Source organism: Panthera onca, chromosome B4, assembly GCF_046562875.1.
Source record: "Panthera onca isolate mPanOnc1 chromosome B4, mPanOnc1 haplotype 2, whole genome shotgun sequence".
Taxonomy (NCBI): domain Eukaryota; kingdom Metazoa; phylum Chordata; class Mammalia; order Carnivora; family Felidae; genus Panthera; species Panthera onca.
This window is the reverse complement of record NC_138345.1, coordinates 131,075,319-131,294,036: the sequence shown is the minus strand read 5'-3', so window position 1 is coordinate 131,294,036 and position 218,718 is coordinate 131,075,319. Positions and strand designations below refer to the sequence as shown.

The following is a 218,718-nucleotide window of genomic DNA, read 5'->3' as shown; positions in this document are numbered from 1 at the left end:
GATGCTGTTATCTACGAGGCCAACTCAGCAACTCTGTGTTTTGTTTTGTTTGTTTGTTTTGTGATAACATCAGACCGACCCTCTTAGCGAACGTTTAAGTTTAAGCAACAGTTTCTGCCCGCCTGCGCGGTCCCTCCGTCCACACCCTTTCTGATGACCTTCCTCTTATCCTGTCCTGGCTGGGCTCAGAAATCAGAGCGCCAAGGTGTTGAAAGTGTGTCAGATTGCGGGGGCGGGGGAGACCTGGGGAGGAGGGTCGATGGGTGGGGGGAGGGGGGCCACCGCGAGGCCTGCCCTGGGAGTCTGGTCCACTCCGCGCCCTCCAGGGAGGGGGCGAGGGGAGCTCGGAAACGTGGGGGGTCACGTAAGCACCCAGGCCCGACTGTGCGGCCAGCTGGGGCCTGGCAGCCGGTGGGGGAGGAGGGAGGTGCAGCCCGCGCCTGGGGGAAGGGGGCTGGTGGCCATGGGAAGCATCTGGGAGCTGCTCTGCCCCCTGCCCTGGTGACAGGCTGCCCAGGACCAGGGCAGGAACACCTCCGGAGAAACTGCCGCTGAGCCCCTGGAGGACAGACCCGTAGCTCCTCGGGACACGAGCACCTGGCCAGCGCTCAGAACACCCAGAGGAGAAGGGGCATTGCCGTTTTGGACCCCGGTCCCCCTCAGCCCAGAGGCTGCCTGTGCTGGGTCCTCTTCCGGCTCCACCCACCCTCTCTGATCCCCTAGGCTTCCTTCTTCCAGGGCTTTCTGTGGAGACACGAACCTCAGGACCCCCTTGCCTCCCCAGCCCCCCCTCCTCCATCGCAGAGAGGAGAGGCCCCTTGACCTCCCCTCCTTCAGCCTGCAAATGACTTTATAGACCCCATCTCATGCCCTTCCCTCCCTCAAGCCAGGGTTCCCCAGCTCCGTCCAGCTCAGGACCGCCCCACCCCCACTCCAGGAGCCCCTCCCCCCACTTAGCCCACCTCGGTGCCACACCCTCAGTCATCTCTTCTAAGAACGACCCACCATCCTCCGGTCCCCTTCAGCTACTGCCCTCTATCTCCCCTTGCGTTTGGCTTCCCCGAAGCCCTGTCTACACCTGCCGTCTACACTTCTTCCCTGGCCGAATGCTCCTCCGTTCTCCCCCCAGTCCCCGATCCTGCTCTGGCGAAGCCTCCGTGGCACGGGACCCCCTCCCCCAACTCCCTCCCTGTCTGTCTGGGTTACCTCGCTGGCCACCCGCCCTCTGTGACAGTGTGTCTCCTTCTCTGACCCCCTCCGCCCGCTCCCAGCTGGGTGCCCACTCTCCCCAGGGCTTCATGACGGAATCGGCTCCCCTGACCGCCCCCCCCCCCACCAGACCCCAGGGTCCAGACCCACGAAACCAACTGTCTCCCCCTGAGGGGCCCTCGGGACCTCCAACTCCACCTGCCCACCGCCGACTGACCTCAACATCTGCCCCTACCTGACACCCCACCTGTCAAGCCACACCCAACAGCCACCAGCGTCCCCAGCCATGCCGCCGCCCTCCCCCGTGCCGTCTGTCCAGCCCGTCTATGCCTCTCCAGTCAGTCAGAGCCATGCTCATCGTCCCTGACTGCTCTCCAGGCCTCGGCGGCCTCTCTCCCAGCCCTTGCATCTTCCTTGGCTCCCACTGCCCACAAGAGAGAGCCCCGTCACAGCGACAAGTCCGGGGGCCCGTGGGTGGCAGAGGTGTGGGGGAGGGAGCCGACCGAACCACACACGGAAGGGGCAATGAGGCAGGCCACGCACCCTCCTCCTCTCTTCTTCAGATGCCCCCACGTTGGCTCGTACCCGGGCTGCCCTCAGAGCCTCTCCACACGTCCCCACCCCGGGCCCGGGGCCCTGGTCTGTCACAGCCCTGGGCCCCAGGGCAGTTAGGACGTCTCACTCTCGGCTGGGGCGTGAGGCAAGGGTGGTAAGGGTGCCCCTCACAGGGTTCATTGGGAGGATTTAAATAAGGTGATACGAGGGCTTAGGAGAACGTCTGGCACCGAGCACACGCTATAGAACGTCTGCTGTCACCGCTCTTATGAGCCACCACCTCCGGGCGCTGGGGCTCCTCCGCCCCCCCCCCCCCCATGCCTCCCACCTGCCCCAGGAGCTCCCTTCACCCTCGTCCAGACCCCCAGCCCAGACCTCCCCGGGCATCTGCCCCCAGACTCAGCGCGTCCTCCCTCCCCGAGCCAGCCCGTCCCGCTATGTCCCTCGCTCGGGAAATGGAGTGACCTCCCACCTAACCAGTCTCTGTCACCAGCTCAGTGGTCACAGGCTGGGCGCTGGCGTCTGGCTTCTGTCCACGGCTCGCCAGCCTCAGGGTCTCGGGCGGATCACGTCGCCTCGCTGCGCCTCGGTGTCCTGGACAATAAGACAGGGGTGACCATAATGCCTTCTCCGTTAGCTTGTTTTCGGGATTATGAGAGTACAATGTATGGACAGCGTAAGCCCTTGGTGGACGTGGCCATTGGCGCATCCTCTCGCATCTGGACAACTCGGCCGCTTCTAACCCGGTCCTTGCCCCTGTCTTGCCCACGGCACGTCTGCACACGTGTCGTAAAGGCACCAGTCATGGAGCGTGACCCCATGCAGGGCACTGAGCAAAGTCCTGCCACGAGCTCCGTCCCTCAACCATTTCGGCACCCCCAGACACAGGGGCTGTTACCCTCGTTTTACAAACGAGGGAGCTGAGGCCCGAGACCCCGCGACTGGAGTTAACCACTACCTCAGGGTATACCGGCGGCAATCATGCATTGATCCAAAACATTTATTGAGCGCCTGCTGTATGCCGGGCACTGGGCCGGGCGCTGGGAAAACAGTAATAAACCAGACTGGCACAGACCCAGCCCTGACCCCTTTAACATCCTTCAGCGACCACCCCACTATCCCTCGAGACCTCGTCCGTGTACCTTATCGGGGCATCCACAGCAGGAGCCCCCCTGACTACCCTCGGCAGCGCACGTGGTTCCTCCCCCTACCCACCCCTCCCACCTTCCCTGTCCCCACTCTGCTCTGGCCCACGGGTGGCCTCTTTACCCCATCGCACACCATTCTCCTTCTTCTCAGCCCCAGCCCCACGCCCTCTGCCAGCTCCTTTCCTACCTTCCGTCTCAATTTCGTTGCCTGGTTAACTTATCCTCGTCTTTTCAGGCTCTGTCCTTGGTCCCCTGCTCCAAGAAGCCTTCCTGCCTCAACCTCCCAGCCAGCGGTGAGCTCCCAGGCCCCCTCTCTGACAGCCCACTGGCTCTCTACGGATGTAGCTCTCCTCCTGGACTGTGGTTCCTTGAGGGCAGGCCCAGGGGGGTGTATTCAGCTCTGGATAAATCTTCGTGCCCTCTCTGTTCCCCCCAGCTGCCCATCCACCCATCCCCAATCTACCCAGTTTACTTCTCACAGTGGCCCGAAGGCCCCAGACCCAGCTCAGTGGTCACAGGGGAATATACATCACGGGCACACGCGGGTGCTCTGTTTCACATCTCTGTAGACACAGGGACGGAGTGTGATGGGGGAATCGAGGGATGTTTGAGGCACCTGAACACGACATCCTCAGGGCTCTGGCTCCTGTGGTTGCAGATGGGGTGGCTGGGGCTGCCGTGACCCACCTAAGTCCCCTCCCCGAGTCCCTGGGCCTCTCGAGGGGTGGGGAGCGGCCCCGGAAAGAGACAACAACCAGAGCTGGAATCTAACCGGGTGAGCGCCGAGTCCTGGCCCTGGATCCTCTCTGGGCCTGTTTCCTCATCTGAAAAATGTTGTCTTCAGCCTGTCCCTGCCTGCCTTGCAGGCCTGTTGTGAGGAGGCAAGGGAGGGGACAGTGGACAGAGACCGTCTTCCCTTGAGAGCAGACACTTCAGTATCTGACCGGCTTCCTGACACTCCCATCTCGGGCACAATCTGTTCCGTTTGCAAAAAAAACTCCAGTAAATTTGGTTTTAGGCTTCCTCTGGTGGCCCAGATCCATCTCGGCGTGTCCCATGGGTCAGGGCACATTCTGAGGGCTCTTTCCTGGAGAGGTTTCAGGGGAGGAGCACGCAGCTCCGTCTGGCTGCAGCACCTGCTCACTGAGCCCCTGGTGGGGAAGGACACTTACCCCGCTGAGCCTCAGTCTCCACCTGTGGAAGACGGGGTGTCACTCCCGCCCCGTGGGCTGCTGTGCGGGTCAAGCGAGATGGGGGATGGGAAGGTGTCTTGTCTCAGTGCAAGGAGGCGGCCCCGGGTCAGGGTGGTGGGTGGGAGGGTCCCTCCCCCCACTCCCTGGAGGACAGGAGGTGCACCACAAGACCTCCTGCTGAGCCCCAGCCACCCCACTGTGGCCTCCCCAAGCCCGCAAGCCTCACGGAAGCCCGGGACCGCCTGGAATGGCCGCTCTCAAAATGGCCGCCGCGGCCACAAGGCCTCTTCTCCTCCCTGGGCGCCTTGAGAGAGGGAGGGCACCACAGCCAGACCATGGTCACTCCTCACAGCCCAGGGGTGCAGTGTGGGGCGGGAGGCGGGGAGGAGGGAGTTGGGGTGGGTGGGGGGCCGGGGAAGAGCCAGAGAGAGGGGCAGGGAGAGGAACAAAAGGTCCCTTTGTGGAGCGGAGCAGGGAGAAGAGGGAGCGCATTACCCAATGCCCAGAAGCCATGTTGGTAACAAGAGAACCATTCTCTGCTTCACTTGGAAAACAACTTGGAGCAGAGAGAGACAGGGAGAGATTTAACCCCATGGGCGCGGGGCGCAGGGGCCTGAGGCCACTGTGGGAGGCGGGGAAGGAGTGAGGGTATGCTAAGGGGGCTTTTGGGCCCTGAGCAGGGCCATTTCCTGTCTCCCAGGCCTAGTCTGTCGTTCATAGGTCCAGAGGCCCAATATGGCTGCTTGGCCAAGTCCCAGAAGCCTTTGGACCCAGGGACTGGAGCCATGGCTTCTGTTGCCTGGGTCTGGTCAGACGGGTGACCCATGACTACTCCAAGTTCCAGGGCCTGGCCCACCCCAACCCTGGGGAGGACTCCCCTGAATCTCTACATCTTCTGGCTTCAGGTCCCAGGGCTGATTGCTTCGGGTTCCAGAGCCACCCAGCCTCCACTTGCCTCCTTTTGCTGACAGGGAGCATATTTCCTCCTCGGGAAGTCCCTTCCATTGGTGCACAGTTTTGCCTATTAGAAAATTTTTCCTAAAATGTAATTAAATCTCTTTCATCCCTATCCAGCTTTCTCCCCTTCCCCCACTTTCCACCCACCAGCCCTGGTTCTCAGGCTCCTAGAGACTCCATTGGTTAATAACACACATAAGAAGAGATATTGCTCTGGGCACTTAATATGTATTCACTAAATGACCATTGCTACCTTGGGGTCAGCTGGGCTCAAGGGAGCTGCTGTCCCCTCTGCTGATGCTCTCATTCTAAAAACACCTAACAGAGGGCCACAACATGGGAGGCACTCCATGGATATGCAGAAGAAAGAGGTCCTTCCCTCCCTCCCTCCTCCCTCCCTCCTTCCTTCCTCCCTCTCTCCCTTCCTCCCTTCCTTCCTTCCCTCCTCCTACAAATATGAGTTGGGCACCAGCCATGTACCCAGCACTGTCCCAGCTCTGGGGTTACAGCAGTGGACAACACAGACACCCCTGCCCTCGCGGAGAGGATGTTCTTGTCAGGATCGACGATAAACAAGTGAATATACAAGCTACTGTCAGGTGGCCACGGGCTCTATGATGACAAACAAAGCCGGGTCAGGGGAGGGAGGGACAGGAAGGGCATACATTAGACACGGTGGTCAGGGGAGGCCCCTGGAAGGGTGTGTGCCACTTGACAAAGATCTGAATGTAGAGAGCAAGAGTATCTGGGAGCGGAATGTTCCAGGCACTGGGAGCAGCACGTGGGAAGGCCTTGAGAGGGAACGTGCTGGGGATTCTAGGAGCCGAGAGGAGGCCAGAGTGAGGGGAGCAGAGGGACCAGGGGAGATGAGGGAAAGGGGGTCAGATCACGGAGGAATATAGAGGAGCCTAGGCGTGAGGGTCCCACAGGAGCTTGGGGCAGGGGCGGGGGTGTGGTCTGAGTTCCATTTGGACAAGGACATTCTGGCTGCCATGCAAGAAATAAACTGTAGAAGGTCAAGGGTGAGGGCTAGAGACCTGCCAGGGCTTTTGCCACAGCCCCCCAAGCCCTATGTGCTCCCATCCCTGGTGGCTACTCCCCCTCCCATGTTGCCCACCCTCTCATAAGTATGGTCCAGTCATTCTTTGAATTAGTGTTGACCTAGCGCCTGCTATATGTTAAGGCTGGGAACAGGCAGGTTCCTAAAGAGAACAAGGTTGCCCCCAGGGGTGGTTCATAATGGTGGGGTTCCAGGCCCCCGCAGTGGAACCACTGGGAGGGTGAACTTGGCCGTGGGCACCCTGGTTTAAGAACAAAGCCTCTTCTTCGGGGAGTTTTTAAAGCCTCACCAAGAACTCTCAGGACATTACCCCCCTGAGCTCCACACGGTGCTGTGATATTGCAAATGGCCCAGCAAAGCAGGGGCTTGGTGGCCTACCTCGCGCCTCCCACCTCAGGCAGGTCCCTGGCTTCCCAGAGCCTCGGTTTCCTCATCTGTAAGACCACACACACCTTGCAGGTTTGATATGTGCATAAAAAGGCGGCAGTTCAGGGCGCCTGGGTGGCTCAGTCGGTTGGACATCTGACTTCAGCTCAGGTCATGAAGTTGCTTCCGTGAGTTCGAGCCCCACGTCAGGCTCTGTGCTGACAGCTCAGAGCCTGGAGCTTGCTTTGGATTCTGTGTCCCCTCTGTCTCTCTACCCCTCCCCTGCTTGCTCGCGCTCTCTCTCAAAAATAAATAAAGATTAAAAATAAACCTTTTTTTTTTTTTTAAAGCAGCAGTTCATTCTTCTGGAGCAGAAACTGGGGCTTGAAGAGGTCAGTGATGGCTCACGGTCGCCACCCGGTCACCACCTGGGGAGGGGCGGCGCCTTCCTACCCCCAATGCCAGGGCTTTCCCTGCACCCTCTGTGTGCTCCCAGTACAACTGTGGGTACCTCGGCTCAGCCCCAGTCAAGTGCCTGGAGTGGTGATGTGGGCCGGAGCGGGACGGTGGCTTCTGAAACTGGCGACAATATCAGGGGACCCTCCGACAGCAGACAGGCCGGCGGGTGGGGAAGGAAGGCTGCATGGCCCAGAGGGACAGAAGCAGGACGGACTTTGGAGTTCCATGTGAAGACAAAGGAAATATGCCCCTACTAGGCCCCAGCCTGGATCTCGGCACTTGGGGGGGAGGGGGCGTGCAGGTGGCAGAGAGAGAGCGAGGGAGAGACACAGAGAAAGTGTGTCCCTGTCTGCTCCCCCACCAACTTGCTGTGGGTCCCTTGGCCTCTGGGACCTCTGCATCAAGTGCCTGGCCTCATCCCTTCTGGCCCCTTAGAACCGTAGCGAAGGTTCGGGCATATGAGAGGCTGCCATGGGTGGGGGTTAGTGGTCCCTGCGCTCCCGCTGGGTTCCAGGCCCCGGGCACCATTTACAAGATAATCCCTCACCATGGTTGGTACACAGGCTGACAAAAGAGAGAGAGAGAGAGAGAGAGAGAGAGGGAGATGGCCGCGGCAGGGGGCAGGGAAGGCTTCCCGGAGGAACCCAGTTGTAGTTCTGCGTATTTCCAGGGATGGGCAGGGCTTGTACGCAGAAGGAACCACCCAAGTTAAAGGCACAGAGCAGGGAACCAGGTTGCAGAGCAGGAAGTGAGAGGCTGGAGAGGCGAGGTAGCCCCCCAGGCCAGGCCAGGACCCCAAGTCTCACCTCCACCCCTCCCAGCCTCGGCTTAAAGCTCCTGGTCTCCACCACGTGTCTCTGCTGGCCAGTCGCTGTCTAGAGCCACGCATTGCGGCCCCTCTGAGAAGCCCTCCCTCACCCCAGGCCAGGTAGAGAATCACTCCCCTGGGAGTAGTTCATTCAGTCCCAGGAGGAAGGAACTATGATTAGACCCATTTTACAGAGGAGGAAAGTGAGCCTCAGGGAAACAGCAGTATGGTCCAGGCCAGGCTTCGGGCTCGCGGACCAGGGTGCGGGCAGTTCTGGAAGGCAGGAAAGGCAGCCAGTGGGGACAGCGAGCCCAGCGTGGCCAGGCCCGGGGAAGTCGAGAGACGGACGGTCTGTGGCAAGGCAGCAGGCCCGAAATGGTGTTGGGGGGGGCCGCAGGAGGAAGGGGAACCGGCTGTGGACCACAGACCGAGCTGCGAAGGGGCATCTGGAGAGGTCGGAGGGGCTGGGAGAGCCGGGGAGTCACCGCACAGAGCCCCGGCGTTCAGCGCTCACCCCCCAACCCCCCCGCGCCCTGCCTAGGTGCCTGGCCCTGGGGCTTGTGCTGAGAGTGGGGGTCAGGCGACGGTCACGGGCCTCTCTCACCCCACAGCCAAAGGGGTCAGCCCCCGATAGAAAGTGCGCCGGAGTCAGTGCGGGTCACGCGGGAAGTCACCCAGTGTGGGCCCAGTGCCCTGGCCCACGTCACACATTCGTCCTGCCAGCGCAGGACGGAAGCCTCGAGGCCCTTCCATGTGGCGCTGTCGTCAGTCAGAGGAGTCACATGGGGGGCGGGCAGCGGGGGCCACGGCGCCTTCCTGAGGTCTCCCCGCCTCCGCCCCGCCCCTCGGGATCCTGCCACAGCTCTCGGAAAAACAACCAGGGAAATCGAGTGGAAACACAAATCCGCCACCCGGTCCTTCCTGCTCCCTCGGGCCCGACTCCCACCCCGTGCACCCAGGGAGGGGCTCTACCCCAGAGGCTAGGCCAGCCCGGCAGGGCTTGCCTGGGTCCCAGGATGCCAGCAGCTGGGCCTGTCTCCCGATCTGGGTCGCACAGAGCCAGCCCCTCCCCGGGAGGACGTGGGCCCTGGGGCTCGAACCCCTCCCTCCTTCCCTTCAACCTCCAGGGATCAGGCATCCGGGGCCAGGGAAATTTCAGGCCTCGCTCTACCGAGGACTAGCTGGTCACCCTGGGCAAGTCCCTCCCTCTCTATGAGCCTCAGCTTCCTCATCTGTAAAATGGGATTGAGAAGTGCCACCTCACAGGGCTGATAAAGAAAGACGAGGAACTGGGGAAGGACAGCACCGTGTAAACTGTAGAGGACAGTGCCACGGACTGTCCCTTTGATTTTCACAGAGAAGAGTTGCCTCCCAGGGGGGAGAGTCTATTCAGGGGACGTGAATTACACATGGGAGTGAGGGGTCCCTGCGGTTGCTTCCCTCTGACCAGCAAGGGCCCCTCCGCGGCCCATCCAGCCCTGCTCAGCCTCCCTGCCTCCCACCTCTGGCAGCCTCACCCCTCCCAGCACCCGCCACCCCAAACACCTCTCCTTCCGGAGCCCTCTTACAGCTCCTACACGGACAGGCTGCTTCCGGGCCTGAAACACCGTTCTTGACAGTTTCTCCGTCTTTAAGAGTCAGACCAACTGTCTCTCCCCCATGAAGCTTCCCGATTCAGGGGCCGAGGGAGCAGCCCCCACCACCCCTGCTACACCCCACGGTAGGCGCCAGGGCTCTGGCTAACCCCTCCGGAGTTCCCGGCCCAACAGGTGTGTGAGCAGGTGCAACCTGGGAAGCGGACCCCCAGACTCCACTCAGGGCCCCTCCCCCTGCCTCTCCTGGACCCACCCGGCCTCCCCCGCTGACAGATTCAAGGCCTGCTAATCCCCTGCCAGGTGACAGGTGTGCCTTTCCTGGAGGGGACATAACAGCTCTGCTGGGAAGATGGGACGGGAGGGGAGGGGAGCGGAGGGGAGGGGAGGGGAGGCCGGCCGGTTAGAAAGTGGGCAACAGCATCCCAGGGGACCGCGCTACCAGAGAGGGGACAACGGATGTGAGCAACATTTTGAGGGTAAAAACTGTCGTGGCTGATGATTAGCCGTGAGGGGATGAAAGGGCGGATGAGTCAAAAATGACTCCGAAGTTTCACGCCTGGGTCACTGGAGAACAGTGGGGCCATTGATGGAGCAGGAGAGTGGGGGGGGGGGAGGAGGGGGGGCTGGGGGGGGGGCAGGATGGTGACTTGGGCTTGAGACATGGGCTCAGCTTTTGGGGGAAGAAGTAACCCCAGAGGTCATCCAGTTCACACATGAGGAAACCCAGGCTCCGCGGGGAGGGGGGGAGTGGCCACTTGGCCAGGACACCAAGCTGGTGGGTGTCGGGGCCGAGGCCAGGGACCCGGCCGGGGTCAGTCCCTCACCTAACACATAGTGTGAGGCCGGTTCCGGGCTGGGTCCGGGCTGCGCTTGGGAGCCCCGCAGGCAAATCAGACCCAACCCCCCACCTTCGGGGGTTCCCTATCCGGTGGAAGGGACACGGCCATGATTACCACCTGATCGACGGGGTCCCCACAGGGCATGGTGGGGACTCAGAGGCCAGGCTTCCCTGGGAGGGACATGGGGGAAGGAGGGAAGGGAAGGGGGCGTAACTAAGGAGGGATGGCAACACCACGATTCTCAGAAGCGGGGGGTATGTGCCAAGGGCATCTCGTGGCACCATCCAACAAGCTACGAGGTATCGTTGTTCCCATTTTACAGATGAGGTTGAGAAAGACTGAGCAGATTACCCAGGGCCACACAGGTTCCTGTGCTCTTAATCCCTGCTTTCTGGAAAAGGGGCGCTGAAGCTGAGGCCTGATGGACGAATAGGAGTTTTCCAAGAGACAGGGAGGGAGAGGGAGGCACCAGGAGGAGAAACTGACATGTCTCAAGGCCCAGAGGCGCTGGTGGTCTGTAGTCCGGGGCCACCCATGTGGCTCTCCCTGTCCCGCGCCCCGTCCCCGGTCCCCTCACCGCACAGGCTCCCGAGGCCCTCCCAGCGCAGTGCTCTCCCACCCACACGTCCCCCTGCACCCTCACCCCAGCCCACGACGACCCTGCCAAAGCAGGTCAGCCCAGAGGAGCGAGGGGTTGGCCTGGGTCACCCAGCACGTGAGCAGCGGAACCAAGGCTCAAACCCACAGGTCCTGGGGTTTCAGAGGCCCCTGAGCTCGGACAGACCACAGAGTGGTTCCTCCGGGGTGGGTAGGTCTCCGTCCCCGGGGCCCCCCCCCCCGGCAGGCCCCACTGGAAAAGCGAACCCGGAGAGAAGGGGAACTAAGCACTGGAAATCACAGCTGATAACCCTGGGTGACCTGGTGCCCAGGAATCAGCTCACCCCAGCATGGGCGAGCCAAATGTTACATTTTCTGGAACCTTCCAAGCCCGTTGAGGTCAGCGGGGAAGCCCGAACCGGGCCCTGGTGGGAGTTCTCACACTGTGAAAATCCACCCCTGTATGGCCACCCTGTCCCGCAACAAAGCTGGCTGTGAAGCACACCGCTGTCTAGGGGGGGGCCCCTCTCCTGGTTCCCCCGGAGGCTTCTGGGTTCTCTTAAGGTCCCGGCCCAGCCTTGGGCTCTTGAGGGACTTGCTCTCACACAGAAGCCATTAGCATTTTCTGCTCGCCCCGGATTAAGACCCAAACTTCTCCCTAAGAGCCCTTCCGGCTCCATCACCAGCCAATCTTTCCAGCTGCGTCTTCAACTGCTCCCTTCGCGCCCCCCCCTGCTCTAGCCGCACAAAATAAGATGCTGCGTGTTGAACAGGCCCCCGCTTTCCAGAAGCCACACCTTTGCTTGTGCCGTTGGCTCCCCCTGGAACGCCTTTCTTTCCTCTTTGCCTCCCGAGATCCTAACCGCTGGGTAAGGTTTATTCACAAGTGGCGCTCCATAAATGTTCTTTGAGTGGCTCACCCTGCAACCAGGCTGATCCTGGGGCCCCGGGAGACCCTGACTCCTGTCCCCTGGCTCAGGACGGAAGCCCACCAGAACCCCCTCGCCATCCCAGTCGGCTTGTAGTCTCCCGGAGAATGGGGCGCTCGTGGAGGACAGACGGCCCTCAGGTTCATCCTTCAAAGCCCAACTCGGATGCTACCTCGGTCAAGCGGTCTTGCCTAGATAATAGTCCTCCATTAACGCTCACCCTGCTGCCTTGCACGTGCCCGGATGGTCACACTCATGGCACTGGGCGGTGCTCATCTGTCTGTGCGTCCATTGCCCCACCAGACCACAGCCAACTGAGGCAAGACAGGCCCTTCTTTAAGGCTGAGCTCTCAGCCTGGTGCCCCACGGGCTTGAATTGACTCCATCGCGGTCTTGGGCAAATCATCCCTTGGCCCCGGGCCTCAGTTTCCCCCTCCTTACAAACTAGACTTCGGTGGGGTAACCTCCAAAGACCTTCTGCCCTTCACATTCTAGGATTCTGAGAATATGGGCCCTCCCTCTCCCCATCGTCTCTAACCTTCAAGTCTCCTTCTGGAACCTCTCAGCCCTCCCTGGCAGCCTTCACCCCTCCCCCCCCCCACACCCCCACACACAACAGACCACACCGCTCATGCCTCAGGTGCCTGAACTCCAGGTTCCTGGGTGCTCTTTTCTCTCAGGCTCTGGGTTCCTGAAAGGGCAGAGGCCTTGCCCGCCCACCCCTGGCCCTGCCCCGTCGGCACCCTTAAGTGCCCGTCAATGGGTTGCGACGGAGCGAGCAGCCGGGGCCTGCGGGGCCTTTTGTGAACCTGGGAGTCCCTGTTCAGACAGGCCCAGAGTCGCCTGCCCATCACAGCGGGCGGGGCTCCCCCTCGTCCCCCCTGGGCCAACAGCCACATCTCGCTTTCTGCCTGTTTTGCTCCAACCCCGGATGCGTATGTTCGGGAGTGTGTGGGGTTAGACGGCTGCCCATCCTACACAGAGAATTCCGGGGGACCTTGTGGCCACTGTCCTCTCTCAATCCCCGCCTTCTCCTTCATCTCCTGAGCACCCCCCGAGACAGATGTGCACGGGCCAACCCACACACGGGCCCACCCAGAGACTGATGCGTGTGCGTGCATAAGCGTGCACACGCACCCGCACACAGAGGGTCGTGAAGCCCCCACCAGTCACCCGGTACTGACACTTGGGGCACCGGGAGGGGTCACTCGTGCCGTCGGGTCTGTCGACTGCCGGGGAGCCACGTGAGGTTGCTAGAAGGGGCTCTGAACCCCTTGCTGGTCCTGAAATCCAAGTACCAAACGCCGTGCCCGCCCCCGAAGCAGCCCGGGCCTCCCACCCCGGCCCTGCCTCCCTAAGTAACCGGAGTCCCTCAGGGCTCTCGTGGGGACGACCCCCTTCAATTCGACCTCCTCTCACCGGCTCTCACATGCCCCTGGGCAGAGGCAGGGCTCAGGATGGGATCACCGGCTCTCACACGCCCCTGGGCAGAGGCAGGGCTCAGGATGGGAACAAGCTGCAGGACGGCAGAAGGAGAATCCAGGGTCGGCCAGTCCATCCCGGGAGGCTCCAGGGAGCGGGCGGCCTCTCGGGTGAAGCGGGTAGAACGGTTTAGAGCGAGGACTCTGACGCCTCCTCCCCGGGGGGCCAGGTGATCGTTAGCCAAAGCCCAACCTCTCTGGATCTCAGTGGCCCCGTCTGTAGGACAGTGGTAGGTAAGAGCGCCTACCTCGTGCAGCTGTCACGCCTGGGCGAGCGAGGGGACGTCGCCCGCAGGGCCTGGCACCCAGCAAGTGTTCGCTGAACCTTAGCCGCTGCCGTTACGAGGTTAGACGAGGGCTGCCCAGCCCTCCGTGCTCCTTTCCGGAGCACGGAGGGCTGTGCGCTCGCCCTGGGCTGGGTGCTGGGGAAAGCACCCAAGGCCCCTGCCCTCAGCGAGCTCGCGAAGATGGGAGGGGAGGTGCAGACAGGGGGAGAGCGGTGCCCCGTGCAGGTGCGTGGATGCGGGCACGCACACGTGCGCTCTGCAGGTGCTGCGGGAGACCGACAGGACGGTTGAGGGGCCAGGCCCTGATGGCCATGCCCTGAGCGACGAGAGCCCCCCCACCAAAAGAGAAGAGGTGTGGCCCCAGAACAGCCATATGCTGAATCCGCCGGTTTCAGGGCCCTCGCCGCCAGCAAGGGAAGCTGCTACCAAGCCCTTTTCCCCCTCATTATGCACCCGGCCCCCAGCCCCACGCAGGGCGATGCACCTGCTTCTCGCACCTCCGCACCCGCAGCCTTGTCCGTGCAGCCACTCCCATAGGCGCCACCTCCCCTAAGAGGTACGTGAACCTCGGGGGCTTTGCTGTAATCATTAGCGCCTGTCTGTCCTTGACCGCTAGTTGAGTGAATGAATGAATGAATGAACGCGCGCGCGCGCGCAGCACGCACGCACGCACGCACGCGGGAAGGAATGGAGTCACTGCCACATGCCCCTTAGACACTGGTGATTCACCTGATGACTGACACCATCCCGCACCCCGTGACTGCACCACACACGCCACGGGAGCTCTGGCTCACATCCAGCCTGGCCGTCACCACCCTGGCGAGCCTCGTGGAAAGCCGCTGTCTCCGGGCGGGCATGCCCCCTCCCCATCCATCCACCCCCCCCACCCACCCACCCACCCACGCACACTTTCCCTCTCGCCCGGGGCAGCTGGTGGGAGGGTGGGGGCTGGGGTGGGGCAGGACCCGAGGGGCCTCAGAGGCAGCAGGGCAGGGGGCTGGGGGAGGCTGGGAAAGTCCAGGCTGTCTCTCCTGGGGGGCGGTGGGCAGCGTGGCGGGGCGCTCACAGGGATGAGGGAGGGAGGAGGGTCGCCGGCCCGGTACAGCTGCGGTCCCCTCCCCAGCAGCCTGCCCGGGTGCAGAAAGGCCTCTTTGTTCTCCGCCTTTAAAGGGTAAGAGAAACACTTATGCATGGCAAATTAGCCCAAAAATGTATTTCTCTAAAACACCCAATTGTCTCACCAGGCCTGCAGCTGCGGGGAAGTTCCAGGGAGCCGGGGGAGGGGGAGGCTTTGGGGTGACCCTGGGGGACAGGGAGAGGCGGCGGAGAAAGAGGGGCCATCTCGCCTTCCCGCCTCTGCTATCAGAATCTCACAGGTGCAGGAGGGCACAGCTGGGGAGGGCCCTGGGGTCAGGGAGACAACCCCTGGTGTCACAGAGAGGGAAACTGAGGCCCAGAGAGGTGGCGTCACTGCGGCAGAGTGAGTGCTGGCCCTAGGGAAAGGGTGGCTCCCGGGTCTCTTGGACTCTCTCAGCTGTACGCACCGCCTTGTCCTTGCTGAAGGGGAAGGGACCCTGCTGTCCCAGGGTCATCCAAGCCAGCCGCCCTGGGTGGCTCTGCTCACAAGCTGCTCGCCCAGCTTCAGTGCCCAGGAAGATGGGCAACTAAGCCCCGCCTCATCTCCAACCGGGTACTTGTGAAGGCCAGCATGCCTGGGGGCCGTGGGGGACGCAGGCAGAGGCGCCCGGTGGGATCCTCCACGAAAGTCTTCTCCCAGGAGCAGGCAGGGGAGCCCCCTTAGTCAGGGAATTGAGCCCAACACATGTGCGTGCATGGTGCTCCCACGCCAGGCACTCTCTCCAGGAGCCAGCGCTGGGTGGGGTCTCGGGAGCATCTCTGGGCTCCCACGGGCGAATCAGAGACAGCCCTGTCCCCACGGAGCTCCTAGTCCCACAGCGGAGACAGAAGAGTAAATAATAACTACCTATCATGACCGTCCCACGGAGAGGTGAGCTCCAACAGAGAGCCGCAAGCATGGAGGACAGGGTGTGCGGGGCGGTCCTGAGAAGAGCCCTCAGGCTGGGCCCCAAAGGGCACGTCTGAGAGCGAGAGGGGTGCCTCCAGGCAGCAGAACGGCACAAGGACACAACGGGGGGGGGGGGGTCCTGAGACCACTCCGCTGACATCAGAACTCAGAGGCGCTGATTTAAGAGCATTCGTTGAGCATCGTCCGAGTTGCAGCCCGAGTGGGAGACGCAGGAGAAGGAGGAAGCGTGGTCCTGACCCCGGGGTGGGGGTGGGGGGGGGGGGTCTTGCCAACTTGACATAGCGAGCTTATGACACGCACACAAAAACCACTGCGCTGCCGTGAAAAGTGCCAAAAGGAGGGTGCAGAGTCGGGGCCCCCGGACCCTCAGCTCCTGTGAGACCCTCAGCTCCCCAGGCTCCGTTTGTGCATCCGTACAACGGGGTGATGACATCCACTCAGGAAGACGGTCAGGAGGAGTGAAAAGAGCCAAAGCCATTGTCTCAGCCCCTCCAGAGATCCTCAGTAAACGTTAGCTCTGGTCCCCAGAGAAGTCTGGAAATGAGAGAGATGGGCGAACGGGGGAGAAGGGGGACTATGTGTGTGTGTGGGGGGGGGGGGGCGGCGGTGAGCGTTGTGTGCCGTGATTGCACGCAGAGGTGTGGGTCTGAGTGCGGGTGTGGTGAGCGTGTGCGTGCGTGAGTGGGTGAGGTGTGCCTGCGTGCGAGTGTGGGTTGTGCGCGAGCACACGCGCGTGTGAACGAGCGTGCGCGTGCGTTGTGCTTGTGTGCGAGCACACGCGCGGCGGCACGGATGCGTGCGCGCGGGGGCACGTGGGGGCGAGCCCAGGAGGGAGCGTGTGGACACGGGAGTCCGGGTGCACGTGGGGTCTGCCGCGAAGGGATCGCTTCTGGAATGTTTTCCGGGAAAGGGGGCTGAGCCAAACCTCAAAATGTCCAGAAGCCCGGCGCCCTGGAGAGCGTGCTCTCAGGTGGCTGGAGAGGCCAGAAAGGAGACCAGGGGCCTCCAAGGGGCCAGGAAACACCAAGAAGGGGGACACGTGCTGTGAGGTGGAGGCCTCCTCTCTACCCGGCCCCCCCCCCGAAGTTCAAGGTGGCCCCGGCACTGGAGCCAGACCCCCGGGGAGGAGCAAGTCTTACCTAGTGTCCCCTCCCCTCCCCCCCACCCCCATGCTTATCAGAGGATCTCTGAGCCTTCGTCCTCCTGTCCTCCCTCCAGGAGAGACCCAGGTTCCCCAGCCGGGTCAGCCACACCCTCCAGGGGCTGTCCCTGCCCCCCCCCCCCCCGCTCCCCTCCTGCCCCCCCAGTCTCCTCGACGCCCCCCACACACACACACCCAGTCTGTGCGGGGACTTCGGAGACAGTCGCCCAGGCTTCCCCTGTTTGTCCAGCCCCCTGCCTTCCCGCGGCCCTGTAACGTCTCGTGCTCTCACCTGTACACGTCGATGACGGTCCTCGTGGCACGCGGTAATCCACAAACCCGTGATTCCCAAACCATGGGAAAAACTTGTCCAAACGCTCTCTCTCTCTCTCTCTCTCTCTCTCTCTAGAAGGCACCACGAATGGGAAGCAGGGACTCGAAGGGATATTTGCGCACCCGTGTTCCCGGCAGATGACTCGCGGTAGCTGACGGGTGAAGAGAACCCGGGTGCCCGTCACCAGGCGGATGGACAACCAAACGTGATGCGTGCTGGCAACGGGCTGCTACTCGGCCGCAACACGGACCAACCTTGAAGACATCACGGACGGCGAAAGAGCCGGACGTCAGAAGCCGGATACCGTCTGACTGCACCCACGTGAGGTACCTAGAGCGCTTAAACTCACGGCGACAAAAGACGGCAGTGACTGCCAGGGCTGCGGTGGTGGGGGGCGGGGGGGGTGCGCAGAACGGGGAGTTCGTGTCCCGGGCCCAGCGCGGGGTGTGAGTGGGACAAAGGGACAGTAACAAATGGCTTTTCTCGGACGAGGTTCCCTCGTGCCCTCCTGTGCACTCTGGGGTCACCCGTCACCACCTCCGACCTCAGACCGGGAACGTCCCGAGAAGGGGTGGGACATCCCAGGGGAAACACGGAGTGACCCGGTGGGGTGCAAAAGAAAGTGTCAGAATCTCTTTCCGTGTTTATTCTTTCCCTCGTTATTTTTTTTTAAATTTTTTTTTTAACGTTTATTTATTTTTGAGACAGAGAGAGAGCATGAACGGGGGAGGGGCAGAGAGAGAGGGAGACACAGAATCGGAAGCAGGCTCCAGGCTCTGAGCCACCAGCCCAGAGCCCGACGTGGGGCTCGAACTCACAGACCTCGAAATCGTGACCTGAGCTGAAGTCAGATGCTCAATCGACTGAGCCACCCAGGCGCCCCTTCCCTCATTATTTTGAAACTTCTTCCGTGTGTGTATTTAATACAGTACTTGTGAATGACCTGCGAATAGATAGGCCTTGAGAGCTGACTTCGGAACTAACTAGATCCTGAGAAATTCCTTTTTCTAGCCTTCACTTTCCGAAACTCAGGAACCACACGCATTTCAGTGATGGCCTCAGGACTCACACCCCGGCATCTGATTCTTGCCCTCCAGATTCAGGAGCCAAACCACCTCCGATGTGAGAAATATTTGTACGTGTGCCGGGACTTTGCACCCACGTGTTTTCACGGAGGAAGCACCACGAAAAACGGCCAAGTCAGCCACGTAGACCAGGAGGGGGGTGGTGAAGCCTCGTGGCCCCACTTAACAGCCGGGAGAAGCGAGACCGTCGTTCCCGCGCGGCCAGGAGACAGAGGCCACCAGCCCGCTTTTGTAGGTGACGAAAGCAAGGCTCAGGGGGATCGTGAGCTTCTCCGGGTTACGGGGCTGGAAGGTGTCAGAGCTGAGACTCAAACCCCCGAGTCTCACCCCCAAACCACGCTGTTCCTGGCGGAAGTCCTCCCTCACCAAACCATGAAGAAGAGCTTGGCAAAGGCAGCCCCTCACAACACACACACACATACACACACACGCACACACACGCCCTGCCTGGCCAGTTCCTCCTGTGTACACACCTTAGTTCAAGGTCACCCTTCCGTAGCCGGGGCTCCCCTAGCCTGGCTTTCCCGTGCTGCCCATTCCCCACCCCGGGGACAGAGGGCTCCCTGAGGCCTCTCCTCTGTGATCTGGTGCACAGTAGGGCTCAGCGCATGGTCGTGAGTGGGGGGCAGGCGCGACACACACACAGAGGAGCCCTCCCTCGGCCGTACGCGTGGGCGCGGGACTGAGGCCCCTTCTGGCGCCGACATCCCACAGCGACCCTGACTCCGAGGTCCGCGAACAAGCAGCCAACCATCAGGCCAGAAAGAACCCAGGGGTAGGAGATGCTGAGAAGGGGAGGAGAAGGAGAACAGAGAGACACAGGGGACGGGGGCAGAGACTTCAAAGGGGCACCTTCCCCCTCTTCAGCCCCTGGAAGGTGACAGCAGAAAAGAACCAAGAAACAGATGGGTGTCAACGGGCCTGCAGGGAGGGGGTAGCAGGAATCCTGCAGGTCAGGCCCCGACCTTCTTAAAAGGCCTCTGCAGACCTCGGCGGCAGGGGCCCCACTCACACGACGGGGGCACGCCACCCTCCCCCCTGCCAGTGGCCTGACTTCAGCTGGTGCCCCAACTCCGCGCCCACTGCTGCCCTCCCACGCGGACCCCTCTCTGTTTGCCTGGGGCGGCCCTCCGTTCCTGGGCAGGTGCCGTGCTCGAGCCATCTGGGAGGAAGGCTGTGTGGTCCACGGGGGTCATAACCAGGACCCCCCACCGGAGAGTCTCCCACTAGCAGGCAGCGGGTCACAGGCCCTCAGCTGATGTGTCGTCCAGGGCTCAGACGCCGGTCACGTGGGACGGCCAGGACCCTCAGGGGACGCAGCGGCTGGGGGCTGGAGAAGGCGCACCGGCAGCTCGGGGCTGGAGGGACGGAGAGGACGAAACCTGGCGTCACCCTCCCCCCCCCCCGCCCATCCTGACCCTGCCCACAGCCACACACGTGCCCCTAGACACATGTGCCGTCATCAGCACACCCCCAGACACAAGTACGCCCCTACTGACACCCTCCCAGCACACGCGAGCGCACACAAGTCCGCTCGTACATTCACATGTTATCATGCAAAGCGCATCTGCCCGCGTGCACAGGAGGGAGGGCCAGATGCCCCCAAGACTGCCCTTTCTCTCCTGTTCGACCCTCTTCCACCCCCTCCCACCCCTTCCCACCCCTAACAATCTGTTGGCAATCCCCAGGCCAGGGGGCTGGTTTTCGTGCCCCTGAAGAGTCAGGATTTCATGTGCCCAGGCCATCCTGGTCCTCCAGAGGCCAACCCCTCCCCCGCGTCTAACCCCCAGCACCTCATCACACACAGCACGCCCTGGCCTCCTCCGTGGGCTACCTGGAGCCAGGACCTTCCTCCCTGCCCTGCTGTGCTCTCCTGGCACAGCCGGGTGCTGCCGGGTCTGCTGAAGGCTTCCAGAGATCGGAGTCTGCCAGGAAAACCTTGGTGGACAGAGCTACTAGGGAACAAGACGCAAAAAAACGCATCTGTTCGGGAGGTCAACTAACACTCAAAGACAGAGCCTCAGATGGAGCCCCGACCCTAGCTAGGGAGCGTCAGTCAAACCTGGGTGATAGCCTCAGCCCCGACCCCAGCCTGAGCCTAAGGCCTGACCCTGAGCCCCGGCCTGTAGCCTGAACCTAAACCCAAAATGAATGCGTATAAGCCTCGAACTTGGCCACAGACTGGACCCTGATCCTGACCCCCAAAATAGGCCCTTATCTTGGTCACAGCCTGAGCCTTGACTCCAGAATGAGCCGTCTGTGGCACTGTCTATAAACTGAGCCCTGTTGCAAACCCTCATCCTGACCCCAGACTGAATGCTTATCCCGGCCTGAGCTTGAACCCTGATCTTGACCCCACACTGAGCCCTTGCCCTCTTCCAGAATGAACCTTTGCCAGAGCTACAGCCTGAGCCCTGACACTGGCCCCAGGTTGAGCCCTGGTCCTGCCCCCAGCTGAGTGCTAACTCGGACTGCAGTCTGGGTTCTGAGCCCATACACAGCCTGAGCCCTGGTCCTGCCCCCAGCTGAGTATTAACCCTGATCACAGCCCGAACCTGAGCCTTAAGCCAATCTTCTCGAAATACTCTGCCTTTATTCATATGAGAAATGGTCCTCACCGCTTTCTCAAGCACAGGAAGTCCTAGCTGCAGTCTGAGAAGATCTGGAGAACTTTCTACAGGACCCACACGACAGCCATTGCCATGTGGCAGGACGGGGCCTATCATTCCCATTTTACAGGTTCTCAGGGAGGCTAAACTTGTTCCATGTGGTTCCGATGAATAGCACTGGAACCAAAAAGTAGAAGCTATAAGGAGACAGATTTAAAAAGAACTTTCCCGGGGCACCTGGGTGGCTCAGTCGGTTAAGCCTCTGACTTGGGCTCAGGTCATGATCTCGCGGTTCGTGAGTTCCAGCCCCGCGTCGGGCTCTGGGCTGACAGCTCGGAGCCCGGAGCCTGCTTCGGATTCTGTGTCTTCCCTCTCTCTCTACCCCTCCCCCATTTGTGCTGTCTCTCTCTCTCTCTCTCAAAAATAAACAAACACTAAAAAAAAAAAAAAAAAAGAATTTCCCAAAAGTCTGGGCTGGGCAAGGACCGAAGGAGCCGGGTGTAGACTGTGGATCACTGGAGATGTGCCAGCAGAGGTGGGTGATTTGCTGCCGGTGCTACAGAGAGGCCCAGGAAGTGGCAGGGACAGGTCCACAGCCTCCGAGGGCTCTGCCAGCCCCGAGATGTCGAGGGGGCGTCACGTCTCATTCAGGTGCCCTGTACTCTCTCCCCCGCCAGCCCAGCAGCCAGACCTGGAAGGGCCTCAGGGTCCTGCCAACTGATAAGGGAGAGACCCAAGCCAGCCAGGTGGGACCGGAGTTCCATCCTCCCCTGTTCAGGCTCCTCTCCCTACGCCCCCGCCCCCCCCCCAAGGCCCGGACTAGGCCTAAATGGGAGACGAGGCCCACCTTGCCAAGTTGGCACTGGGCCCCATCACTCTGGGAGCAGTGCTGGGCCATCTGTCCCGTGGACCTCTGCCCCAGGCTCAGAGGTACAGACCCAGAAGTGGGGAGGAGACGCCACCGTTTCCAAAATGCCAGGATAGCCCTTCTCCCCCAACATCCCCATCGCGGACCCTGGACATCGAGACCCAGAGGGGTTTAGTGACCTGCCTTGGGTGGCACAGCCAGGCAGGAGCACCTCGGGAGGCGGACCCCAGACCCCGGCACCTGCCCCACTCTGGCACGGCCCCACAGATGCCCAAGGAGGGCTGGAGGGTGGTGGGGGCACCTGGTGCCAGGCGGCAGAGGCCGGGGCGGGGGGCTGCCGGCCCCTCGCACCGCCGCCCCCTTCCCCCTCCGCCCGCGCCCCGGCCTGGCTCCATCCACCCGAGTGCCCAGCTGCCGGCACATCCGCCCAGGCCCAGACATCAATCCACACCAGGGCCCTTGCTCCCTCTTTCTTTTCTGCCCTCCTCTTCCCTCCCCAACTCACGTCTTTTTTTTTTTTTTTTTTTCTCCTCTCTCTCTTCCAACATGTCATTACAGTAGAAACAAAAAGCGCGGGAACAATGCGGGCATTGACGGCGGCCCCCTCTCGGCCCCCTCCCCCCGCGGTGCGTGCCAGCACTCTTTCCACCCGCCCAGGGCTGGAGCCTCTGCCAAAGGAGCCCTGCTAATAAACAAGAGGAACCAGATAAACCAGGAACACAATAGAGGGATTTGTTGCACTTAGAATGGTGGGAACAATGTCAACGTCGCGCGCAGCTGCTTCTAAGCCCCCACCCCACCAAGTCCTGCCAAGCAGCCCCCTCGCCCCCAGCCCCTCTGATTTATGAAAGGTCAGAGGGCATCATGGCTAAAGGGCCCCTTCCTCGCATCCCTCATCCCTTGTTAACCCTTGGGACACAATGGTCCCTTCTCTGGGAGGTGGCGGTGGGGGCGGGTGTCATGCACAGCACTTCCTGGAGCATCCTGGGGCCGGCTGGTGGTGGCGCGGAGGGAGGAGCCGGCTCCAAGATGCCTTGGGGCCTGGGGCTTCGTCCAGAGTGAAGGCCCCATGGCAGGAGGCCTTCTTAGTGACCCCCAAGGGTGTGGCCAGAGCCCACAATTAAGTCTACAATCTGGCAACGCAGGCTGCTGCCCGAGCTGTGTGTTCAGGGCCAGAGATCCGCTGATGCCCTTGCCGAGTCTGAGTCCCTCGCTAGAGGCTGGGTTGTGGGGATGAGTGAGACACGATCCCTGATAGGGGGGGAGCACAGGGGATGGGTGAGTGGGAGCCGAGGCTGTGGGCCTGATGTTGCTGGTGCTGGGCAGGTGGACGGAAGGAGGGTGGGGACAGTTCTGGGGGGGGAGGTGATGCTCCAGCGAAGGGGGCAGCACCAGCAGAGGCAGGATAGATGGTTCCCGCAGAAGTGGGAATCCGACCCCCCTCTGCCCCTTCACCACCAATTCCTCCTTACTGAAATGAGGATAATAGTAATTTCTACGTCACAGGTACTTGGGAAGATCAAATGCTGCACGTAAGATACTTAGCACAGAGCCTGGCACATGGTTGGGGTCAATAGCGTGGCCCCTATTATTACTGTGGTGGTGGTCGTGGTCATGGTGGATGTTCACAACCACGCTGAGGCCCGCCTGGGGCAGGGTCTCCTCTCTGGTCACACAGCTGGCATTTACAGAGGCAGGATTCCAACCCAGCCTCCATACTCCCAATCCAGGAATCTTTCTTGCCTACTCGACTGCCCTGGGATGGACACACCCAATACTAGGAATCTGGGATTGAGCGACAGAGGAATGCTAACCCACCTATTTGGGAGCTGATCCCCAAATTGGCTTTAGCCTGTCTTCCCTCCTTAAAAAAAAAAAAAAAAAAAAAAAAAAAAAAAAAAAAAAAAATCACATGAAATCCTTCACATTGAAGCCCAAACTGGAAGAAGGAGGACACAGAGGAAAACCTCCCATCACCCACCTCTCACCTCTGCTGAGCAGGGGCCTCCTGACAACAGTCTGACTCTCACCCCCTGCAAACCACCCCCACCATCCCTGCTGAGGCCCCAGGCATCCTGTGTGGGCACCAGCTCTCTCTCCAACAGGGGAAAGTCAGTGTTCATAATAACCACTAAGCTCCAATCCTTTAGAAAATCCTGTTAGATTTATTTTCAAAACACATCCAGGATGCCCAATCTTACTTGTTTCTACATTGTACTGGAAATCCTAGCCAGTGCGATAAGGCAAGAAAATGAAATAAAAGGCATACAGATCGGAAAGGAAGAAGCAACACGTTGGGCATGGAACCTAGTCACAGATAAGTAATGGGGACAGGCTAGAATAGACACTGGGGAGCTAGAGATGGAACTTCATTGCCCTCTCCTTGACTGTGAGCCGGCCTCCGTGACTCACTTCCAACAGAGTATGAGAAGGGAATATGGTATCTTTACGGTGGAGGGAGGTTGATGTCACCGTGAAGGTGTACCCGTGTCCTGTGTACCCCCTAATATGATGCAGCGAGAAGGGCACATCCCCCGCGCCCACATGGTGTTCTCCCCCCAAACCCGTCCTTTCAGTCTAATGATGAGAAAACACTAGAAAAGCTCAAATTGAGGGGCATTCTAAAAAATGCCTGACCAGTAAAGTACTGTTCAAAAATGTCAAGGTCATGAAACGCAAGGAAAGATGACTAAAGAACTGTCACAGAGGGGAGGAGACTAAGGATGACAAATTGTGGGAGCCTGGCTTGGCTCCTGGGACGAAAACGGAACATTGGAGGAAGCTGGGTGAAGGGTATACAGGGACTCTTTGTACTGTCTTTACGACTCTTCTGTCAGTCTAAAATTATGTCAAACTAAAGAGTAAAAAAAAAAAAAAAAAAAAAGCCTATCACTTAATATAGCATAAAAATACAAATGCTTAGGGATAAATTGGACAAAAGATGAAACCCATAAAACATTTTGCTGAGAGAAACGAAGGAAGGCATCAATCAATGGAGAGATGAAACCCATTCATTGATGAAAAGACGCAATGTTGTTAAGATATCAGTCCCCCCCCACCAAATTGTTTTATAGATTGCATCGTATCCCAGTAGGAATTCCAGCAAGCTATTTTGGAAAAACTGACAGCTGATTTTATTTCTTTTCTTTTCAATACTTATTTTTTTGATAAGCACAAGTGGAGGAGGGGCGGAGAGAGGGGGACAGAGGATCTGACGCGGGCTCTGCACTGACAGGCTGACGAGCAGCAAGCTGACGTGGGGGCTCGAACTCGTGAACCGTGAGATCATGACCTGAGCCGAAGTCAGACGCTCAACTGACTGAGCCACCCAGGCGCCCCTGACAAGTTGATTTTAAAACTGACATGGATGGTGAGTGAGCACTGAATAAAGCATGGAATTATATCACGTTGGCCACCTAAGACTAATAGAACATTGTATGTCAACTATGCTTCCATAATAAATTTAAAAATAAAAATGAATAGGGGCGCCTGGGTGGCTCAGTCAGTTAAGCATCTGCCGTCAGCTCAGGTCATGATCTCGTGGTTCATGAGTTCAAGACCCACACTGGGCTCTGTGCCGACAGGGCAGAGCCTGCTTCGCATCCTCTGTCCCCCTCGCTCTGCCCCTCCCCTGCACGGGCACATGGGTGCACTCTCTCTCTCAAAAATAATAAACGAACATTAAAAAAAATTAAAAATTAATAAAAATCACAGGGAAATGCAAAGGATCAAGACTAGTCAAAGTCAGAAGAACTATACGACCTGATCTCAAGACTTACTCTAAGGCTATAATAATCAAGACAGTGTGGTATTAGCATACAGACAGACATATAGATCAATGGAAAAATAGAGAGTTCAAGAAGTGACCCACACAGGGGTGTCTGGGTGGCCCAGTCAGTTGAGCGTCCAACTTCAGCTCAAGCCATGATCTTGCGGTTCGTGGGTTCGAGCCCCGCGTCGGGCTCTGTGCCGATGACTCAGAGCCTGGAGCCCGCTTCAGATTCTGTGTCTCCCTCTCTCTGCCCCTCCCCCGCTCATGCTCTGTCTCTGTCTCTGTCTCTCTCTCTCTCTCTGAAAAATAAACATTAAAAAATAAAAAACAAAAAAATAAGAATACACCACACATGTGATCGACTGATATTCCACAAAGGTACAAAAAACAAGTCAACGGGGAAAGGAGAGTCTTTTTAACAAATGGGCCTCAAATAACTGAATGGCCACTTGCAAACGAAAACTAAACCAAAACAAAACAAAACAAAATGCAGTGTGACCTTTATCTCATGTAATATACCAAAAAACAACAACAACAACAACAACAACAACCTCTAAACAGATCACAGACCTAAATGTAAAACCTAAAACTATAAAAGCTCCAGGGGACCCCGTCTGGCTCGATCAGAAGAGCATACAACTCTCAATCTGGGGTCGTGAGTTCGAGCCTCACGTTGGGTGTAGAGATTACTTAAATAAAACTTAAAAAAATGAAATAAAATAAATTAACAATTAAAAAAAATGCATAAACCTCTAGAAGTAAATAGAGGAGAAAATCTTGGGGACCCTAGTTAGGCAAGGATTCTCTAGATACAATTTTTTTAATTTTTTTTTAATGTTTATTCATTTTTGAGAGATTGATCAGGAGCGGGGGAGGGGCAGAGAGAGAAGGAGACACAGAATCTGAAGCAGGCTCCAGGCTCTGAGCTGTCAGCACGGAGCCCGACGTGGGGTTCGAAGCCATGAACCTTGAGATCAAGACCTGAGCAGAAGCCGGACGTTTAACCGACTGAGCCACCCAGGCACCCCTCCCTAGATACAATATTAAAGGCACAACCCATAAAAGAACAAATCGATAAGAAGGACTTCATGAGAATTGCAAAAATCTGCACTTCCAAAGACCCAAGTAAGGGTGCCTGGGTGGCTTTGTCAGTTAAAAGTCCCACTCATGATTTCTGCCCAGGTCATGATCTCACGGTTTGTAGGATCGAGACTCGCATCGGGCCCCTTGCCGACAGCACAGAGCCTGCTTGGGATTCTTTCTCTCCTCTCTCCGCCCCTCCCCTGCTCGGGCTCTCACTCACCCTCTCTCTCAAAATAAATAAATAAACATTAAAAAAAAAAAAGACACAAGTAAGAGAATGAAAAGACAAGCCAAAGGCCAGGAGAAAATATCTGCCAGCTGTATATTTAATAAAGGACTGTGGTCGAAATACATGAAGTCTCCATACTCAGCAAGAAAACAATCCAGTTTTTTAAATGGGCAACACATTTGAAGAGGCACTTCGCCAAAGAAGATATGCAGGTGGCTAAGAAGGCCGTGAAAGGATACTCATGGTGGCCGGTCATCAGGGAAATGTCAACTGACCCTACCAAGGGCTGTCCGGTCTCAGGCGCTGCTGGTGAAAATGCCAAATGGTACAACCCCTTCGGAAAAGAGCCGGACGGTTCCTTGAAAAGTGAAACACACGCCGACCGCGCAGCACAGCCGTTTCGCCCCTTAAGCATCGACCTGCTCAAATGAAAGCACCCGTCCGCCCAACGGCAGGTGCACAAACGCTCACGGCCGCTTTGTGTAGAATCGTCAAAGTCTGGAAAGAGCCCACCTGTCCATCACAGGTGAACGGATAAGCAAATCGTGGTCGATCCGTCCAACGGAATATTCTTTGGTAGGAAGAAGGGTACACTGTCGATAACACACGTGACCATGGATGAATCTCAAAACAGCTATTGTGAACGAAAGAAGACAAACCAAAAAAGACTCTCTACTGTATGATTCCATCTAGCGACAATTCTAGAAAATGTGACTGAATCTATAGTGACTGAAGGCAGATCCATGGAGGTCTGGGGAAGGCGGCGGGAGCGGGGGAGGGGGGCGGGCACAGGGAGAGACGACCAAGGGGCAGGAGGGATGTTTTGGGGTGACTGCTCCTGTCCCAACTTAGGGCCTATGCCGTGGCTGCTCCCTCTGTCTAGAATGCTCTTTCCCAGGTACCCACACGCTCAATTACCTGAGCAACCTTCACCCCATGCCGCCTTCTCAGTGAGGCCTGCCTTAATCACCGCGCTTGAAACTGTGAGCCATGGGGCGCCTGGGGTGGCTCAGTCGGTTAGGCATCTGATTCTTGACTTCGGCTCAGGTTATGATCTCGAGGTTCGTGAGTTCGAGCCCCGCCTCGGGCTCTGTTCTGACAGCATGGAGCCTGGAGCCTGCTCCAGATTCTGTGCCTCCCTCTCTCTCTGCCCTTACCCCACTCACACTCTGTCTCTCTCAAAAATAAGTAAACATTAAAAAAAATGTAAAAACAAAAACAAAAAACCCTGTGAGCCATGCTTCTCTCTACTCTAGACACCCTCTTCCCTGTTCAACCTCCTTCCCACCCCATATCATACCATATAAAATTAACTTACTTCGGGTTTGGTTTGTTTCCCTCAACCGGAATTTGTATTTTTGTTATATAAGTCAGTGTTGTAGTCTCGGGGCCCCAGGTAGGTGTTCATAAATGTTTGTTAAAGGAATGGTTTTTTTTTTTTTTTACTTGTTTTCTTTTTTATTTTTTTGGATTTACATCCAAATTAGTTAGCATCTAGGGCAACAATGATTTCAGGAGCAGATTCCTTAGTGCCCCTTCCCCATTGAGCCCCTCCCCCCTCCCACGACCCCTCCAGGAACCCTCAGTTTGTTCTCCATATTTAGGAGTCTCTTCTGTTTTGTCTCCCCTGTTTTTATATTATTTTTGTTTCCCTTCCTTTATGTTCATCTGTTTTGTCTCTTTTTTTTTTTAATTTTTTTTTTTAACGTTTATTTATTTTTGAGACAGAGAGAGACAGAGCATGAACAGGGGAGGGGTAGAGAGAGAGGGAGACACAGAATCCGAAACAGGCTCCAAGCTGTCAGCACAGAGCCCGACGCGGGGCTCGAACTCACGAACTGGGAGATCATGGCCTGAGCTGAAGTCGGACGCTTAACCGACCAAGCCACCCAGGCGCCCCTGTTTTGTCTCTTAAAGTCCTCATAGGAGTGAAGTCATAGGATTTTTGTCTTTCTCTGACTCCATCCATCTCTGTCCATCCACGTAGTTGCAAATGGCAAGATTTCATTCTTTTTGATTGCCGAGTAATACTCCATTGTCTATATATGCCACATTTTCTTTATCCATTCATCCATCGATGGACATTTGGGCTCTTTCCAGACTTTGGCTATTGTCGATAGTGCTGCTATAGACATGGGGGTGCATGTGCCCCTTTGAAACAGCCCCCCTGTATCCCGTGGATAAATGCCTAGTAGCGCGATTGCTGGGTCGCAGGGTAGTTCTATTTTTAGTTGTTTGGGGAACCTCCATACTCTTTTCCACAGTGGCTGCACCAGCTTGCATTTCCATGTTAAAGGAATGTTTAATGCGGGACACCTGGGTGGCTCAGCTGGCTAAACGTCCGACTTCGGCTCAGGTCACGATCTCATGGTTTGTGAGTTCAAGCCCAGCGTCGGGTCCTTGTGCTGACAGCTCAGAGCCTGGAGCCTGCCTCGGATTCTGTGTCTCCTTCTCTCTCTGCCCCTCCCCGACGTGTGCTCTGTCTCTCCCTGTCTCTCAAAAATAAATAAATGAAAAAAAAAAAAAACGGAAAAAGGAAAAAAAGGAATGTTTAACGCACACCAGGCACGGTTCTGAGTGCTTTTCATAGGTCACAATCATCCCCAGAAGTGGTGCTATAATTCTGCCCACTTTCCAGATGGGGAAACTGAGATGTGGAGAAACTTAAGCACGCCCAAGGTTATTCCAGACCCTGTGCTCTTAACCAGCATGCTCTGCCGTCTCCCCAGGGCTGGGGTCACCTGATCGGAGGTCCTGATCACCCCTGGCATCTATAACCAGATTTCTCCTGCCAGGCCCCCTCTCCCAATTCCAGAGGTGGAACCACATCTTATAACGGCAACAGGAATAATAACCCTCCCTAGGTTCCCCTGGGTGTTCTCTCTGCCTTGGTCCAAGAGGGGCGTGAGGAAGAGAAGGTACATAAAATACAAATGGCTTCATTGAAAAGGCGCAGAGGCGTTACAGGCGGGAAGATGACGGGGGAAAAGTGGGCAGGGTCCCAAAGGGCAGTGGGGAAGACACAGACCACGCTCCGTGTGGAATTAATCCTGCTGGCCATTTGGGATGGAAATCGGCCGCGGCTAAACTGCTTTTAGTTTCCTTCCTCCTTCACGTAGACATTCATTTATTCACTATTCATTACTCAGCATTGTCGCGAGGGGCCCACACCAGGCACCGCAAGGACAGAGGCCCGCCAGCCTCTCTCCCTTGTCACTGAGACTGCTCCCTTCCCCCACCCACTGCCCTCTCAGGAGGTGCCCCCCTCACAGCCTCAGGAGACCCGCTGAGGAAGGGGCTGAGGGTGCCAGAGACATGGTCCCCACTGTCTGAGTGCTCCCATAGCTCCTCGAGGGCTCCTGGGTGCCCCGCACTGTATGCGCGACCTCAAGTCAGGAATCGGGGTCAAGTTCCACTCTTGGACTTGACCCTGGTCTGGTGACCTCAGGCGCACCCCTTGCCCTCTTTGGACCTCTTGCTTTTATTCCCTGAGAAATAGAGCACTTATAACTAGTAAAACCCAGTTCTCTCCGGGGGCACCTGGCTGGCTCAATCAGTAGAGCAGGCACCTCTTGATCTCAGAGTTGTAAGTCCGCACCCCGTCCTGGGTGTAGAGATTACTTAAAAATAAAATCATTTCTTTAACGTTTATTTATTTTTAAGAAAGCGCAGGTAGGGGAGGGGCAGAGGGAGAGGGAGAGAATCCCAAGCAGGCTCCACACCGTCAGTGCAGAGCCCGATGTGGGGCTCGACCCCCCCCGAAACCTTGAGATCATGACCTGAGCCGAAACTAATAGTCGGACACTTAACCAACTGAGCCACTCAGGCGCCCCCCCAAAAGTAAAACGGGGCGCTTGGCTGCCTCCGTCAGAAGAACGTGCCACTCTTGGTCTTGGGGTCGTGCGTTCAAGCCCCGTGTTGGGCGAAGAGATTACTTAAAGCCAACTTTAAAAATAAAAAAAAAGAAAAGACAATCTTGAAAAAAAAAAAAAAATCCAGGTCCTTCCAGATTGTTGGGAGCCTGCAGCTTCCCAGAACACCTAGAAGACAGGAGAGGCTGCACCCAAGGAATCCCAACAGCGATCCCAAGTCAGCCTGCTGCCCCCTCCCCTGAGTTGAGAGCTGAGTTGACCACCCCCCACCTCCCCCCATTTAGGACCAGAGCAAGAAGGTATCAGCTCCAACTGGACAAGGACAGATCTGCCTCACTCTCCTCCGTATTAAAATGTGCTCGGGCGCCTGTCCTGTGTTGTATAAATAAATGGCTGTTGAATGCATGACCAAAGAAGTATGGCTGGACGAAGACGGACCTCACTATGGGATCGGCAGCTGTGGTCAGCTACGGCCGATGACACTGACCCTCTGACCCTGCAAATAATCCCAAGGTCCCTTGGGCGTATGCACAGCCACCCCCACCCCCCGCTCCCTGCCCTCTCTGACCGGCTCACTACCCTCCCTGGACACCAGCTGCCCATTTGGACCACACGTCTCCAGCTCACTGGAGGGAAGGACAAACTTTTTTTTTTTTCCGAAACCCAGTGCTTTGTGGACCAATACTTTCGTCGATTACAATAAAAATGAATTACTGGGGCGCCTGGGTGGCTCAGTAGATTGGGCGTCTGACTTCAGCTCAGGTCAGGATCTCACGGTTCGTGAGTTCGAGCCCTGCCTCCAGCTCCCTGCTGTCAGCGCAGAGCCTGGATCCTCTGTCCCCCTTCTCTCTCTGCCCCTCGCATGCTTGCTCTCTCTCTCTCTCCCTCGAAAGATAAAAATAAACATGAAAAAAAGTAGGTTTAAAAAAATGAATTCCTAAAATGTCATCCCTCCCCCACAACCCCGAAATCATACCTCTGTCAGATTGTTCCAGGAATTTCTAAGGTACCAGTCTGTAGACCTCACTCACAGGGGCGCTACTCTTGGATTCCCTCATTTCGGTGACAGAGTCACCCCTCCCATCCCCACTTTGCCTGACAACCCCTCACCCCGCCACCTACACAGACCAATGGATCACCAACTTGTTTCCATCCTGATGTCTCATTGGCGGGACCCTTCATCCCTGGCACCCCAGCCAGCACCCCGCTTTCCCATCTTTGGCCTTGGCCCCCAACCCCGTCCAGGGTGAGCCTGGCAATGCTCTGAAGTGTGTCCCACAGCCCCCGAACTGAAATCCTTCGTGGTTCCCCTTTAGGGCTTGGGCTCTTGGACCTAACGTTCCTTCCGGAAGCCGGACCTGCAGACTCCCCAGCCCCGTCTCTTCCTCACTCTCCCCACAAACCCGGCATCCACGCGGACCACCGCAGCCACAGGCCTGCACGCTCTGCACATCAGGACTGCCTCCTGCCGGAAATACTGTGGCCCCAGCTCCTCTCCAGCCAGCCCTGTCCTCCCCGTGCTCTCGGTCCCAGCTTCTCCGCACCCCGCCCCGCTCCCTTCCTGGAAGACCGCTGGGCTTCCTGCCTCTGTCCTCTGAGCTCCAGAAGCCCCGTCCCAGCCACTTATGAAGAAGTGGATGACCCAACGGGCACAGTTATCTTTTCTGCACATGAACGTGCTCTCCCCCAACAAACTCTCTTAAGGGACTGCTGAAAAGTCCTCGTCTTCCCCTGCGGACGTGGGCGCCCACCCAGAGCCATCCTTCGTTTGTCACGCAACACTCTCTCTCTGTCACCAACAACCCTGTCAAGTGGTTATCGGCCTCTTCACCCCCAGTGGAGATTTGAAACATTAAGGGACTTGCCCAAGGCCTCACACCCAGCGAGTGCCAGAATCCCGATTCTAGCTCCGTTCTGTTGGCCTCTAGAGTTAAGCATCTACACGGTAGGGGCTCCTGGCTGACTCAGTCGGTAGAACGTATGACTCTTCACCTTGGGGTTGTAAGTTTGAGCCCCACATTGGGCATGGATCCTACTACCGCTAATAATAATAATAATAATATCTACACTGTATATTTGTTTGCTGATGGTAAAGAGACACCAAGCAAACACAGTCAGGGCTTGCAACCCTATGATACAACAAGGTTAAAGTTAGGCCAAGGGCATTAAAAACGATGGGAATATGGACTTTATAAGGCTAAACATTATAAAGATATTTTTTAATATCTATTTATTTTTGAGAGAGAGAGAATGAGCAGAGGAGGGGCAGAGAGAGAGGGGGACAGAGCATCGAAAGCAGTCTTCATGGCCCGGACCCTGACGTGGGGCTGGAACTCACGAACCATGAGATCGTGACCTGAGCCGAAGTCGGACATTCAGCCCACTGGGCCACCCAGCTGCTGTTATAAAGATATTTTTAAATATAAATATCGATGCACCAAATAATAGCATCAACATCCACAAAGCAGAAACCATAAGAGATTCGAGGAGAATCGAAGTACTTTGGGAATAGGAGACTTGGACCGTCTCTCGCAGCTCCTCATAGATCGAATGAGCAAAAGCGACAATCTAGAACGGTTGGCTGACCGCAGAGTCGATGAAAGCCAACACCCAGGCATACATGTACTCAGACGCACCCCAAACATCTACCCGGTTCTCCGCCTAGAGCCAAGCACTTCCCTGCTCAGACACACACATTCGATGCACATGCTTAGAGATAAAAGCCTGGAAAAAGGGATGAGGACAAAGGGATTAGGAGGTTTACTTCCTTGACTTTGTGTCCCTGTATTTTCTAATTTGTCTACAATGGAAGTATATCATTTATATGTTTTCCCACATTGGTGTTAAGTGCAGGGCGTAGAGGGTTCTGGTTAGTTGAAGGTTCATGGGACGCAGACTTCGGTTCGGCGAAGCCTGCCTCCCGTCTCTGTCTGCATGAGGGAGATGACGAAGGTTCATCCAGAAGATACGTCACAGAATGTCTGGGGCCCGCGGTGAGCACCCAGGGAACTGCACTGGGTTGGATATTCCCAGCCGCCTTCCGGTCTTTCACTCCAGCCGCTGCCTGACTGGTTCTCAAATCTCTCCTCCTCTCTCCCCTCTGACCCTGTCCCAGGCCAGGTCCCACCCTCTTTCACCAGGATTCACATCTCAGCCTCCTAACTGGCCTCCCTGTGTCCGGTCTCTTCCAGCACCTCCCTCCTTCCTAGCCCAGCAAGCATCTTCCATCATGCTTTGAGCATGAACTTCAAAAAAAAAAAAAGAAAGAAAGAAAGAAAGAAAGAAAGAAAGAAAGAAAGAAAGAAAGAAAGAAAAGTCTAACCAAAAAAGAAAAGTCTAACACTTCCTCCTTCTTAACGTTTATTTATTTTTGACACAGAGAGAGACAGAGCATGAACCGGGGAGGGTCAGAGAGAGGGAGACACAGAATCTGAAACAGGCTCCAGGCTCTGAGCTGTCAGCACAGAGCCCGACGCGGGGCTCGAACTCACAGACCGCGAGATCATGACCTGAGCCGAAGTCGGACGCTTAACCAACTGAGCCACCCAGGTGCCCCTACCATTTCCTCCTTCTTAAAGCTTCTCCATGATTCATTGTCCTCGGGATCAAGCCCCTGCCAACCTTTCTAGGGTCACTCTGGCCCCTCCCCTGTTCTCCATAAGTCCAAAATATCTTGCATTCATTCCAAATATCTTACACTTCTCCCCAATTCTCCATATGCTTTCTTCTCCCTGAACTGTTATTCATATATCTCTTTTTTCTTCAGTTACCACTAGGCCACTTTTTCCTCCGTTCAGACCTTTCTGTTTAAGGTTTGACCCAAATATCCCCTCCACTGGGAAGCCCTCCTTGATTGCCCCAGCACAGCTCCCTTTGCCGAGCAACCTCAGTCCCTGGTGCACAGGATCATTTCCTAAGAGCCTTGTAGGTGCCAGACTGACCCCACATCACATCAACATATTAAAAAGTACCCCCAAGGGGCACCTGGGTGGCTTAGTTGGTTAAGCATCTGACTTAGGCTCAGGTCACGATCTCACAGTTTGTGAGTTCAAGCCCCACCTCGGGCTCTGTGCTGACACCTTGGAGCCTGGAGCCTGCTTCAGATTCTGTGTCTCCCTATCTCTTCCTCCCCTGCTTGCACTCTGTCTCTCTCTTTCAAAAATAAACATTAAAAATAAAGTAAAGTACAGGGCGCCTGGGTGGCTCAGTCGATTAAGCGGCCGACTTCGGCTCAGGTCATGATCTCGCGGTCAGTGAGTTCGAGCCCCGCGTCGGGCTCTGTGCTGACAGCTCAGAGCCTGGAGCCTGTTTCAGATTCTGTGTCTCCCTCTCTCTGACCCTCCCCTGTTCATGCTCTGTCTCTCTCTGTCTCAAAAATAAATAAAACGTTAAAAAAAAATTAAAAATAAAGTAAAGTAAATACATAAATAAGCATTTAAAACAAAAAAATTTTTTAGGACCCACATCACATACTAAGAATAATTGTTTGGGTATAAATAAGTTTCAAGAGATTTTTGTGATTTTTCGTGTGACATTTTAATTAATTTCTACTGTGCTGTTTTCTTTGCTTAGTTTGAAGCTGGTGCTTTTTGGCGTTAGTTCTCAAACATTTTTGTGGGGTGATCAAAAGCCTCCGGGCCCTGAGCCCTGAACTCCCCCTGCCAAAGGTTAAGAAGAATGCACCCAGAGCTGGCCACTGTTGGGGCAAGTTAGGTGTTTATCGACCTAGCTCCTCTGGCAGACCAAGGGGCCACAGGAACCAGTGCCTGACTCCTCTCTGTGTCCCTGGGGGCCAACAGCCAGCCAGCACAGGGCGGTGCTCAGGCACCGTCCATAGGATGAATAAATTCAGGAATTTCCCCTAAAAATCTTTCTTCGTTATGAATCTACCATAATGCAGCTTGTATTTATTTACGTATCTGTCGATTGTGTCCCTACGAAGTATTTCTACAATTTATGTCCATCGTCTCCAAAGATCTCTGTTCGCACACACCGCTTTTTGGTTTTTAATGTTGATTTATTTTTCGAGAGAGAGAGAGAGAGACGGACAGACAGAGAGGGCAAGCGTGAGCCGGGAGGAGCACAGAGAGAGGGAGACCCAGAATCCGAAGCGGGCTCCGGGCGGTCCGCACCGAGCCCGACGCGGGGCTCGAACCCACGAACCGCGAGATCGTGACCTGAGCCGAAGTCGGACGCTTCACCGACTGAGCCACCCGGGCGCCCCTCATCACACCGTTCAAGTGCTCCGTGTGTATGCGGTCAAGAGCCTCCTATGTGCCCACGCGCCACCTCTCCTGATCCTCAGGATGACTTCGCGAGGTAGATCCTATTGTCATTTCACAGGTCATAAAACTGAGGCGCAGGGCAGGGGACGAGCTGGCAAGTTAAGAGGTCGCCGGAGTGAGGAAATGACAAACGATAGACTGTGCGATTCCCCATGCTCCTGCCTCCCTCAACACCCCTCCCCTGCCGCTCGCAGATCCCACTGCCAGCCATCACTCCTCGCCTGCTCCCCATCCGTCCCTCTGCTTCCAGGCAAGATGCAGACCCCTCCCCTGCACCAAATGCACCATCGTGCCAGCCGTGGGGCTGTCTGAGCGCTCCGCCCCCTCCCACCAACGCTTCCTGAGCACCTACGACGTGCCAAGCACCGTGCAGAGAACCGGCACTAAAATCAAGAATGCCAAGGTCACCTGGCTGTGAGCTCCTGAAGGGCAGAGGCTGAGCCCAGAGCAGAGGGACGGCGGGGCCTCACTAGCCCACCCTCTGCTTCGAGGATGTTGGAGGATGTCACTTGCAAACACCCGCCACCTCTCAAGCCAGGCAGGGAGCCCCTGGGCCGCCCCGTCTCTCACCCCTGTTGAGTGTGGGTGCGGCAGCCTCTGTGCCGGGGGCACCGGCCACCCTCGACCCCTACACGGCATTTGTCGAAGGACACAGAGACGGGCCTGGTCCACCCGCCACCCTCTTCCTGGAGTCTCTAGGCCAGGGGGGTCCCAAATTGACCCTCCTGAAAAGTCCCCAAATATAGAGCACTTTTCAGTTGGCAGGAGGCGTTACCTCCTTTCTTTCAGCCGATGGGATGTTCCCATCCCAGGTGTGGGTGAGGAATCATTCAGGTCCCCTTGGCTCCTAGAGGCAGAGTTCAGGCCGGGACCCAGGAGTCCCCCAGCATCTCAGAAAGGCCCCTCTCTCTCCGAAAACTCAGCTCCCTGTATGTGCTCTAAGGGGGTTGGACCGGACAACCTCTAAGACCCCTTCAGGCTTCAACATGGCCCAAAGCCTGCCTGGTGAGGGAGGCTGGCCAGTTACAGAGGAGGAAACTAAGGCCCAGATCTTTCCAGGCCCCCAACGGCACGCTGGTGGTGCCCAGTGCCTGCACCCTGTCCCGGCACTGCTCCGTCGGGGAGAAAGACAGCACAACCCTCCGGGAAGGGCAGGGCGAGTCACCAGGTGTGGAAGCGAGACCGACACCAGCGATGGGATTCCTCAAACCCACCCAAGGGGGCACGGGCTGCCAGGCACAGATTCAGACAGCGACACAGCACACACAGGGTGCCTTTCGGCCCGAGGTCAGTGGCAATGCCCACACCTCCAGTAGTAAGGATCAACACAATAAAAACGGCAACACACTCAGCGGCTTGGCCTTTCAGCTCAGCGGCCTGGAAGGGCCTCGGGGGGCCAGAGTCAGGGCACGGGGCCGAGAGGTGACCCAGAGGGACGCAGGTGCCTGCCAGGGGCCTCAGCTGGCTCGTGTGTAAAACCAGGAATGTGACCGAGAGCTTCACCAAGGCCCTTCCTTAGGCCGGGACATTCAAGATGTCTCCAGAGACCGGCCGACCTCGCCCCCCAGGCCACTGCTGAGGCTGCCGAGGTGGGGGGCTGTGCCCCTGTGGCTGCTGACATGCCCTAGGGCCTCCCACGTGCAGGCAGCTGAAGGTGCCTGCGGTCCCTTGGCAGGAATGCGTCTGAGCTGAACCTGGAGCCATGCCACGGACCCTGGGACACAGGGTACAGCTCAGGAGCCCAAGCTGACACTCCACAGTGCCAGCCGCAGGGCTGTTCCTACAGGGAACAGTAAGGACCCCTAGGCAAAGATGGGGACAGACGAGGGGCACCCGGGAGAGCAGGCCTGTCACCCGCCCTGACAGGCCCACAGCCTGGGCTGGGCACCAGGCCTCAGGGAAGACAGTCACATGGGGGCAGAGGGTGTAGCCATCCCGGGAAAGCGGGAAGGCAGAAGGAGGAGACCCTTGGTGAGGGAATGACAGGAGGGGTCCCCATCCCAAGTGGGAACAGGGCTCCATCTGTGATGAAAAGCAGAACTCCTATCTTAGGGCCGCGGGCCCACCCGCCAGGGCGGACCTGATGTCCTTCCTTTGACATCTCTGCCTCAGGCCTCTCCCCGCACCACCCCCACCAGCAACTCTCTCTCTCTCTCTCTCTCTCTCTCTCTCTCTCTCTCTCTCTCTCTCTCGCATTCCTCTGGGAGCTGATCAGGGCTTGAATGACACCCCAGATGACTCTTTGCTATTAATTCCCACACACAGAATGGGCTCCTTGTTCTCCTCTCCCGGAGGAATAGCCGTGGCCAAAGCCATCCCAAGAGTTCCTGACTTAACCCTTCTCCCGGCTGCTCCCCCGCGTGTCCCCACACCCAGGGCCACGGGGCCGGCGGGAGGCGGGATGCAGAGAGGGAGTCTGGGAAAAACAGGGACGCCTCCGGCCCAGAGGTCCTGGAATGAAATCCCCAGAACAGGCCAGTAGGACCACCCAACCTCCCCAGGGATCCTGACCCTAACTCCTCGCCTGAGGCTCTCAGCCCGGCCCTGGTGGCCAGAAGGCCTCACGACCCAAGTGTGGGAGGCCCAGTGCCTTTGGCCTCGCCAGGGCCGGCCTGATGCCTCTGGACCCCAGGGAGGCCCCTTCATGGGGCAGCTGGCAGGCTCAGCCCTCGGCCCTGCCTTGGCCCTGAGGGGGTTAACAGGACTGGAGGCAGGACGCCACCTGACAAGGCAGGTCACTGACAGAGACAAGAGGTGCGTGGCCTTTTGAGCCTTTTGAGTCTGGAGACGGAGGAGGAGCTGGTCTATTGAGTCAAAGTACACCCTGTCTTCTTCGCCTGTCCCCACCCCTCCAGCGTGGACAATGGGAGCCAGAAGAGCCTCAGAGGTGATCGAGGCCAGTCACTCTCTGCTCAGATGGGGAAACTGAGGCCCAGACCGCGTGGCCTCCGTCCCTCCACAAGGTAGTGGCACTCAAGTCAGGACTCAAGTCCCTAGCTTCTAAATCGAGACCCTTTCTCCTTCTCTATCCCCTCCATTCCCACTTTCCCCCCTCTCCCTGCCACTGACCCTCTTCTGCACACCTGCTGTGTGACCTCGAGCGCCATCACCTTGGCTCTCTGGGGGGTGGAAAGCTCGTGCGTGAAGGGGGCATAAACACCTGCTCTACAGTCAGGTCAGGGCCTCTTGCCCCAGAACAAGGTACAAATCCCCGCTGCAGCTCAGTGAGGACCACCCCAGAAAGACGTGAACCCATCCTGCCACCTCTGCCTCCCTCCGTCCCCCCCAGACAGGGCTGTGGGAGGGTGGGGAGGCAGGGAATAGGAAGAGGGGGTCGAGGTGCTGGGCACAGGCCCCAGGGAGCAGCAGGGCGGCCAGTGCATGGAGGTGGCCAGGGCCAGGCGGCCTGGGGAGCGGCAAGCGGAAACGTGGCCTGGAGCCAGGCCGGCAGGACCTAGAAGGTCAGGGCGGGCAGCCCGGGGCCCTGAGACCCAAGGGCCGCTCTGCACTTGTGTGCACACGTCTTGGTTCCTCTAAGTTTTCACCTCTGACATCTCCCTCGTTTTCCTGGGGCCCTCCGCCCCCTGGCAGCCTCCCCAGATTTCCAGGTAGATGGGGCCAGGGCAGGTGAAGGATGGCCAGGGGAGTGGGGGGAGGGAGGGGCAGAAAAGAGGAGGAAGAGAAAGCGATGGAGACAGAGGAGGAAATCAAGGCCGAGAATAAGACTAGAGGGAGAGACAGGCGTGGAAAAAAGAGAGTAAGCAAAGTCTGGAGGAAGACGAGGGGAAGGGAGGAGGAAGGGGGCCCTCCCAGGCTCCCCTGAAGCTCTGGCAGGTCCCCGCAACCCCCACCCAGCCCCTGCTCCCTGCGAACACCGCGCTCAGCGGAAGGACCACGGGGCTCGGCGCACAGCAGGGAGGAGGGCACCACAGAAGCCCAGAGGGACAGCCTGGCCTGGGGGGGTGGGCATTGTGAGACTGGGGAGGGGGGGACCCAGAGACCATCTATTCCCCTAGTTCCCCCACCAGCTGTACCACAATCACATGGGGCTTTTAAACAGAGATTCCCCAGGGTGCCCGGGGGGCTCCATCGGTTAAGGGCCCCACTCTTGGTTTCAGCTCGGGTCATGATCTCACGGTGTCATGAGTTCAAGCCCCACGTCGGGCTCTGTGCTGGCAACTCAAAGCCTGCTTGGGACTCTCTCTCTCTCTCTCTCTCTCTTTCTCCCTTGTCCCCTCCCCCACCTGTGCTGTCTCTGTCTCTCTCTAAATAAACAAATGAACTTAAAAATAAAAACAGAGTCCCACCTAAGACTATGACTTGGAATGGGACCTGGGAATCTGTATTTACAACTAGCTCTCCCATGAGCTGGCAGCGACACGTGGCCCAGATGTGGGCCATGCGGACAGATGAGGGGGACGCTGATGGCCACACAACAATCCCCTACAAGGCCAAGCCTCGCAATGAGGCCCCCCAGGTCCTAGCCCCGGGGGCTGCAGGGTGTGGGTCCCACAAGGTGCCAGGCACGTGGGAAGGGCTTAAGGGGACAGTGCCCCCTTCCTTTCCCTCTGTCCCTCTAGCCTCAAGGCCAGGGCCCAGCTTTTCAGGGGCTGCCAGGTCAGTCGCCATCCTGAGGCCCAGAAAATGAACGGGGAAGAGGAAGGCGTTGGGCCAGAATAGGATTTCTGTCCCCCCTTCCCCCGCCCCCGTCCCCCTAGTGCCAAGGCCTGGGGCTGCGAGCTCTAGCCAGAGATGGGGGCGGAGGGCGGGGCAGGAGGGAGGAGGGGAAGACCCCCTTGCTTCCTGCCCCCCCCCCCACCTCTTTCCCTTGGCCTCCTCGGACTCGGGGCTGGGTCCCCTGGGGCGATGGTGTCTGAAGCTGACAGATCTGCCCCTGTCCTTCCTGCCTGCTGGGGGAAGGGGTGGAGCTGGCTGAGGAGCTGGCTGAGATCCCCCTTCCCTAGGTCCTCGGGGGCTTGGCGACTCACTGAACCCAGCCCGTCCCTCCAGCGGCCCCAGTTGCAGGAGAAGGAAGAACCCGGACTGGGAATCAGGCCACCTGCCTCTCCTGCCTCCATCCCATGAGAGACCTTGGACCAGTCTCCTCCCTCTCACCCTCAGACCCAGCCTCCTTCCTTGCTCTCTTCACCTCTCCAGGCCTCCCACCCCTTCCTCTACCGGTCCTTTCCCTTCATTCATTCATTCATTCATTCACCCATTCGTTCATCGGGCACTCAGCCGATCGCCAGGGATTCCCAGAGGTGACATCCTTGTGGGAAGACCATGAATAACTAATCTCACAATAAACACAACATCGTAAATTGCAGGGAGTGCTATAAAGGAAAAGGCCGGACTGCTGTCTGGGAATAACCGACTCTGGAGAATCAGGAGGTGTCTCTAGATACGGCCTTTAGGCTGAGCCCCCAGGAGGAGCCAAGCGGGGCGACGGTGGACGCGTGTCCACTGGAGGGAGGACATTTGCGGGCGCTCGGCAGCCGCTCTGGCTAGAGTTTCGGGACGAGCGTGGGGCGAGGACACGAGGGCCAGGCTGAAGGTCCGGGATTTGGATCCTAAGAACCGTGAGCAGGAAATACTTACCTGATCCGTCTGTGATCGGAAGTATTATTTCCCTACGTGCACGGGTGTCTGCCCCATCTGTGTGCTTTAGGCCAAATAAGCAAACAGCTGACTGTGGCGTGAACTTGTGGGGCTGATGGGGATGGTGTGACCAGGCCTGGGGAGAGGAGAGTAGCACAGGGCGTCCGGCGGGTTCTCTGCCTGGTCAGGGGGGTTCGACAAGCGCTGATGGGGTGCCGGCTGTACGCACGTCCGGGCCCTGAGCAGCTGCCCCCGGGGAGATAAAACCAGATCGGGGCCTTTTCCTACTATAGAACGCCCAACCCCCCGCTAGGAAATCTGAAAGAGCCCCCAGGGATCTGAGGCCAGCTCTCTCACTGTGCAGAGGAAGGGACACGCACGCCCAGAGAGGGCCACCGATTGCCCCCAGGTCACACAGCAAGAGTCTGGACCCTCGGCAGGGCTGGGAGCAGCAACTCCCACTGCACCTGCCAAAGCGGAGATTGTTCCACTCCGGGTTCTGGCCCCAAACGGGAGACGTTCAAACTCTCTGACTTCTCAACCTGCCACCCGGTAGGGAGGCAAGACAGACAAAATCCCCACGTCCGGCAGCCTCGCGGATACATTACACTTTCTGCTTGAACCAGAGCTCCTGGACACGTGAGCACACCCCCAGGGTTGTGCCTGAGCCCCTTGCTTTCATCGCGGTTAAGTACGTCTCCTCCCCCTAGAAAGGGAAGAGGTTCCCCTGAGCGTATTATCTCCAAGGCATTATCATACCCAATACGGTAGGCATCCGACCTGAAAAACGCTGGACACCAACCAGCCGATGAAAGAAGGTCATGACCGTGTCTGCCTTTTGTCTCAGGCACCGTGCAAGGTCTTTGCTATTTCTCATTGGGTTATTTTGTTTGTTTGTTTTGTTTTCATCTTTGCGACATTCCCAGGAAGCGAGAATCGGTATCCTCCCCCGATGGAGGAAGACATTGGTTACAGAGATGCGTACGTGGCCCAATCCCACAGCAGATTAGTGGGGCACGACTAGATTTGAACCCTGGCCTCTCTGGCTCCAGATCTCAAGTTCATCACTCAGTTCCCTTGTCATTGTAAAGTGACATCCGTGGGGCGCCTGGGGGGGCTCAGTCGGCTGAGCGTCCGACCTCGGCTCAGGTCATGATCTCGCGGTTCGTGAGTTCGAGCCCCGCGTCGGCTCTGTGCTGACAGCTCGGAGCCTGGAACCTGCTTCGGATTCTGTGTCTCCTTTTCTCTCTGGCCCTCCCCTGCTCGCACACTCTCTCTCTCAAAAATAAACACTGAAATAAGTAAATAAAGTGACATCCTCAAGGGGTAAAGTAACCTTGTGGAGAGGCCCCTTTGGGCTCATGCAAACACTGAAATCCCCCTGGATCACCCTGTTTTCACTTTCAGAGGACAGAGGGGAACTTTGCAAGAGCAGAGACGCGCTCACAATACCAAGCTCAAATGGGTGACCGTGCCTTCCTTCACGCCCAGCCCGGTCCCCTGTCCCTCGGTATCCATAGCCCCGGTCCCTGGTAATGCCCTGGATGACGGAGCGAAATGACAGGGGAGCGGGCATGGGCAGACAGTCACCTCCGAAACTGGGCAATCTGGACAAGCCGCTGCCCAAGTGACGGAAGCTCAAAGACCCTCGTTAGCCCACGTGGCCCACCTTGCTCTGACAGTAACAGCCCCCTCCGGGTCAATCCCAGGGTCCCCACTGAAAAAAAAGCCACACTCGGCCCTCCCCCACCCTTCCTTTCTTTCCTCCACCTTCCCCACTCCGCTCCCGTCATCCTCACTCGTGTCTGTGCCTTGTTGCCCTAATACGGATGGGTGACCCAACTCCCTGCTCATTGACAAGCTCCCCGATGACAAGCTGAGCATTCACAGACAGCAGAGCCTGGCCTAGGGGGTGGGTAGTCGGGAAACCCGGGGCACAAAGTCATGGCAGAGAGGTCATGTTCCAAGACCAAACGGCCATGTGGCCTCAGCCAGTCCCAGCCAATCCCTTCCCTTTCTGCTCTTGCTCAGTGGGATGATGATCCTCCCCGTGTTGCCTCCCGTGGCCAGGGGCTGATGGGAGAATGTCCAGGAACAGCAACAGCACTTGGATGGGAAAAGAAGCAATGACTCCTATCAAACCCAAGGTCAACGGACAGCCACCCTCCCAGGGCAGGTCCCTGGATGCTGATAACAATACCTGCCATTTACTGAGCCCTGTAACGTGCCAGGCACTACCCTAAATGCTTACATACATCATCCGGTTTAGCCCTCCCCACACCACCGAGACCCAGAGATGTTAAAGTCGTTTGCCACAGACACACAGCTAATCAGCGGGGGTGCGGGGATTCAAACCCGGAGCCCGTCTGACTCAAGAGCACCACGTGTGGCTGCCGGCATAAGTTCAGCTACCGGGAGTCGTTCATTCATTTGTATCACTGTGGGCCTTCCACGTGCAGGCATCGTGGTCCACACCCCCAGCAGGGACAGTGTCCTGCTGGAAAGGTGAGAGAGGCCGGGGCCAGGCCAACAGGCAAGGTATCCGGAGCAAAGGTTTGGCCTGCTGGGGCCTGGGCCATGGGGCGGGGGGTGGGGAGAGTGCACATGGCAGAGGGGTCGGGGATAAGTATTTTAAGCAAAGCCCCACTTCTTAACTGCAGAACTTAGAGCTCTTGACCCCCCTACCAGGCCCTGCGTCTCTAAAAAGAGGACGTGGAAATCAGTGCTTGTTTGCACACCAAACGGTCCTTTCAAGAAACGCCGATCCGGGTCTGAGGCACACCAAGTCGTGGAAACATTGGGTCACGGGTTGGCCTCTTGTTTTGAAATACAATTCATGGGCTATCAAATCTGGAAACGCCCTCCGCGAAAACCTAGTCTGCCCCTCATTTTATGGATGGGGAAACTGAGGCCAGGAGAGGGCAGAGGTGGCCGAAGCAACAAAGGGCCTCCATAGCCCGTGTGGGACTTGAGCCCAGCCCTCGGGGGTCCTCGTCGCCCGCACAGCCGTGGAGGCTCTCGGCTGTGCCAAGGAGCCAGGTTTGCGTGTAGGCCTCTCCCATCAAACTCTGAGCTCCCGTGCCCCCTACAGAGAGTACGTTCTCGAAAGTTCACCTTAGCCTGAGAGATTCAGGGCAGACACCAGGAAGGGCTTTCTAGCAGCTAGCTGGGTCTGGAGGACAGGAACAAGCAGTCCCTTTCTTGGAAGGCTACTGAGAAGAGGGCAGAAGCCAGTCGGTCCCCTCCAGCCTATCTCTTCCTCCTCGGAACCCTGACAGCCACTCAACTCAAGAAAGACTCCCTGAGGTCATGCTGGGCCTTGGGGAAGGGGGCGGGCTGCGAGCAGGAGCAGTGACAGGGAGTGCAGAGAAAGTGCGAAGGCCCTTCGGGTCGGAGGGGGTGGGTGGGAGGAGGCCGGGGAGGCCACAACTGGCCTGTGGCCGCACCTGGGGCCTAGTGGCAGGAGGGCAGAGTGGTCAGAGGCCGGGCTCAGGAGGTAAACCGCAGGTACCAGCACATTCCCTCCCATCACTAGCTGGGTGAGGTCGGGCCTGTCAATGAACCTCCTGTGCCTCAGTTTCCTTCCCCCAAGGAGAATACCAAAAGCGTCTACTCCCTGGGTTGCCGAGACAACAGAAGCGCTCAGAGCTGGCCTGGCCCCAGGCAGGCCCGGGCAGGGTGGGCACAGGGTAGGGGAGGCCCACCCCCCCCCACCCCCCGTGGAGCTTACCACGCACCCCCCTGGTCTGACGCTGGGGTTCAAAGGGCAGATTATAAACTCCTAAAGGCAAGTAAGTCCACAGGGGCAGCTCAGCAAACACCCGTGCACTTGAACTGACGTGAGCACGGCCCCCTCCTGCCAGCACATAAATCGCTACGGCACACCAAACACAAACACTGAGCTAGGCACGCGTGTGCACGTATGTATCGTTATTCAATTCTCCCATCCTCTTGGGGACGCAGCGACGTATAATATCAGCATTTTGCACAGGCGAAGACCGAGGCCTGAGAAGTCAACTGGCATAAATTGCCCAAGGCCACGTGGATGCTAATGGCAGGACTTCCTGACTCCAAGTCTGGTGCTCCTTCCACGCCACTCCAAACCGAGAACAACACCGCCTGTCCAGAGGTGGTGGGGGCATAAAAAATGCTCGAGGGAGCTCCCATACTCCTCATGCACTCACCCAGACAGAATAAGCTTCTGAACCGACTCGCGGCCATACCCTTGACCCCTGACCTGTGACCCCCTGAGCCCTCCCTCTCCCCAGTGCGTAGCTCCTCCCCTGCCACATCCCCCAACTCCCCACCCAGCCCAGTGGGACTGCACTTCTGGCCTCTAGCTCTGGGGTCCAGAGCCCTGGCTCCCTCCCCTCTCCCTGGAGATTTCAGGCTCTGCAGGGGGTCACGACAGCCTTAGGGTTCCAGAGACCCAGTGAAGGACAGCAAGGGTCAGGGAGTTCGCAAAGCAAACACGGCTGGATTCCCCACCCCTGATTCGGAATTAGCCAGTCTGGGGTGAGATCCAGGCTTCTGTATTATTATTGTTGTTTTTTTTTTAATTTCACACATGATTCTAAAGTTCAGCGAGAATTAGGACCAATTCTCTAGACAACTGCCTGGGAGCTGGTCAGAAAGGCAGACTCTCAGGTCCCATCCCAGACCTGAAGGATGGGAGCCTCCGGACCAAGCAGGTGCCTAAAGGTGGTAGAGTGCTTTCCCCAGTGTCCCCTCTTCTGGTCCTCAGTCGGGAAGGGTCTCATGCCCACCTGGGGAAACTGAGGCCGGAGCAGAGCCTCGACCTGACTGGCACCACCCCTCGCCCCTGCACAGCCCCTGCCCCACCAAAGGGCAGATCTCGCCTGAATCTCCACCATTACACTCGCAGGGCGGGCCCCTCTCTGTTGGGGACAGAGGGCAGGCCACAGAGCCCACCGGCCACCACACCTCAGTGAGGATGGGCGGGCTCGATGGGGGTGTGGCTGTTCTGCCAGGGGCAGAGGCCAGGGGTCTTCATCCAGGATCCCTACCCCCTCTCCAAACTCCCTGCTCTCCAGGGATGGCTACGGGGCCTTTGCCCTCTGCTGGGAAAGCTGGGCCCCTGGGGCCTGGGATGGGATGGAGGGGGTCCCAGTTGCCAGCACTGGGGTCGTCACAGCAGGGGGGGTCCCCCCAGGCCCACAGCTCTGGGCACCCTTCCCTGCACCCCTGTAGGCCCACCTGCCTCACCCAGCACCTCTCGGCAGAAAGCCCGAGCACAGCACTGAGGAAACAGGAGGAGAGGGGGAGAGAGACAGAGAGACGGAGGGAGACAGAGGGAGGGGGAGAGAGAGGCCCCCTCTGTCCAGTGTGGCTCCTCAGTAGACCCAGAGCGCCCACTGCTACCCCACCCCCATCCTGGCACAGATGGGCCACGGAGAGTGAGGGAGGAGGCGGGGAGCCGGAGAGGGGCGCTGTGGGACCCCACACCCGGCTTTCTACCCTGGGCCCTCTCCCGCCACAGCCGCCCCTCCCGCCCCAGGGGGTCTCAGGCCAAATGGCAGACGCGGGAAGCAGGGTAGTCCTTCCCTCTTAGAGGAGGAACCGAGGACGGAAGGATGAGTGGGGACCCACCGGGATCGAGAGATGCCGGGCAGGCGGGCAGCGGGCAGCCAGCAGCGAGTGTCGGAGACTGCTGCGGGCAGCTGGACGCGACCGGCTGGATGAGCGTCCCTCCGTCCCTCTGTCCATCCAGGGCGGCTCCTCTCTGGGCGGTTCTGAGGCCGGGCGGGCGCTGTTAAAAAGCTTTTTATGTGTGTGTGTGTTAATCACATGATTGCCGTTCACCTGTATTTCGAACAAAGACAGCTCACTGTTTCAAGGCCCCGAACAAGAGTCTGGGCACAGGGAAGAGAAGGGAGGCGGGGGGAGGAGGGTTGGCAGCGCTGGGGGTGGCGTCGAGGAAAACTGGGGGGAGATTGTCCAAGGCCGGCAAGCGAGAGAAAGAGAAAACCCTTATCAAACTCCTAATTCACTGGGCTCCGAGGCCCCAGACACACTGGCCCGATTGTCTGGCTGGTTGTGTGTGCGAGCATGTGTGTGTGTGTGTGTGTGTGTGTGTGTTCCAATGTCCGCTCCCCCCACCCCCAACATGCCTTTGCCTCGTGTGACTACCTCATTGTGTCCCATTACCCACCCCCCCCCACCCCCTTGGCCTTTCCCAAGCACGAGGCCTTGCCTAGACCCCCTTTGCAGCCCCACTCCAGACAAGACTCCCTTGGGGTGGGCCTAGGGCCTGGCCCAGCCACTGAGCTCAGAACTGCACGTGGCCGCCAGCATGGCCCGGGCTCTATCCGCCGCTCCATGTATACCCACACCTCTGCCTCGACACCCACCCTTTGAGAAGAGAGAGGGGCTCTGGCCTTCGGGGGAGGGACCTAGGAAAGAGGAGAGGAACAGGAGCCTTGGGTGATGGGCCGGAAGGAAAGTAAAAGGTCACCCCACTGGGGAGGTGGCTGGGGACAGAAGTGGACAGAGAGGCGGGAGAGGGAGGCAGGGCACCTCCCCACCCTTCGGGCGTGGGGTGGAGGGGTGGGGGACTAACCGGGGGCCGAGACCCCCCCCCCCAAACACACACCAAGAGAGCATGAACTCCAGCGTGGAGGGAGTTGGGGCCCAGGAAGTGGGGCCCCAGACGCCTTTCAGACCTACTTGGAGTGGACCCCCAGCCCAGCCCCCTGGCCAGCCTCCTGGGAACTTGAGTCCTGCCTCTGTACCTGAGCCAGCCCGGCCCTTACATGTGCTGGGTGTCTGGTGAGAAGGGCCCAGGGGTGGAGCAGGGGCCTCTGCCCTGGGCAGGGGGTGGGGGTGGGGGGCCCAGCTGCCCTACCTCACCAGGTATGGGCCTGCATGCTCTGTCTCTTGCCATATGAGCTGAGGCAGAGGGCAGCCTAGGCGGGGCGGGAGGCAGGTGAGGCAGGCTGAGAAGCCGCGTCTGGCCGCCGTAGGCACTCTCCGTGTAAGATGTCTTAAAGGAAGCGACACGGGCCAGCCGAGTTCACACGTCGACAGAAAGTTCACCCGCGTTCTCACGCAGCCCCCATCCTTTGCCACCTGCCCATCCCACTGCCTGAGGTGGAGGCTGGGGGTCCCGGTTGGCAGAGGGTAAGGGGTCCTGCAAGCAATCGGTTCTGACCCTGCCCACCTACATCCCTTGGCTTTCCTGGCCTGACCACCCCCCGTTCCTCCATCTCCCTAAGTCCAGGCCCCAAGACGGGCCTGGGACAGCAGCGCCTGGAGCTGGGGTGGGGGGGCCTGGCGGAGGAGCCCTGAGTGTTGGGGATGAAGGACAGCGCTGGAGGCTCCACCTTCTGCCCTTCCCTCCCTCCCCTCCCCCTCCCCCTCTCCCCCTCCTTCCTTCCCAGCCCTCCGCAGCAGCTCAGTGCTCAGTCAGTCTCAGGCTGTCCGGCCAGGGTGGTTGGTGGTGAGGATTCAGGCTCCGTCCTGACGAGGCCGCGGCCTGAGGCTCAGGGCCCCCCAGCCCCTCCCTCCCAGCCCACCAGCGTCACCCCCCAGCCCCGAGCTGGACCGCACACCTTGGGACACGGTTTTCCACTTCCTACGGACGAGCCCCAGACTGGAGGAGAGGTCCGAGGAGGTGAGTGAGTGCACAGCCCGCTCCTCCGCTCCTGCCTTCCTGGGCCCGGGCCTGGGCCCCTGCGGGGTCGGGCTGGGTGGGGAGTGACTGACATCCGTATCTGCCCCCCACCCGGCTCCTCTAGACTCCATCGGGGGGCAGGCAGAAGGCAAGCCGGAAAGGTGAGAGAAAAGGTGGGAAATTCCAGGAGCCAGGATTAGAGCAGAATAAAGAGTCCGTTTTTCTTCCTTTCCATCAACAAACCTCCACCCAAAAGGAGGTTTAAAAAAACCCAAACCCACCCACACCAAGAGACGGTTGGGACCAGGTGGTGGGAAGGCGAGGAGGGCGGGCGCTAGGAGGCCGAGCCTGGGGCTGGCATGTGCGCGGGCCCCAGGGGCTCCGGCGGGTGCAGGGGGAGCAGGGCGGGCGCCACCTCGGGGCTGTGCCCGCGTCGCGTCTCGGGGCCGCCGTCGGGGCTGCGCGTCCCGCCGCTCCATCGCTCCCTCCTTCCCGTCCAGGTGGGCGTTGGACTCTTCGCCAGGACCCCGGCGGCGGGCCCCGGGGAGGCGGCCGAGGCGGCGGCGGCCGGGGGCGACATGGCGGAGGAGCAGGACCTGTCCGAGGTGGAGCTGAGCCCCGTGGGCTCCGAGGAGCCCCGCTGCCTGTCCCCAGGGAGCGCGCCCTCGCTGGGGCCCGACGGCGGCGGCGGCGGCGGCGGCGGCGGCGGCGGCGGTGGCGGCGGCGGATCGGGCCTGCGAGCCAGCCCGGGGCCCGGCGAGCTGGGGAAGGTCAAGAAGGAGCAGCAGGACGGCGAGGCGGACGATGACAAGTTCCCCGTGTGCATCCGCGAGGCGGTCAGCCAGGTGCTGAGCGGCTACGACTGGACGCTGGTGCCCATGCCCGTGCGCGTCAACGGCGCCAGCAAGAGCAAACCGCACGTCAAGCGGCCCATGAACGCCTTCATGGTGTGGGCGCAGGCGGCGCGCAGGAAGCTGGCCGACCAGTACCCGCACCTGCACAACGCCGAGCTCAGCAAGACGCTGGGCAAGCTGTGGAGGTGAGCGCCCTCGACTCGCCTCCGGGGAGCTCCCGCGGGCCCCCTGGCTGCGGGTGGATTCAGGCTGGACGGGCACTGCCCGGGCCCCGCTCCCGGTGGGGGTGTGGGGGGCGGGGAGCCACCGCTTTGATGGGCCTGGAAGACCAGGTGTGGGCTTCGGGCCCGCCCTTCCCCCACGACTACCCCCTTGGGGTGGCGCTGGCTTAGAACTCTTGCGGCCTAGGCACGGCTCCCCACCTGGGGCAGCGGGCTAGAGGGCGCCCCCTCGTGGCTGGAATTCTGTCGGGTGGCGGGCGCAGCGTCTGCGCTTCTCCCTGGGGGAGTGAAGGCCAGGGGGAGGGAAGGATCCCGAGCGGCCCACACCAAAGGCCTTCACTCATGGCTTTCCCGCAGGCACAGCACACTCAGCGGTGCCACGGCCACCAGTCCCAGTGGTCAGGGGGATGCCCGAGGAATGCTTGGGGAAAGAGCCGAAGGCCTGGCTGGAGAGGCAGGGAAACTGAGGCAGCCAGCTGGAGCATGAGGGGGCAGCTCAAGAAAACAAGGAATTCGGACAGGAGTCTTTGAAAGAGTGAGGGACGAAGAACCACCAAGGATCTGTCACTGCAGGATCCCGTCCCGTCCCAGCTACCTTCACGGTGCCTTCCTAATCCTCTCCTCCTTCAGGCTGGGGAGGGGAGGAGGGGGGGGGCTCTTCATTCCCTAGGAAAGGGGACACACAGAAAGAAGTCTCCCCTCCCACCTTGTCCCAGAGCTGCCAGGCCTGCCTCTCCCTCCCTCCCTCCCCCCCTCCCTCTCCCAGTCCGGCCGCCATCTTCTTCTCCAGGGCCCCACCCAGCATTGAGTAACCTCCTACCCCTTCAGCCCCAGAGCTGGCGCTGAGAGCCATACCCAGGAGGAAACCCTGGCCCCTTCCTACCCAGGGTCCCTCAGAGTCCCAGGTTCCCTGGGGCCGAACCTCTGGGGAAGAACATGCCCCCCAAGGAGGAAGTCGGGGCCCCCCTCAGCTCAGGTCTGGGGCTCAGCCCGGCCCCTTGGGATATGTTGAGCAGGGCAGCAACCCCCGACCTCAGGCATCCCGGGCAGCTCAGAAAAAGAACAGGGGCTCCGGGAGGTACGAGCCCGCAGAGGCCACCTGATTCCCCACGAGAGACAGGCCCACAAAGGCAAAGGGATCGCAAAGGCCGCATCACAGCTGGTGGCAGAGCAGGGCCAAACCCAGGTCCCCTGATTCTTCATCTGGAGGTCTTCCCCCACACTGTCCTTGGTGACAGTGGCGGGTTACCCCTTCACTCTAAGGTGTGGTCAGGAGTGAGGCGGACAGGCAGAGATGGGGAGGGCAGGAGCGAGGCGCACCTGAGTTTCAGAAAGTCCGGGCTTCTCAGGGGAGCCTGCCTCCCTCCTGCTGCTGCCGTCCCCATGCTGGCCCGAGCATCATGGAAGGGCCTAGAAGGCCAAAGGTTGAAGAGGGCCCCCAAGAGACCGAGAGGGATTCACATCCAGTCCCATGGCCCTGTCCTTGGCCACGTGTTTGCTGACGGCCTGGTGGTCCTTCACCTCCCCGTCTCCGCCCTCGGCGCTCTGTTCATCCTGGGCAGGCAGGCCCTGGGCTTAGTGGCCAGCCTGCTGTGTGGACCCAGAGGCTCAGCCCGGGGCCAGTTTGGTACAGAGAAGAGCAAATGAGAGCCAGAGAGCCAGGAGGGAGACAGGCAGGCAGACGGAGCAGGCCCTGGGGATTGTGAACAGACCACAGCACCGGCCCACTGATAACATCAAAGCAAGGATGGACCCCCACGTCTCCCTCACCCCTTGCGAAGGATTTAAGACTGGACCTTCCATCGTCCCTGTCCCCGTTCCCCCAGACCAGAGCCCTGGGCTCGGGCTCCCTCAGGAAGACTGGTTTCTGGCCATCATCGATTGGCCTCCAGGGCCACGCTAGGGTCGGGCAATCAGGAAAGCAGGCACTGTTTGCCCAGGACCCAGCCCCAGGGGGCAGGAGGGTGGCTGGACGCTGACAAGGATCCAAGGCCATGCCCACGCCCAGCGGGCTACCAGGATCCTGGCTGAGGGGTCCTGAGAGGCATCTAAAGATGGGCTGGGCTGGGCTGGCCAGTCCCTCCAGGGGCTCCTCCTGGAAGCCCTCCCAGGATCATGACTCCCAGGCCATCAGGAAGGGGGATGGTTAGACAGAACTGGGAAACGGGGGCCCTACACCCGAAAACAGCAAGACACGCAGACAGACCGTGTGGGGTGCTGGAAGTAGGTTGGGGTCAGACACACCAGCGTCCAGGTCCTGGCTCCTAAGTGGCGACGTGAGCTCCGACAGTCGAGCTAACCTTCCGTGCGCGCCTGGGAAAGTCTTGTTAGATACCCATCGCGTGGTGACGGTTGTATATGGGTTGATTTGTCTGGAGAGAATAGAGTCAGGAGACTAGAAAGGGGGTCACAGGCTGGAGCCTCTCCTGACCCCCAAGCCCACAGGCCCCTTCCCTAACAGGAGAGCAGCAGTGAGTGCCCCACTTTGGGAGCCCCCCACCCATTGGCCGGGGTTTCCAGTTTTCCGGGGGTGGGGGAGAACCAGTCTACCCTCCATATCCTCTATTCCAAACTTTGAACACGTAGAAGACAGAGGCCGGGTGCCAAATGAGAATGGGGTTTGCAGTTAGAGCTGTGGGCACCGCTGGGGCCGGGGAGGGGGGCCATGCCCAGTGAGGCTGGTGTTGGGGTCAAGATTAGATTTGAGAGGGTTTACAAGGTGGGGCCGGATGATGGGCCTGGGGTTAGGAGGGAGTGAACAGAATTGAGGTCAGTGTGAGGTTGGGGTTGGAGCCATCCGACAACCGCGTGGGGGTGGGGAGGACTGAAAGTGCGGATTCTGTCAAGGTGAGGGTACTGCTGGGACCCCGCGTGGGAGGCGACCGTGAGCGCGGTACTGGAAGCTTCCCTCTCTTCTGGCCTGTGCCCCCGCTCCGTGCCCCCTGCCATTTTCTTGCTGAGTCACGCCCAGTTGCCAGCTACACAGAGGGCACAAGGAAGAGTTGGGTGGGACAGGAAGCTCAGGGTCCCCAGCCTTTCCGGAGCCTCCGCGCTGGGGTCTTGGGCCTGCTCTGCGCCCTCTAGTACCGCTGTCTCCCCGCCCCCAACACGCACACCCCCTTCGGGCCCGCCCCACCCACTCCGCCGGTCCAGCCTCCTAGGGGCCCCGGCCTGGGGCTGCAGCCCACTCTCTGACCCCTGGGGCGCTGGCCTGGGGTCTCCATCCCATCACTCAGTCGGAGGGACCCTTGGCGAAAGCTGGGCTACGCTAGGCTGGGTGCCGGCAGCCTGGGGGGAGGGGGGCAGCCGGGGAAGCTAAGCCGCACAGGAATGCCGCCACCGGCTAGGAGGTGCCTGGTATGACCACCCCCTCCCATCCTGGGCAGGAGGGCTCGGCTTCTGCTGACTGGGGGAAGAGAGCACCCACTGGGGAGGGGGTGGGCAGCTGGAGAGGCCCTTTGGGCAGAGGGACAGAGCCACGCCCACAAAGTCCCTCCTGTGTAGGACTCAGGAGTCCGTCCTTTCCCCTCCTCTCCCTCTGCAAGGTACCCTGTCCTGCCCTCCTCACCCTGGGGCATCGGAGCCTTAAACATCACCCCCTCCACCGTCCTCCAGCCCGGGGCCCCGAGGCTGGAGCTGGGAGGGCAGGGGCACTGCCTTCAAGGCTTTCCTCCAAGCTTGGTCTCAGACTGGGGAGAGGGTCTGTTTGCCTCTGTCCCAGGGTCTGGGGAGGGAGTCTAGCTTCCTCTACCCTCTGTCACCCCCGGACAAGGAGGTAGGATCTCCCCCAGGATGCAGTGACCCCACAGAGGGAAGGGGGCTCACGTCCTGCCCCTTCAGCCGCACCACACTGGAATTCACAAAATGAGCACTCCAGAGTTGAGAGGGCCTACCCCCAGCATTGGCACGGCACCTGTTCCTCAAGGTGCCCACCCTCCCCGCCCCCAGGCCCAGTGCAGAGTGCTTCACGCACGCTACCTTGGCCAATCCCACACCCAGGGAGGTAGGCTTTATCATCCTCATTTGATAGGAAGAAACTGAGACTCAGAGAAGTGACAGGAAGCAACGAAGTCTCAGAGAAGCGATTTGTCCGCGGTCACACGCTAGCAGGTAGCAGAGACTGGGCTCTTCCCCCGCACTCTGCTGCTTCTCGGCTCGCATACCTCCAGCTCCAGGGAGCCCACCCCCTAAGGAGGCAGCCAGTGTTCTACCCGCGGACAACTTTGATGACGAGAAAGTTTTTCCTTTCCTTGACCTGAGCGAACCTCTGCGTCCCTCAGATGCTCTATTCCTACCGCTAACTCCATCATCGGGGGGCTGCCAGAAGCAGCAGCCTGATCCCGCTCTCGCACCAAAGCTCCTGAGTTTAGGGACAGAGATCACAGCCTTCTGAGCCTGTGGTTCCTTGGGCCTCACATCTTCCAGACTGTAAATCAAAGAACCGGGCCCTGCCCGCCGGGCTCCCCATCCAGGGACCTCATTTCTTCCAGGGTAGATACTCACTCTGGCCCCTCTGCTGTCTCCCCCAACTGTACTGCCCCAGGCTGCTGAACGAGAGTGACAAGCGCCCCTTCATTGAAGAAGCCGAGCGGCTCCGGATGCAGCACAAAAAGGACCACCCGGACTACAAGTACCAGCCCCGGAGGCGGAAGAATGGGAAGGCGGCCCAGGGGGAGTCAGAGTGTCCCGGCGGCGAGGCCGAGCAGGGTGGGGCCGCCGCCATCCAGGCCCATTACAAGAGCGCCCACCTGGACCACCGGCACCCGGGAGAGGGCTCCCCCATGTCAGACGGGAACCCTGAACACCCCTCAGGTGAGCGCTGGGCTGATGATGAGCTTTGGGTGGGGACAGCCTGGGCGCTGGGGAGGGGCGAAGGCTGGCCGTCGTGAGACTCTGATGACCCACAACCGCCCTGGGTGCTGGGGAGGCTCGCGGCGCTGTGCCGTTCGTTGCCCCAGCTGGGGTGCAGGGGCCCAGAGGGACCTCAGTGGGAGCTGAGGCGCCAGAGGAAGTGGCTGGGCAAGATGGCTCTGGCTGATGGAAGAGGGCGCTGCTGCTGCTGAGCCAAGAGGCCAGTTAAGGAGGCCGGGGAGGCGCGGGGGTGAGTTACAGCAGGGAAAGGAGAGACAGGATGCTTCTGAGAAATGGGAGATCAGATGGAGGCGAGACCCTTGCCTCTTTCCCACCTCTCAGTCTGATGGGGGAGCCACGGCATGGGATGTTGAGATCGTGCCACGGAGGAACAGACATAGGGCCATCTTGTTTCATCTCCGTTAGCGCAAGTAAGGCTGACATTAACTGAGCACCTGCTCGGGGTGTACCAGGCACCCCGCTAATTGCCATACTGAGTATTAACTCAGTCACTCCAAACTGTGATTAGGGCAGCCGCGCCGCCTGGGCTCAGAAGCCTGCGTGAGCACAGCTCTACCTTCAGAAGACACACCTGGCGTCCCCCTTTGTGCCCGGCCTGGGAGCAGACGCCAGGGGCATCAACAAGAGAAGCCACCACGGTCCCTGGCGGTGGGAGTGCCCACAGTCCAGAGGGAGGGGCAGGGATGAAAACTAATGAGTGAAGAAGACACAAGTGTGCGTGAAGCCAGAGCCTCCCAGAAGGAGGCCGCGTCTGAGCCGCTTGCCGTCATCTCTGTTTTACTGATAAGGCAGTAGGTCAGAGACGGTAGGCATTTCCCCAGAATCGCACAGTGACAGAGCCAGGATGCAAACCCAGGCGGTGTCTCAAAATCCAGAGCGCTTGGCCGGGGCACGACTTGGCATTGCCTCTGGTCTGAAGTGGTGGGAGAGGGGGGGAGAGACACAGAAATGCCCTCAAGGAGCCCCTGGCCTCGTAGACTGTGGACGTGTTCTCTCTCTAAGGGGATCCCCCACACACATATACTTTACTTCAGAGACTCAGGGACACACACACACACACACACACACACACACACACACACCAGAAGACCCCGAACCAGGTACAGAACCACCACCCCAGGCTATAACTGTGGGCATGGGCTTTTTTTTCTCCAAGGCCCAGCTCAGCTACCCCTCCTCCGTGAGACCTTCCCCAAGTCCCCAGGGCAGGTGGGGGGTGGGGGTGGCACCTTCCTCTAGTCTCCTGAGCCCTCTGCATACCCTGTAACTTCTGATGCTGCCCTCCACTACTGTGTGCGTCTCTGGATCTCCCCCAAGACTCTGAGCTTAGGAAGAGAGGATCCACTTGATTTACGTTTGTATGCCCTGTGCCTGGCACGCTGCCCGCCCCCCCCCCCCCCGCCCCGTCCCCCGCCCTAAGCATCGGGTGAATGACAATGTGAGTGAGAAAATAGACATTGGAACAGGGGTGGAGCAAGTCAGCTAGATATCTAAGTGTCCTCCTGATCCAGCAAGGAAAAGCTGCTGGAGGGCTGGGGGCTGCACAGCTGAGCATGGAGTGGGGGGACAGAGCGTGGCTGGTGGGGCAGAGTCAGAGGGAAGGCTTCCTGGAGTGAGGGGCACTTGAGCTGGCTTTGGCAGGAGGGATGGGGCCGGAGGGGACACATGGCTGTTTGGGGGCCAGGGGTGGGGGTGGACGGTGGGGGAGGGGGCCCGGGCAAGCTAGCAAAAGTGAAGCAGTCAAGAGCGATGAGGGCAGGAGAGGTCGGCACCAAGGAGAGCAGCTGGCAGAAGCCAGGCATGCGCAGAAGAGAACAGACAAGTGCAGACCAAGGGCCAGACCCGTCGGGGTCGACAGCGAAGGGGCAGTGGAGCAGGGCGGGGAGCCGACATCAGCCGATATGAGGAAGAACTCCCCAACAGAGAGGGCTTTTCAAAACGCAGCAAGCCTCTCCAGGACATGGGTGACGGAGGGAGCCCCCGCTCTGGGCGGGAGGCAGGACACGCCCCTAAGAATGGGGAATTTCAGAGACAACTGGAGACCAGCCCTAGACCATTAAATAAGTGAAATGCCAGCTCGGGCTGCCCAAACACGCAGGACCCACGAGGTCACGCAGTGATCGGTCCTCGGCCTCCTGGAGGCAGCTTTTCTGAAGGTGAGCCATCAGGATCCAGAAGCCTCTGACCCGGCTTCCCGCTTGCTTTCTGTCTCCCTTCCCCCCAGGCCAGAGCCATGGTCCACCTACCCCTCCGACCACCCCAAAGACAGAGCTGCAGTCGGGCAAGGCAGACCCCAAGCGGGATGGGCGCTCCATGGGGGAGGGCGGGAAGCCTCACATCGACTTCGGCAACGTGGACATCGGTGAGATCAGTCACGAGGTAATGTCCAACATGGAGACCTTTGATGTGGCCGAGTTGGACCAGTACCTGCCACCCAACGGGCACCCGGGCCACGTGGGCGGCTACTCGGCAGCCGGCTACGGGCTGGGCAGCGCCCTGGCTGTGGCCAGTGGACACTCCGCCTGGATCTCCAAGCCACCGGGTGTGGCTCTGCCCACGGTCTCGCCACCCGGCGTGGATGCCAAAGCCCAGGTGAAGACGGAGACCGCGGGGCCCCAGGGCCCCCCGCACTACACCGACCAGCCATCCACCTCGCAGATCGCCTACACCTCCCTCAGCCTGCCCCACTACGGCTCTGCCTTCCCCTCCATCTCCCGCCCCCAGTTTGACTACTCTGACCATCAGCCCTCAGGACCCTATTACGGCCATTCAGGCCAGGCCTCTGGCCTCTATTCGGCCTTCTCTTACATGGGGCCCTCGCAGCGGCCCCTCTACACGGCCATCTCTGACCCCAGCCCCTCAGGGCCCCAGTCCCACAGCCCCACGCACTGGGAGCAGCCAGTATACACGACGCTGTCCCGGCCTTAAAGGGGGCCCTGTCATCACCACCCTGCCCGGCCCCTCTGGGTAGCATGCCCCTTCCCCCAGCCTTTGTGCCCTGTTCCTCGCCCATCTCAGACCTGGTGGTGGGCCGTGGAGGAGGGTGCAGAGGCTGACAGCGGAGAGAAGGCTTTCTGTCTGGCTCACTGCCTTTGATGACCCCACCCCGTCCTATCCAGGCTCCAGCCCAGGCAAAGCCCCGGGCTCCTAGGCTGGGCAGAGAAGGAGGTTGATTGTCGCCCCTAGACTGAACGATGAGGGGCCGCACCTTCCCACCCCCCACCCGCCCCCCCGGAATGACCCTCATCCCAGGACCTGAGAAGGACCCACTCTCACCCTCCTCTGGGGGTGGGGGAGGCAGCCGGGGCTGGGCAGGAACCGGAGGCCTTGCCGTACCTTGTGCCCATGTTCGCGCTCTCGTGGAGAATGAGGGGTCTGACATAGCCCTTGCCACTGTGCCTAAGATCAAAGCCACCCAGAGACCTGCATGATGCCTGCAGTGGGCTATGTCCTCCGCCGCTTTGAAAGCCTGGGAGGGGAGGGGTCTCAGAGGGAGGTCTCCTTATCCCCTCAGCGCCCCCTCCCCTTCCGGACACAGGCAGGAGTTGGTACAGAGGCCTCGAGATGCAATTCTGTGCCCACCAAACCCCCTTCTTCGTCTAACGGAGAAAGAGGCCCCGGTCCTCCTCCTCCTCCTCCTCCGCCACAGCACCCCAGACCTGGAGGCACAGCCCAGGTGAGGAGGCAGGGCCCCAGGCAAGGGTTCAGAGACAATTCACAGAGCCTTCCTCCCAGGCTCCCCGCCGCCTCGCCCCTCACCAGGCTCTGCGGTCCCTGCTCTGTCAGCCCCAACTCCTCAGGCTTCCCAGAGTGTTGTAGCTACTCAGGCCCCGACCCTCAGCTCCGGGAGGAGACGCGGGGCCCGGCGCCCAGGTGGCTGGGAGCAGGCCGAGGACACTAAACTCCCGACATGTACATTCTGCCCTGGCCTTTTGCCCTATGCTTCCCAGTGGTATCTGAATAAAGTATGTAGCTCTGTCTGCCCCCATCTTCCTGTTCTGCAGCCCCCACAGTCCACATGTAACTCATGACTGCCCCCTTTTATTTATCTCAGTAGCTCCCTCTCCCCTCGCCCCCGTCCTAGGTACTCCAGCCCCTATTAACTCTGCATTAAGCCTTCCACATAATAAAGTTAAAGGTTCCGGTTACCTGCTTGGTGGGCCTGACCTGGCCTGTCTCTTGGTTTCTTATCCCTCAACTGGGCTCCCTCAAATGCTCTCTGGAAGTGGCCTAGGGGTGGAATTCAAAGGACAGATCATCCAAAGGACTCCTCTCTCCCCTGAGAAGGAAGGCGGAGGCCAGGCAGGGTATGGGGACGGCCGGCATCCCCGTGGGCTCAGCGTTGAGTTCGGGGTTGAGGCCTCCGCCGGGAGCTCTCCCCCAGCCCAGCTGTGCCCACGCTGCAGGTGGCTCATTTGCCTTTCAGCTGGAACTCAGCAAGAGCACCTTCCAAGGAGCCCCTCTTACTTGCCTGGCAGAGGGGGTGGGAATTTGAAAGAGGGGCGGGGGTCAAACCTGACGTCTGGCTGCCTGCAGCCAGCAGGCCTGTCCTTTAGGATGTGTCGATGGGCCTTCGCTCACCGCGCCCCTCTCTGTGCCCCCTCTCCCCTAACACACACACACACACACACACACACACACACACACCTTGGTCCACTCCAGGATCAAGCCAAGTCTTCGTGGCAGACACGCAATCTAATCCTCCAGGGCTCATTTCCCGAGAGCTCTCCCCCCGGTGCCATTCCAGACAGTTCTCAGGGACCAGGGAAACCTCTTTACCGCCACGCTCCACCGATGGATGGCTCTGGCGGTTGGAAGTCTTCCTTAGACCCCGCGCGTAGCAACAACAGCTACCATGCACTGAGCGCTCCCTGGCCAAGTGCTCGGCCAAGTGGTTTCTGCCATTCAGGCCTAGGAGAGAGTGGACCCGCTCATTCTCCCTATTTTCCTCACGGGCAGCTGCGAAACTTTGAGAGGTGGGTGCTGAGAAGGGCTGGTGCCAGAATCTGAAGCCAGGGAACTCCGGAGCTTGTGCTCTGAACCACCATCACTTTCACCTGCCCGTGGCTTGCGAGCCACACTTCTGCTTGTAATCTGGTGATATTTCTCTTGCTGCTCCAGACCAGCATCCCCAGCCCCCTCATCTGTTTCTTCGATCTGTGGGCTCCAGCCCAAACTATACAGAAGCTATTCTCTGGGGTCTTTGTTATGTTGTGGATAAATGCACGACTTTATGCTGATTTTTAATAGATTTCATCTTGTGGGATCTGACCATTTCCCCACCTCTATTAAGTCTTGGAATTCTGGGTCCAACTTATTAGCGCTCCTTCCGAGCTTTATGGATCTGCAGACTTGAATATCCAAAGTCACTAATTTAAAAAAAAAAAAAAAGTTGAAATGAACAGGGACAGGCCCGTATACACGACTGAAGATTCTCCATCATCGGTTCTATTATCTGCACTCTTAGGGGAAGACTGCCTGATCAATTTTGAAACTATTTAGAAGTACAAACTTCTCCATTGTGGCTGTATGCAGAGACTGGCCTGATGCCTTGTTAAAATCAAGATTCGCTCTATCCCACCAACCTACCAGACCAGTAACCTTTGAGAAAGGGAAATGTGGCTCATTTGGCGATATTCTTAGAAACCCTGACGGCTGCTGGATCTCCTCTTTATTAGCTATGTGTTTTCAAACATGCAACAACGTGTTCTAGAATTTTGTCAGGGATCAATCAGTACTAACCTTAGGTGCTCACAATTTTTACACCCACCTTTTCCCCTCTATTGAAAAGCAGGTTGTTGGTCCATTTCCAGTCTGTTCACTGCTCCTGCTGTCAGTGGGGTTGTGGACACAGAGCCAGCAGGGCAGAGGGGAGGGGCCTCATCGAGATGAAACCGCCACCACCAGGACCCTGCCTCTCATGAGACAGAGATGGACTGGGAAGTCATTGGGGATACGGGAGGAGGGAAAGTGGCCCCAGAGAGGACAAATGACCCTGGAGAAGTTCGAAGACCTGGCTTGTGCTCACCCCTTAGACCTAAGGTTCTGGATGAGCTTGGGCCTCAGCAAGGCAGTGGCCCCATGTGCATAGAGATGGGGCCACATGTTTCTGGCGAGGACTGAAGAGCCTATGCCCCAGCCTGGTCAGCTGAGCAGCAAGGGACGGACTCCATGAAAGAGGGGAAGGGAGACGGGAGGAAAACCACCCCTTTTTCCATCTCCCTTACACCCTATCCCCTAAGGGTTAACCCCCTACTCCCTCTCCCATCCCCTTCTCTCTTCCCCCGCCCAAACCCCATCTCCCTTTAATCACATCTGATACTGAGCGGCCCAGCAGGAACAAAGAGACCATTTAGAGGATCGGGGCCGAGAAAGTGACCCCGCGCTCTGGGGCGGCCGCCTGGACGCCAGCACAAAGGCGGCATTTCAGAGCTGGAATTTCAGCACCCAACTTGATTAAAGGACTCCACAGGCTTGGAGGAGGGAGGAAGGGGGTGCGAAGTCCACTGCTCCCCGGATTAACCCTTCTTCAGAGTGGCAAGCACCCCTCCCGCCCCCGGGGACGCTCACTACTCCCACTCTGTCCACAGAGCACCCACCCAGGAGGCCCTGCCTCTTGCAGAAGTCAGGCAAGCCTGCCCCTCTTCTTCCTGGAAGGGGAGCTGGCAGCAGAATGGAGGGCAAGGCTAGAATATTCAGGGAGCCAACCGTCCCCTCTATCTCTGTTGGTATCAAGATACACCCTCTTCCTGTCCCCACAAGGGAGAGGGGAAGCAACGTGATTGGTCTTACTGCAAGCTGGGTAAGGAGGGTGAAGAGAACAGGAGACCCAGGAGAGCCTAGGGCAGAGGAAGGGGAGCTCCAGTCCCGATTTAATGTCATACCTGGAACCCACGAGCCCTGCTTCCCTGCCCACCATCATCCCGGTCAAGGTCTGGGAGGAGCACGGGCCCTACACAGAAGGGAAAGGACATCTTCCAGAGGTGGGGAAGGAGAGAGGATGGTGGAGGCGGACCAGAAGGCCACGGAAGGCAGTGTACGGGCGGTGACCTGGGGAGTGGGGACAGGGCTGGGACAGGGGTGGGCAGGTGTTCAGTCCTCGCTCCAGCTGCTGCCTTGCCCAGCAGGGCTCTGCCTGGGGAGGGCGGGAGATCACTGCATCCCCAAGCTTCCTGCTGGGGCACTAGCTCCTGAAAGGGGATCCGAGCCCACGATAAGAGGCTCGAGGCAGGTCCTCAGGAAACAATGGGTGGCTTGATGAGACCTGCTCTGTGATACTCCTGAGAAGGGAGAAGCCCCTGAAGCCAGTCCCCACTGGAAAGGAAATTGGGGGTTTCCGTGGCAACCAGTTCCCTGGGCACAAAGACTCGTCTGTCTGCTGGGAAGGCAGCTGAGGTGTCTCCCTGCAGCAGCCTTTGCGCTGGTGAACAGGGAGATGGAGGGAGGGATGCGGGGGATCCACAAGGAGTAAGGCCCCTGGTGCTTCTTGAGCTGACAGTCACGGGGCCACAGGAATGGGTGCACCCGCCAGGCAGCAGGGTGCTATCAGGGAAGGAGCGAGGGGGCATCACAGAGAGCTGGAGGCAGAGGGGGATGAAAGGTTGAACGGTTTATTATTTACATGTATAAAGAATGTGAAAATAGAAACTAGGATGAGGCACAGTCGGGAAGATGATTCCAGCTCAGTCGGTGATGATGAGCTCGTCTACCCCCCAGTCTTCATAGCTCCCGTCTGGCAGGTAGCGGCGAATGATGATGGGGATCTTTCGGGCCCTGTGGCAGGGAGAAGTCACAAGTATATGAGGGCTGGTGACCCGAGCTCTATAGCAGAAGGGACACACTGTGTGCAGAATGCAAGGGGAGGGAAGTCGTAGCAGCATCCTCTTAGGACTAGATGTGGAAAAGAAATTACAATAAAAAGAGTTCCTGCGTCCAGGGGACGGTGGCTCTGGAAAGGCTCTGCCATCCGAGGGCTGAAGAGGGGAGGAGGGGAAGTGTGGAGGGATACTGGTAAGGCCAAGTGCAGCAGGAAGAGGGAGATTCTGACAGACAGGAGACGACCCTGCCTCACCAAAGCCCTCCCCCTTTGCCTGCCCCCTCCCACCCCCCTGCCTGGCAGACTGACTCCAGAACAAACTAAGGACCTAGAGGAACAAGAATCTCACCCCCCAGGCAGGGGTGTGGGGCAGAGGTGTGCAGCAGAGAACCTGGGGCATACCTCGCAGGGCTCAGGAGCAGTGAACCACGATCTGGGCGACTTACTTGAGCTCTTTCATGGCGATGAGCAAGGGATCTGTCTCCCCCTCCAGCTCCACCATCACAGGGGCACACATCCTGCAGGTACAGGGACAGGTGTTGGGGGAGAAGGGCCCAGCAGGAAATCAGGGGGCTCACTTCACAGATAGGATCAGATCAGCATCCCAGTCCTCACCTAGAAAGGTCACCTTCCAGGGAGACGGGCGGGCATGGGAGGGTGGGAACGTGTTCAGGGGCACTGCCATAGTGAGTAGAAGCAAGTGGGAACCAGGAGACTGGATTTAAATTCTGCCTCCAAAGACACACTGAATTTCTCTCCAAATCCTCATCTGAAAATGGGAGATAGTCCTGCCTGCTACGACACTAAAACGTTACTAACAAGTAAAGGGTCACTAAGAACCACATGCTGTTCTCAGCTCTTTATGGGGGTGACCCCATTCTGAGGTAAGTACTGCTATTATTTCCATTTTACCGATGAGGAAACTGAGGCACAGAGAGATCAGTAATCTGCCCAAGATCACACAGCCATTTGAATCCCGCATGTTCCTACCCACCGTGCTGTAATGCCTCCCACTAATAAGGTAAAGATCCGTAAGTTAAAGATCCATACACTTAAGAAAGGCAGAGCCGATCACAGACTCCTGGGCCCGGCAACCACGGCAGAGTATTCCAGCACAAAGGAATGGCCAGGCAAAGGCTCGCTCTAACCCAACCCCTCAGGCCTGCCTCAGGGCCCAGCCAGCTCATTTTCCTTCTCTACCTTGGCAACACCCCTCGCCGTCCTACTCTTCCAGCCTCCATACGGGGCCTGCGATCAGGCACGCACCTGCCTACAACCCTCCATGGCGCCCCACAGCCATCAGCCAGAACCCGGTCTAGCTCCTGCTCGTCCTTCTAGGTGCACCTTCTCATGCTACTTGCCTGTACTTATCCCACGTTCCCGCCTTACCACCCCCCCATGGCTCCCTGTACACACCCTGCTGTTTCCCTTCTGCATCCTCTTGTACGCTCTTCCTCTCCCTACAAGCCTGGGAGGGGCTCACATGTCTCCACTCTGGAAATCGTCCGCCCTGAAAATGCTCAGCGCCCTGACTCATTTGACACAAGCTTCTCGATCTCACTGTACTGTAGCTGCTTATTTGAAGTTTTCTGCATTCGACCAGAGCACCTTGTGACCCAGGGCCACGTGCCCTAACCACAACTGCTCTTCAGAAGAGGCTCTAAAAATGAACAGGAGGAGCCAATTCTAGGCCTACCTCCTCTAGGAAGCCACCATTCATGATTTCAGCACAAGTTTGTACTAACGGGTCCCCAACCTAACAATCACCAGAATTACTAGGAGAGCATGCTAAAAAGACAGGCTCGCAGCTCCTGCTCCAGACCCCTGACTGGAAATTCTAGCGAAGGAGCCTGAGAACCTCCATTTGCAAAGCTTACCAGGCGACTCTGATCATCAGCCGGTCTGAGAGCCACCAGTTTACACGATGTAATTGACTAACCTTATTACTATTTTGATTTCTGTTACTTCCAAAAGCCCTGAAAATTTCGCAGGGGCAGGGACCAAATGTTTAACTTTCCCTGTATCCCCTCTCAAGTATGTAAGTCCTTCCCTACATTTAAAGCTTTAAAAAACGTAGCAAACTGTTTTTCCTAATCTGCCCACACCTTATTTCTTTCAAGATAGGAATAATCCAAGTTCATTCATCCAGCCTTGTGCACACAATGTGCGAATCATGAGTGTGCCCTTAGGTATTATGTCTGCACCAGTGACCCCACAAACTTGGCAACGATCCTTAGGAAGTGGCTGTGTCAAACATCAGCCACCAGGTGGTGCTAAAAAACCAGAGTGAGACTTCATCCAAAAAATCCAAGAACTATTTGTCCAGCACCAACAAGCTGCGGCATCGCACGCCTGGTACTAGGGGACGAGATCCAGCCCTTGGCTGTCCGAGGGCTTCCGGCAAGCTGGGAACCACCAGACGGCATCCTAACCCTTAACTGGAAGGGGCACAACAGACCCAACTAAGTTGAACCAAGCTTCTCTCCCAAAGCAAAGCAGGACACGGGTCTTGGTAGTGTGCTGAATGTCCGCCTCCAAACTTTCAAGTGCCCCACCCTGTCCACCAAACGCATGCCGATCCCCTGAACCTGTCGTTCAAGGCACCGGTGACATCTTCTCCAGCCCCTGTGCCCCTAGCTACTTGCCATTCCCCCACCACAATCCACGCTTGCCTGTCTTTCCTCGCACTGTCTCTGGCACCTGGGTCACCCTCAAAACCACCTGTCTTTCCCCATCCCCTCTTGAATTCTAATCCTTTCATGAGGCTCTCCCAGTCACCCCTACAACTACTCCCTTCTCTTTCTCGTGCCTTCTGGAAAGCACTGCTCCCGTCTGCCTTGGGTTCTGGTTATTTGTGAGCCATCTCCCCCAAGGCAGCAAACACCTGGAGAACTGGGGGCGGGGGGGGGGGGGGGGGGGACTGTGACCATCTGGAATCATCTTTGCATCCCCAGCGGGTGCAAGCACGCTACCTCAGTCAGCACTGAAAGACTTTAAGCTTGCATATGATCATTCTTTGTTTGAAAGATAATTGAGAAGTTCTTCTTTCTGCTGGATCATTTCTAGCTTAGACAAGCACTGCCCACTGGCATGTTCTGCAATGACGGAAATGTCCTCTGTGATGGAGTCCTAGCCACACGTGGCTACTGAGCACCTGAAATGTGGCTAACGAGACTGAAAACCTGAACTTTTAATTTCACTTCATCTTACTTAACATAAGTGGCCACATGCGCCAGGCGGCCGCCACAACTGATGGTGCAGACCCACAGGATCCTGACCCAGCGACTATCCCAACTGTCATGCTGAGCGCAGCCCTAATTCCGCCCAGGCCAGCCAAGAGTACAAGCAGGCTAGGGAGAGGTCTACTGCTTTAGAGAAGGCGAGGAACGGGGTTACCCGCCCATAAAACCCTGTTCGAAGTGCACATGGTGGTCATCTTTACCCCACAGGAGTAAGGGGGATGAAGCCCAGTGCTATTTGAAAACAAATGAGGGAACACACAGATTAGAATCTCCTTTAGCATCGGCACTCCACAGAGCTGACCCCAGCGTTTCTGGCCAATTTTCCACGATTCCCTACCTGATGCACCCATCCGACCAGACACCCATCTCCCATACCAGCTTGTAAGACGTTGGGGCGGGGGTTCATTTCCTCAGCCTTGTCTCTCCCTGGGGAGGACATTCTGTTAGAGTACGCAGAGCGCGTGTGCCCTCCCTCTGTTCCCGGACTCACTGCTCCGTAGGAAAGAAGAGTAACTCCCAAGAGGGAGCGTGGGAGGAAAAGCGTCCGTGGCCCAGCGTCGACAGTCCCTGCTTTCTCAAAGCCACCCGCCTACAGAGAGGGTGCTTTCGGGTCTGTTCGCGCACAGCCTTGGCGGGCAGGCTGGCCGGCCCCTGCAGACACGGGCTCCAGATGCCCACGGTGCCTGTGGCCGACAGGGTGAATGTGCAGCCATCGGACATTTTCACGTTCAGATGACAGAATCACCTGTGCACTGGCCAGTTCCTGAACCTTCTCGTTCTTCTCCTGGGTTCAAACTCAGGAGAAAGGCAAGGCTGCTCTGTGCTTTCGCTCCTCTAGCCTGGCCTCTACACGGAGGGCCTCCCCACTCCTCTGGGCTGGCCACCGTCCACCTCGGGTCAAGAACCACCTTAAGCCAGACAGGTGCTGCCACAGCAGCCCTGATCCACCAGCCCACGATGGTCTCTAGCTCCCTGAATTCACACTTTTTTTTCTTTGTTTTGCTTCACTAACCTAATAGACACCCAAGTTCTGTACTTTCCTTATGTTTCTACTGGACTGTTATTTGGCTCCTCAGATGTTCACGTCCTATTTCTCCTACTGGATCACCAACTCCCTGAGGGCAGGAGTCTAGAACAGTGCCCGGCACACAGAGACAGCACCACCCTTGCTTAGCATGTGAGAGCAGGGAGAGTGTTTTCAGGTGCCGGCTGGGCCACATCAATAGCTCGGAAGCTTACTGTGGCCTGACCGACAGGAAAGATCACGAAAGGGCATATACTCACGCGATCTGGAGGGCTCGGGTGCCCAGCACACGGGCTCGCTCATACTTGGTCATATACGGTGTGGTGATTCGCTTCTGGTTGGCCTGTGGTCGCTCTCCAGAGGGGAGGATCTCGACGTTCTCCTGGCCCTCCTGGACGCCAAGACAGAAAAGAGGGAAAGTCTCAGGTGTATTTTCTGGGTTGAGGGGCAGGACGATAATGACAATGATTACAATCCCCCCTACCATTACTGCTTATCACGTGCCAGCACGCACACCTGCAGTTAATGACACCCCCTTTAATTCTCACGATAACCTTACATGGTGGGCATTATAGTGCCTGGCTCAGAGTGTTAGCTAACTGGGTCAAAGTCTCAGACCTAGTAAAAAAGAAGAACCACGACTGGGATTCCAGAGCCAACTGCCTCATCCGGAAGAGGGAAGCAGATGGCCTGGAGATGGGGTGGCCCCAGAACATTAGCCATATGCCGAGATGTCCTTCAGCACAGACAAGCCTCTTTAAGTAGGGGGCAAGGAATAAGCACCCCATCTTTCAGACAGGGTAACTGAATCAATAGGTCAAGTGGCTAAAAAGTCAAAGTGAAGGCAAGGATACACAGGCGCTCACGTGTATTCAACAATTACTTATGAAGGATCTGTCATGTGCCAAACATCATAATGGATGATAAGACAGCAAGTGAAGCATTTCTGCTGTCAAAGAATTCACAGTCAGGAGAGGAGACAAGAGTAAACAAAACAGTAGGTGCTACAAAGGTCGGCAAGTGGACAATGAAGTTCACGAGAAGGTGGGGGACAGCAAACTCATGCTGGGGGTTAGGAAGGCTGTCCAGAGACGAAACAAGCAACTCCAGAAGGAGTAGGAGCTGCCAAGCCAACGAGAAAGAGAAGGGCATTCCAGGTAGGCTGAGTTGCAGGCACAAAAGCACAGCGGTGGGAGACAATGTATGAGTTGTGAAGTATGATTAGAGCAAAAGGTGTGCAAAGGGTTGTAGGCAGGAGAATAAATTCTATAATAAATAAAGAATTAGGGGCGCCTGGCTAGTTCAGTGGATACAGCATGTGAGTCTTGATCTCGAGGTTATGAGCTCAAGCCTCGCGTTGGGTGTAGAGATTACTAAAATAAACATTAAAAAGAGAATTAAATCAACAAATATTTATTGAGTGCTTACTACGTGTCAGTGTTCTAAGTGCCCGAAATAGAAGAGTGAGACAGATAAAAATTCTTTCCCCTATAGACCTTATATTACAAGAGATAACAAAATTAACAAGTAAACTACGTGGTATAAAAACTAAAGAGGGGCGCCCAGGTGACTCAGTCAGTTAAGCATCTGACTCTCGATTTCAGCTCAGGTCATGATCTCCCGGTTCAGGGGATCGAGCTTTGTGTGAGCTCTGCACTGAAAGCATGGAGCCTGCTTGGGATTCTCTCCCCCGCACCACCCCCCCCAAGTAGATAAATGCACTTAAAAAAAAAAAAATGTAAAGGTATCCCTACAGATGCTCTGTTGAGCGTATTCTGTAGAGGGTAAGGGCAGAAGCAGACCACAGAGGAAGACGAGCAGTAAGCAATCAGGTAGGCAGGTAAGAGAGACTGTGGCAGCAGAATGGCCAATCCAGCAGAGTGGTGGGAGACTGACGGCAGGAAGAGCAGTAACACATTTCCGCAGCAAAGTGAGTGAAGCGGAATAAAGACCTCAGCCAGCCTGAAGCGCTGAGAATGGAGAAGCAGAAACAGGGCCGGACCATGTGTAGGAGGCAAAATCAACCGAACAGGGATGGGAGGGGACCAGGACAGAGGAGGACGTTTCTGACTCAGCGAACAGGTACCCGAGAGTGCCGTGCGGAAGAAAGAGAAAATCCAAAAATGGGGGCTTCAGCTTCCAAGCCTAAAATAATTGAGGGATCACTCCCTTTCCAGGAGCCATAAAGCACTTCCTCCATCAGTCATGGCACAGAAAGCCCAATGTCATTCGTGAAATTCGTAACCCATCCACCTGGCGACACAAGTCAGAAACCTGGGGGTCACCCTTGTCACCTCCCACTTTCTTAGTTCCATCTCCAATCCACCAAAAATACCTCTTTTGTCCGTTTTCTTATCACTTACGTTACCAGCACCCAAGTCCAAGCCACGGGTCTCTCGCCTAGATAGAGAGACCCTCAAGGTCTCTGTCTTTAACTCCCGCTCCTCCCCAACTCACTCGTCACTCTGACGCCAGAATGCCCTTTCTAAAGTGTACACGGGATAGTGCCACTCCCCGGCTCAACACTTGTCGGTGGGAGCGCCTGGCTGGCTCAGTCCGTAGAGAGTACAACTCTTGATCTCAAGGTTGTGGGTTTGAGCCCCACAGCCCCACACTGGGTGTAGGGATTACTTAAAAAAAAAATAAATTTAGGGGCGCCTGGGTGGCTTGGTCGGTTGGGCGTCCCACTTCGGCTCAGGTCGTGATCTCGCGGTCTGTGAGTTCGAGCCCCGCATCAGGCTCTGTGCTGACCGCTCAGAGCCTGGAGCCTGTTTCAGATTCTGTTTCCCTCTCTCTCTGCCCCTCCCCTGTTCATGCTCTGTCTCTCTCTGTCTCAAAAATAAATAAACGTTAAAAAAAAAAAAAAAATTTAAAAAAAAAAATTTAAAAATATTTTTAAAAACCACAACACGTGGTGGCTTCTAAGTGCCTTTAGGCTATAAAATCCTGCCTGATGTGGGCCCTTACCTCTCCAGCTTTATCCCAGATCACTCTCCCCAGGGCTCCTTAAGGAAACCCTGCCCATAGGGCACCTAACACATAACAAACAATCAACACACGCTTGCTGAATGAATGAAGGTGGTATTTCACGCATCAGTAAACCAACTGCCCCCAAAGCCACAGGCTATGGCCCACCCTGTAGGACTTTTCCTCCACCCAGGACTGGAACACTGCTCACTCTAACTGGGGGTGCTTGTGGCAGGGGATGTGACCCGCAAGAGGCAGATTCATTCAGGCGATTATCACCGGCCGGGTTATTTGGCAGCTTGGACTGCAGAAAAGGGGAGTCCACAGCTAAATACTGACCTCCTCGGCATTCTCCAAGTCACCTAGCCCTTCATCCTCCTCCACATCATCAAAGTCGTCACCATCAAAACTGTACAAGAAGAAGAGGGCAGTTAGTTGGAGCATCACTTACTAGAATCAAAGGCAGCAGAGGGGCGCCTGGGTGGCTCAGTCGGTTAAGCATCCGACTTCGACTCAGGTCATGATCTCATGGCTTGTGAGGTCAAGCCCTGCATCAGGCTCTGTGATGACAGCTCAGAGCCTGGAGCCTGCTTCAGATCTTGTCTGTCTGTCTGTCTGTCTCTCTCTCTCCCCCTCCCCCGCTCAGACTCTGTCTCTCAAAAATAAATAAATGTTAAAAAAGATTTTTTTAAAGACAGCAGATACCCGTATCTCACTCAGTATGTAGAATTGGCTCAATAAATAACTACTTAATGAGTGAATCAAACTTCTCTTCCATTTTACTCCTTCATCCTTACCCCCATCAGCCCCCAAATTTTGCTAGGACTCACTCATCATCACTGTATCTCTGCTGGATCATTCCCATCAACATATAAACATGTAGTTATTTTCCCATCTTAAAAAATAAACAAAACTTATTTCTCTTGTACCCCCCACTGAGCCCTCTTGGGGGCTCCCCCCTTCATGCTCCTCTTGGGAGTCAAATTCATGAAAGCTGTCCACCTTCTGTCTCCAGTTGTGTCATAATCTCACGCCAGCAAGGCTTTTACCTCCACAGTTCTAGCAAAACCAGCCTTCTCAAGTTCATTAACGGCTGCCACGTTGCTAAACCCAATGGACATGTCTTGTTCTCCTTTAGCTGAATCTATCAGTTGGCACACCAGACCACCACCCCCCACACACACACACACACACACACTCCCCAGCTCAATACTCTGCCCTCACTTAACTACAAGGCCACCTCTCTCTTGGGGATCCCCCACCTCACTGGCTGTCCCATCTCAGTCTCCTATGCTGGTTTCCCCCTCTCTTCCCTACAGGCACTCAGTGCTGGAATGCGCTAACAGTCCCCAGCCATCTCTTCTTCTCTACCGACACTCCGCTGAGGTTTTCACCTGATTCTTAGTTTTGACTAAAATACAGTATACTCTATTTCATATACACACTGCTGATGACTCCACTATTTTTTTTTTTTTTAACATTTATTTTTAAGACAGAGAGAGACAGATCATGAACGGGGGAGGCTCAGAGAGAGAGGGAGACACAGAATCCGAAACAGGCTCCAGGCTCTGAGCAGTCAGCACAGAGCCCGATGCGGGGCTCGAACTCACATACCGCGAGATCGCGACCTGAGCCGAAGTCGGACGCTTAACCGACTGAGCCACCCAGGCGCCCCTGACTCCACTATTTTTATCTTCATAAGACGCATCTCCTCCGACCCCACGTGTCAGGAAATCTTTGGGCTCCACCTTCAACATCGATCCAGAATTCAAAACCACCTGCCGTCACCACCTCTCCTAGTGCCACCCCAGTCCAAGCCACTACCTTCTCACCGAGATTCCTGCAACCCTTCCAGACCTTTTACCACCCCCCGAGTCTCGCCAGACTCTCCCCTGGACTCCTTCTCTACTACGTACGTCTACAACGTACTCTCACACGACCCTGCATTATCTGTTTATGGGCCTGTCCCCTCTTCTAGAAAAGGCGCCCCCGGGGACGAGAGACTATGCCTAGTTCACCTCAATACTCTCATTACAAGACACGGAGCCCGGCTCGCTGGAAGTCGGCCGAAAGACCTTTTTCACTGCTCCTCGAGCCGGGCCTCTGGATGGATCTTTCCTCCCGGCCCCCCGCCCTTCTCCCCCGCAGCTCCGCGGGCCCACTCAGCACCCGCAGTCCCCTCAAGACACTGCCCCTCGAGCCTGGCTCCTCGGCCTCCTTCGACCCAGGCTCCCGCTTCACCCGCCCCTTCCCAAGCTCCCGCACTCACTTGTCCTCGTTATCTGACATGACGCCGGCGCCGCAGCGACCCCACTCCGCGCCAGGGACCCGCGCGGAGACCCGAAAACAGCGCGCCTCCGCCTCGAGCGGCGCCACGCGTGCTCTGCGCCTGCGCCGTGACCCAGAGGCAAGTACTTCCGGTAGGCAGGCCGAAGCCGTAACTGTGCGCACGCGCCGGGAGGCGTGGGCCCGTTCCCATGGTAGCCGGAGCCGCTGGGGGCGGGCTCTAGTCGCTGAGATCGGGAGGGTTTTGCGCGGGGTCCAGGCGCCGCACAACCGCCGCGGGGCCGTGGTTACGGTCTCCCGAGCCCGGCTGCTCCCTGTGGGGAGGAGGCACCAGCGGAGTCTTACTTTAGGGTGAGGTTTCCATTTTGGTTTATCCCCCAACGGGCTCTGTCCGGACCACGGCTTATCCTAACCGCCCCTTTCCGCCAGAGAGGGCTTCCCTGCCACAGGCGTCGGGTCAGGATGAGGTCTCCGTTCATGTGTGAGGATCTGCCTGTGTATCTGTTCGGGGTAGGGGGGAAAAGGGCACTATCGCGATACTGACGGCAACGAGTCACGTTTTTGCTGAGACTCGACCCCCGCTCCCGGACTTTGGGTGGCGTCGAGGAGGTTGGGGGCGCGGGAGCAGAAATTGGGCCTGGGAGACAGGGGTTATCATTGCGTTTTTCCCTCCTCAGGGCCCTTCCATGGCTTCCCAGGAAAGGGTGGAGGCAGTGACCAAAGGAACAGGGTTATGGCGCTGCTCCAAGCCAGCCACTTACACCCCCGGGACCTGCAAGCTGCTCAGAGGTCAGTGTGTTTAAAGGACCGGAGAAGACTGGTGGTGGCAGGTACCCTCTGTCACTCAGTTATCCCTTACATGATCTGTGCTTAGCAATTGCTATTTTTATTTTACAGATAAGAAGCCTGGGGTTCAGAAAGGTTTGGGGATCCTACAACTTTCAAGTGGCCAAAAGTCAAAGAAATAAGAATTTTGAAGTGATTAACTCCTGCGCATCCCTTAGATCACGCCTTCAACTTCCCCAGGGAAGCCTGATCTCCTCCCCACCCACCACCACAGTGGAACCAACAGTTCTGTGCTTTCACACTACCAAATACCCTTTCCTTCAATGGACAACACAACCTGAGTCAGATATTTAGTTGTCTCCCACTGGATTAATATTCATCTACCCCTCTAGATCACGAACTCCATTAGGGCAGGGATTGTGCCTGTTTGGGCTCACGATTGTAGCTCCAGCACCTGGCACATGCTTAATAAAATACGGTCCATTGGTTCACTCACTCAACAGCAAAAAAAAATTTTAAACCTGCTTAATGTGCTTTAGACGTTGTTCTAAGTGCCAGAGACACAGCAGTTAAAAAGAAAAGAAAAGAAAAATGGAGCGCTTGGGTGGCTCAGTCGGTTAAGCGTCCGACTTCGGCTCAGGTCATGATCTCACGGTCCGTGAGTTCGAGCCCCGCGTCGGGCTCTGTGCTGACAGCTCGGAGCCTGGACCCTGTTTCAGAATCTGTGTCTCCCTCTCTCTCTCTGACCCTCCCCCATTCATGCTCTGTCTCTCTCTGTCTCAAAAATAAATAAACGTTAAAAAAAATAAATTAATAATAAAAGAAATGAAAAGGAAAAAAAACAGCAAAAAAATCTTGCTCTCTCATGAGCTCATATTCTAGTAGGAGTGACAGTAAGTATATAGAATTTCAATGATAGTAAGTGTTACAGAAAAAACAATGAAGCAGGAAAGGGAGGGAAGGGGTACTGAGGTGCGGAGTGGGGTTAGGAGGGGATACAATTTTACACTAGAATAAGGTGAGATGAAGGGCTGTGTCTGCCGTCCGGGAGACCTCATAGCGGTGCTTTATCTTTGCAGTGATGATGAAGGAATCCAAACTGACAAACTTCCAACAGCGACACATCATGGACACCATGAAAAGTAAGAGGCAATCCACAGAGGCTTCCTGGGCGGAGGGACTCTGGACCACACTTTTAATGCTCCTCCATATTCAGGGGTTGGGGATCTCGTTTAAAAGGACCAGGGGCACCTGGGTGGCTCAGTGGGTTGAGCGCCTGACTTCGGCTCAGGTCATGATCTCACGGTTCATGAGTTCAAGCCCCACATCAGACTTACTGCTGTCAGCGCAGAGCCCCCTTCAGAGCCTCTGTCCCTCTCTCTCTCTGCCCCTTCCCTGCTTGGGCTCTCAGAAAGAAAAAAAATCTCTTAAAGACCAGAAAAAGGGTTACCTGGGTGACTAGGTTGGTTAAGCGACACTGACTCTTGGTTTCAGCTCAGGTCCATCAGGCACCACGCTGATGGCCTGGAGTCTGCTTGGGATTCTCTCTCTCTCCCTCTCTCTCTCTCTGCCCCTCCCTGGCTCGCTTGCTCACTCTCGCTCTCTCTCTCTCTCTCTCAAAATAAATAAATAAGCTTTTAAAAATTCTATTAAAAAAAAAAAAAGACCAAAACAATTGAATAGTATTTTTGACCCTCGCTCCTGGGGAATTGATCGTTCAGGGCCTTTGTTTCTTTCTGGGACACGGGTCCTAGCACAACAACAAGCCTCTTGCCATCTGTCTCCAGCCGTCCTTCCAAGAGATCACAGCCCAGCTGGGACGTCCTGCCCGACCAAAATAGTCTCCACGTGGTCATGTCTGCAGTCTGTTACACACATACCCTATGAGCTCTCCAGAGGAAAGGACTGTGTGTCTTACTCCTACTTTTACTCATTCACAGCTTAGCTAGTGGACGCCAGACAAGTGGCAGGATTCCAACATAGGAGGTCCTGTATGCAAAGGCCTCCCACCGCTCACCTCTGACTACCCATTGGATTAGTTATTTTTAAGGAAAGCAACAAAGTGTAAGTACATGGGCACGGTAGCAAGGTGCGCCCTGAGATCTTGAAAACTACCCTGCTTTCTGAGGTTTCACTGAATCAGCATTTAATGGATCGGAACAGAGACCTGTGAAGTTGCCTCTGAGAGAGAGAACGTCAGAACCTTCTCTACTGAACCTACCAGAAGTGATTGCCTTACGTACGGAAGAGGGTGCCTGTGGGAGGGCGCCTGAGCAGCCACGGAAGCGAAGGGAAGAGAGTGTCAGAGAGGCGAATATTAGCAGTGCCGGTCCAGCAGTGGCCAGGGGACTTATTGGGGACAAGGACAGCCCAGGCTGTCAGAGCCCGGTGCCTTCATACAACTGCATCATGTAACTCTATCTCCGCACTCAGCAATGCACTAATAATCTGGTGGCCCCTCTAGCAGGACTGCAAAGAGAATGTGCTAGAAATTCCAATAAATTCCAGGAAGCGAAGGACTATGTCCGCCTTGTTCACCGCAGGACCCCCAGCACCTAGGTGCTCGATATTTACTGAAGGACTGATTTCATTAGGCAAGTAACTGGTTCGCCTGACAGTTTTACTCTCCTAAGTTTTCTTTTTAAAAACTTGTCTCCAGACATTCATTTGTGTTGGGTCTGCTTTCTTCTGGAATCCCGTCTCTTTTTCTCTCCTCTTAACCAAATCCTACTTGTGTTGAGGCTTCATTCAAATTCTGTTGCTAGCCACAAATTCCTCTCCTTCACCTGACCTCCCAGAATTACTCAGGCCATAATCATCTGCTGAGGGTAGGCCGGGGGATGGGACGGCACACCGCTGGGCAGGCGGAAGGAGGGAGCGGAGGGAGCGGAGGGAGCAGGAGGGACATTCTGGGAAGCACCGCGTCTCTCCAGAGAAGAGCAGGAAGGCCATGGTGTGGCTCTAGGTAGAGGGTGTGAGAAGGGGCTGGTTTGTGGGGAAAAATGGCAACTCCATCTTCCAGGCCTATGGGACAGACACATCAGAATCATCCCTGACTCCTCGTCTTTCTCCCCGACCCCCCATCCAACCTATCAGCGTGGGTCTGCTTGACCTTCAAACCATATCCTGACTCTGACCACCTCTGCCCCGGGCCCCCCCACACGGTACTTTCAGCAGCAACCAAAGGGTCATGTAACTCCTCTGCTCCAAACCCTCCGATGGTTTCCCACCTCAGAGTAAAAGCCAGTTGATTTTGGCTCAGGTCACGATCTCACGGTTCGTGAGCTCGAGCCCAGAGGCGGGCTCTGCGCGGACCGCACGGAGCCTGCTTGGGATTCTCTCCTGTCTCCCTTCCTCTCTGCCTCTCCCCTGCTCTCATGTGCTCACTCTCTCTCAAAAAGAAGTAAACATTAAAAATAAACAAACATTAAAAAAGAAAAAGTATGGGGCGCCTGGGTGGCTCAGTCGGTTGGGCGGCCGACTTCGGCTCAGGTCATGATCTCGCGGTCCGTGAGTTCGAGCCCCGCGTCGGGTTTTGTGCTGACAGCTCAGAGCCTGGAGCCCGTTTCAGATTCTGTGTCTCCCTGTCTCTGTGACCCTCCCCCGTTCATGCTCTGTCTCTGTCTCAAAAATAAATAAACGTTAAAAAAAAAAAATTAAAAAAAAGAAAAAGTAAAAGCTGGTCTTTCCGGAAGCCTACAGGTCCCTGAACTTCTCTTGCCCTCCCTGACCTCTGACCTCTGCTCCCACTATATTCCTGCCTTGCTCACTCCATTCCTGCCCCCCTAGCCTCTGGCTGTTGCTCAGACATTCCAGGCGCGTGACCACCTCACGGCCTTTGCTCTAGCTGTTCTTTCTGCCTGAAATGCTCTTCCCCAAAATATCTGCACAACAGAGCAACTCACCATTTTGGGGGCTGACCTCATCATGAGGCCTTCCCTGCCTCCCCTCTTTAAAATTGTAAATTCTGCTCTGACATCCTCTGTTCCATCCCTGTACCGTCACTAACCAACTATGTATTTTACTTACTCATCGTCCACACTCCTCCGACCCCAAATGTAAGTGCCGTGAGGGGACTTTGTCTTACCACTTTACCCCCAGTGTCCTAGGCCTGGCACAGAGCAGATACTCAGTACGTATTTGCTGGTGGGTGATAGAAGGCTGGAAAAGGTGGAAGAGGTAGATGGGGGGCCAGATCAAAACAATGCAGGGGAGGGGCTGCTCCGAGCTGGGCTTTGGGGCAATTGAGAGCAGGGGCCAGTCAACCAGGTAGGAGGTGATACACTTGGCTGGCCTGGAGGGGGATCCCCAGATCCGTGGGTTCCGACCTTAGTTCTTTTGGCCCTTCCCCCTCCCGCCTGTCTGGACAGGACAAACTCAGGGGTTCCCGGGGTTCAAGGTGCCGGGACCCCGGAACAAGCATGCCCAACCAGGAGCTCAGACCACGAGTGGGGTGCCTCGCCTGCCTTAACTAGGCTGAGACAGCAGGGAAGGACAGTCAGGGGGACTGGTGTGTATCACCATCGAAACCATCCCTCCCTGCCTAGAGACCAAGCAGGTTTTAGGAATCCACCTATAGAAATAAAAGCAGCAGTCTAGAAGCTTGATGCACAAGAATGTTTATTGCAGCATTGTTTGAAGTAGTAGGGAAAAAAAGAAAAGGAAACAGCCTGAGTTTCTGAAATTAAAAGACTAGCTGAATAAATAATGTATCCATTCTACGAACTAGTATATAGCTATAAAAAATAAGTTCTATATAAATGAAGTGATCTGGAAAACTGTCCATGATCAATTGTTAAGAGCCAATTACTGAATATAATACAGTATGATCCAGTGTTTGAAAAACGAAGCTCATATATGCACACATATCTTTGAACATGTTTGTATTAACATCAAAAAGTTTGGAACGAGACCACCAGATTATAAGTTGCTCGTTATGGGGTAGGGGTGGGGGACTGGAGGGGAGAAGGGAAGACTTCTATACTGTTTAACCGCTTGTAACAGGCAGGTATGACTTTTATAAATTAAAAAAAAAAAAAAAAAAAGCCAGGTGGGTCCCCCTCCACCTCGAACCTTCCTTTCCCAGGAGGAGACACACTGCCCCTCCAGTGCAGCCCAACATCCAGCCAGAGGGTCTTGCCTCCCAAACAGCCGGCCTCGGCCATCTACCTGCCTCCCATCCTGGTGGCCCGGCCCCACCTCCGGCCTGCCAGTGTGTGCCAAGCCGGCGGGGCCTATAGCCGGGAACCATTCAAGCCTCAAGCCACCCGTAAGTGAGAGGGCCTCGAGAGCCCCTCTTCCACCTCCCTCCCCGAGGGGGCCGGGGGCCAAGCGGCCCGTAGGGCAGGGCAAGTGTCTAACCAAATTCTCTCACTGTTTGTACTTGAGCCTGGGCACCTGTTAGCTTGGGGGTGTTCAGGGTGTAGAGGAAACCAGTGAACTGGTCCTTTTTCATTTTTTTAGAATTCTGTAATGATTAACTAGAGTCCACCAGTCCCTGACGAGTGTTTGGCTGTCAGATCTCAGGGCCCCTGCTCTCTTAAGGTCACACGGTCCCACACAGTAGGCACGCCAACCTACTTCCTGGAGCCTTTTGCCTCGCTCCCTACCTGGCATCCGGTGTAGCTCTTGGCCCAGACCTGCCGACAGCTCCACTGCGTGTGGTCTCTACACGCAGGCCGCCTCCACGGTGACCACAGTTTTCTTAGCCTCGCTCTGCACCAGAGCGTGTGGGTTCCGCCCTTAGTTCTTTCGGCCCTTCCCCCTCCCGCCTGTCTGGACAGGACAAACTCAGGGGTTCCCGGGGTTCAAGGCGCCGGGACCCCGGAACAAGCATGCCCAACCAGGAGCTCAGACCATGAGCGGGGTGCCTCGCCTGCCTTAACTAGGCCATTTCTGGGCCCTGTAGGAGATCTGGAGAAAGAGAAGCGAAGACTCCAAAACATTTTTGCCACTGGGAAGGACTCCGAGGAACGGAAAAGGAAGCCCCCTCCGGTGCGACAGGAGGACCCAGCCCCTGAGCTGGACCGGTTTGAAGAATGTAAGCCACCGATGGGCCACCTAGGCCGGGAAGGTGGGCAGAGGGGTCCACGATCAGGGGGGATGGAGAGTAACCCTGAGGGCCAACGAGTGGGGAACACGGACCGCAGAAACGCTTCCTCTCCCCAAGGGAGCAACCCGTTGTCCCCGCCACCCCTCCCGGGAGCCTGGCGGCCCCCGTTGCCCTGTACACTGACGGCCCTTCTCCTCTGTCCAGTGGTAAAGGAAATCCAGGACAGGAAAGAATTCCTGGCTGACATGGAGGCGCTGGGACAGGGCAGACAGTACCGAGGGATCATCCTTGCAGAGATCTCCCAGGTAGAAGCCACAGGGAAGGGGGGAGAGGGTCTGCTGTGCGTGCGCAGCATGAGACGTGAGTGGACAGGGCACCTGTGGCCCAGGTTTGGGGCTCCTCAGGTCCCGGCCCTGAATCCCAGCTTTGCCCGATGCCCTTTGCAGAAACTGCGCGAAATGGAAGACATTGACCACAAGAGGAGTGAGGAACTTAGGAAGGCTCTTGCCACCCCTTGATCTGCCTCCAGAGACAGGAGCAGAGTAGCCCAACGTGGACCACTGGAGCCCCACCCCATCGCCAAGCAGGCTCCCCTGCTCCCCACCCCCCCCCCACCCCCCCGCCATCAGCCCACCTACCCTGGCCTTCAGCCACGTCAAATGGCCACACGGCACTGCCCTGGCCCGGGGAACCCTGGGCACACACAGCACCCTAGAAAATGGCCCAATCTCCGAGAATGAGCTGATTCTCCTCAAGGCTCTGCCCAGGGAGCCTGGGTCGGCTGAGCCACTGAGACCGACAGTCACAGTCACAGACATGCACGAGTGAAGGCGAGGCCTAATCGCACCCTCTTGGCCACGTGTCAGAGGGCATCCCACGGGCCCCTTCCTCCCCACCCAGCACCCACTGTGTGCCCTTCGCATTTGCTTTTCAGAACCCAGGAAGGAATGGGAGTCCTTTCGACCTACCTGTCTTAGGACTTACTTATTTGGCTTCTTACAGCCTCGGGCAAATGTTTAACGACTACCATTAACGGGCCAGTAAGACACCTCTACCCTAGGTCATCACACACACTGTTTTGTTTTCAGAGGGAAGGCTGATGTGTTCCAGGAGTTGGGACTTTTCAAGCCCGGATGGTTTTTAGCCATTTGCACGTCTCAAGTGGAAATGAGAACCAACCCCTCTTGAACAGCCCATGGCCGGGCACCATGGCAGGTGCTGAATTTCACCTGTTCCTTTTGCTCAATAAAGCCCTGGGACGGTTTGCTACCCACTGTGTGAAATCTGAGGCTCCCCAGGACACCGTAACCAAGGCATTCAACTCAAGTAGCCCACTAAGGGTTAGAAGTTAGTTCTCGCTCTTTCCGCTAAACCCGCGGGCCACAGAGACACAAGGGTGGGAGACAGCTAGACCAAAAGAGCCCGGCTTTGGAGCTCCGATCCCAGCCTGTGCCCTGCGAGCCTGGGCGGCACCCCAGACTCCACTCTGACTGCTCATCGGCGAAGCCCTGCCTCAGAGGGCTACGGAGACCTCCGACCACAAGAACAGCCCCCCAGGCCTGGCACACAGTACATGGACGTCCCCATTTCTTCTCACAGCCACGAGCCCTACATTCTCCGGTATTCTGACACTTTCCTCTCCCTACACGTCAAAATATTTTGGAAATTTAGGCCACTCTTCCTACCCACGGGTCCCGTCCCCGTGCTTTAACAAAATCCCCCTTCTCACCCCCCAAAAATTTTGTTTGGCGATTTCAACCAACACTGCCACCTGGAGGGATGCCTTTCATCCTACAGGCCACATACATGACCCGAGCTTTGGGTTGCAGAACAAACATGGCCCCGTAGCCCCAAACAGGTAAGTGGAAGAGGCCAGATGAAGGGCTGGCTCAGGAACATTTCCATGGGAGGCCTGTGTCCACACACCCTCCAGAACCTGAGGGCAGAGGGTATAATATGACAAGGACGGTTGTCCTCCACCTCAAAGGCCCCCTCACATAGCCCAGAGGCAGCAAACTGGAGAACGCCAGGACAAATTTGGCCACCCGTGACAATACAGCCTACCCTGGATTTAAATTCAGATTCGTTGCCAACGTTTACAAATCACACGCACACGCAATCTGGATTTCTAGCTTCTTTTGAGAAATGGAAGAGTCTGGCAACACTGGGCCCACGTTCCCACAAACTACAGTTGACTTAAGTAACGAAGAACTTCCCCCTTTAGCTGGGGGCATAGACACCCCAGTTCGCCCCAGTCCCCACCACCTGAGTCTCCAGACACCCAGACAGCCTGCCAGAGCCACTCCTCAGGTTATACCCCGCCCGGTCATGCGTGTGACCTGCCTGGCCCCTGAAAGCCTTTGTGGAGTTGGTGACCAGCTCCAGGTCAACAGGCACGTCTGGAAGGAGACCGCCGGGGGCTGTGCTGGTGCGGGAGCCACCTCTCCCAGCTGCAGAAGAGTCCTGCCCACTGGCAGGCACTGAGGACCAAGGCTCCCTGGCAGGGACGGCCCCACAGGTCCCGCCCAGGTGACCAGAGATGTCCGGCCACGGCATGCGGCCGACACAGGGAAGTAGGCAGACCTGGCTAAGGGCAAAGCACCCAAGGCTCCAGGGCACCGGCAGCTGAGGTTGTCTCCGTTTATTGTTGGCGAGGAAAATCCTCGTGAGTTAATACAGTGCGTACTTTCCCCAGAGGTGTGCTGAGGGGGGTGCCCCGGAGCACCCCAGAGATAGCTTATAGCAACAGTGCTTTGACCGAGAGCTGCTGGACACATTCCCTGGGGAAAAGGCCATTGTCCCCATCGGCTCCTCCTCTCCCCTGGCCATCTCAGTGGGGTCAGTGGCCATCAGTCCTTCAGGGGAACGAGTTAGGAGAGAACGGACAACAGGCGAGTGTGAGTAGACAGACTGGTGACGGCCACACGCAGGAACGGGCCCACCATCCCCAGCCCTGGGGGAGGTGGGGGGAGGTCCAAGTGAGGGGTCAGACTACAATGCGTTAAGGAACCAGGATTAGCACCTCTGTGAAACATCCTCCCTCGGCTGATGATCGGGGACCGGAACTGCCACGGGGCCTGCCTCCCAGAGACCCTCATCCACCCGGCGTGGCCGCCCAGCCCCGTGGCTCCGGGGGGTGAGGTTTCCTATGGAACCAGGGGAAATGAGAGAGGCCCCTCCTAGAACTCTGAGGGACAGAGGGAGGGATTTGTCCATCAGGCCCGTTTGTGTCTGAGGACACAGTAATGAGCTCAAACCTAATTAGACTTCATAAATAGAGCTCCTGAGTGAGGAGAAACAGATTCAGGGCCACCTGCACTGGAAAGGAAAACGGGGACGCAGAGCCAGGGCTGGGGCAGGAAGAAGCCAGGGCCACCAAGCCCTGAGTGCTGGCCTGCCAACAGCAGCAGAGGCCTGAAGGCAGGAGACCCCGGCCGGAGGTCCGCCATGGGCGGACCACGCGGGCGGAAGGACCTCCAGGTCAGGACTGTGACAGCTAAGAATCCCAGCTGGACACAGTACAGAAGGGAAGAGGAGGGACCAAGGGGCTGCCCGTCACAGCAGGGGCTGAGTGGTGGGCAAGGCGGGTGTGCTGGGCCGCGGCCCCTCCCTGGATCCTGGACCCAGGACCCTGCTGGCTCCGTGGGTCAGTCCCAGCATCTGGAAGCACCAGAACCAGACTGGGCAGAGCTGAGCCACAGCTGCCTATGGCTCAGAGAAGGGGGAAGAAAACTCTTTGGCCCAGACCAGCAACAGGACCCTGAGGAGGGAGAGGCTGTCACCGAGAGGCCCCCTCCCCTTGCATCATCTTTCCTCAGGACTGATCCTGATGGGAAGCAGGGAGCCCCCCACCCCCCCGCCGCCCTCGAGTGGAGCACAGCCCAGGGGCTGAGCCAGGAGGGGTGAAAGTCCCAGCTGGCTGCCCTCGCTGTTAGCTCTTGTCCCCCGGGGACTTGCTCTTGGTATCACGCTTGTTCCCTAGCAGCTTCAGCACCTTCATGGTCTTGAACTTCCCCTTTTTCTTGCCCTCGGGTTCAGCCTCCCTCTGGAACTCTGCAGAAGAGAAAGGGGGAGTACGTCGGGAGAGGCCAGGGGCCGTGACGGAGGCCCAGCTCCGCCCCTCCACCTCGTGTGGAACCTTGGGCAGGTCACTTCACCTTTCTGGGCCTACAGGATGGGGTTTCTGGCAAGGATCCGGAAATAAACGAATGTGAAAACAGTCTGGAACTCTGAAGCGTGGCCAAGATTTATCATGAAAAGGCCCGACCCCTAGGCTGGTGCTCAGCTCTGTGGGTTACAACGCAAACACGGACAGAGCTGGAAGGAACCTCAGAAATCATCTGCCTATAGGCAACGAGAATGTGGGCCTTTGAAATGAACTAACACCAACAGAGCTCTTTGTAGTTGCCAGGCCCGGGGCTAAGTGCTTTATTTACATGCATTATCTGAATAGCCCTCCCGTGAAGGGGTGCCCCTATCACCCCCAATCTGCAGACAAGGAGGGGGAGGCCTACAGGGCTGAAACGGCTGGGGCTCTAAGTCACCCAGCTAGTAAGTTCCAGATCTGGGACTGGAACCCAAGCAGCCTGACTAGAGTCCAGACCCAACCACAAAGCCACAGAATGAGTCACTGGTGGAACCAAGATTAAACCCAGGTCTCCTGACTCCGCGGCCAGTGCCCTTTCCACCATTCTGGGCACCGTCTCATCTCTGGTAGGCACTGCTGTGTGAGGCCGCCAACTCCTCCAAGATCAGCTCCAGATGTCAAGGAGGAATGCCTGGCTTCAGGCAGCCACCCTAGGAAAGTGCCCCTTGCCCACCACAGCCCTCCCTGTAGCCCCCCCACTCCCAGCCCAGGCCATAGCCCTTCTCGCCACACACGGCCCTCCCGGCAAGAGAGAGGCTGGGAGTCTGCACACGCCGTCCCTGTAGCATCCGCTCCGACCCTCTGTCCAACCTGCCCGCCAACCGTTCTGGGGAACCAGAGCCCCAGGAGGGCCTCACCTTTCCTCCTGATCATGGCTTCCAACATCTTGTCTTCCTCTTCCTCCCTGAAACGAGAAAGGGAAGCCGAGGGTCGCACAGGAGGAAGGCCCGGATATTCTCAGTCCCTTCCAGCCTCTGAGTCCCTCCGACAGGGTTGAGCAAGGGTGCGCTGGGGTCGCTGGCAGTGAGGACAGGGCTGGCCAGGCCTGCTCCGGACCCCTCCGGCAAGGAACCCCAGGGGGTAGCCCTTCCCCAGCCATGTCACCTCTGCCGGTCCTCATCCAGGCAGTTGACGATGGCGTTGCGCTGCTCGATGAGGGTCACGAGCTCCTGCATCAGCACCTTCTCTCGGCCCCGGTCCTCCTCTGTCCAGTCCTTTTCTGCCCAGGGAGAAAGGTCGGGGGCATGAGTGGGGGGAAACCCGCCTGCCTTCCCAGGAAGCCAGGAACCAATGCCTAAGTGCTGAGGCGGCTGCGGGCTGCCCCCATGCTGGATCCTATGAGGACAGAAAGGAGGGGCCCAGCCGGGTGGGGATGACAAGTGCTGGGGGAAACGAAGGTGGTTCTGGCAGAGACAAAGCATACTAGGATGCCTACCAAAAAACCTTTCAAGGGGGCTCCAGGAGGGCAAGTACAACACACGTTCTGAGAACAGAGACCAGCTCTTGCCGAAGCATTCCTGCTTCTGTTCCACAGATGTTCACTAGGTGGTTTCTTAGAAGAGCCAGGATGCAGGCTGGGCCTGCTAAGAGTCTCCAAAGGTGGGCTGGCCAGAGTGGGGCCGGGGAGGGGGGGGGGGGAGACAACAGGGGACTCCTAGGTCCTTGCACAGTAGAAGCAGTGTGTGGCAGTGTGTGGACCCAAGTGGCATATCGGGACCTTAACACAATGCCATGAAGGAGGGCAGATTAGAGGGGACAGGAACTTAGGGGCGGGGAGCCCAGCCAGGAGGTGTCCCTGAGGTCTCACGTACCTACTGCCCCACCAGCCTCCTCCCAAGAACCTGAGCCATCCCACAGGACCACCCAGGGGCCCACCTGTGCCTTTTTACCTCTCATCCAGCCCATAGCTTCCCAGGGGAAGGGTGCCCACTCTTAGCCTTCCCTCCACGACACCTGGCACCACAGGCCTCCCTGTCTCGAAAGAAACATCCTGAGGCCCCCTAGTCCTGTCCCAATGTCCTAACACCTCATCTTGCCAAAGCTCAGGAGCAGGTGGCCCAGCACAGTTCCGGGGACACCACGGGCTTCTGAGTCACGGCCCAAATCAAATCTTACTCTGACGCTTCCCAAACCTTGGGCCCAGGGAGGTTATGTCCCTAACCTACATGTGGGGAAACTGAGGCTCAGGGAAGTTAAGTCCTTGACCAGTATCACACAGCAAGGGGAGAGCCAGGATTGGAGCCCGGGGAACCTGACACCCCCAAGCCACAGACCTTTTGGTGTTTTGTGGGTCCCTACCTCATCTGGGGCCTTATAAACCAAAGGCAACATCTCTGCAAAGGCAACATCTGGGACAGGATGACAAGCCCAGGACGTGCTGCCATCACACAGAAGGCTGGAGAAGCAACACAATATGCCCAGGCCCAGGTTGGCCTGGGGGTGCAGGTGCTGTGCCCACCCCAGCCACAGAATGTCACTGTGGCTCCCTCTGCATGGTGGGGGGGGGGGGGGCGGGGGGGGCGGGGGGGGGCTGTGCCCTAGCCTCCAGGAGATTTGGGAATGACTCACAGATAGCAGGGGAGTGGCTTCCAGAGACACTCCTGCCTTGGGTCTCACCCAGCCCCCCAAGTTCCTCAGTCAGTGGAGAGGCAGGGCCACTGTCCCAGCAGACAGGAAGGGCTGTGTGTCCAGGAACAGGCCAGGGTCAGAGACCTGGATTAGAAGCCCAGCCCCCCCACCAGTGGGCAAGACTCTCAACCTCCAGCTTTCCATTGCCTCATCTGTGAAATGGGAACAGTGAGGTCCACTGCCTGGACCAAGAAGTGGTCAAGAGCCCTGATACCTCTGATCTCTCTGCCTAGCTGTGGCTCAACTACACGTCATGGCCAAAGACCCCAACTCGGCCACATGTAATAACCATCAACCATCAGCCCCTCAGAGGGCACGGAGTGTTTCCCTACCCACTGTCTCCTGGTCCCAGGAATATCCTACAAGGTGGGTACCTTTATCCTGTCTTACACTTGAAGCTACTAAGACTCAGAGAGACTGAGAAACCTGCCTAACCAGCGCCCCCCCACACACCCCCCATCCTCTGCTTCCAGCATGTTTTTTTAAATTTTTTTAAATGTTTATATTTGAGAGAGAGAGAGAGAAAGCGCACAGGCAGAGGAGGGACAGAGAGTTGGAGGTGGAATCCGAAGCAGGCTCCAAGCTCTGAGCTGTCAGCACAGAGCCCGATACGGGGCTCGAACCCACGAGCCGTGAGATCATGACCTGAGCCCAAGTGGGACTGCTCCCAGCCTGTTAGTGGCAGAACACAGGACCATGTGACTCCACACACACCCGATCCCTCCCGCTGCCCTTCCACCCTTCTAGGCCCTTCCTGCCTCTCCCAGAGCCACTCCCAGGGTCCCACTGAGCCACACTGTGCAGGGGACCCACCTTCCCTCCCACCGCTGGTGCAATCTTGCCATGCTCTAGCCTGATGGCCAGGCATCTGCTGTCACCCACTCACCTGGGGCAGCCCCGGGCCCTGGAGCCTGAAGGTCCTCCCCAGTGGGTGCCGCTCTACCCACAAGTTCCAGGAGAGGGAGCAGCCCAAACAGGCCAGCCTGCTCCCAGGCCTGGTGCTGCCTGAGAGCCTTGTCACCCCTGATGCCACATGAGTCCGCAACCCCACACCGGCCATGCCGTTCCCTGTCCTGCCATCGCTCGAGCCCGTGTACCACCTGTTACGTGACCCAGACGACACCCCCCCGGTGCTCTCCTCCTCTGGCCCTGCTCCCGGCGTCCGCCTATCCCCAGTCTGGAGGGTCAGCACCCAGCCCACTCCTAAATGTCGCCAGGCCCCCCGGGCAGGTGCCAGAGGAGCACGTGTGCCCATACCCACCGGGCTTGTTGAGAAGGCACCGCAGCTCGTACTCCACATCCGCCTGGCGCTGCTCTAGGTTCTGCTGCTTGAAACTAGAAGGCAGGAACAATGACTGTTAACCCTGCCCCTTGCATGGCTGCCCTGCCCTGTGCTGTCAGCGACGAGGGAACATAGGGAAGATTCTCCGTTGTAAACTCTGCGGATTCTGGGGACCGGAGCAGGGGGCCAAGTTGGGGGGTGGGGGGGGGGGACTCACACATAGATGAGCTCAGACTCCCGCCGCACGAGCAGATGTTTCTCATGGATGAGCTTGAACCAGTCCACCAGCATGTCGTCCTCACGGCCCTCTGGAAGCCAGATGCCCACTGAAGCCAGGGCTGGCGGCGCTTCCAGCCCCCAAAGAAGCCATCGGGGCTTGCCCCCAGGGAGAGAGCCTCCCGTCACCCCTAAGTCCCACCCACCAGGCCCTCCCAGCAGCCCCCGCACCATGTACTCCGCCACGAAGCTTCTCCTCCAGCAGGACCCCACGGTGTTCCAGGGCATCCAGCTGGCGCTCAATAGTGTCCATCTCTCCGTGGATGTCCTCCTCGGGGATGTACTGGTCAGCCTGGACCTGCCCGACAATGCCCCGGTGACCTGAAGGACAGCCCATTCCTCCCACCTGCCCGCTTCCAGGAGCTTTAGCCATTTCTGGCCAGCGTTGGCCACCACAGACCCGGGCCTAGGCTGTGTGCCACCCCCCAGTGTGGCCAGGTACAGGATCCCGGTGCAGGGAAGGGTGGCTGTGGGGACAGCCACAGCCCCTTGATGCCCCTGGCCCCAGCCAGCGCCAACAGGCACACCCAGAGGGAGGCACAACTTCCTGCCTCTCGTGGCAACCCTCCCCCCACTTCTCTGCCCCTCCAGAAATGATACCACAATGTGAGAGAGTGACCCTAGTGGACAGATAAACTCGAGAACGCTCTAATCTGTTTAACGACAAGTATATCATGTGAGTGCTTTGATCCTTGAACTATTATTAGTAACAAGTTAAATGCATCACTCATTGCGCCCGGTTGAGAACAGCTGGTCTGCTCAAAATCCCCCCTGGCTGCAAGCTAAACCTCCCGACCAGGCCACCCTCGGGGCATCCGAGGGCAGCTGCCCAGACAGGCAGCCTCTGGGAGAGCCCCAGGGGATGCCTGAGGCGGCCAAGGGAGGGGGTCCCCAGGGCTCAGGCAGCCGAGTGGCTGGTACCTTGCGCTTGATGAGTGGGAAGCCGTGTCCTGGGGCAGGTGGCCTGGCTGGCTTGGATCCCTTGGTGGCCTTCTTTGTGGTTGGGGATGCTGTGGGTGATGCCTTCCGGTTAAAGGGATTCTCCTTGCAGGAAGACTAAAGGCAGGGAGAATGGCAGAGGATAAGTCTGGGGAAGAGGCAGTAAGACAAGCCCTGCCCCCCTCTGCCAGACAGCTCACTCAGGCCTCACAACCACCCTTTTCTAACAGGCACTCGGGCTCAGAGAGGTAAACGAAGCTCCTTGCCCAGCACCGCCCGGCCAGGAAGTGTGAAAGCAGAGATCCCACCTTCCATCTGGCCAGTAGATGGAGGAAAAGAGTGGCTTCCTCCCTGTCCAGGAAAGACCCCTACCCTCTCTCTGCTGCAGCCCCCTCCACGTATCCACAGCCCTGCATCTGTCTGACCCTCTGCGGAGACCCCTGCCCCCTCCGAGGCCAGCACAGCCAGGCCGCCCCAGCACTGGGACAGGGCCTCGCCTGCCAATACGAGCGACGCCAGCGTCTTCCAACTGCTCTCCCCAGCTCATCGGAAACAGAGGGGTCATCGTGGGCCCCACGGAAAGGTCTCACTTGAGGCCTGCAGTGCTCCCAGGAGTGTTTACCCAACTTTCTCCGAGCAGCTCAGGGAGGCTGGAGGGAGCCCTGCTCCTCTCACTTGTGCCAGCCCAGGGATTCGTTTGGACTGGCAGTTGCCCTGGGATTTCTAAAGCAGGGAAAGTACCAGGGCCTGAGTCCAGGCATGGCAAGGAGACAGGGTTTGGTTCCCACAGGGCAGCGCCCGCAGGGGCCCAGCAGGACCAAACAGCCCGAGGCCCCCAAGCTCCTCAGGGTTCTCAGCCTTTCAGCACCAACTGTCAAGCCAACCTTACACACACCCCAGGATGGGAAGAAGACGTTTAAAAGGAGCTGCCTGAAGGGGGAGGTGTCCAAAGTTGACCTCTTCCCCTACCTGCCCCTCCTAAGGAACCCTGGGCCTCCCCAGAGCAGTCCGAGGCCCACAGAAGGGGCAGGGCCTTCTCAAGGTCACACAGCAGGCGGGTGGCAGGGCTGGCTAGGACCAGGCCGGGGCAGGTTAAATTGTCTGGACCGAAAGCTCAGCCCTCTCCCCCGACTTATCCTCTGTCAGGTCCATCAGACCATGACTACGGCCACCACCCCCCACCCCCATGAGCTGTCCTGCCACCCTGCCCCCGGGGGCTGCACGAGCCTTGGGCCCCAGCGGGCTACAGAGAGTGCGCAGATGTGGACCATCAGAACCTGGTGGCCCAAAAGGACTGTGGCTACAAGAGAGGTGCCCTCAGGAACTAGACGCCTAGAGGAAATGTCCTGATCCCTAATGACCCCCGGTCCTTGGCACGGGACTGAGAAACAGTTACACAGGCACGAAGGTCACCTGGAAAACGAGCCCCCTGCCCACTCTACCCCCAAGAGGAGACAGAGCCTGGGGTGAGCCTGGGAGGGGGCCTCAGGCAGAAGCAGGGCCTCAGAGAATGGAGAGGTGGACAGAAGGACGCGAAGACAGACGGTGGCTGGGTGAAGGGGTCCCGATGGGACAAGTACACGGGACAGGCAAGTAGACAGGGGCCCGGACGCATCACTACATGAAGGGCCAGGCATGGGGACAGGGGAACGGATGCACGGGTGGACGGGTGGATGAATCCGTGCCTCCGCAAATACAGTCGTGAATGGGCCGAGGGACACATCCGGGTCAGTAAATAAGTCAGACCACTGGACAGATCCTTCGGACAGGACAGCAGCTCTTAGCAGGCGGGGAGAACTCACCTTTACCTGGAGCTGCGGGGATGAGGTTCCAGGAGAAGGCACGGGGCTCTTGTCTCCAACCAGTAAGAGAGGCGTGGGGGCAGCGCCACCGCAGGGCTTGGCTGGCTGGGGGCCCGGGCTGCCCCTAGTGTTGGGAGCGAGGCCAGGGCTGGCTTGGGGTATCCGGTCTGTGCTGGGCTGCACCAGCTCCCCAGAGGAGGAGAGGGAGGAGGAGTTGGCGAAGAGGCTGGCAGAGGTCGCGGGGGTGCCAGGGGCGTGGACTGCAGGCTCTGAGGAGCTCTTGGGCACGACCGGTGGCTCCAGAAGCTCCCCAGGCGGGGTCTGGCCGGGGCCCTCGGAGGACAGGCTCTCCACGCTGAGGGCTGGCGACGGGGCAGCCGAGGGAGGCTCCGAGTGTGAGAGGCGGGAGGTGTGGAGAGCTGGGCAAACAAACGAGCACGTGAGCGCCACACGAGGAGGTACAGCCTCACCTCACGCCCCCCACTCTCCACAGGGCTGGGGGAGGCCCTGGACGTCCTCCCGCGTCCGGTCGAGGCACTCCCAGCAACGTGCTAGGACCCAGGTCAGGAGGGGCCAAATCATCCGCGTTCATCCCCCGCACTCTGGGATGCGCTGTGCCACCTCATGGCACACCTGTCGTCCCGGGTTTCCACGTTGTTCCCCGCTTCCTCGTGCACATGGCGGCTGCCTCTACTTCCCCGCCCACGTCCCATCTGACCCAAGGCAAAGCCCAATGGAAGGGGCAGATCTGCCAGAGGAGGGGAGGGCAGACGGAATCAGGGCTGGCCTCTCCTCTGCCTCGACCAGCAGGAGAGGGAAGGAGCCCGCAGCCCTCGCAGCGGCCGGCCCTGGCCGGGCACCGCCCCGTGTCGCGCTAGTCCTCGCGTGGATGATGGACACCGTGCTTCGAAGTACCACCATCCGTGTTTTCCAGATGAGGCCACAGACCCAGAGAGAAGGCACTTGCCCGGGAAGGGCTCGGATTGACACAGCTATGTGGGACTCAGCACTCATCCCGCCCGAAGCATCCGGAAGCTGCCAGCCACCCTTAATTCCAGGGTCCCAGGGCTCCAGCAGGGGCCGGAGCAGGGAACCGAGCACGTGCTCTCAGTCCCACCGTCTAAGGGGCTCCCGCTGAGGTCCTGAGGGCCACCCCCCAGCCGCGGTGGAAGGTGACCAGGCCCAAGGCCTGAGAAAACCCGCAAGACGGTGAGCGACAAAAACCACGACGTGCCTGGACGCGAGAGGGCGCAATGGGCAGAGGGGGCACAGCGCCCTGGGGCCGGCCCGCCACCTCCATCTTCCGGACGGGGAGACTGAAGACGGACACAGGGAAGGAACTGCTCAAGGTCATTACGCATGTGTCACACACAGCCAGGTCAGAGTCCCAGGTGCCCGGCAACTGGAGGGTGGTGACTAGACAGGCGGACTCAAGCCAACCCCTGCCGCACGCTCTCCGCGAGCCGGGCTGCGCTGAACCCCTGGCTGGGGCGCACATATAACCCTCACGACACCTCACCTGCGGGCGCACTACGAAGGGTTAGGAGTACAGAGTCTGGAGCCTCCTGCCTGACACATCCTGTCTCTACTGCTTACGTGCTATGAGGCCTTGGGTAAATCACTGACCCTCTCTGTGCCCCAGCTCCCTCACCTGCAAAATGGGAGTGTGACCACCCACCTCACCGGTTTGCTCTCGAATTAAATGAGAGGACACACGTGGCCCCTGGCCCGGCGGGGATCCCACCGCACCACACACCCTTCCCCAGCCCTGGGCTGACCCAGGCAGCCGAGCCCCGAGTTTTGTCCGGGGGGGCTCCCAGAGATGGCACTCACCGAGTGGGGAGGCGCTGGGCGCTCGGGGGGCAGGGCGCTTCTTTGTCTTGGGGCTGCTGGTGGGGGTGATGCCATACCAGGGGTGCAGGGACTTGGGTGTGGACTCCGAGTGGGCCAGGGCGGGGCCTGTGGCCAGGCCGGGTGCAGCTGGGGACGCCTCCTGCTCCTCCTCCTCCTCCTCCTCCTCCTCCTCGAAGGGGTTGTAGGGCTTGGGCTCCAGGCCAGCTGTCACCTGACTCTGCTGGGTCACCTCCGCCACGCCTCCGTTCTCCACCCGCCTGCTGTCCCGGCTTGGAGGTCCGGGGCTGCTGCTCGGGGGGAGGGGGGCTGGCTTCTTCTTTGGCTCTGCCTGCACCAGTGAGATCCATGGGGGATCCTTCCTGGGGGCTGGTGTCCTGGACGGAGGTGGGGAAGAGGCAGAAACCATTAGGGGGCGGGGGGACAGCAGCCTCCTCTCTCTTGACGGTTCCTTCCAAGGAGGTAGATGAGAGACCGCACCCTTCTCTCCCAGCCCAGGGGGGGCCAGTCTGGGTCCAAGGCCGAAATGCACTGTTACAGTCACACGTCGGCTGGGCCCCTTAAGGCCCAGAGAGTGTAAACCTTCACATCACACAGCCTCCATGAGCCCAGCCCAGGAAAGGACCCACAGCGGCTCTCTGCATGAGGCTGAGAAAGTCACCCAGCCTCTCTCCACAGTCGCCCACCTATGAAAGGGGGACAACAGTCTTCACTTCACAAGGTTATTATAAGGATCCAATGGGCAGAGTGCCTTGTATACAGCAAGCGCTCACTGGGTGCACTCCCATTTCAGCTGGGGCCCACCCTCTCCCTCACAGACCACACAGGGGAAGCACAGCTCCAAAGAACAGTTGGAAATAGATGCCCGCACGCAGGACGCAGGGTCCCGGGGTGGAGGGCCTGAGCCAGGGACAGAGCTGAGCTTTTCTGGGTCTTTCTGGACTCAGCTGCCAATTCTCACAACAGCTCTCTGAGTGAGGCCTCGCTCTCCCACGTTCACAGGGCAGCAGAGGCTTGGAGAGGTAAAGGGGCCCCGGGGGCACTGTCTCCACCAGACTACTGCCCCAAAGTGGGGACCCCAGGGGGAGCCTCAGGGAAGGAGAGGCGGGCACAGCGCTCCTACCCCACCCAGAGTGAGCCTTGCGCATCCTCAGGAGCGTGTGCTGGTGAGTCATGTGCCCACGGGAGGCCTCGCCCCCACCCTCCGGTCCCAGGAACACCCCCATTCCCACCACCAGGGCCTCCGATGCAGGAAAGCCTCTCAGAGCCAGCGTACCTCTCAGACAGCTTGGGGGTCCCTCTCGGCTTGGGGACGGGGGGTTCGTGCAGCCTTCCTAGATGGGAAAGGAGAGTGAGACAGGCCTCCACGGGCGGCTGTGGGCAAGGCGGCAGAGTCGGGCACTGGGGAACCTGGGGCGCCCTCCCTTTCTACCTGGCAGATCCGGGACTCCAGGTAGCCGTGGAGACCTCACCTGCAACCTTGCACCTCCAAGGCCCGGCACTCAGGGACATTAGATAAGCACCAAAGGTGATGGGTAAAGAATGGTCATAGGGGCCAGGCCAGGGCACCCGGAAACCCCATCTGCATTTCAGCTGAGAAGGGGGAACCCGAGTGGCCCGCGGACACGTCCCCAGTGCGGACAGGAAACACTGCCTCAACTCAGGCCCAGCATCACCTTCTCCTCAAAGCTCCCCCTGACCCCCAAGTGGCCTCCAGGCAACCCACAACAGCCCCCCCTCCCCCGTCATGACAGGCTCCCACATTCTCCGGAAACCCCTCCGTCTGTGCCCGTCTCCCCCTTGACGCTGGCAGTGCCTCGACGGCACAGATCGGCCTCAGCAGGACATCCGGCCCCAGGGCCCAGCTCAGGCCTCCACGAGTGCTCCCAGTGCACACGCACAGTCAAACCCCAGACACACCCCTGCAAGCGCCCGGCCCCCCCTGAGCCCTCGCTCACCATTTACTAAGCCGCTGCCGCCACCCGGCTCCCCCGGGGTCTCATGCTGCAGACTGGACCGGGGCCGGGGCGTGGGGGGCGTCGGGGCCGTGTTCTCAGACGCCTTCCTCGGGGCGGGCGTGGGGCGGCCGGCCGGAGAGCTGCCCAGCTCCTGCGGTTTGCTTGGAACCCGGGGCTTGGTGGGGATCTGGGGCCGGGCCTCGGCGCCGGCCTTGGGCACATCCACCTCAGCCCCGACAGGTGCACCAGGGCCGGGGCCGCCTCCGTCCACATCCTCGGCTCCTTCTGCAAGTTGCCGCTGCTTCGGCTGCAGAGGCGGCCCGGCCTTGGTCCCCGACCGCCCACCCGGGCCCAGCCTGGCACAGCGCTCCGCACACACGAAGGTGCCTTCCTCGGGCCCACTCCGGTAAGCTCCAGGGAGCAGCGTGCTGGAGCACCGCCGACACCTGCCGGGGAGAAGGTGGGGTGGGCGCGTCGACGTAGCCGGGACCCCGGCCACTCCTCCCCCAGTAGCCAAGGCCGTTCCCTCCCTCCCCTCCTCCCACCTGCCTGCCTGGATTCTGTCTCAATACGCTGGGCTTCCAGGCAACGTGGGTTTTGTTGCCGGTGTTGTTTTAGGAAATAGAATGAAATACGACGCACCAGAGTGTATCGCACAAGCGAGACTGTATTGTTTTAGGGAACTCTAATGCCAGTTGCGCACCTGTTTACACAGGTTTTTATTCAGGCACGTGTCAGAACTCTCAGTGTCAAACGTGTTTTCCACTGGAAGACACTGTGAAAAGTCTTTAAAACACCGCACTCGTGGCCAAAGGTGATTGTGCTGGTGTAACGATGGGCCTGCTTGAGACTTTTCCCTTGTGACACCTCAGTTCTGCCATCAGGCCCCTGGGGTTCCAGGCCCGGCCATCATGCGACCACACACGCGCGCGCACACACACACACACACACACACACACAGACTCACATAGACACAAACTCACCCAGAGTCAAGTGCATGTTGTGTAACTCAGTCACTGGCCTCTCGACTATTTTCTAATTGCTTTTTCGCAACATATAAAATGTTTTCCCGGGGCGACTGGTGGCTCAGTCAGTTAAGTATCTGACTTTGGCTCCGGTCATGATCTCGCGGTTCATGGGTTCGAGCCCCGCACTGGGCTCTGTGCTGACAGCTCAGAGCCTGGCGCCTGCTTCGGATTCTGTGTCTCCCTCTCTCTCTACCCCTCTCACACTCGTACTCTGTCTCTGTCTCTCAAAAGTAAATAAAACACTAAATAAATACAAATTGGGGCACCTGGGTGGCTCAGTCGGTTAAGGCTCAGATCATGATCTCACGGTTTGTGAGCTCAAGCCCCACACTGGGCTCTGTGCTGACAGCTCAGAGCCTGCAGCCTGCTTCAGATTCTGTCTCTCTCTCTCTCTCTCTCTCTCTCTGCCCCTCCCCTGTCTACACTCTGTCTCTCTCTCTCTCTTTCTCTCAAAAAATAAATAAGCGTTAAAAAAAAATTAAGAATAAATAAACTGTTCTTCTACGTTTTCTAAGTTATCTGTCTTTTCCTTGTCTCTTATTCCATTTTCTTTAAACGTGACTTCCCCTGGGAGCCACACATTGAAAACAAGTCGTGATTTTTTAAAAATCCTTTTTGTTTTTCTCAAGGGCGTTTAAGGCAGCTCCTGAATTGTCAGTAGGTCGTTAGCCTCGGAGAGCGTTGGCGCTGCAGGCAGAACCCCTGAGCTCAGCTTCTTCTCTAACTCCGTGCCGGCGCGAGGCTTTTCCCCTCACTAAGCCTTAGTGTGCTCATCGGTAAAATGGGGATAAGGAAGATGTTCCGGCACGAAGAGCCCCACAACGTGCCTGGCCCCCTGAGGCGCTGAATCCATGGAATCTCCCTCCCTGGAAATGGGGTGCTGGGGCGGGGAGTGAAGCCCGCTGCCCCCCAGGCTCCCCCCGCCACTCACCGGAAGCAGTGCCTGTGGTATAGTTTGCCCTCGGCCAAGTAACGCTGCACCAAATGCACGTGCTGCTGGCAGGCTGCGCATGTGCTGCTGGGGGTCCGGTGGGCGCCCTGCTCTGACAGACTGCCGGAGGAGAGCTCCTCACCCTGCAGGGACAGGGTGGGCACATGGGGGGGGGGGGGGGGGTAGAGGTGTGGTCACCAGCCACCCTGTTTAAGAAAAGCCCCCTTCCGGGGCGCCGGGGGGCTCAGCCGGTTGAGCGTCCACCTTCGGCCCAGGTCATGATCTCACGGTTCGTGGGTTCAAACCCCGCATCGGGCTCTGGGCTGACAGCTCAGAGCCTGGAGCCTGCTTCGGATTCTGTGTCTCCCTCTCTCTCTCTCTCTCTCTCTCTCTCTGCACCTCCCCTGCTCGCACTCTGTCTCTTTCTCTCTCTCAAAAAAAAAATTTTTTAAAGAATAGTCCCCCTCCCCTAAAAAGCCACTGCCCCCCCACGTCCGCATCAGCTTTGCAGTAGTAATGTACTTCATCAGAGCCCCGGAGGAGCAGAGGGAGACAGTCACCACTTTGCAGATGAGGAAACTGAAGCCCCGAGAGGGGGAGAGACTGGCTCAAGGTCACCGGGTCAGAATGGAAACAAAAATCCTGACTTCCGGTTTCTGGGGCCCTCCCGGCCAGAAAGACGGCTCCTGGCTGTATTACCCCTTCCCCTCTCTCATCCCTGCAGGTTGGCCCCTGACGGGTGACTGTCCTCGTAGGCCCACCTCGTCTGCCTTCTCTGCCTCCCCTCCTGGGGCTGCAGATGTAAATCCCGGTTTCTCCGCTTCCAAGCACTGTGACCTTGAGGTTGCTTCTCATACCCTCTGTGCCTTGGGTTCCCTCCTGCAGACGGAATCCTAGAACCCCTGACTGTCTCAGCCCCAGCTCACCGGGCTGCACCAGCTCCCCGTCCCTCAGGAGCCCCTCCAGCAAGGGGAAGCTGGGAAAGGGGAAAAGCCCTTTGCACACCGGGAAGTGCTATCCACATTTGAAGTGTGGCTCCTCTAAACATCTGGGAGCAGGGGACCGGCTTTGGACAGGTGACGAAACCTCTTGGAGCCTCAGTTTTCTCGACACATAATACCGATGTCCCAGAGGTGTGGAGAGGATACATGCTGGGAAGCTAAAACCCTGTCTCAACAGGAATCTGGGGAGAATTTGCTCTATGATAACGTGTAAATCTTGCCAGCGCCACGAGGGCAAAGTCAGTGTTGCAGACTGTCCTATGCCCCCTTCCCAGGCCTGGCAGCTCCTGATTCTACCCCAAGCCCTGGAGAAAGAAAAGGAGCTCCCTGCCCACAGAACGGGACTGGAATCTGACCCATGCCCCCTCACCCACCCTGGCCTATGAGGCTCTACGGCCAAAGCCAATGGGACAAGCCCCAAGAATGAACCCCGCAGTGGCCCCAGCCCACCCACCCCAGGCATCTGCCTACCTGAGCCCTGTCTCCTGGTTGTGCTGGAGTAGGTGCTCCGGATGGCGGGGAGGAGGGTGCCTGGGCCTTTCTAGGTGATGAGACACTAGCTGCCAAGAGACAGGAGGGAGACCCTGAGGCAGGTAGAGACCCTGAAGTCCTAGGAGGCCCCCACCTGGCCTATAACTTGAGCTCCACAGCTATCGCCTTTGGGCAGACCACCCAACACAGCTGGACCAGAGCAGGCCCCGACTTTACACTGGCCAGCGGACACCTCCTCTTCCGAGCCAAGGGCAAGGGCAAGCTAGTTAACCTCCCTGAGCCTCCACTAAGTGGGACAGTGACTCCTCCCGCTCAGGGGCAGCGTAAACACTAAGGCAACAGTAGGATCACAGATTCAGCAGCGCCCAGTATGCAGCAGGACCAGTGGCTTCCTTCCCACAGGGGGAAGGGGGTTGGAGGGAAGGAAAAGAGAGGAGCCACGTGGCGCTGGTCTGAAGATTCAGGAAAATGGGCTGCTGTGGCCCAGAACCCTGCTTGCACTCCCTCAAGCAAAAAAAAAAAAGACGCCACCATACCCCACCAGCCCCCTCTGAGACTCCGCCCCTTTATGATTTCAGCAAATATCCACTGAGCGCCTACTCTGTACCCCCATGATTCAAATAAAAACCTGGGGCACCCGGGTGGCTCAGTGGGTTAAGCGTCTGACTCTTGATTTCAGCGCAGGTCACGATCTCAGGTTTGTGAGATCGAGCCCCATGTCGGGCTCTGTGCTGACAGCACAGACCCTAGTTGAGATTCTCTCTCTCTTTCCCTCTCTCTCTCTGCCCCTCTCCCTGCTCACGCTGTGCGCAAGCTCTCTCTCTCTCTCAAAATAAATAAATAAATAAACATGTAAAAATAAAATAAAATAAAATAAGATAAAATAAAAATCTAAAATTCAGAAAACCATATACCCCAACAAGTCAATTTTACGGTTTGATAATTTTCAGAATAAAACCCAAGTTCCTTACTGTAGTCTAAAATATCATTTGACAAACTTTATTTTTTTTTAAGAATTATTTTAAGTTTATTTATTTATTTGGAGAGAGACAGAGAGAGGGAATCCCAAGCAGCCTCCACACCATCAACACAGAGCCCGACACGGGGCTCAAACTCACAAACTCTGAGGTCATGACCTGAGCTGAAATCAAGAGCGGCCCCGGCGCCACGGCCGTGGTGGTGTTTTTTAAGTACTCGCCATGTCCATCGTGGGGCTTGAACTGACAACCCTGAGATCCAGAGGCACATGTTCTACCTAATGAGCCAGCCAGGCGCCCCTGCGTGTATCACATGTCATTAAGGGGAAGAATCGTTTCCTGAAACTTGGTTCAGTGACACTCACATGCGTGAACTTGGACTGTGATGGGAACGTGTGTGATGAGTCACCGTCAGAGATTCTGGAAGCGGGGCAGCCTAATCGAGGAGCACCCTCCATCATCCCCCTCTGTCCTCATCCCCTCTGTCCCGCCCACTCCTCGCTGAAGCACACAGGCCCCTGTGCTGCCCCTTGCCTGGAACATTCCTCCCCAGATCTTCAAATGCCCTCCTTCTTCTCTCTGTCCAACGCTCAGCTCAGATGCCAGCTCCTCAGGGAGACCCTCTGTGACCACTCGTCCGGTAGCCTCTTCATCCTCCCACTGGTTTTTACCCCAGTTCCGTGATTTGTCTCCTTCATCAGACTTCTTTGCAGTTAAACTACCTACTGTTAACCTGTGCTCTCTCTCCCTCCCTCCTGTTCTCGGCTCTCTCCCCAGCACCTGGCACACCCCCTAGGGGGCTCGGTAAATATTTGTTAAATGAGGGGCGCCTGGGTGGCTCAGTCGGTTAAGCGTCCGACTTCGGCTCGGGTCACGATCTCGCGGTCCGTGAGTTCGAGCCCCGCGTCGGGCTCTGTGCTGACCGCTCAGAGCCCGGAGCCTGTTTCCGATTCTGTGTCTCCCTCTCTCTGACCCTCCCCCGTTCATGCTCTGTCTCAAAAATAAATAAACGTTAAAAAAAAAATTTTTTTTTTTAAATATTTGTTAAATGAATGATCAAGTGCCAGGTGTTGGAGCCATAAGAGCACCGGGGGGGGGGGGGGGGGGGTGGGGTTGTAAATCAGGGCAGGCTGCTTAGAGGAGGCAAAATGTGAAGATGGGAAGGTGGGTAGGAAAGAACGTCGTGGGTGGGAAAAATGGAACAGAAGATGGCGTGTGGGGCTGGGGGATCACCACGAAGAAAGGCTTAGCAGAGAAGGGATGTGATGGACTCAAAACACAAAACAATTCACTATGACCATGGCTGGGGCAGCGAGCGGCTCAAACTGAGCTACGGGAGAGACCCTCAGGGGCCCCACTAAGAAGGATGACCCTCACCCGTGCCATGCTGGGACTGCCCATTTCGCACAGCCACCGGGCTTCCTTCACTCACACTCTGGTTCCAGACCACGCCGTGGTTGCTGGAGGGCAGGGGTCAGCTGCCGTGCCCAGGGTCACTGGCACCACGGAGCCTGGTGCAGGGGGGAACATTCGGCACGGCGCTGTGGTGTCTTAGCCAGGGCCAGGTTCCAAAGCTACCCAGTCCAGCGAAAGTCAAGTCTAGTCAAAATCGCCCTTGAAATCCTTCCACTTGCCCAGGAAGTACAGTACAGGACCATCTGGGGAAGTCTGACAGCCAGCTTTGCCCCCAGGGTGGGGACACATTGCTGTTGCTTCCGTGGGCTGAACATCAGGTGGGATAAAAATGGTTTGCATTTAGGGGCCAAGTTGTATGAAAAGCACCAACTGTGCCTTTAGCAATAAGAACGGGGGTGATCCCACCCAGATGCGGCGAGGGGAGCTGGGCCCACCAGGGTCGCCCAGTGAGGACCCAAGAATACAGAGGGCACGAGCAACAGTATCGTGGAAGGCCCTTCCCCGCCCCTCCCACCTCACAGGGCCTCGGAAGGGTGGCCCTCCAGAAAAGAGCTCAGTTGAAAGAGATGAGGGTTTGGAAACAAGGGACCTTCCAGAAGGTAAGACTGAATTGTAATTCTGGGTAAACAGGCTAAAACTCTAACCAACGAAATAAAGAAGTTACAGTATCAACCTTGAGTCCTAAATAAGGACCAGACAGGTTCACAGGTCCTCGCCCCTCACAGCAATCCTAAGAGACGGGTGCTATTCTTATCCCCATCGCAAAGGAGAAACTGAGGCAGGCAGAGGGCCATGGTGGCCCACTGTCATCCAGAGAGTCAATGGCAAAGCTGAAGTTCTAAGTCCGTGCTCTTAATGCCCACCCTACTGCCTCTCACCAAGGACTCGGTGCTCAGGAAATACTTTCATTTTGATTTCTACCAAAACAAACATAATGGTATCTGTTCAATTATACTATCGATCTCTATGGCTGGGTGGGTAACAGGTTATTTTCATCTTTATGCTCTTCTCTACGTTCTCCCTTTTCTATAGGAAGTATGTTTTACTCTTAGCAAGAAAAAAAAAATCTGTCTTTATAGAACACTTTTTTTTTTTAAAGAGGTTGTCTGGGATGGTCCACATGGAGAGCGGAGGCAAGGCCCCCGGGGACCCAGCACAGGCGTCAGGACAGCTGGATTCTTGTCCAGCCATTCAGCTTTCCTGTTACGTGACTTTGAGCTCCTCGATTCCCCTCTGGGCCCCCCCTGGGCGCATTTCTTCTCAGCAGAAGGAGAGGCCCAGCTGTCCTCAAGGGCGGTTTCTGCAGGAGGATGCCCCGGGGCAGGGGGCTCAGCAGCCAGTAACCTCAGGGCAGAGAAGTACCCTGTAGCTCCCCCAAGTTCCCCAGCCCCACCCCCAGTTCCCCAGCCTCTCAGCGTTCAGACCTTGAAGGTCTCGCTGGCTGGGGAGGAAAAACCCCAGGGAAGTTTCGGCAAACAGGAAGTGAGGGCGAGTGCCGGAGAGGTGAACTCACAGGCAGCGAATGAACTCGCCCTGCTTTGTCTCTCTACCTTCATTTTGTTCGGCGATTGGTTTGGGTGTTTTTTGCCCAGGAGACTTGTGAGCTGCACGAGGGCAGTGATCGTGAACGGCTGCACCCCCGGGGCCCAGCGCGGTGCTGTTGTGCTCGGTCCATATGTCAGTGCCTGAATGAATCATCTGGTGAATAAATGATGTGCTGCCTCCCCGGCTGCCCCTTTGAACGCTCAGAAAAACAGTCCTGCACATCCCCGGCCCCACCCCCAGGACCAGCCTCCCTGTAGGGCTGGTCCCCTCTCACCTTGGCCCGGGCTGGAGAAGTGGTTGTAATACTGGGACACGTAGGTCATGATGCTGAGGCAGTCAGGGACACTCATGGAGACCATGTCATTGGGGTCCAGGAGAGCAGGGATCCCCAGCTCCTTCTCGGCCACTTCAAAGGCCTGGGGTGAGGGCAGGTATGGAGTGGGGGGTAGAGGGGAGGGTGTAAGGGTAGGAGTGGGGGCGGGGGTGGGGGAAGGCGGAGTGGTAGAGGCAGTGGGGGGAGCGGGGGCAGGTGCACGAGTGGGTATGAAAGCAGCCACAACAGGAAGAGGAGGAGGAGGCAGGGTTAGTGGGTGGCCCTCAGCCTAGGCCCAGCTCCCCTCAGCGGGATGAAGGGTCTGAGACCATAGGCTCCCCTCTGGTCCCACATGATGGTCTGGAGGAGGACCGGCTGGTAATCCAGACACAGGGGGGCCAGAAGGAAGAAGGGGGTGGGGAGAGGAGCAGGCAGGGCCCCAGTGCAAAGCAGCTTCTCAGGGAGCTGGTCCAGGATCCCCTTGCCTCAGCTCCTGCCCTGCAACACCCCTGCCCACTCCCACCCCGCTCCACATGCCCACAGCCTCCACAAGCCCACAGAGCTTCCACCCGCTTGGGGACTCACCAAACGGTTGTTCTCGAAGACATTGTCCTTGGAAAGCGCATCAAAATCTCTGCAAAAGGTAAAGGGGAGGAGGAGCGTTGAGGAGGTGACTGGGGCAGGGGTATGGAGTCTGGAAGGAACAGTGGCCCCGACCTCATCCCACCCAGTGGGGGCCTCAGCAGGGTTGGGGGAGGGGTCTGTGGACAGTCAAGGAGGAAACCAAGGCAACGAGCACATGCTCACAAAGCCACGTCTGCCAGGAGGGGGCAGAGGATGAGCTCATGGCCCCCTCCGGCATCCAAGCAGAGGCTGGAAATCACTCTGAAGGGGCGGGGCTCAAGTCCAAGCTTTCAAGTTTAAGATCCCTCCTCTCACTGTACCAGAAAGCCGAGTCCTGAGTCAGTGGCAAAGACAAAACTAAGGGGCGCCTGGGTGGCTCAGTCTGTTAAGCGTCTGACTCTTGATCTCCACTCAGGTCATGATCTCATGGCTCGTGAGATCGAGCCCCGAGTTGGGCTGTGGACTGACAGTGCTGTGCCTGCTTGAGATTCTCTCTCTCTCTCTCTCTCTCTCTCTCTCTCTCTCTCTCTCTCTCTCCCCCCCCCTCCCTTTCTCAAAACAAATAAGCTTTAAAAAAAAAAAAAAAGACAACACTAAGACCAGGACTAATGTTTGTAACGACAGGAACAGCCACAGATGGCTGACCTGTGCCGAGTTCCTGTCTGGAATTTATTTTTGTAGCAACTCTATTTGGCAGGTATTTATCCCATTTTACGGATGAGGACCCTGAGACCCAGAGAGGGGAAGCCCCTCGGCCTCGAGAAGCCACATTTCTGGACTTTTCCTCTGCATATCACAAACCCAGAGAGGCCACACCAACTCCCACAGCCTTCCTGCGCGTCAGCCTCCCGGGTGCCCCCACCAAAAGCCTTGCCCTTCTATGGATGAAAAGTGCCGCCTTGACTCTCCCAGACGGTGGGCCCAGAGGCCAGAGCAGGCAGCACCTCCTCCAAGGTCAGGGTCCCAGGCTCTGCTCTTCCGGGCCTGGCTGTGTGGCCTTGGGCAGGTCACCAGTCGTCTCGGCCTCCCTTTTCCCATCTGTATGTTGGGGGAGCTCTAAGACCACCTCCCAGGTTGGTGGGGAGGGTTAGGGTTGAGTCTGGGCGGGGTGAAGGGCGGGCCTCGGTGATACAAGGGAGCGGGAAGGCATGCCTTTCTCCTCCTGCCCCAGACAATGAACCGTGGGCAGAGGCAGGAAAGGAGAGCCTGAGAACCCCAGAGGGAGGTGCCCCATGGCTGGGTGGACTAGGACAGGGGAGCTGACTACGTATGAGCCTCAGCCCTTTTGCCACATCTGGCCGGGTCGCTTCCCTCTCCCCCGACCCCAAAGCCGGGTCCCTAGGTCCTCTTGCTTTGCCACTGCCTGAGAGTCTGGCCATAAGCAAGCTATTTCACATCCCTAAACCTCAGCCTCCTGCTCTGTGAATAGGTGAGCAGTCGCCAGCCCAGCCCCAGCAAAGGCTTGTTCAGAGACCCAATGAGACAAAGGCAACTAGTCTTGGCAGTTTATTTCAGCCTCCCTGGCAGTGTTCCTAGAAGGCTGGGGTCACATTTTGTTCACCCTGTGCCCTCCATGCCCTGTGTCATTCCCGGTACTTCATAAGTGCTCGATAAATGTTCACTGAATGAATAAATTCCGGAAACAGTGTGAAAACTATAAGGGCCCCTGAGATACTAATTTTTCCTCCAGCTTCTTCCCCCACCCCCATCTCTGTCCCTCATCAACATCTGGACTTTAGTAACACAGATATTCTCTAAGAGTTTTCAAAAACCCTGGGAAGTTCTATTTGGCTCTGGGGGAGACGAAGGACCGAAAAATGAAACCCACATGGTCTCTGTCCTCAAGGGAGGGGGGCAGGGGTGGGGAACAATGAACCAGCCCCTTCAGGAGGGCAAACCCCACCCCCTAGCGGAGGCAGGGCTCACAGCTCCAAGAGCTTGAACCTTTCAGATGATTCTTGCCCTCGGCCCTTACCCTGCCCCTACTCTCATGGAGATCCTCCTTACGCCTCATGTGGCAGCTGGGCCTCAGTTTCTCTGCTGCGCAATGGGCTGGTAGCCCGGGCACTGGCCTGCTCTACAAATGAATGTTTAGACAGGATTCCGGATCTCTTCGCAGAAGGGGAGCTGCCCTCCCCTGCTTAAAACCCACAAAGCCCCCCGTGGCTCCATCCACCCTCCTGAGCCAGCAAGCCTGGCGCTCCGGGCCAGCTGTACCTCCGGGTCCCCCCTGCCACGCGTTACAGGCCCCAGCAGTGCTCCCTCCCCCGGTCTCTGCTCAGGTGGCCCCCTCTGGCTGGCACCTGCCATCACCTGGCTCCTGCCATCTCCGTCACCAGGCAGGGCCCAGCACAGAGTGGTGACTCTGTAACACTTGTTGAGTAAAGGAAGGAATAACACACACTCATCACACAACTTACAATAACTACTGTTAATTGCACGCTCGTTGCCTCACACCAATCCTGTGACGTCAGTCCTATTATCAACCCCACTTTACAGACGAGGGAACTGATGCCCGGAGGGGGGGGGTCTAGTGATTTACCCAAGGTCACCCACTTAGAACACGTGGGAGCTGAACAAAACCCAGCAGCCTGCACTTTGATACTGGTAAGCTCAGGCCCAACAAGCTTAGCTTGACTCTCAGGTCCCTTCACACACTGGCCCTGTCCCCTGCCTCCCGCCTCGAGGCCCGCCCCCAGCCCAAACAGAAGATCCCGTGAGCCCTCTTTGCCAACACACGGGTCCAATGTGGGTGCCCCTCTCCTCCCTCCTTCCAAGCCCCACTCCTGAGCTCACCCACCCTGTGTCTGTGTTACTGCAGCTGTCACATGTCCCACGGCAGGCAGAAGCCCGTGTACGTCTCCACCTCAACTGCTTCGCTTCCGCGTCCACGTCCCCCCAAACCCTCCGCTCCAGGGTCCAACACAGGGCCCCACGGCACGCAGATGTTGTACCCCCCACCGGTACAGAGTGAACCAAGCACATCTGCACCATGGAATCCTTGTGGCAATCCTCTCCTCCCTTCTCTCCCTCATCAGAGCCCCCCCAGATGCTCCCAGGGCGAGCACAGGTCTGCAGTGGAACAGACACGGAAAGACTGCAGAGCCTGCCTGGCTCGGGGAGCCCTGTCGGGGGCGCCGTCCACAAGAGAGGCAAGGACCTCTTGGTCTCAAGCTGCAGATGAGACAGGAAGCCCCAGAAGTGGCGGGCCCCAGCTTAATTTTCACTTGGTGTCTTATGAATGAGTGAATGAATGAATGGAAGAGGTTCCAGGGCCCAAGGCAGGACCAGCTGAGGTCAAAGCCCCAAGTTGCCAACTGCTCCGGGGGCAGGGGGGGGGGGGGGGGGGTCGGAATAAATTTTTCCATGAGAACCCCACTGGGAAGCTGGGGGTAAGAAGGGGCCATTTCCCACCCTGGAGCAGCCCCGTGGTGGCTGTCAGACAGACCTTATGAGCCTTCACTCAGCCACCCTGCCCCACTGAGGACAGCAGGGCTGTGGGGCACACACTTGGGAGGCAGATGTGTGTCCTAACTGCGGTGGGAGGTAGGGGGTGTATATCCATCCGTCCAACCACTCTTAACGGGGGTCTCCTCTGTGCCCGGCTGGAGACAAGACGGCATGGGGGAACCACAGAAGTGTGCAAGGGGGACCCCTCACAGAGGGGACGGGCCTCAATGCCTCCCTCTCCGGGAGGGAGGGGCTCAGTGCGCCTGTTTGAGAGCACTGTGGTGCGGGGAAAGGCCCAGGGTCCCCAAGGAGAGCTCGGTTCCCCTTCAGAGAGAGTCAAGGCCTACGGGGGCTCAGCGTCCCTTTGGCGGAAATCAGTGCCCTATGGGCGGGGTCGGTGCCCCTAGGCCACGGACCAGTATGGGGGACAGGTTCGGTGTCCCAGTGGGCGGGGCGGGGCCTCGTGGGGAAGGGGGGGGTGCCCCCTGGGTGGCGGGTGCTCAGTGCCTCCAAAGTCTTTCGGGGCCGTCGGCAGGGTCGGCGTCTCGGTCTCCGGGGGGCGGCGCCTGCCACCGCCCGGGCTCCGCGTCACTGAGGGGGGCGGGGGTCCCCAGCTCGGGCCCGCGCCGCCCTACTCCCCGGCCCGCCCGCCTCCCCCCACCCCGGCACTCACAGCAGGTCGGGCCGGTGCCGGTGCAGGATGGCGCAGAAGGCCAGGCCGTCCCGGAAGGAGCTGCTCAGGTCGCGGATGTCCACGCCGCGGTAGCCCTCGCACTGGCGGCGGCACCAGGCCAGCAGCGCGCCCCGCGGCCCCGCCATGAGCTCCGGGCGCCGCCGGGATCAGGCTTCACCGCCGGGCCCCGCTCGGGCCGGTTTCCGGCGGCGGCTCCAGCTCCGGCTCCGGCGCCGCTCCGAGCTGCGGGCGCCGACCCGCGGGCGGCGGGCGCAGGGCGGGGAGGAGGCGGGGCCGCGGCCTGGGTGTCCGCGCTCCGGCTCCGGCTCCGGCTCCGGCGCGGGGTCCCGGCTCGGCTCGCTGCTCCCTGCCCGGCCCTGCCCGGACCTGCCCGAGCAGCCGCCGCCCGCGTGGCCCGGCCCGGCCGGCCGCCGCCTACTCACCGCCGCCCGCCCCCCTCGCTGTGGGCCGGGCGCGGGCGCGTGCGTCCCGCTGGCCTCGGTCCCCGCCCGCGGCCGCCGGGAGCGGGGGGCCTGGCGCCCCACCCAGCGGCGGCTCCGCCCCCAGACGCGCCCCCGCCCGCCCGAGGGCCCGACTGCCCACAGCCCCCCTCGGCTGCGCGGTCCCGGTCACCGCTTCCCCTCGGGAAGCCCTCAAGACAACTCCGGGACAGCCCCGTCACCTCCTGGAGACTCGCCCGGCCCACAATGACTTCTTCCATCCCACTACCTCCGCCACGATGCCCCCCTGGAATTCTCCTTTCTGCTCTCTTCCCACGCTTTGGCCTAAGGACCTGCAGATCCCCTACACTGATTCCCCTCAACCCGCTCAGCTCTCCTGGCCCGAAACTTTGCGCCGGCATTACCCCCACGTCAGGTCCGTCGGGTCGTTCCCCTGCTGGCCGCAAAGCGCCCCCCAGATGGCCACCCGCTTCCCCGACCCTGTCTCACCACTCCCAAACACCCCTGACCTCCACAGCCCTGTCTGCCACCGTCCCCTCCCCCCATTGCCTGCCCGGGAGCCTCCATGCCCCCCCCCACCCCTCCTCCCACCCCCCCCCACCCCCCATCAGCCTAGGTGTCCACTCAGCGATGTTTTGAGCCTAGCCACGGGTCCTCCAGGGTTCTCTCCCCCTGTGTAGGCTCAGGGATCTCCTCCTCGCCAGCACGGGTTACAGTGGTGGCGGGTGGGGCCCCCGTGGGCCGGACCTGTGGGAAGCAGGCCCTTGTCAAGCCGGGCTCTGGGCCTCAGCCCCAAGCCATATTCTGCTCCCCTCTCCAAGACCCGGGTCAGGGACTCCTCCCCAGAGGCCCATCCAGACCTCAGATGAATCAGCCTCCCACTCAGCTGCCATGGTGGTGACGTCACCCTGACCAATGTAATAGTTAGCTGGGATGGGTCTGTCGCTCCACCTCCCAAGGGAAGGGGCAGGGTCTTAGTCACCTCTGCCACCCCTCAGTACTTGGAGGTTGGAAAGAAGGGGCCTTTGGGGGTCCTATCCACCCGGGCTCACTCGGCCCAGTGATGGGCCTCCCTGAACTTCAGTTTCCACATCTTAAAAACAGGGACAGGGGCACCTGGGTGGCTCAGTCCATTAAGCAGCGACTCTTGATTTCGCCTCAGGTCCTGAGCTCACAGTTGGTGAGTTTGAGCCCCGAGTCAGGCCATTCGCTGATAGCATGGAGCCTGCTTGGGATTCTCCCTCTCCCTCAAATAAAAAAACATTAAAAATTTTTTTTAGGGGCTCCTGGGTGGCTCAGTCGGTTAAGCGGCCGACTTCGGCTCGGGTCACGATCTCGCGGTCCGTGAGTTCGAGCCCCGCGTCGGGCTCTGGGCTGATGGCTCAGAGCCTGGAGCCTGCTTCCGATTCTGTGTCTCCCTCTCTCTCTGCCCCTCCCCCATTCATGCTCTGTCTCTCTCTGTCTCAGAAATAAACGTTAAAAAAATTTTTTTAATTTTTTTTTTTTTTAACATTTATTTATTTTTGAGACAGAGACAGAGCATGAACGGGGGAGGGGCAGAGAGAGAGGGAGACACAGAATCGGAAGCAGGCTCCAGGCTCTGAGCCATCAGCCCAGAGCCCGACGCGGGGCTCGAACTCACGGACCGCGAGATCGTGACCCGAGCCGAAGTCGGCCGCTTAACCGACTGAGCCACCCAGGAGCCCCTAAAAAAAAATTTTTTTAAATAAGGATAATTCCTGAGTAATGTACAGAATTGTCGAATCATTATATCGTGCGCCTGAAACTAACATAACACCGCGTGTTAATTATTCTCCAATGGAAAAAAACATAGGGATAATTCTTGCTTTACAAAGTGGCTGAGAGGATTAAGACATGATGTGCCAGACCTTTCAGTCATCACTCATAAATTCTAATTATTGTTATCTGGTACGCGGTAAACATGAGGTAAAATGGATTAGAAACAGTCTGTATCCAGTTTCTTACCTGGGCCTTTTGGTAAATTGTGGAGGAGAGAAGCCCACTTGGGGATTCCCACCTCCTCAAGGACTTTCGGAGCCCCAGCCCAGAATGCCATTATGACCCCAACCGGGGCCAGCCTCACATCTTAGATCTGTTCAAGGCTGGAAGGCACATTCTTGGCCCAGAATGGGGACTCTCAGGCCACGTAGGAAGTGGCTGCCATGGGCCAGCCTGCCTAGCCAGACCTCTTGGCCCCTCGCCAGCCCTGCACTCTGTACATCCTGCCCTTTCCCCTGTGGGAAAGCAACTCCAGGAAAGGAAGGTTCCTTCACTAAATCAGAGACTTGGCCTCAGGACCCACCCTGGCCCTCAAAGGCCGCCAGGACTCTGTCTTTAATACCCAAGAGGGCTTTTTTTTTTTTTTAATTTTTTTTAACGTTTATTTATTTTTGAGACAGAGAGAGATAGAGCATGAATGGGGGAGGGTCAGAGAGAGAGGGAGACACAGAATCCGAAACAGGCTCCAGGCTCTGAGCTGTCAGCACAGAGCCCGACGCGGGGCTCGAACCCACGAACTGCGAGATCGTGACCTGAGCTGAAGTCGGACGCTTAGCCGACTGAGCCACCCAGGCGCCCCCCAAGAGGGCTTATATCCCTGTACTCACCAGCCTCAGGGGCTCCCTTCAAGTCCCTGAAGACAGCCCCAGATCAGACCTTGATCCAGTTGCCATAATAATAACTTATACGGCACAGCCCTCTGGGCCCCCATTAGTCCATCTGTGGGTAGCCCATTTATAAGCTCGTTATCTGAGTCAGCTCACCACGATAGGAAATAAGGACCTGCATGACCACAGCTGTATGACGCAGCCCAGACGACTCACCGCCACGAGCCCCAGTTTCCTACCCTGTAACATAGGGATAATAAACTTTGCCTTCCCTGAATCCCAGGGTGGTGGGTAATCAGGTGAGATAATGGATAAAAACCTGCTGTGCATGGGGTGCCTGGCTGGCTCAGTCAGTGGAGTACATGACACTTGATCTTCAGCGTTGTGAGTTCAAGCCCCATGTTGGGGGTAGAGCTTGCTTTAAAAAAAAAAAACGAAGAAAGAGGGGCGGGGCGCCTGGGTGGCTCGGTGGGCTGAGCCTCTGACTTCAGCTCAGGTCATGATCTCACAGTTTGTGGGTTCAAGCCCCGCGTCGGGCTCTGTGCTGACCGCTCAGAGCCTGGAGACTGCTCTGGATTCTGTGTCCCCTTCTCTCTGACCCTCCCCTGCTCACGCTCTGTCTCTCAAAAAATACAAACATTACGAAAAACTTTTTTATTTAAAAATAAAAGCTAACGTTCCTATTTGTCTCCCTCAATCCCGGCCCCAGTTGTCAGTTTGAAACGGACCCTTTCAGACCTTATACATGCATTTGTATGCAAACATGGACTCAAGGAACACCTGGGTGGTTCAGTCAGTTAAGCGTCTGACGTCGGCTCAGGTCATGATCTCGCAGTCCGTGGGTTCGAGCCCCGCAACAGACTCTGTGCTCCAGCTCAGAGCCTGGAGCCTGCTTCAGATTTTGTGTGTGTCTCTCTCTCTGCTCCTCCCCTGCTCACGCTCTGTCTCTCTCTCAAAATAATAAACATTTTAAAAAAACTAAAAAAAAAAAAAAAAAAGAACTGAAAGCGTTCTACTTCTAAAACCCCATTAAAAAAAACAAAAACAAAAACCCACCCATGGTTTCAACAAATATTTACTGAGCACCTGCTTCCCAGCTTGAGCGCTCAAGGGGAGACAGGAGTAACAAGACAGGATTCCTGCCTTGATGGAGCTAACTTTCTAGCAGGGAAGGCAGGCAGGGGACAAGAAAACAAATCAACAAAGCTAATTCCAGATGGTGAGTGGTGCTGGGAAAAAAAATACGGCAAGACACCGTGATAGAGCCATGGAGACAGATGGGGCAGCCAGGGAAGGCATCTTTGAGCTGGGGATGCCAGCTGAATGACACCCGTCCCCCCGAGAAAGCAAGGTGCATACAAGCCAGTGAGAGAGGTCATTGCAGGTAGAGTTGGAAACTTTTTTAGTTTATTCCAGAGCAACAGCTGCAGGGGTCCCAGGAGCAGGGCAGGGGCTGGCTAGTCTGGTGCGTGAGACAGACTCCTGGATAATCTTTGTCTAGCAAGATAAAGGGCAGGGGGAGGGAAGCCAGGAGTCCAGAGGAGCTCCCAGACCACTTTGGGAATGGCCACGCCATTCCCACTGGCCATTCTTCCTGCCAACACGTTTCGCAGAAGGGCTGCGGAGGAGGCAGAGGCAAAGACAGGATGCCAAAAACAGAACCAGGTTAGGTAGAAGAAGCCAACATAGGGGCGCCTGGATGGCTCAGGCGGTTGGGTGTCCAAATTCGGCTCAGGTCATGATTTCAGGTCATGGATTTGAGTCCCGCATCAGACTCTGTGCTGACAGCTGAGCCTGGAGCCTGTTTTGGATTCTGTGTCTCCCTCTCCCCTGCTCACTCTCTCTCGTTCTCTCTCTCTCTCTCTCTCAAAAATAAACAAACATTAAAAGAAGCTAAGATAGAATGAACACTGGTGGGAATGAAAGAGCGAGTGAATGACCAGGACCTCGTTTAGATCACACAGATCACAAGGTACCTTTTGGAAAGATAAAAAGGGAGAGGGCTTGGAGGCACCTGGCTGGTTTAGACTCTTGATCTCCGGGTCAAGAGTGGAGCCCCATGTTGGGTGCAGAGATTAAGAAAAGGGGAAGGGGGAGGGGCGCCTGGGTGGCTCAGTAGGTTAAGCCTCAGGCTCTGGTCATAATCTCATAGTTTGCGAGTTGGAGCCCCGCATCGGGCTCTGTGCTGACAGCTCAGAGCCTGCTTCTGATCCTGTCTCCCTCTCTCTCTCCAAAATAAACATTAAAAAAAAAAAAAAAAAAAAGGGGGGGGGTGGGGAGGATTGCCCTGGAGGGGACGTGGAGAAGCTATGGGGAGAAAGAGTTTCATCATTGCCCCCGGGCACCTCGGCCTATTGAGTTCACCTGATTCTGCGCCGGTTTGGAGGCTGGTGGATTGCTTCTAAAAGCCAGTGGTCCAAGGTGTGTGTATGTATGTGCATTCCTGGGTGTGGGAGGGGATGCCTGCTGGCCCCATTTCACCCACCACCTCTCTCCCCTGCAGCCTTGCCAGAAGACCCTGGACAAAGATGTCATCTAAGGTTCAACGTCAACACCTATAACACGTGGAGAGGATTCCGTCCTCCAAAATACTATCCCCGGGGCCCTGGGACGCACATACAAATATGTTCTTTGCTGACAGCAAAGCACTGGAAACAACCTAAACGCTCATTAGGAAGGGACTGGGTAATTACGTTTCAGCACAGCTTAAACAACAGAAAAGCACACAACTGTTGACAAGAATGTCATGGAAATACATCTTCAAATGAAGTGAACAAAGCAAACTGCTCGAGGTATATAATAGGATCCCATTTTTGCAAAACAAAATGTATATATATATATGATAGATCTAGCACATACATTTCTGCATCTAAACATTTACATGAGCATACATATGGAATTTCTTTTTTCATAGGGAATTTTTAAACATCGGGAAGAAAGGATGCCTGCCCAAATGCTGTGGGTGGTTAATTTGGGGAGTAAGACTGGGGACATGGCAAGACTCCCTTTTTAGAAGTCATTATGGTTTGAATTTGTAACAGCAGGTATAGTTTTTTAAAATAACAGCTTTGGGAGAGAATTCACATATCGTGAAGTCCACTCTGTTAAAGGGTACAGTTCAGTGGTTTTTAATATATTCACAGAGTTGTGCAACCGTCACCGCTATTTAGTTTGGAACGTTTTCGTCCATCCCCAAAACTGTACCTATTGGCACTCACTGCCGACTTCCTCTCCTGCTCCTCCCAGCCCCAGGCAGTCACCATTTTACTTTCTGACCCTCATATAAGTGGAATCACACAGCATTTGTTAAGTGCTAAACTCTTATTCTGCTCATAGTATTAACCAGTCATCGAAAAACAATCACTTTAACTTTCTCCTACCAACACAACATCGTTTACAACGTAATCGGCATTGCTAGAAGAAAATCGGGCTCTCGTTCTAAAACAAAACTGGCCTCGGGGCACCCGCGTGGCTCAGTTGGTTGGCTCAGGTTCTGATCTCATGGTTCACGAGTTCCAGCCCTCAGACGGCCTCTGTGCGGACAGCTTAGAGCCTGGAGCCTGCTTCAGATTCTGTGTCTCCCTCTCTCTCTGCCCCTCTCCCGCTCGTGCTCTCTCAAGAATAAATTTAAAAAACATTAAAAGAAACTTACAATTTTTTTTTAATAAAACAAAATTGGCCCCAAGGGAAGAAATTCGTCCACAAGGCACCAGGGGAACAAGGCGGATCACTGGAAAGATGAGAAATCTGGGTAGATCCGGGGAAGCAAGTACAACTCTATAATGAAAAAATTGAAATAAGCCAAGGGAGCGGGATGTTGGAGCTGGGCCATCCCTCCCGTCTGCACCGCCTGGAGCCTCAGTACCCGTGGTTTTCTCATCGTACGCTTTCCTCCTTCTAAGCTTCTCCGCGTGCCGGATTCTACGGTTCTCCAAGTTCCATGGAGGCCTGACGGCTGTGCTTTTCTGCCCAGGCTGTGCCCCCAGGAATCAGGGCCCTGCCCAGGCCCTTGGCTCAGAGCTGCTCCCTGGGGGAGCCTGGCAGAGGTGTGGACAATAGGAGCATTGTGGGACCTCAGAGCTGGGGCCAGGGTGAGCTCGGGGCCCTGGAATCCCAGCTATCCCAAGCCTTTCTTCAAAGGCCATGCTGCTCCCCACATATACACATTCAGGGAAAGCCCTCTGGGACTAGGCACGAGGGCTTGTATCTTTACCCTAAAACCAAACAACCTTCCAACTAAACTCTCCAGAACAGAGAAGACCACGTGCTGCCTGTCATTGGGAGGGTGCTCTCTAAGCCAGAAAATACTCCTACTTTGCCATCAAAGTAGGAGGCGAGGCGGGTCAAAGAAGCCATTAAATATCCAAGCTGGCAAGGACCATCAGGACTAAATATCCACCTAGCAAAGCCCCCTCCTAATACTGACAGGGGAAGCTAGAGCCCAGGGAGGGGATGTGCTTGCCCAGAGTGGTGGAGGCACTTAGAGGGGACGCTGGGACTGTACCCCATCCCCCTGACCCTCGCTCTCTGTGCTACAGGCTGCTAGCGTGCCCCTCACCCCTTCTGGCTGCCCCTGAAACGCCTGTGGCTGCTGTTCTAAACCTGCACAGGCTTCAAGGCCCAGCTCTGACATCACCTCCTCCCTGAAGCCACAACTCCAGGCCCTCTCACAGAATCTCACCCTTACAATTAGATGGAACCTAGAGGGGACACGCTTGCTGATTTCAGTAAGGAATTTCCACACGCCTCCCCTGGAGGCACTGGCAGACCAGTGTGGAAGACAGGTATGTAAACAATTGCAATAAACATTCACAGAAAGACAAGGGATACGATGGAGAAATAAGAAACAAGCAAAGGGCAACAGGGCTTCCAGAAGGAGCCTCTCATCTCCTGCCTGGGGACTGAGGGTATATCCCGGACGGCTGCATGGAGAAGGCGGTATTTGGATGGTTGTTCACACTGTGTGGCATTTGTTTGTGCATAGATGTCTCTTCCCAGTAAAATGTGAGATCCTCAGTAATACTGACAGCTCACCTTTACTCAGCACACATCACATATGGCAGACATTGCGTGTGTGTGTGTGTGTGTGTGTGTGTGTGTGTGTGTGTGTTGTTTTTGTTGTTAAAGTGCATTACCTCTTTGATTCCCCGAGACAACTCTGTAGGCTTGGGACTATCACATGATCCCCATTTACTGATAAAAAGGATAAGGTTTTGAGAGTTTAGAGCCTATTTGAAGCCACACTGCCCGGCTCTAACTCCACAAAGAACTTTCACCACGAAGGTGTGTCACTGGTGTACTGGGGCAAGCAACGTGTCCAGTTCACCACGGCACAACTAAGTTTGCGCCTCAATTCACTCCTTGTTACCTACCCATGAGCTTGGTGAGCAAGAACCCTTCCCAGGTCCCCAGCTCCAAGCCTCCAGAGGCCCTGTCCACAATGCCAGAGGCCAACCCTGGACAGGGAGCCCCAGAGGCCTCCAGCCCAGGCGTTTTTGCGACTTTCCATCTCGCCTCCGACTGCAATAAACATGATTCTTCTAGCAGGGTTCCTGCTCGGATGCTGATCTAGCATTCAAGACCCTAACAGCTGGGCTCCTGCTGCTCCCCAGGAGGGACTCTGGGGCAGAAATTTGACAGGAAGGAGCAGCAGGGAGACTGGAAGGCCTGACTTAGAGCGGAGTCGGGCAGCAAAGTGGCCCTGCTAATGCTTGGGCTCTTGGGAAGCAACCGGGGGGTTATGGTGGAGACTGGGAAGGCTGCAGCCCTCCTAGCTGCACCTCGTTACCCACCTGGCCAGCTCTGCGGGTGAAAAGCAACGCAAGCAGGGTAGAAAATGGTTTCAGAGCCTTTCTGACACAGGAAGGCCACCTCTCCCCCAAGGACCAGTTGACAGGGAAGGGGACTGTCAGAGCCTGGAAAAGGGCTGCTTGTCTCCCACTTACCTGACTATCTACATGGAACTCCAAGCAAGGCAGCTCTTCCTGCCTGAAACAGAAAGTGACACTTTTCTGTGGAAGCTCTGAAAGTTGCTTCTTCCTCTAAACAGAGGTTAGAGAGGGTACGCCTCACCTCCAGGCGACACAGTACAATGCAGCTGGGGACAGATGTGACACTATACACCCTCCAGCTTTATATGCTAAGGCCGAGAGGGCCCAGGGAGGCAGGTGGGGGAGAATTACTCTGAGGACAGAATTACTCCCCACTTCTGGGGACAGAAGCAGAGGCTCGGAGAAGTTGAGCAACGCACCGGAAACGTCCCTGCTTGCCAGGGGGGCGGTGTCGGGCCTGGAACCGAGGCTCCCTGCCCCATCCTAACCAAGACTAGAGGGGAGCCCACTGGCCCCCGGGGGACATAAGGGGTGGGGGTGAGGGCAGAAGGGAGGTACCTTGATCTTGATCAAGCTGCTGCATAAGGGATGGGTGGGGCCAGAAGTAAGGAAAAGCCGGGAATTTCAGCTGCAGGCTTGACAGGAATGTAGAGCCACCGGAACCAGGATCTTTTGCAGCTTCCCATAGCCCCTTCCCTCCGGAAAACCTCAGGAAATTGCTGGTCAGGCTATGGACCTGCAGGTTGCCACCCCCCTCCCCCGCCCCAGCCTTTTCCTGATGCCCTTCCCCCACAGTGAAGGCTGGCTCCCTCCTAACCCGACCAGAGCAACAGCTCCCTCCAGCCCATCCCCAGGCGGCAGGGCAGGCTGGGGGTGGGGATGAAAGGCCACTGTCAGGAGCCAGTGCAGGCACAGCCACAACTTCCATTGGCCAAAGACTGCTGGATAGTACAGACATTCATCCTTTATTCATTCTATGCCTCTGCGTTCTAGAAAGGATTTAAGGCACACTCCATCACTTATTCATACTTACATTATTTCATTCAATCCCCTCACTCCCTCAGGCACTCACCGTTCAGTCAACGAATTCTCATTATGCAAAGGCCACTGCTAAGCCCGGTCTTTCCTCATGTGTTCTTGGGACTCCTGGCCCAACCGAATCCTAGTATGTCACCCAGAATGCTGCAGCCCTCGGGACAATAGCTGGTCTCACTGCCTCATTTTGCAGACAAGGAGGCGATCGGTAGCCACCCAAGGTCAAGGCCGTATTGGGAAGAGAAGCCCTATCTTGGGCTCGCGGCCCAGTGTATGAGGAAGCCAGAGACACCGTAGAAAGGAAGCCAGGGCCTCCAGAGGCTGGTCTATGTACTGAGAAACGAGCTCTAGCGTCGGGGCCTGAAGAACGGGGTTCCAGCCCCAGCTCTTCACTGCCCAAATCCTTACACCCTGGTCATCTCCACCTGGATGCCCCACAGGACCCTCGAACTCGTGTCCAAACCCAGTTCTCCACCCATGCCTCCTGCTCCTAACCTGCTCCACCCACCCCCCATCTGAGTCCACGATCTTCCCAGCTGCAAAAGCCAGAGGACTGGGCATCTGTCTCCCCTCCACATCCACCCATCTACCAAGTCCTGTCCTCTGTAACCTCCCCAGATCGCTCCTGAATTCTTCCGCTTCCCCCCATGCCTGCTGCTGCCACTACACGAGGCCCAGCTCCTCTGTGGCTGGGCTACTCTAGACAAGTGTCTCAGCCTTTCTGTGAACTGGTCTCTTCAGCGTCTCTACACACACCTGCTTTCGGGGCACGGAGAACAAGGAACGGAGGAAGCCCCTGGGTCAATCTGGAGGCCGGGGGTCCCAGCTCCGCCATGAACTAGCCATGTTGATCCACACGTGACTTCCAAGGTCGCAGCCAGCTAATAACGGCCTTCACTGCCTAATCACACAATGGCCAGGCGCTAAGAGCTTTGTGTAATTGAACCAACAAACAATCCTGAGGCAGGTGCGTGAGATAGTGAGGCGCTAAGTAACCTGGCCCACGATTACAGTTTGCGGAGTCGGGATTCACACCCAGATCTGACCGAACCCAAGCCCACACACTTTGCCATGCTGCCTTCCCTCACCGGCGCACAACCTTGGTAACTGGCACCACCCGGCGCTCTCCGTCGCCTAACAAAACCTGTGCTCCCCTTATGTGTGGGAGGATTATAACCCTGCTTCTTCCATTCTGGGCAAGCTGGACTAAAACTCCTGCAAGTTGGCTGCAGCTGCCGAATGCCCTGCATTCCTCGCGCGGTACCAGGCGGAGTTCAGCTGTGCCTGCCCCCTCCCGAGGGCTGCTGGCTGTCCAGCACGGCTGCCGGGCCCGGACCAAGCTACTGGCAAGTGGCCCCGCGCCAGGCGCTCACACTGGGTCTGTGTGACCTTGAGCTCCTGAAATGGCCCGTCTCCTGGCACAGTAAGAAGAGTGCTGACAGGCTGCGTCAGACACGGCACACCTTGACCTGGCACCATTTTAACGATGGAGACCGGAGACTCTGACACGAGCCACGAGAGACTCTGGAGTTGAATCCAAAACAAGTTAACCCCGGGGGCGGGGAGGCGGCTCAGGTGGGTCTAAACTCCTAAACTCCTGAGCCACCACAGCCAACAACAGGACTGGCGGTGGGGGAACGGCCTCAGAGGTGGTGCTGGGCAGGCCTTTCTTCAGGAGGCCAGGGCACCAGAGGCAGGCACTGCAGTGGTGGGGGAAGGGCCTGGCTGGCACCGGCCTGGCAATCACGACGCGCGGCAGGATCCTGACTCTGCCACTTGTTAGGATCCGGCAAGGTTAACAGATGAAGGAGTGCTTGCAAAGCAAGCAGGAGCTCCGTGAATGTTTGGACTTATTACATATTAACAGAGAGGCGGCTTTGGGTTTTTTTTTTCCCTCTTTGGGAGTGGGGCCAAGTTGTCGGCTGGCTGTCCCAGAGACGGTGCAGGCTGTAGAACTGGGCTGACCCGGGTTCAATCCTTGGCTCCACTCTGGCTCCGGCCTGGTGAAAACCTCCCCCTCTCACTCAGTCTCAGTCACCGTCCTCGTAGCCTATACCTGACCGGGAGCCTCGGCCGCCTCCGGCCCCCCTTCCTCCGGCCCCCTGGCTCACCCTGCTCCAACCGGCCTTTTCACCACATTCTCTCAACACACAGAACACGCTCTGGCCTCGTGGCCTGTGCGCTCGCAGCTTCCTCTTCCTGGTACACTCCTCCCACAGGTGGCTCAACGTTTGCCTCCTCGCCCCCTTCAGGTCTCTGCCCAAATGACACCCGGCAGCGGGATCTTTTCTAAAGAATCCTATTCAAAACGCCAACTCCTATCTTTGACTCTCAAGGAGGGGCTTCTGCCCTGAAGGCCATACTGGTGCCCACCTCAGGGTGACATGGCACTCCCACGGCCGTTCCATCCCACGACCTGGGAAGACAGCTTCACTTCCAGACAAGGCTACCGGCCCAGAGGGGTCACACAGCATACCAAGGACACAATTCACACTTGAACCCAGGTGTCAGTGGCTCTTTCCATGTTAAGCTCCCTCACGATCTGAAAACTCAAACAGAACCGATCACACACCAGGTGAGTGCAGCCTAGCTGAAGAATTCCTAGCAACCCAGTCACCAGATACACGGAGCAGCCTCACTGTGTCCTTCCAAGTTCCAGGAAATACGCCTTCACTTTAGGGCTTACGCGCCATGTAGATTTTTATGGCTGGTCTATTGCTGTTTCAGACCTCTCCCTGCCGGCCTCAGGGTAGGACTTTCTAAAGTCAAAGTAGGTGTGCGACACAAAAGATCTGTTTTCACTACCCAAACTATTTAGTTTGGACAAACTATCTTGGACATACTATTTAGTTTGGACTGATCTTGGACAAACTATTTAGTTACCCCAAGTCTCTTTCCTCAACAATAAAATCAAGATACCTGGCTCCAGAAAAAGTAAGATAATGCATCAATTTTATACAGACCTCCCTGAGGATTTACTCATGAATACAAAGTTTCTGCAGCAACAAGAACCCCTGATCTTTTGGGGCGCCTGGGTGGCTCAGTCGGTTAAGTGTCTGACTCTTGATTTAGGCTCCGGTCATGATCTCATGGTCATAAGATCGAGCCGCGTGTAGAGCTCTGCACAAGTCTGCTTGGGATTCCCTCTCCCTCTGCTTCTCTCCAACGCGTGCGTGCTCTCCCTCTCAAAATAAACAAACAAACATTTAAAAAAAAAAAGACTTAAAGCACATCTGATCTTTGACGACTAGGTCAGGTGAGATGCCAGAGATAACCATCTTCAGTGAAATTTTCAATAATCATAGATCTGTATTATCTGTGCTCTGTCAGAAGATTAGAAATTGGTTCTGAAAACAGTGTAGACCGCTAGGTTTGGACGTGGCTCTTCTCAGAGAAGCCCCCAAGACGGCAGATCCCATGTGGGCGTGTAAGGAAGAAATGGCAGAGAGAGTGAAAAACAGACCCAACTCAGTGGTGACCGGCCACAAAGGTGCTGACAGGCAGCCGTTTCAAACTCACGGAGGGTAGGAGAGGCTGCACGCAACACAGGTCAAGGTTTTCAGTGGGAGGAATCAAAGACATGGCAGAAGATGGCAGAAAAAAGTAGTCTGGAGCCGGGTCTTGGCTTTTTTATAACTATATGACCTTGATCAAGGCACTTTACAACCCGAGTCTGTTTCCTCACCAGCGAAGTGAGGATACTATCGCTGAACCCGCGCTGTAAGGCGTGAGCAGCACACACAGCTTCCTCTTAGCACGGTTCAGGTTCAGGACAGTACGAGGGGTCCGAGTTTCTCCCCAAGACGCAGCACTTCAGCTTTCATGCATGCGAATTGTGACAGGTCACTAATGCTCACAGGATTCTTGAGAGGGGTCAATCAGATACCAACCGTGAAAATGTCCCACAAACTGTGAGTTCAATTTAAACACCAGTAACTGACGCATCAGGAGAAAATCAGAGGAAACCACATACTGTTGCCCTCAACCACAGATTCCCCCCAACAATGATTAGATGACAAATCTGGCTCCAAAGAAGATCTTTTACTGAGGCCTATTTAAAACATTTCAGTCCTTAATTCAAATAAACTTCAACTCAGCTGAACAGCTGATGGCCGATCCAGGTAAAGGCTTCACGGTGACAAAAATACACCCCACCTACAAAGACATCAGAGTAGGTTCCTGACTAAGAACAGTGTGAGAGTACTCAGGGTCTCTGTCCCATCTTCTTCAGAGTTCGATTGAGCTAGAAGAAAGAGAAAAGCAAAGTTAGCTATGGAGATTTCACCAGCCCTGTTCCTGCAGGCACACGACCACCAGGCCCAACCCCTGGGCCGCCCTTCTGAAGTCAGGGAGGGCGTCTCTGATGCGGGCGTAGGTGTCCGCTGTGTGTGTACACAGCCTCAGTTAGGGGCTCCAATCCTGACACCTGTGGCCGTGCGCAATTAATTCATGCAGACTGGGGGCTCCGGGGTGGCTCAGCCGGTTCAGCGTCCGGCTCGCTTTCAGCTCAGGTCATATCTCATGTTTCGTGAGTTCGAGTCCCACGTCAGGCTCTAAGCTGACAGCACGGAGCCTGCTTGGGTTTCTCTCTCCCTCTCTCTCTGCCCCTCCCCTGCTTCTGCTATCTCTCAAAATAAGTAAATAAACTTAAAAAAATTTCATGCAGACTGTTCTTCTACCTGTCCTTCACACAGAATGTGCGTGCGTGCGCGCGCGCGCGCACACACACACACACACACACCCCCCCCCCACATGGCTTGGCCCATTTTCTAGGCCTCAGAGAGGCTAAGCCTGCCAGGGCCTCCTGCAGGAGGAGCCAGGTGCCACGGACCGGAGCGTTTAACAGTGACCTCTGCTGAAGGACTCAGAACACCAGGACGAAGTGGCTCCAGCTATGGCCACAAAGAGACCCCCACGCCATTGCACCCTGCACCCTCCTAGTGTTTGGCCTGACCCACAAGACCTCTCCCAGGGCAAGATGTGGAATGCGCCCAGTCTGTCAAAACACAGCTTCCTGTTCCCTGCCTGCAGAAACTGGCCAGACCTGTCTAAGAGAGTGACTGCCACACGGGGAGGGACGGGTAAGAGCAGGCAGTGAATCCGCCCATATTAGGAAATACCAGGGAGGCAGAGAGAGGAGAGCCGGCCACCCGCAGAGAGGGATCTTGGAAAGAGATGCTCTGGAGAAGGCTGACGCAGCAACTGCTACAGGCCCAGCCCCACTCCCCAAACCCCAAGCAGCCAGCCAGTCTAGCTCAGAAACTTCAAGGGCCAACTTGGGGCTTTGTTGAAATGAAAAATGTAAAAACTTCCTAGCTCCCCAACCAAGTTCCTAACCTCGGTCCCCAGCCCACACACCACACTCTCTCAGATTTCTCACCTCCTCAAACTTGTGAATCTGCCGGATGAAGAAATCCCCATAGCGCCTGGCAACCTTGGTGTCTGCGATGTGGATCATGTCCTGTGGAAAAAGTAGAATCAGAGGGGCAGTGAGGTAGAGCCACTAACGGACTTGCAAGTAACCATGCTGCTAAATAACCCCCTACAGTGCTTTTCAAAAGCAAATAGGTATGTGTTGTTTTGGGGGGGGGGGGGGGCGGGAGCCTATAGGGGAGTGTAACCAGTTGATGGCAGCTTTCTTTCTTTCTAAACGGTTGATTTTTATTTTCTTCCTGTTAATTCATTTTTATTTTCTCCTTTTTGATTTTTTTTATTTCAGAGAGAGAGTGTGAGAGAGGGCCTGCGCGCCCATGAGCTGGGGGTGGGGTGGGGAGGGGAGAGGGAAAGGAGAGCAAGAGCCAGAGAGAGGGAGACCGACAGGGACAGAATTCTAGGCGGGCTCCATACTCAGCACGCAGGGCTCAATCCCACAACGCTAGGATCATGACCTGAGCCAAAATCAAGAGTTGGACACGCAAATGACTGAGCCACCCAGGCACCCCATTTATTTTTACTTTCAAGGTTTTTTTAATTTTATTTTTATTTATTGTTTTTATTTTTTTAATGAATAGGACTCTTTCGGCAATAAAAACATTTAAGACAGTATTTTATTCTTTTTTTTTTTTTTTTTTTTTGTAAGATTTGTTATTTTAGTAATCTCTATACCCAACAAGGGCTTGAACCTACAAGCCTGATATGAAGAGTCCCATGCTCCACTGGCTGACCCAGCCAGGCATCCTCAACATTTTATTCTCAACACTGTTTGGGAGTGTAATGTTTCAAATTAGTCCAGATTTTAAATTGTGTGTTTTAGCTCAAATGTGGTTGAACACCAATTTACTTGTAAATTCCTACATAATCTAGGTTAAGACCCAAGAAACTTCTGAATCTCTTTGAGAGGACTTTTTCAAGTCAAGGATGAAAAAAGAAAAGCCAGAAAAACAGAAAGCAGGGGTGCCTCACTGGTTCAGTCAGTGGAACATGCAACTCTTGATCGTGGGTTAGGAGTTCGGGCCCCAGGCCGGGTGTAGAGATTACTCAAAAATAAAATCTTTACTGAGAACAAAACAAAACAGAAAGCAGCATTTTGCCAAAGATGAACCTGAACCAGTAAGAGGAACAATAATAAAAGAAAAATATCCCCGAAAAATTTTTCACATATGGACTTATTAATCAGTCTTAACTTATAATATGAATATAACAAATCATGACGAAATTTTATTTGTAATAACTAAATGGCTAATTCTTGGGAGAAGTGTTTACTTATATCTGTATATGTATATATATACATTACCATATATATATGTACATACATATATTTCTTTACACACACACACACACACACATTTATATAAAGAAAAGAAATCTCCATGCCCTACATGGAACTTGAACTCACAACCCTGAGCCCAAGAGCTGTATATTCTACTGACTGAGCCAGCCAGACGCCCCGGGAGAAGTATTTTATTAAAGACCATCCAGATAACTGGGACTAGTTCAGCTGGGTCACAAAGAGAAAACAGAGGGATGGACCAGGTTACTGACATTGCCAAAGAATGTGTGTATGTCAGGTACTGGGAATAAACTCAAAAAGGACTTTAGGTAGTTGATGTAATGCTGCAAGGGACAGTTTTGACTTTTAAAAGCACGAGGGGCGCCTGGGTGGCTTGGTCGGTTGAGCGTCCGACTTCGGCTCAGGTCACGATCTCACAGTCTGTGAGTTCGAGCCCCGCGTCGGGCTCTGTGCTGACAGCTCAGAGCCTGGAGCCTGTTTCAGATTCTGTGTCTCCCTCTCTCTCTGCCCCTCCCCTGTTCATGCTCTGTCTCTCTCTGTCTCAAAAATAAATAAACGCTAAAAAAAAAATTTAAAAAAAAAAAAAAAAAAAAGCACGAATAAAACACTGGAAAACTTCCACTTCCGATGTTTCTACTTTTGGTTCGCGTCAGAGATAGCTAAGTTCTGCCAAACATTAAGTCTTGCAAAAGTCATAAACTCCGAACGACACGGTTTGTTTAGCAAGATGAGCTTTCAAAACAAACTACCCAAACTGACCCAGCAATTCCACAAGTAGGGATACACCCAAGAGATTATGTGCACACAAAAACTCACAGCAGTGCTATATCCACAATATCCAAAAGGTGAAAACGATTCAATGTCCATCAACTGATGAGTGGATGAATAAAGCGGTATATCCATACGGTAGAGTATTTTTCGGCCTTGAAAAGGAATAAAGTACTAATACATGCTACAACCTGGATGCAATTTGAAAGCACATCCAATGAAACAAGGCAAACACAAAAGGCCACATATTTTATGATTCCATGTATAGGAAATGTCAAAAAATAGACAAATCCAGGGGCACCTGGGGGGCTCGGTTGGTTGGGCACCCGTGATTCTCTCTCCCTCTCTTTGACCCTCCCTTGTTCGCATGCGTGCTCTCTCATGCTCAAATAAACTTTAAAAAAAAGAGTGAGGGAGAGATAAATCCACAGAGACAGAAAGCAGACTACTGGTTTCCCAGGGACTAGGGTACAAGGGGAACTGGGAATGACCACTAATGAGTAGAAGCTTCTTTCGGGGATGTGGGAAATGCTGCAGAATTAGACAGTGGAAACGGTTGGGTGACACTATGAATACACTAATGACCATGGAATTATACCCTTTTTTAAAAAAAAGTTTGAGAGAGAGGGAGCGAGCGTGCGCGCAAGCTCGTACACATGAGCAAATGGAAGGACAGAGACAGAGGGAGAGAGAATCCCAGGCAGACTCCATGCTGTCAATGCAGAGCCAGACACGGGACTCGAGCTCAAAGTTGCAAACTGTGAGATCGTGGCCTGAACCAAAATCAAGAGCCACGCAGGCACCCCTGGGATTATACCCTTTAAAACAGTGAAGTTTGGGGCGCCTGGGTGGCTCAGTCAGTTAAGCGTCCGACTTCGGCTCAGGTCATGATCTCTCGGTTTGTGAGTTCGAGCCCCGTGTCAGGCTCTGTGCTGACAGCTCAGAGCGTGGAGCCTGCTTTGGATTCTGTGTCTCCCTGTCTCTCTGCCCCTCCCCTGCTCATGCTCTCTTTCTGTCTCAAAAATAAATAAAACACTTAAAAAAAAACAGTGAAGTTTGTTATACAAATTATACCTTAAAAAAACTCCCCAAAAAACAGTATGTTTAGACCAGCACACTTTCTTAAAACAACCAAAATACAGAATGATTTTTAAAAACCTCCTCATAACGTCAGGGCGCCTGGGTGGCTCAGTCGGTTAAGCGTCTGACTTCGGCTCAGGTCATGATGTCACGGTTCGTGAGTTCCAGCGCCATGTCGGGCTCTGTGCTGACAGCTCAGAACCTGGGGCCTGCTTCTGATTCTGTGTCTCCCTCTCTCTCTGCCCCAACCCGCTTGTGTGCTCTCAAAAATGAGTAAATGTTAAACAAAAAAAATTTTTTAAACCTCCTCATAACATCAAAGAGCTGACAAGAGAATACAGAGCTACTTAAGAGAAAATAAACCATCCTGAGTAAAACACAGAAGCCCCCTCTGCACTGAAGACATTCGTTAATCAATCCTAGAAGACCTGCACAGAGGGGACAAACCAAGGCTGGGGCGTCTTACAGAAACCCCTCCCTGCACTGCTGGGACCCTGAAGGGCTACACCCTGAAGCTAAAGGCGGACACGGACAGAACTACCTGCTCCAGACATCAAGCAAAGCTCACCAAATTGGCCAAGGAGCATAACAGAAAGAGACCCATCGCCAACATACTATAAACACGAGGTGATTCTTCTGACAATCTGCAGCTGCAGCCTGGGCTTGCTACCTGGTCCCACCCAGAAAACCTGAGGCTTTGGTCTATGGTGGTCCCGGACCAGTAATCTCCCCAGGCACCTTGAAGAGGCAAAAGCAAATCCCCTCTAGGAGAATGAACGGTCGTCCTAGGTTTAAAAAACAAAAAAGGCATCTAAGGAAACACCGAACCGTGGAAAAAAAAAAAAATCAGAGAAAGCAAAAGCAGAGCTGAAGACACGAACAGGGACAGAACAATATACCCAAAGGAAATTAAACAGAACAGAGGGAAAAAAAAGATGGAAGATGTGACACCGCACCCACCCTCTTTCCTCTCCAGCCTTCCCTCGGCCACGGCCTCCTCTCACGGGCCGCTCCAGCCACACCGAAGCTGTCCCCTCGCTCCTGCCCAGGGCCTCTGCTCCCTCTACGTGGACGGCTGTTCCCCCCGGATGTGCGTTTGGCTAATGTCTTTACCTCCCTCAAGTCTTAGCTTCGATTTCCCTTCCTCAGCACAGGCTGTCCCGAGCACCTTATTCAGTCCTGCGACCCCTGCCTCCCACCACCACTACCGGTAACTGGGTAGCACCTGATGATTCTAACCTACCACAAAATAAAGGAAAAATTTCACCTCTCCGTGTTTGTGGGCCCTGCTCCTGGGCTCTCAGGGAAGGTATACTTTAACCCTTACCTAAGGTCAAAATGACCTGGCAAAACCTCAAAGCACGGGTTCTATTTCTGCCCCAAGCAAACTCTGTACATCTACTTCATTTAAAAAAAAAAAGAGAGAGAGAGAGAGAGAGAAGCATTCCAAACATAAAGATAAGAAATAGAAAAAAAATAGTTAAAAAAAAAAAAAAAGAATGTGGGCTGAAGAAACAGAAAAACAACTCCCGGATTCCCGTAAGATTAAAGTCATACAGCCCTGCACGTACCATACAGTCTGTAACTCTCTGGAAGGTCATTCACTGCGACTTACAACTCAACAAAACAAAACCATACAGAACTCTCACACCAAACGTTCGTTCCCTGGAGCATTGTCTACGTTGTGGAGACCGTGCCTCTCAGGCAGCTGTCTTAACGCGGACTCGAACAGAACTTTTTTTCTTAAAAAATTAAGTGGGTCTGCTCATTTCGCATCGACACCTACTACCTGATTCGCGGCATCGGAACGCTCCGTGTCTATTTTCTTACATTAGTACATCAGCACTAGGGCAGAAAGCTTTGTGGATTTTGTTCACCGCTAAGTCCCAAATGCTCAGCGCGGCGGGCGCCCGGTCGGTGTTCATCGCGGGGTGCGTGAACACAGGGCCCCAGAGGCCCAGGCCGGGGGGCGGCCGTACCTTATCGATGTAGAAGTCCACCTCAGAGGCCGACTGAAACTCGCCGTCCAGGGCAGAGATGCCGCTGGTCCACACCAGGTTCTTCATCTTGTGTTTGAAGACGAGGAGCTGGATGCGGAACTCCTGTTCCGTGAGGTCCAGGAAGCCAGCCAGCTTGGCCACAGGCATGGTGGTGTAGAGCTTGAGGAAGCTGCGGATGGTTGAGAGCTGGGCCTGCTGCTGCACTTCATCGGCGAACACCTTCAGCTGCTGCAGGAAGGGCTCCTTGTGGTAGTTAGGGTGCACGTTGTCGTAGTTGGGCACCACGGGCGACAGGAATTTGGGGCACGAGTAGCTGAAGAGCTCCTCATAGACCTGCGGGTCACCTTTCTGCATGCGCAGCATCTTGTCCCCGTATTTCTCCCGCAGCTGGAGGTGAATGCTCTCGTCAATTCGCATGGGGTACATGGTGAGCGCGATGGCCAGCAGCGCGTGCATCTGCTCGTTCTGCTTGTTAATCTGGGGGTGGGAGAGAAATCGCCGCAGGGTCAAATGCCACGGACTTTCGCAAGTCCCTGCCGCCGTCGCCCCGACACCCTCCCGGGGCCGTTCGCTCTCCCACAGTCTCTCCCAGTGCGCCCTCTAGCTCTAGTGAACCTCCCCAGCCCACTTCCAGGTCCTCCTTGGCTGGCTCCTGCATGCTCTACCGGGGCCTCCTTCTCCCTGGACCACCCCACACTCCACCAGATCGATGCTCCCACACCACTTACGACCGAGTCACCCGAAACTCGGATGGCGCCGTAATGCCTGTGACGATCAAACAGCTTAGCTGGGTGGTGAAGGCCACTCCAGAACCTGACACCCCCAATCTGACTACTCTCCTGCCCCCCCCCCCGCCCCGACGAGAGAGTCCATCGTGGTGCTACATCACCATACTTCTAAGTCCCAACACCTTTTCTCTGCCTAGAAACCTCAATGCTGTGCACGTCTTGGACCCACCCTCCTCCACGGCAAACTGCGTGAGGGCGGTACCCACATCTAACTCATTTTTAAAAAACACCGACAGCCCAGTGAACGCTCAGCAAACGGTTTTTGAATACATCTAGGCACTGTCGTGGGACAAAAGTAAAATGGAAGATATTGTCCCTATTGTTAAGGAGTTAATGATCTGGGATAAGAGACACAAAGAAAAGAAACTTAGAGCATGCCAGCTTGAAAAGGCATACAAAGAGCAACATTTTGGATGGCGTTTCCCCAAAACTGCTGGCCTAGGTGCCAAGGGGTCAGGCCGGTCGGAGGCTTCCTCACCATCTCATACTTGTATGTGGTCCTCTGGAACATGCTCTTGGTCCTCTGGATGTAGAGGAGGATGTTGGCAAAGACCCGGATGGCATCCTGGTAGCGACGCATCATCAAATAGGCAAAACCGACGTAGTAGTAAGTGGTCACCTGGCACTCGGGCACACGAGAGTACATGCTCTGCGGAAGAAGGGAGAAGCACCCATGAGTCCCAGAACCGATCCACCCCAGAGAGAGTCTGGAGGTTGGCAGGGCCCAGTGTCAGCTGAGGCAGAAGCCCTGGACCACCCAGGGGAAGCCCTGGCTCGAGTCAGAGGTTCTGAGTACAGACCATACCATTCACCGATTAAGTTCTAGGACCTGAGAACCTCATTTTGTTAGATATTTTAAAGGGGGGGGGGGGGGCTGAATCAGGTAACCTTAAAATTTCTTTCAGATCCAAATCCCTCTATACCTCAGTCACATACTCCTCCTTGTCTACTCCTTGCTTTTCCAGATAAACTTGATAAAGGAACAGATAAAGACTGGAAGATACACACATGTCAAAAAGGCACCAATTTTTCTGTGGCTAAGAAAAACCACCACAGCTAATAACCATTATCTAACCATCTTAGAACTAAATCTTCTGTTAATTCCTTAACAAGTGAAACCTGAATGGTAAAAATCTACCATTGTCATTCTGTTTTGAAAACAGAATCAGAGACTGCTGAATAGTTCAAGTGTTAACTAACTAACACGGAGAAAGCACCTTGCCCAGGCTCAGATTTTCATTACAGTGGTTCCCCCAGTTCTCAATTTTCAACTGGCCTGGGGATGAATCCTTTCTTCTCCCTGAAATGTATCCTAATAGATCAGAGTGTCTCTTGAAGCAGACCCTCTGGCTCGGGAAGGGGGTGGGGGGAGGGGTGGGGAGGGGAGGGAGGTGCAGGTAATCACCTTCTTATTCAGTTCGATATTCTCCAGCACCTTGATGGCCTGGTAGTAATCCCCCAACAGGGAGTGCAGGCGCAGGAGCCCCACCAGGCTGAAATACCCAAGCATCTTGTAAAGGGAGTGCCGTCCATACTCCCCGGCCACGCTCTCGGGGTCGCCTGAGAGAAACAGATACCGTGAACACTTCCGCAGGGGCAGGTGAAAGAAGGTAAGCCTGAGCCCTGAACGTCCCTCGGTGACCTCTTCACCTACCGGCGGCCTCTAAAGCTTCCCGCAACAGAGATTCACTGCCCTCAAAGAAATACCAAGAAGCAGCACACTTGACCTGATGCTAACCTTTTCTTTTTTAAAGCAATCCCTATGCCCAACGTGGGCTCGAACTCATGACTTTGAGATCAAGAATCACATGCTCCACCGAATGAGCCAGCTAGGCCTCCCTGGCCTTAAACTAATCTTAAATTTACCAACAAGAGTTGCCTGAGTGGGGTGACAGTTTTTTGGTGTTTGTTTTTTTTTTTTTGTCCCAAGACACCTGAGAATACCGAGATGGCCCCTTTTCTCAGGAGCAGTTTACTCACCAAGGCCACTGCTTTCAGGAAGTTCTTGAGGTCAAAGCTATTTTCCTAATAACACTAAGATGCGATTTGTCTTTCTCACTGAACTGACACTTGCCCCGAACACCCGAGAACAACATGGGTAAAACTACCAACAACTCAGCATAAATCAGGCAGTGGCACTGCAATTACTGTATTCTTTCCCACCACATGCAGGAAAAGAACCAGCCACTTTTTTCACAAAATACTGTTTTTACTTGAAAGAATGGCCCATAAATTCAGATTGGGGTGTTTAGCAGACACGTTCCAAAACTGAACGAAGTGAACCTGTTACATTTCAACAACAAAATGGACAGTGCTCACTTCACTGCCAATGAAAATGTGAGCTTTTAAGCAAAAACTGTAGTCTTAAAGAACTTGTATCTGCCACTATGAGTTCAACGCCTTCCATATAAAGACTTGTCTGATGGGACTGTGACAAAAGTAACAGATGTGGTCTTTAAAAACTGTCTAATAAAAGGGCGCCTGGATGGCTCAGTCCGTTAAGCATCTGACTTCAGCTCAGATCATGATCTCACGGTTTGTGAGTTCGAGTCCCGCGCTGGGCTCTGTGCTGACAGCTCAGAGCCTGGAGCCCGCTTCGGATTCTGTGTCTCCCTCTCTCTCTGCCCCTCCCCAGCTTGCACTCTGTCTCCTTCTTTCTCAAAAATAAACATTTAAAAATATTTTTTTTAATTATATAATAAAATCTGTCAACAGAAAATCTTTATAACTCCATGAACCAGTATTCTACAAAACCATGCAGCAGTAAAAAAAAAAAAAAGATCCATTCAAGCTGCAGGATAAACCTATGAACTTTAACAAAAGAAAGTAAAAGTTCACCGCTAACATTTTCAGAATCCTCATCCAATGAACGGGTATGAACCCCTCGCTGTCAAGTTTTGATGTAGCAGCAAAGAACGCAAAGACTGAAAAGGCTGCTGAGATACTCCTCCCTTTCCCGACTCCATGTCTGGATGAGGCCCGGTCTCCCTCATCTACTGCAACTCAAACAGACTGTAACTGCAACAGACAGAAGGCAGAAGCACACGCAGCTCTCTTCCACGAAACCCGGTGCCAAAGTGATTTGAGAAAATGATACTCTTCTCACAGGGGCAAAATTTATACAGCTCAACTTGCTGATTCTCAATCTTTAAAGACTGCAAAGCGGTCCCGACACCAAAAACTTGGGAGAATCGCTGATCTAAACAAAGGCCCCGGAGACAGTACAAATGCCTGCGAATGCTGGTCTCACGAGTGCCGGTTCAGTCTGTCGGCGACAGGCTGCCAAGCCGCACAGCCCCCGACATCAGCACTTGGCTACTGCCCACGTCCAACACCAAACGGGAGCAGCCGGTTCCCTAAGCCGCAGCGACCCCTCTGCGGCCTCTCTTCCACGGGAACAGATGGCAAGCAGCACTCACCTCCGCTCGTGTACACCTCCAGCTGCCGGTTAATGTTCGACTTGTCTACTAGGGAGTGAAGGACATTGAGGACGCTGTGCACGTTCCAGATTTTGGGATTGGAACGAAGGAAGTCAATCTCCTCCTCTGACTTCTTGGCGGTCTTACAGCGGTACTGACTGAACGACTGAAACTGTCGGGAAGAAGGGAGAGAGACCGAGTGGCGCCCGGTGCAGAACACGAGGCCGTGGGGGGGCTGTGGACTGGGAGGGGAGGGCCGGGGCTACTGCCACTCATGCCAAACTGTTCTGCGCGCTACCTGTTTTTGCAAAGCCATCTTGGTTTAAATTGAACTTTGTTCATTACTGAGCACGTTAGTTCTTCCTCGGCTAGCTAGATCTCTAAGAGGAAAGTTAGTTTGTAAAACAAAAAAACACATTCAGTTTGGTATTTGACTCCAGACTTCAGTGTAAAGTCTATGAGCTTTGCAATGCAGTCAACCTGGCTATCAGAAGCAGGTGGCTTGGAACAGATCTACTCTTAGACGGCTGTGCCATGCCCGAGTCAGGATTATGAATGCGGTGGAGACAGGGCAGGTGTCTGTACGTGTGTCTTCCCTACTGGAGTTCACCATCAATTCACCTAGGACAGGAACCCACTCTGAGTCGCCTCTGTACCAACCACAGACCCTAACCACCCAGCGTAAGGCACATATAGAGCCCGTACCACAGGTATTTTTTGAGGCAGTGGTTCCATCTGGGACCAGCAATGGGCTGGGGCTCCATCAGTCACCCAGAAAATAGCACAAGAGACCTACGCAGTCAATTAGTTTGTAAAAGCTCCTTGGCTGATTCTGGTGCACACCAAGTTTGGAAACCAGTGACCTAGAATCTAGGTCCTAGATGACCCAAGAATGTTCAACTCCAAAATATCATCTTCCTCTAAGAATGTAGGAAAATGTTTCCAGATTTACAATTAACAGAAGAGTATCCAGAATACTGAACAGATTCTATGTCAGTAAGAACAAGACAATCCAATGGAACAATGGACAAAGGACACTGATGATCACTTCAAAGAAAAATAAGATTGGTCAATTAACAGGGAAAACGCTTGATCTCTTCAGATACCAGAGAAATGCAAATTAAAATGAGATCACCATTTCTTTCCCATCAAACAGACAAAAATTAGACCAGTAACATCCACAGCATAGAAATTCTCAAATACTGCTGACAGCAGTGTAATTCGACACAGCCCTCGGGGAGGGCAAGATGTTACTAGTTCTTAAAATCCCAAGGGACTGCATGTTCTAGATCTCTACAGTGGTGGTGTACACATTTGTCAAATCTCATCAGCAGTGCACTTAAAACTGGTATTTTACTGTGTGCAAATTTTGACGCTATAAAGCTGATTTAAAAAAACGTAAAAAGCAAATATCCTTCAACCAACAATTCTACCTCTAGTGATCTCTAGAGACGAACCTATGTGTAACATAAATGTGGATATTTACTAACTCACTGTTTGTAGCAGTAGAAACTGAAAACCTAAATGTTCATCACCAAAAAGGTAGTTTACACAGATCTTGTAGTAAGCAGAAAAAAACAAAGAAACAAAGCAGCTTTGTTTCTACATGTCTCTATGTAGACATGTTAAGTGTTCCATATCATAACAAATTACATAAATATATTATTGAACCATTTCTAAATGGAGTTATTTTTGTATGTATGTAACCCTGAGAAACATTAACATGGTATCTATCTTTCCAGACAATAACTGATGCCTCCACAAAGGCGAGGAAGACACTTTATCTGCAATCTGAAATAGACGAAGGTTTTAAACAGTAAGGATATATAGATGTATTACTTGTACTGATAAAAGTAAATGAAAGCAGAGTGGCGGGAAAGAGCCACTTACCCGTGTGACATCTACCTGGCCAGGCAGAATCCCACCTGGCCCTCACTGGCCAGGCTCTGTTACCGGTGAGAGCACTTTAAGCCCCTTAAGAGAGCACCAGCTAAGCCCAAGGGATTATGATAATCTTAAGAAGGATGAAGAACCTTAGCACAGATGATCCTCCTTGACCTGCTGTGAGTCAACAGGACCACCAACCTTCTAAAATATGCCAAAGAAGGGGCTGACACAAGCCAAGACGCCAGAAAGGGCAAACCAGGCCAGTGTGGTTTGTGGCCCTCACTGCACAAAAGGCACCAAAGCCTCATCTTAAGCAGAAAGCCTCTCCCAAAGGGCCCTGGGAGGGCTTTCTCAGCCCACCAATCACAACTTGCCAACACTTTCTAAGTCTCTGGTCTGTGCAGCTCAAATAACAGCTTTATTAAGAATCTGATTTCTCCGGAAATTCCCAGTGAGAGTTATCCAGTCCTCATAAAACTCACAGGAAACAAGTATCTCCAAATTCAATTATTCTGTGTTTTTTAAGTCTATATTCTCTTTTTAAAGAATAAAACTGACCTAAAAGAAGGTGGAAAAGAATAATGATAGTATTGACCATCACAACAACCAGGCAACATCTACTGAGTAATTCTTCTGTGACAGGCACTGCACTACAACCAGGCAACATCTACTGAGTAATTCTTCTGTGACAGGCACTGCACTAAGCACTTTAGATGTCATTTCCAGTAATCACCCCCCAAATCCCGCTTTTACAGAAACCAAGGCAATGTGGTTAAGTAATTTGCCCAGGGTCCCAGGTTAGTGAACAGCAAGACTTGAAAAGTGTACCCCTGGGCTACACAGCTGCTATACTTGACATCTGACCCAGTTCTTGGTGGAGCCTCCATAGGAGCACTCCAAGACAGGCAATGTTTCCGCCTTGATGCTAATGTTCTACTTTATTCTTATCTAGCATATAACCACTATCACAGTCAAGGCATACAACATTTCTGTTTCCTAGGAGACGAAAGTCAAACTTGGGAGAGCTTAAACAACATGTCCACGTTACAGACTACCAGGTGGGAGCCCCCACACCAGCACCCACTCACTTCTACCTGACTCCAAAGCCTAGGAAGCCTTTATTCTCCCTATCAGACCAACTCTCAAGGTCAGGTAAGAGCTTGGTGCAAGTCAGCTCGACTACCAAATTGATACCCAGAGCTCTTATGCGTCACTGACTCTTCAGAAAACCATGACACTGAGGACCGCCACCAGGGGATATCCCCAACCACGGTGGGGACATTTTTATCCCAAGCATCTTTTTAACAATGCAAACAATGGTAACTGTTGCTCCTCTGTTGGACTAGTTATTTCAAATGAGATCACGGCTGGCCAGATACCTGATAGATGAACTCATCAATGATATCCCAGAGCCACTGGTTGGGTAGTTCAAGGGGAGCAGGACCATCGGCATCTGCGTGGGAGATCACAGCGAAGTCAGATGCAAACTATGCCCACTTGGTAAGGCTATATATAGAATACATTTTCTAATTTTTCTCTTAAAAAGACCATGAATAACAGGACATCCCCCCTTCCACTTGCATATTAAAATTCTGCTAACAAAAAGCTAGAGGCCAGCACTGGGCCTCATCACAGCCTCACACCCTTAACCAAACTCAAACTCACTAAGAATGTAGTTGAAGAGATTGCAGTAGTTGTAGTAGGATTCAAATCTCTGCTCCAAGGAGGGTCCTCCCTGTAAAAAGAAAGGAGACATCAGCACAGATGTTTAATTTAAATGTGTTTTACTCAGGGCCCCTGGGTGGCTCAGTTGCTTTAGCATCAGACTCTTGATTTCAACTCAGGTCATGATCTCACGGGGAGTTTGAGCCCTACACTGGGCTCAGTGTTGACAGTATGGAACCTACTTGGGATTCCCTCCCTCCCTCCCTCCCTCCCTTTCTCTGTGCCCCTCTGCCTCCCTGACATGAGTGCTTTCTCTCAAAATAAATATTAAGAAATAAAATATATGTTAAAAAAAAAAAAGAAAAGAAAAGAAATAAAATCTATGTATTTTACTCATGGTCTACCATGACGGCTAAAGACCCATGAGAACTGACGGTGACTCTCTCCTTCTGAGGATGCAAAGAGCACTCAAGTCAGAGGGAAGACCGTAAGAGCTAGAGCAGTTCAAAAGGGCATTGAATATCAGACCGTAATGTTCAGGTTTTACGGCAACAACCCCAACTGACCATTAAAGAACAAGCATGCAGATCCAGTGAAGCAGAAAGACAGGAGTACTGGGGCGCCTGGGTGGCTCAGTTGGTTAAACGTCCCAACTTTGGCTCAGGTCGTGATCTCACAGTTCATGAGTTTGAGCCCAGCGTCAGGCTCTGTGCTGGTAGCTCAGAGCCTAGATAAAGCCTGCTACAGATTCTGTGTCTCCCTCTCTCCCTCTCAAAAACAAACATTAAAAAAAAAGAAGGAAAGAAAGACAGAAGTACTAACAAAAGCAAAAAGGTAAGATCACAGCGCTCAAAGAATGGTGAGAGCAGATAACGCTACACTAGGCTACACGAGACTAGAAGAGGCCAGGAGTGTAGAGGTCTTTCAGGTCAACAGAAATCTAGGCCAGAGGGGTCAGTAAATCCACCATCCCCTGTTTTGGTCAATAAAAAGTTCAACTGGAACACAGCCCTGCACTCACTGTCTACGGCTGTTACAAAGGCAGTGCTGAACACATTCAACAGAGACCATGATGGCCTCAAAGCTAAAAAAAACCTATCTGGCCCTTTATAGTGAAGGCTGCTGACCCCATTCTAGACTTCATGTTGCTGGGAACAGAGAACCACTGAAGGCTTCTGAGCTGGGGAATAACACGATGCTATCTGTAATGGGGGAGAAAGAACACAGCCCTGGAGTTTTAGCCCCACTGCTTACTGAGCTTCTGACAAGGTACTCAACGTCTATGTAGAATGAGACTATGTCGTAAAAGTGTCCAATATAGTTAAGTGTTCTTTCAATGAAACGCCCCCACAAGATTTAACGTTGGCCGTATATATGAATGTACCCCATGTGGTACCTAATGAAGAGGTTACAAGATCAATAAGCTTCTGCTGAATCTTTATTACAGACCAAAGGTAAGATTGGGCGTGGTAGAACCACTTGCACTATGGGTTCTGATGCCACGGTCTTCCCAAGAAAGCCGTGTTATACAGGCTAGCTAGACTCAGCATGGCTCACATAGTACCTGAGCCAAAGCATCAAGTGTAGGAGGGAATCCTCACTTTCTCTCACATAAAGTAGTGAGAGCTCTCACTGGGACACCAGAAAAGCACGGCCCCTGCAGTACTCGGACAACGGGAACGCCTCCAGCCGGCACTCACGGTGGCTCCCACGGCAAAGCAAGAGCTCGCTAGTCAGGTCAAGCTGACCCCTCAGGGGGACGAGACCCGAGTTAACTGTGAGCAGGCAGAAATACTCTAAGGAGAGATCATGGTGCCAGTTTCCTTCATTTACACACGCACACGCACGCTCCAACAATTAGCCTGTCACCATCGGTGACGAGGCACGGGATTACAGCCGTGAACAAGATCAAGTCCGTGCCCTGGCGGAGTTTTACCCTCTAGCGGGGGTAGCAAAGAAAAACCTAGTAAACAAATAATACGACGTCAGCTAGTGATGCACATACGCTCTGAAGCGTGGCCAGGAGGATGGCCCGAGGATGGCCAGGAGCCCAGGAAAGGAGGGGAAGCCAGATCAAGCAGAACTATGACTAAGACTTGGGATTTTATTCTAAGTATGAGAGCAAGTCACGGTAGGATTGGGAGGCAGGGTGTGACTTGGTGAGACTATGTTTCAAAAGGATCACGCTGGTTACCAGGCTGAGAATAAACTCTAGCAGAAGAGTGGAAATGGACACCAGGTAAGCAGCTACACAGTCCAGGCAAGAGACGATAATGCGTTGAACTAGGATAGCAGCAGTGGTGGCGGTGATAAGTGGGTGGTTTCAAGTAGTATGTTGAAGATAGAGCTGAACAGGATTTGCTGCAAGGCTAGAAGTCAAGTGAGACAAAAGTCAAGAAAGAGGCCAAGGTTTTCAGTCCAAGTCACCTGGATGCAAGGTGGTATTATTTGCGAGTTGGCTGACATGGGAAGAACAGGTTTACAGGGAAAAGAAAACTTCAGTTTGGGGTATGTTACACTTGAGATGAGATGACCAGAAAGACAACCAACTGGAGACGTGGAATAGGTAGCTGGATATGCAAGTATGGATTTAGAGACACTGGGGCTAATAATAGAGATTTTCAGTCATCATGTGTATAAATAGTACAGATCGTATTTTAAGAGACTTAGGTCATTCTAAAATTCAGAAATCAGAGAAGAATCAAACAGGTGCCCAAAGTAGGGGGAGTGTGGCGGAAAGAACACTGGTACTCCAATAAGACAGGCCCGAGTTCAAGGAGTCTGGCCACTTACTAGTTGTATGAATTTGAGAAAAACCACCTCAATTTGCCTGCTCTGCAGGATTACGGTGAGGATTAGAATATAGATGCATGTCAAGTGCCAAGCATTATGCTTGACACACGGTGACAATTTCATGTATGTTTCAGAGTCGAAGACGCCACGGCAATGCACTGGAGTTAAAAAAGCAAGGACATCACAGGCAGAGACAAAAGAAGGTGCTCAGGGGGCCCCAGGGTGGCTCAGTCGGTTAAGCATCCAACTTCAGCTCAGGTCATGATCTCACAGCTCATGAGTATGAGCCCTGTGTCAGGCTCTGTGCTGACAGCTCAGAGCCTGGAACCTGCTTCAGCTTCTGTGCCTCCCTCTCTCTCTGCCCCTCCCCTGCTTGTGTGCTCTCGCTCTCTCTCTCTCTCTAAAATAAACAAACATAAAAAAAAAAATTAAGGCAGCACTCAGGAACACACTATTAGGATGGCATCCTACAACCCAATCAATGTGATGAGTGCAAGTCAGAAACTGTGGGGACGGAGACATTAAAACGGACAGCAAAGCTATCACCTATTACAGTTTGTCTGGAATAGATACCCAGCTTGCTAGATTCAATCATTCCCTCTGTTGTTATTATTACTATTTTTTTAGCGTTTATTTTTTTTGAGAGACAGAGAGAGACAGAGCGTGAACAAGGGGAAGGGCAAAGGGAGAGGGAGACAGAATCCGAAGCAGGCTCCAGACTGTGACGCAGGGCTCGAACCCACGTACTGTGAGATCAGGACCTGAGCCGAAGTCAGACGTTTAACTTACTCAACCACCTAGGCGCCCCCCCCCCCCCACCCCCGTTATGTCTTAAAAGAATACTGAGAACACATGCCAACCACTCTTGGACACCGAACCAGTATAAACCAGTGGTTGTGTTCCAAACACAAAAACGACACACAGTTTAAAACAACGCCAACAACACTTAGATACTCACACTGACTTTGGCATATATGTGTCTGTAGTATAATTCTTTGTACAAAATCAGGAAGACAGCATCTGAAAGAGATGGCAAAGGGGTGCTTTAGTAATCCACAAACAACCAGGGTCTTCAGGCAGTTCTAGCCCCTTTGAAGGGAGTAAAGGAATAAACATGATTTAAAAGACTAAACGACATCTACATTTTAAATTTTAACACTTACACCCCAAGAATACCTGCAACAAGAAAATTCACCTTGTTTTATCTTTCAACCTCATCTTCATCTCATTCAGACTCATTTCCCGTCATTTAAGATATTTTGCCATCCAGTTGTTTAATAAACCAACACATAAATAAATAGTAACAGCTCCCAAGAAAGCAATGTCACGTTATCAAAATCGGAAATATATGGGTATCTTTAGAAATCCTATTTAATTTTTTTATATTTTTTTTTTTGAAAGAAAGAGAACACATGGAGAGGGGGGAGGAGAAGGAGACAAAGAAAAAGGGGGGCAGGGGGGAATCCCAAGCAGGCTCCATGCCCAGTGCAGAGCCTGACTCAGGGCTCAATCCCATGACCGAGAGATTGTGACCTGAGCCAAAATCAAGAGTTGGATGCTTAACTGACTGAGCCACAAATCCTATTTTAAAGAACTTATCCTATTAATACGATACAACCACTAGAAAGGAAGGAAGGAAGGAAGGAAGGAAGGAAGAGTTCTTTGGATACTGACACTGAGCAGAAAAGAGCTAACAAAGCAGGCGTGAGACTTCTACCCTTTGGCTAGTGAAGCTGGTCCTTGGCTGGCATCTGGGAACCTGGATCTCAGGAAGGTCCTCGCCACCTTGATAAGAGTGGTCTGCTATGCCTAAACTGTGCAACAGTGGTTCATGCTGAACTCCCGCTTTCCTTCTGGGGGTCTGGAATTTTGGTACGTGCTAGGCAGAGGATGTGCCCACATAACCAACACCCAATAAAATCCTTGGACACCAAGTCTGTAAGTAGCCTCTCTGACAGACAACTTTTCACACATCACAATTCCCTGCTTGCTCGAGGAACAGCACATCCCATGGGACTCCACGGGAAGGGACTGCTGGCAACAAGCACCTGGTTTCCGTTAGATTCCTGTCTATGTCTTCTTTCCCCTTGCTGATTTTGCTCTGTATCCATTTGCTGTAAACCTTCACAGCTGTGGATACAACTATACCAACCACTAAACCTGGGGGTGGTCTTATAAATCCTGGAGATACAGGGGCGCCTGGGTAGCTCAGTCAGTTAAGCGTCCGACTTCGGCTCAGGTCATGATCTCGCGGTCCGTGAGTTCGAGCCCCGCGTCGGGCTCTGTACTGACGGCTCGGAGCCTGGAACCTGCTTCGGATTCTGTGTCTCCCTCTCTCTCTGCCCCTCTCAAAAATAAACATTAAAAAAAAAAAATTAAAGGAAAAAAAAAAAAGAAATCCTGGAGATACAGAATACACTCCAAAAATATAATTAACTTTAAAAAGGAAAAAAGGGGCCCCTGGGTGGCTCAGGCAGTTAAGCATCCAACTTCAGCTCAGGTCACGGATCTCGTGGTTCATGAGTTCAAGCCCTGCACTGGGCTCTCTGCTATCAGCACAGAGCCTGCTTCTGATCCTCTGTCTACACCTCTCTCTGCCCCTCACCCACTCACACACACATTCTCTCTCAAAAATAAACAAACATTTAAAAAAAAAAAAAAAAAAAAAAAAGGGAGGGGCACCTGGGCGGTTTAGTGGGTTAAGCATCTGACTCTTGGTTTCGGCTCAGGTCATGATCTCACGGTTTGTGAGTTCGAGCCCCGTGTCGGGCTCCAAATTGACAGTGTGCAGAGCCTGCTCGGGATTCTCTCTTTCCTTCCCTCTGCACTTCCCCCACTCATTCTCATTCTCTCTCTCAAAACAAAACAAAACAAAACAAAACAAAACAAAAAACTAAAAAGATGATTTAAAAATTTTTTTTCAGGGTGCCTGGGTGGCTCAGTCGGTTGAGCAGCCGACTTCGGCTCGGGTCATAATCTCACGATCCGTGAGTTCGAGCCCTGCATCGGGCTCTGCTGACAGCTTGGAGCCTGGAGCCTGTTTCAGATTCTGTGTCTCCCTCTCTCTAACCCTCCCCCATTCATGCTCTGTCTCTCTGTCTCAAAAATAAATAAATGTTAAAAAAAAATTAAAAAAAAATTTTTTTTTCAAGGGAAAGAAATGGCATTTAGTCTATGTAAAAAAGAAACAAAAGAGGTATTCCTATTTGCTTATGTATGCATAGACCATCATGGGAAGGATAAGAAAAAAAAGTGGTAGCACTAGACGGCTCTAGAGAAACTGAAGACTTGAGGATGGAAGGGGAGGGGGCTGATTTTTATACCAAATCTCTTTTTTCACTATTAGGTCCTGTGATTACTTTCCTATAAAACTATACACAGCTGACCGTTGAACAACGTAGGGGTTAGGGGCAAGAACCGCCCCCTGCACAGTCAAAAGCCCACACAAATAACTTCTGACTCCTCAGATATTTGACTGTTGAACTTTAATAACCTACTGCTGACTGGGAGCCTTACCAATAACACAAACTGTCAATTAACACATATTTTGTATGCTATGTGTATTAGATACTGTATTCTTATAATAAAATAAGCTGTAGAGGAGAAAATGTTAAGAAAATTGTAAGAGAAAATACATTTACAGTACTGTATGGGAGCGAAAATAATCCATGTGTAAGCAGACTCACCTAGTACAAACCCATGTTGTTCAAGGGTCAACTGTATTACAGGACTTTGTAGTTAAGACACACAGTGTTACGTTCTTATAGGCAATATATTAAAGAAAGAGGTCTGAGCACCACAGAAAATAAACTCTCCGAGAGCGACTTCTAAACCGAGCTGAGTAAATGAAAAGACACTACGTGTCCATAAATTAGAAGACTTAAATATAAAAGCAACATACCCCTAATTCTATTTTCAGAGTCAACACCATCCTTAGCAAAATCCCAGCTGGCTTTTTGCCGAAACTGACCGGCTGATCCTAAAACTCATATGGAAACCCAAGGGACTCAGAAGAACCAAAACAATCTTGAAAAAGAACATAGTTGAAGGACTTACACTTCTGGTTTCAAAACTTACCACAAAGCTACAATAATCAAGACAGCGTGGCCCAAGCATAAGGAAAGACATATAGATCAATGGAGTTAAAATGAGAGTCTAGGGGCGCCGGGGTGGCTAGGTCGGTTAAGTGTCCAACTCCTGATTTCGGCCCAGGTCATGATCTCACGGTTCATGAATTCGAGCCCCTCGTCGGGCTCTGCACTGACAGTGTGGAGCCTGCTTGGGATTCCCTCCCCCAACCCTCAAAATAAATAAACCAAAAAAAAAAAAAAAAAAAAAAGGCTGAGAAGGGCACCTGGGTGGCTCAGTGGATTAAGCATCCAACTTCGGCTCAGTTCATGGGTTCTAGCCCCACATCAGGCTCTATGCTGACAGCTTAAGAGGCTGGAGCCTGTTTCAGATTCATTCTCTCTCTCTCCCCCTCTCTCTCTGTCCCTTCCCTGCTCGTGCTCGCTTGCTCTCTCAAAAAATAAAACATTAAAAAAAAACAAAAAGCCTGAGAGTCCAGACATAAACCCTTACGTTTACATGATAACCAATTTCAACAAAGGTGCCAAGACAATTTAACGGAAAAACAGTCTTTTCGAAAACTAGTGCTAGCACAGCTAGTTATCGACATGTAAAAATGTGCAGATGGGTCTTCCTACATCACACCATATATAAAAAAACCATCATAAAGTGAAAGGTGGAAGGAAGCTGCCAGAGAGCCCATTCCCAAGCGACTATAATGACCTCCAAAATTACAGAGGGAAATGGAAACAAGTCAGGACAAAGATCTCAGTCTCAGCTTCACCACACTTGAGAGGTCTCTGTCCCCTCTTTGTTTATTCGGCCTTCATTCAACAAGTTCTTTACTAAGGGTCTATTGTGTACGAAGTCCGGGGGAAACACCACAGTGAGTGAAAGACACAGATCATTTGAGCCTCCTATGACCCCCGAGTCGCAGGATCCCACCCAGCGCGCAGACCACAAAGAGCTCATACCTACCGTTTCCAACCTGTGGAGCGATGGCTTCGGCCTCAGGCCAGGGTGTATTCTTGAAGAATCTTTCAGTCAACTTGGTCCAGCTGAAAACCAAGCACAAAAATTCTACAAGTCCAAAACAGGAAGGACCTGAGAAGAAGAAACCTTCACATTTTACAGATAAGGACCCAGGCTCACAAAGGGGAAGGCGTCACAGAAACGAAGCCAGGGCCAAAGCCCTCCAAGTCTACAACTTTCCTATACCCAACTCTGCACCTCAACTTTTCTCAATACGGTAAACAGTCCTTTTTATCGCTTATGGGGCAGCTGGGTGGCTCAGTCAGTGGGGCTCCAACTTCAGATCAGGTCACGATCTCAGAGTACATGCGCTTGAATCCTGCCCTGGGTTCTGTGCTGACAGCTCAGAGCCTGAAGCCTGCTTCAGATTCTGTGTCTCCCTCCCTCTCTGCCCCTTCCCCACTCACGCTCTGTCTCTCCTTCAGAAATAAACGCTAAAAAAAATTATCAGTCAGGCAACCACCGTGCTCTTCAGGATCATTTCCGGCTTCCGTGTCATGAACTCCAGTCATACTTAACAGCTCGCTGTTCCCTGATCTGATAACCTGTTTTAGATACTCCCACCCTTCTCCCTTAGCAATATTTTTCCTACTCTCCTGGAGCGCCGTGTCTCCTCCTCCTTTCCAAACTTGGAAGCAAATCTGTCTGTCTGTTGTGGTCTGATGCCATCGCAGACACCGCTGCCCACGATGCTTCCCAGCCCTACAAGAGGTTTCCGTTCCATTTCCCTCCTGATCCCCTTAGGAGCTACTTCAACTTTCTCCCACTCTCCTCAACTCCCACCTCTCTCTCTCCTCCGGATCTTTCAGTTCAGCACAGAAATATGCTCAAGTTCCCACTTCAAGACATGCGGCAAAACACAAAGCATCTCAACAACACTTTATGTCCTCTACACTTGCTACCTCTCCTTTGTCATCCTCCATTTCTCACCCTCTGCCATCTGGCTCCTGCCTCCACCACTCCACTGAAACGGACCTTGCTGGTGATCAAAGGACTTCTCAATTGCCAAAATCAACCGGCTCCTTCCTTGACTCAATCTCACCAGAACACTTAGCGTTTGTTGACCCTTCCCTTCTTCAAAGTCTCTTCTCTCTGGTTTCCTGGGCCACTTCTCTCTGCTGACTTACTACCTATTTTCCTGACACTACTTTCTACGCCTATACTATCTAGAGTTTCTTTCTGCCCTGTCTATTTACCATTTCCTCCCTTTGCCCACTCATCTGCAAAGGAACATACTTTCCAAGGCGCCAGACATTCTCCTCACCACACATTCTCCTATGGAAATGTGTACCCCACGCGTGGCTCCAACTCTAACTGCCACAGGTGATTACTGTGCTAAAGAAATGAATGTCAAATTTTAATTTTATTTTTTATTTTTTTTAATGTTTATTTATTTTTGAGACAGAGAGAGACAAAGCATAAACGGGGGGAGGGTCAGAGAGACAGGGAGACACAGAATCTGAAACAGGCTCCAGGCACTGAACCATCAGCACAGAGCCTGACGCGGGGCTCGAACTCACGGATGGCGCGATCATGACCTGAGCTGAAGTCAGATGCTTAACCGACTGAGCCACCCAGGTGCCCCTCAAATTTTAATTTTAATTAAAAAAACCAATACTTAACTCAGTTTCTGGAAAACTTTCAAGTATATTTAGAATTATTTAAGTATGTGAATCTGATGTTTCAACTGTAAATGTTATGAAATCTAAATAGAAGGAAACCTGGGTGGCTCAGTTAAAACATCCAACTTCGGCTCAGGTCATGATCTTGCGGTGAGTCTGAGCCCTGCGTCGGGCTCTGTGCTGACAGCTCAGAGCCTGGAGCCTGTTTCAGATTCTGTGTCTCCCTCTCCTTCTGCTCCTCCCCAACTCATACCTGGTCTCTCTCAAAAATAAACATTAAAAAAAGAAAATTTAAATAGAGATCAACTATTTCCAACATATACAAATTGAGTTGTGCTATAAATACAAAATATAGGATTTAGAATGCATAATAGTAAAAAAAGTAAAATAAGTCATTAACGGTTTAATTCTGATTATGAGTGGTAATATCTTAGATATTGAAATAAATTATTAAAATTAATTTCCCGTCTTTTTACTTATTTTTTAAGTCTTATTTATTATTATTATTTTTATATATTTTTATTCATTTTGAGAGACGAGAGAGAGAGAGAGACAGACAGACACAGATTCCAAAGCAGGCTCCAGGCTCTGAGCTGTCAGCACACAGCCCGACGCAGGGCTCGAACCCACAAACCATGAAATCACAACCTGAGCCGAAGTCAGACACTTAACTGACTGAGCCACCCAGGTGCCCCTAAAGCTTTATTTTTAAGTGATCTCTACACCCAACGTGGGGCTCAAGCTCACAACCCTGAGACCAAGAGTCATAAGCTCCACCAACTGAGCCAGCCAGATGCCCCTCTTTTTATATTTTTTAAACATAGCTGATGAAAAAAACTGTTATACGTGTGGCTAGCATTATTATTTCTATGGGACAGCACCGAGCTACACACTTTTAACTAGGAAGATGTGAGGAGGAAGGAAAAAACAGTTCAGGGATTAATTCTATTCACTGATCCAATAAGCCTCCGGCTATTAGTTTTGTCCACCCCTCCTCTCAGTAATGGTTTAAATTCTGCTTCCTCGGTGAAGTCATTCCTGACTATCCTGACCCTGACTGACCTGTCTCATCTCTAATGCCAATTACACAAGGGCAATCCCCTCAAAACCAGTCAAAGCGGTGGCTCACCCTGTTATGCATTAAGTTGTGCAGTAATGTGGGGCATCTTGGGGGGCTCAGCTGGGTGAGTGTCCAATTCATGATTTCCACTCAGGTCACGATCTCTCAATTCCTGAGACAGAGCCCCATGTCTTCACGCCGACAGCGCAGAGCCTGCCTGGGATTCTCTATCTCCCTCCCAAGCTTGCGTGTTGCACATGCGCACTCTCGCTCTCTCTCGGTAAATACACATTAGGAAAAAAGTCGTGCAGTAATTTAAAAATTAGGCTCTGCTGTCAGAATGTGCAGGTTCAAAACTCAAGTAGCCATGTGACTTACCCTTTCTGTGCTTTGTTTCCCTCATCCGTAAGATGAGGAAAACAATACTACCTACTTCATGGGGTTACTGTGAAGCGTAATGAGTAAAACACAGGAAAAGCATTCTGAATGTTGCCTGATTTACACTGGTCGGACATACTACTGTAACTGCTGCTATAATTACTGATCACGGTGTTATTATTTTAGACCCTGTATGAGTTTTGTTTTTTTTTTTTTTGTTTTTTTTTTTTTTTTAATTTAATGTTTTTATTTATTTTTGAGACAGAGAGAGACAGGGCATGAACAGGGGAGGGTCAGAGAGAGGGAGACACAGAAACTGAAACAGGCTCCAGGCTCTGAGCTGTCAGCACAGAGCCCGATGCGGGGCTCGAACCCACAAGCTGTGAGATCATGACCTGAGCCGAAGTCAGAGGCTTAACTGACTGAGCCACCCAGGCGCCCCAGACCCTGTATGAGTTTTGGCAATACAGTCCAACAAAGTAACATGTCTCCCCCAAGGAATCACGGAAACCCCTCGGGCTCTCTCTTTACAGAGAAGTGATTAGACAGCACCCTTTTCAGGGGCTGCGTCACTAAACCAGTCCACCTAGAAAGAGGGTCATTTCAGCCAGCAGTCTGTACCTGTTCTCATAGATGTCTTGGATCTCATACACCTTCTGGTCGATGACGTCGCTGGACACACGACTGGCCTGCAGCTCATACACCTTCTGGTCAATCAAATCTGAGACGGTTTTGTGGAAATACTGGATGAAGTTTTTGATCACTTCAGGGATCACCTGATAGGTCTGCTGTTCATACTGACGTTCATAAGCCAGATCCTGCTTTGGATCTCCTAAAGGTTGGACAGAACAAATACTTTACCAAGTGCTTTCGAACCCACGTATATTACAAAACAAAAGGGCAAGACCATCCTCTAAATTAAACTAAAGTCTACAAATCAGGTATAATTCCCTTTTAAGCGCTCAGAAATATAACTGTCCCCAACTCACTCTCAATCCCGGTACGCGGTTTCTTCAAAAAACACACCACTACTTAAAAGTATATGTTTGTTCATAATCTCTTTCCTCCACTAGAACCTGAAGCCTAAGAGGGCAAGAACCTTGTACTCAGTGTACCTTCAGGTGTACCCATGTGGTTATATGTGTGTTAGAAGAGAGAAGACGACTGTGGGAAGGGAAAGTAAGTAGTAGGCGCTTAATATTTTTTGGATGAATGAATGACTGCCATTTTCTACCAATACAACAGTGCAAGTTACCAAACTTCTCTGCTCTGTTCTCTCATCTGCCAAATGGAGACAACTTTAATTTAGGTACTTTATAGAACTGTTTTAAGGACTAAATGAAACGCTTTGGACAAAGTACCTGCAACCATGCACGGCACTTACTAAGTCAAACCAACTCACTACGTTTCAGGAAACCCCAAAACCTTCCAAAAATACTTCACTTGGGCTTGCTTTGAATTTCTTTAATTTTGCCCAAGATTTTCTTCTTCAGCGAATAGTCTGACAAGGAAACCACATCCAGGATAGTAAGCTTTCTCTTCTGAGACTCGGAGGTGGAACATGAAAAAGACCTGGTTTATTAGGCTCTATACCACCCTCCTTCTGAAAACTAATAACTGACTCCCACCAGGACCACGAAGAAAGAGCGTTTAACAGATGCCCGTCAAAGCTGTTCTGAGACCCTCAAAAAGGTGCCAAACCCTAGAAGCGCCTAGCTAGCCAGACAAGTCCATGGTCTCACCTGTGTGCATGTCATAGTCGCCTGGGTAAGCATAGGGATCATAAGCAGCCTATTAAGGAAAGAGACGGAAACGGTCACCAATTCGTGAACCCAAAACGTTCGTTCGACAATGTTTAGGATAAGCAGGGTACTAAGAATACGCAAGTGGGTAAAACACAGTCCCTGCCTTGGAGAAACTCACACGCTTGTGAGAGAAGGGAGAATAAACCAGACAGCAATACAACGTTACGGATGCAAATAAGGTAGAGCAAAGCCCAAGAGGCTGCGGGAACCAACGGAGTTTTACAAGGGGCAGCCCAAACCGTACGAGCTAAGTTACAGAAACACAGAATCCTTATGGGATTCCACAAGCAGCCTTCGTCTCCGGTCTCGCAAAAGGAGAGAACGAGGAGACCGGACATGCGAAGTGGGCGGGCCGAGACGGGGCTGGTGAGTAGCAGCCAGCCGTGGGAACAGCATGAGGGCCGCGCCCGCAGGGAGGCAGGCCGGAGGCGGTCGCGGCCCGCAAGGGCTCCCAGAAAGGCCCGGACGCCGTCTCGCCGCGGGGCCCAACATCCAAAGAACTCTGCCTCCTTCGCGGAGCTCAGTTCACGCGCAGGGCCAGCCTTACCTCGGACTCGTAATCATCAGCGGGATAAGACATGGCTGCGGCACTCGCGAACACAGCCAGAGAGAGCGAAAACTGCGGCCCGCGCCTGCGCCGTAAGGCCGGAAGTTCAGCCCCTACCGGGCCTGCCGGGAAACCGGAAGTCTTCAGGGGGCCGCCACGTCAAGAAGGGCGGAAGCGGCAAACACTTGAATTTTTCTTCCTTCTTCAAATAGAGGCTGTATAAGGAAGGAGGAGTCTGTAGTGCTTGCGCAAATTCAGAAGGAAGAGTGAACTGCTTCGGCATGACAAAGAATGCGCAAAGAGAAACCAGAAATGATGCCACACAAAAGATGGCTGACAGCTTCCTCTGGCGACTTCTCGCAAGAAAGGAAGTTCGGGTATGGGGGCCTGATGTCGGATTTAGGTGTAAGCAGTTTGCCTGCAGCAAGGAATGTTTTCAAATGTTTGGCTTCGAAAGACTAAACTTACTGGTTTAGAAGTTGAGACTTGGTCCCATGCAGCTAGAGGTCATTGACACAAGGCGCCTGCCAACTTTGGACAATAAGGTTGGAGCAGGCAATGGGAGGCCCACTGTGATGTGGGGCCCTAGAGGCGGCCCTGCGACCCACCCCTGCAGCTTCCAAGCTCGGGTTGTGGTCTTTTTCCAATCGGGAGGTGGGGTGGGTGCGCCTCCTGGAGAAGTTCCTCGAGTTAGAGATGGGGTTCTAAAACAAACCAGCGAAAACCGGCATGTGGGCTAAAGGCCTTAGTGTGGTCATCTACCCAGCCACGACACCTAACAGAAATCTGGATTCCAGTCCCTGCTCAACTGCGGATATGCTGTGTGACTAGGAGTGTTCCTCACCCTCCTTAGGCCCCAGCCTCTGCTTCCTCTTTTAAAACAGCTACTCCAGCTTTTTCCCTGCCAGGCACCTCGGGTTTTTCGCATTCACATTTAACCTGGTGTCGCTTATAGAATGCAGTCCTCCCAGATAGGTGCAAGTTTCACTCTGGTTCTACCTTCCGTTCTATGAGCATCCTATTTAGAATGGCGATGCCCTGCCCCATCCCAGCTCTTTGTGTCAGGTTTTTGCTTTACCTTCCCTTGGAACTATCACCAAGAGGTGACAACCATCACGGTGAGACAGGGAAACTGAAGGGACTCCATTTTTAGAAAGACTGCTTCTCTGCTGTTTTTCTGCTAGGCCACATTTACTTTGGTTTGTATTGCACCTTGCGTCTCAATAAACCAAAGAAGCTATGTTCCCACTCCAAGGGGAAAGCAAGAAAGTTAATCATTCTCTGAGTTTCTTCTTAGGCCCCCAAACACCTGATAACATCTGAGCAGATGAGGATCCCAAACATGTTCCAGGACATCAGCTTCAAACAAACCTCAGCCAAAGCTGGCATCAGTCCCTCCTACCTAAAGTGATTTATGAAATAACACCTGTTGTTCACCTGTCACTCGCCTTTGTCATTCTTTTCCTGGGCCCTTTTCTGATATAATAAACAGATAACCCCAAGCAACAGAGACTCACTCTCCTTTCCTTTCCAGTCTCCCAGATACTCCATCTACTATACTCTATCTCGTACACTTTCCAGTGAACTGTTTTCATTTCCTCCTTGCTCATGTTTCATGTTTCCTCCTGGCTCTTGGTTTCATGTTTGGATCATGCCCCAAGCCAAGGACCCTCTTGGCTGGTCGTGCAGGGCCCCATCTGGGTCCTCAGACCCAGCTGGCCAACATCAGTAGAATTAAAGCTTAAAATTTAGGGACCTTTGGTTCCCCAAGACTCTTCTGTGGCTTGAGGAGGGTCTCAGCAATGTGCTCATATGGTCCTTTGCTTCTGTAGATTTTCTTTTTTAAAAAAATTATGTATTTAAGTAGTCTCTACACCCAACGTGGGGCTCGAACTCACAACTCCGAGATCAAGAGCCACGTGCCCTACCAACTGAGCCAGTTAGACACCCCTGTTTCTGTAAAATTTGCAAAAGTACTGTTTTTACAGCAATTGCTTAAACCTCTCCGTCTAATCTGATTTCTCCTGTGTCATACTTCCCTGTGTCATATTTAGTGGCGTTTGGGACTCAGCTAGAGGAAATCCAGCTGGGAATCTCTGAGTTTAGCAGAATATATTTATGTGATACTCTTCTGTGTGTGAAGTTTTTGCTGGCCTTCCAGTGTGTAAGATATACCTACCACTCACTGTAATCAATGAGTGTCTTCAATGAAAGGATTATTTAAGGTTAATCAGGGCACTAGGAAGCTTGAAATTACCTGAAAAATTACATTTCATATGACAAAAGTTTGATACAGCTTGCCCCCGACTTTGACAATTCTCAAAATGTTCATGACGTTACTGAAAAGGAATTGTGGCATCGGAAGTAGTTTTCCTAAATTATCAATAATAAAAATGTTTACACCTGAAACTAATGTAACACTGCATGTTAACTGTACTGGAACTTAAAATGAAAATAAAAAGTAATTAAAACTTTTTGATCTAACATGCTAGAGGAAAAATTAAATTATTTTTCCATTCTCATTATCGAAAGTGACCATACAAAATTGTTATCTAAAGAGGTGATCAAAGCATATTCAGCTTAAAAAGGAAAAAGAACTATGGAGGTGTTTAAGAAAACTAACAAATATGTTTCTTTTCCGGATTTTGTGATGTTTGTGTTATTTGCCAGATTTTAAAAATGTATTTCTTTTGAGAGAGACAGAGAAAGTGCGAGCAGAGGAGGGGCAGACAAAGAGGGAGAATCCCAAGCAGGCTCCACGCTGTCAGCGCAGAGCCCATATGGGGCTCGAACTCACAAATCCATGAAATCGTGACCCGCACCGAAATCAATTGTTGGACCTCAACAGACTGAGCCACCCAGGCGCCCCCATTTGTCAGGTTTTTAAGGTCACAAATTGCAATCTGTAATGGCATGATTTCTTGCACAATTTGTGTTGTGATTTCTCATTCTAAATAAATAGTTTCAGGGTGCCTGGGTGGCTCAGTGGGTTGAGCATCCAACTCTTGGTTTCGGCTCAGATCATGAACTCAGGGTTTGGAGTTCGAGCCCCGGTGGGACTCTCCCAGTGTGGAACCTGCTTGAGATGATCTCGCTCCCCTCCCCCACTCGTGCTCTTTCTCCCTCAAAATAAAAATGAACTTAAAAAAATAAAATAGGTCTCTTTCCTACCTAGTTTTGTTTTTGTAATTCCCTATTATTTTTAAAATTATTTATTTATTTATTTATTTATTTATTTATCTTAAGTAGGCTCCACGCCCAGTACGGGGCTCGAACTCACAACCATGAAATCAAGAGTCACACACTCTACGGGTTCTCTATCTATATCTCTATCTATATAGTGTATATCTTAACATGTCCCAATGGAGCTTCTGACTTTCTGCCTCAACCTTGTTCCTCCCTCAGTATTTCCCATCTTGGTTAGGGGCAACTTTAATTTGTTCGTATGCTGAGGCCAAAGTCTTCAGAATCACCCTTGACTTGACTCTTGTAACACACGTTCAGTGCATCTGCATTGTTAATGGAAAATCAGTACTCCAAAGCCAAAGAAACTGCGGACAGACCAAAGCTCCTGGAACAATTTTACCCGGGGGAGTCGTCGAGAGGGTTCAGCCACTGAGAAGCTGCCCCGATTCTCTTGATCTTCTTTTGCCTGGGATTTGACACCGGAAATTCTCTGACTCAGAAGAGCCATGACTTATATTTTGCAGTTGGCCTGGTCTCTTCAACAGGATTCCTTTCGAGCGCCACTCCCCGAGAACCCCGCATTTGTCTGTAGATCACTCACTGTTTCATTCTCCGGGGCATGGTCTCGCAAGCCCCTGTCACCCACGTTTACTGCAGTGGTATGTGGGCCCTGGGAGAGCAGTAGCTCTCAGAACTAGAGGCTCCTTAGTACATGGAGTCCGCTAGACAGAACAACACAACACAAAACAAAACAGTGAAGCATCAGGCTGTTTCCTGACATGTTAGGTTGTATCCCTTCTATCACCATGAACATCAAGACAATTGTTCTTGCCCACTGTTCCCAACAAAAATTGACCTGAGTAAATTTAAAGATCAAATTGACTTTATTCAACAATTCATCAATGGGGCGGTAGCCCATCTGGCAATAGAAAAGAGCTTCGCTGGGTTGCAGACAAGGAAAGGTTTTAAACGGTGGAGAGGAAATCATTAGCAAAGAATGCACACTTTGGGGGCACCTGGGTGGTTCAGTCGATCAAGCATCCGACTCTTGGCTTCAGCTCCGTTCATGATCTCACAGTTTGTGGGTTCGAGCCCCGCATCAGGCTCTGCTCTGACAGCGTGGAGCCGGCTTGGGATTCTCTCTCTTCCCTCTCTCTGTGCCCCTCCCCTGCACTCTCTCTCTCTCAAATAAATAAGCTTAAAAAAAAAAAAAAAAGAATGCACACTTCAGGCAAGGTCTCCTTGTTAAGGGGAGCGGCAGATTATCTCACTAGTCCTGACCAGGTAACTGGTTAAAGGCTACATTCCTGGGGCAGGGAGTGGGGGTTGAAGTGGCAATTAGCTTGGGTGTTGAGTCTTGGTTTGCCAACGTAGGGCTTAGCACAAGTGACTCCCTTTGGGGCCTGTCGTCTCTTTTTTAACACCAGAAATAAATAACCACGTTTCTGAAAACACAGGGCCCCCTCTCTGTAGCCTAAAAGAAAAATTCTCAAATTGTTGAAAATATCATTGTCACGTCTCTATCTTGATTGGGGTGGTTGTCACACGAGTATACGCACTTGTCAAAAATCATCAGCCTTGTACACTTCATATGTGGGAATTCTACTATAGGTCATTCATACCTCAAAATTTTTGATTTTTATATATTAAGTAACATTCGTAACAAATAGCTAACCAAACAATTTTGGAACTTATGTGATGACAAAACGTTAGCACCTTTAAGAAATTAAAAATACGATTCTCCAAACTTTGTAATAAATTATCAGTTGTTAAAAAAATGATTATAATACCCATAAAGACTAAGCTTACTTAATCGTTAATGAAGAAACCAACACTATGTCAGAGCTGGTTTGGAAAGAGTTTGAGAAGAGTTAAAGGAATACTGGATTATGATTGCCAATCATATTTCATACCCTATAGGATAATAAAACTGTAACCCTTGGGATTATTTTCTCCATCAGGTATGCAAAAATGATTGCATCTTATCTGTTTCCTCCAAGGGAACTTCCAACTCTGTAAAACACAGAGTTGGAAAACATCACTGGATCCTCATCAATTGTTAGGGTTAAATTTCCCCAGAGTCAGATGGCCCTTCTGTGGGTTTGCGAGCAATTCTCTAGCATGATATTGAAAAGGCACACAATCACCATATGATGTATTTCCAGGTACAGAGGAGGGCTTGAACTCATGACTGTGAAATCGAGACCCGAGTTGAGATCAAAAGTTGGAGGCTTAACCGACTGAGCCACCCAGGCACCCCATTATCTTCCCATGTTTTAAAAACTCTGGAAATTAAAAACGTTATGTGCAACTTTCAACTTTTAAATGTTGGCAATCAGTTCAAATGGCTCTAAGATACTGTGAAGGCCAACAGGGGGAGAGAAAGAATGAAAGGAAAATCCTACTGAATCTGGCCCGAGCTACTGTCAATATCTGACCTATAACAATACCTTCTTACGGAAAGACTGAGGCCCAAAGAAAGGAGATGCTTAACCCCACATCACAAGGTGAGTTTGGGCCATACAGGACTTAGAGCCCAAGTCCCTGGATTCCCAGGTAGAAGCTTTTCCCACAAGGCAAACATTATAGGTATTTTCTTTGTCTCCCACCAAGCGTTTCGTATTTTGATTTGCTGATTAACCAAATAAAAACGACGAGTGTGAATGCTTGTGGTACCCTTAGGTTAAGTTCAAGCCAGTGTGATGAGCCCACTGTTGCACAGGATTCGTATGGCCCTAGCCTGCATCCTACCCGTATTTATTATAATAGCAATCCCTACCATTTTTTTGAGCATTAACTCTGTGCCAAGCTCTGTGCTTTACTCACGTTATATCATTTAGTCTTGTGATGACCACATGCTGTAGGTACTACTATTACCTTCTCTTTATAGGTGGGAAACTGAGGCTCAGAAAGGTAAAGTCGCCTGCTCAAAGCCATGGCCCCACATATTCATGGCTCCAGAGTTGATGGTTTTAACCACTGGGCTATACTATCTATGTTCATTCATTTATTCATTCAGTCAGCCAGTCAGTCCGTCAAATAGCTACAATGTGGTGTTGCCAGTTGCTGAGCCAGGCAGCATGGGAGACTACAGCTCAAGTTCAAGTGTAAAGCCCTGAGGCTATGGCTAACTGGATCCACATTCAACCCACATCCCATTGTTCTAATCCAAAATGACAAATGGCTTTCAAACACACAGAAGGGTGGGCTATGTAATTTATACTTCAACAACGTTGATTTAAAAAGGAGAAGTAACAATCACCTCTAAATGTGGAGAGATCCTGCTCCGATTAAAAGATTGTGACAGTGCACACATATTTCGTGGACTAGATTGCTTGAGGACCAGGCTCGTAGGAGGAAGACAATGGCTGTCTGCTAGGATAAAGGGTTTGCACTTTAGTCTGAACTCAGTGGGTAGGCAGATCCTACAGGCAAGAAAAGAATTGTGTGTTAGCCAGCATGTGCACCTTGAATTCTACAAAGAGAGACTAGAGGGAAGGAGACTACCTTGGAGGTTATTACACGGAAAAAGAGGAGGAATGAATAGTAAAGTTATTTCCAGATACATTCAGCAGGAGTGAGATATAAATACCCAGATGTCACTTAAACCCTCTGGAGCCAGGTTTTTCTTCATTACAGAAAACTGTGTGATAGAGAGGGCTGTTCTGGCCCCAAATCCTAGTTCTTCAACTTTCTAACCCAGTACCCTTGGATAATTCATATAACATCTCAGGACTTCAATTTCCTGGTCTGCAAAGTGGGTGTAACATTACCTACCTGCTAAGACTCTTGTAGGGGAGAAATAAATGGTGCAATATATTTCAAGCACTTAGTAAATGACACATGTTCAGTGTTTGTCTCTTTTCTAGGTTTCCTTCTAGCTACAAGTGGATTTGGCATATATGTACTTATCAGCTAAGGGGCAGAGGAGAGCAAACAAACAGTATTTTTCTCCATTAGAGTACCATGAGAAACCTCACAATGTTGTTCTGAGAGCACTACAAATTCTGAAAGTGCTTTTCAACTGTCCGAGAAAGGTTACCTTCAGTGAGAAGGAAGAACTTTTGTCTGGACCAAAGCCCTTGTCCAAAGACAGCTGGGCATCCATAAACAAGTCCCTTGTCTCTCTGGCTTCAACTCGTCGTTTGTGAAATAGGGATGGTCCTCCTTGTCCACCTTATAGGAGTGTCTATGGGATAGTGGGTTGTGCGAGGGGGTTGCCAAGCTCATTCACTGCGCGCGGAGCCCGTCCGTGTTTCCGGCTCCATTCACCCCCACAGGGCTGTGAGCATCTCATCGAGCAGCGACTCTGATCTTGGGTCCGAAACTGAACACAGAGTTACCTGGCTCCTAGCGACTGGCTCTCGGACTGCAGTGTCGCTGTGGGGCAATTACGTTAAATTACAATTCTTTGTAAATCAGTGATCAACGCCGGGGTTACGAGAGAACCCAGACTAAAGGGATCTTTCGCATTTGGAAGCTATTACTCCTCAGTTTGCGGTAATAGCCCCCAATTTTAACACATTCTCATTTTCCTACTTGCACTAGGCACTTCCCACCAGGAAGTCCTTTTTTTTTTTTTTTTTTTTTTTAAACTTCATTGCTTTGAAATGCAACCGTATGCATCCCCATAGTTCGGCTTCTTAATTTTCCTTAGAGAGTGGTTGCAGATCATCTTAACGGGATTGGTTAAAGCTTCTGCCCGTTATCTTTCCCTCACCCGATGGGGGTAACGGAGGGGGGAAAAATAAGGGTGTCTTAAACTTAGCTGTTTTACTGGCTCCGGCGGCGACGTACGGCGAGGGCGTAGGCCGTTCAAATTTGTGATTGGTTGTTATGTCCGTCAATCGCGCTGCCGGAAACCAATTCTACTGCCCCGACCGTGCCCGGTTGGCTGCTCGCGACAGGAGTCCGCCCCCCCGTCCCTTCGGTTGCCGTGGTTGCAGGCCGGACCCGCCCGCTCGCCCGCTGACAGCGAGGCTTAGGGCGGAGGAAGCGGGTCGGTTGGTGGGTCGGGAACGAGGCTCCGGCGGCCAGGCCCCGCGCAGAGCCGTTGCCATGGCAGCCGCCGCCGGGGGCGCGGACGACGAGCCGCGCTCCGGCCGCTCGAGCTCGGATGGGGAGTGCGCCGTGGCCCCGGAGCCGCTGACGGGCCCCGAGGGCCTCTTCTCCTTCGCGGACTTCGGGTCTGCTTTGGGCGGCGGCGCGGGCCTCCCCGGCCGGGCGTCTGGCGGGGCCCAGTCCCCGCTGCGCTACCTGCACGTCCTGTGGCAGCAGGACGCGGAGCCCCGCGATGAGCTGCGCTGTAAGATCCCTGCCGGCCGGCTGAGACGCGCCGCCAGGCCCCACCGCCGGCTCGGGCCCACTGGCAAGGAGGTGCACGGTGAGGAGCGCGGACACCCCGGGGCCCTGACCTCCCCCGATCCCTCCGGACGGGGTCCTCGGACGGCTGAGCCCAGGGCCCCGAGCGACCCCTCCCGAGGCGAGTCTCCTTTCGGTAGGAATCAGGATGTTAGCGCCGCTAAGGACCGTGAAGGTGAAAGAGACTGTCTTTAAGCGCCTGGTAATTCCTGAACGGAAACTTTTCATGACTCCAGGCGGTTATCAGTAAGTAGGTGATAAAATGGAGCACTGGAGACTACTTTTAGTATCGGAGAGGGGAGGCAAGTTTTACCAACTCGTTTAAACGCACAGACCGGGTGTGGACCCCTGTACCTCGTTTAAGCCTTAGGCGAACTATAGAAGCTTTAACAGCCTTAGTTTTCTCGTCTGTAAAGTGAGTACAGTACTTGCTTTGCGGGGATGTTTGGTGAATTGAGGAAGGTGATGAACCTGCGGCGATCACTCTGCTTTTGTTGTGTGCCAGAGCCTGTGGGGCGGTATGTGATCATTTCTGATTCTCACAATGACTCCAAGCGATGCAGAAACCGTTCCCATTATGTGGAAGAGGAAACTGAGGCTCAGAGAGATTGCCTTGCTCCAAGTCACATACCTTTCAGGAAGTGGCCGTGTTGGAAAGAGAACCCATGTCTGCCAGACTCAAACTCCTACTCTGATATGTCCATTGTATTTTTTACATTGTGTGGGTGACTTGGAGAGCCAGGAGCTGACTCCAAAGGCCTTGAAGGATTGGCGACACAATGTGCCTTTCGCATTTGCCGTGCCGCATTTCAAGTCTTTTCCTTGTTCCCAGGGTAGTGTCTCTTGTATCCTGGTGCCTTTCTGTCCCTTTAGATGCTATCGTGGGTGAATGGTGGATTAGCTAGGAAGCCATCCACTTTCGGCTTCATCATGACTTGTTTTGTTTTGAACTGGAACTCTCTTACTCTCTTCACAGCTCTGAAGAGGCTGAGGGACTCGGCCAATGCCAACGACGTGGAAACAGGTGAGTGTGCAAAGCAGGGCTAGCTCTCTGGGCTAGGGGAAGAAAACTCGAGGCAACCGGTTCCTGGGAAGACAGTGCTTGAATTCAGTATGCCAGCTCACCCCTTGGACCAAACTCATAGTATATATTGTATAACTGTAATTCACTTGCAAGAGACAAGTCTGGTTTACATGCTTCCTCTTCCCATGCATCCCTGTCACCCTGAACTTCCCGATGTCCTAGCGTTCATCGCTCTGTGGGCTCCCTGAGGTTGGGACCAGGTCTGCTTTTGTATCCTTGGTACCTGGCAACAAGGGTAGGAGCTTTTTAGAATTTCTGGCTAACGGGAACGAACAGTCAGCTTTAACTGCCAGGAGGGCCGCCGTCTGAACAGAGCTGAGGCTTTGCGGTAGTTGGGTCAGTGGTTCTCAGACTTGTTTCGTTGACAGGACATGTGAAGGGAGTGGGAGGGGCTCCTGGCAGGACACCACTCCGGGTTTTTTTTTTCTTTTTTTTTTTATTAAGAAAATGTTTTTTTAATGTTTATTTTTTAGACCGAGAGAGACAGAGCATGAATGGGGGAGGAGCAGAGAGAGAGGGAGACACAGAATCCTACGCAGGCTCCAGGCCCTGCGCTGTCAGCACAGAGCCTGACGCGGGGCTCGAACCCACGAACTGTGAGATCGTGACCTGAGCCGAAGTCAGAGGCTTAACCGACTGAGCCACCCAGGGGCCCCACCACTCTGGTTTTTTATTGTTGCTGTCCAGCATTCATTGGCCGACAGGGCAGTGGCAGCATCAGAGGTAGAAGGGCAAGTTCTAGAGGAAAAAAAATCAAAGTTTATCTATATATTCGTTGTCCACGGCTGCTGCAACAAATTACCACAAACATAGTGATTTAAAACAACACAAATTTCCTTTTTTTTTTTTTTTAAAGTTATTTTACTTGGGGAGGGGAGGGGCAGAGAGTGAGGGAGAGAGGATCCCAGCGCAGAGCCCAACAGGGGGGGTCGAACTCAGAAACTGCGAGACCATGACCTGAGTGGAAGTCGACTGAGCCACCCAGGCGCCCCAACCCAAGTTCCTTCGCATACAATTCTGGGGGTCAGAAATCCAACACAGATCTCACCGTGCTGAAAGCAGGGTATCCGCAGGGCTACATTTCTTTCTGGAGGCTCCAGAGGAAACTCGGTCTCCCTCTGCCTTTTCAACGTATAGGGGCCACCCACACCCCTTGGCCTGGAGTCTTCTCCCTCTAACTTCAAGGTCAGCGACAGTAGACGGAACCCTCACGCTGTTGTCTCTCTGTGCTGACAGCTCGGAGCCTGGAGCCCGCTGCGGATTCTGTGTCTCCCTCTCTCTCTGCCCCTCCCCCGCCCATGCTCTGTCTCTCTCTGTCTCAAAAAGAAATAAAAACATTAAAAAAAAATTTTTTTTAAACCACGGGCCTTGAAATGGTTCCATTACCCCTGGCGTAGCCTAGTGAACAGGCCTGGAAACTGGAGGCCTTTTCAGCTCTCTTCGCTTTGGTCCCCTTTTCCATGAACTTGAATATTTGGGAATATTTCAGCAGCAGCCCAGATAGCTTTTCAAGGAAAAAATGATGTGTTCTCTTTTTAAGATCGCTAGTGTGTGGCCAGAGGATATTTGAATTACGCTTCCCTTCCACAGAAAGCTTAGTTCATCTTGAATCGGGTACTCACATGGTTGGGGGTTTCATTATACTGAGAGAAATGCTGTAATTTTCCAGAGTCTCTGACACACTCATCTTCAAATCTAAATGGCTCTTAGGTTTACCAGGCTCTTGCAAGGCTCCGACGGTGACTCTGTAGGATTAGTCTCTTTATTGCTTTCCTCTCTATGGTCAGCATTTCCTTTTCCTTCTCCGCATGTTTATTGGGTTTTTGCTGTAGTTTAGCAATTACCGTGGGCATAAAATTGATGTCCTGCTATTGTTAAATAATAACATATTTTCACATATCTGAAAATTATATACACAGTTAAAATATTTGAGAGCTTAGGGAAATAGACAAGAAAAACATCCATAAGCAGCAAAGGAAATAATCTCTGTTGATATTTTGGTGACACTGTCCCTTCCCATCCTTTGTCCTACGCAGAGAATTTTTCTTTATGGGCTTGCAAACTGTGCTGTATACACAATTTTGTAGGCTGGGTAATTTTTCACGGTCTCTGTCGCCATTTGTTTTCTCAAAATAGAAATGTCATTTTCCCCCTCTTTGTAGAGTGAATACATGGCTGTATGGGTTGTTTTTTGTTTTTTTTTTAAGCTTACAAGGTAAAAACCAAAAATTACTGTAGCATTCCATTCTCCAATCAAAACCACAATTTTTCAAAAGCTTTTTTTTTTAATGTCTATTTATTTTTGAGACAGAGCATGAGCAGGGAGGGAGAGAGAGGGAGACAGAGAATCCAAAGCAGGCTCCGTGCCGTCGGCGCAAAGCCTGATGTGGGGCTTGAACCCAAGAACCGCGAGATCGTGGCCTGAGCCAAAGTCGGACGCTTAACCGACTAAGCCACCCAGGCGCCCCACCACAATTTTTAAAAGATGCCCGTCATGCCTTCAGAGGGACAAAGCAAGGGCTATTTAGTTAGTCATATATTTGTACAACGGTTTTTCATTTTTAAGATAATTTCCCAGGTATGGGGTTATCACATCAAAAGATATGCATATTTTTTTGTTGTTTTTTTAATATAGTTTTTAATGTTTATTTATTTTTGAGACAGGGAGAGACACCATGAACGGGGGAGGGTCAGAGAGAGAGGGAGACACAGAATCTGAAACAGGCTCCAGGCTCTGAGCTGTCAGCACAGAGCCTGACGCGGGGCTTGAACTCACGGACTGCGAGATCATGACCTGAGCCGAAGTCGGACGCTTAACCGACTAAGCCACCCAGGCACCCCACCACAATTTTTAAAAGATGCCCGTCATGCCTTCAGAGGGACAAAGCAAGGGCTATTTAGTTAGTCATATATTTGCACAACGGTTTTTCATTTTTAAGATAATTTCCCAGGTATGGGGTTATCACGTCAAAAGATATGCATATTTTTTTTGTTGTTATTTTTTAATATATTTTTTTAACGTTTATTTATTTTTGAGACAGGGAGAGACAGCATGAACAGGGGAGGGTCAGAGAGAGAGGGAGACACAGAATCTGAAACAGGCTCCAGGCTCTGAGCTGTCAGCACAGAGCCCGACGCGGGGCTTGAACTCACGGAGTGCGAGATCATGACCTGAGCCGAAGTCGGATGCTTAACCGACTGAGCCACCCAGGCGCCCCAAGATAGGCATATTTTGATGGCTTCTGGTAGATACTGCTGTAGTGCTCTCCAAAAAGACTGGACTTGCCCAGGGCACCTACGTGGCTCAGTCGGTTGGTTAGTTGAGCATCTGACTCTTGATTTCCGTCCAGGTCATGATCCTAGGGTCATGGAATCGAGCCCCACATGGGGCTCCCTGCTGAGCGTGGAGCCTGCTTGAGACTCCCTTCCTTTCTCTTTCTCTCTCTCTCTCTCTCAATCCCTCTCCCTCTCCCTCTTCCTCTGCCTCCTCCCCCCTTGCACTCTCTCTCTCTCTCTCCCTCTCTCTCTCTCTCAAAAGAAAGAAAGAAACCAACCAACCAACCAAAAAGACCATACCTGCACAAATCACAAAAGAGAATGGACTCTTTTAGCTTTGTCTTATCTCTTTGATGCGGGTTGTCTTTTGGTGAATGTACTGAGATGGCCTGAAGCCCTTACTTCTCTTCCACTCTCCTAATCCTTTTCCTACCACCTTCATTCAGTTAGTCAACAGCGATCCTGGAGCTACACAAATCCCGTCTCGATCCTCAGTATTAAGTAAGATGCACGAAACAAAAAACCTACAATATAATTCAAGAAAAAGAATATAAAGTGATCCCCTTTCCAAAATAAACCTCCCCCCACCAAAAAAAAAAAAAGAAAAACCTGAGGTGATGTGTTTAGTTGGAGAGGTCTAAGTTCTGGAGAGACCAGAGAAGTCTGGGCTTGTCTCGCAGCCTTGCCCCCTGATAGCTGGGTGAATGTACCCGGGGCACATCACATAGTGGGGTGCTTCTCCTGGTTTGTAAGATGGACATGATACCTGGCGGCGGGGGGGGGTCACCGGGCTTAGCAGTCAGGTACCTGGTGCCAGGCTGGTGCTCGGCGTAGGGGGACGGTATCCAAAACCCGCGCGGCGTTTGAAGGTTAGAGCAGCGAGGTGAAGTGGGCACCCAGGACCCGCGGATGATGGAGTGGCTACCTGAGCTTGAAGGGAAGGAGGAGGAGGAGATTCCGGGCTTCGTCCGGAGTCCTTGAGAGGTTCGCTGGCGGAGACTAAAAATGCCAGTTGCTCTAAAATGATGTTTGGTAGGGGTGCCTGGGTGGCTCGGTCGATTAAGCGTCCGACTTCGGCTCAGGTCACGATCTCGCGGTCCGTGAGTTCGAGCCCCGCGTCGGGCTCTGTGCTGACAGCTCAGAGCCTGGAGCCTGTCTCGGATTCTGTGTCTCCCTCTCTCTCTGCCCCTCCCCCGTTCATGCTCTGTCTCTCTCTGTCTCAAAAATAAATAAACGTTAAAAAAAAAAAAAAAAGTTTAAAATGATGTTTGGCAGCAATTTGTCCATTTCAGCTGGACACACACATGTGTCACATAATGCCTCACATTCTATAATGGCTCCATACTTTGCAACGAAGAAATTTCACATCCATTATCGTTATTACAGCAGCTCTGGAGATCGGCAGGGTGGAGATTATTCCCATTTGCCGGTGAACTGGGACCCAGATTCAGGCCTTCCTGCTCTGAGCCCCGCTCTTTCCACTGCCCCGTGCCGTTGGCCACGTACTCCTTTCTTCGTTACTCAGCTCAGCCTGGGACTTAGTCTTTGTGGCTCCAAACCTGTGCTCTGGCCGCTCACTCTCAAAGGCCACCTCCCAGGAGCAAAGTGAGCGCTGCCCCGCAGCTTGGGCTGCTGTGTCCAACTGGAAAGGGTGTGTATCCAAATGGATGCGGGGCCAAAGTCTGTGTGCCGGGGATTTCTGTGATTCGAGAACTCCTGACGCTGAGGGCCAAGATCCTTCTATGATGTTCTAACCCTAGACGTAGTTTGAGCAGCCCGACTCGGGGGTTCCCAGTTGTGCCCTCAGCAGAGTGAGTCCCTTGTCATGACATTCCCTGTAAGGCCGGCATCCAGGAGGAGCTCGCTCTCCCGTGGCTGATCGGTGCCTTACCTGCAGGGTCCCCTGAACATCCGTGTTCACCCCCGGGGGCTGCAGCGTAACTAACACTACCTCTCTGTCGCCCTCCCTCCCTCTGTCTTGGCGATGTCAGTGCAGCAGCTGCTGGAAGATGGCACAGATCCCTGTGCAGCTGATGACAAGGGCCGCACAGCTCTGCACTTTGCCTCCTGCAATGGCAACGACCGGGTCGGTGAGTCCCGGGGAGGGAGGGGAGAGGGGAGCTGGGCAAGCAGCCTCTCTCTAGAGGTGCTGGGGGGGGGGGGGCCTCCTCACTCCCTCGGCCTGTGGAACTAGCACCGCCAGAAAGGGGAAAGAATACGATCGACTCTGTGGTTGGGGCCAGGCCTCCAAGACGTTCCGGCAACATTTACCCAGCGCCAAGCGCAGCAGCAGGGGAGCCCCTCCCTCCCCCTTTTAAGAGTCATTTTTGGATGTGGTTTAACTCATGAACGGTGAGCTTTCTGTATGTATGCACCACCCAGATCAAGCTAAAGAAGATTAACACGGGTGCCTGCCTGGCTCAGTGAGTAGCACGCGTGACTCTTGATCACATGATCAAGGTCGTGATCCTTCGAGCCCTGCAGGGTCGTGAGTTTGAGCCCCACGTTGGGTGTAGAGCCTACTTTAAAAAATAGGAAAGAAAAGAATATTTTCAGCACCCTGGCAGCCTACCTTTCTGCTCCTTAGCCCCACGTAGACCTTGAGTACCATAGGTTCGTTTTCCTGTTTTGTTTTGTTTTTTAAATTTTTTAGTGTTTGTTTATTTTTAAGAGAGAGAGAACGAATGCGAGCAGGGGAGGGACAGACAGCGAGGGAGACAAAGAATCCGAAGCAGGCTCTGAGCTCTGAGCTGTCAGCACAGAGCTGGACCATGAGCCACGAGGTCATGACTTGAGCCGAAGTCGGAGACAGGGTGTGAGTGGGGGAGGGGCAGAGAGAGAGGGAGTCCTAGAATCCAAACCAGGCTCCAGGCTCTGGGCCGTCAGCACAGAGCCCGATGCGGGGCTCAAACCCATGAACTGTGAGATCGTGACCTGAGCCGAAGTCGGACGCTTAACTGACCGAGCCACCCAGGCACCCCAGTGAACCCAAGTTCTTAATTTTAATGAACCCAATTTATCGATCTTTTCTTTTTAATGGTTAGCATTTCTTTGACCTATTTAAGGATTTCTGTGACCTTGCCTATCCCAAGGTCGTAGAGATACTCTCTTGTTTTCTTCTACCAGCCTTTCAAAAGACTTTCAGCTTTTACATTTAGGTCTAAGGTACATTTAGGTCTAAAATACCTCTTGCATTGGTTTCTGTATGTGGCATGCGGCTCAACCTGGCCTTGTCACATGAGTTAAGTCTGCCTGCACATCCATCTGGGTAACTGATAAGCCCTCAATACCACAACCCACCTTTGAGAGGGCATAGAGACTCTCAGGGAGGGGGATGTTCAGCATCTTCTATTGGCCTAATTCCCACTATGGCACTTGACTGTGGAAAGAGCAAAAAATGTCCTTGAGAGCCCTTACTAGTAGCCACTGCTGTTGGAAGAACTTTCTTTTTTTATTTTCTTTTATTATTTTTTTAAATGTTTATTTATTTTTGACAGAGAGAGAGAGAGAGAGAGAGAGCATGAGCAGGGAAGGGGCAGAGAGAGAGGGAGACACAGAATCCGAAGCAGGCTCCAGGCTCTGAGCTCTCAGCACAGAGCCCGATGTGGGGCTTGAACCCACGAACCGCGAGATCATGACCCGAGCCGAAGTTGGACGCTCAAACGACTGAGCCACCCAGGCGCCCCATCTTTTTTTTAAAATGTTTATTTTTGAGAAAGAGAGAGTGAGCAAGCAGGAGAGAATCCCAAGCAGGGTCCGCGCTATCAGCACAGAGCCCGAGGCAGGGTTTGAGCTCAAAAAACGTGAACCGTGAGATAGTGACCTGAGCCGAAACCAAGGTTGGACACTTAGCCAACTGAGGCGCCCCGGAAGAACATTCTCTAACCCTTAAAAATCTCAGTCTTTTCTGAGTGCCTGAGCGGCTCAGTCAGTTAAGCGTCTGACTTTGGCTCAGATCATGATCTCATGGTTCATGGGTCTGAGCCTGGCGTCGGGCTCTGTGCTGACAGCTCAGAGCCTGGAGCCCGTGTCAGATTCTGTGTCCCTGTCTCTGTGTTCCTCCCCAGCCCGTGCTGTCTCTCTCTCAATAAATAAATTTGAAAAATTAAAAAAAAAAATCTCAGTCTTTTCAAACCTGCATGGGCCAGGAGGCTCTCCCAGAATCCGTAGTTCCTGGCCCTCAGAATCCTGCACGTGAACCCTGTGAGTAAGTGGATGAATGAATGAACGAACGAACAAACGAACGGATGTATGAAACAACCTAGAGAACCGTATTTGCTTTCAATATTCCACACTTTGAAGAAGCCTCTTTAGCTAGGCAGGGGTGGCGGTTAGAGTCCTTGTGGGTTTTCCTGTTTCCAGTACAGCTGCTCCTGGACCACGGGGCTGATCCCAACCAGCGAGATGGGCTGGGGAACACACCGCTGCACCTGGGTAAGCCTCCAGGACACCTTTCTCTGCGGCACAGATAGGCTCCTTTGATGGAGAGCCCGGGGGCCTGCCTGTAAGTTCCCAGCAGGATCTCCTATCATCTGGGGAGAGCTCGAGCCCCCGGGGCCACCACCACCCCCCCAGTCTGCCTCTCATGGACTCCCCCTTGGGTCACCGGTTGGCTGGGTCCTGAGCACAGCTGCTTTAGCAACCTCAGTGGCTCAGCAGAGCTCTGCTAGGGAAGGTGAGACCTGAAGCCTGTTCCTGCCCCGTGGCCGACCCACAGTATGGCTCGCGGTGCAGCAGGTCCCATCCCCAAGCCTCGGTCTCCCTAGCTGAACGGGGAGGGAGTTGGACCCGCCCCGTTGCTGCCTTGGTGCAGGCACACCTGGAGGCACAGTCCCAGCGACTGCAGCCAAGCTGGCACACCGGGCCAAGCCCTGGTGTCCCGGACTCTCAGGTCCCTGTTCTTCTTCCTCAGCGGCCTGCACCAACCATGTCCCCGTCATCACTACACTGCTGCGAGGAGGTACGTGCTCCCCGCCCCCCTCGCCCTCCTCTCTCGCCCTCACCCCCGGCGCGCTCACCTCCGCCTGCTCCCGCAGGGGCCCGTGTGGATGCCTTGGACCGAGCTGGCCGCACGCCCCTGCACCTGGCCAAGTCAAAGCTGAACATCCTGCAGGAGGGCCACTCCCAGTGCCTGGAGGCTGTGCGGCTGGAGGTGAAGCAGGTGAGTGCCCTTCACGCTGGGCCAACGGCACAAACAAGCGCCGGACAGGTGCCGCCCGGACCACAGACAGGCACGCCTCTGCCCCCAGCACCCGGGCGCCTGGGTTGCTTCACACCGACCCCATCCGGCCACCGCTCCACTGGGCATCGCGGCGGCGGCGGCGGCGGCAGCTCTCTCTCTCTGCCACCTAGCGAGACCCCCAGCAACTCAGCCCGGCCCCTTGTTCCAGATCATCCAGATGCTGAGGGAGTACCTGGAGCGCCTGGGGCGGCACGAGCAGCGGGAACGGCTGGACGACCTCTGCACCCGCCTGCAGATGACGAGCACCAGAGAGCAGGTGAGCTGCGGCGGCAGGGCCAGACCCGGGGCCTGGCGGGAGCCTCGGGGCCGGTGCCGCTCTGCTGTGCTACAGCTAGACGTTCAGAGTAGAAAGAGGCCGCGGCTGGGGGGCTGTAGCCCCCTGTGGACCTCGGAGCCCCTGTCTGCGTCCTTTGACGCCACTTGTGGCCCTTCTCTCTGGGACAGTCTGAGACCAGCTGGAGTCCAGGACTATCGATGGGACAGCTGCTCCACAGTCAGTGAAGCCACCACGTGCCCCAGGAGACAATGCCTACCCTCCCGAGTCTGGGGCATCAGGGTGGAGATCGGGGGCCGAGACAGCTGGGCCCGTCGTGGCACCCGTGACAGAGCCGTGGTTTTGTCCCACAGGTGGATGAGGTGACCGACCTCCTGGCCAGCTTCACGTCCCTCAGCTTGCAGATGCAGAACACGGAGAAGAGGTAGCAAGAGAGGCTCCCCGCCTTCCTGCTCTGCCGCCGCTGCCCTCCCCCTGCCCCCGCTGCTCTCTCATCACAAAGGAAAAGCCCGAAGCTGGGACTTTGGAGCCACACGCGTGTCTGGTGAGGCCTTGCCCCCAGATGCTACGGGGCAGAGACGCACTCTCACAGAGGCTCCGTGACTTCGGCACCGCTCCCAGCCACGGTCTCTGTCATCTCTGTGGGCGGGGTGTGGGCTTAAGGCCGGCACCCTCGGGGGCTTCTTGGCTGGCCCTGAACCCCTCACCAGCAATTAGATTTCGGCTTGCCACCTGACTTTCAAGGAGACATTGCAGTGAGTGTCTCCGGTTGGAAGGGAGGGTTGGTGAAGCCCAGACCTTAGAAATACAAGGCTTGGAAGGACCCTGCTGAACCCAAGGCAGAAAAGGCCCCCCCCCTTTTTCTCCCAGTCTTTGAAATACCAGCAGGGCGGAGTGGTCCCTTCTGCAGCCTAGTTGTCGTGGGCTGAATAGAGGTCCCCTCCCCCGCCCCAGATGGCCGCGTTCTTATCCCCAGGGACCAGTGAACATGACTTCATCGGGCAAAAGGGACTTTGCAGACATAGTTAAATTAACGGTCTTCGGGCAAGGCGACCCTCCTGGGCTACCCAGGTGGGCTTGATGCAATCGCAGGGACCCGGGTGACAGGAAAGCAGGTCAGAGAGTGCGCAGGAGACACAGCGGGAAGGGGTCAGAGCTGAGGAACGCAGGCGCCCACGGAAGCGAGAAAAGGCAAGGAAATGAGATTCTCTCCCCTCAGATCTCCCTGAGGGAACCAGCCCTACTGACACTTTGACCTTAGCCCAGTGAGTCTGACTTGAGAATTCTGACCGCCAGAACTGTAAGAGAATAAATGTGTGTTGTTTTAAGCCACCAAGTTTGTGGACGTCTCTCTGTGGCTGCAGCCTCGGGAGACCGAGGCACTCGAGGAGGCGCAGGACTCACTGTAAGGGAGGTACCCCACTCCTGCCCCTGCGGGAGCAGACTCTGCCCGCGTTGTGCGCAGTGGACACGCCGAAGGCAGGGCGCCTCACGGCAGGGGTCCGCCACAAGAGGGGGGACGCGGGGTGGGGGGGGGGGGAGGCACCGCCTGGCCCTCTCCAAGGCGCTGACTGCGGAGTACAGACAGACTCCCCCCCGCCCCCCACTCCCGTCACCATCCACGTCCACCGTGGCTCTGCCCCGCTTGCCCTCTCACCTCATCGGGGCCCTGGCTACTTTCCAGAAGGGAGCTTGTCCCCCAAAGCCCAGCTTGATCACATCGGAATTGAACCCGCGGAGCCCAGCTGCTCCCCAGGCCCCGAAGAGAAAAGATCTGTGTGTGGGTGGGAGATACCGGCTGGGGGCCGCCCTCAGGACCCTGTGAGAGGAGAAGCCCCACCAGGACGGCAGGGGTGGGGAAGGGAAAGCGTGCTAGGCCCGAGACTGGGGAGAGCGAGGGGCCGAAGAAGCAAACGAGTTTCCCCGGAGCTCAAGCTGCTGCCGCGGAGTAAAAGGACTGCCTGTCTACGTGGCTGAGGGAGGGGAGGAGCGCGCTGAGAGGAGGAGCCCCGTGAGGGAGGGGTGCGCTGAGGGGAGGGGTGTCGGGGGGAGGGGGGCGGTGCTGAGGGGGAGGGGCGCGCGGAGGGGCGGGGCGCCGTGAGGGAGGGAGGTGCCGAGGGGCGGGGCGCCGTGAGGGAGGGCGGTGCCGACGGGAGGGGCGCGCCGAGGGGCGGGGCGCCGTGGGGAAGGGCAGTGCTGAGGGGAACTTTAGTGCTGAGGGGAGGGGCGCGCTGTGAAAGGCGAGGAGTGAGGGGCGGAGTGAGGAGAGGGGAGTGCGAGAAGTACAAGGGTGGGGGGCTTTTCTGCCCACTCAGGTCCAGGAGCACGTTTGACTTTGACCTCACTAGAGGCTCTGCTGGGGCTGGTGCCTACACACGAGCCCCTTGGCCCATGACCCCGGGGGTGGGGCTGGGCAGGAGAGGGTCAAGGCAAAAGAGGAGGCAGGGGTGGGAGGGCATGGACCTCAAACTCAGTGGGCCCATTCTCTTGGGTCCCACCCCTCTGGGCCTCCATACCACACCCTACCCCTGGGGCGATCACCCTGGAGAGAGTTGAAGCTGTTTCTCAGCTTCAGGGCTAAGGGGTTCAATAAATGGGCTCTCGGAGAGGCACGAACCCCCAGAAACTGTGCAAGATTTTGTGTGAAGGGTGTGCATGTGTGTTTCCGATAAAAGTGGCCATAGCTTTCATTCGCAGCAGGGTCCACACTCAGAAAAAGTTAGGAACCCTTGCTACAGAACTTCGGGAGCAGGGGCGCCTGGGTGGCTCCCCGGGTCAAGTGTGCCGCTTCGCCTCAGGTCACGATCTCGAGGTTGATAGGTTGGTGCCTCCTGCTGGGCTCTGCGCTGACAGCTAGGAAGGAGCCTGGAGCCTGCTTCCGATTCTGTGTCTCCTTCTCTCTCTACCCCTCCCCTGCTGGCACTCTGTCTCTCTCTCTCTCAAAAACAAATAAACATTAAAAAAAAAACAAAACAAAACAAAACACTTAGGGGCGCCTGGGTGGCTCAGTCAGTTGGGCGGCTGAGTACAGCTCAGGTCATGATCTCTCAGTCTGTGAGTTCGAGCCCCGCGTGGGGCTCTGTCCTGAGCGCTCAGAGCCTGGAGCCTGCTTCCGATTCTGTGTCACCTTCTCTCTCTACTCCTCCCCTGCTGGCACTCAGTCTCTCTCTCTCTCTCTCTCTCTTTCTCTCAAAAATAATAAACAAAAAAATTATAAAAATAAATACATACAATAAACACTTAAAAATTAAAAAAGAATAAAAAAAAGAACTTAGGGAGCAAAGGGGTAGGAGCCCTGCCAAGGGCATCCTAGGTACTCGGGTACCTAGGTACTTCTGAGACCAGCCATCTCCCAGGGCAGCCTGCTTTGCACTGGCAGAGCTGAGAGGGTGGAGGGTTCTGGGACTTTATGAAATTGCCCTGAGATGACTTCAGGTGTTTCTAGAACAGCCTGACAGAGACTCACTGGCTGACTCCTAAAAAGCCCTTGGCCTGGACCAAGCCATCCCCACCTGGAGAGCAGGATGCATCCCTCCAGCCTCCTCCTGGCCTCACCCACCCACTCCTGGCCCTGTAGCCACAAAACCAGGAGAATGGGTCACTGGGACAAGTGAAGGGGCTATGGTCCACTCCCTCCCCAGCCCGATAGGCCAGTCATCAAACACTTGCCAGACCGCTAGGCAGTCAGCCAATCTGCCTCACCCCATTTCCAGCCAGGAAATGTCTGCAACCCCAAGTCTGTCTGAAGAGCCAGCCAGTTAAAGTCAGCGCCAGACATTGGCGTGAGTCAGAAAGCACACAAGTGGGCCCTAAGCTGGCTGAGCTGGGCAGGCGGGGTAGGATGGAGAACTCTGCAGAGGTTACGGGCACAGGCGTTAATTCTATTACCGGCTGCTCTGGGAGTTACTGAGTTGCAGGCAGGGGCGGGGTGGGGGGTTGTGGAGCAGGAAGAGGGGAGGATGTGGGGGCAGGCAGAAAGAAGAAATCCGCGTCCTTTGATGTCACCTTCGGGGTCGGGTCCTTTGCTTTATACCTCACGTTTCATTCACGTTAGAAATACTTATTGTCGGGCGCCTGGGTGGCTCAGGTCATGATCTCACAGTTTGTGGGTTCGAGCCCCGCCGCAGGCTCTGTGCTGACCACTTGTCCAGAGCCTGGAGCCTGCTTCGGATTCTATGTCTCTTTCGCTCTCTGCCTCTCCCCCGCTCACGCTTTGTCTCTCTTTCTCAAAAATAAATACATGTAAAAAATAAAATAAATACTTATTGAACGCTGGCTATGGTCTAGGCAATGTTCTAGGTGGGACTACAGCAGTGAACAAAAGGACAAAAACCCTGGCAAACAGAGGTTAAGTGCTTGGAGAAGAATATTCACACGTTCTCACAACCATCCGTCGAGATAACTAGCCTTGCTACTGCTTTTGATGGCGAGGAAAAAATACGGCTTTGCCAGAGGGATCCAACTGGGCAGCTGGGCTCGAACCTGGGCCCACCCCCAACGCTCCCGCTGTTTCCACCATGCCTGAAATTAGAGCCTTCTCGGAAGCAGAGTTTCCTAAAACTGAGGGCGAGGACATTGGCTGAGCTCCTACTACGTGCCAGGAGGCCCTTTATACAAGTCCTTTGATTTAGTGTTTGCTAGAAAATGTAAGATAGCCAACATATTGCTGCCGCCATTTTCTAGATGCACAAAATTGAGGCTCAGAGAGAGAAAGTAGCTTGCCGGGGCCCAGCCCAGGTCTAACATAATCTCTGCCAAGATTTCCAAAGTGCCAATGTCCACCCGTGTCCCCCGGGACTCAGTCGGGATGAACGGACGATGGTCCCTACTAGGGGACATCTCAGTCTCCATGACCAGTCTCGGGTGTAGGGAGGGTCTGGCCCTTTTCTTGCCAGGCACGTGATACGGCATGCTTGGTGGACAAAGCAGGCATCTGGTCACCTGGGGGTAAGAGAAAGGACAGTATGAGGTGGCAGGGCTCCGGAGGGGTCCTTGGTGACCTTTGGTGGTTGCCTCAATTACTACAAGCCTTCCAGGGTGGTTGCAGAGCTGGGTGGGTGGACGAAGCAGCGTGAGCCAGGCCTGGGGGCTGGAGGACAGGCGTGAGCTGGTTGTGGGACCGGGAGACTGCCTGGAAAGTGCTGGGCCGAGGAAGATGAGAGGCCGGCCAGAGGGGGAGGTGGCTGCAGAGGTCTGCAAGATGTGTTCTGGTGGCAGAAGCCAGGCGAGGCAGGCTGTCACCTCCTGGAGGTCAGGTGCATTCTTACCCAGAGCGGGCACCATGAGCTGCAGGGGAAAAGTCTCTCTGGGAGAAAGCCACTATCCCTATCAGTCTGCTTCCCAGACTGCTTCAGCTATGGAGCCCAAGGCAAGGTTAGGAGGTCAGGAAGCTGGACCGATGCCCGGGCAATCCCAACAAAGTCCCTGGCTCCCCGCCCCCGTCCCAGCTCTGCCTCCCAAAGGGAATCACACACAGCCCCAACCCCCCCCCCACCCCCCGGACACTGGCTCGCTCTCAAGTGAACACTGAGGCCTCAGCGTTTCAGGGAGGTATGATCAACTCATTTTATACATAAAGAAACAGGCTCAGGGAAGCAAAGGCATCTTTCCCGAAGCCCCAGGCCAGGCACCAGGGTGTCCTCTTGTCCCTGTGATTGGTCCATGCCAGCCTGGTGACTCTCTCCCACTCCGAAAGCCTGGGAGGATAGCACTGGGAGGTGGCACTGGTAGCACTGGGAGGTGGTCAGCGCGCCCAGAGGGGCACAGGTGGGTAAGTCGTGCCTCCTCAGCTCGATTGTGAGGGGCGTGCTGGAGACGGGGACCTGCCTGGGAAGCCCTGACAATGTCGCATACAGTGGGTAGCAGCCAGTGAGCACCCCAGCGTGGTCTGCCTCGATTGGGACCTGGCTCAGACAGAGCTCAGTCCTGCGGGTCACCGAGGCATAGAGAGGTCAGAGACGTGAAGTGCAGGAGGCAGGATTCAAACCTGACAGTGTGGCTCAAGGTCCGGGCCTTTTTTTTTTTTTTTTTTTTTTTTAACGTTTATTTATTTTTGAGACAGAGAGAGACAGAGCATGAACGGGGGAGGGTCAGAGAGAGAGAGGGAGACGCAGAATCCGAAACAGGCTGCAGGTTCTGAGCTGTCAGCACAGAGCCCGACGCGGGGCTTGAACTCACGAACCGCGAGATCATGACCTGAGCCGAAGTCGGACACTTAACCGACTGAGCCACCCAGGCGCCCCTCGAAGTCCGGGCCTTGACCCCTGCGCTGTGCCGCCTCTCTGATTGGACCTGGCAAGTCCATGAGATGCTCGGGCCGGCACCCTCCCCAGCATCCCCTACCATACCCCCCAATGGCCCCTAAGTCTCAGGTACTCCAAGCTGGTACCCTTGTCCCCCCCATCCCTCCACGCTACCCCTCCTCCTGCTTCGGTATCACTGCTACACAGAGCCTGAGCCCCTAAAACAACCTGGCGGCAAGCAGATGCCTCCATAAATCAGAGTCTTGTCCTCTCACCCCGGACACAATCCCACCCCTGCACCGCCTATTTCTCTGGCCTCGTGCCTCCTTGGATCTAGCCAGCGGCTCACAAATGAGCCCTGCGTCAGGGCTGAGGAACTGATGTTCATTAACAGGAAGTCTCGGGGCGGTTAATTGGCATTTATGTCCCCAGGCACACACCTCGAAGTTGATAGATGATGCTGTTCCCGGGTGAGGGGTTCAGTAGCTGTGCCAGGGCCCTCACCTCGCCCACCCTCCCCAGGACCGAGTTTTAGCCCTGGCTACAGTTGTCACACAGGGCGGGGTGAGGCTGGGGGTCACCTTTGCACATTCAAGTTCCTCCCTCTGCTTCAGCCAACCCCTTCCTGCCTCTTCTCCCTAAAGACCGTGGAACCGAAATCAGGCCCAAGGTAGACCCAGCTCTGTTTGGGGCTAGCTCTGTGATCTTGGGCAAGTTACTTAATCTCTCTGAGCCTCAGTTTCTCCATCTCCAAATTCTAAAGCAGATGAGACACAATCTAGGGCCAAGTACAAGGCCTGAGCGTAGCAGGTGCCCTGTGGACACCCCCTACCATACCCCCCCGTGGCCCTGAAGTCTCAGCACGTTTCCCCCTCAAGCCTGTGCCCCTGTTATCCCCACTGCCACCCCCAGTAGCCCAAGCCAGAAGTCCGGGATGTCATCTGGGACACCCCCCAACATTTAGTCACCAAGTCCCAATGACTGTACCTCGTAAGTGGTTGTCCTGTCTGTCCATACCTCCTTACCCACTGTCAACATCTTGGATGCGTTCATCGATGCAGATTCTCACGCCAGTCTCCTCACTGGTCTCCCTGCCCCACCCCCCCCCCCTTCTGCCCCCACCCCCCTGAAAGCCTGCCTTGCAGCCAGAAAGTTCCCTAAAGGGTAAATCTGGTAAATTTACCCTTTTGTTTACAACCTTTCGGTGGCTCCCTGTTGCCCTCAGGACAAAGGGCAGCCTCAGTTTCAGACAACATTTACAGAATCCTTTGCAACTGTCCCCACCTCTCCCACCTCCCTTCCTGCTGAGGCTCCCCCGTACCCTGTCCCAGGCCCCTGGCCCCTCACGCTGTGCCTGACTCCGGGTGGCCCGTGCACATGTGTATTCCTCCATCTTTCCCTTTGCCATCTGCCCTAATTAACTCCCACTTCAGGACTTGGCCTGGGCACCAGCTCCTCTGGGAAGACTTCTCCGCTTGCCCAAGCCGGGTTACGGTCTTCCGGGCTCCCCCCTACCCCCATGCTTCTGCCTTTTTTTTTCTGGCAGAAGAAGTCTGTGCCTAGCAGGCGCTAAGGCATGAGCGCTGCAGGCCCATCCCTAAGAGGTTTGCACAAATAGGAAGGGAAGGAGACTGGAGAGTTCGAACCTCCCTGCAACTAAGCTCCTGCCAGGACCCCCAGGCTGCCTCAGGCTCAGCCTGAGATCCTACAGGGGGCTCGGGTTGGTGGATTCTTCTGGGCCTCGGAGAATAGCCAGGGCTCATTCAGCCTGTCCTCTAGCCCCCGGCGCCTGCCTGTGGCCCTACAGGACTCACAGCTCTCTCCTAACCGAAATCCTACGACTATCTTCCAAGCATTTCATTAGCCCCCTGAAGCAGACCCAGGAGCCTCCGAGGCCAGGCCCGAGCCTGGCAGCAGGCCACCAATCTTCCTGCCAAATCCAGGGCAAAACAATTTCTCAGCCGTAGGCCAGGCCCTTGGCGGCAACCTCCCCGGCCAGGGGCTCGCGGAGCACCCCCCGGATTGTGCTCTTTGCTGCCAGCCTGGCATCTCCAGTCCAGCCTCTGCACAGAAATGCTGGGGGCCATTTGACCACATGCTTGACGGGGCCCGTCCTGAAACCCTTCAATGGCATCACCACCTGTCTGAAGGTTCTTGCCCCCCAGCTGGCCCAGGAGGCTGCGGGATCTCACTGCACCCAGCTTCCTGGCCTCCCAGGCCTCACCCTGCCCTGCTTCGGCTGCACAAGCCCGCGACCCCTCCCAGCCTTGGCATGGGCTGCTGCTCCACCTGGCAGGCCCTTTTCACCTTTCTTTTAGGAAGATGCATATGACATGGGATAATTAAATGCGTATTAACTCCTGTGGGACTCCTACTTGGCTTGCTCAGGAAGGCAGGAGTTTCCTCCTCTGCGCCCGGTCAGAACTGTGGGTGTTCTCCTGTTCTGGCCCCATCACACGGTGCTCTCGTTTCTTCTTTTGATATTCGGCTCTCCAGCTAGACTGAGAACTCCTGGAAGGCAGGGACCAGGTCAAAGTCCTGCCCTCTCTGTCTCCCCCTTGTGGCACAGCTTTAGGCAAAGCACTTAAATGTTTGGGGGGTAAAGGAAAGAAGGAAAGGGTCATCTCCATCTTCAAGTATCCAAATACCTGCTCTGTGCCTGCTCTGGTCCGGGCTATACTGTCCTCCATTAGTTGGGGCTTCTGGGCTTCCTCTTCTATTGATTGATAGAGAGAGAGAGAGAGAGCAAGCGAACCGGGTAAGGGTCAGAGAGAGAAGGGGAGAGATAATCCCAAGCGCCGAGTCCGACGTGGGACTCCAACAGCAAGATCATGACCCGAGTGGAAGTCACTTTTTTTTTGAAATTTCTTTTTAATCTTTGTTTATTTTTGAGAGAGAGAGAGAGAGACAGAGCGTGAGCAGGGGAGGAACAGAGAGAAAAGGAGACACACAATCTGAAGCAGGCTCCAAGCTGTCAGCACAGAGCCCGAGGCGGGGCTCGAACCCACGAACTGCGAGATCATGACCTGAGCCGAAGTCAGTCGCCTAACCGACTGAGCCACCCAGGCGCCCCTCTCCCCATTCTCCTCCGTAGGCACTCACCATTGTCACGCAGCGAACTTCAGATAGTCTTAGATGTTCTCCCAGTGCCTGGCCTGCCATGAGAGCCTTCTGTCAGGCCCAGTTAGGATCCCAGCTCTGCCGCGCATTTGCCATTTGACTTTGACCAAGCTCCCTCGTCTCCTGGAGCCTCAGTTTTCCCTTCTGAAGAGGGAGGTAATATCTCTTGTCTGCGAGGCACAGGCGAGCCAGCGGAGCTGTGAGTGAGGGCCTCAGGGAGGTAGAGGCCGTGCTGGGTGCTGCAGAAGCGGGCAGCATCGCGCCCCTGCCGTCCCGGAAACACTCCCACTGCTGTGGCCTGAGTCAGCCGCGGGAACCTTAGCAGACATGTGCGAGAAGGGACGCTGGCCCAGGTGTCAGGCCCCTGCGATTGGGCCCTTGAAGCAGCCACTTCCCCAGCTGGTCTCAGCCTCCCCGTGTGAAGGGTGACCGACACTGACCCCTGGGTCTGCGGCAGGTGGCAGGCAGCGAGGAGGACTCAGCAGCCGCCTACTGTCAGTGAGGGACCTTCCCAGGGTGCCCGGCAGCCGGGAAGTGTGCCAGGGGGACGAGGAGGCCGTTAAGATCTTAGGCCTCAGCCTGAAGCTAATATATATTATTGGCGTGTGGTGAGGCGGCGGGGGAGGGAGGGAACTGGGTAGTTCTGCAACCGTCAGGACTGATTTATTGGCTAATTAGGAGGTTTCCACAGTCACCGACTACCCTGCTGTGTGCATGGACGGGAGGGTGGGGGCCACAGGGCAGCCGGGACTGCTGGGAGGCCAGCTGGGACCCGAGTGGGGCTCCGTTTCTCACCTGATCTGGGAGCACCAAATGGCTGAAAGAAATAATCCAAGGGGCTTGGGTCAGGCCGTGGACCTGGGACTCGGTAGCTGGGACAAGCCCATCAGGACTCGCCGGCCCGAGTACTGAACAGAACTGTCCCAAAGAAGAGGACTGGGAACTCTCTGAGATTTCCAGACATCGAGTCAAACGTGGGAGCTGCTGGTTTAGGGAAGAGGGCCGATGCAGGATCAGGAGTCAGGAAGAGCCAAGGAAAACCTTGGAAACCTTGGAAACTGAGAGCCGAGGCCCCCAAAGTGGAGAAGGCGGTTCCACTGAGCAGAAAAAGTTAAATAGCGGTGGGTTTGAATCCAACTTCCGCCAAACACTAGCTATGTGAGCTTGGACAAATCACTAAACCTTTTTCTTTCTTTCTTTCTTCTTTTTTTTTTTTTTTTTTTTTGAAGATTTTATTTTTAAGTAATTGCTACACCCAGCATGGGGCTCCACCCCACAATCCCGAGATCAAGAGTCACACACTCCACCGACTCAGACAGGCCCCCCAAATTACTAAACCTCTCTGATCCTTGGTTTCTACATCTGCAGAAAGGGAACTAATTATGTATCTACCTTGCAAAGCTGCTTCGATAATGAGATTGAAGGACGTAGCACCGCGTAAGATGCGCAGTAAATGCTTCACGACTCTTTGCTAAATCAGCTGCTTGGGGTTACATGACCCAGGCCACACGGCCTGGAAGGGAGAAGCGGCTTCGCAAAGGGTGGTTGAGGAAGCAGGGCCTAGAAGGTGCTGAGCGGGTTGGAAGGGCGGGCAGAGGAACGGCCCTCCCGCCAGACCGGCTGTGGACAGAGTCTGGGGGCTGCCTGGCCAGGGGGCTGCGCTTCGCGGGGGTGACCCAATTTCACCGCCCAGGGCATCCACGGGGGCTGGGGCCCCAGCTCGGCCAGTGCGTCTCAGAGGACCCCCGGCGTTGGCGCGTCCCCTCGTCGCCGTCGTGCCCCGGGGGGAAGCGGAATGACGGAAAGACGGTCATCCGGCAGAGTGGAGGCGGACCGGGTTTATTCCGGTCCCGGGGCCGACGAGGCTCGCCCGGCCTCTCCGACGCGGGCGGGCTCCTCCCCGGGGCCCCCGCCCCGGCCGCCGCCCGCCGGCTGCCTCCCTCGAGGCCGGGCGTCCCCGGGGCAACCGGCAGGGCCCGCGGTGGCGGGGCGGACGCGGCGGTGGGCGCGGCGGGCGCCCGGGGGGCAGCGGGCGTGGCGGCAGCGGCGGCGGCGGCGGCGGCCGCAGGGCCACAGGCGGCGGAGGCGCGCGCGGAAGTGGCGCGAGGCGAGCGCGTAGACGAGCGGGTTGAGGCAGGAGTTGGCGTAGGCGAGGCAGTGCGAGGCCAGGCGGCAGGCGTAGGTGGCCGGGCTGAAGGCGAAGCGGCCGAACCAGAAGCAGAGGATGAGCGCGTGGTGCGGGCCCCAGCAGAGGGCGTAGAGCGCGGCCACCGCCAGCATGGTCCGCCCCGCGCGGCCCGTGGCTCTGCGCCGGGCCTCCGCGGCCGCCGCGCCCGCGGGGCCCACGGCCGCCCACAGGAAGCGCAGCGTGCGCGCGTAGGCCAGGCTCACCACGGCCACGGGCAGCAGGTAGCCGGCGGCGAAGGTGGCCACGTCGAGGGCGCGCCGGCGCGCGTCCTCCCAGGCGGGCACGCAGAGCTCCAGCGCGCCGTAGCGCACGGTGCCGTAGTAGCTGAGATAGGGCGCCGAGAAGAGCGCCGCCAGCAGCCAGACGAGCCCCACGGCGGCGCGGGCGTTGCGCGGCGTGCGCAGGGCCCGCGAGCGCAGCGGGTGCCGCACGGCCAGGTACCTGCGGGCGGGCGCCGGGTCAGCGGGGCAGGCGGGAGGGCGGGCGGCCCCCAACCGCGCCCTCGCCCCCGCGTGGACGCTGCGGCCGCACCTCTGGGCCGGCGGCCTGGCCTTCCGCGTCCGGACAGCCGGAGCGACGGCGCGACCAGCCCGGCAGGGTGGACTGCGGGGGTGAGGGGAACCCACACGCCAGGCGCTTAGAGCGGTGCCTGGCCCCTAGCCGGGTTGGCTTAGAGGCTCGGAGGGAAGGGGCTTGCCCCGGGGGGTCGTCAGCTCGAGAGTGAGCCTGGGTTGCACCCCAAGTGTCGAGCCGCGAAAGCAGGTGGGACCGCACCCTGGCCGGGTGTGCGCCTTCCTAAGAGATCTGCTCAGCCCACCCGAGCCGGGCCCCAGACAGAGCGCACCTGTCCACCGAGACCGCGGCCAGCGTGAAGCTGCTGGCGTACATGGTGAGGTAGATGAGCAGGTGCACCGTCTTACAAACGAGGGCCCCGAAGAGCCAGGCGTCCAGTGTGTAGATGGCGGCCTGGAAAGGCACGCAGCACAGGATGAAGCAGAGGTCGGCCACCGCCAGGTTGAGGATGAACAGGTCCGTAGTGCTGCCCGGCTCCTGCCAGGCACTGGGGCTGGGCTGCAACAGCACGGCCAGCACTAGCCCGTTGCCCACTGTGCCCAGCAGGAAGATGATGGCAAAGACCACAGGCACGGCCACGGCCCCCACACTCCCCGGGCCGTCCAGCGAGACGTTCTGCGCATCAGCCATCTTTCCCTCCGATGGGCACCTGGGGGAGAAGAAGCTGGAGTGCTCAGGCAGGAGCCCCCAGCTCTGGTCACGTGACCCCGGGGGCTCGCTCGATCCCGGCCCCTAGCTTGGGCCTGGCCAGGTCGGGGGGGGGGGGGGGGCGGGAAGCTCATGGGGGATGGGGATGGGAGTGGGGAGACAGAGCCAAGAGTGACCACTGAGACCCACGGGGCAAGCCTGGCAGTCACGTAGGTGTCTGAGGTGGGTTTCTCCGTTTGCTCGGGAACACCCCCAGGGCTCAGGGCACAAAGGTGATTACTAGGTGGGCGCCTCCAGGCAGAATGCGGTGAGGACACGGCGGATGGGGGAGGGGCCGCTCCAACCCAAGGTGCTTGTATATGTACTACCTTATTTCCCCGTGGGGATTTGAAGCGCAGGGGGGACTCTTGGACGTGGGTCAAAGGCGGCAGAGCATGGGTGGTATCCCTGAGTCATTGCAAAGTCCGCTTTGGTGAGAGCCCCACGGTGGCACAGCTGGGAAAACCGTACAGGTCACTGCCCCCTCTTTGCACAAGAGGCAATTGAGGCTCACTGGGAGAGGGGACACGGGAGGCTGAATAGCACCCCTGGCGTGGCAGATCGGGGCTGTTGCCACCGTGGTGCCCTGGCTCCCAGGCTGGAGTGCCGACAGCCTGTAACAGGTGGTGCCTCTGACCGCGTGCAAGTATTCGTGCGTGCCTTTATGCGAGCTGTGCCCGCTCTCACCCTTGCCCCACCCCGCGGCCCACATCGGCTACTACCTGTGGATCCCCCTGCGTGCCTGGGGCTTCCGGGATGGTGGGACAAATTAAGGGCGTGGGGCGGCGGGGGGGGGGGGGGGGGGAGGGTGGGGGAGCGGCAGGGGGGAGGGAAGAAAGGGAATACCTGCGCCCCCAGTCCCCAGCATGCAGCAAGCCCCCCGAAGGTCAGAATAGGCAACACCCACCTCAGTTCTGGGCACTGGGCCCTGCTTGATCCCGGGTGGACGGGTCAGGCTGAGGCTGCCTCTTGGCTCAGTGGCTGCCCCTTGGCGCCTCCCTGCAGGTGCGGGTCTGCCTCCCACTTCTCTCTTCTCCTTTAAGGCACCTCCTCTGCTGAGCCAGACTTGAGCACTCCCTCCGGAGTAGCCACTAGCCGCTGCCTGCCGCTGCCTCCTCCCCCTCCTCCTCCCGCTCCTCCTCCTCCGTCCCTGATTTCCCCCAGGTGGCATGCTCTTCTGCCCGGTTCTTTTCTGCCTCCCTGCGCTGCTTCTGCCTCTTTCTGCAGTGAGTAACCCATTGATTCTCTGAGAGTCGCTCTGGAGTTAACCCCTCCGTGTCCAGGGCCCAGCCCATTCATTGCTGGTACTCTCACCTCCTGCCTAAACGACTCCATCTTCCCTCCCTGCTCCAAGTAGAGCTCTAACCCAAGCTCAGAAAGGATTCCTCATCTTGAATGGAGTGCCCTAGGCTAGGAAACCAGAACGGGAGTCTCTCTTCTGGAGACCAGATGGGACTTCTCTCCCAGGCCCTTGGAATCCCGGGGCCCATCAGCATTCCTAAGCTTCAGTCTGGCTGAAGACGAAGGGGTTCTGTGCCCATGCGGAGTTTGGCTTTAGCCTGAAGGCAATGAGGACCCAGTGAAAATTTTAGAGTGGGGACAGGATCTGCGCGGTTTCGTTTATAATTAGTTTATTATGGCCTGGGGTGAAAAGGATGCGTGGAAGGGGGAATGATTTAATGCCTGATCCGTTAGGAGCCTCTTGTCGGGGCAAAAGGCAGAGAGGTTAATTGGTCTTGGTAAATGGCTGGGTAATTCAGTCAGTCACGCGTGGGCTTCTGCTTGGAACTCTTGGAGGAGTAGGCCACATGGCCAAATGCTTCCAGAAGGTTAGAGAGACGAGCCCCTTGGAGGGACGAGGCACACTGGATTTCACGACAGTGAGGTGGTGGGTAAACTGGACACGTGTAGTGGGGGCAGAAGACAATTTGCAATAAGTGAAGGGAGAGGAGAGGCGGCAGGGACTGAATGTCTTTCTGGAAGCTGGGAGGTTGGGGGGAGGGGATGTCAATAGGAAGTCTGTGGAAGCGGACAGAAAACAGAGGGGACCTGATGGAGTCAGGACTTGCATTCAAGGCCCAAGGAGCTGGGGAAGAGACTCTTCAGGCTAGCTCCTCCCACACCCCTGGGATTTTCACCAGTGCTCAGAGGTTGTTTCTTGAAAGCCTGATGTCACTTACCCCAGAAGCAGAGCATCCCCAAATCTTTGGAAGCAGACATTCACTAACCAGAAGATATTAGGGATCATACCTAGACTGTCCGGAATTCAGAGCTATCAGAATTGAATGAAGGAATTAGAAGTGTAGAATGTGGGGCGCCTGGGTGGCTCAGTTGGTTAGGCATCTGACTGATGATTGCCGCTCAGGTCATGATCTCACAGTTCGTGGGTTCAAGCCAGGGCTCTGCACTGACATTCTGTCTCTCTCTCTCTCTCTGTGCCCCTCCTCTGCTTGTGCGTGTGCTCTCTCCCAATAAATAAATAAACTTTAAAACTTAAAAAAAAAAAAAAGGGGGGGGGCGCCTGGGTGGCTCAATCGGTTTAGCTTCCTACTTTGGCTCCAGTCGTGATTTCACAGTTTCTTGGTTCGAGCCCCACGTCCGGCTCTGCGCTGACAGTTCCGAGCCTGGAGCCTGCTTTGGATACCTTGTCTCCTTCTTTCTGCCCTTCCTCTGCTCACACTGTCTCTCTCTCTCAGAAATAAAAACATTAGGGGCGCCTGGGTGGCTCAGTCGGTTAAGTGTCCGTCTTCAGCTCAGGTCATGATCTCATGGTCTGTGAGTTCGAGCCCCGCGTTGGGCTCTGTGCTGACAGCTCAGAGCCTGGAGCCTGCTTCAGATTCTGTGTCTCCCTCTCTCTCTGACCCCCACCCCGTTCATGCTCTGTCTCTCTCTGTCTCAAAAATAAACAAACAATAAAAATAAATAAATAACAAAAATATTTTTATAAAAATATAAAAAAATGTTTATAAAAAAATAAAAAATAAATGAATAAAAATAAAAACATTAAATGAAAAAAATTTTTACTGTTTATTTTTGAGAAGGAGACAGAGACAGAGTGTGAACAGCAGAGGGGCAGAGATAGAGGGGGAGAGAAGCAGGCTCTGAGCTGTCAGCACAGAGCCCGACATGGGGCTCGAACTCACGAACCGCGACATCATGACCTGAGCCGAAGTCGGACGCTTCACCGACTGAGCCACCCAGGCGCGCCCCCTAAATTTTTTTAATTAAAAAAAAAAAAAAAAGTGTAGAATGTCATGATCACCGAAAGGCAGCATTGTAGGATCCTAGCCTCAGTGTGCTGAAGTTTTAGAATCCTTGACTGTCAGAGGTCTACAACCACCCTGAACCCGGAAAGCCCTCAAGAGCCCTGACACACTACCCTGTGTACCCCCCCTCCCCCCGCCATCCCCTCAGGACCCTCCAGCCTGGAAGGCTCCCCACCCCCCCGGCCCAGGGCAGGGCTCTGGACGGGCTGCTGCAGAACTAGGGCAAGAGCTCCCAGCAGGTCAAGGCCGAGCCGCTGATTGAGCCAGAGCGAAGGAAGGAAAGAGGGAGGACCGAGGGAACCACAGAGGGCCGGCCACGGGGCAGGCCGGAAGTACGCGAGGTCATGGCCGAGCCCCGCGCACCCCTGGCGCCACCTCTAACCTTGCTCCAGGTGGCCGGAGCCTTGAACCTGGAGCCCAACGCGGAGGACGCGTACAGCGCGCGGTGAGAGTGGTCTCTCAAGCTCCCCGCCCGCAGGAGGCAGAAGTGCGGCTGATCCTTGGCCGGCCTTCCGGCCCTGCGCCGCCTGTCGCTGGCATCGGGCCGCCACCAGTGGGCTTTAACACGTGAGCCCAGAGCTGCTGCTGCTGCTTCCTACCAGCCCTTCTGGACGGCGGCGGACGGGAGCCGGCGCAGCCCCGCGAGCTGTCTGACGCCAGGGCGCGTTACTTGGGCAAAACGGCTTAGGGTGTTGCGGCCGTGCCGCTGCCTCCGCCGGCCGCCGGGGGGCGCAATGGCAGCGGGGGCGCCCGGGAGCCCCTGGAAGAGGCGGCGCGTGCTCTGCGCCACTGGCGGGTGGGCCCGGGCCCCGCGTTCTGGCCTCGCTGGATCGCCACACCTGCTGCCGGGACGCGTAGCCCCGCGGTCGGCTGTGGCCACCCGCTCTCATCCGCCGGCCTATGCAGATCGCGCACGTCAAGCTGCTGGCTTGGCCCGGGGCTGGCGCCAGGGCTCCGCTGTATGCGCCCGCGCCAGGTCCACTACCCTGTGGCAGCGGCTTGCAAATATCCCAGCTGCTGATGTGGCCACAGCAGTCCTCTTCTCTGCACTGCCGTCTCCCAGCCCCTGGAGCTCCTGATTCCCAGCCTCAAGCTCCTCTAGACCACAAGCTAGGAGTCCCAGAATCCCAGTGAATTGGCCGCAGCTCCCCCAGATCGTTCGTTCTGACATCCAGGCTGAGGGCTGGGACGGAGGTGCGAGGGAACAGAGAGGACAGACAACTTCCCTGTTGTTAATGAAGGTCCTTTTTCACCCTCCCTGCCCTACCCCCAGCGAGGTGCGTGCTTCCCGAGGCCACACCACGCCGAGGCTGGCGCTGCCGTGAATCAGCCCCCATCCTCCCCGGCGCCCGACACCGCGCCCATAAAGCTGAGTGGGGAGGCCAATGGAGAGGCAAGGACCAGGGACAGCGACTGCGGGAAGGGGGTTGTCATCACGTCCACTAGGGGAGCAGCGAGCCTTTGTTGGGGACAAGGGTGGACGGGGCCTTGGCAGCAGCAAATCGGCTCTCCCGGGCTGCCCAAACAATTGGGAGGCCAAGCCCTGGATGGTGGAGGGGGCGGGGCGATAGCAGCCGGAGCCTGAGTTCGCTGCGCCCCCTGCTGGCCGATCAGCAGGCCAGTAGTCCTCGGAAGGAGCGCTATGGAAGGACCCCGAGAGTCATCGACCAACATCCGCTCTCGGTACACTGGGACTGACGCATACACAGGTGAAAGGCTGGCCGAAGGCCACAGAGTCAAAGTGGGCTAGAATACATGGTTCCAGACTATCAGGGGCCTTTCCTATAGTGACCCACATTCTCTCCTTTGGGGCTAAATCCTCTGCCCCTCCTTCCACACATGGGGTGGGGTGCCCGGCCCCTTCTGATCTGGGCAGCTGGCAGCCATCCTTTGGACAGGGAGCAGAAAACGAAGTGTCCACCAGGGCTAAACTCTGGAGGCTGTGGAGTAAGTAGGGTGGGTGGGGTGGGAAAGGGCCTGCAGGGCTGGGGCTCAGCCAGCCTTTAGAGCAGCACAGAATCCAATTGTGTCACATGGTGGCCCCTGCCTGCATTATCCCAGCTGCCTGGGTCTCATCTTAACTTGGGGCAGGTGGTCAGCTCTGAGATCTACCCAGGAGCCCGCCCTCAGAAGCCCAGCTCCTGCCTGATTCTTCAGCTGGTCACAGGCCTGGGCCTGCTCAGAGAGAATAAAGCACACCAACGTGTCAGCCCAGTTTCACACTGTTGTTTGACACAAGATCACGAGCGCCGGCCATGCCCCAGCCCAGTCCTAGGACTGTGACAGGGTTCAGAGCGTCTGGCCTGGGCTGACCAAAGGCCCCTTTCGTTAATGCGGAGGGAGGGGGACCTTGGCTGTGCCTGTCACCGCCCAGGTCAGGGTAGTGCCCCATGCAGCCTCCCCACCTCCACGAAGGCCTCCACACAGCGGTCGATGTCCTCCTCGCTGTGCACTGCTGAGATCTGCACCCGGATCCGGGCCTTGTTCTTGGGGACCACCGGATAGCTGAACCCGATGACAAAGATGCCTGGTAAGGCAGAAAGGGTCAGCCTGGGGCTCAGCGGAGCCAGGCAGGCTTTGAGGGACATGACACACGGGTCCTACTTTCTTGACGGTCACAGAGGGCAAGGGAGGTGCTCAAGGTCTCGCAGACATGCGACCGCGTCACGGCCTGGGATTTTCAGCTTGGACAGACAGCAGGTTTAAAACGGGCGGTAGGGTGAAGGTATGGGGGAGCGTTCACAGTTTAGGGGTTCCCTTCTCTTTTCTCTTAGGACCCCTGGCTGGTCCTCTTGTCCCAGTTTCCTTACCTCTCTTTAGCATGTCATCTGCCATGCAAGAAGCCAGCCGGGCATCACCCAGCATCACAGGGCAGATGGGGTGATTGGCTCCCAAGACGGTGAAGCCAGCAGCCTTCATCTTTCTGCGGAAGCTGTGGGGCACAGCCGGGTGTCACAGGTAGCCAGGGGGCTGTGGGGCGTTCACACCCACTCCTGCTGGGCATGTGATCCAAGATCTGTGCCCAAGTCTGCAGGATGGACCAAGAGAGACAGATGCAGACCCAGAGAGGCAGATGGAGAGACGGGCAGAGAGACAGGCAGACCAAAACGGCGGGCAAAAAGACAGGACTGACAGGGCGGGGAGACACAGCATCGTTCTCAGAGAAATGCACCAGGAAATGGAAGGAAAAGGCAGAGGCAGAAGAGGGAGGGGGGCGGGCGGGCAGCTTTTGGCTAAAAGGGCTGAATCCCGGTACAATCTGCTGGGGACACGCTAGGGGCGGAGGCAGAACCCGTAGGCATGGAGCCATGGGCCCGGGGGGCACACAGGGGCAGCTCCCCGACCCCAACCTGCCCCACCCCTGCCAGGGACCGCACCGCTGGGTCTTGGCCGCCATAGACTGGACGATGGCATTGCTCTCCATGAGCAGGTCCAGGGCCTTGGAGGCACAGCCGGCGACAGCAGGGGGCAGGCTGTTGGAGAAGAGGTAGGGCCGAGCGCGCTGCCGGAGCAGGGACACCAGGGGTTCAGGCCCTGTTGTGTAGCCCCCTGAGGACAAGGGCAGGGACGGAGGTGGGAGTCAGAGGCCAGGTGCCAGAGCCTACCCTCCTGAGAGGGCAGTGCATGCTGCTCTCTTCCCCAAGTCTCTCCTCACCACCTTCCCGGAGACCCCTCCAGGGCTCTGCATGTGGATAAGGGGACCTCAGAGGCACAACCCGAGGTACCTGAGGCTCCACCCAGTGCCTTCCCCAGCGTGGAGTTGATGATGGTGACCTGGTCCGTCACACCCAGCAGCTCATCCGTGCCCCTGCAAGGGAAGCTACCACTGTCACCACTGGCTGCCTGAGTGCCCGGGGATCACGGGTTAGGGGCTGGCTTCCTGGTTTCCCACCCGCCCTTAGAAGCCTGACCCAAGGCCCCAGGTGATGCATGCTCCCACCGTCCTGTGGCCCCCAGGAAGCCGGTAGCGTGGCATTCATCCACAAAGACCAGGGCACCATATCGAGAGGCAAGGTGGCAGATCTCCTGCAGGGGTGCGATGTCACCATCCATGGAGAAGGCCCCATCCGTGGCCACCAGGCGCAGTCGATGCTTCTGCAGGGAAGAAGACGTGGACAGGTGATGGCTAGTGTCTCACGTTGTGCCAGTCTACCCATTCTCTGCGCTGCTTCAGGCTCTAAGAGCTCACCTTGCCCGGTGTCTGGGACAGAGGTAGGCACATAAGCATACTGCGCTGGGGCTGGAACATCCCGTCCCTCCCCTGTGCCTCTCTGAGCCTTGCCCACCTCTTCAGGGGCAGTCCTGGTCAGCGAGAACAGCTCAGTCTCCTCTCCGAGAGGGAGGGTGGGGTAGGGCAATTTCTATCCCTGAGCTCATCTCACCTATATGCCTAGCAGGCCCTGCCACACATAAGGTGCCAAAAGTCAAGGCAGCATGGTACAATGGAATAAAGCCTTGGGGCCAAGGGATTTGGGTTCGGATCTTAATTCACCGGTGGGGAGGCTGAAGAGCTGGGCAAGAGCCCAGTTCTTGCCTCTGTCATCCCCGGGCCTTGCCCCACCTGGGCCTCATCCCACCTGGGCCTCCTGCAGCTTGGCCTCCAAATCAGCCATGTCCAGGTGGCGGTAGCGGTACTTATGGGCCTTGCAGAGACGGATGCCATCAATAATGGAGGCATGGTTCAGCTCGTCCGACAGGACTGCATCCTGGGGGGTCAGCAGGGCCTGGAAGAAGGAAGTTGGAGGACAGCTATCATCCAACCACCTAGGGGCTCTCCCTCCCCATGTCTACCTGAGTCAAAATTTCATTGCCATCCAGGGCATTCCTCTGGACAGGGAGGCAAGGAGCCCCCATCTGCCTCTATCTGGGTCCCCGGGGCCCCACGACTGGGCCAGACCAGGGCCCTGCTCCAGTGAGAGCAGGGGAGAACATGTTCGGTGGGTCCCTGGCCCCTGCTGCCCCCAGCCTTCCTGCTGATGTAGGTTATCCCCCCAGTGCCCTGCAAGCTGGCCCCACGAAGGCCCCAGGATTCCTCCTAGAGCACCTACCTGGCCCAACCTTAACCTCCGTAAGAAATGGGCACTGGAGCTGTAGGCATGGCGCTGGCATCCTGCCAGGTTCTGCCTGTCCACTCCCAAGCCTTCCACAGCCTAGCAGTCCTCACCAACTCCCACCTGCGGCCCCCTCACACCTCAAAGAGGCCAGCGTTGGCATCAAAACAGCTAGGGTAGAGGATGGCATCCTCCCGCTGGTGGAAGCGGGCTATCTTCGCTTCTAGATCCTTGTGGATGCTCTAAAGAAACAGAGCGAAACAGGTGTTAATGCCCGCGGGGTCGCACGCAACAAGTTCTGGGCTCCCTTCACTGCGAGGGTTCCCTCAGAGCCGACAGGACTCTGGCGGATGGTTCTCACTGAGGAATCAGGGACTCCCTAGGTGTCCCTTCCTGGTTGGATCGTTGTAACCGGGGTCTCATGTGGAAGTATGGGTGATATTGGCAAGGGAAGAGGTCTTCCCGACCTCAAGCTAAGTGCCTTTTTTGGTTGCTTGATGGCAAAGAAAAGGATTACATAGGTTCATGTGGGCCTCAGCTTTTTATATTTGAAAGCTGTCCAGTCTGGGTGAGGGTTTTGTTGGAAAGTGCCCTGGCTGGGAGTTAGGAGTTCTGCCTCTGATAATTGATTTCACTTCACCCTCCCCTTGCTCAGGAGATGGGTAATAATAATCAATAATCTTGAGCCCAGCCACGTGGGTTAAAATCCCATTTTAACAGGTGTGTGCCCTCGGGGTAAGTCATTTAACTTCTCTGGGCCTTAGCGTCCTCATCTCTGTAACAGAGACAAGAATATCACCCGTCACTTAACGACTGTCAGGAGTATTGATAACGAGTGAACACCTAAGGGCTGTTTCGCATTTACGTATGTTTATTTTGTAACATTCACAAAATAAAATAGTCCACATTTAGGGAGCATTGGTACGGGCCGGGCACTGTTCCAGGCATTTTTACACGCAGGTGGGAAAAGGGATGTTCAGAGAGGTCAAGTTGCTTTTGCAACAGAACAGAAGCCCGAGCCCGGCCTCTCTGGTGTAGGGCACCAGGCTACGAGTGGGCCCAGGGCCCTGGGATGAGCTGAGCTGGCTAAACGGGCCCTGCTGACTGTGGGAAGCAGACAGTCGGGGTCAGTGCCCAGGGCTGGGGACAAGGTACCCTCCAACCCCCACAACAGCCACTGGGTACCTGGGTCCCGCAGATGAAGCGAGTGGAGCTAAGGCCGGCTCCAAACTCCTCCAGGGCCTGCAGACCTGCCTGGATCACCTCGGGATGGCTGCTCAGGCCCAGATAGTTGTTGGCACAGAAGTTAAGGATTCCTGAGGTGGAAGAAGGTATGGACACGGCAGCTCAGGGCAAGAAAGGGCTTAGAAAAGTGTCAGTGCCAGGCCCTGGGGACTCAGGAAACGAACATGGATTCACCCTTGAGGAGGCAACAACCACACAGTACGATCCATTCTGGGGCAGGACGGGAACTAGGGGCCCCTAGGAAGTACCAGTAGCCACAGGACAGGGAGGGTCAGGAAAGGACTCTCAGAGTGGTGCCTTGAAGGGTAAGAAGTTGAAACTCTGGTTCTGAATCACATTCCACCCAAGGAGGAATGTAGCCCTACCTCACTGGCTTCTCCTGTCCCTGAAAACTACCAGCAACCCCCTCATCTGGGCCTTGGTTCCCTCGTGGGTAAAAAAGGGCTGGGTCAGGTGCCCTCTGTGGACCTCAGACTCTACACAGTTGACTTTGCTGCCTGGTAAGAATCACATGCCTAAAGTGTGTGTGGGGGGGGGGGGCGGCGGGGGGGGGAGAGGGGAGGTGTTTCTGAGACATCAACTCCTGAATTATAAACCCGGAAGTGAACACAGCTGGCATGAGGGGGACACTGAGGCCCATAGGGGGCGAGGTTCATTCAGCTTAGGAGATGAGAACCTGTGCCTCGTAACTTTCCCATGTTTGGACCTGCCCCAAGCTTCCCCTGAGGGGAAGGCACAGATCTGGGGGGACCTCGGTCTACAAATGAGTACAACAGCACCAAGGATCCAGGCCGATTTCCTGAGCAGAAGGCAGGCTTGGGAAATTATTTGTAACCAGCACCCACCTGGGTCCTGGCACAGACAAGATAGATAGCGACTACCGGTTAGACAGAAATGAGGCAGGTGCCTGGGTGGCTCAGTTGGGTGAGCGTCCAAGGCTCTTGATTTCGGCTCAGGTCATGATCTCACAGTTCATGTGAGCCCCGCACTGGCTGGGATTCTCTCTCTCCCTCTCTCTGCCCCTCCCCGACTCGAGCACACTCTCTCAAAGTAAATAAATTAAAAAAAAAAAAAAAAAAGGAAATGAGGAAGTCCCAGTGGACGAATTCATGGTGTGGCTTCTGCAGCAGCCCTCCGGCCCCTCGCTCGCTGTGACTCTGGCCAGGCATTTGGCTTCTCTGACCCATTAGGTGACCTTCCAGCTCCAATGTGCCAGAGGACCTGGACCAAAGCCCAGCTCTGCCTGCAGCTAGCAAGGGCTTTGGGGCAAAGCCATTTCATATCTCTGAGCTTCAGCTTCTTTGTCTGTAAAATGGGATTCGTTATCCCCTGTATCGGGGTTTGCAGGAGCCCACGCGCTGAGCAGTTGGTAGAGGCCAGCACAGGACAGCAGCCCCAGAAACGCAGGGCTTCTGGCCCCACCTTCCTCCACCCTTCCTTGAAGCAGCCAGCTGGGAACCAGCTAAGTGTCTCTCTTTTTTTTCTCACGTTCTTACAGGACTGGGCCTCACTCCAGTCCCACCGTCTGAGTCTAAAAGGTGCTCAAGGGCAAACCACCCTCCTCCGCGTAAACAGGCTTAACTGGGTTAACACCTACCACTGGGAAGCCGTAAAGTCAGCCAGATAGGAAAGGCGCCAGTGGCTACGTGTGCAAATACTCCCACCCGCCCACTGCCTTCAGGCCCTCCATTCCAGCGCTGGCCTCGCAAGGGCCTTCGAACACCCAGCCGGGTCCGAAGACTCGCAGGCCGGTGGGGGGGGGGGGGGGGTTACCTCCGGAGACACCGTCCACGTGGATGCGCGGCCCCTGACGGGACGTAATGACCCGCTCGCTCTTCCAGGTGCCAGCCCCGCGGATCGCTTCCAGCTCCTCCTCCAGGACGCCACGCAGCTGGGTCAGCGCCGACTGCGCGCGGCGGCCGCGGGGGGCTGCGGAGAGACCAGCGTGGAGGAGGCGACAGGCCCACATCGTGCCTGCTTCACCCCAGCACCCCAGCCCATCCAAGAGCGGCGCGCAGCGCTGGCGCCGCCTGGTCACGTGCCCGGGGGCTGGGCCACACCAACCAATCGGAGCAAGAAGGCTGCTAAAGGGGCGGGGAGACGGGCCCAGGGATGGGTGGGGGCGGGGCCTGGCGGGATCCGCAGAGGATGAAAGTGGATTGATGTGTAAGTTGAGACGGGAGCGCTCCTTGTGGGGGAAGGGGAGGCGCCTCCGCGGAGGGTGGCGCGTCAGGGCCCAGCCCACCAGACCCCCCTCCCCCCCCAATTCCCATTCCCTGCCTACACACCCACCGCTTGGAAGGAAAGGGGGGTGCACTCTGGACCCCAAAGGCAAGAGCCTAGAAGCAGGCTGAGGCACGCTCTGTCCTCTGCAGCCCGGTCCCCCGGTCCCTGTCGAACTCTTGGAACCCTCTCCCATTCTCAGGTGCAAACGTCCCCGGATTTCACCCCTGCTCGCCCGCCCCATTGCTCCTCATTCGCCTCCAGCCTTAAAAAGGAGGAAAAACGCACCAACGAGGTGTTTTCATTTTTCGATTTTATTTTAAAGTTTTAAAATTACAAAGACAGCAAATTCTTCCCGGCACAAATAACACTTGTTTAAAAAAAGGGGGGGGGGGGGAGGGAGGGCGTTTGACCACGCGCAAGGACGCGTTTTCCTATTTTATTAAAAATAAAAGAAGACTGTACAGGTTTTTTTCTCCCAGCTCCCGGGTGTGAAACGTTAAGTACTAGCCCTAGATATGTATATATACATATACACACATACACACAGACCTAGCTCTGTGAAGCTACTTAGCAATTCAAAATTGACTGCAGTATGTCTTACTGTCCACTCCCCGCCCACTCCCCCCCTCCCCCATCTACAACTACTTATAAAAGACTCCAAAGTAAAGAGGTCTCGAGGTTCTTAAGTGGCGGGTGGCAGGGTTGGAGCCCCACCAGGCCACCAAGCAAAACCACCTCTTGTACAGGAGGAACCAAAAACCAGGGGGAAAGAAAAAAAAAAAAAAAGTCCTATGATACAATCCAATGGTGTGGAAAAACCCAAGTTTTAACAGGGCACACTGAGGCACTTGGCTGACTGAGTCCCCACCCTTCCCCTAAAGTTTCCACTCCATTTTAACATGAGACTTTCTGAAGCCACAAAGACCCCCCAATGACTAGTTTCCAGCTGACTGAGAGAAGCCACAGCTTCTCAGACCAGCTGTCACATGGACCCCCCCCCCCTTCCCTAGGACAATAGGAAGGCCACAGGGGCAGACCAACAGTGAGAAGGAAGCTGGATTTGGACCCCCCACTGCTCACTATTGCAAGATGGAAGTCAGCCCAGAGAGGGTCCCCCCCCCCTCGCCCCTTTGCCATCCAGCTGCTGCCACCCCTCCCTTCTCCCCGCTGAGATTCGGAAACTCTTCACAGGGGTGAGCAACCTAGAGAAAGCTAGCTCACCTCAAAGATACTCCCACAAACCTTAACAATTTCTGGGCTCCCCCTCATCTAGTCAGAACAAGCTGCCTTGCCCATTCTCTCCCGCCCCTCTACCTTCATCCAAACAAAACACACAGACCCATCCAAATCCCCAAACCCATTAAGTAGATTAATAACAAGTCAACAGAACAAAAGTACATTCTCATCATTACAGAGAGATTTGTTGTTGCTGTCTTCGCACGATTGGTTAAGGAAAAATGAATTATTCCCTAACGTCTGAGGAATCCAAATTCTGTCTCTTATACAGTCAGGATAGAAAGGGGCAAAGGATTGCAGGTGAAGATCAGGAGAAAAGAAAGGAGAAAAGTATTTACAGAAAACAGGAGACAGGCAGGAGTGTCCACAAGAAAAGCCTCATTGTCACTTCTTCTTGCCGGCCCTCTTGGCACTGGACTTGGCTTTGGGCTTCACTGGTTTGGCCTTCTTAGGCTTTGATGCTTTGACTGGCTTGGCTTTGACAGTCTTGGGTTTTTTGGTTTTCTTGGGCGTGGCAGCCGGCTTCTTCTTGGCCTTCTTGACTGGGGTGGCTTTGGGCTTCTTGCTGGGAGCTTTGGAGGCAGCCTTCTTGGGCTTGGCTGCCTTCTTTGGGGCGGCCACCTTCTTGACTTCCTTCTTCGTCTTCTTGAAGGCCACCGACCTCTTGGGCTCATCGCTTTTGGCCAGCCGGAAAGACCCCGAGGCACCCACCCCTTTGGTCTGCTTGAGGACCCCAGTGGTGACCAGGCGCTTGATGGACAACTTGATCTGCGAGTCGGCATTCTCACCCACCTTGTAGTGGCTCTTGATGTACTTCTGGATGGACTGGCGCGAGGAGCCAGCGCGGTTCTTCTCCGCCTGGATGGCCGCCACGATCATATCTGAATACTTGGGGTGGTCTGTGGACTTCTTGGACGCCTTGGCCCGCTTGGGCTTGGCCGCAGGGGTGGACGTGGAGTTCTCGGTCATGGTGGCCTGTCTGGTCCTGCGGTTGAAGGAGGCGCCTTCAAAAGGGCCAGCCCTCGTCGGAGGCCGAGGAAAGCCTTACTCGGGATCTGCTCTGGCGCTCCCGAGTCCCCGGCCAGTCCGGGCCCCGGCTCTCAGGGACCTGGCTCGGGTCGCGGGAGGACTCGCCGGGCCGGGTCTGCGTGGCCCAGCCCCGCCGGTCTGTCGGTCGGTCGGTCTCGGCGCCGGGCTCGGGCTCTGGCTCGGTCTCTGGCTCGGTCTCTGGCTCGGTCTCTGGCTCGCGCTCTGCCTCCGCCTCCGCCTCCTCTGCCTCCCCTTTCCCAGCTCCGCGTCTGGCGCTCGGGCGGCGCATCCGGGTATTTAGCGGCGGCGGGCGGACCGCGGTGAGGACAGGGCTGCTGGCTGCCTGCTCCCGGCCCGGAATGGCGCCGCGCCGCCGCCATCTGTGTTTCTTCCGCCGAGCAAATCCGACCTTTCCCCCCGGCCCGGGCCTCCCCGCTCCCCGCCGCCGCCCGGGACCGCTGCCTGGCTCCCTGGGCTCCCCCGCCGGGCATCCCGCCGGCCCGGCCGCCGCCCCCCGCGCCCGCCACGCGCCCCAAACGGCGCCGAGGACGGCTGGTGCGCCTGCACATTTCCCCTTTGCGGGGGGCTGGCCCTGCGGGGCCTTGGAGCCCCGGTGCGGGAAACCCCCCGTAGCAAAGCTCCCCCCCGGGGCTACCAGGGATCCCGCTCCCGGGCCGCGGCGGTGCCCCCCGGCCCGGCGGAGCGGCTGGAAAGCGGCCCCAACTAACACACGCTGCCCCGAGCTGGGCGACTCCCAGCCGGGCCGAGCCGGGACAGGGGGGAGGGGTCGCTCCCCCAGGGTCCGGTCACCTCTCGGGGGTCATCCCACCATCGGGGCCCCCGCACCTCTACCTCTTCTCAGTCCTTGGGGCCCCCCGAGCAAACTTTCCCTGGAAGAGTTGGAAGGGCACTTTCAAACTTTGTCCCTTCCCCCTCCTCTGCCTGCTCTCCCCCAGCGCGACCCCTGACCTCTGCGTGGAGGTTCCCTCCTGAGGCCGGACCCCCGGTGCTGCCCGGGACCCCTGAGGGGATGAGGAGAGGTCTCCCGAGTCTTCTGCTCTCCTCAAAGACCCCCACATCGCCCGTATATCCCAATCGGGGATTCATTTATATGCCTCTCTCAGCCTGGGAGTTTCGGGGTCTCAGAGGCGGAACCTTGCTGTCCCTACCCCTGAGGCACATCCGGGGGTCCAGTCCCCCTCCCAGGGCCCCTTGAAGGCAGTGGGGGGGTGGGGTGGGGGGGTCTGCAATGGAGGAGCTGTCCCAAAGACTCCAGCAAGAGACTGTCCCCGGGGCCCCTGGGGTGAAGAGAGGCGCTGAGTGCTTTGGGAACTTGCGAGCATGGGGACTCCGGGGGAGAGGGGGAGGAAGGGGTCATGTTCCTGGGGTCCCGAAGAATCCTCAGAAAGTGTGCAGTTGTTCGGGGAGCGGTGGCCGGGGCCACCGCCATTTTGCCGGGAGGATGCGAGGTCTTTGTTAAAATGTATACATCTTTTCCGTGCTGCTTGGCAGGTAAAGATGAAGCGACCGGGGGCGTCACCGTCCGAAGGGAGTCTTGAGGGGCTCTGAGGGGCTTTAGGGGCCCAGAGGCCAGCAGAAGGGACGCCAGAGTTCCTGGGACCCCTTGTCTATGACACACAGCCTAATCACGTGCAGGGCCCGCTTGGCAGGGGCCCTGGGTTGAGATTCTGGGATGCTCTCTCCCTGAGCCCCCACCCACAATAAACCGGCTTTTATTCCCTAAGCAAAGAGGCCCGGCACTCTTCACGTAAACAATGCCCTGGGAGTGGGGGGTTTATAGCTGGTCAAAATGATGAACGTGCCTCTGGTATGGTCGGGAGCTGTTTGCAGGCACTGGCTGTTGGGGAGGGGAGAGGGGGATGATTGGAGTATTTAGATGGGGGATGGGGGGGCTCGTAGCTGCTCTTGGGGGGAAGGGCTCTTACTGGACCTGGGGAGTCTCCGAGGCCAGGGAAATTAATAGGTTTCCCCCACATACACCAAGGGATGGATTAATCCAAATGATTGGGAGGCGGGAGAGGGAGGCCTGAGACTCGGTATCAGATGCCTTCTCCCGGGCTTATCTTGGTGGCACAGGCAGGGGAAGGAAGCCACCAAGGGCCAGGTTAGTTCAAAAGGTCAAGGTTCTTATTTGGATGATGTCAATTACCGCCGAAGTTTCCTGATTTGAAAACACAACATTCTGGTGGGTTCGTTTTGGTTATTTACAAAGACAATTCTCCTGGTTCCCACTATGATCTGGACGGGGAAATAGGCAAATCAAATAGCCAACCCCGGGTGCGAGATGTTGTACGCCCCCCCCCCCCCGCCCCCACCCCCTCACCACGTCCCTCGGCGTCTTAGAATAAGGACTAGCTGAATCCTTTGGCACGATGATGAAATAATTTTATTTACACAGCGCCTTACAGTTTGCAAAGTGCTTGCTCTCGTTTCTTGATCCTTTGAGCCTCCAGCCTGGGGAGGCGGCCAACGTGATCACTCCCCCCGACTACTCCCATTTTACCGTGGAGACCGCCGGATTCGGAAGGGTGGATATGGGGGTGCACTGTGAGGCTCAGCTCCCGGTGCCCCCAGGCCTTCCCTTCATTTTGTGGCTCTCACATCCCACATCCCCTGCCCATCCCAGAGACCTGTAAATTCTCTCCCGGAACCGAAGCCAGAAATGGAGAGAAGGGTCACCTCGGAGTCGCCCGGGCTTCCCGATAGCCCACGTTCCCGCCCCGGGGCTGCGAGGTTCACCGCCCCCCCTCCTCCTCCCCACCCCCGCCCCCCGCCCCAGTTAGAACTGGAGGGGAAGCGAGGGGGCCGGGAGTTGGGCGCAGAGTCCGAGGCAGAGGGGGACAAGATGAGGAAACGCCGCCTCCAGATTGGCTTGGCCTCACCTCGCCTGGCTGGTACTGCAGGGTCTGGGGGCTTCTTGACTCTGGCGGGGCACCCCCCGCAGGCCGCTCTTGGGTCCCTACCAAGCGCAGAGCAGAGCGGTTTTCTGGCCAGCGGACGGCGGAACTCCCCCCGCCCCCTTTAACGCGAGCCCTTTAAAAAACCGGGAGCCACAGAGCTGCGGGCAACTCCTCCTGGGAAATGTAGTCCCCGGGCGCCCGCCGAGCCCCACTCTGTCCCCCCCCACCCCCCTTCCCCTCGCCCGGGGACCCTCTAGAGCATCGGAATCGCCGGTCAGCCACGGCGTGGGGAGGGGTCAGACATCATCTGCCCAGACCTCCTGGCTGTTTTTCCACCTGCCATTGTTTCCACCTGTAAAAAGGTGAAAGGCCGCGGATGATCTGTCCTACCTACCTCTGGGGCTCTTGCCAGGGGGAAAGAACGAGAAATCCTGTATGGAAAAGTGTAGATTGCGTTAGAACGCCAGGGGTCAAGTTTTCCTAGTGTTCATGTGTTTGCACGTGCCAGCCTTTATTAAGCCCCAGGTACAGCTATAACGTCTCCGTTTTCCAGAGAGGTGGTCTAGAATGGCTGAATGGCTTGTCCAAGGTGGGTCAGCCTGAAGGAGGGTGGCAGGGTGACATTCCCAAGCCAGTGACTCCCACTGCGCCACCTGCGGTCTCATGAGACCTTGCACTGCACGCGCTCATTCTGGGCTTTGAAGCCCAGATAAGTACCAGGCACTGGGGTAGGCAGTGGGATACAGCTGTGAACGAGAGATAAGAGATTCCTGCCCTTGTGGAGCTGACATTCTAGTTGAAAAGATAGATAAGCAACAGACCAAATAAAGAAGTCAATTACACAGTGTGTTGGAAGGCCATAATTGCAAAGACAAAACTGGGGAAGGGTAAGGGGGAGGTGATGGGCAGTGCTGAGAGGCGGTGGTTTACAGTTTTCAACAGGGTGGTCAGAGGAAGCCTCATTAAGAAGCCGACGCGTGGGGGGCCTGGGTGGCTCGGTCAGTTAAGCATCTGACTCCGGCTCAGGTCATGATCTCACGGTTCGTGAGTTCGAGCCCCGCGTCGGGCTCTGCGCTGACAGCTCAGAGCCCGGAGCCTGCTTCGGATTCTGTGTCTCTCTCTCTCTCTCTCTCTCTCTCTCTGCCCCTTCCCCACTCATGCTGTCTCTCTCAAAAATAACCAAACATTTAAAAAAATTTTAAAAAAGAAAAAGCAGCCGCCACGTGAGCAAAGATTCAAAGGAGGTGACGGAAGGAGCCGTTCTTTTTCTTGGAGGAAGAATCTTCTAAGCAAAGGAGACAGCCAGTGCAAGGGCCCTGGGGTAGGAGTGTACGGGGTGGCTGAATTAAGGAGGACAACAGGAGGAGATGAATTTTAAAAAGCTAAGAGCTGCCGAAGTGAAGGAGGCACAGGCCAGATGGGGTTTTACGGAACTTTGGCTCTTCCCTGCATGAGATGGGAGCCATTGGAGAGTTTTGAGCAGAGGAGGGACATTCTGGGATCCACAGTCAAAAATCAACCCCGGTTAATTCTGGTCGCTGTGCGGGGAAGAGGCTGCGGAGGGCAAAGACAGAAGCGGGGCTAGGACGTTGTTGAGATAGCCCAGGTGAGAGAGAATGGTACTCTGGCCCAGGTGGCAGCAGTGGAGGGGATAGGAAGGGATCAGGTCGCAGGGGCACCCCAAGGACGCTGGCTGGAACACTGGGAGACGGAGCTGTGGTGAACTGAGGCAGGGAAGACTGAAGGCGGAGCGGGTCTGAGGGGTCTGGCTGTGGGTTGGGTTTGAGATGTCTCCCAGGTGTGTGCTTGGAGATGCTGAGAAGGCAGGTGAGTAGGAGAATCCTGAGTCTGCGGTTCAGGGAGAGAGTCTGAGGTATATCAGATGCCCATTTGGGGGCAGGCAGCTGGCGTTTCAAGCCGTGGGCTGATCGGAGGGAGAGCACATCAGAAGAGGACAAAGGCCTGGCCCTGGGGACACTGACCTGGGGAGGTGGGAGTGAGGAGGAGACACCGGCAGCGGGGACCAAGAAGGAGCAGCCAGGGAGGTAAGAGGCAGATCTGGGGAGGAGGGGTGTCCTGGAGGCCAGTGAGGAAGGAGAGCGTGTCAAGGTGGGGCGGGGGAGAGGCCAACCTCTCAGGTGCCACCAGCCAGGGCAGCAAAGGCCGTCATCTGCCCTCATGGAACCGGAGACCCTCGTGGAACCCTCGTCTGGAGAATGAAGACGTTTGACCGGAGAGTCTCGAAGAGCCTTTCCAGCTCTCTGGGACTCAGGCAGGGCTTGGCGGGGGGGGGGTGGGGGGGGGTGGGGCTGGGGGGGGTAGTGCAGGAGTGCAGCAGGAGTGAAGGCTGGGCATGGGAAGGTAGGTGACTTTACAGGCGGAAGGGAGGTGACTGAGTGACTCAGGCAGAGATCCGAAAGGAGTGGGACCCAGGCCTTGCAGCTGGGCAGAAGGGGCATGGGATGTTTTTGTGCCCCATGGGATGTTTTGTGTTTTTGTGCAGGGGAGTGTGTGTGACATGATCAGGTTGGCATTTATTTTTTTATTTTTTTAAGTGAGCTCTAGACCCCACGTGGGGCTTGAACCCATAACCCCAAGATCAAGAGTCGCATGCTCTGCCGGCTGAGCCAGCCAGGCGCCCCCAGGGTTGGCGTCTTAGAAGGAGCTCCGGCTGCAGTGTGATGGTGGCCTGGAGGGCAAGTCTCCTATGACACCAGTTTGTGGGGATGGAGGGGAGGGGCTGGATTTCAGTGACATTTAAGAGATCACACCAACAAGTCTCAGAGGGGGACGAGGGGGAGAAAGCTGAGGGTGTCCACACGGAGGCCAAGATATGGGCTGTGCTGGGGAGGGGAGAGGACTGCTCTGGCCACATGGGGCCTGCAGAGCCTGGAGGGCTCCGGGTGGAGGTGTCTAGAGGCACCTGGACAAAGAGTCAGGGGCCCTGGAGAGAGACGGGGCTGGAGACGGGGAATTGGAAGGGTTTGCAGCAAAGTGCCGCCCTTCTCGAGGGAGAGGTGGAGAGAGAAGGGGAAGGGGCCACGGAGGTGAGATCCCAGCATGTCAGGATCCGGTGGAGGAAGACGAGCCAGCCAAAAATGTTGGGGGGGGGGTGGGAGTGAGCGCCAGGGCAGAACGATGACCCCACTCCTCTGGAGTCTCAGCCAGGGTCAAGGCACAGCCCCTGGAGCGCCTCCTCCAGGAGGCTCGCCTGACTTCCCAGTCTCCAGAGCTGCATGTCTCAGCTCAGTGATTCTCAAGTGGAGGCAATTTTGCATTCCCCAAGGACATTTGGCAATGCTGGGACACATTAAAAAAATATTTTTTTAAAGTTTATTTATTTGGAGAGAGAGAGAGAGAGAGAGAGAAGCGGGGGGGGGGGGGCAGAGAGAGAGGGAGACACAGAATCTGAAACAGGCTCCAGGCCCTGAGCGGTCAGCACAGAGCTCGACGCGGGGCTCGAACTCACGGACCGTGAGATCATGACCTGAGCCGAAGTCGGACGCTTAACCGACCAAGCCGCCCAGGCGCCCCATCTGCTGCTTTTTCAAGAGCAAATGCAGTGGATGAGGTCCTCGGGCCAGGCTGATGGCTCAGGGGACGGGGTCCCTTTAACATCACCGGTGGCCATCCTTCCATCTCTTAGAAACTCACCAAGGTCATAGATTCTCGCCGTTGTCCTTAAGTAAGCGACCCCTCACTTCATTGCGTCGAATAAGCGAATGACTGCGTGTGTCCCTTCCTTTTAAACCGATTATACCTACGATGAGGGGAGAGAAAGGTCTGCAGATTTTTCTTCCCGGCGAGAAATCCTTCTTCCTTTAAGGTGATGCTCACTTCTTTCCACGTTTGTTTTGCTTTTATTATTTTTGTTTTGTTTTTGTTTTTGTTGAGAGAGAGAGAGAGAGAGAGAGAGGGTGAGGCAGGGAGAAGCGCAGAGGGAGAGAATCCCAAGTAGGATCTCGGGGTTGATCCCACAACCCCGAGATCATGACCTGAGCTGAAATCATGGGTCGGACGCTTCACCGACTGAGCCACCCAGGCACCCCCCCATCTTCATAATTTCTAAGGGTCCAGTTCAGTAGGTGTTAAGTATATTCACACTCTTGTGCGGCCCATCGCCAGAACCCTGCATCTTGCAAAATCAAAGCCCTGGCCCCGTGAGACAACTCCCTGCAGCAAAGTACTCCAAACACGGAGGTTTAAAACAACACGAAGGAGTGACGCCATCTCCTCCCCCTCCCTCTTCCCCCATTTAAGAAGCCCTGTGATGACATTGGGCCCCCTGGATAATCCGGGCTCATATCCGTCTCAAGATCAGTTTAATCCCCCATTGGCGCGCAGCATAGACATATTCACAGTTTGTGGGGATCAGGCCTTGGACATCTTTGGGAAGCCATTGGTCTCCCCCCCCCCCGCCCCCACAGTTACCCACGCGCCTATGGGGTACAGAGGATGGGGGGACGGGAGCAGCATCCCTCCACATCTACGTGGCACCAAGTGCGTCCCAGCTCCCTTCCAGGGCTATTCCGTGTTCTAGAGGCAGGGCGGGCGCCGTCTGGTCATCTCAACAGCGGTGTGACTGGTAGGGAAGGAGGGGACATTTGTTGTTTTTCTTTTTCTAAGTTTATTTATTTTTGAAGGAGAGAGAGAGAGAGCGTGAGCGGGGGAGGGGCAGAGAGAGAGGGAGACACAGAATCTGAAACAGGCTCCGGGCTCCGAGCTGTCCGCACAGAGCCCGACGCGGGGCTCGAACTCACGAACCGCGAGATCATGACCTGAGCCGAAGTCGGACGCTTAACCGACTGAGCCACCCAGGTGCCCCAGGAAGGAGGGGGGCGTTTGTAAAGTCCCTGTTAGATTTCCGGTGCCCCCCAAAGTCAGTTGGTTTTCAGTTTAAAAGGTCTAAGCGACACCTAGCTCACGTGGGGGGGGTGGGGGGGAGGGGCAGCTCTTATTTCCGGCAGGTTCCCAGACAAAGAGTTACCCCAGAACCTTGTTGACAGGCGGGAACCCTGCCCTCCCGGGTGTAGTGGCCAGCCCTCCTGAGTGAGGGGACCACCGTCCACTGACCCCTTCTCCTCCCCCACCCCCTTCCCTCCGGGCCTTGTTTGCTGCTCTTCTGGAGACTTCTTCTGCCTCGTGCAGCTCAGAGTCTGAGACCGTACAAGTTAAAACCCTTCAGGAGTCGGGGAGCCCCAGGGGGTGCCAGAACAGACCCTGCGCTTGGCCTCTTGAGGCTCAGAGTCCAGTGACGGGGCAGGGGGCAGGGGGAGTGGCATCGGTAACATCGCGAATTGGGATGGTCAGGCTCCACGCAGGAAAACAACAGGGGCCGGTGAAAGGGGGCGACGGGCGCGTTTACGCAGAACAGGTGCCGGGGAGGACTGTGCGACTGGATAGAGACGGTGCCCGCGTGGGGGGATGTGAGATGCCATCAGAGGTGAGCAGGCCGGGACACGTGGCGTTTTGGGTCACAGCAAGGGGCGTGGATTTGGTTCTAAGCGAGAAGCCACAGCAGAGTTTTCCAGCTTAAAATTTGAAGTTGTTTTAAAAAGGTAATCCAGTCGTTTTATTTTATTGCATTTTTTTCACTCTGTTTTTTTCTTGAAGTTTATTTATCTGTTTTGAGAGACAGGGAGAGTGAGTAGGGGAGGGGCAGAGAGACGGGGAGGGAGGATCCCAAGCAGGCTTCTCGCGGTCAGCGCAGAGCCCGACTCGGGGCTCGAACCCACAAACCGGGAGATCAGGAGCGGAGCGGAAACCAAGAGTCGGGCGCTCAGCTGGCCGAGCCACCCGGGCGCCCCGTTCCAGTTATTTTAAAACAAAAATTTGAATTCTAACGACCATCACTCATGCAAGAGAGTATGCGACATATATGCAATTCTAGAGGTAATACGGGAACAAAAATCTGTGTTTCACCACTCAGGTTCACACGCCACGCGTCTCCTGTCCCTCAGGAGCCCCCTCTGTACTCCTCCTTGATCACATCTCTGTGGTCTCTATCCTGAATTATGTAAAGAATTCTCTCGTTTTCTCTTTATAGTTTTCCCATATGTGTGTGCATCCACGTACACGATATAGCTTGCTTTTTTTTTTTTTTTTTTTTTTTTTTTTTTACTTTTTTACTTTTACTTTTTGCCTGGGTTGGGGCCACAGACAAATGGTGTCTTCTGTGACTTGCTTCTGTGACGCACAAGTATTGTCTTCTGTGACTTGCTTCTTTTCACTCGGTGTATGTTGGAAGGTCGTCCACGTTGGTGCAAATAGTTTTCGCTGCTGTGGTTGGAGCACATTCTGGGTTTGTAGGGCTTGGGGTTTATACAATCTGGGAGGTTCTTTTAAAAGTGTATAAAGTGGGAGGGGGGGCGCCTGGGTGGCTCAGTCCGTTAGGCGTCACCTTCAGCTCAGGTCACGATCTCGCGGCTCGTGAGTTCGAGCCCCACCTCGGGCTCTCTGCTGTCGGCCCAGGGCCTGCTTCAGATCCTCTGTCCCCCTCTCTCCATGCCCTTTCCTGGCTCACGCTCTCTCTCTCAAAAATAAATGAACATTAAAAAAAAAAAAAAGCGTACAAAGTTAGAGGGGCGCCTGGGTGGCTCAGCTGGTTGAGCTTTGACTCTTGGTTTTCCTCTCAGGTCATGATCTCGCGGTCAGGAGATCAAGCCCCGCCTCAGGCTCTGTGCTGTCAGCAGGGAGCCTGCTTGGGATTCTCTCCCTCTCTCTCTGTCCCTCGCCAGCTCATGCTCACTCTCTCTCTCTCTCAAAATAAGTAAATACACTTTTTAAAAGGCATATAAAATTATACTACAAGAGGTAAAATTAGGTAAAAACTTTATTTAGAATGAGAAGAGAATTCACAACAGGTTATAGATTTTTTTTTTTTTTTTAAAGCTGGTAAATCGCACAAGCATCACAAAATCCACAAATGTATTCTTACTAACGAACCATCTGACCCACATTGCTGGTATCCCTCTCAGGCCTTGCAAGGGACCTGGGGACACCTCACGGGACCACGTCGGGGGGGTTTGGCAAGGAAGTCTTCAGTGAGGTCCGCTGCCCAGGGCAACCGTCCCAGGGCGACTGTTTGGTCTGTTCTACTAGAGGAAAAGGCCACAGTTTGTCTCCGTTCTCCTTGTGATAGAATGACTCCCGAAGACATCCATATCCTAGTCCCTGGAACCTGTGTACATGTTCTGTTACATAACAAGGAGGAATTAAGGTTGCTGATCTTGACATGGGAATTACCCTGGATTATCCAGGGGGTCCAGTGCCATCACAGGGGCTCTTAAATGGGGGAAGTGGGAGGGGGAAGAGCCTGAACCAGAGTCATGGCATCACGAAAGAGGGTTGACCCATCATTGCTGGCTTTTAAGATGGAAAGAGCCCACAAGCCTCCCTCCCTTTCTTCCTTCCTTCCTCCTTCCCTCCTTCCCTCCTTTCCTTTCTTCCTCCCTCCCTTCCTCCCTCCCTCCTTTCCTTCCTTCCTTCCTTCCTTCCCTTCCCTTTCCTTCCTTCCTTCCTCCCTCCCTTCCTCCCTCCCTCCTTTCCTTCCTTCCTTCCCTTCCCTTTCCTTCCTTCCTTCCTTCCTTCCTCCCTTCCTCCCTCCCTCCCTCCTTTCCTTCCTTCTTCCTTCTGTCTTCCTTCCTTCCTTCCTTCCTTCCTTCCTTCCTTCCCCTTTCTTTCTTTTCCAGAGATGAACATCTATTAGATGCTGGGTGTATACATCAGCTCTCATATTTAACTTACGCAAAAATCTATATAATGGGTATTATTAGTGATTTGCAAAGGGAGAGGTTCAGTAGGAACCCTGGTCTGTCAGCCTCCCACACCTGTCCCATCTTCAAAATGTCCGATCCTGACAGAACACAGGGTTTCTGCGAGCCAGGGGTCCCCCGAGCTGCCCCTGATGGAGTGTTTGGTTCCGGGAAGTCTCTGGAAGCCGGAAAAGGCAAAAACCAGATCCTCCCCTCAGGGCCTCCAGAAGGAACACACACCCGCTGACACCTTGACTTTAAGCCCAGTGAGACCCATTCTGGACTTATTAAACATTAAACAACACTTTTTTTCAACGTTTATTTATTTTTGAGAGACCGAGAGAGACAAAGCATGAGCTGGGGAGGGGCAGAGAGAGAGAGAGGAAGACACAGAATCTGAGGGAGGCTCCAGGTTCCATGCTGTCAGCACAGAGCCCCATTCGGTGCTCGATCTCACGAACCGTGAGATCATGACCTGAGTCGAAATCAGGACTCGGATGCTTAACCGACTGAGCCACCCAGGCGCCCCTGGACTTCCGACCTCCAGAACTGCGGGGCAATAAGTTGTGTTGTTTTAAGCCACCAAGCTGGGGACACTTGTTACGGCAGCCCCAGGAGACTAATACACCACCGTATTGGTTGGGCATTTGGGTTGTTTCCAGGTTCTGGTTTCTTGCTTTCCAGACCGGGTTGTTGTGACTCTTCTCCAGCAGGTGTCCTGGTGCAAACAGGAAGGAGTTGGCAAAAAGCGTAGCTGCAGCTTTTCCAGGTGGTTCCAACTGCTTCTCACAGGCTGCAGTGTGGGTGATGGGTGAGGCAAGGGCAGAACGGAGGGGGGGTGGGCCATCTCAGTAGTGCGGGTACTGAACTAAAGAGGCAGCCCTGGAAGAGGAAAGAAGGAGCAGACATGAGAAATAGTTAAGAGAACAAGCCCACAGGGCTTGCTAAAGGGTTTGTTGTTGGGGGTGAGGGAGGAACCAGAAAGACTCCCAGGTTCCTGGCGCGGAAGCGAGGATGGGGTGGGTCCCAAGATGGTCGTGGCCGGGGATTCTGACACCAGGATCCTTGCTTGGCCGGCCTTCCCCTTTCCTGCCCTAACAGACAGCTCTCCCGGTCCCTCCTCATGCGGTGGAAGCTGACCTCTCGCCCACTGCTCCCCTGGTGGGAACACATTTGCAATCCCCTGTGGACTGAGATCAAAGGATGGAGAGAAAGACAAACACTCCTGAGATGCAGGAATAAAAATGCAGGGGACAGCTTCACAGTCAAACTTGAATGAACTTCCTAAGATTTAATACAACGGGAGGCATCACCAAGGAAAAGACGAAGGCTTTTGACTTTACGGAGATGGCTTAATCTACTTCACGGACGCTATCCTTTGGAGGGCTCTGCGTCTCTCACACAGGTGAGGAGGCTGCATGAGGAGACATGGGAAATGTCTCTGGAAGGCTGCTTGAGAAAAGCAAGCTAAGAAAAATGCGTGTGGGCGATCTCATTTTTACAAAATAGGGAAATTAGAGAGCTCCTATATGTGTTGGGTATAAAATAATAGTTCACACTTATTGAGCAGTTACTACGTGCCGGGGGCTGCGCCAAGTGCTCTGTCCATAGTCCTGATGTATTACCTCTTCTATTATTGTCCTTTAACAGATGGGGAAGGAACTTGCCTAAAGGGGTCTGGCCCCATGCTCTTCACTAACCGTCAAAGCTGACCCTCCCTTAATCTGGGAATGAAGCAGGCACACTTGTAGCTGGCCTGGGAGCCCCGGGAGGAGCGAGCTCGGGTGCCCAAGTTCTCCCTTGTGCCGGTCAGTGGGTCAGATTAGCTGCCGTCTGAATTGGGAGAGTCCTGACCGAGGTCAGCCGGCAACGAAGACACCTATGCCCCCAGAGAGGGAATTCACTCTGTGGGAAAAGGGGTGTGGCCAGGTGACCCAAGCCCAAGGCATTTCACAATACCTCACGGTGGGTGGGGGTGGGGGGCAGACTCCATGTGCGTCTGGGGCTGGAAGCCATACTGGACCCACCCAATTCTGGAGTCATTCCCACTTCAGGGAGCGAGGACTAAGCTCCTGGTATAAACGAGAGGGCTGTAACCTCAGGGCTCAGGGGCAGGCAGGACGGGGCATTGTGGAAGTGAGACCGGCCTCCTCTGGACTGCGTGATCCCCTGGGATTATCAGACTGTTCTGGAAGAAACCTCAAGAGGGAGACACTGGGCTTCTTACCAGTAAATGCGCGCCGGTGCCTGCGAGATCGGTTAAAGAGACAACCGCACAGCACTGTGGCCAGGGTCCGAGCTGGGCGGGGGGGGGGCCATGGATGTGTGCGCGCTTACCCCCCAAAGTATTCCTGCCCGTTTTCTCTGACAAGCCGACCTGCGTCATGATGGGCTCTGAGTTTTTACTTTGTACAGCTCTATTCTTTTAAGTTTTTATTTAAAATTGTTCTATATTGTTTTCAGTTTGGTGAACAACACGCATGCATTTTGCAATGAAAACAGAGCCTTCAGGGATGGGCTAAATGGGCAAGGGGCATTACGGAAGACGCTTGTTGGGGTGAGCGCTGGGTGCCATACATAGGGGATTAATCACTGGAATCTGCTCCTGAAATCATTATTGCACAATATGCCAACTAACTTGGATGCCAATTAAAAAACAAATAAAGTGAGGGGCGCCTGGGTGGCTCAGTGGGTTCAGCGTCCGACTTCGGCTCAGGTCACGATCTCGCGGTCTGTGAGTTCGAGCCCCGCGTCGGGCTCCGTGCTGACAGCTCGGGACCTGGAGCCCGCTTCGGATTCTGTGTCTCCCTCTCTCTCTGCCCCTCCCCTGCTCACGCTCAGTCTCTCAAGGATAAAGATTAAGTAAATAAATATATAAATAAAAATTTAAAAAAAAGCATAACCGAGGTTAATAGCGGCCTGTGACGACAGCACAAATTTACAAACCGCACAAAATAATTTTGGTGTCCTATGATTATTTTCTAAAAGAAATACTACTACTTTTTATATATTTTATTTTATTTTTTTAAACACGTATTTATTTTCGGAAGACAGAGAGAGACAGAGCACGGGCAGGGGAGGGGCAGAGAGAGAGGGAGACACAGAATCCGAAGCAGGCTCCGTCCAGGTTCCGAGCCATCGGCACAGAGCCCGATGCGGGGCCTGAACTCACGAGCTGTGAGATTAGGACCTGAGCCCAGGTCGGGCGCTTAACCGGCTGAGCCCCCCGGGCGCCCCAATAATACTACTTTTTAAATGTGAGGCTTTGACAAAAAAAAAAAGAGAGAGAGAGAGACTTCATAATGTCCAAAAACATACACATGATGAAAAGACAAAACATAATATGGAAAAGAAACCCCCCAGAGTAAATATGATGAACGGTAAATATCTGTCGCGTAGGGAATAGTGGTTACAAATCCTTAAGAGAAAAATGGTACCCGCCCCCCCTCCCCCACTGCCCCGCCCCGGCAGCAGGAGAAAAGACACGAACAAATCATTGATAGACAAGTAAATACCAGCAGCTCTTTGATCCCGCTGGGTGGGCACTTGTACCCCACAGAAATGTCACCTTTGTCACCTTTGGGGTTACCTGAGACTTTTAGAAATGACGACAGTCCCGGAGCCGGGCGGGCACCCCTCCCCCAGGTCACAGGCACCCGACGTTAAGTCGACACGCCTGGATAACGGCTTCCCCCTAGGAGCCAGGAGCCTTAGACCGTTCAAACTCAGCCTGGATCCAATCATGAGAAAAGTACTGGACAGACCCAAACCGAGGGACGTTTTCCAAGATGACAGGCCTCGACCCTCCAAACACGTTAAGTCATGAGAGTCGGCAAAAGGCAGGAGGCGTGTTCTAGGTGAAAGGAGACAAAAGAAACTCCCCAACTAAACGCAACTCCTGATCCTTGATTGGAGCTCGGATTCTATTTTTATTTTTTTATACTATTTTATTTCTTATTTGATGTTTATTTATTTGGGGGAGACAGAGCGGGGGGAGGGGCAGAGAGCGAGAGGGAGGCACAGAATCCGAAGCAGGTTCCCGGCGCTGAGCACGTCAGCACGGAGCCCGACGCGGGGCTCGAACTCACAGACCGCGAGATCGTGCGCTGAGCCGAAGTCGGACGCTTAACCGACGGAGCCCCCCAGGCGCCCCTGTTGTACGATTCTTGCAGCTCATCTATAGGTTTGAAAATGTACAGAGTAAGTTGGAGGACAAGTTTGCAAGGCCGAACACGGCACCAAAGCCTGTTTTCGGCTCCACACCCGAGGGAGAGAGGCAGGGTGCCAGCCGAACGCCATCCCCACCTGCCCTTGCTCTTCCCAGTCCTGAGAGCCCCACCCCTTGGCACCTCCAGGCCGGAGACCCCTTGCAGGCTCATGCCATGGGCTGTCCCCCCCCACCCGGGCCCCCACTCCAGAACCCCTGAGCCAGCCCTCGTCCCACATCAATCTCAGGATGAGGCCAAACCCCAACCTTGTCCCGAGCTCGGCGGTCGCGCCTGGCTTCTATTAAGGACAGTGAGTCTCAGCTCTGCCTGTGGGCTTTGCCTGCGTCTCCCGCTTAGCCCTGCTCTGGGACCTCTTCCTTGCTGGACTCACCCACCCATCTTCCCTCGTGCTCAGGGTTTGGGTCTTTTCCAGCCATGGGCAAGCACTGGCCGGACAGGACAGTCACAGCCAGGAAGTTCACGGGAGGCCCTGGGGGTGGGGGTCTCCCAGAAGAGGCCCTGGAGCGCGCTGTCCTAAGCCTGGGGCCCTGCTTCTGTCACCCGGCGTACGGGTCCGGCCGTTGAAGCCCAGGGCACATGGATGGATCGTTCGCGTTTCTTTTCTTTTTGTTTTTTGTTTTCAAAAACACCCAATGTCAGCACCAGCTTCCTAACCTCAGGACATGTGCTCTGCCTCTCACAGCGGGCAGCTGGGCTTGACCTTGGGACCCCTCACGCGAGCAAGAGCCCATCTGGAGGAGGAGATAAGGAGGGGTCCCTGGGTGGGGGGACTAGGGCATTTGAAAGTAACACGCAAAACAAGCCCGGAGATTCCAGGACAAGTTGGCAAAAGGGTCACGGTCCCTCCCCCCTGAGAGGCCTAAACCAGCTACCTCCCAACGCTCCAGTGTCCTCCAGGCAGCCCGCTTCCTGGCTGCCCGGAGGAAGGAGCCATGACCTCCCTTAGCCCCAGCTTTTGGCAACGAAAGGCAAAGACTCCTCGAATCCAAGATTTCCAAATAATCAAATTAGGGAAGCCGAGAATTCTATACTCACTGTATGAGAGTTCTAAAATGTAAAATATTGGAGTCGCGATCTCTCACGGCGTAGAAAGTAGTCGCGCCTGGGTGGCTCAGTGGCTTAAGCGTCCGACTGCGGCTCAGGCCGTGATCTCACGGTTCGTGAGTTCGAGCCCCGCGTCGGGCTCTGTGCTGACAGCTCAGGGCCCGGGGCCTGCTTCGGATTCTGTGTCTCCCCGTCTCTCTGCCCCTCCCCTGCTCGCGCTCTGTCTCTCCAAAATAAACATTGAAAAGATAAATCAATAAAATGAACACTGTAGAAGGCAGTTCGGGTGGATGAAGCACCCAAATCTGCTGTGTGACCCAAAGTCGTTTTCTAACCCTCTCTGGGCCTGTGGGTTCTCTCCTCGAAACTCAGGGGACCTCATCCACCCACAAGAAATCCACAAAGTCTAGCATAGTGGTGAGTCCCAAGCACCAGAGATCCATGTTGTCTGCGTTTAAATCCCAGCCTCACCACTTACAGGTATGAGGCTCTTGGCAAACTAACCCTTCCGTGCCTCAGTTTCTTTTCTTGTAAACTGGGGAGAATCATGCGCTTGCCTGAGAGAGTTTCCATGAAGACTAAATGTATACATACGTGTATACAGATATGTGTATGCAATAGGTATATAATGAACGATATATATCACGTGATACATCAAATGATGTATATCATGTATATATCACTTAGAAGAGTGCCTGACATGTGATCAGTGCGGTTTATTTTTTTTTTATTTTTTATTTTTTTTAACATTTATTTATTTTTGAGACAGAGAGAGACAGAGCACGAACGGGGGAGGGTCACAGAGAGAGGGAGACGCAGAATCTGAAACAGGCTCCAGGCTCTGAGCTGTCAGCACAGAGCCCGACGCGGGGCTCGAACCCACGGACAGTGAGATCATGACCTGAGCCGAAGTCGGACGCTTAACCGACTGAGCCACCCAGGCGCCCCTGATCAGTGCGGTTTAAATGTCACCACTTGTCCTCATTGTTGGTATTTCAGACACCCGGACAGAAATGATGTGTTTACCCACAAGAAGGCTGTAGAGACTCATAAGCGTGCTGAGTGTCTTTCCTTTTGGCTAAGATGTACGTCAATTCAGTGTGGGAGCTGTGGATTTTCTCCCGCTCCTCCAAAGCTCTGACTGGCAGTTCCATATGGCTTTGCTTAATTTTTTTTTTAATGTAGGAATTTCTTATTTCTGAACGTAGTTGGAGAGATCACAACTTTTTAAAAAAATTTTTTTGATGTTTATTTATTATTGAGAGACAGAGAGAGACAGAGCATAAGCAGGGGAGGGGCAGAGAGAGGGACAGAATGGGAAGCAGGCTCCAGGCTCCGAGCCGTCAGCACAGGGCCCAACGCGGGGCTCGAACTCACGAACCGCGAGATCACGACCTGAGCCGAAGTCGGACGTTTAACCGACTGACCCAGGAGCTCCTAGAATTCGGGGTTTTTAAAATAGCCTATGTGGGGGCGCCTGGGTGGCGCAGTCGGTTAAGCGTCCGACTTCAGCCAGGTCACGATCTCGCGGTCCGTGAGTTCGAGCCCCGCGTCAGGCTCTGGGCTGATGGCTCGGAGCCTGGAGCCTGTTTCCGATTCTGTGTCTCCCTCTCTCTCTGCCCCTCCCCCGTTCATGCTCTGTCTCTCTCTGTCCCAAAAATAAATAAAAAACGTTGAAAAAAAAAATTAAAAAAAAAAAATAAATAAAATAAAATAGCCTATGTGTAGTGCGAGCCTATGAAGAGTATCTACATTTTCCACGAAAAGAACCATATAAGAATGGATAGCTATGTGTGTCCATAGGATCATAGAACAAACTGACAAGATAGTCGACAAAGTAATGAAGTTGAGCTCTAGGTGGTAGATTTATGACGATCCTTTTTTCTCTTTAGCTCATTTGCTCATTCTCGCTCTCAAAAATTCACGTAACTCACTTGTATGGTAAATAACGGTCTTTTTTTTTTTTTTTTTTTCAGTAGGCTCCATGCCCGGCATGGAAACCAAAGCGAGCTTTGAACTCATGACCCTGAGATCGAGACCTGAGCTGAGATCGAGAATCGGATGCTCAACCGACTGAGCCACCCAGGCGCCCCCAAACAGGTTGGATTTTAAAGAGCATGCCTTTCACCATCACCTGGTCCTTCTCACTCTTCCGCTGAGCTCTGGGCAGCGGGAGTTACTGCCGGCCCCTCTCTGCACAGGCAGTACGGGCCAGGGTGCCACTAGAGTCCTTCCTTCTTTGGGTACAGGTGATGTGTCCCCAGCCCGACAAAGGCTTCCCGAAATGCTCTCTGCCTCTTAGACGGCTGAGTGAGCAAATACTGATAATGGTGGAGCCAACACCCTGGGCCCCCTCGGAGCGCGGTGACACAGCCTCTCGGCCCAGGCCCACCTGAAGCGGAGACTGCCTCTCCCAGCTTCTTTCCGGCTGTAGTGACCCTGTGACCAAGTTCTGGCCAAAGGAATATAAGTGGAAGTTTTGTGCTAGAACTTCCCCAAGAGAAAGCTGGCTTAGGCCCTTCGTCCCTTCTTCGCTTCACTTCTCCTACCTGCTGGCTGGGGTGCAGATGTGTTGGCTGGCACTAGGGCAGCCATCTTGGGCCATGAGGTGCATTTGTGAATGGAGGCTGTGCATGATGGAGCCTGGGTCCTAGATCTAACTATGTAAACAGTGGATCCCAGACGCTGTGGCTCAGCCTGGGATCCCTCCCTTCAAACTTAAAAAAAAAAGATGTTTATGTATTAGTTTTGAGAGAGAGAGAGATGGTGCGTGAGCAGGGGAGAGGGGCAGAGAGAGAGAGAGAGAGAGAGAGAGAGAAGGGGGGGTGTGGAATCTTAAGCAGGCTCCATGCTCAGCGTGGAGCCAGACGTGGGGCTCAATCCCACAACCCTGGGATCATGACCTGAGCCAAATTCAAGAGTCAGCCATTCGACCGACTGAGCCACCCAGGCACCCTTCCCTTCAGACTTTTCTGCATAAAATAAATACATGTCTTTCTCTTTTATTGTCATTGCCACTCACAATCAAATACATCCTCACTAAGCCACTCACTGACGACCGCTCTGCCAAAAGCTGGTTCTGGGGACAAAGGCAAGTCACACCTGAGCCCCATCTTCACGAAACGCACAGCTCAGAGGGGAGGGGAGGACGAACTGGCCAGCCCCCAAGGCAACTCTTCGGAATTCCACACGACTTTTGTCTACAGGAAGTCAACTCTTGCCACGAGCTGGGCCCCCTGCTTGGCACCAGGCTCCGTGCCGGGCGCAGGGACACCTGTGCCGACCCTCGAGGGGCTCCCAGGCCAAGAACACGCTCCGTGAGCCTGGAGGCTTCGCGCCCTCCAGAGCAGCAGCCTCTGACTCAGTGGCTCTAGAGTGTGGCTCCTGGTCCCCCATCAGCCTGGGTCCATCCTTCTCAGCAGGTCTGCGAAGGCAGCTTCCAGAAAGAGAGAGCGTGAGCGGGGGAGGGGCAGAGAGAGAGGGAGACACAGAACCCGAAGCCGGCTCCAGGCTCCGAGCTGTCAGCCCCAAGCCGGACGCGGGGCTCGAACCCACGAACCGCGAGATGGTGACCCGAGCCGACGCTAGAAATCGTACCGGTGAACAGCCGTTGGATGATACAGGAACTGCCTCATCGAATCCTCAGGTCTCCCCTATGAGGTCGGTGCTGTTATTGTCCCCCGGTGAGAGGGGAGGGAACAGAGGCACAGAGAGGTCCAGGGACCTACCTGGGGTCACACAGGCAGTCCGCCGACCGTCCCCAGCTCACACCCTGACCCCCACGCCTTCCTGCTTGGCGAGCACCTGCCTCCCGTCCAGGCCCGTGCGGGGCCGTGCACGGGGGCAGGGGAGGGTGGGCGAGAGAGTGTGCAGGACGGGCCGGGGTTGCGCACAGGCGCTCACGACCGCGCATCTGTTGCCGCTCGTGCGGTGTGGCTACAGGTGTGTCCAGCCTGGTCCCCCAGCCTGGACCCCCCTTCCCCCCCTCTGTCCCCTGCCGGGGCCTCCTTATCTTCGGAGACCCCAGGGGCCGGTGTCCCTTCTGCCTGCCGCCCGCCCGGGATCCTCTAGCCCGGACGGTTGTGCCATCAGCCCGCGTGGGCGTTGTTGTCCCCAGGCGGGGCGAGGGTGTGTCCCTTCACTTCTGCGTCACCCGGGCGCCCGGAACAGGCCCGACCAGGACATTAACAAGGATGCCAAGGGCTGCCGCTCAGCGGGCAGTCGTGTGCGGGCCCAGCGCCCTCGTGACCCCGCCCGATTCCATTTGTTAATCTCCTCTCAGGAGAGACGCAAACGAGTCAACAGGAGCAGGTCCGGGGCTGAACCAGCCTCCGGCTGTGGCTTCCCCCTCCCGGGCTCCCTTGGGGGCTATTTCATTGTTTTTTTTTTAACTGTCACTTATTTTTTTTTTAAGGTTATCGATTGGCTTGGAGAGAGAAAGAGTGAGCGAGCGAGCAGGGGAGAGGCAGAGAGAGAGGGAGAGAGAATCCCAAGCAGCCTCTGTACGATCAGCACAGAGCCCGACCCGGGGCTCGAACCCCCAGACGTGAGATCACGACCGGAGCCGAAATCAAGAGTTGGATGCCGAACCGACTGAGCCACTTGGGCGCCCGGCTTTTATTTATTTGGGGACATGTGTTGTGTGCACCTGAAAAACAGTTCAGGCCAAATGAAGGCGTATGATCTTGGAATGAGTGTCCTTCCACCTCTGTCCCCCTCGGCCTTCCCGCCCCCTCCCGGAGGCAAACACTGTCCCGGGGCCCCTTCGCACTGGGTTTTCTCACTGTGGGGGGGGGGGGGGAGGGGGAGGGGGGGCGTGTGGGTGTGAAACTCCCCCGAGAGATTTTAAACATCGTGGCACGCGTGGGGGTGACTTTCCTATTTCCGGTGCTGCAGTGCATGGTCCTGTGTAGACGCGGACAGCCACGGAACGGAGGAAAAGAGGGAAGAGGCGAGAGACAGCACGCGGTCGGGGCCCGAGTCCTGGGGGGGGGGGGGGGCTGGGAGTGGGGCTGGTGACACCGGCCACCTGTCTCCCCCTAAGGAATCGGGAGCACGTGAGAACCGGCTGGAGGCCGGGAGGTCACAGCTAGCTGACCCCCCTCTGCAGGCTGGGGCCTCGCTCTGGAGACGCCTCGACCGAGGGCACAGGGCCAGCGGGTGGCCGAGCCAGGACTCATGCTGGCCTCGGGGAGCCACAGGGGAGCTTGGAGGAGGCAGCCGACTGCCTGCGTCTAGGGCGGCCAGAGCCGGGAGGGTCCGGCATGGGAGTGGAGGGAGCGGGGCCGGGGGTCTAGACAGGGAACAACACCGAAGGGGCTTTGGCACCTCCCACGACACGTGGGGTGAGTCTGGAGCTGCGGGATGGTGAGGGGACGAGGGCCGGCCAGGGACGCGGGCACCTCTGGAACCCCCTCTTGTCCTTTCTGGGGCCCCCCAGCCTTCCTGGTCCCCGGGGAGAGGAAGCTCTTGCTCGGCTTTACTAGGGAAACTGAGGCAGGAGCGTGGAGCCCGTTCCAGTCATCCCAGCAGAGGTGCGCCCGGACCTCGCCTCACACCTACGCCCCCAGCTGGGGGACCCGGAGCACCTGTTCTCCGGGCAGCGTCCAAGGGGACGCCCTCGGTCAGCTCAGGAAGCCCCCCCCCGGGCGCGGAGGCCCCGGGGACGCAACCAGCTCTGTGACTCGTTTTGCTGCCCTGAGTCTCGGGCCCCTCAACTCGAAAGTGGGGATGGTTGTGCCCCTGCCTCACCGGGCCGACCAAAGGCAGACGCTGCGACAGGTAGAGGGGAGGCGGCGCTGGAGACAGATGGGCCGAGATGTGAGCCTCTGAATTATTGACCCGGGTGAGTCACGTCCCCCTTTTGAACCTCAGTTTCCTCTGGAAAATGGGGACAGCAGCAGGTGCTTACTTCAAAGGGTTGTTGTGAGCCTTAACAGGGATGCTGTCCAGAATGTTTGCTCGCGGCGGGAGCTCGGTCAAAGCCGGCCGCCCCTCCCCGCCTTGGCCTCCGAGCCTGCAGGGCCCTCATAAAGTCCAGATGGGACGCCGGGGTGACAAGGGTGACTCAGAGCTCCACCCCGGGCCCTGCGAGGTGCCAGAAGCTGCCGTCCGCTCCCAGCCCCTCGGGCCGGCTGCCAGGCGCCCCGGTCGGTTTGCGAGGAGACCCGGCCCGTTGCCATCCGGTGCGCCGGCGAGGCCGAGGCCGTGGCTGTGCCCTGCCTAGAGGGTGCCCGGCTGGGTAGTCGCCCGCTTCTGGTCTGCCACTCAGTCAGTCAGTCAACACACGCGCATCCGGCGGAGGCTCCGTGTGCTCTGGGCTGGGCCCTGGGGAAGCGGAAGAGGACCAGAGCTGGTCTCACAGTCTGGGAGAGCCATGTGGAAAGAACACGTCCAGTGGAGGAGCTGTGGAAGCCAGAGCCGTCAGTCAGCCCCAACTGGGGTATCTGGGAGGGCTTCCCGGAGGTGGCAGATGATGACTGATCCAAGTCCCGGCTCTACCAGGGGAGAGGCAGGGAGTGGGCAGGTAGGTGTGGAAGAGAGCAGGGAAGGCAGTCGAGGACATGGCTGGTCCCCCTCGGGGGCGGCAGGGGGCTTCCTGGGGAAGCCTGGGGCCCAGGGAGTCCAAAGGGGCAGGCGGAGGGGCTCGTGTGCCAAGACCTGAGGGGACGGGGCAGGGCTTCGTGAAGGGAAACGACCGCCAGCTCTGTTTCAGAAAGCCCACGCTGGTGGGGCGCCTCGGTGGCTCCTCTGGTTAAGCCTCTGACTTTGGTCCAGGTCATGATCTCACACTCCGTGGGTTCGAGCCCCGCCTCGAACTCCGCGCTAACAGCGTGGAGCTCTGCCTCGGATCCTTTGCCTCCCTCTCTCTCTGCCCCTCCCCAGCTCTCTCGCTCGCAAATAAATAAACATTAAAAAAAAAAAAAAGGGGCGCCTGGGTGACTTCGGTTCGGGTCGTGATCTCATGGTCCGTGGGTTCGAGCCCCGCGTCGGGCTCTGTGCTGACAGCCCGGAGCCCGTTTCGGATTCTGGGTCTCTCCTGTCTCTCTGCCCCTCCCCCACTCATGCTCTGTCTTGCTCTCCCTAAAATAAATGGATGTTAGGAAAAAAAAGAAAAAGTCCAGGCCGATGGGGCGCAGGTCGGACGGGAGGGGAAGAGCTAGGCGTCTGGGGACGGGAGGAGGGGAGAATGAACAAGGATAAACCGCCGCATCCAAGGGCGGGACGCAGTGGGGAGGAAGGGTCGCTACCCGCTGGCCAGGCCGGACTCTCCCCAGGCTGCCGGGTGCCCCCCCCCAGCCACCTGCCAGCGGTGGTGATGGTGCGAGAGGCGAGACGTCGTGAGCTCCTCGACGGGACACTCTCCGAGACTATTTTTTGCACTGAAGGGTCTGGCCTCGGACCTGGCAACACGTCCTGCCCTGAGAGAGAGGGAAGTGACAGGTGGGAACCGGGCAAAATGGAAGGAAGAGGTCTGGATGCTCGCGGGCCTTGGAACTGGGGTTTGGGCCAAGTTGAACCAGACCTCCTGGGGCGGGCGGGGGGCGGGGGCGTCCAGCTGACTTCTGATTGCAGACCGCGCAACAACGGCTGCGGTTTCCGAAACGCGCCCTGTACTCCGGGCCCCGGGCTGTACGTCTCACTCCTGTTGTCTCAGGGGGTCCCCGTGACCCCCAGGAACGGTGGCAACCGTCACAGGGACGGCACCAGCCGATGCTTGCATGACGCCGCTAGGCCCTGCCACTCTTCTCGGCCTTTTACGTGGATTGGCTCATTTTGGTGCTTCACGATACTTCCGTGAGGCCCGCTCGGCTATCCGCAACTTGCAGGCGGGGAAACTGAGGCACGGAAAAGTTCTGTAACTGGCCGCGCATGGCAGAGCTAGGAGCGAGGAGGTGATGGAGGCTGGCGGCCCGTGGACGGGGACGTGGGCCTGAGATCTCCCCCCTCCCCCGCTTCCCCCCCCCCCCCCCCCCCCCCCCCCGTGTGCCTTCCGCAGGTGTGTGCAGGCTGAGGGAGGGGCATCCGGGCTCAGAGCAGGGGAGAAGGGAGAAAAGGGAGGATGGGGGAGGGGGAGGGTCTGCGGTCTGCAGGGGTAGCGCTTCCTGAGGAGGGTCTGCGGTCTGCAGGGGTAGCGCTTCCTGAGGCGGGGGGGCACTGTGGGGTGACATTGCCCCACCAGAGCGGCCGCAGGGTGGCCCACTGACAGAGTGGGTGAGGGTCCCAAGGCCCCGAACGTGGTGGGGCCGGGTGATTGGAGGTCTAATAAAGGGAGCCTCGTGGCTGTCAAGGAAGTGACAGAACTCTGTCCTCCCTGAGAGCACCCCGTACCCCACACAGCTTCCCACCTTCTGTGGCCTGACAAAAGCCGGTGGCCTCTTTGTGGGCCTTTATTTCGAGCCCCTGTTGGCCACTCCCTTCTGGAAGCATTCCCGAGTTTCTCTGGCTGCTGTGAAAGTTCCGGCCTACGTTTTGCCCCAGGCTACATACCCCCCACCCCCCCCTCCCCCAGCCAACCCTCGGCCTTCCCTACCCTCTACGAGCTGAGGACACCCACACCCCCGTCTCCACCCAGGCAGCTGTCCTTGAGCCAGGGCACTGCCCGCCTAAAACTCCCTTGTGGCTCCCCACCGGGTTAAGAATGAAGTGACAGCTTGGATCCATGGTCCCCACCGTCTACGCAGATCGGAATCTAGCTCCAGCCTGACCCTCTGGGCTCATTTCGGATCCCTCCGTGCCTGCCTCTAGCCAAACCCAGCTGCCCTGTCCCAGAATGGGCTTTACGTTCCTACGTGCCTTTGAACATGATGTTCACCCAACCTGCAATATGCTCTCCACCCTCCTAGCCTAGCTAGTTCCCGCTCAGCACCAGCACGGCCTCCTCCAAGAAGCCTCCCCTGACCTCTCAGCCTGGGTTTGCTGCATCCTCTGTGCTGATTGTGGCTCCCTGTAGCTAACTGAAGAGCCACAGATTGGAGGGAAGACAGGGCCTTGGCAGTGGCCTCGAGACTGAGGCTGCTCAGGTCTGGCGTCCCTGAGAAAGGTCTGGGCTGGAGACGGCCAAGAGCCAACGATGAGCACTCAAGGAGAACAGGTGGACGGTGGCAGGAGAGCTGGGGACACACTCTGGGGAACTCCAACATCGGAGGGCTGGGCGGAGGGACACAACTCCACAGAGTTCTCGGCAGGAGTGGGGAAGGAAGATGACGCCCAGCATTCATGCCCTGGTGTTGTCCCCTCCTCTTGAATCTGGGCTGGCCCCGTGACCTGTTTTTGCCCGATGTGATGGAAGCGACACCACAGCACTTTCGAGCCTCAGTCGTAAGAAGTTTGTAGATGGTACCTGGGCAGGTATGATACCCCAGCCTGTGCTCTTTTCCATAGCACATCCCCGGC

At 55.4% G+C, this 218,718-nt stretch overlaps 9 protein-coding genes and 3 long non-coding RNA genes across 24 annotated transcripts; 4 read left to right on the top strand and 8 right to left on the bottom strand.

Annotated features, from left to right (window-relative positions):
* Positions 1–372: 372 nt before the first annotated feature.
* On the bottom strand, positions 373–47,628 carry LOC132693745 (uncharacterized). Its single transcript, XR_009616931.3, has 3 exons — positions 47,017–47,628; positions 4,085–5,126; positions 373–2,358 (listed from the first exon to the last, which is right to left on the bottom strand). It is a non-coding gene; the product is annotated as an uncharacterized LOC132693745 (long non-coding RNA).
* A 1,183-nt stretch (positions 47,629–48,811) lies between these two features.
* On the top strand, positions 48,812–59,134 carry SOX10 (SRY-box transcription factor 10). The gene is made up of 4 exons (XM_060656382.3): positions 48,812–49,039; positions 49,540–50,078; positions 54,658–54,926; positions 57,211–59,134. Exons 2-4 carry the CDS (start codon positions 49,618–49,620, stop codon positions 57,912–57,914), a joined length of 1,434 nt encoding a protein of 477 aa, XP_060512365.2. The 5' UTR covers positions 48,812–49,039; positions 49,540–49,617; the 3' UTR covers positions 57,915–59,134.
* Positions 59,135–62,580: 3,446 nt separating this feature from the next.
* On the bottom strand, positions 62,581–72,439 carry POLR2F (RNA polymerase II, I and III subunit F). The gene is made up of 5 exons (XM_060656384.3): positions 72,305–72,439; positions 70,375–70,444; positions 67,329–67,459; positions 63,249–63,320; positions 62,581–62,759 (listed from the first exon to the last, which is right to left on the bottom strand). The coding sequence occupies exons 1-5, from the start codon at positions 72,322–72,324 to the stop codon at positions 62,669–62,671; spliced, it is 384 nt and encodes a 127-aa protein (XP_060512367.1). The 5' UTR covers positions 72,325–72,439; the 3' UTR covers positions 62,581–62,668.
* Positions 72,440–72,527: 88 nt separating this feature from the next.
* CB4H22orf23 (chromosome B4 C22orf23 homolog) lies at positions 72,528–80,428 on the top strand. The gene is made up of 7 exons (XM_060656383.2): positions 72,528–72,672; positions 72,999–73,110; positions 74,187–74,249; positions 78,194–78,376; positions 79,016–79,147; positions 79,364–79,464; positions 79,606–80,428. Exons 2-7 carry the CDS (start codon positions 73,008–73,010, stop codon positions 79,675–79,677), a joined length of 654 nt encoding a protein of 217 aa, XP_060512366.2. The 5' UTR covers positions 72,528–72,672; positions 72,999–73,007; the 3' UTR covers positions 79,678–80,428.
* A 1,357-nt stretch (positions 80,429–81,785) lies between these two features.
* Positions 81,786–107,209, bottom strand: MICALL1 (MICAL like 1). Of its 6 annotated transcripts, XM_060656377.3 has the most exons (18): positions 106,493–107,208; positions 102,331–102,379; positions 101,707–101,848; positions 101,438–101,572; positions 97,474–97,562; positions 96,002–96,144; positions 94,043–94,488; positions 93,361–93,418; positions 92,067–92,461; positions 90,234–90,652; positions 88,414–88,548; positions 87,664–87,790; positions 87,434–87,524; positions 87,196–87,269; positions 84,411–84,525; positions 84,164–84,210; positions 83,154–83,212; positions 81,786–82,014 (listed from the first exon to the last, which is right to left on the bottom strand). In XM_060656377.3, exons 1-18 carry the CDS (start codon positions 106,636–106,638, stop codon positions 82,009–82,011), a joined length of 2,676 nt encoding a protein of 891 aa, XP_060512360.3. In that variant the 5' UTR covers positions 106,639–107,208; the 3' UTR covers positions 81,786–82,008. The 6 variants fall into 6 exon arrangements, with proteins under 6 accessions (XP_060512360.3, XP_060512359.3, XP_060512358.3 ...); XM_060656376.3 differs by having other exon boundaries at positions 81,786–83,212; positions 90,240–90,652; positions 106,493–107,209; XM_060656375.3 differs by having other exon boundaries at positions 81,786–83,212; positions 106,493–107,207.
* A 13,263-nt stretch (positions 107,210–120,472) lies between these two features.
* Positions 120,473–148,193, bottom strand: EIF3L (eukaryotic translation initiation factor 3 subunit L). The gene is made up of 13 exons (XM_060656385.2): positions 148,089–148,193; positions 147,479–147,527; positions 146,358–146,568; positions 142,623–142,702; positions 138,535–138,596; positions 134,784–134,853; positions 134,498–134,571; positions 131,232–131,403; positions 129,218–129,372; positions 128,291–128,461; positions 127,004–127,501; positions 121,827–121,907; positions 120,473–120,689 (listed from the first exon to the last, which is right to left on the bottom strand). Exons 1-13 carry the CDS (start codon positions 148,119–148,121, stop codon positions 120,651–120,653), a joined length of 1,695 nt encoding a protein of 564 aa, XP_060512368.1. The 5' UTR covers positions 148,122–148,193; the 3' UTR covers positions 120,473–120,650.
* A 65-nt stretch (positions 148,194–148,258) lies between these two features.
* On the top strand, positions 148,259–149,590 carry LOC132693748 (uncharacterized). Its single transcript, XR_009616932.3, has 2 exons — positions 148,259–148,465; positions 149,386–149,590. It is a non-coding gene; the product is annotated as an uncharacterized LOC132693748 (long non-coding RNA).
* A 6,621-nt stretch (positions 149,591–156,211) lies between these two features.
* On the top strand, positions 156,212–167,156 carry ANKRD54 (ankyrin repeat domain 54). Of its 2 annotated transcripts, none has more exons than XM_060656387.3 (8): positions 156,212–156,657; positions 157,612–157,659; positions 162,987–163,085; positions 165,358–165,429; positions 165,908–165,955; positions 166,032–166,156; positions 166,386–166,493; positions 166,865–167,156. In XM_060656387.3, the coding sequence occupies exons 1-8, from the start codon at positions 156,333–156,335 to the stop codon at positions 166,937–166,939; spliced, it is 900 nt and encodes a 299-aa protein (XP_060512370.1). In that variant the 5' UTR covers positions 156,212–156,332; the 3' UTR covers positions 166,940–167,156. The 2 variants fall into 2 exon arrangements, with proteins under 2 accessions (XP_060512370.1, XP_060512372.1); XM_060656389.3 differs by having other exon boundaries at positions 156,544–156,657; positions 162,992–163,085.
* Positions 158,360–166,881, bottom strand: LOC132693750 (uncharacterized). 6 transcript variants are annotated; one of them, XR_013556639.2, is made up of 5 exons: positions 166,771–166,881; positions 161,803–163,062; positions 161,296–161,519; positions 159,342–159,587; positions 158,360–158,457 (listed from the first exon to the last, which is right to left on the bottom strand). It is a non-coding gene; the product is annotated as an uncharacterized LOC132693750 (long non-coding RNA). The 6 variants fall into 6 exon arrangements; XR_013556640.2 differs by lacking the exon at positions 159,342–159,587 and having other exon boundaries at positions 166,771–166,879; XR_013556637.2 differs by lacking the exon at positions 158,360–158,457 and having other exon boundaries at positions 159,174–159,587; positions 166,771–166,879.
* Positions 167,157–177,712: 10,556 nt separating the features above from the next.
* GALR3 (galanin receptor 3) lies at positions 177,713–179,360 on the bottom strand. The gene is made up of 2 exons (XM_060656390.2): positions 178,906–179,360; positions 177,713–178,502 (listed from the first exon to the last, which is right to left on the bottom strand). The coding sequence occupies exons 1-2, from the start codon at positions 179,262–179,264 to the stop codon at positions 177,713–177,715; spliced, it is 1,149 nt and encodes a 382-aa protein (XP_060512373.1). The 5' UTR covers positions 179,265–179,360.
* Positions 179,361–184,793: 5,433 nt separating this feature from the next.
* Positions 184,794–190,911, bottom strand: GCAT (glycine C-acetyltransferase). 2 transcript variants are annotated; one of them, XM_060656391.3, is made up of 9 exons: positions 190,657–190,910; positions 188,824–188,954; positions 187,779–187,880; positions 187,165–187,311; positions 186,528–186,682; positions 186,313–186,395; positions 185,965–186,136; positions 185,398–185,519; positions 184,794–185,114 (listed from the first exon to the last, which is right to left on the bottom strand). In XM_060656391.3, the coding sequence occupies exons 1-9, from the start codon at positions 190,850–190,852 to the stop codon at positions 184,963–184,965; spliced, it is 1,260 nt and encodes a 419-aa protein (XP_060512374.1). In that variant the 5' UTR covers positions 190,853–190,910; the 3' UTR covers positions 184,794–184,962. The 2 variants fall into 2 exon arrangements, with proteins under 2 accessions (XP_060512374.1, XP_060512375.1); XM_060656392.3 differs by lacking the exon at positions 184,794–185,114 and having other exon boundaries at positions 185,502–185,615; positions 190,657–190,911.
* A 491-nt stretch (positions 190,912–191,402) lies between these two features.
* On the bottom strand, positions 191,403–193,678 carry H1-0 (H1.0 linker histone). Its single transcript, XM_060656393.3, has one exon. It carries the CDS (start codon positions 193,312–193,314, stop codon positions 192,730–192,732), a length of 585 nt encoding a protein of 194 aa, XP_060512376.1. The 5' UTR covers positions 193,315–193,678; the 3' UTR covers positions 191,403–192,729.
* Positions 193,679–218,718: the final 25,040 nt, after the last annotated feature.

Excerpts from the sequence above, each read along its gene's own strand:
- SOX10 (XM_060656382.3), top strand. The coding sequence starts at position 49,618 with ATGGCGGAGGAGCAGGACCTGTCCGAGGTGGAGCTGAGCCCCGTGGGC. Across the intron at positions 50,079-54,657 it reads ACGCTGGGCAAGCTGTGGAG|GCTGCTGAACGAGAGTGACA; the intron begins GTGAGCGCCCTC and ends GTACTGCCCCAG. Across the intron at positions 54,927-57,210 it reads GAACCCTGAACACCCCTCAG|GCCAGAGCCATGGTCCACCT; the intron begins GTGAGCGCTGGG and ends CCTTCCCCCCAG.
- POLR2F (XM_060656384.3), bottom strand. The coding sequence starts at position 72,324 with ATGTCAGATAACGAGGACAA. Across the intron at positions 67,460-70,374 it reads ACTTGGAGAATGCCGAGGAG|GAGGGCCAGGAGAACGTCGA; the intron begins GTCAGTATTTAG and ends CTTGGCGTCCAG. Across the intron at positions 62,760-63,248 it reads ATCGCCATGAAAGAGCTCAA|GGCCCGAAAGATCCCCATCA; the intron begins GTAAGTCGCCCA and ends TCCCTGCCACAG.
- CB4H22orf23 (XM_060656383.2), top strand. The coding sequence starts at position 73,008 with ATGGCTTCCCAGGAAAGGGTGGAGGCAGTGACCAAAGGAACAGGGTTA. Across the intron at positions 73,111-74,186 it reads GACCTGCAAGCTGCTCAGAG|TGATGATGAAGGAATCCAAA; the intron begins GTCAGTGTGTTT and ends TTATCTTTGCAG. Across the intron at positions 78,377-79,015 it reads ATTCAAGCCTCAAGCCACCC|GAGATCTGGAGAAAGAGAAG; the intron begins GTAAGTGAGAGG and ends TGGGCCCTGTAG.
- MICALL1 (XM_060656375.3), bottom strand. The coding sequence starts at position 106,638 with ATGGCGGGGCCGCGGGGCGCGCTGCTGGCCTGGTGCCGCCGCCAGTGC. Across the intron at positions 90,653-92,066 it reads GCCCAGCGCCTCCCCACTCG|CTCTCCACACCTCCCGCCTC; the intron begins GTGAGTGCCATC and ends TTGTTTGCCCAG. Across the intron at positions 83,213-84,163 it reads AGCCATGATCAGGAGGAAAG|AGTTCCAGAGGGAGGCTGAA; the intron begins GTGAGGCCCTCC and ends TCTCTTCTGCAG.
- EIF3L (XM_060656385.2), bottom strand. The coding sequence starts at position 148,121 with ATGTCTTATCCCGCTGATGATTACGAGTCCGAG. Across the intron at positions 147,528-148,088 it reads CTGATGATTACGAGTCCGAG|GCTGCTTATGATCCCTATGC; the intron begins GTAAGGCTGGCC and ends TTTCCTTAATAG. Across the intron at positions 120,690-121,826 it reads AGATTCACAAGTTTGAGGAG|CTCAATCGAACTCTGAAGAA; the intron begins GTGAGAAATCTG and ends TCTTTCTTCTAG.
- ANKRD54 (XM_060656387.3), top strand. The coding sequence starts at position 156,333 with ATGGCAGCCGCCGCCGGGGGCGCGGACGACGAGCCGCGCTCCGGCCGC. Across the intron at positions 156,658-157,611 it reads CACTGGCAAGGAGGTGCACG|CTCTGAAGAGGCTGAGGGAC; the intron begins GTGAGGAGCGCG and ends CTCTCTTCACAG. Across the intron at positions 166,157-166,385 it reads TGCGGCTGGAGGTGAAGCAG|ATCATCCAGATGCTGAGGGA; the intron begins GTGAGTGCCCTT and ends CCCTTGTTCCAG.
- GALR3 (XM_060656390.2), bottom strand. The coding sequence starts at position 179,264 with ATGGCTGATGCGCAGAACGTCTCGCTGGACGGCCCGGGGAGTGTGGGG. Across the intron at positions 178,503-178,905 it reads GCCGCGGTCTCGGTGGACAG|GTACCTGGCCGTGCGGCACC; the intron begins GTGCGCTCTGTC and ends GCCCGCCCGCAG.
- GCAT (XM_060656391.3), bottom strand. The coding sequence starts at position 190,852 with ATGTGGGCCTGTCGCCTCCTCCACGCTGGTCTCTCCGCAGCCCCCCGC. Across the intron at positions 187,881-188,823 it reads GCTTCATCTGCGGGACCCAG|AGCATCCACAAGGATCTAGA; the intron begins GTACCCAGTGGC and ends CTGTTTCTTTAG. Across the intron at positions 185,115-185,397 it reads AGATGACATGCTAAAGAGAG|GCATCTTTGTCATCGGGTTC; the intron begins GTAAGGAAACTG and ends CTGCCTTACCAG.
- H1-0 (XM_060656393.3), bottom strand. The coding sequence starts at position 193,314 with ATGACCGAGAACTCCACGTCCACCCCTGCGGCCAAGCCCAAGCGGGCC.